Below are 288,358 nucleotides of genomic sequence, written 5' to 3' on the forward strand. Positions count from 1 at the left end.
TTATTTTTACTTCCCCTTGCATTGAAGATTTTTTTTTTAGCAGAAATGAGGGAATTGCTCATATAAATTAAGTGAAGTGCTTTGTTTGATCAGCGCTCCACTCATCAAATTGGCTGGCTGTCAGCGCTGCTCCCCTCCCTGCCGCTCCAAACTCCCAGTTTCCCAGGATTGGATCCAGCTTTTTCCTGGCAAATGGGGTGGGGCAGCAGGGAGCAGAGCAACGCTGACAGCCAGCCAATTTGATGAGTGGAGCACTGATCAAATGAAACGCTTCACTTCATTGAGATGAGTGATTCGCTCATCTCTAGTTTATAGGTCTCCTTGCTTTAAGTTCTGGTCATAAATTTACTATAGCATCAAGATCAGAGTTTATTCCATTACCTTTACTTTATTGTCCTAAATCCAGCTTTGGAAGTATGCTTAGGGTAATTGTCCAGTTGGAGGCCCCTCAAGCAGCAAAGAACCCCCAAAACATTATGCGGCCACCTACATGTCACAGTTGGGATAGTATTCTTTGACCTGCAAGCCGTCCCCATTTTTTCCAAACATAACCATAGTCATTATAGACAATCGATTCCAAGTCAGAGGACATTTCTCCAAAAAGTAGAATCTTGGCCCCGATGTGTAGTTGCAAACTGTAACCTGACTTTTTTCATTCAATTTTGGAACAGTGGCTTCTTAGCTGCTGAGCAGCATTACAGGTCATGTGGATATTGGACATGTTTTATTGTTGCTATGGATACTTTTGTATCTTTTTCCTCCAGCGGTGGTTTGCTGTTATTCTTGGATTGATTTTTATTTTTTTACACTTAAGTATGTTCAACTCCTTTCTGAACTATAGGATAGCTGCATAATGTGTATTTTGTAAGAAAATACCACAGATTCTGTCTGATAGCATACTAGTGGACTGGGGACAATACTCTGTCAGGTACAGCTTTGTTGTTACTTTATACATTGGGGACTGTATTTTTAAATCCTTATACTGTTTATTACAATAATAATAGCAATAATAATAGTTTTACAGGTTCTACTAAAAGTTACTTTTTATAGGGTGAGGTTTAATAGTAAAGGGGGTGTTTACCCCCAGGCCTTGGTGATTCCAAAAAGTTAAAAAGTTCATGCACATTTCACAAATATGCAGTGAAAACGAATGAATTATGTGCAGATTTTAATGCAGATTCACCATGAATACACAATGTAGTGAAATCGATAAAAAGAAACCACAACATAATAAATATGTGGCTTCAAGGGTGAAATTGATTTTTTTTCTCTAATTAATTTTGTTTTAATCCATTTCTTTTTTGCAATGGGAGCCAATGGAAAAACTGATCACAATAGCATTTTTTTTGGCATCCATTTTTTTTCCATGAATCAGATATGTTAAACTGACTGAAACATGCTGTGTGAACCTAGCCTTATATCAAAAATACTCTGGCCACGACTTCTGAAGGAATTGTCTCAGCAGTGATAGCCTGCTCAGCCAATCACTAACTGAGGCAAGACAGTGCCACAGAAAGTGATTGGATTAGTAGGCTGTCTTTGCCCAGATGAGTCCGTCTGGGAAGTAGTGGCCAGAGCATTCAGTAGGGACCCGGTAGGTAGGTGAGAATAGGCTATTTAGTATTATCCATGCAACTCCAGCAATATCATATATGTATCAAGTAATTCCCTACAGCATGTCTTGTACGTCAAGCGAAATGATTTATTACATTTTCAAAATTAGCAAAATAACAGTGCAACACAGCAAAAGGTCTGATGAATGGTTTTCTGTGTATCACTTTACAAGCAGCTCTTTATGCACGGGGAGGGAAGCTCCTCTCTCATCCTGCTCTGACCTTCTTTGGGGCGTGTCAGATACTTAGATATAACTTTGAGTACCTGGATTTGCAGACAGCGATCGATCTGGTGTGTACAGTAACACCGCAAACACCACTGACCTCTCAAGCCGACCACATCTCCTGGCAGTGATTCCATTGTAAGCCTCTCCAGGCTCAGGACAAAACGGTAAGTAGAGCATCTGCATTGAAATGTCACGACCCTCAGGTCTGTGTGAACATGTGCCAAGATAGATGAAGTCCATTCTCCCAATGCTACTGCGGTGAGTTCATCCCCCCGAATACTTTGATACAGTATCAAGGAAATGATACAAAACATGTATAAATAATCCAAATAATGTACTGTATGTAATTATTTTAGCGGTGATCTCTCCTATTTTTTAGCGGTACATTCTCTCCTATTTCCTGTACAATGACCTCTGCAGAGGTGACAAAACATGCCTAGAAAAGTCTCCTATAGAAGTAAACTAGTTAGCTTCTGATCACTATTTCCAATGTCCATGTTGCTGCTGTACAGCATATCTCTTTATGCTGTCAAAGGGGAACTCCAGGTAGAGGTTAAAAAAAGAACCTTCTGCAGAAGAAAATAGCATTACTTACCTATCTTCCCCAGTTTTGAAACTACCAAAAATCCATTTTTTTTTTTCTTTATTGTGGGGTAGTACTTCCTGGTATAGCAGTTGTACACAGTACTACACAGGGCCGGACTGGCCATAGGGCACTTCTGGCAAATGCCAGAAGGGCCGATGGCCTCCAGGGGCCGGTCCCGTGTTCCTCCTGACCCGGCGACTGCTTCCCCCTATTGTAGGGAAAGGGAGTCACTGGGCCAGGAGGAAGACGGGACCGGCCCACGACTCTACAGTGATCGGCCCATTCATGTGTGTGTGTCTTTAAGACAGATACACACACGTGATCGGGCGCGGGGGCCGTGACTTCCGGCGTACGTAGTGTCTCTGACAGACGCTGCCTGTGCCGTAAGAGGAAGCAGAACGGCCTCCTGCAGACCAGCGGCGGCTTCGGGGGAGCATGTGACAGATGAGGGAGTTTTTATTTTGACTGCCGGGGGGGGGGGGGGTCATGTTCTATGGGGTACATCTACTGTGGAAGTTATCTGCTGTGGGGCTCATCTACTGTGGGGGACATCTATGGGGGTCATCTACTATGAGGGACATCTCCTATAGGGAAAATCTACTGTGGGGGTCATCTTCTATGGGGGTCATCTTTTACGGGGGACATCTACTATGGGAGACATCTACTGTCGGGGTCATCTACTGTGGGGACATCTATGGGGTCATCTTCTATGAGGGACATCTATGGTGGTCATCTACTATGAGGGACATCTATGGGGAAAATCTACTATGAGGGACATCTATGGGGAAAATCTACTGTGGGGTACATCTACTATAGGGGACATCTATGGGGGTCATCTACTGTGGGGGACATCTATGGGGGTCATCTACTATAGGGGACATCTATAGGGGTCATCTACTATAGGGGACATCTATGGGGGACATTAACTGTGGGGGACATCAACTGTGGGGGACATCTACAATGGGGGTCATCTACTATGGGGACATCTACTATGGGGGACTGCATATGGGGGGGCATCTACTATGGGGGCATCTACTTTGGGTTACTGAATGGGGGAGGGGTCATCTCTTGGGGGGACTACATAGGGGGGTTATCTACTATAGGGGACTATAATGTTGCACAAAGGGAACCAATAGTATTTGAGGGCATAACAGAGGGGCCTAATACTATATGAGGGCAGGCCTAGAACAAATACAGTAGATGCCTAACACAATATGGGGGAACAAAGTTGGGTCTACCCACTATATGAGGGCACATAGGGACCAAAACAAATGTGAGGTTTTTAAAGATGTAAAGATGGTTTGAGAGTGAGGAGCCTAAACTTTTTGTCTGGCAGATTTGTGAAATGGGAGAAATCCTCATAATGGCCAGGCTGGGATGGAGAAAAAAAGTGAGAGACTCTCATCGGAGAAGAAATCCTCTGTGGTTAACTTAAAGAAGATACCTCCGTGAGTCACTCAGAGAAGACACCCCCTGTGAGTCACAGGATGTAACTGCACTGCACTTATGTTATGTACAGGGCCTGTGTAGAGCTGGTGTCTTCTGCCATATGGTCACTGTATGATGTGATAGTAGTCTTTTTACAGTGGATTTTATTCAGTAGCAGTGGTGGTAATAGTCAGCATGTGGTGGTAATAGTCAGCATGTGGTGGTAATAGTCAGTATGTGGTGGTAATAGTCAGTATGTGGTGGTATTAGTCAGTATGTGGTGGTATACTGGATTTGGTCAGTAACAGTATAGTGGTGGTCATGGTGTGGTGATAATATTTGCCCATTGTATACTGGTATTATTGGCAATATTGATCAGTAGACAGGATTTGGTCAGTAACAGTATGGCAGTATTATATATGGTAATATTTGCTATATACTGCTGTTATTTGGCAACTGTATGACTAAGCACAAGCCAAAAAGACAGAAATGGCTGCACATCGTACCCATGGCTGACACGAAAGCTTATTCAGCTACATTTAAAACCAACATCAGAAGTTAGTATATAATTTGGCCATTGTGATGTTTTTTGGTTAGGGACTCGTGTATCAGAAGACCTGCACATGGTACATGAGGCAATATGGTTTGGCCAAATTATATACTAACTTCTGATGTTGGTTTTAAATGTAGCTGAATAAGCTTTCAAGTCAGCCATGGGTACGATGTGCAGCCATTTCTGTCTTTTTGGCTTGTGCATATTTTATGTATTCTGTCCCTTTTTTCATTGTGGCTAGCACTCGTGCTTTGTAAGACCCATGTGATCCAAATTAGCAGGAAGCACCTGTGTACATAAGGGGAGGATCTCCTAGTATTCTCCCATTCTACCTGCAGAGGAATGGAGAGAGGTAAGAGCTTGATCACACTTGTGTTGCTTGGCGTCCACTTTTTCCGCCGGTGGCGCCTGCGGGGTTCGGAGGGGCCCTTTAGGGTCTGGTCCTGTGACAATGGGGTTTCAGGGCCATTCCGTGGCCCCCCTTCTCTGCTTGTGCACGTTTTGCGGGGATTGTGGTCGCTGACCGGCACAGTGATGTTTTTTGGTTAGGGACTCGTGTATCAGAAGACCTGCATGTGGTACATGAGGCAATATGGTTTGGCCAAATTATATACTAACTTCTAATGTTGGTTTTAAATGTAGCTGAATAAGCTTTCGTGTCAGCCATGGGTACGATGTGCAGCCATTTTTGTCTTTTTGGCTTGGCAACTGTATGACTATTATATTTAAAGTTACTGTACCACCAGGCCCAGACTGAAGCACTTGAGGTGGGCCGACGCACCCTTAGTGGGAGAAAACCCAAGCCCCTCTATGATAGGGTTCAATTGATTCTAATGGAGTCACGTCATGGAGGGGCTGGAGTTTCTTCCCACTGGGGGTGGGTTGGCCGCCTCCAGTGCTTCAGCCTGGGCCTGGTGGTACAGTCACTTTAAGAATAAGTGTTATCATGCATGAAATATTGTCTTACCTATATTAGCATAGAAGACTGTGGTGGTTAAAGGGGCCCAAAGTGCTCCAGTCTGACAGTGTCTCTGCCCACATGTGACTGGAGCCACAAATCCTTCTATAGGAGTCCGGCTCTCTCCAGCCTCCTCCTCCTCCTGCACACAGCTCCCTCCAGCCTCCTGCTCCTGCACACAGCTCCCTCCAGCCGCCTCCTCCTGCTGCACACAGCTCCCTCCAGCCGCCTCCTCCTTCTGCACACAGCTCCCTCCTCCTTCTGCACACAGCTCCCTCCAGCTGCCTCCTCCTCCTGCACACAGCTCCCTCCAGCCTCCTGTTTAGTGGCAGTGGGATCAGTAGAGCTGGCAGCAGCAGCAATAATGCTGGTAGCCTATTGGTTGTAGCACTAGTCACCCAGGAGCAGGGAGGAGATATTTAAAAACAATTGTGCAGTCCACACCCCCAGAATGATGTAGCCCTAATACAAAGGGTTAACCCCATCGGGAACTACAACACCCAGCATTCTCTGACAACTACAGACCTTCAGTAACTAAGAGTTCTAGTCCTCCCTACAAATTATATTGCATCAATATGTTAGCCTGGGGGTACACAGTGTTATTGCTATGCAAACTCAGCCTTACACAGCACGGTGACCGGGGCCGGAAGCAGTCTGTCTCTGTACACTGTGTAGTGGTGATGACCTGTAACTGCAGCTCAGCTACAAAGTGTACAGAGACAGAAGCTTCTGACCCCATTTAATGTGTTATTATCTGTAATTCCAGTCATGGCCGTGATGATACATCCCGCGCGGCGAGTGGGCCTGTGTGCTCTGAAATGCCAGGGCTGATTTTCAGTCCGGCCCTGGTACGGTTCCAGAATGCAATGCTTTCCCTCAGCTATCACATTTCCCCACCCTGCACATTCCCCACCCACCTCTGTTGCAAAACATCTAGGCTGTGTTCACACATTGCAGTTTCATTGTGTTACTGAATTATTTGCAGTACTTTATCATTTTATTGCGTTCCCACACACATAGCACGCTGTATTCTCTACCTTTAATGCTGATATTGGAATAAAGAACTTTTTGAATTTAATTAAAAAAAAAATCTTTTCATCTCCACCCACATATTATGATCAAGCCTCTTTTATTTTTTACCTTGAGCCCCACAATAAGGACTTCATCTGATATTATCTTACATGGGATATACTGTTTATGCCTTGTTTTTAGCCAGGTGGGATTGGAAGTGCCGTCTCTGATCCTCTCTGCCGTTTAGCATCATTTAATTGTGTTGCTGCATTATTTTTGTGAATACGCTGCAGTACTGCAATGAAACTATAACATGTGTGAACACAGCCCTAATTTCACTGCAGAGTTTTGCACAATTAGTAAAGTTGAAGCATCTGCTTTTGGCTGGTCAGGGATGGTGAATCACTCAGGGGATTGGGGGATCCAGCCGCGCCTCCTGTGACATCACGCCCTGCCCCCTGTCTGCATCATCAGCCTGTGTCTAGCAAATACACACAATGTGAGACAGAGGCATGGAATCTTTGTCTCCTGAGGTGGAAGAGCAGTGGGAGGAGGAGACCACGTGGGTTGACATAGGGGCCAGTTTCCTTCACTTCCTGGATTTCTCTCAGCTACCAGTGTGGCAGAACAGCACAGATATTGTAATACATTATATAGACACATCTATATCATTTTTAATGTACTTTTAATAGAAAACAAGTTTTCCTTATGTGGAGTTCCCCTTTAACAGCTCAACTTAACAACTAAGTACAAATTAGTACTAAATACAAATAATACTAGGTACAAATAATGTACTAAAATTAAATTAGAAAAAAAGAAACAAATTTGGGGGGGAAAAAAACAACAATTTTGGTATATGGTTCTAATCAGTAAAAAAATTATCTAGGCGACACATTCCCTTTAAAAAGATGGTTTAACAAGTTCTATACAAAGGTGAGAAAGTGAGTATTGTATCACTTCTATCTTCAGTACCAAGTGGTAAAAGAATCTGTGATTAACTTGCTGCTCATCCCTCATAGAGTGCTTAAAGGACAACTTGTTTGTAACATATTTACAACATAAAATGTTGAATAGATCTGGAAATGGTTCCCTTATCATTTACTGCATATAAACCATGCTAAATTTTATCCTCTGTCAAGACAGAAAGCTGAATTCATGGCCGTTGGTGGAAATATGTATGCTAATCTGAAGTCCCAAATTATGGACATAGCATCCACTGCCTCTGGGTTCCCCTCCCTATATAGTTAGCAAAAACTCGAGACTATTGCATTCAAGCGGCCTGTCATTAGGTCTATCTCAAGGAGACCCCACCTGAAGACAATCTGGCAGGGTTCAGAGACCATTCCCCTGGGACTGCCAAATTCTGCCTAAGTTTTTCTACCAGAATATTAAGAGTCCCCTTTATATGAGCTGTTGTATGTCTGGTGAGGTTCAATTCTGCCCACTTTAGGATCTTTCCTACCTCCATGAGGAGGGCTCTGGATATGATGCCTCCTTGCTAGTTTTGGTAATACACAGAAGCAATGTTGTCTGTCATTATCTATACCGCTCTCACCTCTCGATCACTTAAAGAGATTATTCTTTCTTATGTAGACCAAGCCCCCCTGAACTCTCCTTTCTTTTCCGGCTCCCCAACCTGAGCCTGACATCTGTGAAAAGAGCGACTCTATAGAGGCACCGTCCTTTATATCTGAGGCACAGTCCTTTATATCTGACCACATTAGTAGAGACTCTCTTACTGACTTGGAAAGTCAGATTTTCCTGTTCTATTTCTGTAGAGGTCTCAAGTGCTAAATGGTCCATGGAACTGCTTCTGCATCTGAAGATAGGAAATGGCAAAAAACAAGAAAAAAATCAGCTCACCCAAGGCCTGTATGTAGCAACCCACGGTGGAGCACGGATAAAGATGACCCGAATCCCATCTGGGAACAAGGATCCAAATGTGCAAAATAGCAAAGCTAAATCCAGCTCCAGCCAATGCAATAACATCCAAGTTTTATTCAGAATGTCCACACAGAGAAAAAATCTGAAGATGGGAGACCTAGTTACTTTATCAGGGTCCTGAGGGATACCCGATATGGAACTCTCAGAAAGTGGTATCCCTCCAGATAAGTGCACTTGTGCATTTTCACCTGAGACATATGCTAAATATTTTGCCAGTCTTACAGCCCCACTCCTTTTCCCTGGCCGTATTTACTAAGAGGTGCTTGGGAGCAGGTGTAGATTTGTATCATGATTTACGCCTGTGGGCAGACGGAAATTATTGTAAATCTGGCGTGGGAGGAGGCCTCACTGTTCTCCCCCCTGGCCACCCTTCAGGTGAGGGGGTAATGGCTGGTGTACACCAGGGAGAAGGCAAGAATCTATTCCTTCTCCCTGGTGTATGACAGGATGCATCCTTGGTAAATCTCCCACAAAGTGTTCTATTAGTTAAGCATTGACAGCTGTGTGGTTGTGTAATGCTATCTTTTCACCACAAATATAGTAACATTTAATAAAATCTTCATTATTCCAACCATATAAATATGTAGAGAGCTAATGTGTGACATGTTAATGTGTATGGAAAAACATTACTACAATAAGATTATACCCATATCTCGTTCCCTAACCTCAAACATTAACTTCTTTATCAGATCTATCCCCATTTATTTACCTATCCCATGCCATATTAGTTGCATAAATCACAGTGACCACCTACTGCGGGAGGCTGCATTGCAACCCCTTTATTTAGGTTGTAGCTGCCACTGTGAGGTGGTAGGCTGCAGAGAGGAAGCTAGATTATTGTAAACCATACATCACCTAGACACATGATCCCTAAACAGAGATGATCATTTCAGGAAGATGGAGTTCTTTTGGTGTCACACCATGAATGCACAGGCTGTTGCTAGGCAGTGGTCCAGGAAAAGTATTTTTTATTCCTAAAAGCAGAAGCCACAGTACTGGCTTTACAACTCTTGTGTGGAGGTTACAGTCAATTGTATCTCTATTTAATTACATTCTGTAGTTTGACTTACATGAGATTGTTTGGGCATAGCGGCCATGTCCGCATGATAGTCATGATAGTCAGCAGAAGTGCGGTTGTGGCTGACGTCTTCTACTAAAGCTTAAAGCACAATGGAATACAGTGCTGGAGGTGGCTCCCTTTGTCATGTCATCGTTGGTGTTGAAACTACAATAGCCTGGGCTTAGAGGATCCGTGGCCAATCCTGGTCTGTACATGCAATGTCCAAGTAATAACAACTATGGATCACCTATTTTTATTGCTATGTATTGTGACGTTTTCTATTTTATTCTTACGAGAAATGTTTTTTAAAATGTTTAACCAATTAAAGAGGACCTGAAGCCAATCCAGAAAAAAGTTATGTTTACTACCATATGTGGGTTTTAATTTGTCTGACAATTTAGTTAATAGTCAGAGGGCCATGACTTTAATTTTATGATTAATAATTATTGTTTTAAGACATATAAAAATGTACAACAGTGCATCATAGCAGATTAGCACAGCATAACAAACAGAAGAAGAATACAAACTAACTGTACAGTAAAATTCAAAATATGACACAGTAAGTAGCATCCACATAAACATATTGGCAGTGAACAATGCCTCAATAATCAGAGTGTATACATGGAAGATCATACCCACACCACCATGTATAAATTTAATACAGTTTCTATTTATCCATAACTATGCTACCCACTCAATCCCAAAACCATCCTGATAGCTAGCCTAACCACTTATGAGGGGAAACAGACAACAAGCAAAAACCCCCTACACCTTTTCTCAGATCTGGTAGGGACAAATCCTAATGACCTGAACTACACCTATGTCACCTTATCATCCTGTAGTGACTATACTACATGTAAACCTTGAGAAGTTGCGGGGGGTATAACTACAGTTTTAAAGTAGTCCTTCCACTTCATCCAGTTATCTTCCACCGTTTTTACTGAGCCCATACGGATGACAATTTGCCTCTGCTTTTGGTAGTTACTGTTGACCACCATTAGAATTTCTGCTTCTGTAGGAACCTCAGCACTCTTCCACCTTTTGGCTATGCAATTCCTAGCAGCTAGCATGATCCGCAACGTCACTGTAAGGTCTGGCATGGGCCAATCCTCCAATTCAAATCCCAACAAGGCTATTGCAGGTCCCCAAGGGGGTTTTGATTAAATCACTTTCTGGAAAACTACATTCATTTGGGCCACCATAGATGTAATAGGTTGTCACTTCCCCCTTGGCACCTCCAACATATGGGAGAGGAGGTAGGAAAGATGTTTGATAAGCGGTATGGGGTAAGGTAAGAACGATGCAACAGTTTTCTCAAGGATTCTAAATGGGTAATAAATCAAAATACTTTAGGCACTGAGGTAAAGACACAAGACCATTGTTCTGCAGTAAATGATCTCTGTAAGTCTGTCTCCCACTTAGCAAGGGCCGGCGGAGATGCACTCTCAGCTTGTAAGGCTTTAGATAGGCCACCAGCGTTAGACTCGTAGGGTTTGTAAATGACTGCTCATACCTTGCTGGGGGAGTGAACATATCTAAAAAAATCTTTGTTAGAGATCCCATATTTAGAAACAAGGGACATAAAATTAATTTTATTAATAGTGGCCACTTGTCACGGTGGCCAAGAGTGATAATGCCCACCCCCGAACACACGGGCACTGGACCTTGGTAGAACTGGTGTGAGGTACATGTGTAGGTGCAGGTGCGGCATAATAGTTCTGACTTAGACAAAAAGACAAATCTTTATGGAGATTTTTTTTTAGCAGTTGGTGCGCTGCTTTTAGCCATTTACATATCTTTATTGAGTCTGTGTCTTGCCATTAGCGGTGAGCTGTTGCATTTTTTGTGTGTTTGCAGAGTCCTGACTTATAGTTTAACTTTACTTGGAATGGCTTTAGTACAATACAAGATATAATACCGCTCACAGGCACAAGTGCAAAAATATAATGATACTCTTTAGACAGACTTTTGAGGTGGAATTTAGTAGAATAAAAAATCTTGTGTGCAAGGGTAGTGTAGGGACCGGAGAGGAGCCCTTGTCTAAGTAGTAACAATACTCTGCTGGGATCTGTGTTGAATATAGTATACTTGGTGAAAGAATCCTCGTTCTCATGTTTAGATATGACTTGAATATCTAACAGACTTCTGCCTACACAATATCGGAGACCGCCTTGTGAGGTAGTACGAGTCCCAGGTCTGTCTCTGGGTGAAGCTAGTGAAGGTTTTCCCATGTAGTCGAGCGTAGTGTCAGTAAAGTCTTTCAGTTTAGTGCACTTTTGCTTCCCTCTTCCTTTCCTTTGGGGGTGACTGTCCTGACTTGAAGATCCTCGGCGTATACAAGAGTAATTCCTACTGTCTGGTTACCTCACCACTAGTGTTTAGCACTGCATACTGGCTGTTAAGCTTTCACTAGAAAAGTGTATCTTCACAGCTTCTTAACCCCTTAAGGACCCATGCCGTATGGGTACGTCATGGAATCCTGTCACTTAAGGACCCATGCTGTACCCGTACGTCTTGGAGTCCAGCGGTGCTTCGAAGGGAGCTCAGGAGCTGAGCTCACTTCAAAGCACGTGTGGACTGGCTGCTCACTGTTAATGATAGGCCGCCACGATCGCACCGCGGCCCACCATTAACCCCTGCAGTGCCGCTATCGTGGCACTTAGAGGACCTTTCACCCCCTGTGCCGGGGTGACAGGCTCCCGACCCCCCGTTACAGCCCCCTATACTCACGTGATCCCGCCGGGTCCCGCTTCCTGAGCCGGTCGGGTCCCGGAGATATCAGCGCCCGAAGGCACGTGCTGACAGGATAGTCCGATGCCCATAGAGAATGAGGGAGCATCGGACTCCCCATTCATTCTCTATGGGCGTCTGACTCTGCTGTCAGCGCGCGCGCCGGGCTTCAGGCGCTGATATCTCTGTGACCCGACCGGCTCAGGAAGCGGGACCCGGCGGGATCACGTGTGTATAGGGGGCTGTACCAGGGGGTCGGGAGCCTGTCACCCCGGCACGGGGGGTGACAGGTCTCCTTTAACACAGTAACAGAAGCTGCAGCTCCTGTCACTGGCCGATCGGGACCCACAGTGTGATCGGGGTTCTGATCCTTCTGACTGCCGGAGGTCCCTTACCTTCCTCCCGGCAGTCAGATCGGCAATCAGTGTATAGAGTCTGCACACTTTACCCCCCCAATTTGCAGAATTGTATTTTTGGTGGTTCCATCATACATGCAGAAAACTGTCCTGGTACTTAAGGGGTTTAAATTGATTCATCTTTATTCGGCATCACAAAAAGTAAAAAAACAATATCAGATTAAAAAACATGCCGACGCGTTGTGAGGGTAAATCTCTTAGTCACGGCTAAGAGTTTACCCCCGCAACGCTTCGGCGTGTTTTTTAATGTTTTTTACTTTTTGTGATGCCGAATAAAGATGAATCAATCTTAAGAAGCTGTGAAGATACACTTTTTTGGATGCCTATCGGGTTGTGCTCACCTGCTTCAGGATCCCCCCACCATAAGTCTACAGTTATACATCATTCGGTTGAGCGGACAGATAGTTTGTTTTGCAAGCTCTCACTAGAACAGAACTCTCCTTTACCCTGAACTGAACAGGAAACCCCTATCCTATATAAGGTGGTGTGACAGGAAGTGTGGAGAAAAGAGAGGGTAGAAATGTAGAGAGGAGGGACCTCTTATTGGATAAATATACAAACATAGCTTAATCTTTTCACACATACTGCAGCTGTGCACAGAAGAATTGAGACACCTAGTGGCTGTAGTGGAAATCACATCTGACATCACTTGATGTGACACCTGAGAGTTACTTTACCTGGGTCGTATAAACATAGGGAATCACCTGTGGTGGGACAATACAATTATAGCTAGGGGGTGTGTACTAGGCATACACACCCCTCAGTGAAAAAACAAACAAACTTTACTTCCTGACTGTATAATCACACCCTCTCTTGATATTAGCTCCGATTATAAAGAGAATAAATTATGTAAGAAACAAATAAAGGAAGCAAAAATTGCAACAGACAGTAAAAAGAATCCAAAAATATTCTTCGCCTACATGAATAATAAAAAACTTAAAACTTTTGTCATGGTACAGCCAAAATAATGTCCTCAAGATGGACATACTCCCATGCTACTTATAGTTTGTTCAGTTGCTTCCTATACATATCCCCAACATATACTTTAAACCAGGGCTGCTTCTGCCAAATGTTTATTGCTAACGTGGCAGATGTGTAGGGGTGGCATTTTTATGGAGTGGCCATAAATTACACTGTCTGCTACACATCACTGACCCCATGACCTGCAAATGATAGCTGGAAACAAACTTAGCTGGACACTGTGTTTTCAAGGCAAACACTTTGCAGGTATTGTTTTATGCTTCACAAATCACTCTTTTACAAGTGATCACTGTCCCTTTAAATGGAGCACAAGGTGTAATGGTAGTAGGAGCATGAATAAGATCATCATAAGTAGTCAAAATACATTGAATCTTGTTTATTACCAGTACTTTTATTGTTGGAGAAGCAATAAAAGATTCAAAAATTGTTTACACACTCGTGGAATTGGAAACTTTGAAACAGTTTCTGTCTGGTCCTCATCAAGAATGGAAGGTAATGCTTGAACACAGCGATCTATAGTGAAGGAGAATTGTGTGTTTACCTATTCTCATGAGCTGCAGGTTTTCTGCATACACAACATATTCTCAATGGGGGTGGCGCCATTTCAGGTTTCGCCTCAGGCAGAAGAAAACCTAGAACCTTCCCTGCTTGAATCAACTGCAAGCAATATTTAAAAAGTTTGTTTTGGGGACCCCTGAGGCAACAAACAAAAAAATTGAAAACGCTCACCCACCTTAAACAGTCAGGAGGATACGAACAGTGGATGCGAATTGCATAGCAGTTTTTTTTTCTTTTTTAACTTTATTTATTGATATTGCATAAAAAGTCAAACAGTTCCAAATCAACACTAACATCAGATCTACTTAAGAAAAAAGGAAGAAAAAAAAAAACCCTATACAAATACAAAAGACCTGTTATTCCCATGGAGTCAACTCTGCGGGGCACCCAACCCCTCCTTGAGAGGTCTCATCACTATTTCCTTCTCCCCCCCTTGCTATTCAATATCTACCACCTCTATCTTCGCCGCCCCCCCCCCACGCAGGGCCTGCACCCCGGCCCAGGCCAGGCCGGACCGCTCCACCATCAATATATATAGGTAAGTAACACCACACAAAAAATAAATAAATAGTAAAATAAGATCTTACTAACGGGGACCACAACCCCCTCCAAGGCGACCCATCACAGCAGTCCCACGTGACCAACAGCACACACAACGGCAGCCCTTAAACCTGTGTCGAGGACCCACCTTCAGATAAATACAGGACAGTACATCAACTCATACTTATATTTCAGGGCTTAACCTCCCAAGGCTCCTCCTGCTCAATCCTGAAACCATTCTGGACAGAGGTGTTCGACATTTATCCTCAGGTTACTGACAAAGCAATTCTGCCCACATCAAGCATAGTCTTGCTGCCCTTGATCCCTGGACCCACCTCAAGAAAGGCCTGCTTCACCACTTTCTAACAGCCGCACGGACAGTCATACTGGAAGTCACTTGTGTCCCCTTCCATCGCTAAATGGGTTAACATAATGAACTTCTATTGTGTGGAGTCCTTGATGGCAGAGGACCATGACCCGGTTTCTAAGTTAGAACATATCTGTCACAGTACAAAACCACCCAACTCTTTCCTCAGGGGCTGGCCCATTACTGTAGCACCTTCCCCCCACTTTATAGTGGATTTCTGGTGACAATGGTTTTGTAGAGGTACTTGCCACCCTAGATGTTTTTCTTCCTCCACCTCCTTCCTTGATCCATTCCCTCTCCCCCTTTTTTTCTTCTTTATCAATTTTTTCTTTTTCTCTCTTTCCACAAGAGTGACACATGCTGCATTTCAATTTCAGGACACCCAATACTGTTTACACATTTTCATAAACCAATTATTGTAATCCATTGTTTAAGTTCCTTGCGACTGATGTCTGAACGACATGTAGTTCTTTTTTTAAACCTTATGGTATATATGCATCCTTATGGTATATATGCATCCTATGTCGCATACCACAATGTTATCCTTGTACCATGCCTGTGGACACTTGTCCTATTGTTACTTATATTCTGCTCTCAAAAACTTCAATAAAATAGATCTACACAAAAATTAACCTGAAAATGTTGGTCTCCTCAAAAATAATCTATATGTAATGGTGGAAGAGGAGATGGAAAAGGCCAATCAATTAAACACCTTCTTCTCTACTGTATTTACACAGAAAACCCTTATGACAGATGACATTACTAGGGATAATTTAAATACTTCAATAAATCTTACCTGCCTAACCCAACAAGAAGGGTGGCGTCACCTTAATAACATTAAAATCCACAAATCACCGGGCCCAGATAGCATCCATCCCAGAGTTTTGAAGAAATTAAGTTCTGTGCTAGACAGACCCTTACTTAATATTTGAAGATTATAATGACAGGGATTGTTCTACAAGACTGGTGCATAGCTAATGTGGTACCAATTAAATGGAGGTCTCCTATTTAGAACTTTGATCCAGGGATTTGAGTTAGGAAGGAATTTTTCTCCCTGTGTTGGGGCAATTGGCATCTGGCCCATGAGATTTTTGCCTTCCTCTGGATCAACACAGTATGGTTATAGGTTTAACTTGATGTACAGATAGATTTTAAAGTAGGCTTAAAGGGTGCGATCAGACGATAATCGGGCCTTCACCAAGTCTTCAGCTGATTGCTGTCACTTTTACACTGGCCGATTATTGGCACTGCAGCTTTTCTAGCAACACGGGCCGATAATCAGGGGGAGGAGGGGAATTATGCTTGATTATGAGCCAGTTCAGGGGAAGTAACCTTAAGGCAGTCTTAAGGGGAGTGGTCCTTCTGTTGAGTCTTGTGCAATGTTTGATGAGGAATATCGCACACAGACTTCAGCATCCTTTCAACCAACGTGTGGTCTTTATCAAGCGAGTTTGACAAGTTTTACTATTGATGCTTAAAATGTTTACATGATAAGTATGACCTGAGTTTCCATTAACAGTCTACAATCTATGTTCATCCATTTCTTAAAATGATAGTTATGATTCTTTTGCAGCAGCAGGATACATGTTCAAACTCCCAAAAACTCTGTATGATGCTGCTAAAGTGAGCAGTATACAAAATAGCTGGAAGTCCCATAAGATTGAACTGCAATACAATTTCGAAGTCTATATATCTTCCCACAATTCCATATAAAGCTTCAGTAGCAGGCTATGGAGTTGCCGGGAGTTTGATTATGTATCCCTGCAGAGCCACAGAATCATAGTTATCCTGTAAAATAATGCGGGAAACTGGAAAACCATAATATAGACCAAAAATGTCCTTGCCTAAATGTGTTTGCATAAAACAGATAAAAACAGAATCAAGCACAGGAATTTTATTTTAATTTGTAACAAATGTCATACAGCCATATGCCCTGTGTAAGGCAGCTCCTTCCAGAAGAATGACTAATGTACTGTTAGTGAGTCTAGTTCTCCCTGTCAACAGGATTTAATTTATAGACAAACAGTGTAATAATACATAGCACAGACGTCATCTAGGGTCGCCATAAATGATAAACAAGGGAAATGATGCATGTAAAGCTATTATTTCATGTCTAAGATGGCACTTCCAGGACCTCGATGTTTAGCGCTGCAGATGTTACAGAAATAAGCAGGGAACATCTAGGAAAGAAGACACAATGCATTAGTAGCTGTTACTGCACTTCTACAACATTAGAGCATCCTAAAATATATCATTCTAAAATATAAGATGTTTATGCATTATAGGCATGAATTGTGTAAATCTGCATTCATGAGGTCATAGCACATAGTGAATCGAGAGTTACACAATGGTCAAGTTGATCTGTTCAACAGTGAGAAGGTGCTACACAAGGTGGTGACCTGGATTCTGTTTTTCTTATGAGGTCATCTCACAATGTGAAAGGTGGCCAGAACTCTTTTCTTTAGTTAGGGCCGTATTACATGGCCCGATCACTATAGTAAACAAGCGCTGATCTACAACATCGGTGCTCGTTTACTGAGCCTATTACACAGCTCAATTATCATGCAGCAAGGGCTGCACAGACATTGGTCCTTCAAAAGTCTAAAAAAATAACGTTTATACATTACCTCTCCACACTCCCCGATGTTCTCTACGCTTCTCCTTGGAGCCTCTGATTAAATTTCAGAGCCGATCTCTGAATTGACAGGCCGCGGCAGTCCCATCCCAGCCAGTGATTGGCCGAGTAGCCTGTCACTTTAGAGACCCCAGCGAGGAGAAGACAGGAAGACACCGGAGAGTGTGCAGAGGTAATGTCTGAACTTTATTATTTTACTTACAGATTCATCAGCCGTGCATCGCTATTACACATACCAATGCACACCCAGGTCAGGACCTAAAGACACGATCAGCCAATGATCTTTGTCATTGGCTGAGTGTTGCCTTTAATACACGGATCGATAATCTGCCGAATTGGCATGATTTGGCAGATTATTGTTCTGTGTAATAGGGCCCTAAGGGTCCAAGTGAATTGACTTTTCCAATCTCCCTGTCAGGAGATGTTTAATTGATTAGACATGGGTAGGTTGTAAAACTCTATCAATAGGAAACCTCATAATTCTGGCAGTGAATAAACATTCTGTTTACATTAAGGTTTGAGCCTTGGCACATAAAATAAGAAGGTCCTGACGGCTACCTCTGATTGAACACTGCAATGTATCCCACCATATCGGTATATAGAAGACATGATAGGCTAGTGATATGATAGGACTCCAGTTATAAAAAATGTATTACGTTGCATGGAGTTGTGTAGTCTACTGTTACTCCATACCACAAAAAAGGTATTCTAATTTATACTAGCCTGACTAAAACCATATAGGTGTTCTTTTGTTCTCCATCTATAAAATGCAACTCAACGGATGCATTTGAAGAACAGTATACACCCCTAGCCTTTCCCTGATATGCTTTATAAGGCAAGTGTAAGTAGGCTCAAAATGTAACATGTACAAGGGTTAATATAATGCTGGATACATGCTATCTCTCATATATATACACATATATACATACACAAATTAAAGGGGTGTATTGCGGCAGGGAAAAAAAATGTTGGATACCCTATTAGAGTATATGAATATCAAGGAAGGTGGGGAGGCTAAAAGACTGCTGACAGAAAACTAATTAAGAAATACCTTTGAGTAAAAGATAAGTGATACTAGCACATTGTGCTCAATTATTTTAGGATTTCTTCTAGGGGGTTCTTCAAGGGAGTATGATAATTTTTGGTCTAATATCTGATATTTCTACGCTTAATTAGAGATAAAAATCTAAATGTTCACTTTATCATATCTCATTAAAAACTAAAGAGACAACTACAGTATGTATCCATAATTAAATTATACATTTTTAACTGGAATCCTTCTTAGAAGCCACTTACAATTACATTTTAGCATTATGTATATTACAGCCAGACTAGTTGTATAGGAAGCAATGTTATATTGAAACTGTGCAGTGATTACATTTGCCCTTTAAAATGTAACCAGTGTTTCTGATACTGTCCCACAGGCGGTATAAAAATGAAACCAATTTATTTGTAAAGTTTGCAGTAGACTATAAAAACAGCTTACTGTGTTGCCGACAGGCAGGCAATCTCTGTGGAACATATGCCTGCAGTGGAATACCACCACTCCAAGAGGCTTAGAAGAATCTGCAAAACAATGAAATAATTGAACACACATAGTAAGACTGCAACAACGTGAAAAGGGGAGTCTATCGGCAGGTTAGAAGATCCTAACCTGTTAATAAGGATGAAGAACCTACCTTTATTATGTCCATCCCTTGTGGCATTAATGAAAAAAACTTTTATTGATATGCAAATGAGGTTTGGTGCACTGGGAGTGGTGGGTGGTTCACAGGGGAAAAGGAAAGCCCCAGTACACCTAAAACCCTAATTTACATATCAGTGAAAGTTAAAGTGTCACTGTCATTATAACTTTCAAAATCTAAATCAACAGTACATGTGATATAAAGCAAGCTTTACATTCACTAGTTTTTTTTCTTAGTGGTCATGGAAAACATGGCACTTGTGTTTAGTCTGTTTTTTCTCCAAGCACAAGTCAAAAATTCTGCCCTTAGGAGACTGGACCTGGATTTCTGGTAAGTTCAGCCTTGTTTTACAGCATAACAATTAAAAAAAAATAATGAATGTATTTTGCAAACTTGCTTAATTTCACATCTAATATTGATTTAGATTTTGAAAGTTAGGTACAGGTACACTTTAAGGACACATTTAACCCGCTAATAGAGCCGATAAGTAATTTTATGACTATCTTTCTTTAACATTCCTTGGAATATAATTAAATAAAAAAATATATAGTTTTGTTTAGCAAAGGGTGAATGTGTGTGTGTGTGTGATAAGTAAGACCAAGGGACTTTGGAAAAAATCAGTTTGTTTGGAGAGGATATGGGCGGAATACTCCTTTAACATTAATTGTGCAGTCCTCACCATAAACTGCTACTTCCTCCAAATTGTCAGCTGTGTACACAGGGTCAATAGGAAGGATAATACCTCTACAACATGGGATCATATCATCTATTCTAGTCACAGTGGTGCACATAGAGCTGGTCAGTGTCAAGTTATTGTATTAAGCTCTGGTCTGTCGTCTGATTATTGGGTTCTAAATATTATAGTCTGTATTCTAAATTAAAGGGTATGAAATTTGGGGTTACTCATGCTTTAATAAAAACAGTAACTTTCACAACAAATGGCTTCTGAGATAACTACTGTGGGATATCCTGTGCTTTCATACTCTCCTTATAGAAGCAAAGCCCTGGTAAACCTTACCCAGCCAAAGTGTCCCTCCAAAACATTTCCACATGATGGAAACCACTCACCTCCTCCTCTCCCTGCATAGTGACCTTTATATCTAATACGGTGCATGACCACAATATTGTTTTACAGAGATTAATAGGTGATTCTCTGAATTAGGCCATCGATAATTGAGAAACAACATTCTTGACTTCAAATATTCTTTATTGCTTTTACCATTAGATTTGCTGCCCACAATAAGACTGGTTATTTGGCTGACAAGTATTTTACAATCCTGGCTTCATCTTATGTGCATATGGATAAAACCAGGTAAGAGACATTTGCTGTCACACTACAAGACAGTACCTGTTGGAAGTATCGGAGATAAGCAAACTTCACAAATATTGTCTTCTGCAAAATAAAGAATGTAAATAATCTATTAGTATTCTTCTATTGTTCAGTTTGTCAATGCTTAAACACACAGCCAATCCCTCAGCTCTGCTATTAGATACTCATATATTCTAGGTGTTTGTAATTAGTACAGGAATCCAACAAAAAACAATGTAGCAGCAAAGCTTCCTGTTATAAGAAAACAGAGAAAACAACTCAATAACATCCTATAAAGGAATGTACTGTGACTATACACATACCGTCAACCAGCATGGCTCGTGACTGAGTTCTGTGCATTTTCTTCAATAAAGACAGTGAGTCTGATACTAAAATCTTTTTACAACCTTCTCTTAAAAGTATCTGTAAAAAAACACAATATTTTACTATGGTAGCTACATATAGTACACATGAGAAAGTTGTGACAGACAGTAACATTCAATTTTTTTTTAAATGCACACCAACCTCTTTATGTCTGCTGGCATTCTACCAGTTACAATCCATTGCTCTTCTTTACATTGACATTCACTAAGCTAGTAGAAAATGTAACTTTTTATTTTCTAGCCCAGCAGCCATGTTTTAATTCTTTACTTCTTTATAATAAAAAAACATGCTTCCATAGTTAGTGTTATGTAGCACTTATCTTTTTCCTGCAGATCGAGCTATCCTTTTTTTTTTCTTGCTTTTATAATGTTGTAAAAGTAACATTGGGTGGAATTTATCAACGGCTGACATTTCACAATATTCACAATAATAGGGTGCTTGCCTCTTAATAACTTTGGCACATGCAACACACACTGAAATCTATACCAGCAACAGGCTATAGTTTATATCAGATTTTGGCATAAATTATAGCAGATGAGCTAAGCTGTGCAAGACCACTGCTTTCCCTACTAAGTCCCAACACCTGGGAACCTATTTGACTTTATCCTGTATTTTCCTGAATGTCTTATTGGTGAGGGTCTGACCACTAGAACCGGTCATCCTCTATACCGCAGAAAATACAGAAGGGAAAACACATCATGGCCTATTCATGTTTCAGAAAGAAGAGATGATATGATCAGTATATGATCTGTTTATTTTCCAACAGTAGTTAAAGGGGTAGTCCGGTTTTACAAAATTATATACCTTACACTGCCTAACCAAAAGTTATATAAGGTTGTAATATACATCATTTACATATTTGCATTGGCTGGCCCCGTTTTTGAATGATTGACTCACCGCCGGAAGTTCGTTCTTTTTATAGTTCTCCTATCACTGTCGACCACCGCTACGTCACTATTGCGTCATTTCGAGACAACGCGTCATCTCTGTAGTCCAATCCATGTGTATTCACTCCGACATCCTCATCACCGCCTCCTTCTTGCTTCAGCACCTCCCCCCCTGCAGTGATTGGCTGAAGTCAGCCACGGAAGTTCAGCCAATCACATGGTACGCTCTGGGCATGCGTACTTCCTTCTGTGCGTCCCATGCGCACTTGAATATCCCTCCGCCCAGTAATTCCTCTTTCTCTTTGGGCTCCAGGAGGATATGTGCCAGGCTGCTCACATATGTGAGAGGAGATGCTGCTCAGGCTGCTGTCCTGCAGGCTGCCGCCGGACCTCATGTGTCCACAGAGCGTCCTCTCAGTGATAATCCATGCAGGGGGCGTGTCTTAGGGCAGCAGGAGCTTTGTGTGCTGCCATCTGTATGGACGGGGAGACAGTGCAGGGAGCAGGAAGTGCAGACACAGGACGGCTGGAGGCAGGAGAGAGAGGTGAGGGGATGTGTAATGTCTGCCTCCTGTCATCTAATGCCCTCCAGCCGTCCTGCTGGCATCCAGTAACACCCCAACACTGTGGAGGTGCTCCTTCCCCACAGCACATAGCGACCCCCTCCCCCCACTGTACATGAGGAGACTCTCTCCCACCCAAACATTGCAATAAACTCTGTATAGGACCCCCAGATGCCACCTCCCTCAGCACAGTCCCCTAGAACCTTACCCTTTTTAGAGCCCCCCTCCCCCAGCAGTATATATGTCCCCTCTCCCCCCATCCCTGTATATACCCTTCCTTCCCAGCCCTGTATATACCCTTCCTTCCCAGCCCTGTATATACCCTTCCTTCCCAGCCCTGTATATACCCCTCCTTCCCAGCCCTCTGTATATACCCTCCTTCCCAGCCCTCTGTATATACCCTCCTTCCCAGCCCTGTATATACCCTCCTTCCCAGCCCTGTATATACCCTCCTTCCCAGCCCTGTATATACCCTCCTTCCCAGCCCTGTATATACCCTCCTTCCCAGCCCTGTATATACCCTCCTTCCCAGCCCTCTGTATATACCCCTCCTTCCCAGCCCTGTATATACCCCTCCTTCCCAGCCCTGTATATACCCCTCCTTCCCAGCCCTGTATATACCCCTCCTTCCCAGCCCTGTATATACCCTCCTTCCCAGCCCTCTGTATATACCCTCCTTCCCAGCCCTCTGTATATACCCTCCTTCCCAGCCCTGTATATACCCCTCCTTCCCAGCCCTGTATATACCCCTCCTTCCCAGCCCTCTGTATATACCCTTCCTTCCCAGCCCTGTATATACCCTCCTTCCCAGCCCTGTATATACCCCTCCTTCCCAGCCCTCTGTATATACCCTCCTTCCCAGCCCTGTATATACCCTCCTTCCAATCCCTGTATATACCCTCCTTCCCAGCCCTGTATATACCCTCCTTCCCAGCCCTGTATATACCCTCCTTCCCAGCCCTCTGTATATACCCCTCCTTCCCAGCCCTGTATATACCCCTCCTTCCCAGCCCTGTATATACCCTCCTTCCCAGCCCTCTGTATATACCCTCCTTCCCAGCCCTGTATATACCCCTCCTTCCCAGCCCTGTATATACCCCTCCTTCCCAGCCCTCTGTATATACCCTTCCTTCCCAGCCCTGTATATACCCTCCTTCCCAGCCCTGTATATACCCCTCCTTCCCAGCCCTCTGTATATACCCTCCTTCCCAGCCCTGTATATACCCTCCTTCCAATCCCTGTATATACCCTCCTTCCCAGCCCTGTATATACCCTCCTTCCCAGCCCTCTGTATATACCCCTCCTTCCCAGCCCTGTATATACCCCTCCTTCCCAGCCCTGTATATACCCAGCCCTCTGTATATACCCTCCTTCCCAGCCCTGTATATACCCTCCTTCCCAGCCCTGTATATACCCCTCCTTACCATCCCTGTATATACCCTCCTTCCCAGCCCTCTGTATATACCCCTCCTTCCCAGCCCTGTATATACCCTCCTTCCCAGCCCTGTATATACCCCTCCTTCCTAGCCCTGTATATATCCCCCCCAGCTAGGGCTGGGCGATATGGCCAAAAAATAAAATCTTGATTTTTTAAAAATTTTTGGACGATTCTCGATTTAAATCTCGATTTTTTCTCTTTTTGCTAAACAAACAGGACATTTTTCTCCCTGCAGCATCAGAAACTATTTTATAGACGTTTGAGACAACAACCATATTGCTTCCCAGTGTAACAGTGCTCCTCCCGTGCCCCTATGTAGTAGACAAGCCCATTGTGTGCCCCATATAAGTAGTTTTCCCAAATATGTGCCCTATGTACTAGTGTATTAGTAGTAGTACAGATGAGGGGATTAGCAGTACAGGTAAAGATGAGGGGTGTAGTAGTACAGGTACAGATGAGGGGTGTAGTAGTGGTACAGATGAGGGGTGTAGTAGTAGTAGTGCAGGTAAAGATGAGGGGTGTAGTAGTAGTACAGGTACAGATGAGGAGTGTAGTAGTAGTAGTACAGGTACAGATGAGGAGTGTAGTAGTAGTAGTAGTACAGGTACAGATGAGGGGTGTAGTAGTAGGGTTACAGGTAAAGATGAGGGGTGTAGTAGTAGTACAGGTAAAGATGAGGGGTGTAGTAGTAGTACAGGTAAAGATGAGGGGTGTAGTAGTAGTACAGGTACAGATGAGGGGTTTAGTAGTAGTAGTAGTACAGGTACAGATGAGAGGTGTAGTAGTAGTACAGGTAAAGATGAGGGGTGTAGTAATAGTACAGGTACAGATGAGGGGTGTAGTAGTACAGGTACAGATGAGGAGTGTAGTAGTAGTACAGGTAAAGATGAGGGGTGTAGTAGTACAGGTACAGATGAGGAGTGTAGTAGTAGTAGTACAGGTAAAGATGAGGAGTGTAGTAGTAGTACAGGTAAAGATGAGGAGTGTAGTAGTAGTAGTACAGGTAAAGATGAGGGGTGTAGTAGTAGTACAGGTAAAGATGAGGGGTGTAGTAGTACAGGTACAGATGAGGAGTGTAGTAGTAGTAGTAGTACAGGTACAGATGAGGAGTGTAGTAGTACAGGTACAGATGAGGAGTGTAGTAGTACAGGTAAAGATGAGGGGTGTAGTAGTAGTACAGGTAAAGATGAGGGGTGTAGTACTGGTACAGATGAGGGGTGTAGTAGTAGTACAGGTACAGATGAGGGGTGTAGTAGTAGTAGTACAGGTAAAGATGAGGGGTGTAGTAGTAGTACAGGTACAGATGAGTAGTGTAGTAGTAGTACAGGTAAAGATGAGGGGTGTAGTAGTAGTACAGGTAAAGATGAGGGTCAGGGACATAGCTAAGAGCATGGGGCAGACTGGGGGGAAGGGTATGGGGTACACGGGGGGGGCAAGTATGGGGCACACTGGGGGAAGCATACATGGGGCACACTGGGGGGAGCAAGGGGCAGACTAGGGGGGAAAGGCATGGGGTACACTGGGGGACATGCATGGGGCACACTGGGGGGAGCATGGGGCAGATCGGGGGGAGAATAGGGCAGACATGGGGAGCAGGGGGCAGATCGGCAGGGGCATGGAGAAGACCGGGACAGGAGGGAACATACCTGGTGTACACGCTCTGTGCGGGCGCACACCACCGGCACTTGCGCTCTCCTCCCGCCCGCACATACTCCCCGCAGCGGACCCGCCCCCATAGCCAGACATATACGCGCGCTTCCTCCCGGCCGCACATGGAGGTCCCCGGAGGAGGCTGCAGATACTGAAGCATCGGGTGATAGTGTCGCTGCTGTACAGCTCCAGCACCCGCAGCGATCACCCGATGCTTCAGTATCTGCAGCCTCCTCCGGGGACCTCCATGTGCGGCCGGGAGGGGAGCGCGCGTATACGTCCGGCTATGGGGGCGGGTCAGAGGCGGGGACATAGGACGCTGCTGGCCGCTCTCGCTCCTCACGCTGTTTCAGTAGCTGGAGGATGCGAGCAGCCCGCCCGCGCGCCCAAATCCAATGATTTTTTTGGAAATCGATTTTCGATTTTCCAAAAAAGTCAAATCGATTCTCACATTCTGGGCGAATTAATCGAATTATATATATCTTCTCTAGCCATGTATATATGCCCTCTCTCCCAGCCCTGTATATATATATATCTTCCCCAGCCCTGTATATATCCCCTCTCCCAGCCCTGTATGTGTATATATATATATATATATATATATATATATATATCTCTTCCCCAGCCCTGTATATATCCCCTCTCCCAGCCCTGTATGTGTATATATATATATATATATATATATATATATATATATATATCTCTTCCCCAGCCCTGTATATATCCCCTCTCCCAGCCCTGTATGTATATATATATATATATATATTTATCTCTTCCCCAGCCCTGTATATATCCCCTCTCCCAGCTCTATATATCCCCTTTCTCCAAGCCCTATATATATCCCCTCTCCCCCCAGCCCTATATATATATCCCCTCTCCCCCAGCCCTGTATATATCCTCTCCCCCAGCCCTGTATATATCTCCTCCTTCCAGCCCTGTATATATCCTCTCCCCCAACCCTGTATATATCTCCTCCTTCCAGCCCTGTATATATCCTCTCACCCAGCCCTATATACAGTATATCCTCCCACTTCCTGGACACGCTGTGACTGTTATTATCTGAGAACTAGCATGACACGCCTCCATTCTAGCTGCAGGGGTGTGTACAAGTGACAGGGAGTAATGTGGGCGGAATAATTAGCCTGAGGGGCTGTCGATGTGGGCAAAGAATTCCAGCACTTGGGCGTGACTAACAAGTGCAGAGGATGATGGGTGATGACATGGCCAGACAGGAAGAAGCAAGATTTACAGCCTGGAGGAAAGGGGGGACTGTATGGACAAAACAGTGGTATAGACGGCGATGAATCAGTCTGATACAATGGTATGTTAAGTTCATAGCAAGCTAAGAATGAATTGTTTTTTTTAGCAAACGCTGGATAACCCCTTTAACATCTTTTTTAAAATTTACCCTTCATTCCCATAGTCATGCACTAGAAGAATGGCTTATGTGCTACTTTTCATGCTGCCTCTGTGCCTTTCCTTTATCATAATCCATGGAGTATTGTCTCAATTGAAATACAGTGATTGTTTGGGCAACTTTTCACAATTAATGGCCTGTCTAAAGGTTTCTAAACATCTTCAATAACTATCGGCCAAACGATAGATCAGCCAATAGTTATCCCTCCAGGCCCCCTATACACATAAATCATCGACACAGCTGAACCTTCATGCATTTTCTAATTAAAGGGGAGGGTAAGCTGTAGTCAGACTGCTCTGGCGTTGGCTTCATCCTCTGAGAACAAAGGGGGCAGGCAGTGAAAATCCATCACACCCAACTGTTATCTCCAGCAATCTTATCTATCGCTGGAGAATCAGGAGGCCCACGTAAAACTTATACTGTTGCTGAACGCACAGCTGGTGGTGGGATTGGCTGACTTTAGTGTAAGGTGTATGAGCACCACAATTAGTAAATATATACGAAGCCAGGAATGGATATGAAAACAAAAGAGGTCCTTTTTCTTCTTTTAGTTCTAGTTCTCCATTTGTTATCCATTCCTGGCTTTGCATTAAAAGGGTTATCTAGCGCTACAAAAACATGGCCACTTTTCTCCCTCTCTTGTCTCCAGTTTGGGTGGGGTTTTGAAACTCATGTCCTTTAAAGTAAATGGAGCTTAATTGCAAACCGCACCTGAACTGGAGACAAGAGTAAGGGGGAAAGTGGCCATGTTTTTGTAGCGCTGGATAACCCCTTTAAATAATATAGTTTTATTTTTTCTTATTTCCTACAGCAGCTCTGAGGGTGATACATTCCCTTTAAATGGTGATTTGTCTGGGATAACTGTGCATTTAAATATATTAGCAGTATTTTTCCATATAATATGGTGTTTGTTGTGTATTTAAAAAGTTATTTAGTAGAGATGTTTCTTGAACTACATCATAGGCAAAACACTTGGGTGATCTGTAACAGTGTCAGTTTTAGTGTCAGTTTTATAAGACGCTCAACCGGTGATCTATTAGTTCAGGATAAAAGAAAGGGATGCAAAAGAATAAAAAAAAATATGCATAAGCTTTTGGAAAATCTATAACACACATCTGTCTGGATGAGTAAAATAATAGACTTCTGAGGATATTCATTACTATCATTACTACCCTGAGCCATTGTTTTAATTAAAGATGAATCATCACAGCAAAATCACTGGGGAGATATAACATTGTAAGTCAATGCTGAAGAACGTACCCTCTAAATAAACCTGATGAGATCTTATAATATAATACATTTACCCAAGGCTTTCATTCTGGTTAACACAATATTCAGCGAAGATATCAAGGAATCAGTTTATTCACTTACAATAATAATTGTGCTTAAAATTTCTAGTGACAAAGTACAGTAGGGCAAAAGAACTACTAGGTCTACAGCTATAGGGTCCCTCCCTTCTCTTTGACAATTCTCTAACTTATGCAAAGTTTGTTGAAACAATAATGAATATTTTAATAAGACTAAAATCCATCGTGAGATTTGGTTAAGCTTTATTATTTTAAGTATGTTAAAATTAAAAACTGCAAGCATTGTAAGGGTCCTTTTACACATAGCGATTGGTCAACTGTGGGGGCCCCAAACGAATGCTGATCAGCGAGATTGGTGCTAGTTTGCAATGCCTTTACATGGCACAACAAATTGAGAGGCCTGGGCTGCGTAAACAATCTCTGCATCATTCATGCAGTCCGGAAAACTGACAACACAAATATGTATACTGTCCCCACCTCCTTTAGAATGACTGAGAAGCTCCTGTCACTTACACCTAAACCTGCGGTTGCGGTGTGATTGCGGCGTTTAAGGGGTTAATGGCAGGTTGCCACCCAATTGCTGGTCCTCACCCGCTATGGAGCGAGCTCATTTCCTGACCCTGCTCTGTAGCCTGTAACCCCAGCAGGGCGTACATTTACGCCTTCCTGCGTTAAGGCACAGCCTGTGGAGCGTAAATTTACAGTACGCCCTCGGTCGTTAAGGGGTTAAACTCCCAGCAAAGATATATACATATTTGTGCTCTCAGTTTTCTTTTATTGTTGCCAGTCGCACAAAACCCTGTTTACACAGGACGATGTGCGGCTCTAGAGACACAACCAGCTGAGGGTCAGATGATTTTTATCTGTCCTTGGTTGATCACTGTGACATTTACATAGGGCGATCAGCCGCAGGAGCATTTCTAGCAATGCTTGTTTATGATAATAGGCCTGTGTCCTGTGGCCCTCAAGTCTTTCAGGGTCTTGTCTTTGGAATAGACCCTGAAACACTTAGGATGTTTTCAGTGATTTTAACATGTTTGAATAAAGCTTGACCAAGTTTTAATGCACTGGAGCTGGAGGCCCTTTTTCATTCCTATGATTCTTCTCCAGCACCGGCCTGTGTTTACATGGTCCAAATCTGATGCCTAGAAAACTTGCACTCCCAGGGGGTGAGCTGACTTCACTTGAATGTGTTCGTGATCCATAGCGAGACCTAAAAAGAAGCCTTTGGATCTCCAATAGTCCTTTTGCACATCCTTGTTTATTATTATTATCATCATCATCATATAGTTCTGTTTTCAACCCTGTTCCTGTTAACTACTGTGGCTAAATATATTGTGTATATAAATAAATGGATTTTTGTGTAAATTTTTTTTCCTACTTTTACCATTGCTTCTTTTGATAGCAACACAATGTAAATCTACTGCTCAGAGTATTACGGGGAGACTAAATTCAACCATTGGATCTCAATGTCTTCAAAATATTTTCTGTGCAATTCATTGGGAACAAAATGATGCATCATTGGTCATGGGATACCAAAAATCAACCTATTGTTGGCTAAATTCCGAATCACAGCAAAAAATCTTAGCCTACATCTACAAGTTTCACCATATATAATGTCCGCAAATTTTCTACAGATGTTCCCATAGACTCCGCAATTATAGTCAGCACTAGGGCATACCAGTATTTTTGTGGCAGAGATCACGGACAAGTCACAGATCATTAAAATAACAGACGTAAGAGTCACAGAAACCTATAGGACCGTAATTTGTCTGTAATTGCGGGTCTATGTGAATGAGGCCTTAATATAAAATGTTTGCCTGGAGTCATCACATGCGGTTTTCCCAGTGAATCCTTGCCAGGGACTGTAGGTTAATTTGCAACCCAGTATGACCAGTCTAAATATGGAATTATTATTTATCAGTTTAAAAGGTTGATGGTATGCCACTAAACTGTCTTGCACTGCCAGCTGTAACTAGCTCACCAGTAAGAAAATCAGAGGACATCACAGAGCTGTAAGAAAAAAAAAATGGCTCCTTTCCTGCAACTTTAAAGTGTCATTGTTGTTAATTTTTTTTTGCAGAAATCAATAGTCCAGGCGATTTTAACAAACTTTGTACTTGGGTTTACTAGGCAAATATGCCATTATCTGCATTTAAAAAGACTTTTCCTAGGTCCCCCCTCCTTTCCTTTCTGTCATCTACTGCTCAGAATCAGGAAATCTCAATGGGGAGGGGGGAGGAGAGATGGAGGAGAAATGTTTTCAGCAGAGAGCAGAGAACAAAGGATTACACAAGGGGGAGCTATTCAGAGTGCTATTCAGAGGTCAGAGAGGTCAGTGGTGACATCAGAGGAGAGAGCCCGGTGATTTAGCTTTAAATTAACTCTTTGTTGTCCTGTTTTGGTGTCTCATTTCCCTCTCTCCATAGGAGAAACTGCTTCAAACTTCTTTTTCATGATAAAAATTCATTTTTCGGCTAATAAACCCAACTACAAAGTTTCTTAAAATCGCCTATACTATTGATTTCTGTAAAAAAAAATTTTAATGACAGTGACACTTTAACCCCTTAGTGACCGCCATGCTGCCTTTTCACGGCGGCCACTAATGGGCTTTATTCCGATGCGTACGCCTTTTAACGGCGGGCGCATCGGAATAAATTACCGCCCGCCGGCGGCTGCAGGACGGGTGATCAGCGGTCAGTGTGACCGCTGACACCCTCCTGTAACTGCCCGGAGCGGAGGATTCTCCGCTCCGGGCAGTTTAACCCGTTAAATGCCGCTGTCAAACCATGACAGCGGCATCTAACGGGTCCCGGTGGATCCCGGACGGCGCCGTGGTTCACTTACATGATCGCGATGTCCCGCGGCGCCGTACGGGGTCCCGATGTCTCCATGGTGATTCCGGGGTCCTAATGAAGGTCCCCGGGGTCACCATGGAGATGCCTCATGCTGACAGGGGTGGCCGCGGCTATTGCCTGTCAGCATGAGGCATGATACAATACATTGCAGTACATCAGGTACTGCAGTGTATTGTATCAGTGATCTAAGTATTTTACACTAGTGTACAGTAATGTACACTAGTGTAAAAGTAAAAAAAAGTGTGCACCAAACACAACACAGCCCCCCCAATAATAAAGATGCATTACATTCCCCATACACTATAAAACATTACATAAAAGTGATCAAAAACACAAATCCTATACATATTTGGTATCGTTACGTCCGTAACAACCCAATCTATAAAACTATATCAATAATTATATCGCACGACACACGCTGTAAAAAAATAATAAAAAAAACAGTACTAGAATAGCTGTATTTTATCAATCCACTTTAGAAAATACGTCATAAAAGAGATCAAAAAGTCATATACATATAAAACTTGGTATCAATAGAAACTACAGATCTTCCCGCAAAAAATAAGCCCAAAACCAGCTCTGTCGCGCAAAAGATGAGAACGCTATGGATCTTGCAATGCAGGGACAGTTTTTGTGGGTTTTGGCTAGGAAGATAGTTTCTATTGCGCCAAAGCGGTAATCGTTAAAAAAAACTATACAAATGTGGTATCGCCGTAACCGTAGCGACCCAGAGAATACATGTATTATGTTATTAGTGACCGCCGATACGGATTTTTACGGCGATCACTAATGGGGTCTATTCTGCTGCCATCAGCTCTTTATGGCGATGGTGCAGAATAGTGCAGTGGCGCCGGTAATGCCTGCAGCCCCCTCCTCTCAGCTACCGGAGGTAGCTGAGGGGTTGGGGGAGAGTGTGGGGTCAGTCCCGGCCAGTCCCCTCACCGGTGATCGCCGTTATTATCAGTATAAAGGCGGCTACCGGTAACGGGCATTTCCAGCGCAGCTGAACGCTTTCATCTCTTCTCACCGTGAATCCACAGTGAGAGGAGATGAAAACATGTCCCCCCATCCCCAGAATTAACCCTAGTGACCTGGCCACTGACCCTCCCCTCCCAGGGCGGCCATCTGATCCAAGATGGCCGCCGTCATCACTGTGAACAGACTCTGTTCACAGTGATGGATTCCTAAAAATGATCCAAGCTTCATTCTCTCCACCACCGGAGGTGGCGGAGAGCATGGGGCAATGATCGGTGACCACCCGGTGTGGTCCTAGTACAAGTGATCAGCGGTATATACTATATACCACTGATCGCTTGTTCCAAATGGTGCCGGCACTTTTTTACGCCTGTCACCAAAGTCAAGTGCCCTGGATTACCCGTAACCACCCTAGATTACTTGTAACCACCCCAGATTACCTGTAACCACCCCAAATTACCCATCACCACCCCAGATTACCCGTAACCACCCCAGATTACCCGTAACCACCCCAGATTACCCGTAACCACCCCAGATTACCCGTAACCACCCCAGATTACCCGTAACCACCCCAGATTACCCGTAACCACCCCAGATTGCCCGTAACCACCCCAGATTGCCCGTAACCACCCTAGATTGCCTGTAACCTCCTCAGATTGTCTGTAACCTCCCCAGATTGTCCGTATCCACCCCAGACAGCCCATAACCATCCCAGACAGCCCATAACCATCCCAGACAGCCCATAACCATCCCAGACAGCCCATAACCATCCCAGACAGCCCATAACCACCCCAGACAGCCCATAACCACCCCAGACTGCCTGTCACCACCCCAGAATGCCCGTAATCTCCCCAGATTGCCCGTAATCTCCCCAGATTGCCCGTATCCCCCCCATAGCCCATAACCATTCCAGACAGCCCGTAACCACCCCAGATTGCCACAGACTGCCTGTAACTACCCCAAATTGCCTGTAACCACCACAGATTGCTCGCAACCACCCCAGATTTCCCGTCACCACCCCAGATTTTCCGTCACCACCCCAGATTGCCCGTTGCATCCCCAGATAGTCAGTGAACACCCCCAGATTGCCCGTCACCTCCCCAGATAGCCAGTAAACACCCCAAGATTGCCCATAACCACCCCATACAGCCAGTAACCACCCCAGATTGCCCGTAACCACCCCAGATTGCCCGTGACCACCCCAGATTGCCTGTGACCACCCCAGATTGCCTGTGACCACCCCAGATTGACCATAACCACCCCAGATTGACCGTAACCACCCCAGATTGACCGTAACCACCCCAGATTGACCGTAACCACCCCAGATTGGCACAGACTGCTCGTAACCACCCCAGATTGCCCATAACCCCAACAGATTGCCTGCTGCCACCTCAGATAGCCAGTAAACACCCTGAGATTGTCTATTACCACCCCAGATAACCAGTAAACACCCACATATTGCCTGTAACTAAAATGACACTCCTTCTCTTCTGAGCCCTGCTGTGTGCCCATACAGTGGTTTATGCCCACATATGGGGTACCATTGTACTCAGGAGAACCTCCGTTACAAGTTTTGGGGTGCTTTTTCTTCCTTGTTCCTAGTGAAATTGAGAAATTTCTAACTAAACAAACATGTTATTGAAAAAATTCAATTTTTTTCATTTTTACGGTCTAGTTTTGAATACTTTCCTCCAATACCTGTGGGGTCAAAATGGTCACCACACCCCAAGATAAATTCCTTGAGGGGTGTACTTTCCAAAATGGGGTGATTTTGGGGGGGGAGGGTTCTATTCTGTAGACATTACAGGGGCACTGCAAACGCACCTGGCGCTCAGAAACTTCTTCAGGAAAATCATGCACTGAAAATGCTTGGCGCTCCCTCCCTACTGAGCCCTGCTGTGTGCCCACACAGTGGTTTATGCCCACATATGGGGTACCGTTGTACTCAGGAGAACCTGATTAACATATATTGGGGTGAGTTTTCTCCCCTGTTTCTCGTGAAATTGAGAAATTTCAAACTAAACAAACATGTTATTGGAAAAATTCAATTTTTTCATTTTTACTGTCTTCTTTTGAATACTTTCCTCTAATACCTGTGGGGTCAAAATGGTCACCACACCCCAAGATGTATTCTTTGATGGGTGTACTTTCCAAAATGGGGTGACTTTTGGGGGGGTTCTATTCTGCTGACACTACAGGGGCTCTGCAAACGCACCTGGCGCTCAGAAATTTCTTCAGCAAAATCTGAACTGGAAATGCTAATTGGCGCTCCTTCCCTTCTGAGCCCCGCTGTGTGCCCACACAGTGGTTTATGCCCACATATGGGGTATCGTTCTACTCAGGAGTACCTGCCTTACATATATTGGGGTGAGTTTTCTCCCCTGTTCCTCGTGAAATTGAGAAATTTCAAACTAAACAAACATATTATTGGAAAAATTCAATTTTTTCATTTTTACTGTCTTCTTTTGAATACTTTGCTCTAATACCTGTGGGGTCAAAATGGTCACCACACCCCAAGATGTATTCTTTGATGGGTGTACTTTCCAAAATGGGGTGACTTTTGGGGGGGTTCTATTCTGCTGACACTACAGGGGCTCTGCAAACGCACCTGGCGCTCAGAAATTTCTTCAGCAAAATCTGAACTGGAAATGCTAATAGGTGCTCCCTTCCTTCTGAGGCCTGCTATGTGCCCATACAGTGGTTTACGCCCACATATGGGGTACCGTTCTACTCAGGAGAACCTGCATTACAAAATTTGGGGTGCATTTTCTCTCATGTTTATTATGAAAATGAGATACTTTAATCTTAACAAATATATTATTGGAAAATTTCTATTTTCCATTTTTTTACGGCCTAATGGTGAATACTTTCCTCCAGCCCCTGTAGGGTTAAAATGCTCATTATACCCCTAGATTAATTCTTTAAGGTGTCTAGTTTCCAAAATGGGGTCACTTATGGGGGTTTCCAGTATACAAGCCTCCTAAATCAACTTAAAAAAAGAACTGGTCCCTAAAAAAATCAGTTTTGGAAATTTCATGAAAATTTGATAATTTGCTGATACATTTCTAAGCCCCGTAACACCCTAAAAAAGTGAAATATGTTTACGAAATGAAGCCAGAATAAAGAGGACATATTGATAATGTGACTTACTAACTAATTTTTGTCATGTGCCTTTTTTTTTTTAGAAGCAAAGAATTTCAAAGTTCGTAAAGTGCAAAATTTTCAAATTTTTCATTATATTTTGATGTTTTTCACAAAAAACACACAAGACAGTGACCAAATTTTGCCACTAACATAAAGTACCATATGTTACGAAAAAACAATCTCAGAATCGCTAGCATACATTAAAGCATCACTGAGCTATAAGCGCATAAAGTGAGACAGGTCAGATTTTGAAAAATGAGCCTGGTCATTAAGGCCCAAACAGGCTTGGTCCCTAAGGGGTTAAGAAATATAGCTTTCTCCCTCACGTTACACCACATAGCAAGAGGAAACATAACATTTTCTGAGTCCCAGAGATTATGAGCACTAATAATGAAATAATAAAAAAAAAAATAATAACTATAATAAGAACTAAAAAAAAATCTACAGCTCAAGGCTTTCACAAAGGCAAAATGGTAAAAAGAAATAGGAAGCAATATTACCAGATCTTTAACTGATAAATACCAACAGGGGTTAAACCATTATTTTAGCCTTCAAAAGAACACATGAAATTCTAGGCATTGTTGGGTATTAAAGTCAGATTTACAAAGCTGCACATCCAGTCTCAGTACTCACCTGGAGGTTGTAGTCTTGCAGGATTTTAACAAGTGAGTCCCTAAGATTAGGGATCTCCATTCCCTCTTTAATTCGGTGAATCAAAAGGATTGGATCAACATGGGTCCCAATGTTATTTAGCAATCCAGTTATAAAGGCTGTTCATTAAAAAAAAAAATAGTTGTGTTATTTCTTGCTTACATATTAGTCATGAAAGGCGCAATACATGTCACAAATGTAAAGTACCGTCTTTTTAACAGAAATAAGCTCAACATTTTGACATGCTGAGCCTGGATGAGCCAAGCGTGGACTGAAGGGTAACCATTTTTAGGTTAGCTCCATAAACAATAAATGAAACAGCAACATGCAAGTGCGACTTGCCCCTCTGTTCCAAAACAGGGTTTCATTCTCTAGAGAGGCAGGGAGTCCCAGTGGTCGAATTCTACTTTGGAATTACGGCTATTTTTGTTTTTTATACCTACGTTTTGCTTTTATTTGACAGTGTGTGAACACAGCCTAAAATCCTGGAGATTACTGGAATAAATGCATCCACGAAATATGTTTGAACAATGCAGAGCTGCCCTCCTCTGCCAATCCTATATTAGAGATGTAAGCAGGACTACCGATGTGCCTGTATTCTACAGTAAACCTATCACAGTAAACAATATTCATAGCTGCTTCTGAGCTCTGTCGCTTCCTTAAATTATGAACGCAATATTATATTTCAGCCACACTGTAAACTGGCTAAACACCAAGGAACGATTAAGACCATGAATCTCTCCAACATACATTACACAGACAACTCCCACGCACTTTCATTTATAGTCCACATGATATTAACTATAACGCGGCAAACAAGAGTCATCAATAGTGAAATTTTAATTGTTAAACCTGTAATAATTAACTAGTAATCGCCATTAAAGTGGACCTGTCCCATTGAAATACAGTCCAATCTGCAGTCAGGCTGCTTAGAGGGGATGGGAGGTGGGAGATAGAAGAGGAAGACTGATAGTTTAGTAGGAATAGTTCCAGGATTCCTTGTCATTTATTCATGTAAATGTCTACTCGTTCTGGGCTAAATAGTCAAGTGGGCAGTATTATGTATTAACTGACAGCATATGCACACTTAAAGGCTGATAGCTGTCAATCACTGACCACCTCCTTGACTACCTTGACCAAAATGAGGTTTTACATGAAGAAATGTTATACTTAAATCTATGTATGTAAATCTTCTCAGCTACTCCTACCCTATAACATGCTGAATGCCGATCAGACAGCTTTTTTATGTTGCCGATTCCCTCAATCTGCAGCAAAATCAGTACTCTGCTGGGAAAAACTGCAGCATGCTTTCCAATCTACATCACAAAAATGTGCTGTCTGTGAACAGGGCTTAATAATATACCATTCACAGGTACTTTGCTGTAAATTTGCTGCAGTTTCCTGTTGTAGGGTTTATAATTTATCACCTATATGAGGGGTGTTTGTGTGTTAGAGTTGCGAAGAAAGCTTTACAATTGTATAGATAAAGCAAAGCAGATAAGCATTCAGAAAAAAAACATGCATTTAGATAAAATGCAAGCAGAAAAACGTAAAAAAAATGTATGAGTTTGCAGGGAATATGCTGAACATACAGTAGTTACCCAGAATTAGCCTGAAACCTGGATTTTACAGCAAGCTAATACATTCTTAACTGCAGATGTTAAATCTCTTCAAAATGCATTAGCTGTGCTCTTCATAGTCACACAGAAGTGAAGCTGCTGCTTAAAATTAACAGAATGGCACACAACCAACCAACGGAATGGTTTGCATCCCCTCAATTCTCCAGAATGCTGACAATGCACTACGTCGCGCTGCCATCTAAAAAGGCTGGATGTCCTCCAAATTAGGTATTCAATATTCACCAGCCTAGGACTATGGCCAGGATAAGAAATGCCCTTGAATCTTGCACATGAACGCCAGAGTATAGAAAAAGATATTCGTCATGCCATGATCTTACGTGGTTTGTCTATAGAGTATAGAATAAGGTCCTCCCATAGCTCGGCATCATCCTGCTCCTTTGCAAATTCAATGGCTTTGTCCACGTTCTTAAGTTCCTCCATGATCATCTGCAGCGCTCTTCGACTGTTACCCATCCTACCTGTGGAACACAAAGAATATGGCATCTAGGTTTGTATTGCCGATTAGACCTCAGAAAAAAAGAATACAATCTTAAGCAATATGTCATACAAACAATATGAATCAATGATAATATACATTGTACACAAGGCATATACAAAGCATTCAATATTCTTTGTTTTGCGTTTTTTCTTACCTGCCTGTTGTCACTGCAACATTTCCCATTCCCACACCACCATGTTCAATTGTACCTGTAATCCTCTTTCACATTTTAAAGTGACTGTCAGCTGCATTTCACTATTCCAGCTGCTGGCACTGTTATAATAAGGAGACATATGGTAGAAAAAAGGCTTTCTAAAGCTCCTGAATTGCAGCAGGTTAAAATACCACCTCACCCCCCCTCCTACACTTGACCCTGCTTGGGACTCTGCTTTCAGCTGACTATCATTTAAGCAGGATTAGGGATGGGATGGGGGACAAGAAGGCATTACAACCATCAGCACTTGGAGCTTGGGAAGGTCTCTTTGACACTTTCTTTGCACAGGTGTGCATATAAAGCATTTTTCCAGGTTCTGGATATATGACAGGTACCATAAGTCTCAATGACCTAATAGCTATCTATCAGTGTCAGTAGTTTGGGACATGAATTGCAGCTGACAGAATAACCCTTTAGCGATCAACTACAGTACATGTATTTTTAATAGGTGCCAAAAGAGATTGCCATATCTGCTTTTTTTTTTAATTGTTAGATGTATCTAAGTTTACAAAATAAAGAAGGCTGATGTGCCAGCGACCATGCTCTGATTATGATAATTCTCAGTTTTTTTGCAGGGTTTTTTTTCTTACTGACCTTTCTAATAGCAAGTTAAAAGTACAGGACATGTGAAGCTACCCTTAGAATTCCTTGTCACTGTAGTGCTCACATGCCACAGTAGTGTCGTGAAGTCAATAAACCGCCTAGTTAGACGCCAATGATTATTACACCTTTTACACATTATTACACCTTTTCTCGGAAAAGAAGACCTGTTAGGTGTGACCTTATGAATGACAGAAGGGGTAATAACATTAACAAAAGTCCACTTAACCCCTTCCCTAAGGTCATCTGAGGTATCCTACTTCCCCACCACTACTTCTGCTTTTCATGCAGACTGAAGTGAGAGCTGCAAATGTAGGTGATGGCCATAGTACCACCCTGCAAAAGTAAGTCAATAAGTGATCCCAGATAGAGATGATCGAACATCGGAAATCGTAGGTTCGATAGAACTCGAACATTCTCGAACCTTCCGCATTAGATTGCTGATGCCTTCCCGGTCCATGGGGAAGGAGGAGCGTACCTGGGGACCGCCTGGAATTCTGGGATTCAGCCTAGGTAATAGGCTGAATCCCAGGTGGTCCCCGGGCACTCTCCTCCTTCCGCACGGACCGGGAAGGCATCAGCAATCTAAAGCGGAAGGTTCGAGAATGTTCGAGTTCGGTCGAACCTATTATTTCCAATGTTCGATCATCTCTAATCCCAGACTACATTCCCTTTGATAAGTTAGATTGTGAAGTCTTTCCAATATTGAAATATAATTATCTAACTTCTTTTGAAGATAACATTGTAAGCGAATATTGAAGGGACACTGTTTGCTTTAGATCATTCTCACAGCTGACGGGTCAAGTAGGCTGTGTTAAGCCTCAATATGCATGCCTCCTCCCTCCCCCACCCCTCCCTGTCTTCATTTTCATTTGACATCGTATTCCAGCACTCAGCTATGCACTTCAATCAGTCAAAGCTGAAGGATGAGGCATCTTGAGGCTTAACATAGCCTCCTTAGCCTGTCAGCTCTGAGCATGATCTAGAGCTTACAGTTTCCCCTTACAGAGTACCTGTCACTAAAAAGAATTTTTGACATTTTATCAGGCATGTCAAAAGTTTTTGATCCCACTGGGTCTCACTGCTAAAACCTGCTGTGATCAGGAGAACAAGGCAGCAGCACAATCCACACCCCAGCCTGACTGTCAAAGTAGTCTCATAGACTTCCATTAATAGACAGAGTAGTATCAGAGATACACCCAGGGAGTAAATGTGCTAGCTGCTGTGGTCTCTCCCTGACTATCTCCCAAGCAGAGTGGGTGTCTGAAGTGACACCTTCTGTGATCAATATTTTTTTACATGTCTTATGACATATCAAAAGTTATTTTTGATGACAGTTACTCTTTAAGATTACATTTTAGCCATACTAACCAAAAGTACTAAAAGTAAATATGATACAGTAATATACTTACTTAATAGGAAAACTGTTTCTTCCACAAAATTTCTCTGGTGGCAGATCTCAAGGGCCTGTAATTGAGAAGAAAAAAAAAACAGTCAACCAAATTATATGTTGGCTCAAAGTCAGTTCATGAAAGCCAAGCAGCTAAACACCGATGTCTAGTATAAAAAAACAACAACTAATTCCTAGGAACAGAGAAGGAGAAAGCTGCAGCAGTAAGGATTGACCCTATGGTGCGTTTACACGGAGCGATTATCGTTCGAATTTTCACGATAACGATCGCATTCGAGCAATAATCAGCTCGTGTAAACACAGCGAACGATCAAGCGATGAGCGAGAAATCGTTCATTTTGATCTTTCAACATGTTATCTAATCGTCATTGGTCGTTCTCTAAAAATTTGCAGATCGCTTCGTGTAAACAGTCTTTCACCGATTTACCCTCTGTGTGAGATAGGCTTAAGCGATCTTAAAATGATTGCAATAACGATTTTTCCAAACGATATATTACTACGCCTAAACGCTGATCGTTATAAAAAAACACATTGTTATTTTGAAATCGCTAAAAGTTCGATTGGGCGAATTATCGCTCAGTGTAAATGCAGCATAAAAGGGAATGATCAAGTTGTTCATCAGCAACATGCCAGACCTAACTGGCAGATCAGGGATACAACAGGTTACACAAAGTGGCGGTATACATAACATTTTTTGTGTGCTAAACTAGGGATTGCACAAAAATTTTGTACAATTTTGCCAATCTGCACAGGTTCAAAGAATGATAAATCCCCCCCCTTAGTTCTATTAAGTGTAAACCAAAGGGTGGGTTTGTACAACAGGGAAGATGATAAACTGAACTTGCCAAGTAATCCTAAGTGACAGATGATTGTTTTCTCTTTAGACAGTATAAGGTGAATGCTGTTTTGGCTGACTTATATTTTGTCTATGTCCATCCTAACTCTATGTGGGCCTATGTATGAGTCTCATTCTGTGTGTGGGGAAAAGGGGGATTTATGTTCTCTTCGTCTCATCCTATATAGGAGTGAGGAGAGGGGAGAAGCAGGAGACATCTCATTTATTAGGGTGTACAGCATAGCTCTCCAATTCCTTATAAACCTGGCAATACAGTAAAATGCTATATAAGGCTGGGTTCACACTATGTATATTTGAGGCTGTATTTGTGAGGCTGTATAGCAACCAAAACCAGGAGTGGATTGAAAACACAGAAAGGCTCTGTTCACATAATGTTGTAATTGAGTAGATGGCCGTCATTTAATGGCAAATTTTTGCTGTTATTTTAAAACAACGGCTGTTATATTGAAATAATGGCAGTTATTTACCGTTATATGACGGCCATCCACTCAATTTCAACATTGTGTGAACAGAGCCTTTCTGTGTTTTCAATCCACTCCTGGTTTTGGTTGCTATGAGGACCTGACTTGAGGACCAAATACTGCCTGAAGTATACAGTGTGTGAACCCAGTCAAAACTGTAAACTTACAGAAATGATGAAGAGAGAAAAGATCCAAATACACACAACATTTCTATACCCTCGGCGACTTCATAGAAACACTGACTTTGCTATCTTAAACCCTAAACACCCTGAACAATGAAAATGGTTTAATATACTTATCTGAAATGACACTGATTGGTTTCGACAACTATTTCAATTTCCAAAAGGCTTTTAGGCTTTCTTCCAAGTAGCCAATTTTGTAATTTGTTCTGTGCACTTAATCAGAGAAAAAGCTACTGATACACAGCAGCCAAGGACTTTTATTTGGACTGTGTTAAGTTTCAAGATCAAATACAACACTTGCTTTATGTCTTGAGATCATAGCTGCCTGGAGGGCACCACTGCTTCTTTGTCTGTCATGTCAACATGAAACCTCAAATACAATAATATTAACACTCAGAACTGTAAAATAAAAAAGTATAATTCAGTGTAAGCTACAATGTAGACTGTATTATAGACCTAGTTTTAAAGGGTTAGTTCACCATTTTTTTCCTATGAAATCAACTGATGCCAAAGATTTGTCATTTACTTCTATTAAAAAAATCTCAAGTATTCCAGTTCTTATCAGCTGCTATATGTCCTGAAGGAAGCTGTGTATTCTTGCAGGAGAGGTTTTCTATAAGGATTTGCTACTGCTCTGGTCGGAACTGACACAGACAGAGGTGGCAGCAGAGAGCATCGTGTCAGACTGGAAAGAATACACCACTTCCTGTAGGACATACAGCAGCTGATAAGTACTGGAAGACTTGCATTTTTTTTTATAGAATTACAAATCTCTAGCACTTGCTGGGACCAGGTGAAAGAAACTTTTTTGTGAACTACCCCTTTAAAGACAGCTCTGGCCATTGCCTTCTAAAGTAGAAAAATTGAAGGTTTCTAAGTGGATTGGTGCTTCTTTTATTTTCCTTTATCTGCTTGTTTTTCTTTATTCCGGAAAACTTTCTTTCATTTACTCCCCCTTTCTGTGGTGTGGAAGTTACAGATGTACACACTCATACGCATGGAAGCTGTGATGTACATACTGTATGTCAATGGCCTTCCATTAACAGACAGATGCCACAGAACTGCCCTTTTGCTCAGTCTTGTCTGTGCATATCAGTAAACCACAAAAAAGGTATGAGTCTATATGTAGGGAAAAAAAACACAATAAGTGCTGCATGTGCAGAGGGGTTAAACCTGGTGAGCAGTGTGAAACGTAAGCACAGCCCTGCACGCTCCCCGATAAGCACAACACTATTAAGCACTTTCAAGAGTATCAGGTCCACAGCCTTCCACCTCCAGACATCTCCTGCAGAGCTTAGATCAGGATGCAATCAGAAAGTAGACAATTGGTGGTTTCCTTGGCACTGAGACCTTTTTGTAATATACCTGAGGAAGGGAATGGCACAGTTCCTGAAAAGTGTTGCATTAAAGCTTTTGTTCCTGTCATACATGTGGAGTCTGTGTCAGGTGATTCCTTTAAAAAATGAGCTTCATCAACCAGGTCCATTAAGGTCTCAGGACCAAGGAAACCACCAATTTTCTTTTTGATTACAAAAATGTATGCAATAGTACAGTAGACCACTAAATAGCATACTATGGTAGCAAGTAAAACACTGAAAATACAGTCTAACCTGCCAGCAGCATGTCATAGATCAGAAGGAACTGAACACACTGATTAATAGATTTGTGGGAAAAGAGCCAGTAATTTCAGATTCACGTATGCTTGATTCAATTTAATCCCAGCTCTTTCTAAGATTATGAGTCCAGTGGACAATCCTACTCAACGACTAACAGCCTTCTCCTATATGACTGTGCGTACATAGGTAGATGCCAATTGTCTATAAGACCACCTATTGGATTTTTCAGCACCGGAACAAGATCTGATTTCTCTGTATGCAGAGTCATATAGGAAAAACTGTTACTCACTGGGTAGGATTACCCAAATGACTTCAAGACATAGAAAAGCAGGAATGTAAATGACAAACTATACAGATTTTTTTCCCCAACAAGATATATATGTATCAATTTGTCCTACCTGCTCTATAACATATTGATGGCAGATCATACACTATGTTTAACATGTAAGGTTGGAATTTTATGGCCTAGAGTGCCAATGAAGCCTGAGTGGCTTGGAGAAGGGCTGAGGCAGCATGCTTCTCCCCTATGTACAATTACCTGATCCAGTGATAAAGGGGATTTCCCAGACTTTTTAATAAACTAGCATTGGTGGCTATTGTATGTTCTATATACCCTTTCTATTTAGTTTCCAGTGCTTCTTTTATTTTCAGGCTCGGTCACATGACTGCTCTGTCTGTGATTTTGTTTTTATTAACTGTGATCACATAACATTCAGTTTCTGTTCCTTTCTGTGAATGTAATCTCACAAGAGGAGTCATCAGGTGGATGGGGGTAAGCATCCCTTCCATAGGCTGGGGCCGAGATGCTGCAGAAGTGGAGGAGGCCATGGGCTGATAACTATGTCCGAGGCCCAAGCCCAGCATCTGCAAGAACCAAGAAGCATAATCCAGCTCTGATTACATGTACATGGTTCCTTCACTTTATTTTTTTGCATAAATAGGAAAAATCCTTATTTGCATGTTTTGAAAACGGCAGGATAACTTATGGACACATCATCAACACCACAGTAACCCGGCAACGCCACTGCAGTCTATATGAAGTTGACGCTTTTTGCCTCAATACACTATCTTTCCTTTCTGCGCCAGGGCTATGCAGAACAGCTGAGCAGCAGGGGTACTGGCTGTCGGCCCCCTTCCAATCAGCCACTGATCTCGTGGCTGGTCATCAATAGGTTCTTCCCTGTAACTCCTTAAAGATTTTAGTGGAGTTAGATTTAAGAAACAAAAAGAAAACCAAAACTGAATTATTAAGGAGAAACTACAATCAAAACATATATATTATGAACATTCAAAGCATTTCTGGAAGGATGAATGCACAGAAAAGATTAAATGATGCCACCCACACAACTGTGCTTACCTTTTCTAATGGGCAATGAGTGCTGTCTCGAAGAAAAGGCAGAAGGTTCGGTCGATCATATTCTGCGTACAGGCTGATTTGTTTTTCATGGTATTTTTGACCTTTATGATGATCTTTCTTGAAAAGTTTGTGGAGAAACTAGAACAATGTTAAAAAAACAAAACCTTTATAAATATATCATACAAATAAAAATTTGTAGAACTTGACCACTATGACAAAAAAAAGAAAGAAAGAAACAATGTGCATTTCTTCCCAGAAATTCAAAATATGGGAATAATAAAGGAACAAAAACTGAGAAACAGAAAATACTGTCCACATGGTCCATCTAGTCTGCTTTTATATAATTTACTTTTTATTTATACCCAGGGATATATGTTTAGCCCAAACATGCTTAAAGGGAATGTGTCAGCACCCGGGCCCTACCTGAGGTGCCGACAGTGTGCTGTAGCTGGCAGTCCCCTAGTAAGCAGGGCACCTTTTGGTAAATTGTCCATGCAGTGGATTATGCACGTCTCACGTCTCCTACTGTAATGTAAAGAGTCAAAGAGGAGTTGTTTGTGCCACACTCTGGCACGCCTCACCACTCCTTCCTTCTCCCTCTTCTTCATGAATAATCAATGCTGCCCGCCCTTCTTCCGGTTCAGCTGTCAGCCAGTGTCTGTGATTGCTGATCAGTCCTCTGTAGGCAGTTTATGTCTAAAAGAAACACTCCAGGCATAGTTGAATCTCTGAGCCCAAATGTGCTGGGGCTGTGGTCTAGGGGTAACTCACCTGTCTAGAGACCTGCCAGCAGTTCTTTCTTTAGTTTCAAATCCTTTGATGGAAATGAAATATAGGTCTTTATTTTTTCTTATTACTGTATCATTTTTAAAAGTGCAAATAATTCCCAATCAGGTCAAAATTAGTTTTAAAATTAGTTTTTTTTTTCATATAAAGATGCAAAAAAAAACCAAACTTTATTTTTCTCATCAAAGGTTAAGAGATTCAACTATATCTAATTGCAAATCAGTCCTCTATTGGCAGATACTTACTGACAGCTGAGAAAGCAAGAGGTCGGGCAGCATTGATTATTCATGAAGGAGAGGGAGGACAAAGCAGTGGTGAGGTGTTCCAGAGTGTGGCTCAAAAGCTGAATCACAATTCCTCTTTGATTCGTCATTACAGTAGGAGACTCGAGATTGAGCATAATCTACAAATTACCAAAAAGCACCATGCTCACTAGGAGACTGCCAGTTACAGCACACTGTCAGCACCTGAGGTAGGGCCCGGATGCAGACAGATTCCCTTTAAAGAAAGCATGTTGGTGCTTTCATGCCGGCTAAATCACAAGCAGAATTAAATAAATGCTCTGTTAAGACCAGCTTTCTTTAAATAGAAACAGAGTATTGAGTTATCGGGACAATCCCAGGTGGCTGTGCCTCACCCTGCTTAGCTTACAGAAAGAAAGAAGATTGTTGGTAGAAAAAGACCACTTGGTCCATCTAGTCTGCCCTTTCAGTATTTTCCTTCTTATTATCTTAAGATAGATATATGTTTATCCCAGGCATGTTTACATTCTGTTATTGCAGATTTACCAACCACATCTGCAGGAAGTTTGTTCCAAGTACCTACTACTCTTTCAGTAAAGTAATATTTTCTCACATTGGATCTGATCTTTTCCCCCACTAACCTTTCACTGGTTTTTTTTTTTACTAAAGGTTTCAATTATGTCCCCCCTTTCTCTTCTTTCCTCCAGACTATACAAATTCAAATCCTTAAGTCTCTCCTGATAAGTTTTAGGCCTGCCACCCCCACCCTTTTTGTAGCCCGTCTTTGGTCCCGTTCTATTATATCAATATCTTTTTGTAGGTGAGGTCTCCAGAACTAGACACAGTATCCCAGATGTGGTCTCACCAGATCTCTATACAACAGGATCACAATCTCCCTCTTCCTACTGGATATACCTCTAGCTCAGGGGTCCTCAACTGGCGGACCGCAGTCCGAACCCGGACCGCGGAGGCCAGCTGTCCGAACCCCTATTCAGACCTCCCAACCGCCCCGTCCTGGGACGGCCCCCATGTGTCCCGCTCTCCACCGCAATGCCTCCTGCCCCATAGGCGTACTGTCCTTAGATTTCAGTACGCCTGTGGGGCAGGGGGCAGTGTCGGCCCGGCCCCCGGCTGATACGCGCTCTCTGGGGATGTCCTGGGGATTCCCCAGCAGAGTGCGCATCAGTGACCTCAGTGTACGCCGCCGGCCTGTACTTACCGGAAGTACAGGACAGCGGCACACACTGAGGTCACTGATGCGTGCTCTGCTGGGGAATCCCAGGGGCATCCCCAGAAAGCGCGTATCAGCTGGGGGCCGAGCCGACAGGAGAAGAGAAGAAGACAGACGCGGCGGGGGAGCGAGGTGCTAGGTGAGTTGTGGTTTGTTTGTTTTTTTTGTCTGGGGGCCATCTATAAGGGGAGAGCTCACAGGGAAGCTATATACTATTGGGGGGAGCTCACAAGGGGCAATATACTACAGGGGGAAAGCGCAAAGGATGGCTATATACTACTGGGGGGGCTATATACTACTGGGGGGAGCGCACAGGGGGGCTATATACTACTGGGGAAGCGCACAGGGGGGCTATATACTACTGGGGGGGCTATATAATCTTGGCAGCGCACAGGGGGGCTATATACTCTTGGTGGGAGCTCACAGGGGGCTATATACTAGAGGGGGAGAGCGCACAGGGGGGCTATATACTACAGGGGGAGAGTGCACAGGGGGGCTATATGCTACTGGGGGGAGCTCACAGGGGGCTATATACTACTGGGGGAGAGATCACAGGGGGCTATATACTACTGGGGGAGAGCGCACAGGGGGGCTATATACTACTGGGGGAGAGCGCACAGGGGGGCTATATACTACTGGGGGAGAGCTCATAGGGGGGCTATATACTACTGGGGGAGAGCGCACAGGGGGGCTATATACTACTGGGGGAGAGTGCACAGGGGGGCTATATGCTACTGGGGGACCTCACAGGGGGCTATATACTACTGGGGGAGAGATCACAGGGGGCTATATACTACTGGGGGAGAATGCACAGGGGGGCTATATACTACTGGTGGAGAGTGCACAGGGGGGCTATTTACTACTGGGGGAGAGCGCACAGGGGGCTATATACTACTGGGGGAGAGCTCACAGGAGGGCTATTTACTACAGGGGAAGAGCGCACAGGGGGACTATATACTACTGGGGGAGCAACAGGGGGGGCTATGTACTACTGGGGCAGTCACCCCATTTGTACCCAATATCAAAGTGCTGGTGAGAGAGAGAAAACCACCAGTTTTCCCGCTAATAAGCATCAATTCTGTATGTAAATAGTTGAACGTTTGTGAAAAGTAACAAAACACGTTTCCTACTGATGTTCAGCTCGGACCTTCACCTGACAATAGACCAAGTGGACCCTCACTAAAAGTTGTTGAGTACCCTTACTCTAGCTGTACAGCCCAGCACATCATTTGCTTTTCCTATCGCCTGGTTTCACTGGTGATTTATCTTAAGGCTGTCAGAAATCACTACCCCTAATGCTGGGTTTACACGAAACGATAATTGGCCCGATCGTATGATTAACGATGTCGGAGTAACAATTTTTTTTTCATGACGATCAGCGTTTAGACCATGGGTCTCAAACTCGCGGCCCTCCAGCTGTTGCCAAACTACAATTCCCATCATGCTTGGACAGCCAAAGCTTTAGCCCCCCGCGCCGCTCCGATCGCCACCCCCGCTGCTGGCTGAAGAGGGGAGCCGGGAATTTCAAACGGCTCCTCTTCAGCCAATCAGTGCACTGATTGGCTGAAGAGGAGCCGTTTGAAATTCCCGGCTCACCTCTTCAGCCAATCAATGCGCTGAAGAGGGGAGCCGGGGATTTCGAAGACCTGCTCGTGGCGGGGGCGGTGGGGGCGATCGGAGCGGCAGCATCAGGGGGGGGGGGGGTTTGCGATCGTAGCAGCGGCGGCGGGGGGTGGCGATCGGAGCGGCGGTGGCGATCGGAGCGGTGGCGATTGGGGCGGCGGGGGTGGCGATCAGAGCGGCGGCAGGGGTGGCGATCGGAGCGGCGGGGGTGGCGATCGAAACGGCGGCGGGGGTAGAGATCAGGGGGGGCGGGGGTGGCGATCGACCCGGCGCAGGGGGCTGCAGATGAGCGGGGGGCCGGGCTGCGAGCAGGGGGCCAGGCTGCGAGCCGGGGCCGGGCTGCGGGCGGCCGGACTTTCGCACGACGACTGTTTACACGATCTGCAAATTTTTCGCGAACAACGATTTAAGAACAAGATAAAAGATCAAAATTGAACAATTTCTTGCTCGTCGTTCGATCGTGCGCTGCGTTTACACGTACGATTATCGTTCGAAATCGAATGATAATCGTTCCGTGTAAACCCAGCATTAGGGTCCATTTACACAGAAAGATTATCTGACAGATTATCTGCAAAAGATTTGAAGCCAAAGCCAGGAATGGATTTGAAAAGAGCAGAAATCCCAGGCTTTTCTTTATGACTTGATCTCTGTTTATAGTCTGTTTCTGGCTTTGGCTTCAAATCTTTGGCAGATAATCTGTCAGATAATCTTTCTGTGTAAATGGACCCTAAACCTTTCTCCTTTGCAGTCTTTCCCAACAAGGAAATGCTGATACGATACTTGGATAGAGGATTCCTCCTCCCCAAGTGCATTTTTTTTTACATTTGGAAACATTGAATTGCACTTATCTAGCAAAGCTAAACCATTTCCATATTACTGACACCTCCAGGATTATCAACTCTATTGCTCACTTTTGTATCATCAGCAAACAGACAAAGCTTACCTACCAAACCTTCTTCTATGTCACCTACAAACATATAAAAAGAATAGGGCAGGTCTCCCTATACTGTATGTGCATAGAAATAGACCTGTTAGTAAAGCCTAGCAGGACAGTGAGCATCTGTGGAAAGCATCCCTATAACTAGTTACCCTATTTCCAACAGGTTCTAAACCTGTGGCATTTCAGAGTAAATCATAGCTGGTTTTCTTAATGGAGTCTTAGTTTCATGCTGCCTGTGGTTTGTTTCCTTGAATTTACCAAACATATCTGTTGGAACTTTGTTCCCAGAATCTACTACTCTTTCAGCAAAATATTTTCTCACATTGCTTTTGATCTTCCCTCCAACTAACCTTCTATTCCTTGCATTGTAGGCAGACATAACTGTTTACAATATTGGTTATAACCACTTACTGCAGGAAAATGTCTCTAAAACAGAGATCTCTAAAAAAAATTATTTAACTGATATTTATTTCACATTAAACTTCTATACAGAAGAACACTTAATATTCAGGAAAGAAATCCCTCGATTTCAGCAAGGAATCATTATCAGTCTGTACTCCCTGGCAACCATGGGAAAAAAGGGATTCATAATTATTGTCATGGCTGCAATTGCAGATTTTCTGTACAGTTATGTAATTACTCCTTTTACTCGCTGGAATTTTGTCACAAATTTCCTACAGTAATAAAAACCTGAGAAAACAAGACACACGTCATTTAGGAAAAATAAAAACCATATTTGCTAAACTGTTGCTGTGTACAATGACGCCCTATGAATATAAGCAGATACGGCGCAGAACAATCTACAGTAGGTGTATAGGAAATAATAAAAAAAAAATGTTGGTACAGTACAAGGCTGGGTTCACACTACGTATATTTAAGTCAGTATTGTGGTCCTCATATTGCAACCAAAACCAGGAGTGGATTAAAAACACAGAAAGGATCTGTTCACACAATGTTGGAATTGAGTGGATGGCCGCCATATAACAGTAAATAACTGCCATTATTTCAATATAAAAGCCGTTGTTTTAAAATAACAGCAAATATTTGCCATTAAATGGCGGCCATCCACTCAATTTCAACATTATGTGAACAGAGCCTTTCTGTGTTTTCAATCCACTCCTGGTTTTGGTTGCAATATGAGGACCACAATACTGACTGAAATATACGTAGTGTGAACCCAGCCCAAAAATGATGTAGATATATAGATGTATCTAGTGTAATATTTCTACATACTGTCATTAGCCAGGCATTAAATCATATTGCATGACCTTACACTATATCACCTACTTTAGACTATAGCACATCAATAAATGTAAGCTATATTCTCTTGGAGAAAGAGTGACACCTAGAGATATGCTACTAGAATGCACTGCTGGCAAAAGTAAATTGCACTCCAGGGTTTCAGACAGTAAGGACATGTTCTCACACAGAGTAACATCTTGCCTTGATTTCAGTGGGTAATGGTGACCAGTTCTACTCTGAGGTACCCATATAAATCAATCAGGGACCCTCACACTGTCTGTGGCTCTGCCGTGGCGCTGCACAGGTCCCTCCTGTACACACAGCTATGCATGCCATCAAGGTCAAAGTGTCTGCAGAATCTATGACTGCCCACTGACTCTTATTTGTTTAGTGAGAGCATTCAGCATGCTCTAAAGCTTTATTCATACTGCTGACACACAAACATGCCAAATCTGCCACGTGATAGACACCACCAACAATAAAGTCTTCTTAAAACAGAATCCTGGGCAGGGACATTTTTTTCAAAACTGCCGGGGAAGAGGTGGGTAGCCAGTCAGCAGCTGTAGAAGTGTCCCCCCTCTAAATGGCTGAGTGGGCCTGACACGTCCCGTGTTATCCCAGGACCCCACTCAGGCCTAGAAGTGGCCATGGACTAGAGCTGAGGACAGTGGACATCAGAGCTTGACCCAGAGAGGTAAGTGCATGTTGTTTTTTTCACCAATGTCCTTCCCAGCTGTTTTGAAAAGTAAGTAAAGCAACCTATAATCTCCAAACAGGACAGTGGGAACGTCATGAGGAATAGTATTATCCAGCCTTCCCGTCAGTGTCACCATTGTGGTTAATGGAAGCAATACTAATAACAATACTGTATGATAGAGATATATGATATGTTACAGAAAGAACAAACTCACCACATGTTGCAGTTCTGGTCTATCTTTTAACTCTTCAATCACTTTATCAATCTACAAGGAGTAGAAAAAAAATAAAAAAATCACTCAAAATGGTTAACAGCAGCTTATGCTGACTACAGATAATGTACTGGAAATAAAAAGTCATAATACAGTGTGGGAAGAACAGAAAGCAGGATGCTGATTCCTTCCAATTACTTAAGTGTCAGAAGAAATCCCCCTTCTATTCCACTATCGTTCTGTTTAACATCTATTGCTCTTAGTTAAACAATGAATATATTTATTTTGATCATGGCTGATCTTGCCATTATAGTGAGCATCAAATATCGCTGGTCAGACAGATTAAGTTATTAATCAAGATACAGTACTTTATTAGATAAGCATTAAAAAACCAGCCAGAAAATAATCATCAGAACGTAGGATAGGGATACAGAGTGTGCGGTCACTCAAACACCTGTCACGGTGCAAACAGCCTGAGCGGTGGAATATAGGGCAATAATGTTTATTCCCAGATGCAAATTACTAAAAGTTAAATTGCCATATATACAGACTTAGTGACACTAAACGTCTATCATTAGGGTCTCAACGTGTTTCCCCCCAATCCAGGTTCATCAGGATACCAGCAATGTAAACAAGACATAGCCTACTGGCAGCAAAGGATACAGTCAATACATTATTTGCCTAAATAACAACCTGGCATGTGCCAAACAAGGTCAAAGGCACAATCAGACAGACTGATAATGTACCAATCACCAATGAAAAATAGTGATGCACTTGATGGTATACACAGTATATAATTCAGTAGCAGACTACTGGTCAGCTGATGCATTCCTAGTGGATTTGTTTGTTGATGTGTCCCACCCAACACAGATACTGGTATACAAGTTCCTTGTATATCACACATTGAACTCTGTCTCTAATGGGACACACTGCCTCATAATTTATTATGAGGCAAAGATACAGAGAGCTACAGAATGGCTCTACTGAACTGATAAGACTGTGCCAGTTCAAAAGTGTGGTGCCTACACAGTTTCGGAGCTTAGGAGCTAACAAATGATGATGCAGGGAGTCCTGTTGAGGCCAGTCCCTGATAAACAGCCAGCTTATGGACTATATATGTTACGGATGTGTGAAACTGGTCTCAGAAAACGTTTGGCATACTGTGTTTATTTATCTTTACGTTTTGTGGCATTTCTGTTGCTTTTGTCGCAACTGAACAGCATAATAATTTACCTCATCTGATGTAACCTACTGGCATGCAATAGGCTGTATTAAACCCTGACCACCATCCTGATGTTTTTAGTTAAAGGAGAAGTCCCGCCATTGCAAAAATCTCACAGGTGGCAGGGGAGAACATAACAATCAATCATTACTTACCTCTCCCCGTGCCCACGATGCACCACGTGACCGGCTCTGGACCCCCCCCCTCCAGGAAGGCATTGTCCACAAAGTTTCGATGACGTCACAACTTGGGGGAAAATGCCTTTTCCAACAGATGGATTGGGTGCTCAGCCAATCAGTGACTGCAGTGGTGTTCCATCCCAATCACTGACTGGCCAGTCCATCAACTGGGTCATGGCGATGGCTATTCAGGAGATCCCGGAGCCTGGCGGCATGGGGAGAGGTGGGCTGGGATAGTTTGTTAGGTTCCCCCCTGCCCCTGCAGTAGGACGAAATGTTTCACATGTTCGGACTTCTCCTTTAATTTTGTGGGATTCTAGGCTATAATGGCCAGACTTTCTATGAGGAATTATTACATTATAGACATAGTTTATTTATAGTATAAGTATATATGTTTTTCATTCTACATATATTCCTGTGCTGTATGTTTTTCATAGACCATGTTTCCACATGTACAGGTTAATAAAGCCATTTTAATTTTACTAACACTTACAGAGATTTTTTCGTCATTGTCCAGAAGCATATCCACAGCTTTCTAAATAGGAAATGTAAAGAGTAAGTAATACAGCAAACAAATGAGTAACTGGGGACAAAAAAATTATTAGTAATCAGCAGATATTATCAGACATTATCAGCAGCATACGAGTATAACAACTATCCATCTGCGCATAGATCTGTGATCACGATATGCCAACTATCCTTATACTGCCTTAATCAAATAATTCAGGAGCAATATATCTATTTTGTTGTTTAATGGTGTACTGCTATTTCAGAAAATAAAACATAATTATCCAGTATAAGATAGACATTATACAAATCCCCACATCAGTTCTGTATCAGTTTCTAATGGTCCAGGTCAGATGGCACACAAGTGCACTGCACTTGAATATTTTTATACAATGCCAGTAAGCAGATCCCCATGCATGCTGTCTGTTCTCAATGTTGAATACATAATAATTATTGAATGAATAAGCTTTAAATGCTGAAACTAGAGAATCCCTTTTAAGGTGACCATACACCTTATACAAAAGTCAGCAAAACGGTATACGTATATGGGGGCCTGCTGATTCCCCACCAATTGATAATGTCACTGGATTTTTGCCATCTCACCCTTTTGTTCTGGGAGTGATGAGATGGCACCAGAGCAGTCTGGGTGAAACTTACCCCTACCCTCCCTATAGGGAACACAGGGAATGTTTTGGCACACTGAATGATGATGTGTATGAAGAGAGGTAACTGAGATAATGAAGTGTTCTTACCTCTGTATCAAAATCCATGAGCAAAACAATTTTGTCCTTGATAGCGCTGAACAGATTATGTTTGTGAATCAGGTCAAATACTTCCTTGTGTCGAAGTGTAAGGTAAATTTCCAGAGCTTGACTGTAACACTGATCATATGTGTATCTACAAAGGCAAACCATAAAACACAGAAATTTAAATATATTTTAATATATTTTTTTTATAATTATTTACCAGTATAAAACACACAAAAATGTAATCAATGTTTTATGCTCATTCACGCTTTTATATAAACAGTATATTAACAGACATGTTTAACCCCTTAAGGACAGAGCCTGAAATGGCCTTAATGACAGAGACAAATTTTATGAATATGACCTGTGTCACTTTAGTCATTAATAACTTCGGGATGCTTTTACCTATCCGGCTGATTCTGAGATTGTTTTCTCGTGACATATTGTACTTTACATTTCTGGTAAATTGGAGTCAATACTCATAACAAATCTTTATGAAAAAAACCCAAATAATGTGAAAAAATGTGAAAAAATGCATTTTTCCAACTTTGAAACTTTTTTGCGTATACAGAAAGTGGTTATACCACATAAATTATATATTAAATAGCATTAGCAACATGTCTACTTTATGTTGGCAGCATTTATTAAACTATCTTTCATTTTTCTTAGACGATAGGAAGCTTAAAACATTAGCAGCAAATTTCCAAATTTAAGGTAAAATTTCAAAATCAGATATTTTTAGGGACCTGTTCAGGTTTAAAGTGTATTTGAGGGGCCTGTATGTTAGAAAGCCCCACAAAGCACCCCATTTCAGAAACTGCACCCCCCAAACTCTGCAAAAGCACATCCAGAAAGTGTTTTAACCCTTTAGGGGAGTCACAGAAATAAAAGCTAAGTGTGTAAGGAATTTGAAAATTTTAATTTTTTGTGCAGAGATTTTATTGTAATCCAATATTTTTCATAATTATAAACCTATTACCAGAGAAATGCACCCCAATAATTATTGCCCCGTTTCTGCAGTTTATAGAAATACCCCATATGTGGCCCTATTGCGCTATTTGACGGAACCACAAGCCTCAGATATAAGGGAGCGCCTAGTGAATTTCAACGCCTCCGTTATATTTGGTCATTTTTGACTGTACCACTTCAGGTTGGCAGAGGCTCTGGGGTGCCAAAACCTAAAAAACACCCCTAAAGGGACACCATTTAGAAAACTACACCCCTCAAGGAATGTAACAAGGGGTGCGGTGAGCATCTGCACCCCACAGGTGCTTCACAGATTTTCCGAACAATATGGCGTGAAAAAAGAAAAATTTATTTTTTACACTAAAACGTTGTTCTAGCCTTCAATTTTTCATTTTCTTAAAGGGATAAGAGGCAAAAAAAGACAAAAAATGTGTAGCGCAGTTTCTCCCGAATACAGAAATACCCCACATGTGGCGATAGAGTGCCAAGGGGGCGCAGGACGAGCCTCCAAAGGGAAGGAGCGCCAATTGGCTTTTGGAAGCTGAATTTCACTGAAAAGGATTTCAAGGGCCATGTCGCATTTACAGAGCCCTCGTGCTGCCAAGACACTGGAAACCCCCCACAAGTGATTCCATTCTGGAAACTACACCCCTCAAGGAATCTAACAAGGGGTGCAGTGAGCATATGGACCCCACTGGTGACGGGCACAAATGTGGAACAATGTGACGTGAAAGGGAAAAATTTCATTTTTTCACTTTCATGGCACAAATGTGCCCGTCATCAAGGGGTCCATATCCTCACTGCACCCCTTTTTAGATTCCTTGAGGGGCGAAGTTTCCAGAATGGGGTCACTTGTGGGGGGTTTCCAGTGTTTTGGCAGCACAAGGGCTCTGTAAATGCGACATGGCGTTCATCATCCATTCTAGCCAAATCCAACCTCCAAAATCCAAATGGCGCTCCTTCCGTTCGGAGGCTTGCCCTGCGCCCACATGGCGCTTTATGTCCACATGTGGGGTATTTACGGACTCGGGGGAAATTGCGCTACACATTTTGTTTTTTTTCTCCTCTTTTAACCCCTTGTGAAAATGATATATTCAAGGCTAAACCAACATTATAGTGTAAAAAATGTAATATTTCATTTTCACGCCACATTGTTCCACATTTGTATCCGTCACCAGTGGGGTCCATATGCTCACTACACCCCTTGTTACATTCCTTGAGGGGTGCAGTTTCCATAATGGGGTCACTTGTGGGGGGTTTCAACTGTCTTGGCAACACAGGGGCCTTTTGAATGCAACATGGCCCCTCGAAATCCATTCCATCCAAATCCAGCCTTCAAAAACCAAATGGCGCTTCTTCCCTTCGGAGGCTTACCCTGCACCCGCATGGCGCTTTATGTCCACATGTGGGGTATTTCCGTACTCAGGGGAAATTGCTCTACACATTAAATGTTTTTTTTTATCTTTTAACCCCTTGTGAAAATGAAAAAACATGACAAGATTAATGATTTAGAGTAAAAATTTTACAAAAATTACACTAAATGTTGGTCTAGCCTTGATTTTTTTCCATTTCCACAAGGGGTTAAAAAAGAAAATGAACACAAAACGTGTAGGGTAGTGTCCCCTGAGTACGAAAATACCCCACATGTGGGCATAATGTGCCATATGGGCACAGGGCAAGTCACCAAAGGGACAGAGCGCCATTTAGAGGCTGGAATGGAGGATGGAGGCCATGTCGCAATTACAAAGCTCCTGTGCTGCCAGGACAGTAGAAACCCCCGACAAGTGACCCCATTCTGGAAACTACACCCCATAAGGAATCTAACAAGGGGTGCAGTGAGCATATGGACCCCACTGGTGACAGGCACTTACGTAGAACATGTGCCGAGAAAATAAAAAATACAATTTTTTTCATTTTCACGTCCCAAATGTGGCCGTCACCAGGGGGCCATATCCCCGCTGCCCCCCTTCTTAGATTCCTTATGGGGTGTAGTTTCCAGAATGGGGTCACTTGTGGGGGGTCTCTACTGTCCTGGCCGCACAGAGGCTTTGTAATTGCATCATGGCCTCCTCTAATGGGAATGGCGGCCATACCTACTTAGCTGGGGAAAAGGGACAATTCTAATTTATTTGGGGGTATTAGGGCAATTATTAGTTTATAAGGTTGAAAATGACAGGTATCCATCAAATTCAACCTGTGTTGATCCAGAGGAAGGCAAAAAAAAACCCTCGTGAGGCAGACGACAGTAGCCTCATCACAGGGGAAAAAATTCCTTCCTGACTCCATAATGGCGATCAGTATAATCCCTGGATCAACGTGACCCCTGAAATAGGAATAAGGGACAGAATTTAGATAATGTAGAACCCCGATGACGTGTGGTGCGCCTTGAAGCGATCCAGTATGCAGAGGCCGGGGTGATCAGGACAGGTGTCACACTGGAAAATGGTGTCCTTCCTGATCCCCCTGTTACGCCACACTCTGCACTTCTTCTGGGGTCTCCCTTTCTCCAGTGTGGGGGACGTCACCTGGAAAATGTTGTCCTGGTGCGATACGGGGTCCTTCATATCCAGAAGCGCTGGGTCCGCTCCATGGCTGCTAAATATTAGGGCGCTATTACTGGTTCTGATATGTTCGGATGGTGCCGCAAGCTACAGTAGCTCGGGCAGCGAGAGACCAGAGGAGGGGGGTGCTGGTATAAAAGTTATCCCCGTACAGGTGGTAACCTTTATCCAGCAGTGGGAAGATCAGTTCCCGGACGATCTTCCCACTTGTTCCGAGGATGGGGGGGGGGGGGGCATCTGGGGCTGGATTCGGGTGTCCCTTCCTACATACACTCTAAGGGTACATGCACACTGCGGAATCGCGACAGATAACCCTTTGTGCATTCCGCAGTTGGCACCCGCCGGCGGACTGATGCAGGCACACGTCTCCGTCCGTGTCATAGACTCCATTCTATGCACGGACGGATTCCGCTCTCCGTCCAACGTGTTCATTCTTTGGATGGACGACGGATTCCGCCCGTGCATAGAATGGAGTCTATGACACGGATGGAGACGCGCGCCCGGGTGCCAGCTGCGGAATGCACAAAGGGTTATTCTTCGCCATTCCGCAGTGTGCACGTACCCGAAATCTGTAAGTGTACCCTGAGGTACTGTCACAGAGTGTGTAGAATTTCACACCATACCGTCATCTCTTATTGGGACGGTACTGGCGGAAAAGACGTGTCTGGGGGGCAGCGTACGCTACGCTACCCCCAGACATGTCACTGGATGATGAGGATGATGAGGATGAATGGAGGAAAGAAGGATCCCCCATTCATCCTCACTGGCTGTTTCGGTGTCGGAGGCAATAACGTATCCCTCTGACGCCGAAAACACTCTGGGGGCCATCTTTATACGGGGATTAGTATATGGGGTATGTAGTGGTGTAGTGTCAAACTTTATTCAATGTAGTGTGGTGTAATGTAGTGTTTTTTACGTGTTTTTTTACAGTAAGTATAAAAAAAAAAACTACGCCAACAAAGGAGTTGCTGATAAATGCCGCACTTATGTGCGGCACTTATTAGCAGACTGTGGCAGTAGAATATAGAAAAAAAACACCCTACGCCAAAAAGGAGGAGTTGCTGATTAGCAGCGCACTTTCGTGCGATGCTGATCAACACTCAGCGGCGATAGGGTGCGGAAAATAGAAAAAAAAAATTTGAAAAAAAAAAAAAAAAAAAAATTTCTACATTTTGAACATCCCTGTAGCTGCTGATAAGTGTATTACACATATCAGCCGCTAGAGGGCAGCAGAGCGCAAAATACGGAAAGAGCCGACGCTGGAGCCGAAAATAGCCGAGAGAAGCCGAACGTGACGTCACGGAAGAAGCCGAAGACCCGAACGAAGACGAGGATGCCGCGAACCCGGAAGACGCCGATCAGGAGCCCGGGACAGGTGAGTAATGTACAAATACCTGCTCTGGACCCCTCGGCTACCTAGCTGAGGGGTCCAGGGCAGGTATTTACTATTTTGTGGGACTCTGATCGCCGTGCCACCGGCCCGATCGCCGTGAACGGCCAGCCGGCCGTTCACGGCGATCGGGCCGGTGGCACGGCGATCACCATTACTTTTTACAGTAATGGCGGTCGGTGCCGTCCTCGGACAGCACCGACCGCCATTTTTTTCCGGGTCATCGGGTCGCCGATGACCCGGAAAGGTTCCGATCGCCGCTATTGGCTGATCTGAATTGATCAGCCTATAGCGGCGATCGTAAGCACGGGGGGTGTTAACCACCCCCCGTGCCGTGAAGCTAAGATGGCCTGCTATGATTTATAGCAGGCCATCTTCCCCGATCGCTGTGTGCGAACACGCAGCGATCGGGGAAACATCGGGCGTAAATTTACGCCCTGATGCGCCAAGTACCAGGGCGCGAGGGCGTAAGTTTACGCCCGATGTCGTTAAGGGGGTTAATGTATCAAGATAAGTAAAATTACATTGTTAGGTACACTACCGTTCAAAAGTTTGGGGTCACATTGAAATGTCCTTATTTTTGAAGGAAAAGCACTGTACTTTTCAATAAAGATAACTTTCAACTAGTCCTAACTTTAAAGAAATACACTCTATACATTGCTAATGTAGTAAATGACTATTCTAGCTGCAAATGTCTGTTTTTTTGTGCAATATCTACATAGGTTATAGAGGCCCATTTCCAGCAACTATCACTCCAGTGTTCTAATGGTACAATGTGTTTGCTTATTGGCTCAGAAGGCTAATTGATGATTAGAAAACCCTTGAGCAATCATGTACACACATCTGAAAACAGTCTAGCTCGTTACAGAAGCTACAAAACTGACCTTCCTTTGAGCAGATTGTGTTTCTGGAGCATGACATTTGTGGGGTCAATTAAACGCTCAAAATGGCCAGAAAAAGAGAACTTTCATCTGAAACTCGACAGTCTATTCTTGTTCTTAGAAATGAAGGCTATTCCATGCGAGAAATTGCTAAGAAATTGAAGATTTCCTACACCGGTGTGTACTACACCCTTCAGAGGACAGCACAAACAGGCTCTAACCAGAGTAGAAAAAGAAGTGGGAGGCCGCGTTGCACAACTAAGCAAGAAGATAAGCACATTAGAGTCTCTAGTTTGAGAAACAGACGCCTCACAGGTCCCCAACTGGCATCTTCATTAAATAGTACCCGCAAAACACCAGTGTCAACATCTACAGTGAAGAGGCGGCTGCGGGATTTAAGTATACAGTCAGGGAGGCTGAACTGTCCATTGTAACTATGTGACAGGAGAGCTTATGTGGAACAATCCATGCAGTGTGATAATTTAGAAAGTTCTGGCAGAGATAGTAGCTGAGATAGATATATAATATTTTCCAGTGTATAAGACAACTCTTTATCCCCCGGAAAATCTTCTCTGAATTGGGGGTCGTCATATACGCTGGGTATGGTCGCCGCATATGGTGGGGGAGCTCAAAAATGACAAATGCCTGTAAAAAAAAAAAAAACCAAAAAAAAAACCCAGTTAACTCACCTGTCACCTATTGCCAGCAGCCTCTCGTCTTCCGTCCCGTTTCTGGCACAGGCAGTGTGACGCGCACGGTCTGCGTTGAGATCTTTGAAGCGCTCCCGGGCAGCCGAGCATCTCATCGGAGAAGCTCGGCTGCTGGGAGAGCTTTGGGAGAATGACAGAGGCTCTGGGAGTCCCCGAAGACTCTATTCTCATGGTGCTTTCTCGGCAGCAGGGCTCCAGGGGGTAACCCCTGCTGCAGTCAAGCAGGGGTTAACATTTTCCGGTGTACATATAAGGCGAACCCCTGACAATCTTCTTGAAAGCCAGGGGTCGTCTTATACGCTCAGTGGCCTTATAACGCGTAATAAAAACATTGCTTGAGTGTGTATTTAACCATGGAACTGTATATAAATATATGATGCAAATATCCACACTGTTGACAAAGTGAACCTATTTCCAATACATTTTTTGTACTTTATTAATCATTAACTTAATCAAATTTTTCTAATAGTGGGAGTTCATTGTAGTAAGCTCTCCATTTATTTCAGGGACAAGTAGAGGGACAAATGCTGTCCTGCTGCAGCCAGTTATTGGCAATGTGGTCTACAGTAGTGGATTATAATAGGTCCATTTTGGGCAGTAGCCCGGGGCTCTGAGCTCCTGGGGGGCCGTTGACTTCCCAAACATACTTTCAGTGGTGTATTGTCTCCATTCCATGATTTACAAAAATTCAAATCAGGGCAAAACTTCAGCCAGGAGACAATTCAGCAACATTAGAGAACATACTGGACCTTAACAAGTGACTATGATGTCACCATACATCCACAGTCTACACTATGGAGGAGGAAGGCTAAAACTACAGGTATATGGAAAAATGACAGGGAGGTGAGAGGGGTACAGGGTGACCAGTCTGTCTGGGTCGGGGTGACCAGTCTTGGGTGGGGACAGGAGGATACAGTGTGACCAGTCTGGGGTGGGGGCAGGGGTATACAAGGTGACCAATCTGGGGTGGGGGCAGGGAGATACAGGGTAACCAGTCTGAGGTGGGAGCAGGAGGATACAGGGTAACAAGTCTACAGTGGGGGCAGGAGTATACAAGGTGACCAGTCTGGGGTGGGGGCAGGAGGATGCAGGGTGACCAGTCTAGGGTGGGGGCGGGGGGATGCAGGGTGACCAGTCTAGGGTGGGGGCGGGGGGATACAGGGTGACCAGTCTAGGGTGGGGGCGGGGGGATGCAGGGTGACCAGTCTGACGTGAAAATAGGACACAAGACAAGGCAGTGTGCGTGTGAGGAAAGGAGGTATTTATGTGTAATTTAGGGTCTGAATTAATATTGGGGTTCATTGTCTGTATTAAGGGGTTTGGTTGAGCTCTGGAATGTAGACTATTTTATACTTTAACCCATTTATGGCACTCATCTCCAGCCTTGCACCATAGAATAACATTACACTGGAGCTCAAACTGGAGATGGATCAGGAAGCTCAGCCTTCTAATTCAAAGGTACAAACCGCAGTGAGTGAAGACAATGGCTACTTTGATAAGTATTTAGGCACCAAATTCAAAAAGGAAGTAATTTAAAAAATGAAAAGTGAGCACAGTGCTGCCTGATCATCATTTCTCATAAAACTTTACAGGTACATGGTAAATATGGCATAATGTATCCTGTACTATGAGCACCACACCAGTGCTGCATAGTTACAGTGCGGTGGGGGGTCCCAGCCTTAAGGAACAGCACGGGGCCTACAGTAAAGTTAAAGGGGTTGGCTACTTTATAGTAAAATAGGTCAGTGTACAGTATTAGTAAGTGTACTCACTGTATATACTGACAGCAGCTCCCTGTGTACCTCATAGAGCTAAAATCAGACTCCCCTCCTCCAGGCTGGGCTGCCCTGCTCTGTTTTGTTTCAGTCCATAAAATGGCCGACATGGAGGAGCATGTGACCATGCCCTGTCCACTGTGTCCTCCATAGACACATACAGACTCAGTGGTGGACACAGGGGGGCGGGGCCTGGTCACATGCTCCTCCATGTTGGCCATTTTATGGACCAACACACCACAGAGCAGCTCAGCCTGGAGGAGGGGAGTCTGATATTAGTTCTATGGGGTACACAGGGAGCTGCTGTCAGTATATACAGTGAGTACACTTAATACTGTACACTGAGCAATTTTGCTATAAAGTGGCCAACCCTTTTAATGTCAGTGAGCCAGGACCCAGAGACTCAAGCAGGAGCGCACCAGGGGATCACAGGTAGTAAGTATGGGTTGTTTATTATTTTTAACGCCATGGAAGCCAAGTACTTAAATAAAGCTGCCACTACATTCTGACAGCAGAATGAAAATCTGCTGCAAGAATGGAGAACCATAGACTATAATGGTACCAAGTATCGCAGCAGATGTCACTAGCCATCAGGTACATCCTCTTTAATATGACCCACGAATAGAACGGCGCCGTCACGGGGAAGCCGGTGTCGTGGGAAAAATAGATAGGTACGTGCCACCACAGAATTACTGCTGCAGTCACTGGGTAACTCTCAGCGGTGTGTCCCTGTTCACACCAGGTAAAGGAGAAAAACAGATAAGGAAATGGAGAGAGAACCTCAAAGTGAAAGCATACTATGTTGATTTATTTGTGACAATATCTAAAATCTGTATTCATAAACCTCATGTGTAAAAAAAATAGGTATAGATATAAAACATATACAATAGATACAGATATACAAACAATATAAAAAAATATTGCATCCGATCTTATATAGGCAATAAGGAGATGTCCATGGCAATGTGCCAATAGCTAAAAGTCTATTCTGTCCGTATATCTCACAGTATCCGTAATGCTTGCTGTATATTTTGTAATCTTACCGGTCCGATGCAGCAGTTCGTAGACAATTTGCTGGTAATAATGTAATCTTACCGGTCCGATGTAACAGTTTGTGGGCAAGTCACTGATGATCGGAGCGTTCCGGGACGTGCTGCGGGGTCTCTAGCAGTCAGGCTCCCAATGAATCTCACTTGCACATGCACATCGGCGTGCCGTGGCCATGGCTTGTAGAATCACAGGTGAATGAGGGGAGGAGATCCGGCAATCAGAACAAGCTGTGAGCAGCAAGCAAAAGTAAATGCTGGAACTGAATGGATAAAAGGTATAGTAGTCCTGGAAATAATTATAAAGTGCTTGATATTTCTTGGGGTGCTAGTTAGACGCGTTTCGGAAAGACTCTTTCCCTCATCAGTAGCGAATTGCCATGGACATCTCCTTATTGCCTATATAAGATCAGATGCAATATTTTTTTTTACGCTGTTTGTATATCTGTATTTATTGTATATGTTTTATATCTTTACCTATTTTTTACACATGAGGTTTATGAATACAGATTTTAGATATTGTTACAAATAAATCAACATAGTATGTTTTCACTTTGAGGTTTTCTCTCCATTTCTTTAAGCCGGTGCCGTGGTCAGTTTTTTGAACCGCGGCCAGATTCCAGTGTACAGTGCCATGGGGCTATCCATGGGGCTGAAGCACGGGAACCGGGCCGGCAATCAAAAAACGGACTGCGGCACTGGCTTCCCCGTGATGGCGCCGTTCTATACATGGATCATATTGAAGAGGATGTACCTAATGGTACATTCTCTTTAAGTTTTATCTTTACTGTGCCACTTGTGTGTTAGGTCAATGTATGACAGGGACTAAAGTCTACAAGAAAGTAATTGTATTTACAACAAGCAATAAAGAAAGAAAAGATTGAATTTTGTAAGTTGTAACTGGATGGGTTTATTTCAGATAGTTAAAGTGTCTTATTCATGTGATAGGAAGGAATGTAGTGTTTTCATGTCTTGTTTTCATGTCTTATTTGTATCTATCTATCTATCTATCTATCTATCTATCTATCTATCTATCTATCTATCTATCTATCTATCTTAGCTGGCTGTGTAAGTGGGATTGGTTTGTATTTAGCTATGTGCATGGGAATAGGTAGATGTATTGTTATGTCAACTGTTCGGCCATAAACCTCCCCAGTAGTGTCAACATTGGAGGACACAGTTGTTGTTATTGTCCAAATGCATGTAGCTGAAATTGAACAACCACATTTTGCTTGGTAAGCATGTACAAAGCCTGGGAAACTTCCATTCATGGTCATCAGTGGTCTACATAGACATTTCTGGAAGCACATCACCCCCCACCCAAACTAACTATAAAGATCGGAGGTATGTAGCTTCTAGTCAGCCTCAGCTGGGACCATGGATGGAAGGTGCCCAGCACCCTGTCATCGAGCGAAATGGGTGTATATTAGTCCATAATATACAATGGGGCTCCCCATTTCATTGTGGAAGGAACATCTATGCATCTGTACCATCTTTTACTGCAGCTAAGTATTGTTTTCTGTAATAAATCTCTTATTTTTCTATAAATCTGTGTGGTTATAGCCTTCTCAGACTATTATCAAAAGCAACAGGTTACATAAGTCTATAAATCTAAGCTGAAAAAGAGGAATCAAAAATAATGAAAGCGCTAAGCTGTGTTTCCACAATTGCATTTAGAATGTGATCCAAACAAGCCCCAAACCACACCCTATTTCTTAACCAATAGCCGAGTGATGTTGCTGGCAACATTGCATGGCTATTGGCTAAAACATATGGATGTGGTTTTGGCTGCATTTGGAGCACATTCAGAAAGCAAATGTGGAAAGATAGCCCAATTTAATACAGACCAAGCACAGGCACAGTACGAAGCATTAACTTACAGCTCGGCCAGAGCCTTCAGGAGCGTTCGGTTACTTGGGTCTCGACTCAGATGCGTCTTTAAGGCGTGGACTATCGTTTTATTATTGTACAGGTCTCCAGGCCACTCTCTGATCAAGGTCGAGAATCCCTGTTGAAATTAAAAAGAAAAACTGTATTACTAAAATTAATATATTCTGTGTTAAATTTTAAAATTTTCAAGATCTGTCCAATATAACTGAATGGAAATATTCCTGTTCATATTCAGAGGCAATAAAGATTTCCCTAACCTACTCCTGCAACCACAGCTGAAGACTTCAGCTCAGAGACAAGATCCACCAAAGGCTCCTGAAACAGCAAAGGATGATGTGTTGTTTCAGAGAAGAGGAAGAAGCCAGAAAGCTGGAGACAATGCATATTAAAAATGAAAGGACTACACAGCTTTTTGTCTGGAGTAAATTAAGCAAAAACACGCTGAAGCCAGCACAATTTATAATATTGCTATATTAGTAACACACCTGGACAACCTCTAATCTTTATTAACATGAGGTTAAGCAGCCTCCTAAACAATGTCAAATTTAATCATAGCATTCCTTTAAACAAAGTAGATTGTGATTTCTGTCTGGCACAAAGCAATGGCACGAGAAAAAAAATTGTAAACTGATCAAATAAATATATTAGAAGAATGGGTGTATTCAGTTTTTTTTAGACTAAATTTGTGTATTCAGTCTCAAAGCCTAGAGTAGCATGGGCTTTAAATATGGCTCTGTCCACAGGTGGGTCACTGTCGTTTTTAGAGGCCTCCATATCACTATAACAACACAGCTGATAACTGGTGCGGACACATATCTGACAGATTTGTGCAACCAAAGACAAAGAAGAGGAAAGACTGGATTTCTCCTCTTTTCAAATCCATTCCTGGCTTTGGCTGTAAAAATCTGTCAGATAATCTGTTGTTGTAATAGGGCCATGACCTTTCAGAAATGCAACCTCCTATGACAGTAGCATCTTCTATACTTGTACGCCTGAAAGCAAATGTTTGGAATAGGAAACAGCAGCAACAACCAAACCAACTAATACAAGTGACTATCATCCTTTAGTTGCACAAATGTATGACATTTTTCTTTCCCAAGTTTGATAATGGACAATAAGAGAACAAAACTCACAAAATAATATACAGTATAACAACACAATAAAGACACATAATCCTGGACTCCAGAGAAAAATCACTCCGCAGAGTAGGCAAAGCCTCCAATACAATCACAGAGGCAATGTCCCATAACTAGCTAGAAGTGAACCCTACTGGCTTTTTATACCACTAGGAAATAGCTTGAAACATAATAACTATACCACAGGTTTAAGAACAAAATATATATAAAAAAGATAGACTTCCAATGTGAGACATTCAGTACAAAGAAACCTTTTATTTTTCAGAGGAGGAACAGACTGAGCAAATTTCAGCACATAAGCATTGTCTCATTCTTAGACTTCTAAGGAAAGTTACTATACTATCTGTGACACAGACATACACATAACCCTTATACATTAAAAGAAAAGATAGTGTCACCAAAATACAAAGAAGAATGCTGATACAGAGGGTATAGCTACAGCATCTCTTAGGGAGAAACTGGATTATGAGGAATTTTATCATCCTTTCCACCAAAAGATCCTCTCAGCTTCTGTGTGTATCATTATTCATGGTTACAAAACCATCATGTTTCTTCCAGGAACAGCACCACTCTTGTCAACGAACTGGAATGGCATCTCTGGCACTTAAATAAATACCACTGACAGTAGCAATGTTTCTGGACTTTATTTTAATCTCATACAAATTTTATTGCATAAAGTGAACCTTTCAAACAACATTGCAGAAATCAAAAGTACAAGGGAATTTAAGAAACTCTGAATAAGTTTCATTAGGCAAAAGAGATATCTTCTGTACATACAATGCCCCCCCCCCAGTTTTTATTTGTTTCAGAGAAACAAAATTAAATTGGGTTATTTTTCCATCTACAGGGTCACGTAAAGGCTTGTTTTTTCAGGAACAGGTTTACTTTATAATGGCACCCATCAATCCACCATAAAATGAATGACGGAACCCCTAAAATATCATTTATGGGGTGAAGACAAAAAATACAATTCCACAAATTTTGGGGGTTTCAGTGTTTACGTTATGCACTTTACGGTAGAACTGACATGATGTATTTATTCTGTAGGTCAGTCTGAACACAGCGATATGAATGTTTACATAGCTTTTCTAACGTTTTACTATTTTTATTAACAGTAAAACTTTTTTTTGCAAATAGGTATATTTAAAATGGCCCTATTGTAAAGTGCCATATATGTGTAGATTGGACGTATTGATCACTATTTATTAATTTTTATATATAAAAAATGAAATTAAAAAAATCTGCAATCCTGGCATTTTTTACCACTTTTTGTTGACGTCGTTCAACGTGCGTAATAATATTGTTTTATTTTAAGAGAGTGGACAATTATGCAGCCAGTCCACACCTGTTATTAAGGGAGCTCAGCTCCTAAATGCAGCCCCCAGGAGGGCGTACATGTACGCCCTGATGCATTAAAGCCCAGACGATGGGGGCGAACATGTACACCCGCCATCGTTAATGAGTTAAAGGGACAAGACAAATCTATCTAAACTACTACCATCATGTAACAGAGCTGGAAGAACTAAACAGATTGATATATAGCTTTGTGGGAAAAGATTCAGTATGTACTTCCTGTCTTGTAACATGTTAATTAAAATCCCTGCTTATTCTGTTAAGGAGTCCAGTGGGCGGTGTCACTCAATGGACTGGACACTTCAGCATGGAAACATTAGAGAGTTCAATCAACAATAAAAAGTTATACTAAAAATCTTCCCAACAGATCTATATAAATTCACTCAGCTCTTTCTGCTGGATAATATGATGCCGATAGCTTAGGTAGCATTTTCATGGTGACAGGTTCCATTTAAAGTCAAAAATGCGTTTAGGCAATACATTTTAACAAAGCCAATGATTTGAGTGAGGCATACAGGCATTCTTTCTTTCCTATACATTTTTGCACAGCCTTTTTCATGGTATAAGTCCCACTTGCCTGATGGCACAAATCAAACAGGCAGAAACCACGGCAGAAATCATGCCAGTGCAGATTTCTGTGCCCACTGTGCGGTAGGGCCGCAGCACCCAAACCATGATCATGAGAGTTCACTGTGTAGCGGTGGCAACCTGTAATTGCAGCTCAGCTCCTATTCACTTGCAGAAGAGCTGAGCTGCAGTTTTATATTGTCCATAACTAAGATGGTATCAGAATTAGGCATTGGGCTTCATGGCCACAAACTGCACATCTTTGGTTCTAAGCAGTAGTCCCCAGTGACGTCAGGTGCAGGAACGGAGGTGTGCACAATTGCAGTGAATGAAATAAAAGCATGGAGATTTACTGGTGCCTCAGATGGGCGGCTGGAACAGGTATCCATATTTGCGGCCACTTTGTTAGCATACCAGCAATTTATCCTTGATGCTGGTGAGGCAAAGTAAGAGGCTTGGAGGAGCGCATCTGCATATATATCTAGGTGTATTAATTGTTCACTACAAATGGTACTGCCTGTGTCTAATGGTGATTGTGCCATAATGCAAAGTTTAGCAAGTTTTGCGGAGTTGGTGATTGTGCATTATAGCACTAGACTAAAAAACTAAGGGCCAAAAGCCCAAAACACACACTAATCTGCTCTCTGTCTAAAACCTAATTTTTACTGGTCCCAGGGGCTGTGTGTTTGTGATTTTAATACATCAGATCACCAGTAGTCGCTGGCCACTAAACTCTTGATGAACAGTTTTAATATTAATGGGGAAACGCATTGGGTAAAGGTCAGTTTGGGGAAATGGCAACACTTGACTTATTCCATATCTATTTGGATATGGATTTAGTTAAATGTCAGTATTTAACTAACCCATGGAGGTATTTGGTTTTTGTTGACCCAGACGTTACCCAGCATCAGGGATTTATGTCACATATGTGTGCTGTAGTTTTTATGCCTTTGACTGATTACAATAAAATTGGTATTTCTGATGTTATACGCTTCAGTAATACTAGATCTACCTTTCATGGCAATGCAGATTCTATGTAGGGTGAGGAAGGACCCATCTTGCATGTACACAGCCCAGGGTGGCTTTCTTTCTCTCTTCTCTTCTCCTGCACAGGGCACATGCTAAGCCCAGCCGCCACACCCAGGCTTCCTTCTTGTTGTCTCTGTTACTAGAGATGGATTTCCCCTAACAACATGCAGTGAACAGCAGACTGAAGAGAAGTCAGACCCTAAATGGCCAAGACTTTATAGCAGTTTTTGTTTTTTGTTTAAGAACCATTTCTGGTAAATCAAGTGATTTACAAATATGCTACACATAGACAAATGGAGGAAAGTGAAACAACATTGTAGTAAATATTTGAGATAAAGTTTTATGGAGTATTTAATTTGTACCCTCGCAGCCGTACCTCATAATCAGTTCTTAAAAACTCATCCAGGATCATTTCATAAATTGCCGGTCTGAGCCGTAAATCTCCTCTTGGTAGATACTTGCTGATGGCCTGAAAGACACAGACATAACAAATGTGGTTGCTGCATTATATCTGGGATACATGACAATACCATTTCTTATTAAGAAGTAGTCCTGAGACATTAGGAAAATAACTAAAAGATGTATTTTTATAGCAACATCTTTATGTGGAAGTGACAATGGAGAGTCACAAACAGATCTGCTAATCTAAACACCCCAGGACTCCACCATCCTCAGTCTGGCATATGTACTGTACTTTCTAGATCAGAAAGGTATTGGAGATCTGAGCTGTGAGGTGCTCTGAGCTGTAAACATTCCCACACACATTATATATTTGTTACCTGTACTGTCAGTGTTTGGCTGTCAGTGTATGGGTCTCGAACAACCTATAACCCACAGAACATGATGGTGGAGATAGGGGTTGACCAAGATGGAAAACTACTGCTCGACCCCTTTGTTATGGGAGAGATATGCTGCTGGCAGCAGCTTAACCCTCCCCACAGAGAACACAGGAGCACTTGACCATGCTGAACGTTCCTGTGCATGATAATGACAGGGGCCACATAGGCAACCAAGATTAGCCTAATATTTATTATAGTTATTTACCGCAGTATAATCATTTATTAAATAATGGAATATCATTTTAGGGTACATTCACACATCTGATTCAGATATTTAATGCAATTGTAGTTTCTATAGAGTGACTTTCATAAGACACTGGCAATAGTTGCTTACACATCATGATATGTAACCTGTAAAATGATACAATGTAAGATTGGCAATAGGGGAATTTAGTAAATGCAGCAGCTCTTGTAATGTGCAGTTAAATTATAAATTGTTATTACATGTATGGTCATATGCATAAATCATATACAAACATCAGCAATGGTCCAGTGAGAGTACATGGAAGAAGAAAAGGAAGAATACCTATGACACCTAGTGGTGAGCAGAGGGCATTACAATTTTAAACAAAATGCAACTTATGTTTTAAATACCACACAAATGATGTGAGATGTAAAAGCCCTATTACATAAAGAGATTATTTAGCTCCCATAGCATCTGAGTAATTAAAAATAAAAATGTCATACATGCCTGTTTGTCTTTTCTGTTATGTTTAAACTTCAATAAAAGTTTATCATATAGTGTGCCTGATATATGTTTTTTTTCTCGGTAAGGATTCTAGGTGAGTTTATTACTTGTACTGGTTAGGCCTAACATTCATTGCTGTGGTTGTCTGCCCCTCCCTCATTTGGTATTGGGATGACTCCTGTCTTCCTGTAGTGTCTCCCTATCCCCCTGAAGTGTGTTTTTTCCTGGTGGGGATTCTAGGTGAGTTTATTACTGGTGAGGCCTAACATACATTGCTGCAGTGCTGAGGTGGGGGTGCACTATAAAAGCTGAGAGGAGTTGGTGTACTACTGTACTGTAGTTGCTGAGGTGTAACAAGTACTGTATGCTCGACTAGGCTTTTTTTTTTTTAGGTACAGCACAGTACAGTACTCATACCATCATTATGCCACCCAAAACATGATAAAATGGATGGAAAGAGGAAAACAGAACAAAAACTGAGTTAAAGAAAGAACTTGTTGCCACGTTTAAGAAAGGCCTATGTGTGCGCGAATTAGTCACTCAGTATGGCATGGCTAAGTTGACAATATTCACAATACTGAAACAAAAATATGCCATTAAAGAAGCGGATGTAGAAAAAGGAGTAACAACATTAACAAAGCAAAGGTCTCACACAATGGAAGAGATGGAGAGATTATTACTGGTGTGGATAAATGAAAAATTTGTTTTAGAGTTCATGATCAATCACAAAGCGCTGCAACTGTATGCAGATCTAACTAGAGAGGCTGCTGGAACAAGTGCTCAAGCTGAAACATTCAAGGCAAGTCATGGCTGGTTTGATAAATTTAAGCAGCACTCTCCGGTTGGGATCCCATAGAACAATAGGTTATGTTTCCCTCCACACAAAGTATGGCCGTTTTTGCCAATGGTAACAACGGCCGTACTTTATGTGGTGTGAACATAGCCTGACTCTGCAAAAAGCCACAGAAGCATGGTTGGAACTTGACTGGACAGACAGCTGCACAAAACCCTGACCTGTTTTATGTACTTAGGTTGTATTTGAGGGAACTTCATAAAATATATTATAAAAAACTATACTATAAGATTGCATCCAATGTAAGGCCCCGTTCCCACTGAGCAAAACTAGCGGAATTCCACGGCGGAATGCCGTTAGCCTCCCTCTCATAATGGGAGTCTATGGGAGGCGCACGCTCCTGCTTTGTCCGCACTGAAGAATGAACATGTTCATTCCGCTAGTTTTGCTCAGTGGGAACAGGGCCTATGAGTGGATTTTCCACAACAATGGGGCTAATCCTCCAGATCTGCTGTACTGCAAAATGCTCATTCTCGGGACATTCATGGCAATAGATATCAGACTATTATCCGAAATGTGAGCATACATACACTGCCTTAAAGGCATTATGGCCACTTTAAAAAAAAAGTTCTAATTAGTTGGGGGTCTCAGGAAAACCAAGCACACATCTGCATTTTGGTTAAATCTTGAAATCAATGGGAGCCTCAGCAACCGATCAAAACATTTGATGAATCTGTGTGATTAAGTGATAGTATGTAGTGTTAAGCAGACCTGTCAAACTGTTTGGGTTCAGCAACATTCTCCGAATATGAATGTTGGACGTTTGATTTCCTGCGGTTACAGAAGTTGGATGTAGCTCTGGGGCTGCCTGGAAAACATGGATACAGTCTATGACTTTACCTTCAATTGTCCTATTTTTTTAAAGCGATAAACTTCATCTTCCCATAGCTTCATGTTTTTGCCAAGTATCTTCTGACACTTTCTGAAAAGAAAAAGGAAAAGAAAAAAGAAGTACAAAAGTAATGAAAATGGAAAAAGTGTAAGGAAAGAGAAGCAGATTATGCTTAGAAATTTGCCACACATGACTTGTTTAAGAGCCATCAGTTAAACAAAAAAAAAAAGAAAGAAGAGAAAGAAAGAAAGAATTTGCAGAGGGGCTGAGCGAATCCCATACCTTCCTGCAACATTTTGGCATGGCAGATTATGTTTAGCAATTTGGCTTTCATGCAGGTCAGAATGTTATCCAAGAGCCTCCAGTTTCAAGGAGAAAGAAACAATAAAACCCTGCATTTCTTTTGGGGATAATATTAAGAACATAGTGTTCTGATATGTACTGTATGTATAGGACATACACTCTGTTGCATTGGCTGCTTTTAAACATAGAGGAGAATGTTCTTTTGTGACAGTAGTGGTTAAGAATGGCTCTTCCTCCGTATTGGGATAAATGTTCACTTTCAAGTGACCTTTACATGGAGTGTCTCATTCACTACCCGTAGAGCACAAGATCCTTAAACTGTGCTAATGATGGTATAGGCAGCTTCACGCTGAGGCCAGCATAGCCTGCAGCCAGGCAATTTACTTCTCTTAAGTGGATCTCACTATCTAACAATTTGAGCCTGACTTTACTATATCTAGTTACATCTTTTATCTGGCAGTAAGTACAAAGTTCTGTTTAAGATGTATTTGTAGAGAAGGAATCACATAAGCTGGTGTGCTCCTAATGCTTTGAACCTGACATTAATTTATCAATTTCCATTTCACTAATGCTGTAATAGTGTTTCAGCACCCTATAGCGAGTCTATATTAGAGGCCACTTAACTGTAGAAAGGTCAGAGAATAGGACTTTAGAGGTGTGTGGAGAAAGCTCTGTGCATTAGTGGATCTTTTATACTCAGGTACTGGGATTATCAAGCCTAAAAGAGTTACTGCTATTAAGTGACAGAAAATATATAAATTTTAAAAGGGCACCTCACAACAATGCTGGAGTGATGAGCCTCAAGGTACCCTGCTTTACTTGGCTCGATGGCACTGATAGATACGTAAGACAGGGTAATCACTCGCAGTGTACTATTTCTGTCTCAGTTCCCTGCTTTAATCGTGCTAAATAGCAGCAATATAGATATAGAAAGCAGGATAAACAAAGAATTTGTTATGTCTCTACGCGTTTCACCTAGAGGTCACTCTGGGATCATCAGGAGACTATAAGATAACACAATGGCTCATCATAGAAATTATCAACAAACAATTATAAATAATACTGAAATACAGGTGATGCAAAGCAGGTTACCATGTATTAAGAGCCCAGCCGGGCAATATAAATGTACAGTATACACCTGTTAAGGGGGTGTGAGATACAGGACGACAATGTGGTTCCTGATGTCTGTAATTATATGTAATATAGTTTACATTACACTATCAGGAGGTCGGCCCCCGATAAGCACTTGAAGCGCCTAGTCAAGACAGTGTGGTGATATGCAGATAATGCACCAAAGACAATGCACCAAAGATAATATTGTGCAAAATGCGACACACACTTAGGGGAGAAAGGGTCTATAAGGTACAGGGGTAGCAGCCTACAGATACAGAGGTATCACACAGCTGAATATGCTGGGGTTTATGACAATGCATATATCAGTTACTCTGATACCCCATAGGGCTTACTACACGTCTCTTACATATGAGACTCCCAATCTATTTCATAGTCTCCACCAAACAGATGACATCATAAACAGTAGTTGGTATCTGGTGTCACAAAGCACATCAAGAAGGTTACATTATGACCACATAACCGCAAAAAGAACAATCAAAACCACATGTCCCCTAAGGGATCACTCACTGCCCCCCGCGTGCCCGAGATGGTGATTCCGGCCTGGCTGCTACCCCTGTACCTTATAGACCCTTTCTCCCCTAAGTGTGTGTCGCATTTTGCACAATATTATCTTTGGTACATTGTCTTTGGTGCATTATCTGCATATCACCACACTGTCTTGACTAGGCGCTTCAAGTGCTTATCGGGGGCCGACCTCCTGATAGTGTAATGTAAACTACAGTATATTACATATAATTACAGACATCAGGAACCACATTGTCGCCCTGTATCTCACACCCCCTTAACAGGTGTATACTGTACATGTATATTGCCCGGCTGGGCTCTTAATACATGGTAACCTGATTTGCATCACCTGTATTTCTGTATTATTTATAATTGTTTGTTGATAATTTCTATGATGAACCATTGTGTTATCTTATAGTCTCCTGATGATCCCAGAGTGACCTCTGGGTAAAAAGCGTAGAGACATAACGAGACATAACAAATTTTTGGTTTATCCTGCTTTCTATATCTATATTGCTGCACGATTAAAGCAGGGAACTGAGACAGAAATAGTACACTGCGAGTGGTTACCCTGTCTTACGTATCTATCAGTGCCATCGAGCACGAGTAAAGCAGGGTACCTGGAGGCTCAACACTCCAGCATTGTTGTGAGGTGCCCTTTTAAAATTTATATATTTTCTTTTTTCTGTTGTAGCTAGGTTGTTTATACAACACTTTTAAACTAATTCATAAAAGTTAAATTTTAAATACGTGATTCCGAAAAAATATATATAATTATTCCACATATTTCTGACCATTTTTTTCTGGGCAATATATTGTACAACGCAGCTGTGATTTTTTATTAAGTGACAGCACTGAAGCGACAAGTCAGCGACTGCCCAGGCACTACTTCTGGCTTTAAGCTAACCGATAAGTAGGAAGCCTTTTTCCAATTTGTACTAGAAATAAAGGCATAGGATTACTATCTTTTAGACTACTTCTATATTGCTCGCCTTTATGTCTACTATTTCACTTTGTTTCTTGTGCAGCAGGTAATAGGGTGGTATTACATGGAACGATTATCGTTCAAAAAATCGTTAAATCCTTCGGATTTGAGCGATAATCGTTAAGTGTAATAGTAGACAACGATTAAACTACCAACGAGAAACCGTTGGTCGTTTAATAGAGTTTGGACCTCTTTTTATCATTGATCTTTTCAAATCGTTCGCATGTAATAAGACGTCTTTCTGTCGTTTGCAATACCAGAGAATGCATTGGCGATGTCAGGACGAACGCAATAACGATCATAAGTAACGATCATTGTTCCATGTAATTAGGTGAACGATTTCAGATTGTTCGCCATAGCTATCGTTTGAGTTCGTTTATCGCTGATCGTCAAAAAATAGCTTCATGTAATAGTACCCTTACTCTTTTAGCATACTCTTTTCAAATGTCCTTAAGAGTCTTGCTTAAAACTGTACATTATGCAACTGGACTCGCAGACAGGTGATTAAATCAGTAAAAAATCTGTCAATCACGACAGGATCAGACAAGGCCGTGTGTCAGGGTCCTATTTGATGGCCCGTTCAATAATGTAAATGAGTGCGAATCTGCTAGATCGTACTTGTTTACTGAGCCTATTACACGGCTTAATAATCGGTTAGCAGGTTTGCCCTAAACTGTAAACATTACCTCTCCATGCTGAGCAGACATCAGCGCATGCACAAAACTGCCCGCACAAATAAGCTGCTATATAAATATACAATGATCGGCCACTGGAACCATCTGCTTAATATTGTGTAGGCCCCCCAACATTAAAATCAGTGTTAAATAACAGCCAAAAAGTTATAAAATAGAAATCCCTGATTGTGTTAAAGAAAAATAAATGTAATACAAAATAAAATAAAAGTGAATAAGCATAAAAGAAAACAAAAAAAACATTTTTATAGCACATACATTACATGAAAATAAAAACATCTAACATATATTGGGTATCTGCACATTTGTAATAACCTGAAAAATTAGTTTGATGGAATATTAAACGTAGTGTGGCGTTTAACTTTTATTCACTAAATAACACACATTACAAAGTTATACAACTTTGTAATGTGTGTTATTTAAGTAAATGGCCCCCTTCCCCGTGTTCTCCCTACCCAGGAAGTGTTGTGCGTTATACTTACTCAATTGTTGACGACCCCGGCATCCCAAAGATGACGTCGTCGACAGCAATTGAGTAAGTATAATGCACCACACTTCCGGGGTGGGGGGAAAATGGGGAAGGGGGCCATTCACTTAAATAATTTGTGTTATTTAGTGAATTAATGTTAAACGACGCACTACCCCTTTTAAGGCTGTTTTAACACACAGTAAAATAAGAGCAAAATATGACAGTAAAATAGGTATAAAACTTGGTATAAATTAGATAGGGATTTATGTACCGCCAAACAGGGAGGTAAAACATGATCTTTTCAGGCCTGGTCATTGAGGGGTTAACTGAACAGCTCAACAATTCTATTAATGTGTATACGAAGGAAAAAATATCCAGTCTTAGGGCCCAATTACACAAAGCGAGGCCAATTCGGCCAATTATCGCTCCGTGTAATAGAGAGAACGATCATCCGCTGATTGTTTCTTTAGGTCCTGACCTAAAATCATCAGACGCGCATAACTATCTGCCCTAGTGATGCACGGCCTAAAGCTGATGATTGTAGTGTAAAATAATAAAATATTTACTTACCTTACCCCGTTCCTAGGTGTCCTCAGGGCTTCCCCAGTGTCTGCTGCTGCTACTCTGCCTTCCCTTCTATCCCAGTCTCTGTACTGACAGGCTGCTCAGCCAATCACTGTCCGAGACAGGACTGCGGTCAGTGATTGGCTGAGTGGCCTGTCAGAACAGAGAATGGAATAGAAGGCAACAGAAGGCCTAAGAACACCGGGGAACATGGTAAAGTAAGTAAATACTTTATTATTTTACACTGGGCAAGGGCTGCACGGACATCACTAATAATGTCCGTGCAGCCCTTGCTGCCTAATAGTCAACCCATGTAACAGCTCAGTAAACGAGCGCCGATCTAGAAGCTTGCTTACACTTTATGATCAGGCCATGTAATAGGGTACTTAGAATGTTTAACTGCAAAAGCTGGTATTTTGTCCTGGTCACCAAGGCATAAAAATGGATAAAATGATTTGTATTTAAGTTAAAAATAGTTACAGCTCAGGTACTCCGACAATGAGAATTATCGTTTAATTACAGGGGTACAGTTACCTGGCAGCGATGTCGTAATCTCCTTTCTCCACAAGGTGTGTTATATAAGCTAAGCCAATATCCTGAAAAATTTAAAATTTACATTAATACACAGGCAGACAAGGGGATTTTGGGACCACCAGCTACAGTGCACACATGACAGCAATGTTTTCTACTATTCTATTCTTCCCATGATACCAGATTTATAGCTCCATAATAAAAAGTAATTAGCAAAAATCTCAGTCTGGGAAACTCACCAAAACCTCGTGCCTCTTAATGTTCTTCTGACTAATTTCTGCAGCCATTAGAGCTTCCTTAAAAGGAGACAACAATGGGGAAAAATCAGTAAAAACCAATATGTAACAAAATATGTTGTATACAGTAAATCACCTTAATTGTTGGGATCACCGGAGAATAAGCATCTAGGTATTTAGGTAATTATTGTCTAGTGTAGTGATATTATACCAATTCTAACCATATATAGGAGCACTGACTTTAGTTTACAATTAGATTTGGCTGCCTACGACAAAATATTAAGACACTTGCAGTGGAAGCACAGATGTAGAGGCCATAAAGGCAATCTATAGGAAGGTTAGAAGGATCTAACCAGCAATAGTAAGGCCCCTATTCCACCGGACGATTATCGTTTGCATAATCGTTAACGATTAACGATCTCAAACGACCGCTATTGCGAAAGACCTGAAAACGTTCACTCATTTCCATGGAACGATAATCGTTACTTATGATCGTAATTGCGATAGTTTTTTCTTTGCTATTTATTCGCTATTGCGTTCGTATCTATTGCGAACGACCGAACGACGTCTTATTCAATGCAAACGATTTGCGAACATTTTGCGAACGAGCAACGATAAAAATAGGTCCAGGTCTTATAAAGCAATCAACGATTTCTTGTTCGGTCGTTAATCGTTAACTGCATTTCAACCGAACGATTATCGTTTAGATTCGAACGATTTAACGATAATCTGAACGATAATCGTTCGGTGGAATTGGGCCCTAAGTTTCTTCCCTTCATCCTCTACACCATTATGGTGATATTAGCAATTTATTCCCTATACTAATGAGGTGTTTTGGTGCACTGGGGGTGGGGCTACCTCCGCCAGTGCACTGATCCACCCAGACTGGCCTGCTCTTCTGATATTCATTAGGAGGGGCGGGTTAGACGAATCTAAACTGCTAATAGTTGCCCTTTAAGTTAAAACTAAGGTCTAACCACTCATACCTTCACAAATCCTCAAGAAAAAGGAGCACCAAGTCCTCATTCTTGCTGGACAAGTGGCTATACTTGTATTATCATGCTTCTATATACATATATGACATATACAGATGCAAGTCCCTTGTGCTGCCAAAACAGTTAAGACATGGACTCCACAATACCTTTTAAAGGGGTAGTGCACCCAAAATTTTTTTCTTTCAAATCAACTGCTGCCATGAAGTGCCAGAGATTTGTAATTTACTTCTATAAAAAAATCTCAAGCCTTCCAGTACTTATCAGCTGCTGTGTGTCCAGCAGGAAGTGGTGTTTTCTTTCCTGTCTGACACAGTGATCTCTGTTGCCTCCTCTGTCCATGTCAAGAACTGTCCAGAGAAGGAGCAAATCCCCATAGAAAACCTCTCCTGCTCTCCAGAATGGAAATAATACCACTTCCTGCTGGGCATACAGCAGCTGATAAGTACTGGAAGGCTTGAGATTTTTTAATAGAAGTAAATTACAAATCTCTGGCACTTCATGGCAGCAGTTGATTTGAAAGAAATTTTTTTGGGGTGCACTACCCCTTTAAGATGTCCTGTGATATACGCAGCTAAAGAGCCCCATACACAGCATGCTGCAATGCCCTTTATGTTCTACTACCTTTCTACCATAGCCAGCAATCTGTGCTACAGCAGCTCTTCAGCAGGATTAGTAAAGACACACCAGCCTTTAATTCCCATGTAAATCAATATGGCTTGGACTCCCATAACGCTTTTACCCTTCCACTTTTGGTGGGTACTAGCAACTAGCTAACTGATGCCTATGGATATGGAATGGAATGTCCTAAAAGTTTCTGTAGATGTAATATGTAGGTCCGTATAGTGTAAATATGTACTGTAAGCAAGTTTCTCCTTATTTCCCAAGTGTTTTAAAGAAGAATAACCATGGGTTATGTCTAGTGATGAGTGAACTAGCCCAATGCTTGGATGCATCCGAACCCAAACTTTTGGCATTTGACTCCCACTGGCTGTAGCCATTGGATGCAGCCCTAGGGCTGCCAGAGAACATGGTTACGGGCTATAGCTTTATCCATGATTTCCATGACTTCCTAGATCTTCATCCAACTTCTTCAGGCAGCGGCAGTCAAATGCAGATCGTTCAGGTTCGGACGCATCTGAGGATTGGGCAAGTTGGCTCATCACTAGTTATGTCATATAATATTAACATGCAATATTAAAAGACTAGCTGTGCTCTTTATAATCACATGGGTTGTGGCAGCTTTTCTGATAGTTGAGGCTGTTATTTCTGCAAAGATTCTAGAAAGTATTCCTAGAATAGTTTCTATGGAAAACAGTATCACAACACTGCACCAAGGTTCCACAGTCACAATTGTGTGACGACAATATAATAGATATAATACCTTTAACAGATGAACATTTGTTACAATGATTCCAGTCTAGACAATCCCCTGTGAGCAATATTTATTGAACTTTAGACTCATACATTGTATCCACACTGATGTATCGTGGCAAATTATCTGGACAGGACAGGACAGAGATTTGAGATGCTGATCTTTTTTTGCTTGAAAAGGATTTTCTATATTGGATAAAAATGTAGCAAGCTTTCATCTGTGAGAACTACTACATCATGGGGAGTGTTCAGTGCCCATACAAAGACAAAGGTGTTATCATTCACTCATGGTGTTATTATACTGAAAGAAAAAATGTGCTTGTCTATGATTAAAAAATGAGGCTGCTTACTTACAAAGATTGCTGTGGTGCCATTTTGGAACATCTATTCTGGTATAACCCCCTTTAACTTCACATAATTACTTTTAAAAATACAATATACTTAAAGAGAATCTTCCAGCTCTCTGACCCGACCCAAGTTGCTGACAGTGTTATTTATATATATATATATATATATATATATATATATATATATATATATACACACACACACTCACCGGCCACTTTATTAGGTACACCTGTCCAACTGCATGTCACCGCTTAATTTCTAATCAGCCAATCACATGGCGGCAACTCAGTGCATTTAGGCATGTAGACATGGTCAAGACAATCTCCTGCAGTTCAAACCGAGCATCAGTATGGGGAAGAAAGGTGATTTGAGTGCCTTTGAACGTGGCATGGTTGTTGGTGCCAGAAGTACTGGTCTGAGTATTTCAGAAACTGCTAATCTACTGGGATTTTCACACACAACCATCTCTAGGGTTTACAGAGAATGGTCCGAAAAAGAAAAAACATCCAGTGAGCGGCAGTTCTGTGGGCGGAAATGCCTTGTTGATGCCAGAGTTTAGAGGAGAATGGGCAGACTGGTTCGAGCTGATAGAAAGGCAACAGTGACTCAAATAGCCAACCGTTACAACCAAGGTAGGCAGAAGAGCATCTCTGAATGCACAGTACTTCGAACTTTGAGGCAGATGGGCTACAGCAGCAGAAGACCACACCGGGTGCCACTTCTTTCAGCTAAGAACAGGAAACTGAGGCTACAATTTGCACAAGCTCATCGAAATTGGACAGTAGAAGATTGGAAAAACGTTGCCTGGTCGGATGAGTCTCGATTTCTGCTGCGACATTTGGATGGTAGGGTCAGAATTTGGCGTCAACAACATGAAAGCATGGATCCATCCTGCCTTGTATCAACGGTTCAGGCTGGTGGTGGTGGTGTCATGGTGTGGGGAATATTTTCTTGGCACTCTTTGGGCCCCTTGGTACCAATTGAGCATCGTTGCAACGCCACAGCCTACCTGAGTATTGTTGCTGACCATGTCCATCCCTTTATGACCACAATGTTCCAACATCTGATGGCTACTTTCAGCAGGATAATGCACCATGTCATAAAGCTAGAATCATCTCAGACTGGTTTCTTGAACATGACAATAAGTTCACTGTACTCAAATGTCCTCCACAGTCACCAGATCTCAATCCAATAGAGCATCTTTGGGATGTGGTGGAACGGGAGATTTGCATCATGGATGTGCAGCCGACAAATCTGCGGCAACTGTGTGATGCCATCATGTCAATATGGACCAAAATCTCTGAGGAATGCTTCCAGCACCTTGTTGAACCTATGCCACGAAGAAATGAGGCAGTTCTGAAGGCAAAAGGGGGTCCAACTCGTTACTAGCATGGTGTACCTAATAAAGTGGCCGGTGAGTGTATATATATGTGACAGCACCCTAGTGGACATGGTACCTCTAGTTAATTTGTAAATAGAGTAGAAAATGTGCAATCCTTGTTTTCTTACTATAACCGAGTGTCAAAAAGGAGTTCGTCTCTGCGACCAGCCTTGGTTCCTCCCCCCTCTTCTTCCATTTGAATATTAATTTAACAGTGGCTTGAAATTTGCTTGCCACTAATGCTGCGAGGTCCTACATCGTAAACCGGTTCATTTTATGGTAGCCAGGAAGAGCGCCGCATTTGCATACGGCGGCACGTTACTTTAAACATTCTGCTTCTACATAACTGTTATACCCAGACCTTACATACTGTACACAAGCTCAGATGAGTCTCCTGCATCTGAACACAGATAGTGCCTACATTATAGTCATTCCTTGTTTAGGTCCATCACCACCATCAGTTTACATTTCTGTGTAATGAAATGCCGTCCACAGTGGCTATTTTGTATGACTGGTGAGCAGGCCAGTAATGTCATGGTCTGCTGTAGTGAAGCCTCACCATGGTCGACACACCAGATCATGTGACACATCAGAACACAAGTGTGTGAGCAGATACTGATAGAAAACCTAGAAAAGTTCTAAATACAAAGGCCTTAGAAACTTTTATTATATTGGCACCTTGGCCACTTGATAATTTACTTTTACCCAAATTAAAACTACAATAAATAACAAATTATATATATAATATTTGGAATGTACTGCAGAACCGCCTAGGCATCTGTGAGGGTAATGCATAAGTGAAATAAAACATTACCTCATATTTCTTTCGCCCCAGTAGCCAGTCAATGTGGTCATCTTGGTCCCGCTCTTTGGCCACAACAACATCTCTTGGACTGATTATATAAAAGAGCGATTCACCTTCAGCATACTCTACATAAGCACCAAACAGAAGAGTTTCTGGTTACTCCAATATAGAACCCGACACACTGTACATAGATTCCCATAACACATCACTCCTTGTCCCCAACAGGGCTCGCAATTTAATTCCCATATGTAAAAACATACTAAGGAGAATTTCATACAAAACAAATTAACCCATCAGTATGTTTTTGAAGTGTCAAACAAGGGGGAACCTACAAATACCACTCTGAACTGATATGATAACATGGAAAACAAAGATATGGCGAGTGTTTTTCCTGGTCCGTGTCCATGTTTTTCACAGATCTGTTTAATCCGTGTTCATGCGTGTACATCCGTGAAAAACACGGATCACATTGACTTCTATTGGAAATCCGTGACGTGCTTCCATTCCGAGTTATGACAAGTCCTATTCTTATATGGAACAAACTGGAGATGTGAAAACACTAAACATGAGAATAGACCAAAACAAAGCAATGGGCTAAAAATTTGTTCGTGCACACGAATGCAGCCTAAGTTACTGAAGATGCTGTTAAAATTTTAGAACCAATTTACATATTTGCTTCTTTGTAACTCTGAGCTACATAATGTTTAAACCTCCCACTAGCTGTTAAATTGGCCAACTGTATAAAGATCATGGCCAATTTTCAGCTATAACAAACCTGACCCTTCTCACCAGTGATTGACAGCTGACAAGGAAAGGATTACACTAAACTGAAATGCTGCTGAGATCAAGGGAAGCCATAATTTACTTTCAGGGAATGTGTGGTCCCATTTGAACAACAGAGACAGGCTTACAGGCTGCAGGTATACATTCAGGATCACTCTTTGTCTATACAGCACTTAGCAGTAGCTACACCTCACCCTTACTTTCTGTGTCTTGGTGTCTCTGTTACTAGAGGCGGACTGAACCCAACAACAGCCAGTGGACAACAGATATCAGGAAATGAGACACCTAGTAAACATAACTTCAGAGCTGATTTTCTGGCTAATTGAGTCACTTTTAAATAAAGAAATGATTTACAAATATGTTATAGGCATCACATATGGTGTGTTTACACAGAGAGATTTATCCGACAGATTTCTGAAGCCAAAGACAGGAACAGACTATAAACAGGGTGCAGGTCATAAAGGAAAGACTTAGATTCCCTGTCTTTCCAAGTCCATTCCTGACTTTGGCTTCCAAAATTGGTCAGATAAATCTGCCTGTGTAAACGCACCAATAGACTATCAAATGAGGGAGGGAGTTGTGTGAAATGACAGTGACCATTTCATTTGTAATTTGTATTACCCATCATGAGGCCTATAAGTACAATAAACCTCAGGAACACTGCAACTACTTACCCAAGCGATAATCCCGGCACTCATTCTCCTGGAAGCCCCGGACTGTTATGGCATCTGAGGACACTTCTTCACAGGAATCGGCCTGAGGCTGAATGATATCAAGTCGAGGCCTGGCACAAAGCTCTTTATTCTGTAACAAGAAGCAAAGTTTTTGTTGCATAAATAAAATCACAGTTCGAGCTTTTAACCATTACTAAAAATACAGGAAGTACATGTAAAAAAAAATAAATGGTTCTCCAAGCTATAACACTGATGGCCCATGCTTAGACTATCCGCATCACTTTACTTTAATGACCAACAAAGCATGGTCTGTGATTATGTAGCTGTAACCAGTATTACAGGTCAGCCCTACCTCACTCAGCTCTATGAGGGTTGCATTATTTTCTTTTACACAGAGTGTGTGTATATATAATATATATATTTATTATTATTTTTTTGTTTTGTACACAACAATTTTGCACCAAAATACACAGAACGTGGAGAAGATTGTGTGTATCTTGGTGAGTACCCTAAGGGGTTAAAAATCAAAGTAAGATTGTGGTTGTCTACAAAAGGTGTTATTACCACATTATCAGACATCTCCTTTACAAAGAAAAGCATCACAAACTGGTCGCAGAGAGGAGCTATTCCGCTAATGAAGAATTCCGTGTCAAACTGTGACACTAGAAAAGAGGGAGAAAAAAAATTAACACTGTACACAGATACATAGATGAGCAGTTGTAGAACATCAAGTTTAGGCAGGACCTTATAGTTAGAAGCTGCCAGATGGATAATGTAATATAGAATCTGCAGTGGATTACGTACGTGTGCATGTACATGTAACAAAAAGGTTATTTTTTACAATGACACCATTGATTGCTGGCTTTGTATCAGATAGACAAATCGTTGACTGTCATATAAATGTACGAACAGGTTAAAATTTTCAAGCAGATGTAACAGAGTGTCATTTTTGCAGATGTTTCAGCAGGAAAAGATGAACAGTGGACAATACTAGAGAGAACCAGTTACTGTGGTCGTAATACAGACGCAAAATGCCATCTAAAAACTTACTCCAATCAATCCGTCCAATAGTCTTCAAGGAGATATGGCCATTACACGCAGCATTACAGGCACAAAATGGTCATGCAGGAAATAGCTGAGCATCCCCCCCACTCCACCAGAAGAGCAAGCATCTGCGGCAAGCTGCCTGAGGCAATATTACTATGAAAAGCTTTCCAACCCTCTGTATCACAAACTGAAAATTGGTCTCACTTCACACATTTTGCTCAGAGACTTTAAAAAAATGTGAAAAATAAAGGTGCCAGGATTTTCCAGCAAATATCACATAAAATATCCAGATCTAAGTTATCTTACAAAATCCTAATTTACTAACATGGAAATGTGACGATTTAATTATCTGCTGTAATCATGAATCAAGACAATATCTGTACAGCGCTAGAGAATATGGTGGCACTATCTATAAAAGAGATTATAAACAGAAGTTAATCTATTACCACCATTTTAAATAACTTTTTCCATGTCCTCAGACAAACAAATAAGAAAGTAAGTTATTTTTTCCCCTCCTACATGGTCCCATTCCCCCTTATTTTTGGGGTCCATTTTGGTGCCTATTCTTGTTTTCAATGGGCTTAATTACTGCAGTTCACACTGCGAATTGTAGCCCAGTTTTTTGCTAAAATAAACCTGCGCAGAATGTCAGATTTTTTCATACCTGAGGTCTTGTAGAAATCCTGCAGAGAATGCATATGTTTTCTATTGCATACTATGAAGAGGGGGAGGCTCCTGCTGCAGCCAGGCACAGGGTTGTCAAGAGGGGAAAATGGCTGATCCTATCGTCATATTAGAGCATGCAATTTTTTGATTATCATACTGGCAGTAACTCAGTAATGCAGTAATAAAATGACACACAATGAAGAATGCTCTATATATTGTTCACCTGGGATTGCTATAAGACACAGACAGTCAGGAAAGTAACACAAGGGAAGCCTTGCTGTGAATAATTTAGTCATAACCATGCATTTCTTATATTAAAGAACCCCTTTATTCAGGGAAAGATGAACTGCAGCAAGAGCCTTCTCGGTGCAGTTTACCCCTTCCCCACAGAGAATGCTTAGCCATGCCAAAGGTTCCAGTGTATGGGGAGGACGGGTGGCAGGCGAGAGACATAACTGACAGCTAAACAATCGTTCGGCAGTCAGTTATTGAAGGTGTGTGGTCATCTTTATTTTTTTTTCCTGTTTAGACCTGCATCTATGTTTATCTCACACAGAAATGCTTAGACTGACACTCTGTAACAAACACTAGGTCAGCGCAAGCTTTCATTATGATGGTGTGGCCAGCATCAAGATTGAGAGCTGATAACAGTATCAAACAATTGGATTAGTTGAATGCATGTAAATCATTAATCTCTAGGGGTTATGGTTGCTTAAAGGGGTTACTTTCTTGTAAAAACAGCACCACACCTGTCCACAGGTTGTGTGTAGTATCGCAACTGAGCTCCATTCACTTCAATGGAACTGGGCTGAAATACCCCTATCTAAACTGAGGACAGGAATGATGCTGTGTTTTTCTAATCCCAGATAATCCTTTTAAACATGGGTTATAAACCATATCTTACCAATCTCAACATAACGGTTGGGCAAATCTCTTATTTCACTGGCATGCCGTTCCTTCACAGAACAGATCTGCAACAGAGATAAAGATATTAGTGAGTTTTGATCCTTCCTATGAACTCTTTGTGAACACCATTATCCAGTGCTGACAGGTATAATTCAGTCACTTCAGGATACAAAAAGTCCAAACTCTTAAACAGAAAGCAACTGGAAAATTAATCAAATAGATAAAAAAAATTCTAGAATTTGGGGGGGGGGGGTGTTGGGTGTTGCAGGAAATGTGCACAGTTGTCTCTGGGTGCTCTGCTTTCTTTCTACACTCACTTGTACATAGCCCATGTGATTTCTCCACATACTGCCTTGTATGTGCTTTACTCTCTATCTACAGCCTGAAAACAACATTTATGTCTATGCAGAGGACTTTCAGAGTTCTGAATAAAAAAAAACAAAGCTGTGATGGCTATAAAGAACCTAACAAGAATTTTGTACATTACTAGAACATGATAAGTTTGACATTTTATTTAAACTTCGTGAAAGATAAAGAATAAGTAAAGTATTTACCAAATTACAAGTTTTAAAGAGACTCTGTACCCACAATCTGTCCCCCCCAAACAACTTGTACCTTCAGATAGCTGCTTTTAATCCAAGAACTGTCCTGGGGTTCGTTCAGCAGGAGATACAGTTATTGTCAAAAAAACAACTTTTAATCCTGCAGCACTGTGTCTAACGGCCGGGGCTTACATTTGTATATGCATTAGGCTGGCACCACCTCTCTGTCCTTCTTCCCTACCCTCCTCATCATTAGGAATGATCCAGGAACATTTACTGCTGTTTGAGCTTTGCACAGGTGTATTAACGATCCAGCCCATATTCATTATGCACACAGGTGGGGAATAGGAAGCAATCTGCCTGGAGAATTCCTAATGATGAGGAGGGTGGGGAGGAAGGACAGAGAGGGTGTGCCAGCCTAATGCATATACAAATGTAAGCTCCGGCCGTTAGACACAACGCTGCCGGATTAAAAGTTGTTTTTATCACTATAACTGCATCCCCTGCCGAACGGACCCCAGGACAGATCTTGGATTAAAAGCAGCTATCCGAAGGTACAAGTGGTTTGGGAGGGTCAGATTGTGGGTACAGAGTCGCTTTAAACCTGAGAATGAAAGCTGTTGAAAAGCAACATGTCGCTTCATCCTTAAGCACATAGTACCTTGACAGATTTTCCCCATCCAATCACAAGAGTCAGATTATCCTTCCAGAAGAGGCTGCAGGGATACATGTCAGGGCGTAGGCTTATATCATCTCTAGGCACATTGGTAATCCTTTGCCTTGTGATTATATCTAGTATTTTGACTCCCTATGAAGGAAAAAAAAAGTCTTGAATATGTTTAAGTAAAGCAGGGAACAAGGACAATTTAATAATTATAGTTTATGTGACTGTATGAATGGTTGGATGAAGAGTGAATTCAGATTCTGCAAATTTATATTAGTATGTATGTAGATGGGGTTGTGAAAACATCATCTATAGTAGTATAATAACAAAAAAAAATAGAGAGCACCTAGGATATATAACACCTCCTAAAAATAAGCATGCAAGATGAGCAGAGTTTAAACATGCCACTTCTATGTCTTCATGTACATTATGTTCACTAAACTACCACACATGTCATAGATTAGATAAGTATCCTGACTGGGTCAGGGGGTGATTAGATGTGCAAATGCTGATCCTGTTACCCCTAATGTTCAGTGGAAAATAAAACTCCCTCTAAATTTGTCACCCTGGAGTTACAGATGGCAGTAAAAGACGGAGATATGACAGTAACAGGCTGGGATCTATCTGCTGCTGCTTATCCTACAATGCTTCCTTTCCAGACACATAAAACTTGGAAGTGATGCTCCCCATGTTCAAATGAGTGTTGTTCCCCAAATACTGAAGCTATCACTTGAAAAGAAAGATTATGGGCTTTAATATGTTAATATATTTCACTTGTGCCAAGCATTTAAAGGGAACCTGCATGACTTTCATGTTGCCTGGACCACAATTCATCGGGGTGGTCACAAGAGACTTTTCTTCATCCTGACAGTCTTTATTAATGCCTCTCTCCCTTTCTTAAAAGAAAGAGATCTTTTTCTCGACCCATACAAACCAGGAACCGTAAAGTGGTGTGTGGGCTTATACACTTTGATCAAATTGTAACTAACTCCTGATGTTAGTGTTGACTGTGCTAAGAAGAGGATTAGTTGTTTAGCATGTGGATGTGCTGCCAGGTCTGTGTTTTTCTGCTCATATAATTACTCTACTACATTCATCCTTCACAGTAAAAGGGTTAATATAGTACACAAATCAATTAACAAAATAGGTGTATGGATAGATATCCCTAGTAACAGAGAATGATAGGGAGAGATTCCCTTGCGGATCTAATGATCGCTGGTGATCTTAGGATGGCTTTACAAGAACAGATTTATCTGACAGATTTTTGAAGCCAAAGCCAGGAACGGACTATAAACAGAGAACAAGTCATAAAGGAAAGACTGAGATTTCTCCTCTTTTCAAACCCATTCCTGGTTTCGGCTTCAAAAATCTGTCGGATAACTCTCTCTGTGTAAAGGCACCATAAGGTGATCTAATGATCGCTGATGATCTAAGGTGATCTAATGATCACTGGGGTCCCAGCACGAATACTTTCTCAGACCAAAACTTTTCTGTGACAAGTCTGCGGCATGTCAATTGTTGTTTTTTTTTTTTAATGACAGGGACACTTAAGAATGGAATAGCATGTTACATAGACTGAAGAACATTATTCTTACCCTTAATTTGAAACTTGTGAAAAAGTGATATACAGTGAGTGTCAACAGTAGAAGTAAAATCATAGATATGAATCACCATAATAAACAGATGAATGTGAACATCTATCATGCCATCATAACAGAGATTAGAGATCTGTGAAATATACTCTGGATGAGAGGCTTAAGTAATAACCAGCACTCTATATACAGATATAGAACAATGTTCATAAACAAGCGACGAGAAATGTTTCAGCATTTGAAACAACACTTTTTCACCTGTCAAGTCTGAATTATTCATATAGAGCAGACTAGACTCACATAGATCATTGACAGCCATTAGCCATCATAATGCTTTGTTGTGGTTTATGTGATTGAAGGCGAGACAAAGGGTGCTGCCAATGATCAGAAAGTGGTGGTCTGTGCTATTGCTGCACATTGAACTACACAGCCTGACACTTAAATAACAGCTTAGTCTTTGTTTGGTCGTATCAAATGTAAAAAGCAACTCTTAAAACCAAAGCCATAAAGAGAATCTTTCATCGGATTCTCAATTACACTTTTTTTTTCTTACAATACAGAACACAGAATGTTGTACTAGGTGCAAAGCAAAACAAGCAGGATTAGCTAAGGAGAGATTTAACCCAAGTGTGTTGTGTTCTCCAGGGCAGAGCAATCTTACAGGAGACACAAAATGTAATGAAACATCACCCAGAGAGGGCTCGAAGCCTCATATAGTTAAAAAAAATACTTTTTACAAAGCCTTATTTCTCTTATTTAAAGAGGTATCCCGGTATTAAAACATGACTCCATTTAAAAGCATCTGTAGTTCAGCTTCATCTTGCTGGTCAGACATGCTTAATGTCAGCACTAGGAGTTACAGGTGGGTGAGCTGTTTGTCTATGAAACAGCAGAGGATGGGAATTATGTGAGGGTTGCGGCAGCAAGGGAGCACAACATGACTTGCACAAAAGTGTGAAAACTTATGGTGCGTTTACACAGAGAGATTTATCTGACAGATTTTTGAAGCCAAAGCCAGGACTATAAACAGGAAAGACAGAGATTCCATTCCTGGCTTTGGTGTCAAAAATCTGTCAGATAAACCTCTCTGTGTAATCACACCATTACTCCACCATAGAAACAGAGAGGGAGGAGGGCAGCCCATAATAGGTATCAACAGTGCATGATGGGAAGTGTAGTCTGTTGACCACATGGGGTGCTGTTGCAGAATCCAAGCCCATTCTTACCGAGTAGGAGCACACATTGTAGAGGGTGACAGTGCTACATGTTTAGGAATTAGGATTAGTGTTATTCTGCTGTCCTTTGTTTAACACACCTGCATATATCCGTGTTTCAAGTTTTCTTGTTTTGTTTTAACTCCGGAATATCCCTTTAGAACAGCCCCCAGTCTTTAATGTGTCACATGCAGCTCCATAACTGGCTACAGGACTATCGGCAATAGAACAATAATTAAAAGGAGTATTAAAAGAATGTTGAAGAGTGTTTAAAGTGAATGTACCATCCGTTACATAGCTTTTTTTTTTTCTTCACATTAGCTGATTAGCGCTGGTGCAGGGACCCCAGTGGCACAGTCTTTTTTTTTTTTTTTTAAATGCCGCCCGGTTCCTGGACACCGTTTTTTTGCTGTGCGTCGGCCTGCCGCCCCAGTGCATCAAGCCGGGCCAGCAGTCACAGCAAAAAGGCGGGTCGATCACGGGAATCTGGCAGCATTCCGAAAAAGGATGGTGCCACTGAGATCTCTGCACAGCGCTGATCGGCTAATGTGAAAAAAAAAAAAAGTACCTAATGATACATTTGCTTTAAAGTTTGCTCAACAACATTTAGACAGCCCTGTGAAATACTGAGAGAATAAAGTCTGGTCAGAGGAGACCAAAACTGAATTCTTTGGATGCCATTATACACAACATAACTACCAGGATGATTGAGATAAAACCACAGCCAAGGAAAAGTCATCTAGTTTCAGAGCAAGAAAATAAAGCTTTTATGCACTGCAAGTAAACAAAGAAGGGCCCTACTACTGAATGACAGCAAGCAGAGCTCTTAAAACCCAAAGGAATTGGCAAAAATAGGACTGTGGAAAATTATTTACTTTTCATTGAGGGGAAAAAATAACATTTATTTCCAGAGACACAAAACTAGTTTAATAAAAAAAAAAAGTATGTGAGAACTGTTATTCTCCCACAGACAGCCTAGTAAAACAACCCACCACCTCTTACCATATTATTAGACCAGGCAATAAGATTTCCCCTCCATTTAATATTGGTTAGAGTTCCTTCTCCTTCATGTAAAATGGTTGTCTTCCATCGGTTCAGCCAGGTTCTCTCGTATAAGATCAGCTATGGAGAAATAAAAGCAGAACTAAGTAACCATATTATACTGGGTCTTCACAATAGATCTCCAATTTAATGTAGAAGAGAAACAGTTAAACAGTGACTACACCCTTTTTGTCCAGGTAACAGCTAAATGAATTATCCCAATATACCATGTATATATGTATCTAGAAACTGGACACATTTTGTTGGTTTTCCACTTATATTGGATAAATGACTGCAAAAGTTTTTTTTTATTTTGTATGCTAATAAAGTATTTTTTGTTTACTTTGTAGACACACAGGATACACACATTTAATTAAAGTGAACATGCACAAAATCTAAATGTAACAAAGAATACACTAATACATCCACAAGATGGCGCCAGAGCACAGGAATTCAGCTGCACACTAACCTAAAGCAATAACACTTGGACATTTTCTATGCAGCACATAACATTGCAAACCTGCAAGGGTAACATCTTGTAATTTTGTTTCTTTGTCCTACTGAGCTCATCTTGTGGGTGTACTGTAGACGGTACTTACACCCATGGGTGCCTGAGCAAAATCATTACTGTGCAAATGACTTTTGGTCAGATCTTGTGAACTAAGGTTTTAAAATATCTGTTCCATTTCACAGGGGTCATGGACAGAGGACATTTAATGCAAATTGCTAAAGTGTTACTACTCTAGAATTACAAATTGACTGAGGGTAAACTTAGAAGAAGCAAAAACAGGCTGCATGCTGCCAAAAGAATAAAAATGGAACATTAACCTTTGAAGTGGCAAATGCAGCAATAAAGCCTTGATACACAAAGACAACTGCTGTTCCAAGGGGACAAGGACCCCTCAGGAGTAGGAAGAGGTCACATAAGGTATCCTGAATACAACTCGCCTCAAATGTTTACACAAGAGAGAGGCAATCTTACCCAGCATTTCACAATACACATTAGGCCTCATTCTTACCTGTGTTCTGTTAGGAGCCACCACTGCAAATGTCAAAGATCCTGAACAAGATGTCTGCTTTCTGTCTGGTAAAATACTGTAGGATATGATGTAAATGTGACAGCTCCCAATAAAGTCGATGGGGTCCGCATGAGCTACTGTTATTCATTAGCAGATCTGCCATTTGTTGTTCTGCTCCCTGCAATGTGAAAGGGCCAAATACGAACTAAGAGGAATTCCCATCTGACTGGTCTAAAGTGATAGTCAATCGTGGTTTGTATGGATGATAAATGAAAGCCTTCAGATATGGGTATAAGAGAGGGGCAACTTATTTTGTATATATCGGATGTTGTTTATAGGTATACAGGAGTGTACCCTCTCCGTATGGATCAGTTCCTGCTCCACATTTCTCACCAGTCAAGATTTATTACCAAAAAACAGGTGTGACCAAAAACACTACACTGCAATGACATCAAGTGATTTGGTCCCGATCCTCAGGCTAAATAAGGTTATTGTGTCCATCACCTGTTGCTGGGTTACAGTTAGAAATGGTAGACAGTTACTGATGTTCTGTAGGAGTGCGGTGGTGATGTCACGAGAGGAGGTATAGAGCTGGGTATCATCAGCAGACAGATGGTACTGAAAACCAAACTTGCTGATGATTTGCCCAATGGGTAAAGTGTAAAGAGAGAAACAAAGTGGGCCCAGGACTGATCCTTGAGGAACCCCAACTGTGAGGGGAAGAGGGGATGAGGTAGAGCCAGCAATTGATACACTAAAGGAGCGGTCAGAGAGGTAAGAGGAAAACCAGGAAAGAGCAGAGTCCTTGAGGCCGATGGACAGCAAAGCATGGAGAGGAGGAGCTGGTGGTCTACAGTGTCAAATGCTGCAGAGTGATCAAGGAGAATTAGTAGGGAGTGGTTGCCTTAAAGGGGTTATCCAGCGCTACAAAAATATGGCCACTTTTCCCCCTACTCTTGTTTCCAGTTCAGGTGTTGTTTGCAATTAAGCACCATTTACTTCAATGGAACTGAGTTTCAAAACCCCGCCCAAACTGGAGACAAGAGTGGGGCAAAAGTGGCCATGTTTTTGTAGCGCCGAACAACACCTTTAACCCCTTAAGGACAGAGCCTGAAATGGCCTTAATGACAGAGACAAATTTTATGAATATGACCAGTGTCACTTTAGTCATTAATAACTTCGGGATGCTTTTACCTATCCGGCTGATTCTGAGATTGTTTTCTCGTGACATATTGTACTTTACATTTCTGGTAAATTGGAGTCGATACTCATAACAAATCTTTATGAAAAAAAACCAAATAATGTGAAAAAATGTGAAAAAATGCATTTTTCCAACTTTGAAACTTCTTTGCGTATACAGAAAGTGGTTATACCACATAAATTATATATTAAATAGCATTAGCAACATGTCTACTTTATGTTGGCGGCATTTATTAAACTATCTTTCATTTTTTTTAGACGATAGGAAGCTTAAAACATTAGCAGCAAATTTCCAAATTTTCAGTAAAATTTCAAAATCAGATATTTTTAGGGACCTGTTCAGATTTAAAGTGTATTTGAGGGGCCTGTATGTTAGAAAGCCCCACAAAGCACCCCATTTCAGAAACTGCACCCCCCAAACTCTGCAAAAGCACATCCAGAAAGTGTTTTAACCCTTTAGGGGAGACACAGAAATAAAAGCTAAGTGTGTAAGGAATTTGAAAATTTTAATTTTCTGTGCAGAGATTTTATTGTAATCCAATATTTTTCATAATTATAAACCTATTACCAGAGAAATGCACCCCAATAATTATTGCCCCGTTTCTGCAGTTTATAGAAATACCCCATATGTGGCCCTATTGCGCTATTTGACGCAACCACAAGCCTCAGATATAAGGGAGCGCCTAGTGAATTTCAACGCCTCCGTTATATTTGGTCATTTTTGACTGTACCACTTCAGGTTGGCAGAGGCTCTGGGGTGTCAAAACCTAAAAAACACCCCTAAAGGGACACCATTTAGAAAACTACACCCCTCAAGGAATGTAACAAGGGGTGCGGTGAGCATCTGGACCCCACAGGTGCTTCACAGATTTTCCGAACAATATGGCGTGAAAAAAGAAAAATTTATTTTTTACACTAAAACGTTGTTCTAGCCTTCAATTTTTCATTTTCTTAAAGGGATAAGAGGCAAAAAAAGACAAAAAATGTGTAGCGCAGTTTCTCCCGAGTACAGAAATACCCCACATGTGGCGATAAAGTGCCAAGGGGGCGCAGGACAAGCCTCCAAAGGGAAGGAGCGCCAATTGGCTTTTGGAAGCTGAATTTCACTGAAAAGGATTTTAAGGGCCATGTCGCATTTACAGAGCCCTCGTGCTGCCAAGACACTGGAAACCCCCCACAAGTGATTCCATTCTGGAAACTACACCCCTCAAGGAATCTAACAAGGGGTGCAGTGAGCATATGGACCCCGCTGGTGATGGGCACAAATGTGGAACAATGTGACGTGAAAGGGAAAAATTTCATTTTTTCACTTTCATGGCACAAATGTGCCCGTCATCAAGGGGTCCATATCCTCACTGCACCCCTTGTTAGATTCCTTGAGGGGTGCAGTTTCCAGAATGGGGTCATTTGTGGGGGGTTTCCAGTGTTTTGGCAGCACGAGGGCTCTGTAAATGCGACATGGCGTTCATCATCCATTCTAGCCAAATCCAACCTCCAAAATCCAAATGGCGCTCCTTCCCTTCGGAGGCTTGCCCTGCGCCCACATGGCGCTTTATGTCCACATGTGGGGTATTTACGGACTCGAGGGAAATTGCTCTACACATAGTGTGTTTTTTTCTCTTTTAACCCCTTGTGAAAATGATAAATTCAAGGCTAAACCAACATTATAGTGTAAAAAATGTAATATTTCATTTTCACGCCACATTGTTCCACATTTGTGCCAGTCACCTGTGGGGTCCATATGCTCACTACACCCCTTGTTACATTCCCTGAGGGGTGTAGTTTCCATAATGGGGTCACTTGTGGGGGGTTTCAACTGTCTTGGCAACACAGAGGCCTTTTAAATGCAACATGGCCCCTCAAAATCCATTCCATCCAAATCCAGCCTTCAAAAACGAAATGGTGCTCCTTCCCTTCGGAGGCTTACCCTGCACCCGCATGGTGCTTTATGTCCACATGTGGGGTATTTACGGACTCGGGGGAAATTGCGCTACACATTTTCTTTTTTTTCTCCTCTTTTAACCCCTTGTGAAAATGATATATTCAAGGCTAAACCAACATTATAGTGTAAAAAATGTAATATTTCATTTTCACGGCACATTGTTCCACATTTGTGTCCGTCACCAGTGGGGTCCATATGCTCACTACACCCCTTGTTACATTCCTTGAGGGGTGCAGTTTCCATAATGGGGTCACTTGTGGGGGGTTTCAACTGTCTTGGCAACACAGGGGCCTTTTGAATGCAACATGGCCCCTCGAAATCCATTCCATCCAAATCCAGCCTTCAAAAACCAAATGGCGCTTCTTCCCTTCGGAGGCTTTCCCTGCACCCGCATGGCGCTTTATGTCCACATGTGGGGTATTTCCGTACTCAGGGGAAATTGCTCTACACATTAAATGTTTTTTTTATCTTTTAACCCCTTGTGAAAATGAAAAAACATGACAAGATTAATGATTTAGAGTAAAAATTTTACAAAAATTACACTAAATGTTGGTCTAGCCTTGATTTTTTTCCATTTCCACAAGGGGTTAAAAAAGAAAATGAACACAAAACGTGTAGGGTAGTGTCCCCTGAGTACGAAAATACCCCACATGTGGGCATAATGTGCCATATGGGCACAGGGCAAGTCACCAAAGGGACAGAGCGCCATTTAGAGGTTGGAATGGAGGATGGAGGCCATGTCGCAATTACAAAGCTCCTGTGCTGCCAGGACAGTAGAAAACCCCGACAAGTGACCCCATTCTGGAAACCACACCCCATAAGGAATCTAACAAGGGGTGCAGTGAGCATATGGACCCCACTGGTGACGGTTACTTACGTAGAACATGTGCCGAGAAAATAAAAAATACAATTTTTTTCATTTTCACGTCCCAAATGTGGCCGTCACCAGGGGGCCATATCCCCGCTGCCCCTCTTCTTAGATTCCTTATGGGGTGTAGTTTCCAGAATGGGGTCACTTGTGGGGGGTTTCTACTGTCCTGGCCACACAGAGGCTTTGTAATTGCATCATGGCATCCTCTAATGGGAATGGCGGCCATACCTACTTAGCTGGGGAAAAGGGACAATTCTAATTTATTTGGGGGTATTAGGGAAATTATTAGTTTATAAGGTTGAAAATGACAGGTGTCCATCAAACTCAACCTGTGTTGATCCAGAGGAAGGCAAAAAACCCTCGTGAGGCAGACGACAGTAGCCTCATCACAGGGGAAAAATTCCTTCCCGACTCCATAATGGCGATCAGAATAATCCCCGGATCAACGTGACCCCTAAAATAGGAATAAGGGACAGAATTTAGAAAATGTAGAACCCCAATGACGTGTGGTACGCCTTGGAGCGATCCTGTATGCAGAGGCCGGGGTGATCAGGACAGGTGTTACACGGGAAAATGGCGTCCTTCCTGATCCCCCTGTTACGCCACACTCTGCACTTCTTCTGGGGTCTCCTGTTTTCCAGTGTGGGGGACGTCACCTGGAAAATGTTGTCCTGGTGCGATATGGGGTCCTTCATATCCAGAAGCGCTGGGTCCGCTCCATGGCTGCTAAATATTAGGGCTCTATTACTGCTTCTGATATTTCGGATCGTGCCGCAAGCTACAGGGCAGCGAGGGACCGGAAGAGGGGGTGCTGGTATAAAAGTTATCCCCGTACAGGTGGTGACCTTTATCCAGCAGTGGGAAGATCAGTTCCCAAACGATCTCCCCACTAACTCAGAGGATGGGGGGTGGAGGGGGCATCTGGGGGCATCTGGGGCTGGATTCGGGTGTCACTTCCTACATACACTCTAAGGGTACATGCACACTGCGGAATCGCGACAGATAACCCTTCGTGCATTCCACAGCTGGCACCCACCGGCGGACTGATGCAGGCGCACGTCTCCACCCGTGTCATAGACTCCATTCTATGCACGGGCGGATTCCGCTCTCCGTCCAACGTATTCATTCTTTGGATGGACGACGGAATCCGCCCGTGCATATAATGGAGTCTATGACACGGGTGGAGACGCGCGCCTCCATCAGTCCGCCGGTGGGTGCCAGCTGCGGAATGCACGAAGGGTTATCCTGCACCATTCCGCAGTGTGTACGTACCCTAAATCTGTAAGTGTACCCTGAGGTACTCTCACAGGGTGTGTAGAATTTCACACCATACCGTCATCTCTTATTGGGACGGTACTGGCGGAAAAGACGTGTCTGGGGGGCAGCGTACGCTACGCTACCCCCAGACACGTCACTGGATGATGAGGATGATGAGGATGAATGGAGGAAAGAAGGATCCCCCCATTCATCCTCACTGGCTGTTTCAGTGTCGGAGGCAATAATAACGTATCCCTCTGACGCCGAAAACACCCTGGGGGCCATTTGTATACGGGGATTGGTATATGGGGTATGTAGTGGTGTAGTGTCAAACTTTATTCAATGTAGTGTGGTGTAATGTAGTGTTTTTTACGTGTTTTTTTACAGTAAGTATAAAAAAAAAACCTACGCCAACAAAGGAGTTGCTGATAAATGCCGCACTTATGTGCGGCACTTATTAGCAGACTGTGGCAGTAGAATATAGAAAAAAAACACCCTACGCCAAAAAGGAGGAGTTGCTGATTAGCAGCGCACTTTCGTGCGATGCTGATCAACACTCAGCGGCGATAGGGTGCGGAAAATAGAAAAAAAAAAATTTGAAAAAAAAAAAAAAATCTACATTCTGAACATCCCTGTAGCTGCTGATAAGTGTATTACACATATCAGCCGCTAGAGGGCAGCAGAGCGCAAAATACGGAAAGAGCCGACGCTGGAGCCGAAAATAGCCGAGAGAAGCCGAACGTGACGTCACGGAAGAAGCCGAAGACCCGAACGAAGACGAGGATGCCGCGAACCCGGAAGACGCCGATCAGGAGCCCGGGACAGGTGAGTAATGTACAAATACCTGCTCTGGACCCCTCGGCTACCTAGCTGAGGGGTCCAGGGCAGGTATTTACTATATTGTGGGACTCTGATCGCCGTGCCACCGCCCGATCGCCGTGAATGGCCGGCCGGTACCGGCCAGGCCGTTCACGGCGATCGGGCCGGTGGCACGGCGATCACCATTACTTTTTACAGTAATGGCGGTCGGTGCCGTCCTCGGACAGCACCGACCGCCATTTTTTTCCGGGTCATCGGGTCGCCGATGACCCGGAAAGGTTCCGATCGCCGCTATTGGCTGATCTGAATTGATCAGCCTATAGCGGCGATCGTAAGCACGGGGGGTGTTAACCACCCCCCGTGCCGTGAAGCTAAGATGGCCTGCTATGATTTATAGCAGGCCATCTTCCCCGACCGCTGTGTGTGAACACGCAGCGATCGGGGAAACATCGGGCGTAAATTTACGCCCTGATGCGCCAAGTACCAGGGCGCGAGGGCGTAAGTTTACGCCCGATGTCGTTAAGGGGTTAAAGCGACTCTGTACCCACAATCTGTCCCCCCCCCCCCCCCCCCCAAATCACTTGTGCCTTCGGATAGCTGCTTTTAATCCAAGATCTGTTCTGGGGGCAGTTCGGCTGAGGATGGAGTTATTGTCCTAAAAAAAACTTTTAATCCGGCAGCGCTGTGTCTAATGGCCGGGGCTTACATTTGTATATGCATTAGGCTGGCACACCCTCTCTGTCCTTCCTCCCCACCCTCCTCATCATAAGGAATGATCCAGGAACATTTACTACTGTTTGAGCTTTGCACAGGTGTATTAACGATCCAGCCCATGTTCATTATACACACAGGTGGGGAATAGGAAGCAATCTGCCTGGAGCATTCCTAATGATGAGGAGGGTGGGGAGGAAGGGCAGAGAGGATGTGCCAGCCTAATGCATATACAAATGTAACCCCCGGCCGTTACACACAGCGCTGCCGGATTAAAAGTTATTTTTATGACAATAACTGCATCCCCTACCGAACGGACCCCAGGACAGACCTTGGATTAAAAGCAGCTATCTGAAGGTACAAGCGGTTTGGGAGGGTCAGATTGTGGGTACGGAGTCGCTTTAACATTTCGCAGTGAGGAGATCATTGGAGACTTTAGTAAGGGCAGTTTCTGTAGAACAGAGAGGACGGAAACCAGACTGAAGAGAGTTTTAAAGGGGTTATCCAGTGAAAATCTTTTTCTTTCAAATCAACTGGTGTAAGAAAGTTATAGAGATTTGTAATTTACTTCTATTAAAAAATTTCAAGTCTTCCCATACTTATCAGCTTCTGTATGTCCTGCAGGAAATGTTGTTTTATTTTCAGTCTGACACAGTTCTCTCTGCTGACATCTCTGGCCGAGGCAGGGACTGTCCAGAAAATGAGAGGCTTTCTATGGTAATCCTCATAGAAAACCTCTCCTGCTCTGGACAGAAGTGCACTTTTTTTCAAATTGTCTATTCCTAGGGTAATATAGAAAAAAAGGCGGGTGCCTAGAGTACCCCTTTCAGCTTGTTTCACTTTTTTTTGAGGATCCTCAAAAGCATAGACCACCAAACTTTTTTTTTTTTACTACAAAAAAAAGTATCCACTGCAGTCCAATTCTTTACATATGGTTTTTATTGAATGGTTCGTGTAAAGTTTGCATCTGTTTTAAGCCATTTTGTTCTTTATACGGGTGGGTTCACACGCACTGTAATTGCAGCAGATCTTACGCTGCGAGTTTCACAGCGAGATCCACTGCGATTCCTGGCACTGTCGGTTTCAATAAGTTTATAATGTCGTAACGGAATTTTCATTCCGCTGCAAATATGTAAAGTGTTATCCCCCTTTTTTTTTATTCTGAATTTTATTGCATTTTAACTAAAACAACAACAGCGTCAGGTATAGCGCAACCAGGAATTACATAAATCAAAATGAAAAGAAACAGGTACACTTCATGACACAACTATGTACTCAAAAACATGCAGGAAACGACTAGAGATGATCGAACAGGGCCAAGGTTCAGGTTTGTACGAACCCGAAGCATCGGCATTTGACTCCCGCTGCTTTCCCGTTCCATGGGGAAGGAGCGTAGGTAATAGGCTGTATAAACCTGAACCTCGGCCCTGTTCGATCTTCTCTAGAAATGACCAGAAGGGCCTTGGCCCAAACCTGCAGAATAACCAGCAAAGGAAGAATAGGGGGTGGTGAAAGGCACAGGGGAAGAGAAAAAAAAAGAAGAAAAAAAAGGAAGGGGGATGGGAAGAGGGGGAGGAAAAATAAATATAAATAAATAAATAACAAAGGGAGTTGGGTGGAGGGACTGGGAAACTTTTCATCATTAGAGTCTTGATTTCTCAAGTATCAGTAAACTGGTCCCAGTAGTACCACGTCTGGGAGAAGCGGGCAGAGCGGTCATGTAACTGAGCAGTCAGGTCTTTCACGCAATTCGCATCTTCCACTTTGTGCAGCCAAAATGAAATGGAGGGAGGGTCAGGACAGCACAATAAGGAGGGGATACAAGCCCCCACAGCATTGACCAAGTGTCGCAGCAGAGTGGCGATATGTCTTAAGTGTTATTTCCGAAAAAATGCAGGAGGAAGAACGCTGGGGTAAAGGGTACCTGATAATCCGTGAAGGTAGAGGCTTAACGCCATACTTCCATCCAGAAAGGAAACAGCTTAGGGCAACTTCAGAACGTGCGTAGTAGAGTGCCTTCCTCGAGTCATCCCCCCTTAAATCGCCACATTTACTTAAGTGTGAACATACCCTTAGGCCCAGTTCACACTGAGCAAACATGGCGGAATTCTGTGGCATGCGCGTGTCCGCTTCCTCCCCTCTCCGCTCAAAGAATTGACATGTCAATTATTTGAGCAGAGAGCGACGGAAGCGGATGCCCTCCCATAGGGACAATGCAGGACACGGAGCATGGCGGGATTCCGCAGCAGAATTCCGCCGTTTTTGCTCAGTGTAAACTGGGTCTTAGGGTGTATTCAAATGTACAGGATCTGCAGAAGATTTTATGTTACAGATTTAACGTTGTGTTCCATTATTTAGTTACATTGACTTCTGCAGCATTACATCTACAGCAGATCCTGTACATGTGGATGAACCCTAAAAAAATCTGGGTGAAGCTGAATCAAATCAAAGAAAAGTAATTAAAATAGTATAAATTATGTCATAAAGATAGATATATATATATATTTTTATTTTTTTTCCTCTTGGTATGAGTAGTTAATTTTTCACTCTCAGGCTAATGGAGTGTATGGATTTCTTGAATACAACTGGCCTCAGTGTTGAGTCATTTTCCAGTATAGATTATTGTGCACTTTTTGCCGTATAAAAGTTCTGCATAAATATATCTTTAGTTTATGACTATGCCTATTGATGTGCAGTCATTATTGTATGCTTCAGCAGGAGCATCGGTATGTAGCCCAATGAAAAGGCTGAACATTGGCATATCCTTGCTGCTATACTCAAGCTGTTGGCTCTATGCACACAATGCACTAAAATGTCACTTTGCCATCTATTAGAATCCATGTCGCATATTGCAAATAGAGAAAGAAGAAACCATGACATGAAGCTCTTCAAATGTTTACTATTGCAAATGTGCGAGAATCTTGATGCAATTTTTGCACAACATGACTTTTGTTTACACTTTTCAATGGCTTCTACAAAAGGAGTAAAGCTTTAGGTGTGCCAAATTGTGGCGCATGTTTAAGCCAACTAATAGTAGGCCTGAACCTAAAGGGAACCAATCATGAGAAAAATGGTGTTCTAGCTATAAATATGTAGATATGGATATTAAGTTCTCCATGACACATTCTTCCTCACAGTTTTCTATTTTGGACACTATGGTATATGTTAAAGGGGACAGACTGCCTACAGACATCTTTACCAAACCTACCGATAGGAACATGTTACTTAGATTTGAGTCTAGCCACCCTCCAATCATGAAAAGAAATCTACATAAAAGCCAATTGCTTAGGGCCAAAAGGATCACAGATGACACTGATCATTTACAGACAGCCCTACACAAGATAACACAGAACTTTCTGGAACGAGGTTACCCTAGAATTCTTATCCGCCAACACCAGGAGAATATTGAGAATACACAGAGGTCTCTCCTGTTATCTCCATTGGCAAAACAAAATGATGACACCAGAATTCCATTTGTTACCACCTATAATTCTTTGAGTTCCAATATTGCCAACATTCTTAACAAACATTGGAGGGTGATGTCAAATAGCTTTCCAGACATACCAGAATTCCAGCGTAGGCCCTACATCAGGGAAGGTGTTTGAGATCAGGAAGCATCTCAGGTGCAGCTTGGACTGGGTAGTATACTTATAAATGTGCCCCTGCCCTATGCTGTATGTGGGAGAGACTACTTACCATGTAAGGACAAGACTGGGCCAGCACCGTTACACCATACGCAAAGGCAAATTAGATTTACCGAAGCATTTTGTGGAGTTGTGACCGCCATTCCACCCCGAAAAAGAAGGAATTGGAATGGATTCACCGCCTCAATACATTGAAACCTCATGGCCTGAACGTTGATTTTAAAATTCTCCCCAGATATTGTAACTGATCAGCCTGTAGTCAGCGAGAGACGAGAGATTTGTCCCCTACTGCTCCAGGTTACTCTTTGCGTTCCTTCCAGTGTAACACATTTATAACTCATGTGCTTATCTTTATTTACCACAGTATACTTACCTGTATCTTTGTTTACTTCTTTAGATTCAAGCTTTTTGTGGGGACGGATGATCAATCATCGTAAGCATAGGAATATGTGGCATACGGCATTCAACATATTTTTCAAAGGAATCATCGGGACTCGACAGTTGATGTTGCCCATTATGAATCTACGAATATTTATATTTTAATTTTTATTTTCATTTCATTTTGTTATTTTTTTTTTTCACTTTCATTCTTGATTTAATCACTGTTATCTTTGTTTGGATCTTGTACAATAGTGGACCTTAGATGGGGCCCCCATGGACACCAGCGGAGACATGAAAGGTATTCACACGGTGCGGTTTCACCACGGCACCAGTGCAGGACTGAGCATGTCACCATTAGGGATGATTACGAGCGATATACTCTAGTCCTCAGTCCATGCTAATGGGTGACCAAGGTCTACAGATGAACTCTATTTATGTACTGCTTATATTTAGGTTGCAGTTACCTACTGGTAAGTCGGCTATTTTTCGCTAGATCTCTATGCGAATGTATTTGTTCATAACGAGTATTCCTCCAAACCTGTCAGAGCCCAAGACGTCATTGTTCTCAATACACATGCGCAGCCCTACGAACACGCAGTGAGTTGCGTTCCAAATGGGCTTGTGTTCCACAGCATTTCTACGTACCATTTTCACTAGCCGCATATTTCCATTGTCTCCCCTAAAAGGAACGATCCCGTTCCTTTTAGATTGCATTATATGAATGTATAATTTTTACTCCACTGTCTATACACGTTGTAATTTTACTGTATATTTACGATGGTTTATGTTTGTACGCTCTAAATAGTGTTAATTCCCCCCTTATCACATGATTACTCACGTGCTGTTGTCACTTGGATGTGAATAAACTTTCACTATTTTTCTTCAACCCTGGAGTTCCGCTACCTTTTGTTGACTTATAAATATGTTACTATATGCCCCCCAGCACTGTTCCCAGTCATATAAGTAAGCGCTATGAGCATTACTTATGTCGCAAAAACGTACTTTGTAAAACCTTCTGATGTAGGCATGTAACTTTTAATATATTTTTTAATTGAAAATAATTTTCTCTATCCGGCGTTTCCCTTTAAGGCCAACCAGGAAGAGAAGGCTGGCTGTATAACAACATTCAGAGGAAGGCCATTCTTTCATAATTATAGTATATTGGTAAGTCTCACCAAATCGCCTTTTTAAACAACATTTTTTTTTCTTTCTGCAAGGACAACAGCTTAAAGCGACTCTGTACCCACAATCTGACCCCCCCAAACCACTTGTACCTTCAGATAGCTGCTTTTATTCCAAGATCTGTCCTGGGGTCCATTCGGCAGGGGATGCAGTTATTGTCATAAAAACAACTTTTAATCTGGCAGCGCTGTGTCTAACGGTCTGGGCTTACATTTGTATATGTATTATGCTGGCACATCCTCTCTGTCCTTCCTCCCCAACCTCCTCATCCTTAGGAATGCTCCAGGCAGATTGCTTCCTATTCCCCACCTGTGTAATGAACATGGGCTGGATTGTTAAGACACCTGTGCAAAGCTCAAACAGCAGTAAATGTTCCTGGATCATTCCTAATGATGACGAGGGTGGGGAGGAAGGACAGAGAGGATGTGCCAGCCTAATACATATACAAATGTAAGCCCAGACCGTTAGACACAGCGCTGCCAGATTAAAAGTTGTTTTTAGGACAATAACTGCATCCCCTGCCGAACGGACCCCAGGACAGATCTTGGATTAAAAGCAGCTATCCAAAGGTACAAGTGGTTTGGGGGGGACAGATTGTAGGTACAGAGTCGCTTTAAACAATGTCCTTTCCATCCCAGGTTGTAGTACTGCGCAGAGATTTATAATAATAAATCACATACACAAAGACACTTAGGTACCAGATAAATACTGGAACAATTACACAGCTTTATAAGATAATTGTCTTTTATTGGCAAGCCTTTTAAGGAATAAATACCACTTGAATACAGAAGTCAATGAAGAAAAATAAAAATTTCAGTTTATTGACCATCAGTGCCTTCCTCCTTATCCATACTCCCAGGTCCTGCTCTGTGCCCCCTCTTTGGCCACCACCGCCACACTGCTACTCCTGCACTTCCTGTTTTGTCCTTAGAGTTTGTGTGAGCTCAGTCTTCTTGATGTACATTGTCTAATGTAAATTACGTCGATGATCTAGCACACACATCCAGAATTCTGTCCCTTTCTAATCCCATCTCAGCAATACCTAAATAAGCCAGCTCCACCACTGCTGGTGCCTGAGAGTTACTGTGTTTCTATTATGTTCATAGCAGAGGTTTGCAAAATCATACTGCGGACTGGTCTACGCTCACTTACCTGAGGTGCCATACAATGGCAGCATATGGTAGACTTGGCCAGCCACTACTCATACCAGTATCTTGCTTAGGAACCTGGTGCCATCTAGTAGCAGATGTCAAGCTTCCACATCCTTAAGTAAGATAAAGGGTGAAAACCTAGAGGCTATTTTGACTTCACACTTGTATTGCTTGGTGGCAGTTTTTTCCGCCGGTGGGGCCTGCTGGGTTTTGGGGGGGCCCTTGGGGATTGGTCCTGTGACATTGAGGTTGCAGGGCCGTTCTGTAGCCTCCCCTCCCTGTTTGTGCTCGCTTTGCGGGGTTAGCGGTCGCTGACTGACACAGTGGTGAGTTAGTGTAGGGACCTGTACGTGGTACATGGGGCAATATGGTTTGATCAAATTATATATCAACATCCTGGCGTTGATTTTAATTGTAGTCGAAAGGCATTAGTGTCAGCCATAGGTGTGAGGTGCAGCGCCCCTCTCTCTCCTTGTCCGTAGTTTACGTTTCTCTCTTCTGAGTGTTTGCACTCCTCCTGGAAGGCCCACGTGACCACAATCAGCAGGAGGCACCTGTGCACACATGACTAGTACCTCCTATCTTTCCCATTCTATCTGCAGGAGCAATTGTGAGGTATAAGATCATGTTCACACTTGTGTTGCTTGGTGGCAGCTTTCTTCACCGGCACTGTGACACTGGGGTTGCAGGGCCGTTCTGTGGCTTCCCGTCCCTGTTTGTGCTCGCTTTGCGGGGTTAGCGGTCCCTGACTGACACAGTGGTGAGTTAGTGTAGGGACTCAGGGGACCTGCACGTGGTACATGGGGCAATATGGTTTGATCAAATTATATACCAACATCCTGCTGTTGGTTCTTAAATAAAGCAGAGAGGCATTAGTGTCAGGCATAGGTGTGAGGTGCAGCGCTTTTCTCTCTCCTTATCCACTATTTTGACTCCACTCCTGAGTGTGGCCCAAAGTCAAACCAGCTCAGCAGAACAGCAGGTCTATACCCACTGCATTGGTCTTCTTGTATGGACATGACAGGTCTTCAAGAACTTTGCAGCCCCTCTTCAGTCTAGCTGATGGACAAAAGAGGATGAAAAGTGCTACATCCACCTTCAGTAATTCACAAAAAACTTTACTAAGCATCCTATAAGTTATGAGGAGAGTTTTTTCTGTTTTACAGAAAATCACTTTGTACAATTCTTACTATCTTTTCTTGGATGAAAAGATAAGGCAAGCTTAACTGATATCCCATTGAGGTTTTACTACTATAAAAAGGCAGCGGCCTAGTAGACAGTGAAGTGACAATGGTTTATTTCTCTGGCTTTCCACATTATAAGATGTTCTTTGCTATCTTTTTGACCCACTAATGCTAGAGGGGCCAGGCAAACCCAATGCACACAACTGTTCATAATAATTACAGAAAGAAAATGTATTTTGCTTGTAGCTTTAAACAGGTCAAGCTAAATCAACCCACTCAGCGGCGTGGAATCCAAGAGCATTTACACACTGACATTTCTAAGTTTGCAAAACTTCATGTATTTCTTCTCTGGCATTTTGTGTCCCTGTGTACCATAAAACCGTTCACTGTCATTATTCAGAAAACAAGGCACAGGATAACTTTTAAAGGGAAAGTTTTTAAATAAAAAAAATGGATGTGTCAGGCAGTATGATCATTTAAATATATTATTATTTCTTATTATATTATTTATCTGTGGGGAACAGACATTCCTATTCAGGGTTATACATAATGGAAACCGAATCTGCCATTGAAGAAACAGCTTCATTGTAAGTATACAGTAAGTTACTGTATGTCATCTTACAATGTCATATACATCCTATAGGGAAGCAAACTAGTACAGAAATTCTGTGTAGTGTTTTCTTTATGACAGCATTTTACTGCTTATATTTTACCTGATTTAGTACTCAAGAGTACTGCATCAAAAACCCTTAGGTTATTTTACAATAGACACTTACAATCATTACTAAATTTCCAATGTATTGATAATGTGTGGGGAAATTTCACATAAGACAAGTGGCTTTCCCATTACCATATTTTTTGAAATGTCAAACAGACATGTTAGAACACCAGAGATCAGTGGTGGGCTAGAAGGTGTTTCACCAGAGATCAGTGGTGGGCCAGAAGGTGTGTCACCAGAGATCAGTGGTGGGCTAGAAGGTGTTTCACCAGAGATCAGTGGTGGGCCAGAAGGTGTTTCACCAGAGATCAGTGGTGGGCCAGAAGTTGTGTCACCAGAAATCAGTAATGGCCCAGAAGTTGTGCCACTAGAGATCAGTGGTGGGCCAGAAGTTGTGCCACCAGAGATCAGTGGTGAGCAAAAAGTTGTGTCACCAGAAATCAGTAATGACCCAGAAGTTGTGCCACTAGAGATCAGTGGTGGGCCAGAAGTTGTGCCACCAGAGATCAGTGGTGGGCCAGAAGTTGTGTCACCAGAGATCAGTGGTGGGCCAGAAGTTGTGTCACCAAAGATCAGTGGTTGGCCAGAAGTTGTGCCACTAGAGATCAGTGGTGGGCCAGAAGTTGTGTCACCAGTGATCAGTGGTGGGCCAGAAGTTGTGTCACCAAAGATCAGAGGTGGCCTAGAAGTTATGTCAGTAGATATCAGTGGTGGGCCAGAAGTTGTGTCACAAAAGATCAGTGGTGGGCCAGAAGTCGTGAGACCAGAAATCAGTGGTGGGCCAGAAGTTGTGCCACCAGAATTCAGTGATGGGCCAGAAGTTTTGTCACCAGAGATCAGTGCTGGCCTAGAAGTTGTTGGCTCACCAGAGATCAGTGCTGGCCTAGAAGTTGTGTCACCAGAGATCAGTGGTGGGCCAGAAGTTGTGTTTCACCAGAGATCAGTGGTGGGCCAGAAGGTGTTTCACCAGAGATCAGTGGTGGACCAGAAGGTGTTTCACCGGGATTAGTGGTGGGCCAGAAGGTGTTTCACCAGAGATCAGTGGTGGGCCAGAAGTTGTGTCACCAGAAATCAGTAATGACCCAGAAGTTGTGCCACTAGAGATCAGTGGTGGGCCAGAAGTTGTGTCACCAGAGATCAGTGGTGGGCCAGAAGTTGTGTCACCAAAGATCAGAGGTGGCCTAGAAGTTATGTCAGTAGATATCAGTGGTGGGCCAGAAGTTGTGTCACAAAAGATCAGTGGTGGGCCAGAAGTCGTGAGACCAGAAATCAGTGGTGGGCCAGAAGTTGTGCCACCAGAATTCAGTGATGGGCCAGAAGTTGTGTCACCAGAGATCAGTGCTGGCCTAGAAGTTGTTGGCTCACCAGAGATCAGTGCTGGCCTAGAAGTTGTGTCACCAGAGATCAGTGGTGGGCCAGAAGTTGTGTCCCTAACAGATATTTATAAGTGTTTCCGAGCACCTATTTTCTGCAGACACATGGCTGCATTGTAAGTGCAGATTGTGGGAAGCACCAGACACTGATGGCCATCCCAGCTGTGGATTCTACTGATGAGACCTTCTACAATCTTTTTGTAGGGTAGCTTCACGCACACCGCAGCGGATTTTCTGCTGCGGATCCGCAGCAGATTTGGTCTAGATAACTGAAAACAGTATTTAATCTGCACCATCAAATTTGCTGCTGATCTGCTGCGGATCCGGTGTGTGTGAAGGCACCCTAAGGGCAAAAACCTCTACGTTTTAAAGAAAGAAATTTTCACTATCACAGACAGAGGTTCCTTACAGTAAGAGCTGTGAGATTATAGAACTCTCTGCCACATGATGATGTATTGGATGCCTAAACAAGTTCAAGGGAGGCATAGATTCATCTTCTTTGCATTCATCTGAATCAACACACAGCAGTGCTATAAGTTGTACAGGATGGATTCCTGAATTTTTTCAACCTCATCAACTGTCATTTTTAATATATGAGATGTATTGTTGCCTGATTCTGCAGAGAGGCTGTAAGCCCTCCACTTCCCCCATCTGCCCGCCCGTACAATTAACTTCTGCGGATGAGAGGGGGTGGGAGCTTGTAGCAGAAGTTACAGGTGAAATCATGCCCACGCGTAAAGTCCAACAGCTGCCTGATGTATCTGCGATATCAGTAACATAAAGCAGACATTTGTCACTGCCTGCAACATGCTACCACCCCCTCTAGTCTGCGGAAGTTACTTGCACGGGCAGACAGAGGGGCGAGGTGGAGCGGCCAGAGAGCAGACAAAGTAGAACCTTTTCTGCTCTCCGAATATTCTCTTTAACATTAAAAGAATCATTTTCTGGGCATGGCCTGTGACCTGCTGACAAGTACCATTTAACATGCTACAAATGGCCTTGCATATTAAAGAGAACCTTTCCCCACTATCATGCTGGCTGAAGTCAATGGAGCGCCCCCTGGTGGCTTTCTCCCGACCACACCAGCCTTGATCGATAGATCTCTTCCTGAGATCCAGCAGCCAAAAGTCCAGACCACTTCTGAGGCCTACATGAGCCAGTAACGTCCATCAATAAAAGGTTTATCTGACTAGCATCCATTTATTGTTATACCTTCAAGTATAGGAAGCCTAATCCTCTAAATATGTTTAAAGTAAACTGCCCTTGGAGAAGGTTACAAGTTGATTTAAGATCCTACTTATCTTGTCATCTTCTTTCTTATGCCACATTTACACACTTCGCTATAGGCTGTATTTTATCTTACTTGATTTCATAGTTTTAACATATTTTGCTGTTTTTTTAAAGATGAGTTTGGTTTAACACTGAAAATTTAAGACCTTTAAGATGGTTCCTCTTGTCAAGAACCCTAAGCCACTAACCATATGTTACATTTCAGGCACTTCATCAACGCTAGGTATAAAGAATAGATTTATCAAGTTTTAGGCCTGGTTTGAAGAGGTATGATTTACAGTGGCAATGAAAATATCCTATTATATTTAATGTAAAACCAATTTTACACAGCGCATATATATGGATGACAGATTGCTGAAAAGGAATACAAGACAACACAAACATTACGAGTGGTAAGAATAGGTTTTTTGACCTCAGGTGCAATACTACATTAATAAAACGCTATCACAAAGTAGAGGGACAATTAACGGAAGGTGCCTAAAGCAACGCAAAGAAGACAGAATATGAATTAAAGGGAAGGTACATACTTCGTTCTGCAAATGTCTGACCTTAAAAAAACAAAGGGGGGGGGGGGGCTCACCAATTTTTTTCTACTTGTAGCAACTAGAGCCCTTTTTCCTATAGCTTTTTAACAGTGGCCTACTATCACCTGAATGACCGTTCCTAGGTGCACTCATTCCATATAAGTGACCTGTGTAAAAGGGCTAGCAATTAGCTAACAAACTTTTTTTACCATTTGCTCTATATTTTAATGTATAAATGTAAGTTCAGGTGACTTAAGAATAAGCTGTCTTGTGTGTGTACTGTAAAAGCACAACTAGTATATGGTATTGCCCCCAATGGTTACCACCCTGCAAACTCCATCTGTGTGTCTGCTTTCCGTATGCTTTCTGGCTCTTATATACACAATAAAAACTAAGCAGTCTAACCTGTGATTTCAGCCATTTCTCTGTACAGAAGCCTGCATCCTCTCCACTGGCTTATCAGGTCTCGCTCATCCTCCTTGGCCCCTCTCCCCTCCATAGGCTTGTATGGGTGACCCAAGTCTGTACTTACTCTGCTATGGACAATTTTCCCTTAGCAATGAACAGATAAGAAAGGTGTGTTGGGGGATAGCCTTGTGAGTACAGGAGTTTTTTTGGAAGTTTTTTTTATATTCACTTGTACTATTGATTTCTGCAAAGTCGTTTGAAATGACTGGTACACTTTGTCACTTGTCAAATACTTGCTAAGTAACATTAGTATTCATTACTTAACACACATGACACTCCTACTATATGCTAGCAGATGGGAGCAAACAACTGCTCTGGAATATGTGTCACAATACCTTCAAATGGTCATAAATTCCTGTTTCTTACATGTATATCTAGCCCCCATTTTAAAACCTTTGTAAGCATGGAGACAACATATGACTTCATGACCTACTGAGATGTAAGCTAGTAATAAGCACTGTAAATCATCAGCTTTAGAGGCTATAGGAAAGTAAAATGTCTTCTTTAGAATATAATGTTCTGATTGGTTCGCTTATAAGAAAGTGCTTAGTGTTACAGAAATAATAAGGAGGACTCTTTTACCAAACTCCCTCATTTAAGTGTTGGCAACAAGAAATAATGCAACCATCCAAACGGTTAGCCTGCATAGCCCTAGTAAACGTGTCACCTCTGAGACACATATTAATAATTGCAGCCTGATTCAACACCCATGAATTACTTTCCTCCAGTAAAGAGGACAGGTAACATGGTTAGTATGCTAATCGCCTATTGAGCAGAGATTTGTACCTGCCTTATCGGCCCACTGTCTGACAAAAGGGCAGTAATGGCACCATTAAATGAGCTATTTAGCAAGCTTGTCAACATGGTTAACATGGTAATCACTAACACCAGGGATGCCCTTCCAGATGAAATAGTAAAGAGATTCTTGTGTGTACTGCAAGACAATAAATTACAGACTGCATATATTGTTTTGTAGCAGTGTACACTGTTTGCATTTATCATCTGCCTGTGTAAGTCAAGGTCTATTACATTAGTAGTATCAAGCAGTTTTAACCCAATTCAAACACATACCAATGGAGTACTGGAAGACTGGCATTTTTTTTTAAGAGTAGTAAATTACAAATCTCCAACACTTTTTGACACCAGTTGATTTAAAAGATTTTTTTTTTCACTAGAATACTCCCTTAACCCCTAGACGACCCTGGGCGTACCCGTACTTCCAGCGGTCGCCTAGGGGAGTTCAGAGCGGGGCCGCACGGTCCCGGGTGCTGCATGTAGCCCGGGACCAGGGCTATTAGCGGGCAAGTGTTATCATTAATAAAAAGCCCCCTCCCCTAATAAAAGTTTGAATCACCCCCTTTTCCCATGAAAAATAAAATAAAAACAAAATTAAAAAAATAAATAAAAATAAACAAAAAAACATCTTTGGTATCACCGCGTGCTTAATTGCCCAAAATATTAATCTATCATATTCCTGATCTCGCATGGTAAACGGCGTAAGCGCAAAAAATCCAAAAGTGCAAAATTGCGCATTTTTGGTCGCATCAAACCCAGAAAAATTCTAATAAAAAGCGATCAAAGTCGCATATACGCAATCAAGGTACCGATAGAAAGAACACATCATGGCGCAAAAAATAACACTTCACACAGCCCCATAGACCAAAGGATAAAAGCGCTATAGGCCTGGGAATGGAGCGATTTTAAGGAACATATATTTGTTAACAATAGTTTGAATTTTTTACAAGCCATCACATAAAATAAAACTTATACATGTTACATATCGTTGTAATCGTAATGACTCGAGGGACATATACAACAAGTCAGTTTTACCCCAGGGTGAATGGAATAAGCCCCCCCCCCCCCACACACACACACACACAAATAAAAAAAAAGGTGGGGGTTCAATTTCACCACACACTGAATTTTTTCCTGGTTATGCAGTGTACTTTATGCAAAAATTCAGACTGTCATTGCAAAGTACAATTAGTGGCAGAAAAAAAAAGGGCTCATGTGGGTTACTAGGTGAAAAAATGCAAGTGCTATGGCCTTTTAAGCACAAGGAGGGAAAAAATAGGCAAGTGCAAAAATGCAAATTGGCCCGGTCCTCTAATTAAATTGTTCAGGTATGAGGCGCCCCCTAGTTGTTGGTGAGGCCCAGCTGGGGAGCCAGATTTCACAAAAGTAACTATGAGCTGCACCGTCCTTTTGCTGCTTGCAAAAATCTCCATTTTAGCAACATTATTTTATTTTGTACTTGCTATATTAGTATATAGATCTTGGGAGACAGGTGAAAGGTAGCCCTAGCATTATTTTTAGCTTTTAAATGGACTTTCACCACAGATGGTGAGGCCCAGGCACCCTCTTGGTCAGTCTGGTGAGGCCCGGGCATTGCCTTGGTCTATTGGGTGAGGCTCCAGTAGAAAAGGTTTGAGAAGCACTGGTCTAAAGCCTGTCAGTGCTGCTCTCCATGTATGCTCTCCCAACTATTGACATCCTGATGTGCTGTGTGCATCTTCCTCTCCTACCCTGCTTCCCATCTCTAACACTCGAAGAAGGAAGGGGTGGAGCAGATAGAGCATCAGATATACACACAGCTCTGGCAAATAGCCAGATGAAGGTCAAATGGTAGGAAATTTTTAATAAAGATCATGTAAATAAGTTGTTTATTTTGCATTCAGGAAACAAACGATAAATTAAAAAAAAAAAAAAAATCAGTGCAAAAGGTGTCCATAGCCTTAAATGAACACTACACAACAGGTTGCATTTACTACTAAAAACCCCTTTATCTCACTTGTTTTTAGTAGTAAATGATGCAAAGAAATATAAAATATGTTCAATCATCGAATCACCATAATCTTCCCTAGGAGCCTATGTAGTCCATTGCTTCTAACATGCTGAATAAAAAATAATTCTTGATCTGCTCATCACCGGTCACTTACCTTCTTTCCTCCAGTCACAAACTGTTTACAGGCGGATTTTCCAAACTGAGGGTGAACAGCAACAATCTAAAAGTAAAAAGAATGGCTTTGTTGAACCAATAGGCTACACTGTGGTATGTTAAAATGGAGTGACCTCCAGCAGAATAAGTGTTACACAACATCTTACAGTAAATTTCATGATGGGGCACAGAGTTGCAGAACACTAACATCAGCGCTTTCCTTTCCTGGCATCTTTATAATGAATAAAATCATAAAAGTTCCCACTATATAGACTGTTCACCTGTGCGGCAAGAGAACCAAAATCAAGAATCTCACCCCTTTTTTGTGATCCACAGACTGCTAACCGGATGCCTTCAGTGCCCAAACGCCAAACTCAACCTTTCACTATGTCATTTTTGATGGTCTCTTGAGCAGTTCCATTTTTCCTATATAGACTTTTCAATTCTTTATTTAAATGGTTAAATCCTAGCTGCTTACAGTCACCACTGGGGGGGGGGGGGGGTATGTAATAAACTCCCACTCATCCGCTGTGGCCACTTACAGCCAGAACTTTATAATTTAAGGTGCCATATGAATAGTATTACCTATTGATTGACAGCAACCCATCCAGTAAAAGCCATTCCTGGATATTTTAAACCATTAAATAAATGTTCTATTTTTGCCATAAACCTATAAATCATCTCCTATGCTCATTCTGCTGTATAATATGCTGCCTCTAAGTAAGATAGTACTGTATGTTCAACCGGCCAGGTTCACTTTAAGCTGCAGCTACCAGGGAACAGGGACATAGCAGTATGATCCTTTGGATTTCATGTTATGAGAGCATGCCATCCATAAAACATACTCAGAGTGTCCCAGCAATTCTTCCTGAAGAACATCGAAAGATCTGATTGTGATTTGACGTTCGGCAGCACATGGCTGAAATCCTCGCCACTGAAATGGGCCGCAGAGTAACTAAAAGCCTGCACACTCCCCCAAATACATGAAATTCTAGATCATTCCATCAGTTTGGGGTATCATATGCTTTACTAGGTTCTCTTTATTTTTATGATTAAATAAGATATCAGGTCAGATATAAACAGGCTTGTAGAATTTTTTTACAGGTTCAAATACATTTGTAGTGCTACTCTATACATATCCAGGAATGACTAAAATGTCTCTACTTTACTAAGTGCTTGTTTAATGTGAATATTACTCATTTTATTAGCTTGGGAAACTAAATCCATCTTGTTTTAATGAGCTTCTCAATATGAGAGACAGGTAGGCAAATCTACAGCTGCAGCGGAGCATTCTGGAGAACAGACAGAGATATCAGGAGATGCCAGAGAAATCATTATTGAGCTCTCCTTTATTTATGGAACAACATTATGTTTTATTGTAGTTTTAAGAGCTGCACATAAAGCAGAAAGAGCAGCACAATAACTAATGATTTTCCGAGCTGATATCAGCCAGTGGTTTTACATGCAGGGGGATTTTCATCATTTTAAATCAAAACCCAATATACTTGAAAGTTATGCTATACAAACTAATGAACGCTGCCTGTAGAACTGTAATAAGAAGATAAACTTACTGCAAGGAAGAGCTACTGCTTTACCTTACAACCCCATAAAATGTTATATCCCATCTCTTTTCAAAAATATACTGCAAACTGTGGAGCAAAAAATTTACAAATAAATGTATCGTATAGAGAAAGACACATTATTTATCGAGATTACCTATAGGCCCTCGGAACACCAGTGCATCCATGTATACTTAGCAATTTCCTAATGTTATATTATCAGAAATTACAGTCATGGCCAAAAGTTTTGAGAATGACACAAATATTATATTTTCACATGACCTGCTGCCCTCCGGTTTTTATGTGTTTGTCATATGTTTTTATCACATACAGAAATATGATTGCAATCATATTATGAGTAACATAAGCTTATACTGACAGTTAGAATGAGATAATGCAGCAAGTCAATATTTGCAGTGTTGACCCTTCTTCTTCAGGACCTCTGCAATTCTCCCTAGCATGCTCTCAATCAACTTTTTGTCAGAATTTGTTGGTTTTCATTTTTCCACCTGTCTCTTGATGGTTGACCACAAGTTCTCAATAGGATTAACATCTGGGGAATTTCCAGGCCATGGACCCAAAATCTCTCTGTTTTCTTTCCTGAGCCATTTAGTTATCACTTTTGCTTTATGGCAATGTGCTCCATCATGCTGGAAAAGGCATTGTTGATCTCCAAACTGCTCTTGGACGGTTGGGAGAAGTTTCTCTTGGAGGACATTCTGGTACCATTCTTTATTCATGGCTGTGTTTTTAGGCAAGACTGTAAGAGAGCTGATTCCCTTGGCTGAGAAGCAACCCCACACATGAATGATTTCAGGATGCTTTACAGTTGGCATGACACAAGACTGGTGGTAGCGCTCACCTCGTCTTCTCGGAATAAGCTGTTTTCCAGATGTCCCAAACAATCGGAAAGGGGATTCATCAGAGAAAATGACTTTACCCCAGTTCTCAGCAGTCCACTCCCTGTACCTTTTTCAGAATATCAGTCTGTCCCTGATGTTTTTTCTGGAGAGAAATGGCTTCTTTGCTGCCCTCCTTGAGACCAGGCCTTTCTCCAAGAGTCTCTGCCTCACAGTGCATGCAGATGCACTCACACCTGCCTGCTCCCATTCCTGAGCAAGCAGAAATGCACTGCTGGTAGCCTGATCCCGCAGCAGAAACACTTTTAAGAGACGGTCCTGGCGCTTGCTGGTCTTTCTTGGGCACCCTGGAGCCTTTTTGGCAACAATGGAACCTCTCTCCTTGAAGTTCTTGATGATGCGATAGATTGTTGACTGAGGTGCAATCTTTCTAGCTGCGATAGTCTTCCCTGTTAGACCATTTTTGTGCAGTGCAATGATGACTGAATGTGTTTCTTTAAAGATAACCATGGTTAACAGAGGAGCCATGTCCAGTGGTGTCATTCTTACTTAATTATGACAGATTGATCTCCAGCCCTGTCCTCATCAACACCCACACCTGTGTTAATGGAGCAATAACTGAAACGATGTTCGCTGGTCCTTTAAAGGCAGAGCTGCAATGATGTTGAAATGTGTTTTGGGGGATTAAGTTCATTTTCTAGGCAAATATTGACTTTGCAAGTAATTGCTGTTAAGCTGATCACTCTTTATAACATTCTGGAGTATATGCAAATTGCCATTTTAAAAACTGAAGCAGTACACAGTACAAAATTAATATTTGTATCATTCTTAAAACTTTTGGCCATGACTGTACTTTAAAGGAGTTGTCTGATTGTTTTTTTACTAATCCATCCCCTTACCATGTCTACAGCCAACTAGCAGTTTACTTAGTACCCTGGAAATGCATCTATTCTCCCCTTCAGTGACACATCCTATCACCTATAGCTTCTCCTGTAAGATCTTGTATTCTTCAATGCAATAAAGATAAGTTCAACTGCCACTTCCTCTTTCCTGCCGGGGTGAAGCCTGCCCGATCCCCTGGTGGAGTCCCTTATACTTACCCCTTCCTCGAAGTCCCAGACCCCGCCGCCAAGAAATCCCGTCAGAAGCCGTGCGCGCACTGACCAGAGATGAGTCCGACGCCAATAGAGAATGACTGCTCCGAATGGGATTTCGCGGCGGCGGGACGGGGTCTGGGACTTCGAGAGGGAGATTAGTATAAGGGGTTCCATCGGGGGGGGGGAGGGGAGGTGTTGGGAGGGTTTTACCTGACAGGTCCCCTTTGAGTGTGTGTAAATAGGGGCCTGCGCCCCCAAATCCTAAGTCCAATGTAAACACACACACGTGAACATCCAATACAATTTTTTCATGTATGAAAAATTTCATCTTACATTAAGTAGACATTTTCACCACTTGTGAAAATAACGCCGTAAACGAGGATGATAAATTCAAATCCACAGCTCACTAGGAGCTCTTCTGGTCCATTTGAAACAAAATTTTGATGGAACGTCAGCATGTCAGAATAAAAATGCAGTTTTATGACGTTAAGCAGGGTAATAAAAAAAGATTCTGAATTACCTGTGGTATTATGCTCTAGAAGTAGATATGACCCTTATATACATTGTCCGCTTTTTGATAGTTTTCAGCAAGTGGTTACTACTGAGATCATGGAAAGGTGGGATGAATGCAGTGGATTTAAAACGAGAAATTTGACTGCTGGTGAGAATAGGGCCATAAAGGTACTGAAGGAAGATGAGCAGTTAATTATTAAAAAAGTGGACATAGGAGGAGGTATAGTAGAGATGGATAGAGAACAGTATATTTAAGAGGCTATGCTTCAACTCAGTGATGGTAATGTATACGAACAGATTAGAGGTGATCCCACTCAGGTTTATAAAAAAGAACTGGATGCCATCATAGAAGAAGCATATAATGGGGAATTATTGATGTAGAGATTAAGAGTGCTCTCATCAATAATTATCCAAGAGTTTCACTACTATACCACCTCCCTAAAGTCCACAAGGATGTGAAACGTCCCCCTGGTCGTCCCATCGTTTTGGGGGTTAACTCCAAAACAATTTTTGGAGGTTATTCAAAGGGTTGATATGTCGGGTGTGAAATGGTTTTGCACACTCAACATAAAAAGCCTATAAACAAATATTCCGTATCAGGACGCTATGGAGGCAGTACGTGATGTGCTGTCCATGAATGCTTCTTTGGATAATCGGTAAATATCTTTTCTGATGGAACTTTTGGAGTTCATTTTGAGGAAAAACTATTTTAGATTTGGAGATGACTATTACCTACAGCTGCAGGGGACTTCGAAGGGGTCCCCTGTAGCACAAAGTGTTGCTAACATCTTTATGTCCCAGTTTGAACAGCAATTTGTCTGGACGCATTAATTTAGTGCCCATGTGAGGCTTTGGACAAGATATGTGGACGATGTGTGCCTGTTTTGGTCAGGTGAGAAAGACGCAATTGTGTCATTTGTCTTATATCTTGTCACCCTTTGATAGAGTTCTCATTAGAATGTGATCCTTTCTGTATTCATTATCTAGATGTGGAGGTGAAGAAGGGAGAGGAGGGTGATGTTGTCACCACCCTCTACTCTAAACAATCTGATAAGAATAATGCGCTTATACAAAGTAGTGCACATGCTCCCCAGAGCTTTAAAAGGTATTCCTCGAGGTCATTTTGTCAGAGCCCGTCGCATATGTAGCAATGATGAGGAATATGAAATAAGAACAAACTCATTGCTAGATATGCAAATAGAGGATATGATGAGATAGAACTAATGAAGACAGGAGAAGAAGTGGGACAGATTGAGAGAAAAAGCTTATTTCAGGTGACTGATAAGAACAAGAAGGACGACCTTCCAATGTTTATCTCTACCTATGATGGACATTCTAGGATGGTTAAATGTGTGATACGCAAACATTGGAAAATGATGAGATGTGATCCTAAGTTTGGGAGGATATTTGGTAAACCACCTAGATTTGTCTATAAGAGAGGTAAGACATTGGCTAACCATTTGGTTCGTGCAGACATGAAAAAACGCAGGATATCGAGACAGATGTTTTTATGCACTGCTAAACAGGGTACATTCCCTTGCCAGAATTGTTAAAATTGTGGTTCTATCAACAGAGATAATGAACTCATGCGCCCCAGGAAGCCCCTGTTCGATAGACATTCTTCTGACAGTAAAAAAGTAATCTATTTTTTAAAATGTCTCTGAAGGATGGCGTATGTGGGGCAAACAATCTATTTAAATTAGATACAGATTAATACATAGTGTATGGAGAGATAGAAAATGCATTTATAATTATGTGATTTTGTAAAAGATTCTAAACTCCTGTGTATCTATGTTTGGTTTTTAGTTGGGGAAACAATCTTGCGAGAACTCCCTAGTATTTAATGGGGTGGTGGAACTTCATAGTTTATGGTGAAGTTCACTCTCGAAACATGGCTACACAGCATGCGAACGCTGACGTTGCATCAAGACTTTGTTCCGAATGGACCAGAAGAGCTCCTAGTGAGCTGTGGATTTGAATTTATCTTCCTCGTTAACAGAGTTATTTGCACAAGTGGTGAAAATGGCTACTTAAAGCGACTCTGTACCCACAATCTGACCCCCCAAACCACTTGTATCTTCGGATAGCTGCTTTAATCCAAGATCTGTACTGCGGTCCGTTTGGCAGGAGATGCAGTTATTGTCCTAAAAAAATACTTTTAAACTTGAAGCACTGTGCCCTAACTTTGCACCACCCCTCTGTCCCTCCTCCCCACCCTCTTCATCCTTAAGAATGCTCCAGGTAGATTGCTTCCTATTCCCCACCTGTGTTACCACAGTACATGGGCTGGATCGTTAAGGACCTGTGCAGTGTTCAGCATGTAGAAAATGTTCCAGTGGCATTCCTAATGATGAAGAGGGTGGGAAGGAAGGAAGGTGGTGCAAAGTTAGGGTACAGATACTCCCGTTTGGCACAGGTTTCAAATTTTAAAGTATTTTTTTTTAGAACAATAACTGCATCACCTGCCAAACGGACCACAGGACAGATCTTGGATTAAAAGCAGCTATCCGAAGGTACAAGTGGTTTGGGGGGTCAGATTGTGGGTAGAGAGTCGCTTTAATGTAAGATGAAATTTTTCATACATAAAAAAATCGCATTAGATGTTTAAGTGTGTGTGTTTACATTAGATCTTTTATTCTTAACCTTTGGCATTTGTTGGGTTGGTACATGGGACATAACTGCAGCAGAGAGAATCAATGATGTGACAGGTCTTGTGGAAAACAGGTGCATTTTTCGAGGCAGAAACTAAACTAGTAATTTGCTGTGAACAACGATAAAAGGTTAGTATATATATATATATATATATATATATATATATATATATATATATATATATATATAACGTCCAGTTTGAAGTGCACTCTGTTCAGAATGGTGTAAGGGTGCCAGCAGCTGGAGACCGAATCCACGTCTCCCCGTAAATAATCAAAGAATTCCGCAGCACAACCATGTGGTGAAAAAATCCAAAATAGTGTTTATTCCATATCAGTAGAAAATTCCAAGCATGGAATTTTCTACTGATATGGAATAAACACTATTTTGGATTTTTTCACCACATGGTTGTGCTGCGGAATTCTTTGATTATATATATATATATATATATATATATATATATATATATATATATATATATATATATACACACACATATACATATACACACACGTACACACACATATATATACATATACATATATATATATATATATATATATATATATATATATACACACACATACATACACACCATATCAGCATTTCTGGTAATACCATTACAACAACCCCTCTGACATAAGCACAAGTTACTAGATGTGGCGTGTAGGCTGTGATTGCTGCTATCATGTCAGACCAAGCATCAATTCAAGGGTCAGAAGGGCTGTACATTTCTGCTGTTTACTTTTTTGATAGAAAGTCACATTGACTAACATGGCATTCCACTAACTTCCATCATATAAGAAAAGGTTGGGCACCCAAGATTTTAAACACATATATCTGTGTTATTCTATGATACCCCATTAACCATGGTTTTATTTTTTTTATTAGGTCAATATAGTGCCATGAGGTGCTCCACAGCTTATGTGTGGCCTCATCCAAAGTGGCGAACAAAGATAGAAAACTCAATAGCACGATGAAGTCTACAGTAAAAATTCAGAGATTTTCTGCAAATGAAGAATCTGTGGATTGGATATTCCATATTGGATTTTTCTTCCACATATGGAAGAAACTCTAAAAACTCTACCCACATGTATATTGAAACACATCTGCATTAAGGACCCCTGTACTGCAAAGATGGTGCTTTTGGACCCAAGCTTAGAGTTCAGGAGGAGCTCATGGCATTGAGATCATGAAAAAACTTGTACATTCACAGAAAAACTAAAGATAATGTAGGATAATATATTACAAGCTTACTTTTAGGACTAAGGGCCCTATTCCACCGGACGATTATCGTTCAGATTATCGCTAAATCGTTCGAATCTAAACGATAATCGTTCGGTTGAAATGCAGTTAACGATTAACGACCGAACGAGAAATCGTTGATCGCTTTATAAGACCTGGACCTATTTTTATCGTAGCTCGTTCGCAAATCGTTCGCACTAAATAAGACATCGTCCAGTAGGTCGCAGTAGATACAAACGCAATAGCGAATAAATAGCGAAGAAAAAACTATCGCAAATACGATCATAAGTAACGATTATCGTTCCATGGAAATGAGTGAACGTTTTCAGGTCTTTCGTGGTTGTTTGAGGGTCTACTAACTAATATTATGTGAATAGAAGAATAGTTATCAGTTCCAAAGAAGTAGTTCAATCAGGGAAAACATCTAGCTGATGAAAAGTATAAATGAAGAAACAAAATGGTCTGGTGTGATAATGTGAATAAAGAAAGCAGATTCACTTACCTTTATCGGGCAGTCGAATATTTCATGCAATCCTTCTCTTGAATAAAGCCCAAACACCTGTACCTGTAACAAACATAATTTATTATTAGAAGGAACTTCCAAGCACCAGCTATGATTTAATTCCATCCAGCACTGTATGGGCCTGCACTTAGCAAATAACAGACAGTGAATCGAATGTAAGATATTTAACAAGCTTAAATGGATCCTTAACAAGGAGAACTTAAGGGCCCTGTTCCACGGCACGATTATCAGCTGTATTTGGCCGATAATTGTCCCGTGGAATAGAAGGCAACAATCAGCCAACATCGTTCATGTCGGCTGATCGTTGCAGTTGTTTGTCTTTCAAACATGTTGAAAAACAAACGACTGTGAAAGTAGAGCTCTGCTGCCATCGCTCTGCGGAATAGAAAAGGCGGCAGCAGACCGCCACTATCCTCTATGGGCTGCCCAGACAATCTAGCGATCACCTGGGCAGTCCCCCCGCAAGCTCCCCGCAGCCCCTCCCGACGCGTGTAATAGGGGCTGATAGCACTCGTTTGTTCCTCACTGTCAGCCCGTGGAATAGGGGCTTTAGGGTCCCTTTACACACACACACACACACACACACACGCAGATTTTTGCAGCAAAAACTAGAAATGGATTAGGTCCCAAATCTCAGTTTTTTTTCTTTATGACTTGTTCTGTTTATACTGTTATGTATCTTTCCACTCCTAAAAAAAAAAAGCTTATAGAGGTGTATATTCAGAAGTACAGCAAGGACTTGAGGGGTGAAGAATTGTCAGCCAGTAGCTCTCCTTTATTTAATGCCACTAAGGGTCCTATAAGATGAATCAATTTTTTGTTTTCTTTCATTAACCATAAAACGATTGCTAACAAGCACTTTTGTGAACGACCTGAAATTTCTGACTATAATACACGCAACGATAGCGGTTAGTTTCAATCGTAATTACAACCTTTATGACGACATCATCATATTAAACATTGTCAAATGTCTGGGCAATACATGAAACGTTAGTAACAATCTCTCCTGTACATACAGGTAGACAAAAGTAGCCCTTAACTAAATCCCAGAGGCTGGCATTGTAGGCCAGTATCTATCCTCCTGTGTAATACTTATACCCTAAACAAAAGTTAACACGTGGAGCAAGTAGAATACATAAACTATGCGAAGACCTTTGCAGTTTGCCGAATTGGGGTCAAGCCTGTTGCAGGTTTTGCTTGTTGTCTGCTTTCCTGAGTTGTAGGGCCTGGTAAAATTCGGAGTGGCAGTATAGGTCCCAGCGGTAAAGCACACCTGTCATGTTGTTTTCTGACCTGATCGTTGTGCAGTTGCTTCTGCTGCCAGAAATTCAGGTAACTATGGATATGACCACTCCCGGTCTGTTCTGTGCACAAGCCCTGTTCAGATACAATAGGGCTTATGTATGGACCAGCCTCTGTGGGATCATATCCATAATCTCACAAACTTACGGCGGCAGAACTACGGGTGAGAAAACCTCATGACAGGTACACTTTAAAATATTATTATATGTAGTTTCATACCTACATGTTCACAATAAGTTAGCCAAAAGTATTGATTCAATATATATCTACTGCAGAATCCAAAATAAAGCAACCCCCCATCTTCTCTACACTTCCCCCCCCCCCCCCCCCCCCATTCAGCACCGGGATAGATGCATTTACAGTAACACCAGGCCTGTCCAAAGCAACAACAAATTGTTCCTCCATTTTTTTAATATATAAGTGTTCAAGGCCCCTGCCACCAAAATGAATGAGAAACTAAGACCTTCATTTATTCTCACAACAACAATACTTTTTTCCAGGCTGATTATGGCAACTCCTGAGTAATGTCACTTTCTTCAACAGTTTTATACTATTTTTCTACACTATATTTTCAGTTATAAAAAAAAAAAAATTAGAGTCTTCTCTCTCGGAAAGAAAACAAAGGACATATGTGTTGTGTTTGCTCAAGCTATGAAATGTGTTCTGCGTAGAGAGATGATCTGTGTAGTGCAATGCCTCACCTTCCAGAGCAGGGGAGCAGCATTTATACTATGTCCAAGTACACGACTAGAACAAAGTTACTTTAAAAAAAAAAAGAGATGACTACAGTGGCCATGGATAATAAACAATGGGGGCTTATGGCATGGGAACAAAGATAAAAAAAAATATCAAATATTTTAAAGTCAAAGTCTGTGGCAGTTATGTTACCTGTTATGCAGAGCTGTCCTTTATTGATTGTATACCTGATGAAACCAGTGGTACTGGAAACCAACTAACACTGGCCATACAAAGGCACGCCTGGGTTACCCTGATACTGATGTTACTATTTATCTACAAATGCAGTCCAAAGCAGTACATTACGCTGTATGGAATCCTGTGGACTGCAACTGAAGAAGTCAAAGTATAGCCCAGTTCTGGGGGCGCCCCTATACAAAGCACTACCAGATGGCTAGCAACTGCTATTCTCAATTGTAGGCAGGACCAGGACTAGTCGTTTTGAAAAGTGGCAAGTTTAGGTGAAACCCACGATTGTCACCGAGTTGCAAGCACTAGTAGCCATGGCTACCCCCTAGTGCTAGTGATTTATCAATAATTGTGTGCTGCACCTCGATTTGCCGCTGTTTAAACCAGAAAGTCCAGGTCCTGCTTTCATTTCAGGATCACTATGGGCATGAGAAGCAAACAGAGCTGTACGTAAGAGCACCCTAACAGGCTTCTCCTGAGCTGTGACACACAACAAGCACATAGTATACTCATGTCAAGTGAGCCATGTACTAAGGACGTTTTTAACAGGACGTTTTGTCACTAGGACGTACTTGTAACTAATGCCATTTGTGTTTCGCCTTTAAGACATGTTATTTATGCCTAATCACAAGGAATATATCTGTGTATTGTAGGACATATTGCAGTCTTTGTAGCTTATTCATGTAACGTTTGTGAATGTTTCCTTCCCTGATATTGTTAACCAACCCCTTCCCTCTCCCCTTTTTCTGTCTCTATGACCCCTTTTCCACTTATTCTGTTCACACAATTAATAATATTATTTTCAATGTGATCGCAAAAAAAGAAAAACAACTAAAAAGAAACATGTTATTGATTCAACACAGTGATAGGTGTAAATGTAAAATTACATCAAAATCATCACAGCCCCCCCCCCCCCACACACACACAAATGAAAGAAAACATGATTTTAAAAAAAAGTGATGCAAAGAAAGTTTTTTTTATTTATTAGGTAGCAAAATGTAGATATTGGATATCCCTTTAATCATACTGACCTGAAAAATAAAGATAACATCTGTTTACCATACAAGAGTATGTTCACATTGAGGAATCCATGTGGAGAAGTTCGAGTTGCATTTTGAGAAGTTCGAGTTGCATTTTCTTTCTTTCACTTTTTTTTGTTTTGCATTATATTTTACGGTGCCATTACAAAGTACAATTGGTTATGCAAGAACAAGCCCTCCTATGGCTGCATCGATTTAAAAATAGTTATGGCTAGGAGGAGGGGGGGGGGGGGGAATAAATGAAAAATGAACATTTTCCTGGTCATTTAAGGGTCAACTAACCGTATTGAGGGCAGTGACCATTGTGACTAAGTACAGTCGGTGTACTGTGCTAATAGGTGGCTGTCATATAAAAGGACAGATCACCTATATACAGAAAGCATTAACACAAACATATTTACTGCTATATTATTGTATTAAGATTTTTTTATGTTAATGAATAAATGTCAGTTAGAACATTAATGTATATAATGTTAACCCTATAAACATCCTCTATTACTAAACTGTGCTGCAAAGCCTTAGCTTTTACTGTGTAATGAAAAGTAAACTTCAATTATCACTTCCTTATTTAATTCACAAGGTAGTAGCAGATATAGATATACAATGATGCACCATATAAGTACTATAAAAATCTATTTTATCAACCATCTCCCCACTGAGGGAGAAGATAAATCATTTCAGCTTTGTTTTAGTACATTGGTCCTAACGTCTTAGCAGCACCTCCTATTTCTTTGTCCACCGTTCACACACTTACTGAAAAATAATGGCACCTTCTTATAAGTGGGAATCAATCATTAAAAGCCTGACATGTCAGAGTCCCACATTCCCTGGAAGCTCTGATAATTGTTACTTATATAGCATCCATGATAAATGCTCTCTAGTTGCACAGGTAGACACCATTTTTTTAGAATTGGGCTGTACATATATTGATTTTACATCTATTTAATGTGCCTGTCGCTGGATACTTTAATAGGCTGATAAACTGCAATTGCTCATCAAAAGTCTCAATAATTCAAAGGAAACACACATAAGTGTTTGCCACTGTCCTAATGTAAGACAGAGAACCTCAAGTCCACAGAAATCCAATTTTGCAGATTTATAACAGACAAGGCACAAGTCTACGCAGTGTAGAGGTGCGGCGAGATGCAGAGGGATAACTTGGTAATGGCCCTCCATGCCTCTAAACCTCCGTCCTGCCTTCCGCTTTTTTTTCTGGAGCTGTTAATCAACTTAATACAAATAACAATATTGACATTCTTGTAATTACTTTTTCCTGAGGCACATTTGTGGGAGAAAATATACTCGGCCGTAATCAGAAGAATATGTGAGTAAGCCCGGGAAGGCTGATAATAATGGGCATGTGAATTGAGGGCAGCCTCTTGCCACATTTCACTCCCTATCACCAGCTCCTGTGCCGAGAAGTCAACTCAGTGGGGCTTTAGAAACATTAAACACACATTTCTTAAGTATAAAACAGTATCTAAAGCTGGAAGGGTTACATTCTACGGAAACCCAGCTTCCCTGCTCTATTAAATTACTGCTTTGTATGAAAAGTTACTGTAAGAAAAACTGGGGACGATTTGATAAAACTGCATTTGTTTTGTATTTATTTGGAGAACATCTGCAAAAATACCCTACCTGTTTCTGTCAAGCCTCATCTATGTAATGGCATCTTACCGGTACATTTTATAGCCCTGAAATAAACGCATGCCGCTGCTAACATAACTGGATGTCAACCACAATCTTACGTATCTCAACCACTGCTCTGCTGCTGTGAAAACTATTACCTGAAAACAACAACATATTGTACTGAAGTTCTATACAGAACCCTGGGAAGAAAAGAATTGAGAGGCGCTGTATCTAGCAATGGGCCAACAAAGCATATGGCATATGTAGAGGAAATAGAAATGTTAAAAATATGAACTTCAAATTCTGTGCATAGAGCTAAAGCGTTTTTTGGGGAATTTAAAACAAACAAAAAAAACAAAAAACCTTAACTAATTCTTAAATGTGCTGCCACTCCACAGTCCCTAACAGAGAGTGCCACAAGGACAACCACATATAATGTTCACAAAGCTGCCACCAATGACTGTCCTCAGTCTCTTCCTGCATGTATTGCATACACGTCCTGAGGCCAGTGATTGGCGTCAACTGAATAATATACATGATATCAGCTATGGTCACGCAAAGGATTAAAGGGGTATTCTGCTCAAATTTAACTTTTGATATGTTGCTGCCCATGGTGCAACTAACAATGCATTCCATACTTGTTATTATATACTCCATGTTCTTCTCCCAGTTCTGAGCTGCTTCTTTCTGCTTAAGACACAAAAAACTGATTGTGAGCTTTTCTCTCCATCTCCCCACTGTCTTCCGAGATAGCTGATGTAAACAAGTCCCTGGCAGGCTTTATCTGCAACTTTTTAGCTTCGTTTAATGCTGGGAGGTTAATCAAGGGTCATGTAGCTGATGAACTTACTGTGATTATTCCGCCCGGCATTACTAAGTGGCTACAAAGTTGCAGATAGGGACTTGTTTAAATCAGCCCTCTCGGAAAGGGGGGGGAGCTCACACACAGATCTTTGTGTCTTCAGAAGAAACCGGTTCAGAGCTGGGAGAAGGAGACTCGACAGATAATAGTAAGTATGGCAAGTAAGCAACATAATACCCCGTTAATATTCGGTGTGTAATTTCATGACACTATTTGGAAGGCACTTATTTTCAGCAGATCATTATCAGTGAACAGGGTTTCAGAAAGTACATTTGCATGCATGTGATGTGAACTTCTTTGGATTGCACAGATTTTAGCATAGTATATGTGCCGAAATCTGCATTAAAAAGTCATGTGACCAAAGCCTTCCCTTAAAGGGGTTGGCCACCTAATAGTAAAATTGTTCAGTGTACAGTATTAGTAAGTGAGTTACTGAGTGTATATTCTGACAGCAGCTCCCTGTGTGTCTCATGGAAATAAAATCAGACTCCTCAGCTCCAGGTTGTGCTGCCCTGCTCTGTGGTGAGTCTGTCCATAAGATGGCCGACATGGAAAAGAATGTGACCATGCCCCACCCCCCAGTGTCCACCACTGAGCCTGTGTATGCCTATGGAGGACACTGGTGGTGGGCATGGTCACATGCTCCTCCATTTCGGCCATCTTATGGACAGAATCACCACAGAGCAGGGCAGCCCAGCCCTTTAAAAAGTTCTTGCACACAGCTCTTGATATTGATATGAAAGTTCCTGCTATGCAGCTTGAGCTAATAGCTGCAGAGTGATGTCACAGTGGGGGCATTGTTTTAGGAACTAAAGGGTGACTGAATCCTCACGAACGCTTATGAAGGTGCGTGAAGATATTTGTCACATGTACATGTTTGTGAATTGGGTGTTTTAATAGACATCTCATGTATTTGCAGAACTTTTCAACAAAAAGAATTAACAAAAGCAACTGGTGTCCATATCATTATTGTTGGATACTACTTTCTGTGCCCTTTGTGTTAACAGGAGAGGAAAGCTAATTACATCATATGGGTGAATTGTTTTATATTTTTTAAGCAAAACTACCAATTATAATATGCAATTTTTCCTTAATTTGGGAATATTCATTTTTAGTAATTTTATCCTATTATGATAGACATTGGAGGTTTCTCCTACTCAATTGTATTCCATAATAAAAAAAATTCTATTGTTTCAGACAAAAATCATCTGAAGTTTCTTTTATTTAAATAAAAGGCAAATGTCCGAATATTATATCAGTAAAGGAACAGAAAATACCTTGCCATCCTCTGCACAGACGCCTACATGCTCCCCACCTTCATCCAGGCTGATCTGATTGATCTTCACAGTGCTCTGCAAAAGGAATATGGGAGTAGTCACACACAAATGCTTCCTTCTACAGCATAAGTTATGGGGAAAAAAACAGTATTCATATTTAGATTTTATTATATAGCAGCTGATTCAGGCATTGGATACACAAATTTGTTTTGTCTTTGAAGTAGAAATGCATTGCATTTTTCATAGTCCAGGACAGGGTTCTGTACTTAAAACATGACTCCAATCGGCAGAGTAGTAAATCAGGAGTGCCGATCCTGCGGCCTGTACCAGTTTCTGTGCCTACCCCCAGTGGCACCATCATGGAGCAGACTCTTGAGCAGGGTTTCAAGCTGTAAAAGTTCTATTCTATGAACGTTAAAGGGGAAACTCACTTAAGAGAGGAGGCGGTGCACGACTGGTAATCTCACTGATGTTCTCTGGCATCCTCTGAATGTCATCACCATCCCCACACGACCTATACTAGGCATTACGTGGTAGCTGCGCATGCTTACTGTTGTTGCAGATTTAGAAGTTGTGAGACATTTTTTCATCTTATAGTACAAGTCGCAAGTGACATATTATGTTGACGGGAAAATCAACATAATATGGTGGCTCCTGGAAATATTATTACAATGAGGCTCTTGGACCAAACAAGGTTGTATACCTCTAATCTAAAATAAACAGATGACTTTTCATAAACTGAGGGAGTCTTCTACCTTTACCCAAGAACCATAAACTAAGGAAAATATTTCTTGTTCATTTACCAATGCCTAAAAGTTACAAGGCCTGGCTTTTAACTGTTTTTCACATTCTGATTTTTTAATGTTAAGTTTTATTATAGGTTTTTCATTTGTTTGTTTTTTTTTGCAAATATATTAATTTAGAAAACTTGCCTCCTTCTCCTGATACGCTGCTCTTTCCGTTATATTGTTGACAGCTCATTGTCTAGGTTACTGACTACCACTCTGCTCTGAAAACAGTAGTCTGGCTGATGTATATAATGATAATATATCTCATATATATATATATATATATATATATATATATATATATATATATATTCATCTAAAGTATAGCTATATATCTAGTGGCTAGGTCCCTGCTTTTCGAGCAGAGTGGTGGTCAGTCACCAAGACAATGAGCTGTCAACAATGGAAGGGAAAGAGCAGCATATCAGAAAAAGGAGACTAGTGTGCTAAATGAATGTATTTACAAAAATATTTAAAGTGTACCTGTCATTTAAAAAAAAAATATATACTTTTGACATGTCATAGAGACCAGTCAAAAGTTTTGATCAGTCCGGGTGTGAGTGTTCAGACCCGTACCATTTGGGAGAAAGATCAGAGTTAGAAAAACGAGACATGCTCTATAGGAGTCCATTATAAATTTAACTCTTTTTTCTAAATCAGAGCGGAGAGTGGACCGGGCAGCTGCAGTCTTCTCCCCGCTCATTCTCCCAATCAGTACAGGTCTGGACACTCAGACCCAGACCAATCAAAGCTTCTGACATGCCTCTATGTAATGTCAAAAGAAAATTTAAACAACAGTGCCAATTTAACTTAACAAGACCCACAAAAATAACTATACTACAGTAGTTGAAATGAGAATAACCTGTGCTAATAAAAAAAATTTTATGTACATTAAAAGGAGTTGTACTTTAACTTTATTCATGGACATTTGCAATTTGCAGAGACAAGTAAACAAAACTGTCATCTGCAAATTATAGCTGGAAAAACAAAACTTCAGATTTACCTTATTTATGTGGATTTTTATGCAATCAAAATATTTATCACAAACAAGATGATGACTATACATAAACATAGAATCAGCAACGTTATAGACAAAATGCAAGTTTAAAATTGTTGCAGGTTAAATTGCATTTTGCAAACAGATATTCAAATATTAACTAATTTCAAACAACTTTATTAAAAGTTACACTACAGGAGTTTTAAATGTTCTATGTACAGCTGGAGGGTGAAACAAGTATAATGTCCTGAATCTAGAATATATTCCCTAGTCTACTTAATATTTCTCAAGCTACCACTGAGCGAACCTTTAGCACAGAAGACAACTTGGCCTTAACAAATGCAACTTAAAACTAGTATTTGTACTGGGCGAATTTCTTCCTAAGGTATCATTAAAACTCCAGTAGGATCACAGAATGACCCAGAGGCAAAATTTCTGGAGGTAATAACAAAGGGAGAAGTCTGTAAATGTAATTTGCCAGAATTTTAACAAAAGTAAAATATACTGCATTGCCACTGGAATATGTAACACTAGACACAGTTTGGGTTCCCATAGAAACATTTTAGGTTGACCTTTTGCCTTCCAAACTTCTACTCTCAAAAGTGTACTCATAATATAATATTCGGCTCCATGAGCAGAGATGCAGTCCTATGAAGAACCATGATTATAGCAAGCATCAGAGACAGCAAGAGAGACTAGGAGCACTACTCCCCCTATGCTGCTATTGAGGTACAGTGGGGAAAAAAAAGTATTTAGTCAGTCACCAATAGTGCAAGTTCTCCCACTTAAAAAGATGAGAGGCGTCTGTAATTTACATAATAGGTAGACCTCAACTATGAGAGACAAAATGAGAAAACAAATCCCGAAAATCACATTGTCTGATTTTGTAAGAATTTATTTGCAAATTATGGTGGAAAATAAGTATTTGGTCACCTACAAACAATCAAGATTTCTGGCTCTCACAGACCTGTAACTTCTTCTTTAAAGGGGTAGTGCGGTGCTAAACAATTATTCACTAAATAACACACATTACAAAGTTATACAACTTTGTAATGTATGTTATGTTAGTGAATCGTCCCCTTCCCCGTGTTTCCCCCCACCCACACCAGACCCGGAAATGTAGTGCTCTATACATACCTGCTTCTTGCCAACCCCCGTCCGCCATCTTGTGCCAATGATGTCATCTTCGGACGGAAAGCCGAACCGCTCCGACCGTCCCTAGTGCCAGCCGCCCTCTGCAGCGTCATCAGCTACTCAGCCGCGATTGGCTGAGCATAACTGTGCTTTTCTTGTTTGTTTGCATAAAGGTTGTTTCTTTGGACACTTAGCTGCACCCCTTGTGTTTTTTTTTGCATTCTAGGTAAGCTCCCCCATATCTTAGACTGGAACAGGAGGCCAAGTAACATCCAGAAAAGGATTAATCCAGCAGCATGCAGCAGTCAAAATCTGGTGGAGTTTATTCAGGCAACATACACTGTGGCAATGTTTTGGGTTGAAACGCTGCCCCAGTAAGTTCCTTGAATAAACTCCACCAGATTTTGACTACTGGATGCTGCCTAATTAATTCTGTTCTGGATGTCTCTATGACATGTCAAAAGTTTTGCAAATCGACATAAAAAGGAAGGATTTTATTTGATACTCAGAATATGTTTTGGAAGAGAAGGTGTTGTACCTCTTCAGCAGTTCCAGGAAAAGGAACAAGGTGCTGGAGAGGAGAGGGAAGAGAAGGGTTACAGATATGGACAAGGTGCAAGGAAGTAGGTCTTTACCCTGACAGGTAGAATGGATACTCACCAACCCCAATCACCTACAGTTGCCATTACCACACTCCTATTCCCTGCATCTTTTTGACCCCACAAGAACTGCCCTGCTCAACCTATGACTGACAGAAATAAGACACCACTGCAACCAGTGATTGGCTAAGAGGGGCAGTTCCTATTGGTTCAATGTGTCACAGAAACCAGGAAAAAAGTAATGGGTAGGAACTGTAACTGTAAGGGATCAAGGAATGTATCATTTCATTTTTATTTTACACTACCCCAGCCATAGATTAAAAGATATCCTTAGACAACCCTTTTAATAAAAATGTGTTCCATGTAAAAACACCTCTCCATTGGGTGCTGGAAAAAAAAAATCAGCCTCTAGAATAGACTGCCCAAAGACCTGGTCAAAGCAGTAACAGATCAGGGCTAGATGATGACAAAATAGCTTTAAATGGATTATCCATGAGTAGAAATAAAAGTAGAAAAGAAATAATAATAATTAAAAAAAACAGCACCACACCTGACCTCAGGTTCTGTTTTTTATTAAAACTTGGCTCCATCCCCTTCAATGGAATTGAGCTGCAATTCCACATACTAACTGAGGGTGGAGTGGGTACTGTTTCTGGAAGAAAGCAGCTATGGTTTTCTCATCCTGAATAACGTCTCTAATAGTTACAAAAACATACAGAATTCTTCTTTTGAATGTTAGTCAAGCCTGCTCGCCACTCAGGGTCAGGAGGGCTACTTTCTAATAGATTTACCAAGAAACGTCTTTCTATGCTGTCAATAATATTTGAAAACATTTCTGAGTCTTATTTCAAGGTTCATGTGCTACTCAACATGTTACCTTCCTATTTTCTTACAAAAATACAAAAAGTGAACCATGTAGTAATCCACACTGAGCAATATTCAATTACCTAATGTAAAATGCTGGAAATAAATACACTTAGTATAGATTCTGTCAGCTCTTCAATTAGGAATAAATTTAAGACTTGTTGAGGAGGCCTCTTTTAATTGTGTTCTTTTGTGGAAACTCTGTCTCCTTGGAGGATCATCACCATTCTGCTTATATTATCACTCTCCCAATGGTGAACTTGAGAAATCAATCCACTAATGTATAATTTGTAAAGCTTCCCTTACTAACAAATGGATAATTGATTCTTCCACAAATGCTGCATCCCAGCGGAACTGAAGCAGTGTGGATAAGATACTAGAGATGGGAACTCACTTTAAGGCTAAAACAATGTAATATTTAATCTCAGTTTGTCCACCAATAAAACATCATTAATGTAATCCCCCTACAATATCAGCCAGTCTAAGACTAAATCTTTGTATATGTTACATTTATCTAACTGGTTAATAAAAAAAAAAGGGGGTTGACCGCAGCAACCCAGCAATCAGAGCTCAGCTTTTATTTCTAAAACTCTGCACTGTGACTGGCTGCTCTAGCCAACAAGGCCAGTCTTTCTCTCAGTAAATGCAAATAAAATGTAAGAGTACACCAGCAATGAAGTGCTGTTAGTGTGCCCCAACATCAGAGAACAGTCACCTCTATGTATAGCCTTTTTAGTCTACCCTTTAAAGGGGTTTCCAGATTTAAATTTACTTGTCCCCTATTTGTCCAACCTCTGAGACCCCCCCCCCCTGTTTTCCCAAGGGATCTAATAGCTTCTTAGAAAAAAGAATGGGGCTGCGGTCATGCAATCTTATAGTCATACTGAGAAAATTGTAGTGTGAACCCAGCCTTAGTCCAATTTCTAACAAAACCAAATAGCAAATGCCAGTAAATGCAACCCTGGTAGGCTAGTGATATAGAAATATAACGATATCCCATATTGTCATCAATCCTAACAATATATGTTGTGTATTTTTTTTAACCATTTATTTAGAATTCCTTGGCGTCAGCTGGACATTGATCATATGATGTGAGGAACAAAATTATAAGAAAATGCACCAATTCCTAATAAGAGAATTATAGCACAACTTACATCTCTGCTTATTTGGGGTTAGGAGTTCAGCGGTAGTTTTGACAGTCAATGGGTTAAACCACCCACTGGACTCCCAGGGGGACATTTATGAAGGCTGTGGCTGAGGTGTACGCTAGAGAGAAGGCACAGATTCTGATGGACAGGCAGGGTTGGAGGCATGGCAGGTTGGCGAGAAGCGTGTCATCCTCCCATGCCTGATTTATCATGATTTATACCTCACCTGGAAGCAGGTGTAGATTTGCTGCGCAGAGCCTGCGCCGAGCATAGTGTTAGCCAGGTTAATCAAGAGGCGTGCGCCTCTTAGTAAATCCGGCCACTATAAAGGGGGCAGGGCTTTATTTAAGATCTAGGTACTTGTACACCAGCCTTCATAATCCCCCTTAAAGTTCAGAATGAACAGGGCTTTCAACCACTTAGAAGTTAAACTAGATCTTTCCTACAATTAAATATCACGCTTCTCAGATCATCTGGCAGATAAGATGTGGTTGTTAATAAGCACTTCTATGATCAGAAAAGGCAACTGAAAGACATTATATGCAAGGGCCCGCTGCCCCCTGATTGTGGTGGGATCAGTTTGGAAGAATTGCTTTATAAAAAACAATATTGCCTTCACCTATCAAAGGTGATAAGGGGTCATGGGGGGATATATATGAAGTCCTGGCTCAAAAAATCTGAACCCTGATGCAGAAGTAGTGCTGGACCAGTCCTGGCCTGTGATTGGCTGAGCGGCCTACCAGCTGATAGGCCGCTGTGAAGCTAGAGCGCGCACGGGACCCCAGGAGAAGCGGACGGCAGGAGCAGCCCTGGAACGTGGATGGGTAATGTATGCCAGTTTAGCAAGGGCTGCAAGGACATCGGTAACAATGTCCTTGCAGCTCTTGTTAAGCGATTATCGGGCTGTGTAATAGGCCCAGTAAACGAGATCGCTGCTCGTTTACAGGTATTATCGGGCCCTGCTCGGCCCGTGTAATACCACCCTAAGACTGCTTCCTTAGTTTTTAATATTTATATTATTCTGGTGCACATCACCTAATAATTCTCTTGTATTCTCCGATTAGATAACCTATGCCAGAAATATGTTCAACGTGCTTGATAATTCGATCCAAATTAGTCAAACTGTAAAGAGCACTTTGCTTTATGGTTTACTGTGCAAAAAAAAAAATTAAGGTGGAATAAAGCTTTCACAGGATGATTGTGTCTTAAAGGGCCATAAACGTCTGATAGATGTGAGTCTTACCTCTGGGAGGCACACATATTTCAGGATTAAGGGCACCCCAGCCCCTCTCCAACCTGTCTGCAAAAGGGTCTTTTCTTTGCATTTTTCATAATGTTCAATTACTTTAATGAGAATTGCACAGACAATGAAAAGGAAATCCAGCTCACCACACCTGCAATCCTTTCACCTGTCCGGTGCTCGGCAGTGCAAGCTTCACCCAGAAATAGTTGTAGAAAGCCAGCAATCCAGGATATCATCCACGAAAATTTTATTGAAGTCTTCACATAAAAACAGATTTAACAGCAGTAGCTGACATGTTTCGGCCACCAGGCCTTACTCATAGCTAAGTAAACACATGCAGAGCAAATCTTTTATACACGCCCCTCCAGGGAGTGGTTATTTACATGGTGGGCATGTACAGAATAAATTACGTCACATATGTAAATATTTACAAGGTTACCAGTTACAAAAATTAGTAAAAGAAAAAAATCACAATAAATATATACAAAAGCACACAGATAAAATCATGTCATAAATTTATGAACCACATAACTTTATGAACATGATTACATATGTATATCCATTATAGATACTGGTGGTGCAGTGACGGTTTTGTGTTTTCTTCAGCAATCCTTCTCCATGTGACAGTATACACACCAGTCTAATTTATGACATGATTTTATCTGTGTGGTTTTGTATGTATTTATTGTGATTTTTATTTTTTTTTGTAACGGGTAACCTTGTAAATAGGGATGGTCCGAACAGAGTTCGGTTCGGGTTCGTACGAACCCAAACTCTCGGTAATGATTCCCGCTGTCTTTCCGCTCTGTGCAGCGGGCGGATCCAGCGGGAGGACCGCCTGGAAAACTGGGATACAGCCATAGCCATAGGCTGTATCCCAGTTTTCCAGGCGGCCCTCCCGCTGTATCCACCCGCTCCACGGAACGGGCAGACGGCGGGAATCTGATGCCGTGCGTTCGGGTTCTTACGAACCCGAACCTCGGAGGGTTCGGACCATCCCTACTTGTAAATATTTACATATGTGACGTAATTTATTCTGTACATGCCCACCATGTGAATAACCACTCCCATGTAGTCCCATTATGGCTTATGGAGGGGCGTGTATAAAAGATTTGCTCTGCATGTGTTTATTTAGCTATGAGTAAGGCCTGGTGGCCGAAACATGTCAGCTACTGCAGTTAAATCTGTTTTTATGTGAAGACTTCAATAAAATTTTCGTGGATGATATCCTGGATTGCTGGCTTTCTACAACTATTTCTGGGAATTGCACAGACAACTCTTAAATGCTTCCATCTATCAGACATTTATGAAACATTGTGTGTATCCTGTGGATATGCCATAATGTAGAGATGAGAATACCACTTTAAACTACACCTTCATGCCCCCTTTTCATCCAGATATAAAATGTCTAGAGTAGTGCTTCACAAGCTTTTTCTACTGCAGCCTCACCCAACAGACCAAAGCAATGCTAGGTCTTCCTTTCGTCTGTCTCCTAAACTCTATATACTAATAAAGAAGTACAAAATAACTTCATATTGTTGCTAGAGAATGTTGCAGCCATGGTAAGGACTGTACAGATCATAGTGACTTTTATGAAAACTGACTCCCCAGCAACTAGGGGGCGCCTCACAGTTTGAGAAGCACTGGTCTAGAGTGTGGCAGAGAGACGTTCTTTAAGGTGTGTATCATAAATGTCTTACTTGTTGTGTGGCAGAATTTTGGTGAAATATACATGTAGAGCATGTTGTAAATTGACTAAAAAATCCCGTCCTTTCTAATTTCCACTATACTAATACTATAAATCGTAGAAATTGACTGCATAAATCTTCATAAGATACACATAAGTGATAAAAAAGATTTTCCTTCATAATCTAAATCCATGCATTTACCAGTGTGTCTTTAATCAGTAGTCTGCAGGAATGAGTTTATTCCCACTATGAAACCAGCAGTCATATCAGAGTTAACTGCGTTTTAGGAGATCCTTGGAAATTTGGCACTGAGCATTTTTCAAAGCACTAAAGCTTTTAGCCACGCTACATAAACAACTAATGCTCATAGTAAATGTGCAAAAAGCAAAGCTGTGTTTAAAATGTGTTGATTCTATTTATCATTTCATTTGGAAACATTATTTCCAGTCGCTGTTTCTAATCTATGTTACAAGAAAAAGCAAAATGCCGATTACAAACTTATAATAATGCATCACAAAGTCCCCTGACAGTAAACACATTTAGAGAGGTGGGATCACAGGTCCCCCCCTCCCCAAAGGTCAATAAACCACATTTTGTGACATAATTAACCTTGGGCTATGATGTTTCATTTAAAGGCTTTCTAGACATAAAGAAGAGAATAAAACTCCCAACAAGAGCTGTTAGGATCAATTATCAGTCTGTGGGGTGGAATGGTAGGAGAGGTTAGAACAGTTAATAGTGGTAAGAGAAAAGGAAATATGGAAGAACACAAAGTGCATGTATATACTGTATGTTCGATCCAGAAGTCTCACAAATAAGATTAAGGACTTAGACATTTGAAAAGATTTTTTTTTATTCTTGCTTACAAAAATTTGGTTTATTTTTTGTTATAAGAGTGCTGCAGTGTTATCAGTGAAAGAAGAAGTTCTCTAAGCGGATTGGAGATCAAAGTTGATCTTTGATTTGGTCATAAATCAGCTTAGATGCTGGCTCAGGAGAGGTAAGAAATGGGCGAAAAACAGACTCCTCAAAAAAGTTTCTCTGATGGCCTTCACACGCATAACAGGACACTGTAGAGGTTGCAGAACAGGAACTAAATAAACTTTATATTGACCAAAATCAAAATCGACTTCAGCTAAGATGCTGGCTCAGGAGTTTTCAGAGAAAAGCTAAAGACTGCTGTTAAGCTTGACCAAATGTTCGGGTTAGGCAACATTAGCGAAATCCAAATACTATGTGTTTGATTTCCGGACTCTGAAGAAGTTGGATGCATCCCTAAGGAGTCCTAAAAAAACATGGATACAGCTACAGAATGTATCCAGGTATTCCTAGCAGCCCTAGGGCGGCATCCAATGTACGCAGCCGCAGGGAAACGTTGCGAAACCCAAACATTTTAACATTTTGATTTTCGCTCAACACTATTAACCCCTTCCCGCATCAGAACGTAAATGTATGTTTTTATGCAGGTTGGGATGGGGGGTTCAGAGAGACACTCTGCAGCCAGGGACCGCAGCTATTAGCGGGAGCGGATCAGATTGCCACACCAGCAAATTAGACATTTAAATGCAGTTGTTAAATCTGAAAGCTGCATTTAAATGTCTTGTGTGCCCCTATCCCAGGTGTCTAGTGGAGAGATCTCCCCCTCGCAATGCGATCGCGGAGGGGAGATCCCTTCTTCTTACCGGGCCGGGGCTCACAGACCAGAGTACTAAAGCACTCCTCTTATTGATCAGTGCTGTACTAAGTATACTGCAGTGATCTCTATGTTTAAGGGTACAAACCCACACACCGTATACACAGCAGATACGCAACAAATACGCAGCAAATACGCAGCAGATTTGTTGGTACAGATTTGATGCTGTGTTCAGTTATTTAGATATAATCTGCTGCGTGTTTGCTGCGTATTTGCTGCGTATCGCAGCAGTAAATACGCTGCTTATACGGCGTGTGGGTTTATACCCTAAAAGAGACTTAAAGTAACAACAAGTACCTGCAGCAAACTCTAAACATGTAAACCAGAGGTGGTACGTTTTTAAGCCTCTGCCTTTATCAAGGGGTCCATTTATATATTAACAAAAAGGCTTATATCGCATCTCTGGACAGAAATATGGAGATAGAACAAAACATGTATGGCCGCATTCATGATGACTAGCTCTTTGTAGCCAGGGGCTTATTTCCACCCCTGTTTTCTGACTAGTCTGCTTTAAAGGAGGTTCCCAGAATAAAAAATTGATTTACTTCAATAGAACTGAGCACATACAGTGGTGCTGTTTCTGGAAGAAGCCAACTGTGTTTATCTAATCCTGGATAACCCCTTTAAATTCTTTTTGTTTCCTTAATTTTCCATTGCTTTAAACTAAGAAGATGAACAAATAATACCACATTAAATATTTATTAAGAAAACATCTGCCTGAAGTAAAAGCATGAAAAACTACAATACATTAATAAACAGTCTGACAGTGTTAAGAAACATTACATTTAATGGGAATTTATTGTCACTTTTGCTTTGTGCATTCCAAGGCAAGGAAGCAAAATGTACAATTACTAATGCTCCAGGAGCCTGAACTATGTACTAGAGGGAAAGCAAATGTTACCTGCTAGTGCTTACACATATAACAAATGTCAATGGAATATTTCCAGTAAAGTGCAAGTATGAATATTAATATAAATGGTGTGGTATTGTAATTGTAATGTAGTACAGTATATACAACTAGACCAGACTGGCTGTACACAAGTATAGAAAGAGGAGAACACGTCGGCAGAGCCACAGGCGCCTGACAAACGTATGGACTTTCTGCCTTTGTAGGTATGTTGCGGTCATGGGCGGTTTAAAATGAGGGCAATCTGGGCAGGGGGGGGCCCAGTGAGATTGCTCTCATTATAATAACAAAACCGCAGCCACTGCCAATCAGCTCTGCCCCCCCCCCCCCAGTGCACTGAAGGGCCGCAGCCACCGCATCCATTTTAAAATGCTCTGTCCCTTTAAAATATCCTTCTTTGCCAGCAGACGTGCCGCACGTAGGCACGTCAGCCGCAGTTTCCTCTGACCAGTAACGTCACTTACTGGTCGCACACTGTCGCGGAGGAGTGAGGAGCGGAGACCAGCAGAGAAGAGAAGACCGACATCGTTCTTGGAGGAGAGAGACACTGCTGGGGAACGATGTGACAGGTGCGTATACTTTTATTATTTTGCTTTTTACATGGGGGCTGCCTATTCTACATGGAGGGAATGCTGCAGACCCTTGTCTTAAATTTAATTTCATTACCTTTACATTTATTACCCCAGCCATTCAGGTGATGTATCCAGGAGGCTCCATTGCATTGCACACAGAAAGTGCTGTACAATACATACACTTCTGGTTACACATCAGATTATGTAATTTTCTGGTGGACATAAGACCCAGCTGTAGTAATGAAATGGCTGCAGATATACTGGATGTAGTGGGCGTTATTAAAAAAAAAGTCCTTTTTTTTCTAAATAAAGGCATTGATACAATGTCCATGAAGATCTAGAATTGTATTTATCAAGCAAAACATTTTTATTATAGAAAAAGCAGGCTTCTAGACATCCTCTTCCTGCAGGGACAAAGTAATACTCATCTCTACTGGGTATCCATCATACATTAGTCAGTGATGGCCAGGCTTGTGTAGGCCTCATTACCCAATTCAAAAATGTAAACAAATGGAGCACGTTAATGTAAGCTGACGGAGGCAAACAAGAGAAGGTCAGCGCTGGCCAAAGAGCACTGCTAGAATGTCTTCAGAGGCTTTCCTGGGAGCCTGGGAAATAAGGTGCTCAATTAGATTTACCCGACACAACCAGTCAAAAACCTTTGACCTTCAACAAGCCAGGCCAGCTGTGTCAGCGTACTAATGTGTGGACCTGATAATAAATGCTTCACTATATGCTGACAAAGACACGCAGCTGTCAGTACAGTGGATAGGGAACGATCTTAGACATAAAGCACGTCCACAACCATTCACATGTATAGACAGTAGTCATCATTTTATTTTAAGGAACTAATAAATTTCTAAGCCCAAACTGAAGAAACATAGGTGATATTTAACAATAGTGTCATAGAATATAGGCACTGATGAGGTGTGGGGGGGAGGAATGTTTTTCAATATGATGTGGGTTTCTTCTCTGGGTCATCTCATAGTCAGCTTACTGTATACACATATATGTTACTCTAATAACCCATGCATATCTTATGGTGCACCTTACAATTTTATAAGTGGTGTCATTTATTTTAAATACACTGTCAAAGTTGGTACACAAAGTGACTACAAGACATGATAAATTAGCAGCATGCTGTCTACTCCACTTTTACAGCATGATTTGTGGCAGAGTTCTGGTGTTTGCTGTGCTTCCTCCAGCAATGTATGTTACATGGAAACTATAGACGGACAAAGATGCCACAATCCCTCTGGCAGTTGAATATGGTAGAAAATGATCCAGGCCCATTCTCCTTATGGCATGTTTGTGTGTCATATCAGTTATCTACAGTATACCAGATATACTGTAGAAATTTATATATAACTAACTTACAGTATGTTCTATACAGACAGCTATCTGGGCCTTTCTAGATGCTTTTGAATATTTCATAACTCTTTACTGTGGCAATGACAATATCCTGTCTTTAGGCCCAAACTTATGAGAAAACCAAGATTTGCTTGAGTGAATCCCAGAAGTTCAGGTTTACTGTATCAAGTAGTAAATTCTTTGTTACACAGCTTTTCAATTCAAGTTAAACAAAGAGAGAACATCATAATGGGGCTTACTATGCGGTGAGGCTGTCTAGACCCTGCCATGTACTCCATGCTTTTATGTGACTATATAGAAGTAAAATCTCAGTGGAGATAAGAGTGGCTTTTGCAAAAAATGTATGCATTCATGTGTAGCCATTTTTATATATAAACATGGCTTACTTAACTTTATCACTTTTTCAGATGAAGGTATAGGAGCTACACACAATCTGTATTCTATTAATCTAGTTATTTTAAGAAAATATTTTCAGTCTCTAAGAAATGAAGAAATCTGTATTTTCTTGCAAAGAACAGTATGAAGTAAGTAAGTAGCAATCAGCAACACTGCCTTAAAGGGGTACTCTGGGCAAAGACTACAATTAAGTATTGTGACCATTACCTAAAGTCATGCAGCTTTAGACCAAGATCACACAACGTAAAAATAGGGGCAAAATACAGCCGTATTTGGATAAATACAGCCTGAAATAAAGAACATAATCATTATTTCAGTGGCAGAGTTTGAAAGGGGCAGAGCTTGCTCAACAGAATCTCTGTAGGTATCTCTGAGCCAGCTTTGCTCCTTTTAAACTCTGCCACTGCAGTATGAGGATTCACTTATGCTCTCTGTAGCTTCCCTGACATAGGTAGCTCAGTCTGAGCAAGCTCTGCCATAACTGTATGGGGATTTACTCATGCCCCATGCAGCTACCCCACCTCACGCTCACCTAACTCACCTCCAGTGGGTGGCGTTTATTGCCCACATACAATAATGCAACACAGTGAGGTCACGTCTCAAGATGGAACCTGAGACGGCATGATATATTACAGCAATGATTATTTATGGACTACATGACTTCCAGTGGGGCAGGCACACAGAATAAAGTGGGCAAAGATACCAAAGATCAAATGCATGTAAATTACAAAGCTGTATATATATACAGTATATTTCAGGCTGTATTTGGTCCTCATGTCAGGTCCTCATGGCAACCAAAACCAGGAGTGGATTGAAAACACAGAAAGGCTATGTTCACACAATGTTGAAATTGAGTGGATGGCCGCCATAAAACGGTAAATAACTGCCATTATTTTAATACAACGGCCGTTGTTTTAAAATAACAGCAAATATTTGCCATTAAATGACGGCCATCCACTTAATTACAACATTATGTGGACAGATCCTTTCTGTGCTTTCAATACACTCCTGGTTTTGGTTGCCATAAGGACCTGACATGAGGACCAAATACTGCCTGAAATATACTGTGCGTAAACCCAGCCTAATAATGTGATGTTTAGTACAACCTAAACGTTTCCAGTTATTTTTTGTTTTTGTATGACATTTGAAGGGGAGTTTGTCTAGGATACATGACAATTAAGCATAATAGAAAGTAAAATGATCTGTTGATAAAGATATATATGGACAAATAAATGATCAATACATTTCTAGAATTTTTCTAACCCCCTTTCTTATTATGCTAACATTAGGACATTTTCAGTTCACCTTCAAAGTCAGAAATACAAAATCAGAATTTTTTAAAATAACTTGTTAGTGTGAGGGTGCATTTACACATTACATGAAAATGGCCTTTCCCAAGAAGATGCACAACGAACTGGATTCACAGACCTCCAGATATCATAGATCATTATGATTCCGGGAGTGCTGCAAGTGTTTAAATCTTTCCAGTACTGTACTAAGACAGCCACGTACTGCAGTACAGTCAGTACAGTACTGCAAAGATTTGCCAGGACGTTTGTGAATCCGATCCACTGCACATCTTCCATGCATGGACAACATTCACGGAATGTGTGAATGTGCCCTAAAGCAGTGCTAAAATGATTTAAGGTTCACATCTAGTATTCCTGCAGTATCTTCTGTTTCATCCCAGCTCAGCTGCATCCATATATTTCAAGAAAGCGACTCTGTACCCACAATCTGACCTCCCCAAGCCACTTGTAGCTTCAGATAGCTGCTTTTATTCCAAGATCTGTCCTGTGGTCCGTTTGGCAGGTGATGCAGTTATTGTTCTAAAAAACAACTTTTAAACTTGCAGCCCGTGCCAAACGGGAGTATCTGTGCCCTAACTTTGCACCACCCCTCCGTCCCTCCTCCCCACCCACTTCATCATTAGGAATGCCACTGGAACATTTTCTCCATGCTGAACATGTGCTTAACGATTCAGCCCATGTGCCGTGCTTACACAGCTGAGGAATAGGAGACAATCTGCCTGGAGCCTTCCTAATGATCAGGAGGGTGGGGAGGAGGGACAGAGAAGTTGTGCCAGCCTAATGCATACGCAATGTAAGCCCCGACCGTTGGGCACGGGGCTGCCAGTTTAAAAGTTGTGCCAGCCTAATGCATACGCAATGTAAGCCCCGACCGTTGGGCACGGGGCTGCCAGTTTAAAAGTTGTTTTTTAGGACAATAACTGCATCACCTGCCAAACGGACCTGCCAAAAGGACAGATCTTGGAATAAAAGCAGCTATCCGAAGGTACAAGTGGTTTGGGGGGGGGGGGGGGGGGGGGGGTCAGATTGTGGGTACAGAGTCACTTTAAGTCACATGATCACCACTCAAACCACCAGACAATTACATGCACCTATATACAGTCAATGGACAAGTCTCTCCTGTATTACTAACTTCCTCCAGTGGAAACGCCTTTGTAATGTGTGTTATTTTGTGAATAAATGTTTAGCGCCGCACTATCCCTTTAACATCTATGAACCTCTATTTTAGGACTGCTGCTGAAGATATTATAATTCAACCTCCGTTCAGCTAGAGTAAGTACTGTGATCTTTGAGTCTATACACTGATTAGCTGCAGAGTTATACACCATCCCTGTTTCTAGATTCTATTGTGTGTCCAGTGTGATATAGCCAAAAAGCTTATCTTGCCTTAGTGTACGAGCTGGACCCCTGACAAGGAGACAGACTTCAGCTGTATTGCCAATAACCTAAATGATTAATAACCCAATGCAAAAGTCATTGATACTTGAAGTCCTATAGAAAAATACACATATACACCAGCTTTACAAAATTAAACATGTAGTTTTTGGTTGCCATACTTACAATATCAAACCTCTGAGTCATATTCCCTTGGATGTCAAGTAAATAGACCTTCCCATTGTGTGTCCCCAAGGCCAAGAACTGAAAGACAGAACAACAGAAGAACCAACATTAGAGATTATTATATAAACAACATTAACAAGCCAAAGTAATTATTGGAACAAGAATTGTGGTAAGTGGTATAGCAGACCCTTCCCCAGCTGACACATAGTTGCATGTCACTTGTTTGAGCACTGCCTTCTGGCAACTCATTAAAAATGCAGTGTGAAAGCAGTGTCCTGGAAACCAATCGCTCATATACATGGACAGATGGCACTCATCTTTTCAACAGCCAAAGTGTTTATGTGGACATCATCAAAGAGGTTGCCTAGCATAGGAGCAACATTTGCAGGGTGGCAATCCGAGGGGTGAATGCCAGCACAATCATTTAGGGAACCAAATAAGACTCAATGCCACCAAACTGAACCTCAAGAGGGAAGATCATTGGCTCTAGGAAGATTATTCCAGTTCTGATAACACGTAAAATCATCAAATAACTTGATTCATATTCAGCAGTCATAACAATGCATGTCTATTTACCAGTGTGTACGGAATATGCATAACATATAGGGAAAATATTTTTTATAGGATATCAAAAGGAACTTTGCGTCTGCTACAGCAATAAACTGAAACTAGTGGGGAAAAAAAAAGACAGGCTCTTGTTATAGCAAAACACAACAGTAAACTCTGCAATAAACAAGAAAACTGTAATAAAAAGATACGGAATGGACAGGTACAGTTCTATGTGCAAGAACATCCAGCAATAAACTATCTGTACATACACACTGAAATGGGTTATAGAGTTTAACCTCTTATTGACCACCGGTACGCCCTTTTATGGCTATTTGGTGGTCACTTCTGAAGGCCTCAGTGTTTGCCATAGTTAATCTGCTGTTACAGTCTGCCTCAGGCAGGGGGGACTTTAATGGTGCGTTCACACCTACAGGATCTGCAGCAGATCTGCAGCAGATTTGATGCTGTGTTCAGTTATTTAAATGAAATCTGCTGCAGAAAATCAGCTGCAGATCCTGTAGGTGTGAACGCACCATAAAAGTGTAAAATCATCCCCCTTTTTCAATTTTAAAAATAAAAAAAGGAAAACATGTTTGGTTTTGTCCATGTGGAATTGTCCAAACTTCCCACACAATCTGTGTGGGTGAGGGGTGTAAATAAAAAATAATACTAAACACTAGAATTGCTGAATTTTGGTCATATCAGATAAATAAAATTGGATAAAAAGTAAAAAGTTCTATTTATCCAAAACTAGTATCAATAAAAGGTACAGATACAGATCACGACAGAAAAACAAGTCATCACACTGCTCCATAAATTAAAATATAAAAGTTTTATGGCAATTCAAAGCCTTGCTTTTTTTTTTTTTAAAGTGACTGTACCACCAGGCCCAGGCTGAAGCACTGGGGGCAGGCCGACACACCCTTAGTGGGAGGAAACCCACGCCCCTCTATGTTAGGATTCTATTGATTCTAATAGAGTCACGGCATGGAGGGGCTGGAGTTTCTTCCCACTAAGGGTGGGTCGGCCCGCCTCAAGTGCTTCAGCCTGGGCCTGGTGGTACAGTCACTTTAAGTTTACATTTTTAAACCCCTATGGACGGAGCCTAAAATGACCTTTATGACCGCAACAATTTTCATTTTTGCATTTTTGTTTTTTCCTCCTCCCCTTCTGTAAATCTTTTATCTTTCCATCCACAGGGCCATGTGAGGGCTTGTTTTTTTTCCAGAAATTAGTGTACTTTATAAAGGCGCCTTTCAATTTACCTTAAAATTAATTATAAAACACCCAAAATATTATTTATGGGGTGAAATTGGGGGGGGGGGAAAATACCAATTCCACAAATTTTGGTGGGTTCTGCGTTTACTTAATACACTGTACAGTAAAACTCACATGATATCTTTATTTTATAGGTCAGTCTGAGTATAGCGATATGCAGTTTATATAGCTTTTCTAATGTTTTACTATTTCTTTTTAACAGTAAAACTTTTTTTTGCAAATAGGTGTGATTAAAATGGCCCTAATTTGACTGGCTTTCCATTACCCAATAAATTCATTTTAAATTATTGACCATGACATACAAAGCCATCCACAAGCTATCCCCTCCATATATATAACCAGATAGCCCACTACCATTCCTCACCCAACCTTCGATCCTCAAACGTCTTCTGTTTGTGCTCCCCCTTGTTAATACCTTACTCTGGAACTCGCTACCCTGACACATCAGTCTCTCATCCACCAACAAGACCTTTAAAAGTAACCTGAACACCTATCTCTTTAAACTGGGCTACAACCCACAGTAATTCTGCATCACACTCACACTTTGACTAGCTGCCCTTTACCTTCTGTCTCCCTCACCTTACTTTGTAGATTGTAAGCCCTTGCAGGCAGGGTCCACTATCCCTATGTACCCGTCTGCCATTTATCTCATTCATGTAATGTGTTACGATTTTGTAATGTTCTTGTCTGTCAACCCTTATTGCTTGTATAGCACTCTGAAATCAAGGGCGCTTTAAAAATAAATAATAAAAGAAGGGGGAGAAGGAGGTTTTTGATGTGTTGGGTTTTCAAGATGCTAAGTGAAGAGAAAAGAAAAACTGTGCAACAACACAACAAGGAAGGGATTACACTAAGCCCTGAACTACTACTACCACTGATGATGATAGTGATACTGAGCGTCAACACACACGGTGCATTCACATGTACCGTATCACAGTAGATTTCATGCTACAAGTTTTCATGCTGATAAGTTTATGACACTCCACTGTCATAGCAGATTTTCATTCCACTGCGAGAATGGAGTTTATAGCAGTGTAAAAGTAAATATATTAAGCTGCTGTAATATTAAAAAATAAAAAAGGAGCCATATTTACCCCGCTGCACTGATTTGGTGCCTCCAGCGTCCGCTGAGACAACTACACCTCCACTTCTGAGACTCATCTTGGGGGTGACAGCCCACTCAGCCAATCACTAGCCATGATGGGACAATGGTTATTTAGCTTAGGAGGCCTGCAATGTCATGACCTCAGGACCTGGAATGGCTGCACAATTTCTGCTCAGGAACCAGGGAGGTAATTGCAGTTTATTCTTTTAATTACCCCCTGCCCAGACTTAAGCATAACACTTTATAGTAATACATCAAGTCATATCATTATGACCACTTCCTGCTTTCAATGTCAGCAGCAAGAAGCTCATAAAAAGTGACATGTCCTGAGCTGGCTTGGTGGGTATATAAGTTATGTGGTAAGGGGCATACATGTTTTGGGTAAAAGTGGCAATTTATCAGGGTATAAAAATGGTTGATTATTGGCTTTTGGCCTAGGATGACAGTATTTCTGAAAATGCACAGTTTCTGAATGCACTACTGTGATGAAAGAGTCATGTTTTCTGCTTTTTCAAACAAGTTCCAGGAGTCGTCCTTTCTTCAGAGCGGAGAGAGGAGGAACATGTCATTATGACAGGGAGGTTGGCAGGATTCCATGGTGGAGAATTCCGCCTGTTTTGTTCCGTGTGAATGGAGCCTTACTGACCACATACATCATACGTGCTGATTGCCTTCCCTAGGGTGGATGGTGTCTTCCAGCAAGACAAGGCGACATGTTACACAGCTAGAAATATCATAATCTTGAGCTAAGGATGTTACTCCACGCGCCCTCCAGCAGCTGTGGGATAAACTGCAGTTAGCATGGCTCCAGATACCTGTGGCAATCTACCAGGATGTAATTGAGTCATCCCTAGCCTGTCTACAGCTGTCCGTGCTGCACATGGCAGTAACTCTGGATATTAGTTGTTGGTCATAATAATGTGACACGACTGTGTATATATTAGTATAAAGTACAATACTGAACATTTACAACAATATATTATAATATAGGATAAGGTAAAACAATATCAAAACTATAGACTATTGCTTTTTTGCAACAGTAATACATTGAAAAAAATTATTTTGTTTAATAAATAATATTATTATTATTAATAATAATAATACTAACAGCAACAATAAAAGAAAGATTGGAGCAAGCAGTTCATTACCAATTCATACCTTACATTGCCTCTCTCTCCTGCAAGGTTGCCCTTTTTTTCTCAAGAATAAAAAAAGGAAAGTCCCCCGGGTAAAAAAATCAATAGTTGTTAATAAAACATCAGGTGTGCTGACATAACTAGGTATGACTATTCCAGTGCACAGGCCTGCTTGAATGCACAGAGTGCCATGACGATTATTCATCCAGGGCAGACAGCCAGCCTGGTGAAAATATGATGCTTTACAGCTCAGGGGGGGCAGCGGATAAACAGAAAATAAGGATAATGATCATTTACAGATGATGATGATGATAGTAATAATAATAATAATAATGATGGCTTGAAATAAGTGGGAACTCTGTACAGAGTGCTATATTTAAAGGCACATTGTTACAGTAAATAGTCTTTTAAATCTGAAATAAATACATGATATAAGTCCTGATTGTTACAGAACCTCTATAGGAAATACTGCCTGCTTAAAGTCCCCCATTCTTTTCACAATCATCCCACCTAATGGTTAACTACCAGTTAAAGAAACACTAAACCTAGAACCGAATTATAAACATACACAGGATAGACTTGCCTCAAATATTTGTCATTCTGGCCAAACGTCTTGCCATGCCACAAGCGCTTGTGGCGTAGCAAGACAAGGAGGCGTGGCAAGAGGAGGAGGAGGCATGGCTTCCTCCCGCACTGGACTTACCATGGTTATGCCGGGAGAAATGTACACCTGCCTGATTCACTAATAGGTGTGCGCCTCGTAGTAAATCCATAGGGGTAAAAGGGTGTAGGGCCTAATTTAAGACCGGTGTATGGGTATGCTAGTCCTAATAAATGTGCCCTTAAATGTAGTCATTAGTAGACCACAAAACAGAATCAAAGGAAATTTAAGGTCTTTGAATTGCAGAGTGTTGGTTAAAGTAAATACTAATAAATGGCATAAAAACTGCCCCTATATACAGAGTTCTTAACACTGCATCATCATTATATTTTCTTGTTTACGCTCCAGACCCTCATTATACTTCTAGAGAAATGAGAACTATCTCCATCTGCTACGTCACCCATGAAATACTGACGCCACCCAACATTTCTGGGACACATATGCTTATAAGCATTGCAGGGGTTCTTGTCAGCTTCGCTCTCTGGCTGCGTTCTTATGCACACTGACACAGCAGACTCACAAAGGCTGTCACTTTCAGGAATACACTGATGTCAGAGCACAAGCGCCGGGTGTCACGGATGATTGACAGTGCCCAGAAAGAAAAAAAGAAAGAGGGAAACGCTTAGAGCAGCATTCTAGTACAAGAAGTGAGCAGCTTTTTAGAGGTGACACAAACAGAGCTGCAATGGCAACTTATGGATATTATCACTGTCAGACTTTCTGCCATTATGACCTTAGAGACAATATAGCCCTTACTAAAAAAATCAGAGTATAATAACCATATAAAAGGAAGTATTCAATAAATATCTGCTGTAAAGGGTCCTTCTTTTAGTATAATTATTATTATGAGTATGGGTACACACAATTCTGAACAGGCATGGCCTGGGAGTGGCACACATGTGTGATGAGCTCTACATGTCTTAGTGATGGGGTTACTCCTGTGAGTTATAGACAGTAAGTTCTCAGTGATGCAGCTCTCTGTTTACTCTTCTTTTCTAACATCTTATCTAGAAAAGCAGGTCAGAAGAAGAAGAGAAAACTTCCTGTAAAACAACAGTTTTAGGATATGCAAATACTATCATAATGTGCAGACATAAAAAAAAAAAAAAAAAACACAAGCACCCAGGACCTCCATGGTTAAATCTAACCAAATGCCTGAGCAGTTTGACCCAAAATTTGGCACGCAGATACATTGGGTGCCAAAAACGATTAGAGCGAAGGTCCCGTCCTTGCCAGATGTACAGGAGGGGAGGAGGATAGGGAAGACTGCCCCATAGAAATAATGGTAGTTAGGAAGGCATATTAAAGCCCTAGAAACCAAAGCGAGCTGGAATCCGATTGGTCGCTAGGGGTGGCAACCTGCAGCTGATCATACCAACTTCAGCGACCCAAGATCACTGCTGACTTACAGCCACTCTATACCTTATGTCTATTTTGCACCTGGCAATAAAACTGCCAATGCTGTATAGAACCAGGCTGTATATAACACTGCCAATGTTGTTTATAACCAGGGTCTGTATAACGTCTGATCACATGACATCTCAGTTTGGCTATAAGGTATTTGGGATGTTAAAAGTTTTTAATTTATTTCTAATGTACATAAGCAACAATTTACACAAACAGTGCAGAATTGTCAGAGTATATTAGGCTCCTGGCAATTTCCCCATAAAACAAGGGCATAGATTGGCCTCCTGGGCACCCGTGGAACAAATCTAATTAACACACTGACACTTTACACCTAGAGAGCGCTGGGTACATTTTCTAGTAATCCTTAAAAAAAGATAGTGACATTTCTTAAAGGTTAAGGGCCCTGCCTCAGCTGCCGGCTGGCTGAGTGGGCAGTGCACACTCCAACCCCAAACACTAGAAGCACAGTGCAATGAGACAGCAGCAACAAGCGAGTGCCAAACTTTGGGATCGGCACTTTGCTGTGCCTTCACACAGCCCAAACATGTGGTTATGCCGCTAGAATTATCCCCGAGTCATTTGTCCTACCCATTCAATGCATCATTGTTGGCCGCACAGCTTCTGTTTACAAAGGGAGATGTGTGCCTTATAACGATGCATTTAATGGGTGGCACAAAAGATCAAATCACCGGCTTATTGTTGGTCTATTTATGAGGGCTAATTGTTGGCAATAAAAGTTTACCTGCCTGATTACCGGGCCATGTAAAAAGGTCCTAAGTGTATGTGTTTTTTGCTAAAAAAAATATACACAATTCTGATACCTATAGACTGATACCTATTGTTTTTAAAAAAAAACTTTTGACATGTCATAAGTTTTGATTGGTTTGGGTCTGGCTTCTGACACCCCCACCACTTGCTAAGACAAAGTGGTGGAGGAATTCAGCTCACCACTGTGCCCTTTTGTTTCGTATAAGCTCCCCAATGCTTTCCTCAGTGTTCTGAGCTTTCCTATAGTGTAAGTATTCCTATAAGTTTTAACTCTGCATGGAAAGGTTGCAAGAAATGAAAAGGACATAGCACTCAGCTTCTGCCCCTCTGTTTTGGTGACTGGTGTGGCAATCAGCATCTGGCCCCTAGCGATTAATAGTTATTTGGTGTCACTATAACCTGTCAAAAAGTTTTTAAAAATGATTAAGAGTTCTGCAGTCGTAACCACTCAAACTACACACAACTACAAGTGGCTCAATTTTTGCCCCTATTTTATTGTTTATACTAACAGAACACATAAAATAGAATTGTCACTCGACAAAGCTACTTTTAAGACCTCAGGCTACAAGACCTTCTTATACTTACAGGAATGAAAACTTTCACAAAGTGCATTAAACGCAACAAACAAGAAACACATTAAACGCAAGGAACCATCTTTTTCCACAGACAACCTCAATGACATTAACAGACTGTTTCATATACCAAGTCTTCCATGTCAAATCACAGAAAGGATTTTTAAGACACAGGACGTATTTTTAAGATATGAACATCCTTTTATTCCAAGAGAAACAAATAAATGGGCTGCTTTGAAAGCAAAGTCTTTCTATCAGTCAAGGAAACACAAACTGTTGATTTCAAGGTGACTAAGTATCCTGGAAGACAGCCGATATCGCACAAGAAAATCCAAAACAAGAGGAAAGACAGAAAAAAAATAGACACAAAATAAATTTCCAAATACAGTAGAAATAGCAAAGGGACAAAGAATGAGGAGATCAGGCAAAAAGGCTTGGAAAGTTTTTTGCCATTTAGGATGGAGATTTAGGATATCTGTCCAGTTCTATAAAAAGGCATTTTATCTCCTTTACTCTCTGCCCAATAAAATATAACAGTAAGTAGAGCTTCTTGTCTATTTAATAAAATTCATCAAATGGTCATGACATGCTCAGAAGGTTTGCAATGTTTGTGGGTGATGCTGGATTGATCTACCACATACAGTTGTTGGGGCGAGAAATATTTGAAGTGCTGTTTGCTGATAGTATAGATCAAAGCAACTAAAAGCTGTATTGGCGGCTTTAACTTTCCAGACTCTAAGAACTCCTGCAGGACAAAGTAAAACTGGTGGCGTTTCCTGGTTTCCTTTTTGCTCTACAAAATGGTGTGCTGGACAGCAGTGCCAGCTGAGCATTAAACACACAGTTGCCATTAACTGCAGCATCTAAGGGGTAAATGATTGGGATTGGAAGTAATCCTGGTGATGGCAGCTGTATGGCGTATGTATGTTACAGCCGGCTCTCACTGCTAATGGCCCAGCTCCTATGTCTGTACAACTCACTGGACAGTCTATTACATGAAATTTGGAAAAAACACACAAAAATTATGATATAGTGGTTTGCTACTTGCGGAATGAACACTGGTAATGGTATAAGTGTTGACAGAAAACTCTAGTAACCAAAATGTAGTTTTACACTGTATTAATGAATCTCAAAGTACCTTCTCATGGACCGTCATACAGCTTGCTGCATCTTCTTGTAAGATGTCACTCACTCCATTGGACAGCCTCTCATATTTCAGCTTTGGCTCTTCTTCACTATCATCCTCCTTGATGGAAAATAAAAGATAAAATGCAAAAACATTATCCTTATGCTTGAAATCACATATGTGATATATGACTTTAAGGTTAAACCATCAGTAATATGTGTGCAATGATAAGTCCACTCAGCTAATCGTTGGCCGTGGTGCTGTCCCGTTTGAATCAGTGATCAGTGATCTGCGATTTTTCTCAGAAAGGAAGGCAGGATTGTTCAGCAGGGGACACAGAGATGCTATAGAAGGACAATGGGTGTCAAGAGGTACAAATAGCATTTTAATTATGTTCTCTGCCAGGGCAGCAACATAATTAAAGTTTTACGTGACCAGGATACCCCTTTAAAAGATTTATTATCTGACAACCAACAAACATTGGCATAGGACCTGAGGTTAGGGCTGGGCGATATTGGCCTAAATCAATATCGCGGTTTATCGCACATGTAGCCGCGGTAACGATAATTCAACAATAATTATGACACGCCCCTTTTAGCAAACCACACCCACTTGTCGTGCCAAACTGGTGATATTTTGATTAGAAAAAGTGAAAAACAACTGAACAGCAATCCATGGTTAGTCTATTATCATTATTACTATTTGTCATTATTAGGGGTCTCAGCAGAGACCTGGATGTGTATATACAGGTATACAGCCTCTACAGGATGTGTATACACAGGGCGTCATATAGGAATACATGTGTATAACTATATGGGGGGTGGATAGGTGTATATGACTATATGGGGGGATGGATTGGCGTGCATTACTATACAGGAGGTACATAGGGATAGAAGTGTATGACTATATGGGGGTGGATCGGGGTGTATTACTATACAGGAGGTACGTAGGGATGGGGGTACAGAACTATACATGGGAGTACATAGGGATAGGGATGTATGACTATACAGGGGGCACATAGGGATAGGGGTGTATGACTATACAGGGGGCACATAGGGATAGGGGTGTATGACTATACAGGGGGGGGATAGGGGTGTATGACTATACAGGGGGGGGATAGGGGTGTATGACTATACAGGGGGGATAGGGGTGTATGACTATACGGGGGGGATAGGGGTGTATGACTATACGGGGGGGATAGGGGTGTATGACTATACGGGGGGGATAGGGGTGTATGACTATACGGGGGGGATAGGGGTGTATGACTATACAGGGGGGGATAGGGGTGTATGACTATACAGGGGGGCGGACAGGGGTGTATGACTGTACGGGGGGGCAGGGGTGTATGACTGTACAGGGGTGGGAGACAGGGGTGTATGACTATACATGGGGGGGAGACAGGGGTGTATGACTATACAGGGGGGGAGACAGGGGTGTATGACTATACAGGGGGGGAGACAGGGGTGTATGACTATACAGGGGGGGGGGGGGAGACAGGGGTGTATGACTATACCGGGGGGGGGGGGGCGCGGACAGCGGTGTATGACTGTACCGGGGGGGGGGCGCGGACATGGGTGTATGACTGCAGTCCCCCCAGTAACAGTACAGGAGTGTAACATAGGAGGAATGGATGGGCTGCAGCAGGCAGGATAGCACACACAGCTATAAGTTATCCTGCCTGCTGCAGCCCATTATTCCTCCTATGTTACACTCCTGTACTGTTACTGAGGGGATGAGAGGACAGGTCAGCTGCTCCTAAGTGCTGCTCCTCTACCTCCAGCTCTGACATGGGGGGGGGGGGGACGCTCGGACAGGACTGATCCGGGAGGGGGGACCAGCACAGTCCCGTCCGAGTGCCCCCCCCCACTCCCGGCCGGCGAGCGCTGCACACGTTGTCCTGTGTGTGCAGGGACGCGGCCATGTCAGAGCTGGAGGAGTAGCAGCACGTGAGGGCGGCTGTCCTGTACTCCCCTCAGTGAGCAGGGACGCCGGACCGGACGGGTGGTGGGCGCATGGACGGTGCGGCAGGACGGGGCCTCGGAGAGGGCGGACAGGTGCGCGCATAGGGGGGTGGGGAGATGGTTGCTTGGACCAGACGGGGGCGGTGCGGGCGGTCACCTCGGCCCTGCTGCTCCTTCAGCTCCCGCACCGATGCCGGCGTTCCTGCACATGACGTGCAGCGCTCGTGCCGGGCCGATTGTGTGTGCGCGCGCGTGGGGCTCTGACAGGACGGGCGCGGGGACATAAAAATACAAAAATACTGCAATTACCGTCCTGGCTAAGTTGAAGTCGGTTAACCGACGCCAGTGACGGTATCGGTATTTTTGCGGTATACCGCCCAGCCCTACCTGAGGTGTTACCATTTTTAGCAAATACAGCTGTATAGTAAAATTAAAGCAAATCTGCAGGCACTGACGACCCCTCCAAACTGCCGGTACTATTCTGTTGGTTGCCAGCTGTGATAAATGTCCGATCTCTGGGCCGCTTCTTTCCTGATGCTGTTACCGTTACCTAGGCATGCAGCGCCTCTCAATTCTTCAGCAGCTCACGGTAATCCATTCAAGGGACGTGGCTAAAAAGATGAAAGTTGGGGAGGAAGAAGAAGAGAGAAGCGCTGCAGGTCTTGGGCATGGATGCTCTAGACTTCTCTTTAATACCTGTGTTGCCGCTGCAATGCAACAGTACTGAGGGCTGGGGTAGGGGGGGGGGGGGTGCCTACAGATTTACTTTAAACACATACAAGTTGGAAGATCTCTTGAAGATCTGCTTGCAGTTATTAAATAGAAACAATACGTAAATAAAAACAATTCAGCATTAAGTGAGCAATTAATGATGATAAACTCCTTCTGCTCCCATTTATTCTTAATATTCACAGCCATATTTATGGATTCAGCCAGTCCAAGACTCGAGCACAAACTCATAAACTCATAAAATTATTGCAAATAATAAAAGTTTTAGGTACAAGAACATTTTAAGTAAATGTATCAATTTTACTACTAGTCTAAAGGAATATTTTCTTAAGAGATTTCAGCAATCTCAGCATCAGCCATAATGGGTACATTACAATAACTTATCTATGCTCACAATACAAAACAAAGCAGTGAGAAACATCAGAAACATTTAACACAATAAAGGTCAAAGCCAGAGATAAAGGAAAGAGCACTCCGCTATTAGATATACAATGGATGACAGTCCCGCCATGCTTAAAGTGACCCTCAGCAGAAAAAAAAGAAATACATAAAAAATAGGACAAGCAGCTTTTCCCTAAAGAGTAGTTTCCACTCCATAGGTCTTCAAGCAGGTGGATCCTTCCTGCACAGGTTATATTGTCTATGGGTGTCATGGATTATATTGCCTATGAGTGTTGTCCAAAACAGCGTCGCTATCCACTCATGCGAAGACACTGATGGATCTCTAGTACAACAGGGACCTACTGTAGCACAGAAAGTATATCTTTGGGGTTTGGTGGGCATCTCCCCTTTCAGAAAAAGCAATATTTTAGTATTTCCTAGAGGGTAACTCACAAACGGATATAAAATCAATGGATTCTACCTGCCATGTCAGTATCGAGCAGGGGCGGAAATACCGCCGTAGCGGCTGCTATGGGGCCCCTAACATTAGGGGGCCCGTGGCCTGGGCCCTAGGAGCTGACCGCCTGCAGCACTCGGCAGCCGACCGGGCCAGTAGGCTTCCCACCCTGTCAATCACTCTTGTGACCGCAAGCATTCCGGCTGGATGAAGAGCTCCCTGGTGGAGTCCCACGCTGAGCCCAGTGAGTGCTGCGGCGGCTGGGACTTTCAGTACAGGGAGTGCTGTACACTTTCTACATGTGCTCCCTGTGCCAGAAGTCCCAGCCACCGCGGCGCACATTGAACTCAGTGATGGCGCTGCCCGGGACTCCACCAGGGAGGTTCTCATCGGGCAAGGGAAGAGAGAAGAAGAGACCCGTGATGGGGGAGTGTGTTGTCAGGTGAGTTGTGTTTTGTTTTTTTCTTTTTATCAGAGGGGAACAGCACTTTCTATAGGGGGCTATCTATAGGGGGGATGGACAACACTTGGGGCTACCTATAGGGGGATGAACAACACTGCAGGCTACCTATGGGGGATGGACAACACTGGGGGCTACCTATAGGGCGATGGACAACACTAGGGGCTACCTATAGGGCGATGGACAACACTAGGGGCTACCTATAGGGCGATGGACAACACTGGGGGCTACCTATAGGGCGATGGAAAACACTGGGGGCTACCTATAGGGGAGGAACAACACTGGGGCTACCTAGATGGGGGATGATGGACAACATAAGGAGGCTACCTAGATGGGACATGGGGATGGACAACACTGGGGGCTAGCTATATAGGGTATGGGGATAGCGGCGGGGGAGGCGAGAGCTGGAAGTGGGGGACAGCAGCGGGCAAGATGGGAGCCAGGAGTGGTAGACAGTGGCAGGGGAGATGAGAGCTGGGAGCAGGGACAGGGGGGAGATGAGAGCTGGGAGCAGGGACAGGGGGGAGGCATCCATGCCACCATCCGCACTATGACTTGTCCTATTTTTTCCTGGCAAGGATGACAGCACAGATGGTGTGAATGCCCACATAGGATTTCATGGGCCCTTAAATTGTCCGTGGTCGCGGACCACAGACAATTTTACAGAACGTGTGAATAAGGCCTAAGGAGGACAACACAGAAGAAGCATCTATAAGGGGCAATACATGCAGGGGACAACAATGGGGCCATCTAAAAGGGGAACTACACAGAGGGGCCATTTGTGAGGAGGCCATCTATAAGGGGAACTACAAATGGGCCATCTATAAGGGGAACAACACTGGGGGGGTGTATACAGTAGGGCATGCGCAGAGAGGGGGCATCTACTATAGTGGACTACACAGAGGGGTCGCCTATAAGGGGACTACACAGAGGGGGCCATATAGTATAGGGCAGGGATAGGGAACCTTGGCTCTCCAGCTGTTGTTAAACTACAGCTTTAGCTTTTACTCTCAATACATGATGGGAGTTGTAGTTTTGCAACAGCTGGAGAGCCAAGGTTCTCTACCCCTGATATAGGGCTGGGCAATATGGCCAAAAAATAAAACCTCAATTTTTAAAGATTTTTTAGGCCATTCTCGAATGGAATCTCGATTTTTTTTTTTTGCTAAATAAAAAGAACATTTTTTCCTTGCAGCGTCAGATACTATTTTAATGACGTTTGAGACAACTGTATTGCTTCCAGTGTAACAGAGCTCCCCCTGTACCCCCATGTAGTAGACAAGCCCCCTCTTTACCCTAAATAAGTAGGTTTGCCAAATATGTGCCACTCCGTTGCCCATATAGTATAGGAGATCTTCTTTGTGCCTTCATCTAGGTAGGGTGTAGTAGTGTAGGTGTAGTGGATGAGGGGTGTAGCAGTAGTACAGGTACAGATGAGGGATAAAATAGTAGTAACGCATGGGTCTTCAAACTGCGGCCCTCCAGCTGTTGCAAAACCACAATTCCCATCATGCCCGGACAGCTAAAGCTTTGGATTTGGTTGTCCAAGCATGATGGTAAATGTAGTATTGCAACAGCTGGAGGGCCGCAGTTTGGAGACCCATGTACTACAGGTAAAGATGAGGGGTGTAGTTATAGTACAGGTACAAATGAGGGGTGTAGTAGTAGTAGTAGTAGTAGTAATACAGGTATAGATGAGGGGGGACTGGAGCAGCTGAGGGGGACTGGGGCAGCTGGGGGGGGTCTGAGGAGGACTGGGGCCGCTTGAAGGGGTTTGGAACACTGGTGCAGCTAAGGGGGATTGAGGGGGACTGGGGGGAATAGGGCAGCTGGGGTTGGATGAAGGGGACTGGGGCAGAGTGGGCAGCTGGGGGTGACTGGGCACGTTTCCTCTCTCCTCCTCTCACCTCGGCACACATACAGGTCCCCGGTCTCTGGAGGAGGCCGCAGGGACTGCAGAATAGGGTAAACACCTCACTGTTGCTGTACAGGTCCAGCACCCGCAGTGATGCGATCACCCTATTCTGCAGTCCCTGCGGCCTCCTCCAGAGACTGTGAACCTGCATGTGTGCCCGGGAGGGGAGCTCCACACACACACACACCGCACCATGGGAACTGCTCGCCCGCCTCTCTCCGGACTGCCCGACGCACACCTCACCGCACACACAAGTCATTTATAAATATTTGCATATTCTGACACAGATTTGAAAAAATAAATAAATAAATACATTTACTGGAGTACCTCTTTAATATACCACATGCAAAAAAAAATAAGTCTGCTCATTTAGGATAACAATTGGGAATATATATTATAATTGAATATAAAATTTTGTCAAGAACCCATCCTTTATAAGAAGACCTTTCAAAAACAATTCTGGGGGAAAAATTATCTAGATGTCATATATAGTACAAATGTAAAATGTGTCTAGTTATTAAGAGGTTAAAGCTGCATTATAAAGTGCCTGGGTGAATATGCATTTAAAAAAGTTGTAAACTAAACCATTCAGGAAATACTGTGCAAAACACAAAGCGCTCTACTAATGTGAATGGATGCAAAATGAGATTACGTTCTAGTACCATTACAGCATTGTATAAGAAATTTCAGGGAATGTGAACAAACTTTTACAAAGGGAATGTTCCTATTTTTTTTTTTTTAGTATTTTTGGTATCAAACCAGACAGAGGCATTAATACAAATAAAAGCAACAATAAGGATGTAATCCATGTTTTTTTTTTGCAAACGCTAAAATAGTTTTGTGCAGTGAAAAGCACATTCTTGGCAGAGTGTCATTGTAATAACACTGCCCACTTGACGCGTTTTAAATGCGGAGAACTAATGCGCAGCCAATGTGAAAAGTTAATTCTAGTCTCCCGGCTATTTTGCATAAAAGCACTCATACAGGCCATTAGATAAAGTTGATGTAAATAAGTTTTTGCCTTTCTCATTTATAACAGGAAAAAAAAAGGTAATAGTTTCTTTTACGCAGAGGAAAATATATACTTTGAGAACTTAGTGCACTGAAGCATTTTGCCAGGCTGTACAGCACATAAATACACTGGAAAACTTCAACAATTTGGCATGCTGATGCGCCATTTCATGTTCTGACAGGTATCTTTTATGTTAAGTTAAAGTCTGACTAACTGTGATTTTGGGAGGCATTTTGTCTTGCTGTAAACAAAGGAAATGGAAAATGATTTGTAAAATACAATTCTCTCAGAGTGCTCAATTGCTGAGGACAATACATCACATCCAAGCAACGAAAGGATGAAAAAAATACAAGGTAAAAGGAAAAATATTTTTCTCTGTGCCTAAAAAAAATATATATATACTTTTTTTTTCTTTTTTGGGCAGCACCCCCTTTAAATATATATATTTATAATACCTGACAGCAAAAAGCTTGCTATTGCCAGGACTTCTCGGGTAAACACAAGCCAGCGTTAATAAAAAGAAAATCAATAATTTTTGTTAAATTTTAATAATCCTGAAAACCTACAAATAAAACCATCAGCGACTTGAGTCGAGATGACAGTTAGCCCCGTCTCCATGGCAACGTGATGAAATAGTACAAGTCCTGACTGGAAGCAAAGCGCAGCCATGAACAGAGTGACATTTACCCCATACAAGAAAACTCGCAGCTTTTCTTTCAAAAATCAATTTCTTAAAGGACATGTTTTTAGGGATTCTTTTTTGTTATTTTTTAATGTATTGCACTTTAATTAAACACACAAGTCAATTCAACTATCCCGTAAAAGAGAAAAGTCAACACTTCTGAAAGTAGATTCAAATGGCATTGAACATGATAGGGGGGAATGGTGCTTGTAGTTCTCTTTTCCTCTACTACAGGGAAAGTATTTTTATTCATTGGAATTTGAAACAGAAACAGAAAGCCTAGTGAAATAGTGTCATAGCTCACATTTCTTATAATCCAAAAAAAGGTTTGTAATGCTATAAACATATGGCTGCCATATTACTGATGTCCCCAAAGGATGGGTCTACTACTTAGGACAATGGACACTAAGAAGAGACTAAGGATAAGGGTAGATATGGGCACAAAGAATGGAGTTACTGTTCTCATTTCTATTTCTGCATGGAAAATCTACCATAGAAAACACCAGTAACATCCACTGTCTCTAACATCATTTCCTCTCTCGAAAACAGAATCTTTCAAAAACTCACTTTCTACTAACCTCTATCTCTAATCCAAACCTGATAACTATATTTCCGTGTATTACCGGCAGAACTAGGCAGCAGGCCTCAGATTTTACCATGATTTACGCCCCCCCCCCCCCCCCCAAAAAAAAAAAAAAAAAAAAAATCCCCAGTGACTCCCTATAAGCCGACCCAACAGCGTGCAGGGTGTACTTTAGCAAATAGTCCCTGATATCTTGAATTCTCGCCCATGTACGCTGGGCACAAGGACGATACCAACGGCGGTTGCAGCGGCCAGACTCTTCTTTCTGTCCACCTGGTTGCCCAATGACTAAAGAATACAATTTAATTGTATCACTCAGTGCTTCACCTCTCTATACATGCTTCCCCATCTATGCCCCTCTCTGTCTACCACCCTACCTTAGCTCTCATAAGTTTAAGTTTTACATATAAATGGGTCAGTATATAGAAACAAAAGTATATAAATGCTTCCTAAATTAGGCTTGTTATAACTGAACTGCACAGTCAAAACAGCTTTTTAGCAGTCAGAGCCATCCCCATTATCTGTCTTTTTCACAATGATACAGAAAATTGGTAAGAAACAATTTGTGTCATAGAAAAAACCACTGCCCGCAGATAATGGAGTGCTTCTCACTACTCTGAAGGTCCATGTTCACTTCTAAATTGTTCTTAACTACCTAGAAACAATTCCCAAGACAAAATAACTTATCAATACAGTTATTGTATGTATAAGGACATTCAGGAAGGCCACCATTTAGACATTGATATTTGCACAATATAAAGGCACAGGGTAGAAATAAGGGGAGGGATGAAGAATAATAAAATTCTTATAGGAGTGAGTTATGAACCTCCAAGTATAGTGGAAGAATCAGAAAATCTTCTTATAAGACAAATAGATACGGCAGCAAAGCAGGGTGACATCATTATTATGGGGGACTTTAACTACCCAAATATAAACTTGAAAGCAGAAACCTGCAGCTCCAGGAAGGGAAGCGGGTTTTTGGAAATAGTTAAAGATAATTACCTTTCCCAACTAGTACAGGAACCAACAAGAGGGGGGGGCACTCCTTAACCTGATCTTAACCAATAGGCCAGACAGAATATCAAAAATAGAGGTGGGGGTCACCTAGGTAATAGTGACCATAACATAGTAAGTTTTCAATTATCCTTCAATAAAATTAGTAGTAGAGGGGCTACAAAAACATTAAAGGACAACTCCCATGAAAAACTTTTTCCCAGTAATTGAAGCACATTACAAAGTTATATAACTGTGTAATGTGCTTCAATCACCTATCGGCCCCCTTCCCTGTCTTTTCCCCCCTCCACCCCCCCCCCCAGGAAGTGCGCTAAACTCACACATACCTAATTACTGTCGTCACCAGTTCCTTCTCTCAGCTCCTTCTTGTGATGATGAGTCATCAGCAGGAGGGCTGCTTTGGCTCCTGTTACACCAGCCTCCCCCTCCCCTGCCTTGTCAGGTGACTCAGCTTGCTCAGCTCCCATTGGCTGAGCAACTGCAAGCCATCTGAGTCCATGTCACTTGCTTATCTTCCCTCATGACAGACTCACCGCACATAGGCAGCTCCCCCCTCCCCTCATACTCTCTCCTGCTGCTGAGTGGACTGAGTGAGTGAATGAGTCATGTCACTAGGGAAGATAAGCAAGTTACATTGCTGGTTATTACATTGCTGGTTATTACATTGCTGGTTATTGATGGAACATATTTAGATTGGGTTTTAGTTACTAGTAGGGTACCACAAGGGGTCAGTGTTGGGTCCACTTCTTTTTAATATTTTTATTAATGACCATGTAGAGGGGCTACAGAGTAGAATCTCCATTTTTGCAGATGATACTAAACTGGGTAGAGTAATCAGCACAGAGGAGGATAATATCATATTACAGAGGGATTTGGAGAAGCTAGAGGCTTGGGCGGGGAAATGGCAAATGAAGTTTAATGTGGATAAATGTAAGATTATGCACTTGGGTCGTAGAAATATTAGGTACAGTTATGTGCTAAATAATAAAACACTGGGTAAAACTACTTCCGAAAAGGACCTGGGGGTATTGGTGGACAGTAAACTCAACTTTAGTGATCAGTGGCAGGCAGCAGCTGCCAAGGCTAATAAAATAATGGGATGCATCAACAGAGGTATAAATGCTAAAGATGAGAACATCGTTTTGCCTCTTTATAAATCACTGGTCAGACCACACATGGAATACTGTGTACATTTTTGGGCACCGGTATATAAGAAGGACACAGCTGAATTGGAGCGGGTTCAGAGGAGGGCAACAAAGGTCATTAAGGGAATGGGTGGGTTACAGTACCAGGACAGGTTATAAAGCTTGGGGCTATTTACGCTAGAAAAAAGACGTCTTAGGGGCGATCTGATCACAATGTACAAATATATGAATGGACAGTACAGAGATCTTTGTAGTGGTCTTTTCACTCCTAGGTCTGTAACCATGACAAGGGGGCATCCTCTACGTCTAGAGGAAAGAAAATTTCATCATCAGTATCGACGCAGGTTCTTTACTGAGTTCCAGACTGTGGAACTCTCTGCCACATGATGTTGTCATGGCCGATTCATTAAATAAGTTTAAGGGAGGTCTGGATGCTTTTCTTGAACAATATAATATTACAAGTTATGGGCATAAGATTTCCGATGATACGTTGATCCAGGGATTGTTCTGGTTGCCATTGGAGTCGGGATGGAGCTTTCTCCTTGTGATGGGGCAATTGTCGTCTGCCTTATAGGGGTTTTTGCCTTCCCTGGATTAACACAGTAGGATTTCCCTAGGTTGAACCTGATGGACTCTTGTCTTTCAACCTTATTTACTATGTTACTATCACTACGAAACTGTACTGGAACGATAACTGTTATTTGAAAACAAGTCAACCCTATTCATATGCAGGGATATCAAAGGAAGAACAGCAATTGAACTATTTTTGGTTATCAATGGTCATCAGACAAGACTGAGGATTAAAATTCTTTTTTTATGCTTTGTGACAGTCAAAATGCATTTCAGACCTGAGTTGTTCTTCAGATGAAATGCACAATATGCAATACCATACAAGAACATTGAGACAAGAACAGCAAACAGGAGGGGGCTAACAGTTAAAAAAAATGCTCAGCCAATATGTTACCAGGGCTGACGGATCAGCATCAAGTTCCTCTGTGAATCTGGAAGTTCAGGTCTCTAAGAATAGGGAGACGCAATGAGACCATAATGTGCGTGACCCCCATAGGGTTACCTAATTACCACATTGGTTAATGTACCTGAACCCTGCAAGTATATAACATGCTTTTGTAAGTCCAGGTGTACTTTAATCCGTGATACCTGATCTATCTATACAATAGGCACAGTCTAGTTATTATACAGCGGTAAAGACAAAATTACTTTTTCTATTTGGTCGTGACCTTTTCATTGTGATTACATGTGTAATATTCCTATTTCCGCAAATGGGAGAATGAGATGCTTGGCTCTGTCTCTAAGAAACAGCACAAAGGCAATGAGGCTCTGTTTAAACATTTTATGTACATGGGTGGCCTCTGGTGACTACTGCAAACTACTGCAGTACAAAGCATGGTACAATTTCATGTACCATCATCATGCCAATACTGACTGACAGTGAGTGAGTGCTGTAGCCTGGAAATTCTGTTTTTTCCCTTTCAGAAACCAACACATCATATCTTGATTTATCTTCTTGTTGACTGATCCAAACATAAATAAATGACTTGGGCAAACAAAGCTTATGTGCTAAAACTCAAAGCAAGCAATTGTACAGCTCATAAAATCTGGGTGCTCACACTGATCTGAAAAGTAAAGCACATCCTCCCTCAGATCCATTACTAAAACTCCATTCACATGATGGAGGGGAAAAAATCATCATTGACCAGGAAATCTGTGGTGAAATCTGCAGCAAAACCTATGGAAACATCAATAGCACTGCCGGAAAAGGGAGCAGCCTGCCCAAGGTGTCATACTCTCAACACTGACCTCCTACACAGCATCTGGACATGTCCCAGACTAAATAACCTTTGGTCTGCAGTATCCGGAAGTAAGGATATGCAAAATAGCTCTCACACCTTTTGAGGAAAGAGATGTCCCTTTAAGTCAAGTCTCACTCAATCTAGGGGTCTTAAAACATTGACTGGGGATTTTATGCCCCGCCAAACAATCTCTCCAAAAGAAAAGATTTCCCATCTGCAGGCAGCTTTTCAGTTCAGAGCAGGGTGTTGGCTGGCTAGTGAGAGGTCTATTGACGTGGGTCAAAGGGGTAGTGACTCTCCTCATGGGGAGCTCGTCATAAAGATGTGTGGAGATTTACACACCATTGCTGCTCCGCTAAGAATTCTGGGAAGAAAAGATATGCAAAATAGCTCTCACAACTCTTGAGCAAAAAGATGTCCCTTCAAGTCAAGTCTCACACAATCTAGGAGTCTTAGAACATTGACTGGGGATTTTATGCCAAGCCAAAGTACCAAAATTGACCCCGGCCATATCCTCTTTCCCGATCACGTTGACACCCCTGGAAGCACTATTCTATATACTATAGGTTTAGGAGAAAAAGCAACAAGGGACTCATGTAGACACTTCTCCGCAATATCGCATTTAATTCTTATGGTATTCCTATTAAACAGTTTACTCCTGCAGAACGAAATCACGTACTGCAACCTTTTTCTGCAAACCATGGGGTATCTAACAGAGGATTTGGAAGGCTCCTTGGGGCTATTGTGAGTAACCTGAACCCTGAACAAAGACTTGAATGGGTTCCCTCGGGAGGTACTTTAAAGGGATCCTAAGAGTTCTACTCAAGAGAAAGGGTGCCATCTAAAATGGAAAGAGGAGATATCTTACACATACATGGTCAAGGCCTACTGATATTCAAACAATCCATGTATGATGGGAGTTGTAGTTTTGCAACAGTTAGAGGGCCGCAAGTTTGACACCATTGGACTAGATGGACCTGTGTCAACCAGCATTACAGTTTTCTTTAGCCATTTGGGTGCATCCATCAATAGGAACACCCCTACCGACAAGTGAAATGGCAATGCCATGTTGTCAATGTAATCATCCATTTCTAGTATGTATAAAAGAGTAATGTCAGAATGAAAAGTTCTGATAAAGCAGAGCCCTACATATATTTATCAGGAGATACTAAAAAAAGGACCTGTCACCACTCATGGCACCATCATTGTGTCATCCCTCTGGGTCACACTTTTTTCTTTTGTTTGCCCCTTATTCTCCCCTTCATGTTCATTGATTGTATAACAATTTTGGTGTACTCTTGCTAATTTGCACACTGCATATGTAATAGTTCTAGTTTACAACTGCACTTTGCTATGTGACTTTGTATTTGTTCTGTGTGCAAGATTTCATTACATGGGGTACTATTATAATTTTGAAGTGCAGGCCTTGGGATTATTGATACTGTTTTTGGTTCCCTGATGAGCAGTTTGTAAACTTTATTTGGGTTGTTATTTCCTTGTTGCCTTAGTTAGGTTGACCTCTACAACTACCACTAATATACTGCAATCTGACAATTTCCACACAGACAAATTCGGATTCTTCCCATTACTTAGATGCTTGAAACAACTTTCCAGCAGAACGTAGTTGGTAAACATATATCTAAGATAATAAGAAAGGAAATAATTTAAGAGTGTGGTAGATGGACCAGGTGGTCTTTTTCTGCTGACAATTTATGTTTCTAGTTCAAAATCACAGTGTAGCACAATGTGACTTGTTGCTAAAAGAAACATTACAGGAGACGTCCGGCAGATAATAAAATCCGTCAGCCGGCAGGGTGGAAATTGATTACAAGTTATCTAACTTACCTCTCCACTTGCTCACAGTAAGGCTCCGGGATCTCTGGAGCTGACATGTCACGACCCGGCTGATGGACTGGCCGCTCAGCCAGCAATTGACTAGGGCGGGACACTGCTCCAGTCACTGATTGGCTGAGTGGCCAGTCCAACAGCTGGGACAGGCCTTCTACCTCTGTGATGTCATCACAACTCAGGGGAAAATGCCTTCCGGCGGGGGTCCTATGGACAGTCCCATGGCTCACCGCGGACACGGGGAAAGGTAAGTTAGTACTTGTGATCAATTTCCCCCCTTCCCCTGCCAGATTTTATAATCCACTGGACTTCTCCTTTAACCCTTGGCTTTGTTTAAATCTTTCCAATAATAATTTATTTATTAGACCACTGAACAAAATATTAACAAGACCTGAAGAAAAGTCCCACACTTAAATCTATAAAATATTCACCTCAGATTCTTCTGTGGATTCTTCATGAGACATCGTCTCCTAAAGAGAAAGAGAGAAAGAGAAAAAGACCAGCAACTTACTCAATTTTATTGCAATATTTTAGTCTTAGTTTTAATCAATATTTCCATATCTCTCTATATTCCTCACATAGCTGCACTAAGCAGTCACATCATATGGTATGGTATGGTGCTGGCATATTAAAAGTAATTATTATTAGAATAAACAAGGGGTAAATGTCAAAACTATACCAAGTCCCGGGCTCTGAACTAACAGATTTAGTTCAGGACAGCAAAGGTTACGAACTCCAAAGTGACAGGAAGCATTTGGAACATAATGGCTGACACATTTTCTAAAATAATAAAACTATACGATGCAAGTGACCAGTAATTCTTCATGTATCCATTGAAAGAATTTGCTGATGTGGAGCCTTCTTCAAGAGGTCAGCAAAATGAAGATTTACTTAAGCTATTTATAGTGATCAACAGCAATAAAATGTTACACCAAGATGCTGACAGAGAGTGTAAGCAGTTCTTGACCTACCTATAGAGAAAACAAAGCCGGCATGAATGTCAAGGAAACGGTGGGCAGCTACTCACACATGTGCACATATACCATATCTAGACAAGCCAAAGTACAAGTCCAATAACTACAAAATTCACCCAGTCACCTGCACTGTCACATTATTTACACCGACATCAGTATAAAAAGTCTACATTACATAATAATGTCCAATACATACAATTAAAATCTCTACCTGTTTAAAAGGAAGGTATCATCTGATTGTATGTTATGTAATATACCCACATACTACTAACACATATTATTTTGTTATTATCGGCTTTTGTTTCCGATTGTAGATTTTTTTTGTTCCATTCTCTGTACGCTGGCGGCAGCCTCCACCATCTTAACTATCAGCACTTAGAGATAATCTACACAGTAGCCAAATGGACTATAGGAACCTCTAGACTGGAGCTGACTCATTGACATCTATTGGAGAGTTTCCTAGTCATGCTCTGTGACCTGTAGGGAGGTCATTGTGCAGGGAGGTAGAGGAGATTAGCATCACCATCACCAACTGTAAGACCCGATTCTTACATCAGCTGCCCTCTACGGAGCTGTGGGCCTGCATCTATGGACAGGACAATGGATGTGCATCTGCAACGGCTCGCAAGGTGTCTGCAGCTGCATAGACCCCTTCCATCCCAATCAGTAATTCATGCCCCCAAAACACACCTGTAACACATATGGATGAGTGTATGGGGCCATAGAAATGAATGTATCCACATTCTTTCCGCTTTTGCAGGTCCACAAATGCACAGATGTATAAAAGGGGCCTAAGAATTATATCCTGATGGCTACAAATCCTCTTTTAGGCTATGTATCCACACTGTATTTTTGCTCAGTATTCTGGTCAGTATTGTGCAAACAAAACCAAGAGTGGGTTGAAAACACAGAAAGGCTATGTTCACACACGGCCGTCATTTAATGACAAATAATGGCCATTATTTCAAAACAGCAGCAGTTGTTTTAAAATAATGGCAAATATTTGCCAACAAATCACATCCACCTATTAAGTTTCAACAGTGTATGAACATAGCCTTTCTGTGTTTTCAATCCACTCCTGGTTTTGGTTGCACAATACTGACCAAAATACTGAGCAAAAATACTGTGTGGGGGCATAGCCCTAAAGCGACTCTGTTCCCACAATCTGTCCCCCCCCCCCAAACCACTTGTACCTTCGGATAGCTGCTTTTAATCCAAGATCTGTCCTGGGGTCCGTTCGGCAGGGGATGCAGTTACTGTCATAAAAAACAACTTTTAATCTGGCAGCGCTGTGTCTAACGGCCGTGGCTTACATTTGTATATGCATTAGGCTGGCACCACCTCTATGTCCTTCCTCCCCACCCTCCTCATCATTAGGAATGATCCAGGAACATTTACTGCTGTTTGAGCTTTGCACAGGTGTATTAACGATCCAGCCCATGTGCTGTGGCAACACAGTTGGGGAATAGGAAGCAATCTGCCAGGAACATTCCTAGTAAGGAGGAGGGTGGGGAGGAAGGACGGAGAGGTGGTGCCAGCCTAATGCATACACAATGTAAGCCCCGGCCATTAGACACAGCGCTGTAGGATTAAAAGTTATTTTTATGACAATAACTGCATCACCTGCCGAACGGACCCCAGGACAGATCTTGGATTAAAAGCAACTATCTGAAGGTACAAGTGGTTTGGGGGGTCAGATTGTGGGTACAGAGTCGCTTTAAGTTTGATTTTGATTAAAAAAAAAATAAAAATACCCTGATCTTTGTTTAGTAAAAACATGTAGATAAATTCAGACCATTCCGTGGTGCTGTGTTGTAACTAAATAAGTTCCACCCATAGTTGGTGTTTCAGAGGCAGACCATTTCATTAGCCAAAGGTGTTATAAAACAAAATTGTAAAGCATAATAAAAAACTAAATTCATTTTATATTTCTGCAACTTTCCTGACTCACATAATACATTTAACCCATTCTTTAGTATTTCTAATTACAGCTGTATCACTCCAGTCATCCATCACCAGATAGCTATCATAACAGAAGTATAGGCAATGCAAGGATTACTCAGAAGAAAGAACAAATGCCATCTGTATTTCCTGTTACTTTCAAACACACAATAGCTCATTTTGCAACAAAACTATTAGGAAAGGAAAGCCAATAAACTGGTCCGAAATCTATGGGTCACTAGGGACTACGCCTCAGAGTAACCACATAAAAAATAAGTTTCTTCTGTATTCTTCTCAACTTTGGAAATCTAATAATGAATGGTAAATCTGAAGGCACCTGTAAAAGGATCAGGAAAGGTATGTAGCCTGCTTTCAGTGTACTGCAAACTCAGATTATAAGGCTATTCAGGATCTTTAAATAGAAAAAATATGTCAGATAAAGTGCATTAGCACAAAAATGCGTTTGATGGGTACTTGTCCTATTAGGTAATGTGGTCCATTACATTTAAAAGCTATGATGATGCTGAATAAAAGTGCATGATGCACTAACAAAAAAGCAAGGCGAGGCAAGAGCACACCAAAATGTGCAATATTGCAATGTTAACAATTCCTCAGGGAAGCAGATATTCCCCCTGAAGGAAGGATACCTTAATCTTCACTGCATTAAGCGTTTGCTGTTTCCATTTGAAGAAAAAGAACATTTATTTCAATGTCTAACACAAGCGAGATATTCATGTAGCACAGTAGAGCAGACATTTAGGAGCTGTAGTCAGTGTAATGGGACACGTGTGACAATAGCGAGAGGTCAGCAGAGCCAGGAAGGCTATCAGCCCCATACAGCTAATGAAAACACCAACAAATGTATTCATTTTCAATGCACTTATTGTAGGAAAACAAGAGCTGAATGCTTAGGTCAATGGCTGTCACATGCAATATACAAAATGGAACACTTACAAAAGGTAGATCTGAATAATATCACATCGACCTTGAGACTTTACCAAGAAGCGTGACAAAGAAGGCACTTGACCCGCTTCTAAATCTATTGTAAATTCCCGCCTCATTCACGACAGCAACAGCTTTATAACACAATCCTGGGTAACACAGGGCAGCCACACAATACATACATGGCAAAGCAACATACTAAATGAAAGCTATCTGCCCCCTTCTAGACGACCTATGTTATTACACATTCATCCAAACCCCTCCACAAAAAGTTTTATCACAGTAGAAATGTGACAGCATGGAAGGTGTACTGAAGATGGTCAACTTACAAATATCAGAACCACTCCACATGTCCTGGAATACTGGATATACCACCGCCATTAGCACAACCTTTAACCATGCCATCCCCATGTAAGGGGAACTGACAATGATATAGTATTAAGAAGAACAAAAGGATCCCGCACCAAACCCTCAACAGCAAGCTGGACGTTTAAGGCTATGTTCCCACTACATACTAACAACAACCGTTCATAAACATTAGATTTTGGCCGTATGTAGTGGGAACATAGCCTTAACATGTACACAAGTATGCAAAGGTAGGGTTCCATGACATGAGACCATCTACTGATCCATGGAACTAAAGTCCCCACCCAAGACTGTCAGGAAAAAGCTATACACTTAAAGTGACTGCACCACCAGGCCCAGGCTGAAGAACTGGAGGCAGGCCAACCCAACCCCAGTGGGAAGAAACTCCAGGCCATCCATGACGTGACTCCATTAGAATCAATGGAACCCTACCATAGAGGGGCTAGGGTTTCCTCATCCCAAGACAGTTGGGACTTTCGGTACAGAAAGCATTTTTTTTTTTCGCTTTATTTTATTCATCTAGCCATCATTGTGGCCTGTACTATAGGGACACTACTCACAGGTGTTTAAATTGGGTTTGTGTATATATATATATATATATATATATATATATATATATATATATATATACACATATACATACAGTGGTGCCTTGGATTACGAGCATAATTCGTTCCGGGGCTGTGCTTGTAATCCAAATCCACTCTTAAACCAAAGCAAACTTTCCCATAAGAAATCATTGATATGCAGACAATTGGTTCCACAGCCCAAAAATAATGATTTATTATTCTGAATAACATGTAAAACAGATGAAACAAACATTTAGAAACAGCAGAATCTGTGATATTATAAGTTACTGTACAGTAATGGAGAGGATGGGAAACACAAGGGTGGACAGAGACTGCAGGGAGTATAAAGGAATGAGCAGGACAGATGTGGGCACAATATAGCAGCATTCTCTGTCCGGGGAGAGAGGGGTTACAGCTATGAAGAGATTACCTCCACAGTCCTGTCCCCTGATGTGAGCCCCAGCCTGAAGTGGATCTGCTATGATTTGGAAGGTGAGGGAGACTTCCTGGGTCAGAGTACAGGCTGTAGACCACACTATGCAGACCATGCCCCTCCTCCACTCGCCCTCCAACCCAGTACAGGGAGCTCTTAAACCAAAGCAATGCTCTTAAACCAAGTCACAATTTTGAAAAACCCTGAGCTCTTAAACCAAGTTACTCTTAAACCAAGGTACCAATATATATATATATATATATATATATATATATATATATATATATATATATATATATATATATATACACACACCCTCAGGAGCGGTGAGTATACTCGCCCTCCCCTCTATGTTTCCCTCTTAGGTCACACACGTCTCTGCGGCTTGGACTGTCCCTAGAGACATGTGTAACCTCAGTAGGAGACCAAGCTGATTCAGCTCAGTCCCACCGTGTACCGTCATCGTCAAGACTTTTGGCCATGACTGTATGCAGTGTTTCCTCTTGAATGAGCTCTCCTCCTCCCTTCTGTCATTATTAGGAGCAGTAGCTGCCAATGCAGTCCTAAGTGTAACCCCTTCCTTGCTATGTTGCTGCTGTTTCTTTCATTTCTGCTCAAGTAACACTTTGCAGAGCAGATGCATGAGTAACCCCCTTCTCATGCCATTCCACACATTCTATGCCTTAGTAAGATTACAATGATACCTAATTTATGTAGCTTTTGTTTCATGTTACTATTAAAAAAAAATATTCTTAAAAAATAAATTTGCTGAAAGTGAAACTGTCAGCTGTGTAATTCATGTTCCAAACTGCTGACACTGTTAGACCATAGGAGACAGGTTACCTTTCATATATTCCTAGCTTTGTCTACTAAGAAATAAAATATTTAAAAGGGAACTATCGGAAGAGACACGCCTCTGCTGAAGGTAGGAAGGTAAGAGACACGCCTCTGCTGAAGGTAGGAAGGTAAGAGACACGCCTCTGCTGAAGGTAGGAAGGTAAGAGACACGCCTCTGCTGAAGGTAGGAAGGTAAGAGACACGCCTCTGCTGAAGGTAGGAAGGTAAGAGACACGCCTCTGCTGAAGGTAGGAAGGTAAGAGACACGCCTCTGCTGAAGGTAGGAAGGTAAGAGACACGCCTCTGCTGAAGGTAGGAAGGTAAGAGACACGCCTCTGCTGAAGGTAGGAAGGTAAGAGACACGCCTCTGCTGAAGGTAGGAAGGTAAGAGACACGCCTCTGCTGAAGGTAGGAAGGTAAGAGACACGCCTCTGCTGAAGGTAGGAAGGTAAGAGACACGCCTCTGCTGAAGGTAGGAAGGTAAGAGACACGCCTCTGCTGAAGGTAGGAAGGTAAGAGACACGCCTCTGCTGAAGGTAGGAAGGTAAGAGACACGCCTCTGCTGAAGGTAGGAAGGTAAGAGACACGCCTCTGCTGAAGGTAGGAAGGTAAGAGACACGCCTCTGCTGAAGGTAGGAAGGTAAGAGACACGCCTCTGCTGAAGGTAGGAAGGTAAGAGACACGCCTCTGCTGAAGGTAGGAAGGTAAGAGACACGCCTCTGCTGAAGGTAGGAAGGTAAGAGACACGCCTCTGCTGAAGGTAGGAAGGTAAGAGACACGCCTCTGCTGAAGGTAGGAAGGTAAGAGACACACCTCTGCTGAAGGTAGCAAGGTAAGAGACACACCTCTGCTGAAGGTAGGAAGGTAAGAGACATACCTCTGCTGAAGGTAGGAAGGTAAGAGACATACCTCTGCTGAAGGTAGGAAGGTAAGAGACATACCTCTGCTGAAGGTAGGAAGGTAAGAGACATACCTCTGCTGAAAGTAGGAAGGTAAGAGACATACCTCTGCTGAAGGTAGGAAGGTAAGAGACATACCTCTGCTGAAGGTAAGAAGGTAAGAGACATACCTCTGCTGAAGGTAGGAAGGTAAGAGACATACCTTTGCTGAAGGTAAGAAGGTAAGAGACAAACCTTCCTCCTGTGCTCCCTGTGCGCAATAGGGGGCTATCAGCAGGTTACAGTGGTCTAACCTGCTGATAGTTCCCCTTTAACCCCTTCATGCCAAAGGTGACTGATGCCCGGATGTCCAGGTCAAATTGAAGCAGTGTTCTTCCTCGCCTTCTAAGGGCTATAACACTTATTTTTCCACCTACAGAGCTGGTTGAGTTGTCATTTTTTTGGGCCATGGTCTCTAGTTTTCCTTGGCTTTTTGTGGTTTTCTAGTTTCATATTGGTGTAAAAGAAAAAATTTGATTGCTTTTTATTAATTTTTTTTTTTAATATAATTTTAAACAATCAGCAATCCTGGTGTTTTTTTTTCTCTTTTCGCTTACGCCATTCACCGTGCTGGAACAGTATGGTAATATTTTAATAGATCGGATAATTCAGCACGCTACTTTATTTTTTACATATTTTTATAATGGGAAAGGAGGTAATTTAAACATTTATTGGCATTATTGTCTAAGTTTTTTAAAATATTTTTATTATTTATTTAATATTTTCAATATCAATTAACAGTTTTATTTAATATTATTTATTTAATAGTCTGTTAGCTCACAAATGCGAGCAGGGCCCTCACTCCTCATGTATGGCAAATTATATGTATATCTCTGTAATGTCTGATTTTTGTCTATGTATGTATCCCCAGAATTGTAAAGTGCTGTGGAATCTGTTGGTGCTATATAAAGAAAATGCAATTATTAGAATGCATATCCAGATCAATGCTATGCCATAGCACAGCATAGCATTGATCAGTACTATCTGCAATCTGTGCATAGAGTCTGCCCGAGAGCAGACTCTATGCACAGATTGCTTATCCGACAGGACAAAGGTAAGTGTTTTACCCCTGCCTGTCAGTGTAAGTGATGGGGACCCCCGCAGCGTCTCGACCAGTCAGTGACAGGTGCTTAACTATGTCGCTGAGCATCACAGCGTTTAAGGGATTAAAAACAGGCACCTACATGACTGCGACTGCTTGCCATTACCTCCGGCACCACTGATGTGTGAGGGGGGCGCTCACAATGGAACGGCCCAGCACACATTAAAAGCCCCTTCACTGCAGAAATGTTCCGACTGCATGAGGCATGTGCAATAGGAACATATATACGTATTGTGCACATAAAGGGGTTAAAGAGGCACTGTCACTTTTTTTTGTAATAAATCAATAGGGGTTATAATTGCGAGTAGCTTTGTAATATACAGGTTTCATTTTATTTTTTATTTTTTTGTATGTTTTATGTGTTTAAATAAACCTTAAAAGGGGTTGTCCATGATATTTTAATAAACTAGCATTGCATTGACCTCTGTGGGTGTTACATATTCTACATACACTTCTATTTTTTATTTTGAGCTCTGAGTGTGTTCTCAGGCTCAGTCACATGACCACTCTGCCTGTGTTTTCTTTACTTCCTGTGATGTCACGTTCCCTTTCTGTTTCCTGTTCCTGCCAGTGAGGGAACAGTGACTCATCAGGGGGGAGTGGTTATGCATGCACATTTCTTTAGCCCTTCCCCTAACATCTGAGCCCAGACAAAACTGCAGCAGTAAGGACAGCATGACAGGCTACAATCTCTGTACAGCACTGCAGCATAGGTTGGAGCCATAAATAGTAAATAAAGGAACTATGAGGGGGTGATTTATCAAAACTTGTGCCGAGGAACAGGAAAGCAGTTGCCCATAGCAACCAGTCAGATTTTAGGTTTCATTTTTCAAGGCCTTGAAAATGAAAGAAGTAATCTGATTGGTCGCTATGGGTAACTGCCCCCCTGCACAGGCTGTGATAAATCTCCCCCTATATTGTTACTATTGTAGTGTAAATCTGTACAGAGTTGGGGCAATGCTGCTGCTATGTGTAATATGGAGAGGAGAGAGGATACGGCACCTCATGTCACTCACCATTTTATCTATTTCTTGCTGAGGTAACACAATCCTGCATCATTGAAACCCCGCCCACCAATACGATGGCTACTGTAGTGTATATGTAATCCAGGACTACAAGTCCTATCATGTACATGTGTGCTGGGGTTTGTAGTGCTACAACAGGCCCTAAGTAAAACCAGTGGAATTCTGCCTGCCTCAATGTGTCAATGGGATGCCTCAGGGGCTCCCCAGCTTTTACTTAGTGTGAACATACCCTAATATGCATATGTAAATTAGTGTATGGCAGGCTAGGGCTGTAGAACCACTACATATCATGCCCTGATATGGTTTGCTATTATGGGAGTAGTAGTTCTGCTAAGCTTTATATCAGTGGTTATGGTACATTGTTTGGGATAGGGCTGCTGGTTTATTGTTTTAGCAATTTGCTTTACTGAGGGTGAAGGAAAACTATGCCATGCACGGACTCTCTCCTGGAGCTTTCCTCAGGGCTCTCCTCCATTGCCCTAGGCAGCTGTGAGGGCAGATGACATCACTTCCTGTACACGCCCACAGAGGGTAGAAGAACTACAGATATAGGGATAATTGCTGCCAAAGCAAAGAGTCAAAAAATAAAAAGGGTCTAGGAAGGATCAGACACTGCCCAAGCAAGCCTGCATGTGTTTTATTTTAAGACACTTGATGACAGGTACACTCTAAAGTGAATCTGTTTCTCCTGGTGCCACTAGTCATTAAAAAAAGAAAGGTAACCAGTGTAAAGAGAAACAATCCCCCCGATTTTCCAGGTAAGGCTCACACTACGTTTTTGAAATCATTTTTTTTTTTGCAAAAAACAGATGAAAAACTGATAAAAAAAAAAATGCATGCAACTGTGTACACAAAAACGTGGTCAACCTCATTTTTGTGTCCGTTAAAAAAAGGATCCTTTTTTTTAAATACTGGAAGTCAATGGAAAAACAGATGCACACAATTGCATGCGTTTTTTTCATCAGTTTTTTGCAAAAATGTAGTGTGAACCTAGCCTAACACTACTAGCAGCGCCCAGAAGCTGTTCTAAAACTCTGCCTCACCATATGTCCTTTGTCTTCTGGAGAAGCTTTAGCTGCTCAAATGAAGTCTTTTATTCCCATGCATGAGACAATGCAGAGAGCTTGGAACTAGTCATCTGGGCCGTGACTAGTCACAGCTCTCTGCCTGGCAGCGTCAGCCTACAGGATGACTGACAGGAAAAGAGGTTTCTAACTAGCCTCCATTCCTGTCAATCATCCTGCAGAGTGCGCTGACAGGCAGAGAGCCGTCACTAGTCATGGCCCAGACACTGCCTTGTTAAAAGTGGGATATCAGAGACATAGGAGGACACCGGGGGTGCGGAGAGGTAAGGACAGCTTCTTTATTGTTTTCTATATACTTACAACCGTATACAGTGGTACCTTGGTTTAAGAGTAACTTGGTTTAAGAGCTTTTTGGTTTAAGAGCTCACAGTTTTTCAAAATTGTGATTTGGTTTAAGAGCATTGCTTTGGTTTAAGAGCTCCCTGTACTGGGTGGGAGGGCGAGTAGGGGGAGGGGCATGGTCTGCATAGCGGGGTCTACAGCCCTGAACTCTGACCCAGGAAGTCTCCCTCACCTTCCAAATCATAGCAGATCCACTTCAGGCTGGGGCTTACATCAGGGGACAGGACTGTGGAGGTAATCTCTCCATAGCTGTAACCCCTCTCTCTTTCAGACAGAGAGTGCTGTATGTATGTTCTCACATCTGCCGTGATATATATATATATATATATATATTAATAAATAAAAATATATATACATATAGGGGGAAATTTATCAAACATGGTGTAAAGTGAAACTGGCTCAGTTGCCCCTAGCAACCAATCAGATTCCACCTTTCATTTTCCAAAGAGTCTGTGAGGAATGAAAAGTGGAATCTGATTGGTTTCTAGGGGCAACTGAGCCAGTTTCACTTTGCATCATGTTTTATAAGTTTCCCCTGGCCGGATTACCCTTTTAAGGGGTTCCAACAGCCATATTCTGCCCCCCATAATTTTTTATTATTTTCCATCTACAGAGCTGTATCATTTTTAATGTCGTGATCGTTGGGAAGTTTTATGAGACTTTTTGATCACTTTTTATTTTTTCTGTGTATACAAGATCAAGAACATTGGGGGGTATTTATGAATTCCAGGATACTGCCTACAAGGGGGTGGGGCCTAACTACTAGGAGGGCTACCTGTGTGGCGGATATGTGTATATATATATATATATATATATATATATATATATATATATATATATATAGATAGATAGAGGGAGAGAGATGCAAAGAGATGCCTTCTTACTCTATATTAAAGGGGTAGTGCGGCAGTAAAGAATTATTCACAGAATAACACACATTACAGAGTTATACAACTTTGTAATGTATGTTATGTCTGTGAATGGCCCCCTTCCCCGTGTCCCACCACCCACGCCCATGTACCCGGACGTGTTGGTACATTATACATTACCTGATCCGTGTAGCGCATGTCTGCCATCTTGTGCCAAACGTCATCTTCGGACGGACGGCCGAATCGCTGCTGCCGTCCCCCCTCTGCCGCGTCATAATTGTGCTCAGCCGCGATTGGCTGAGCACAGTTATGCTCAGCCAATCGCGGCTGAGCATCGGATGACGCTGCAGAGGGCGGCCGGCACTTGGAACAGTGGGAGCTGTTCGCCGTCCGCCCAAAGAAGACGTCACTGACTAAGATCGGAGACGGGGGTCGGCACGTGACAGGTGGTGGGACACGGGGAAGGGGGCCATTCATAGACATAACATACATTACAAAGTTGTATAACTTTGTAATGTGTGTTATTCTGTGAATAATTCTTTACTGCCGCACTACTCCTTTAAGGCACAGAGGGCATGGAGATACAGAGGGTCCCTATACTATATGGGGGCACATATTGGGCATAACTGCTTATATGGGGGCGAGGGGGGGGCTGTTACTGTTCATAGTATCAAAAGCTGCCTGAAAGCAGAAAAATGTTCTGTTTATTTAGCAAAAAATAAATATTTAAATCAAGAATTGTCAATATTGTTTAAAAAAACAACATCCATCTACTCCAGACCAGAAGCCTGCCCTGTATACAGCCTTCAGACCAACCCCCACCTCCCTTCCCCACGCATTGTCTCCACACCCCAAACAAGAACCCCTCTACTTACAGGATTGCTATGTATATCTTTAAAGACCAGAAACCACAGACAAGAGCCACTCCGCATCCTACCCCAGACCAGAACCCCCCTTACACAGACACCACAACCCCTGTATTTAGTCCCCAGGCTAAACCGCCTGTATGCAGACCCTTAGTGCTTACAGAGCACAGGCCCCTCTTCATATACCCTGCAGCTGGGAGCAGGGGAGGAGGGGGCACATGGGAGGTCTCCTGCTCTCCCTGCTGATGGGGGAGGAGGGGGCACATGGGAGGTCTCCAGCTCTCCCTGCTGACGGGGGAGGAGGGGGCACATGGGGGGTCTCCAGCTCTCCCTGCTGACGGGGGAGGAGGGGGCACATGGGAGGTCTCCAGCTCTCCCTGCTGACGGGGGAGGAGGGGGCACATGGGAGGTCTCCAGCTCTCCCTGCTGACGGGGGAGGAGGGGGCACATGGGAGGTCTCCAGCTCTCCCTGCTGACGGGGGAGGAGGGGGCACATGGGAGGTCTCCAGCTCTCCCTGCTGACGGGGGAGGAGGGGGCACATGGGGGGTCTCCAGCTCTCCCTGCTGATGGGGATGTGTACTCATACAGCAGGAATGATGCAGCCTGACAGAGCTGTCAGCAGAAGCATGTATGGAAGACTGCCCAGCTCTGGAGAGCAGGTGACAGCTCAGGGCTGCCATGTAGCCGTCACTGGTTATAGATGACAGTACACACCCCATGTACTGTCACTGACATCACTCAGACACTGCTGGCAGTGACAGTACACGTAATATGCAGCTGTCAGTGTGATCCGCCATCAGCCTGACACCTCTGATACCGGTCAGTACCAGCACACAGAGGAGACATCGGCAGCTCAGCGTAACGCCTCCTGTCACTCAGAGCCTACGTCTACATACACACAGTGCGGCAACAGCAATACATGGAGGAAAACAAACAGCTGTGACGAGAAGGAGCTCCTAACCTGATCTGGAGAGCCAGGCAGCCCCTGCGTGTCAGCCATGATAGGGAAGAGAGCGGTCACATGACAGCCACTGCCGCCGAGCCGACAGACCGTAGGATGACGTCATAAGAGTCATGTGATTAGTCACGTGTGTCAGAGGCGCCCCGCCCAGTGTGCAGGAAGAAGGGGTTTGTTATATTTCGAGCTGTAGCTGCAGCTCTGTGTGTATAATGTAATAGTAGATGCTATTTCCAAGTGTGTGCTGCAGGATGTATGTGTGTGCTGCAGGATGTATGTGTGTAATATGGGTGTGCTGCAAGTTGTATGTGTGTAATATGTGTGTGCTGCAGGGTGTATATGTGTATAGTGTGTGCTGCAGGGTGTAAATGTGTAATATGTGTGTGCTGCAAGGTGTATGTGTGTAATATGTGTGTGCTGCAGGATGTATGTGTGTAATATGTGTGCGCTGCAAGGTGTATGTGTAATATGTGTGTGCTGCAGGGTGTATGTGTGTAATATGTGTGTGCTGCAGGGTGTATGTGTGTAATATGTGTGTGCTGCAAGGTGTATGTGTGTAATATGTGTGTGCTGCAAGGTGTATGTGTGTAATATGTGTGTGCTGCAGGATGTATGTGTGTAATATGTGTGCGCTGCAAGGTGTATGTGTAATATGTGTGTGCTGCAGGGTGTATGTGTGTAATATGTGTGCGCTGCAAGGTGTATATGTGTAATGTGTGTGTGCTGCATGGTGTATATGTGTATAGTGTGTGCTGCAGGGTGTAAATGTGTAATATGTGTGTGCTGCAGGGTGTATGTGTGTAATATGTGTGTGCTGCAGGGTGTATGTGTGTAATATGTGTGTGCTGCAGGGTGTATGTGTGTAATATGTGTGCGCTGCAAGGTGTATATGTGTAATATGTGTGTGCTGCAGGGTGTATATGTGTATAGTGTGTGCTGCAGGGTGTAAATGTGTAATATGTGTGTGCTGCAGGATGTATGTGTGTAATATGTGTGCACTGCAAGGTGTATGTGTAATATGTGTGTGCTGCAGGGTGTATGTGTGTAATATGTGTGCGCTGCAAGGTGTATGTGTGTAATATGTGTGTGCTGCATGGTGTATATATGTATAGTGTGTGCTGCAGGGTGTAAATGTGTAATTAGTGTGTGCTGCAGGGTGTAAATGTGTAATATGTGTGTGCTGCAGGGTGTATGTGTGTAATATGTGTGTGCTGCAGGATGTATATGTGTAATATGTGTGCATCGGAGACTCTGGACTGGTTGGAGAGAGAAGGGATTAGTATGAATAATGAGGAGGGAGGGAGGGAGTGAGAGAGGAGAGGTATATACGATAGGTAAAGAGGGAGACCTGATATTGGCCCAGAGCCATGAAGGTTGACCAGTTGGGTGGGGGGGGGAGGGGGAGGGGGGGAGGAGGGGAAAAGGGGGGAGGGAGGGAACCACGAGGAAGAGGGAGAGGAACTTTTTTTTTTTTGTTTCTTTTTTTCCTTAAATGGAGTTAAGTAGAGTTAAGTTATTTTACTGGAATGTAAGGGGTATGGCGGACAAAATTAAGAGGTGTGCGATTTATGATTTAATCACTAGACAGTTACCGGCTATAGTGTGTCTGGGTGAGACTCATGGCACCTTAGAAACCAAGAATAGGATGCTTCGTAAATGGGCTAGCCATGAGTTTCACGCAGTATTTACTAGCTATTCGGCAGGAGTGTCAATATATATACACAAAAAAGTTCCTTTCAGATTGCTCCATAAGAAAATAGATAATAAAGGGCGCTTTATTTTTTTACATTGTGTAGTGTACAATACCGAGATGGTGTTAGCTGCTTTTTATATCCCTCCACCGTTTGCGCGACAACCGATCATCGACCTAATTGAATATCTAATGATAAGACCAAACCTACCTGTTTTTGTTTGCGGGGACTTTAACGCAGTCATGAACTCATACGAAGATAGAAGGGGGAAAATGCAGAGAGTACAGGTGGGAGAGTCCCCATTGAATAGGGTCATGACGGAGGCTGGCCTGAAGGACGTTTGGAGATATTTATATGGTGACTCAGTGGCATTTTCCTGTTTTGGAACGTCCTCTGGGTCAGCCTCCAGAATTGACCTGGTGTTCGGGAACGACCGGGCGTTGAGGTATATTTCTAAAATGTCGTATGAGGTTAGGTCGGTATCCGACCACTCTCCGATGGTGGCAGTGATTGGAGGTCTCGCAGGGGGAAACGGGGGGAGGAGGTCCTTTAGGCTGAATCCGCATTGGTTATCCTTACTAGATAACAAACAAGTTATAAAGGGAGAGATATTAATGTTTTGGGAACGTAATAAGGAGTCTACCAGGATAGGATATGTATGGGACGCCCTTAAGGCTTACCTCAGAGGGATTTATGTTAGGGATATTACTTATAAGAAGAAATCCTTCTATGCTAAAGAATTGGAACTTAAAGAAGCAGTAAGATCGGCAGAGGAGACTTTTGGTCTATCTCCAACGTTGGAGAATGGAGGGAAAGTAGGGGAGACGCAAAAGTTTTTTGCGGACTACCTTAAGGAAAAAGCACAGCAGAAGATTTTTTTTGGGGGACAGAAATATTTTTCAGAAGGAGGGAAGCCGGGGAAATTGGTAGCAGGGATAATTAGGTCCCAAGAGGAAAAGAAATATATTCCTTCACTAGTTAACAAAGAAGGTAATGTTGTGAATAACTTGGTAGAAATGGAGAGTATAGTTTTTGACTTTTTTTCAGATTTATATACATCTTCTGATATTCATCAGGGTCAGGAATATGAGAGCTATTTAAATTCTATCTCATTACCTAAAATCAGCGCAGCTAGGAAAGGGATGCTAAACAGTCCGTTTACGGTGCAGGAAATTCTGGAAGCTATCAGGAGTTGTAGAGGACAATCTGCCCCTGGAACGGATGGTCTCCCATCCGAATTATATAAGGAACACGCTGAGGTTCTAGCTCCCCTGTTACATAAAATGTTTAATGAATCCTGTAAAGATGCCATCCTTCCACCCTCTATGTATGAAGCCAGCATATCACTGATTAGGAAGAAGAATAAAGATAGTAGCAGAATTGAGTCATATCGCCCCATATCATTGCTAAATACAGACTATAAGATCATAGCTAAAATGCTAGCACTCAGGCTGGCAAAAGTTGCTCCTGATTTGATTGGGGGACAGCAAGCTGGATTTGTCCCGGGGAGATCTATATTTGATAATATTAGTAGAGTTTTTGCGAATGTTCAGTTAGAAACAGAGGCCCCCCACTCCATCCTGTCTTTAGATGCAATGAAGGCGTTTGATAGGGTGGAGTGGGGGTTCCTCTGGAAGGTTTTGGAGGCATTTGATTTGGGGGATAATTTTATAAGTTGGGTAAAACTGTTATACGAGACTCCTAGGGCGAGGGTGGCGGTGAATGAGGGGCATACTGGGTGGTTTAACCTTACCAGGGGGACTAGGCAGGGGTGCCCCCTTTCGCCGCTACTGTTTGCCTTATATATGGAGCCTTTGGCAATGAAATTTAGGGAAATGGAAGATCTGGAGGGGTTTGGTTTAGAAGGGGTAAAGGATAGATTTCTTTTTTATGCGGATGATGTGCTGGTTTTTCTGAGGGATTGGAGGGATGGCATCCCGAAAGTTATGGCTGTAATTGAGGAGTATGGACAATTTTCTGGGCTGAAAATTAATTGGGAGAAATCGTCCCTGCTGCCAATCGGAGAAGACATATCTGGGGTTTCTCTCCCTGTTGCGGTTTTAAAACCGGGAGTAGCGTTAGAGTATTTGGGAATATTAATCCCCGCGCAGATTGCTAAGTTCTCAGAGCTAAACTTACAGCCGTTGACGAAAAAAATCCGGAGTAAAATAGAGATATGGATTAAGATGCCTATATCTATAGCAGATCGGATTGCAATTATTAAAATGATTTTCTTACCGCAGGTATTATTTTTTCTTTATGCGTCCCCGATCTGGATTTCTAATGCATGGTTCCAAAAATTAATGAAAATGATGAATTTTTTTATTTGGGGTGGGAAGAAGCCAAAGTTAAAATATAGTACATGGACACAGAGAACGGGGGAAGGAGGGATAGGATTGCCGGATTTTCAAAAATACTTTTTGGCAGCAAAGGCACAAGATATTAAGCGAGGGCAGAAGTCGGCAGTGCTCAATTATATGTTGGGGTTAGGTAAAGGGGTGCACAGGGATGTAGTAGAAGCTGTTGAGGCTAACTTTGGAGGTAAAAGTTCACTTACACAATCAGATATGTATAGTAAAGTATGGGTAAGCATTAAGAGAATATGCAAAATAAAGGGAGGGTTAGGGTTCACCCCACTATGGCAAAATAGCAATCTGAAAGAGTTTTTTAAGATTAATAATACACAGTTCTGGAGACAGAAAGGGGTAAATTATCTATCACAGGTAGTAAGAGATGGTAAATTAATTACGTGGGAAGAATGTAAGAGGGATTGGGGGTTGTTAGACTCACAAGTATTTTGGTATGCACAAATTAAAAATGCTTTTACACATACAATAAATAAGGAATTATGGAATATCAGTGATCACAGTATAATTGAGTACATTAAGGAGTCAGGTACAGCTGGGAAGTTCCTAACCCCTTTATATAGAATGTTGATCAGAGAAACAGGAAAAGGGCAATTAGAGATGCTGAAAGATAAATGGGACTTACTTATTGGAGAAATCCATGGAGATAACTGGAGTAATATCATTGCTAATTCTGGTTTGGTTAGTTGTAATGAGCCCTACAGACTTATAGTCCTCAAAATGTTGTATAGGGTTTATTTTTCCCCTTTAAATGCAATGAAGAGAGGATACAGAAATAACTCAGAGTGTCCAAAATGTCTGAGGGAACAAGCTGATTTTATGCATCTACTATGGGACTGTGAAAAAGTTCAAATACTATGGAAAAAGGTTATGGCATATATGCGAGATGATCTGCAAATGGAGTCTGGGTCAGATCTTTCCCAAATACTATTGGGGGGATTCCCAAATGACGGAAAGGAGGGTTCCCTTAAAAATAAATTGTTCCTTTTGGTTAAGGTGATGATTGCTAGGAAGTGGGGAGGGACTGATTCACCCAGTTTTTGGCAGTGGAAGGAATTAGTGGATAAAATATGTAAATATGAATTAATGTTAGCTAAGAAGAATTCTGTAAAATCAGAAAGAAGATGCAGGAATATTTGGAGGAAATGGGATAACTGTGGGGGTAATTCTTGAAAGATAACTGATAAATGGATCTCCTCCTTTCCTTTGCTTTTTGGGTTTCCCCCTAGGTAAATTCTTGCAAATATTTATTTATTTATAGATATATAATTGGTGTTCGGCGTTTTTTTTTTTTTTTTTTTTTTTTTTTTTTTTTTTTTTGGTGCTTGTCTTTCTCTCTTCCTCGTGGGGTGGGTGGTAAGGTGGGGAGGGGGGAGGGGAAAGGGGGGGTGGGTTTATAAATGTATATAATGTGATTATTTTCTTATTGTCCTTCACAAAGATATTTGTGTTGTGGAGTGTTCTATTGGAAAAATAAAAGATTTAAATATAAAAAATAATATGTGTGCGCTGCAAGGTGTATGTGTAATATGTGTGTGCTGCAGGGTGTATGTGCGTAATATGTGTGCGCTGCAAGGTGTATATGTGTAATATGTGTGTGCTGCAGGGTGTATATGTGTATAGTGTGTGCTGCAGGGTGTAAATGTGTAATATGTGTGTGCTGCAGGATGTATGTGTGTAATATGTGTGCGCTGCAAGGTGTATGTGTAATATGTGTGTGCTGCAGGGTGTATGTGTGCGCTGCAAGGTGTATGTGTAATATGTGTGTGCTGCAGGGTGTATGTGTGTAATATGTGTGCGCTGCAAGGTGTATATGTGTAATATGTGTGTGCTGCAGGGTGTATATGTGTATAGTGTGTGCTGCAGGGTGTAAATGTGTAATATGTGTGTGCTGCAGGGTGTATGTGTGTAATATGTGTGTGCTGCAGGATGTATGTGTGTAATATGTGTGCGCTGCAAGGTGTATGTGTAATATGTGTGTGCTGCAGGGTGTATGTGTGTAATATATGTGTGCACACAACTCTAAAATTGTAGTGCCTCTACAAATCGGAGTACCCGGCTATTCCACAATTGGTTCTACAAGCACAAAGGGCCAAAAGCCCAGACAAGCCGGGATAACCCTGAAAAACTAATAAAACGTAACTTTTATTATAATATAAATAATATATTGTAAAGTGAGAATGTGATATTAAAAACACTCCTCCACAGTCAACACCTATAGCTATATGAGTCCACTAACAAGTGGTACTAATAATTGCCTGAATTAGCTGCAGTCTAGCCAGAGCAAAATGACTGTGGTAGTAGAACTTTAAAATCTGAACACCGCCTCCACAACTAGTTTCACTCCTAAACGGAGCGTCTTCAGGTGTAGGGCAAATGGCGATGTCCCTGGCATTGTTTGATCTTATATAACCTTGTGTGTAATTAACTCAAGGGGGAGGAGACCTACAGCCACCTATCATCATGATCGTACTAGGGCTAGTGCTATGAAAACTCCCCTTCCTAATGATTGATGTGCGCAGGTGCCGCTCACCTGTGTGCACCTGCATACACGTCATAACCACAGTACGCCCACAAAAGGTACCACTTCAAATCAAAAGCCAACTTTAACTCAGCCAGTCAGTAATCATAACACTTACATCCAATCCTGCAACATCCGCCGGTCTGAGACGTCATCAATCGTTGCCCTAATTGCAGAATGGATGACTTCACCATCCACGTCATGCGCGCCTGCGCAAAAGGTGTCAGTCCGTGCTCATACAAACACGGAGATGCACGCCTGCGCAGAAAACACGATTCAATACCCAATGAAACTCGCGCATGCGCGCAAACTTAGAATTGACAGCTAACTTATGGGTATCATAATCCTTGTGTAAGTGTTCACAATAGTGCTATCTAGCGTACATTAACCTATTATCTTATAGTAATCCACAAACATAGGCATTATGACATACTGAAAGGGCTATTATATCTATAGTGTGCTGCAAGGTGTATGTGTGTAATATGTGTGTGCTGCAGGATGTATGTGTGTAATATGTGTGTGCTGCAGGGTGTATATGTGTATAGTGTGTTCTGCAGGGTGTATATGTGTATAGTGTGTGCTGCAGGGTGTATGTGTGTAATATGTGTGTGCTGCAGGATATATGTGTGTGCTGCAGGATGTATGTGTGTAATATGTGTGTGCTGCAGGGTGTATATGTGTATAGTGTGTTCTGCAGGGTGTATATGTGTATAGTGTGTGCTGCAGGGTGTAAATGTGTAATATGTGTGTGCTGCAAGGTGTATGTGTGTAATATGTGTGTGCTGCAGGATGTATGTGTGTAATATGTGTGTGCTGCAGGGTGTATATGTGTATAGTGTGTTCTGCAGGGTGTATATGTGTATAGTGTGTGCTGCAGGGTGTATGTGTGTAATATGTGTGTGCTGCAGGATGTATGTGTGTAATATGTGTGTGCTGCAGGATGTATGTGTGTAATATGTGTGTGCTGCAGGGTGTATATGTGTATAGTGTGTTCTGCAGGGTGTATATGTGTATAGTGTGTGCTGCAGGGTGTAAATGTGTAATATGTGTGTGCTGCAAGGTGTATGTGTGTAATATGTGTGTGCTGCAGGATGTATGTGTGTAATATGTGTGTGCTGCAAGGTGTATGTGTGTAATATGTGTGTGCTGCAAGGTGTATATGTGTATAGTGTGTGCTGCAGGGTGTATTTGTGTATAGTGTGTGCTGCAGGGTGTAAATGTGTAATATGTGTGTGCTGCAAGGTGTATGTGTGTATAGTGTGTGCTGCAGGGTGTAAATGTGTAATATGTGTGTGCTGCAAGGTGTATGTGTGTAATATGTGTGTGCTGCAGGATGTATGTGTGTAATATGTGTGTGCTGCAGGGTGTATGTGTGTAATATGTGTGTGCTGCAGGGTGTATATGTGTATAGTGTGTGCTGCAGGGTGTAAATGTGTAATATGTGTGTGCTGCAAGGTGTATGTGTGTATAGTGTGTGCTGCAGGGTGTAAATGTGTAATATGTGTGTGCTGCAAGGTGTACAGTATATGTGTAATGTGTGTGCTGCAGGGTGTATATGTGTATAGTGTGTGCTGCAGGGTGTAAATGTGTAATATGTGTGTGCTGCAAGGTGTATGTGTGTAATATGTGTGTGCTGCAGGATGTATGTGTGTAATATGTATGTGCTGCAAGGTGTATGTGTGTAATATGTGTGTGCTGCAAGGTGTGTGTTGCAAGGTGTATGTGTGTAATATGTGTATGCTGCAAGGTGTGTGTAATATGTGTGCTGCAGGATGTATGTGTGTATAGTGTGTGCTGCAAGGTGTGTGTAATATGTGTGTGCTGCCGGATGTATGTGTGTAGTATGTGTGTGCTGCTAGATGTATGTATATAATATGTGTGTGCTGCAGGATGTATGTGTGTAATATGTGTGTGCTGCAAGGTGTATGTGTGTAATATGTGTGTGCTGCAAGGTGTGTGTTGCAAGGTGTATGTGTGTAATATGTGTGTGCTGCAAGGTGTGTGTAATATGTGTGTGCTGCAGGATGTATGTGTGTATAGTGTGTGTGCTGCAAGGTGTGTGTAATATGTGTGCTGCAGGATGTATGTGTGTAGTATGTGTGTGCTGCTAGATGTATGTATGTAATATGTGTATGTGTGTAATATGTGTGTGCTGCAAGGTGTATGTGTGTAATATGTATGTGCTGCAAGGTGTATGTGTGTAATATGTGTGTGCTGCAAGGTGTATGTGTGTAATATGTGTGTGCTGCAAGGTGTATGTGTGTAATATGTGTGTGCTGCAAGGTGTATGTGTGTAATATATGTGTGCTGCAGGATGTATGTGTGTATAGTGTGTGTGCTGCTAGATGTATGTATATAATATGTGTGTGCTGCTAGATGTATGTGTGTATAGTGTGTGTGCTGCTAGATGTATGTATATAATATGTGTGTGCTGCAGGATGTATGTCTGTATAGTGTGTGTGCTGCTAGATGTATGTATATAATATGTGTGTGCTGCAGGATGTATGTCTGTATAGTGTGTGCTGCTAGATGTATGTATATAATGTGTGTGCTGCAAGATGTATGTGTGTATAGTGTGTGCTGCTAGATGTATGTGTGTAATATGTGTGAGCTGCAGGATGTATGTGTGTGTAGTATGTGTGTGCTGCAAGGTGTACTGTATGTGTGTAGTATGTGTGTGCTGCAAGGTGTACTGTATGTGTGTAATATGTGTGTGCTACAAGGTGTATGTGTGTGCTGCAGGATGTATGTGTGTAATATGTGTGTGCTGCAAGGTGTAAAGGTGTATATGTGTATAGTGTGTGCTGCAGGGTGTAAATGTGTAATATGTGTGTGCTGCAGCATGTATGTGTGTAATATGTGTGCTGCAAGGTGTATGTGTGTGCTGCAAGATGTATGTGCTGCAAGGTGTGTGTTTCAAGGTGTATGTGTGTAATATGTGTGTGCTGCAAGGTGTGTGTAATATGTGTTTGCTGCAGGATGTCTGTGTGTAGTATGTGTGTGCTGCTAGATGTATGTATATAATATGTGTGTGCTGCAGGATGTATGTGTGTGCTGCAAGGTGTATGTGTGTAATATGTGTGTGCTGCAAGGTGTATGTGTGTAATATGTATGTGCTGCAAGGTATATGTGTAGTATGTGTGTGCTGCAAGGTGTATGTGTGTAATATGTGTGTGCTGCAGGATGTATGTGTGTATAGTGTGTGCTGCTAGATGTATGTGTGTGATATATGTGTGCTGCAGGATGTATGTGTGTATAGTGTGTGTGCTGCTAGATGTATGTATATAATATGTGTGTGCTGCAGGATGTATGTGTGTATAGTGTGTGCTGCTAGATGTATGTGTGTAATATGTGTGAGCTGCAGGATGTATGTGTGTGTAATACGTGTGTGCTGCAAGGTGTACTATATGTGTGTGCTACAAGGTGTATGTGTGTAATATTTGTGTGCTGCAGGATGTATGTGTGTAATATGTGTGTGCTACAAGTTGTATGTATGTAATATGTGTGTGCTCCAGGGTGTATGTGTGTAATATGTGTGTGCTCCAGGGTGTATGTGTGTAATATGTGTGTGCTACAAGGTGTATGTGTGTAATATGTGTGTGCTGCAGGATGTATGTGTGTAATATGTGTGTGCTACAAGGTGTATGTATGTAATATGTGTGTGCTCCAGGGTGTATGTGTGTATAGTGTGTAAGGCTAGGTTCACACTGCGTTTTCAGCATCCGTTTAACGCATCCGTTTTTTGCAAAAAACGCATGAAAAACAGATTGCAAAAAACGGATTCATTTGTGTGCATCCGTTTTTCCATTGACTTCCATTATAAAAAAAAACGGATCCGTTTTTTTGGGCGGACCAAAAAACGTTGCTGACCCTATTTTTCTGGATGTTAAAAAAAACGGATCCGTTAAAGGGATGCTGAAAACGCAGTGTGAACCTAGCCTAAGCTGCAAGGTGTATATGTGTAATATGTGTGCGTTGCAAGGTGTATATGTGTATAGTGTGTGCTGCAGGGTGTAATGTGTAATATGTGTGTGCTGAAAGGTGTATGTATGTAATATGTGTGTGCTGCAGGGTGTATGTATGTAATATGTGTGTGCTGCAGAATGTATGCATGTAATATGTGTGTGTTGCAGAATGTATGCATGTAATATGTGTGTTGCAGGGTGTATGTATGTAATATGTGTATGCTGCAAGATGTATGTGTGTAATATGTGTTTGCTTCTAGGTTTATGTATGTAATATGTGTGTGCTGCAAGGTGTGTGTGTGTGTGTGTGTGTAATATGTGTGTGCTGCAGGGTGTATGTGTGTAATATGTGTCTGCTGCAGGATGTATATATGTAATATGTGTGTGCTGCAGGGTGTATGTGTGTAATATTTGTGTGCTGCAAGATGTATGTGTGTAATATGTGTGCTGCAAGGTGTATGTGTGTAATATGTGTTTGCTTCTAGGTTAATGTATGTAATATGTGTGTGCTGCAAGGTGTGTGTGTGTGTGTGTGTGTGTGTGTAATATATGTGTGCTGCAAGGTGTATGTGTGTAATATATGTGTGCTGCAAGATGTGTGTGTGTAATATGTGTGTGCTGCAGGATGTATGTGTGTAATATGTGTGTGCTGCAGGATGTATGTAATATATGTGTGCTGCAGAATGTATGTATGTAGTATGTGTGTGTGTGTGTGTACTGCAAGGTGTATGTATGTAAAATGTGTGCTGCAGGATGTATGTGTGTAATATATGTGTGCTGCAGGGTGTATGTATGTAATATGTGTGGTGCAGGGTGTATTTATGTAATACGTGTGTGCTGCAGGGAGTATGTGTGTAATATGTATCTGCTGCAGGATGTATGTATGTAATATGTGTGTGCTGCAGGATGTATGTGTGCAATATGTGTGTGTCTCTGCCTTCTAGTAACACTGGTATCAAAAATACCTGGCACAGCTTTAAGGGAACCTGTCACCCCTTTTTGCATTCTGACTTCTCTACACAGGTGTAAAGGGTAAATTTAATGCACATTGGTATGGGCTGACTTAGAGGGGTAGGGGCCTAGACCTTTAGGCCAGCCTGTTCCAATGGTCGACGAGGGGCGGGGCCTAGGTGCCTATTACGTCATGGAGGGGCCAACAGTGGTGCAGTGGGTGTGCCTAAGTGGCGTTGTTGCCGGGGAGCCCCACCCACTAAGCACAATCTGCAGTTAATAAAAGATCACTTTTTACTTGAACAAGCAACATGACGTATGATATAAAATAAGGTATGAAAACTGCTACATTTACCTTTTACACCTGTGTAGAGAAGTCATAATGCAAAAAGAGGGTGTCACTTTTAAGGGAACCTGTCACAGTGAAAATGCAGTCTAATGTACAGGTATCATGTTGTTGAGCAAGAGGAGCCAAGCAAATTGATGTATAGTTTTATAGGAAAAGTCCCAGGATAACTTGTCATTTACCCATGTAAGTCTTTGCTCATTCTGGGCTAAGCAGATACATTATTGCATTACATAAATTACACACAACTAATGGACAGGTGCCATCCTAGGCCCAGTCACATAAACTGCACTCTGGGACACTGCAAGGGTTTAACCCTTTACACATCCCTGCTGATAAGATGGTTAAAGCAGCTGCAATACTCACCACACCACCTTCATTGTCTTCCAGGCACAGTTCCATACAATTAAAGGGAACCTGTCACCTGGCATTCCAACGCCGTGCCCGCACAACCCCCCGATGGAGCCCTGGATACTTACCATTTCCTGCAAGTCCCGCTCCTGGACCCGGTCCCAGCCGTGCGTGCTTTAGAGATGAGTCCGACGCCCATAGAGAATGACGGCTCAAGTCATTCTCTATGGGTATCGGACTCATCTCATGTAATTAGCATACTGCTCACATTCTGGCGCCAATATCTCCGTCCAGGGACCGGGTCCAAGAGCGGGACTTGCAGCAAAGGGTAAGTATCCAGGGCTGCTTTGGGGGGGTCGGACAGCTTTGGCGCCGGAATGCTGGGTGACAGGTTCACTTTAAGGGGTTGTCCTGTGGTCAACCTTTTTTTTATATATTGCCACTGGTGCATGTAAAACAATAACCATTTTATCTTTACCTGTCCGCACACCCTCGCGGCATTTAAGTGTAATTGGTGCAGTCCTATCGGTCATTTTGGGATTGATCCTCAAAGGGTTAAAGTTTACCTGTCCTGCCAAATCAGTGTTTAGTTCCTCTGTTAGGGCAGGTTCACACTACGGAATTCTACGGACACTACGGACAATGTCCGCGCAATTCCGTCAGCTGTCCACCCGCACACCTGGGCGCCTTTCCGCCGGCCCCATAGACACTATTCTATGGGCCGGCATATTCTGCTATACGCTGAAAGAAGTGTCATGTCACTTCTTTTAGCGGATCGCGGAATACGCCGGCCCATAGAATGGTGTCTATGGGGCCGGCGGAAAAGCGCGTGCCCGTGCAGGCGGACAGCTGACGGAATTCCGCGGACATTGTCCGCGAGAATTCCGTAGTGTGAACCCGCCCTTAAAGTAAAAGTTAGGCTCTCCTTGGATACCAATACACAATGAGGCTGGGTTCACACAGAGTATATTTCAGTCAGTATTGTGGTCCTCATATTGCAACCAAAACCAGGAGTGGATTGAAAACACAGAAAGGCTCTGTTCACACAATGTTGAAATTGAGTGGATGGCTGCCGTTTAATGGCAAATATTTGATGTTATATGGCTGCCATCCACTCAATTTCAACATTGTGTGAAAAGAGCCTTTCTGTTTTCAATCCACTCCTGGTTGAGGTTGCAAAATACTGACCAAATACTGACTGACATATACTGTGTGTGAACCTAGCCTGAGACCGTAATGCATGCAGCCTCTATTGGATTGGGGCAGTGGGCCAGCATGACAGGTACACTTTAAATTGTGGCTGTGTCGGTTGTTACAGTTCTCTCTATCTTTATCCAATTTAAGTAAAGTGGTGTCTGGTAAACAATGGAGACTTCATCAAACAGCTGTTTGGTGGGGGTACAAAGTCAGGAAGTCAGTATCCTACAGATAGGCCGTCAATTTTAAAGTTCTGGATAACCTCCTTTGCAGTGCTGATTATTTTCCCTGTTCCCCTCGTATATAATACTGATAACACTAACACTTAACTATTGTGAGAGCCAGCAGGTCTTTCTTTTATTGGCGGATTGGCAGAGTACAGATTATTCTCACAAATGTAGCTTTTTTCACAGCTTCAGTATCTTTGTGAGCTAATATGCCTGATATCCTGCTACTCCAGTTCAAGGACCTAAGTAAAAATAGCTTTGTTGGACAAGAAGCAAGAATAAAATGAAAACAGTTACTTAACCTCTTCCTTATGTGGAACAAAGGGTGATCATTGTATGTGTTCAGACTGTAGAATGTACATGGTTATATTGTGAGTAAGTGTATCATCTATCCTCAGTGTTCAGGTTGTGACACCAGCATCCTATGAGGTCTTAGAATTAAACCATAATTCTGAAAATGATAGCACCCTCAACAACATTTACCATGAGTGTACTATTTAAGTCATTGACTTTTAATCCCCTATAAAGATGTCTTGCTTTGTTTTATTATTCTCTAATGGACCAAAATTATCTTCATAGGGAAAGGAATCCCCCAAGGGAGCATTAAAGGGACTCCGTACCCACAATCTGACCCACCCAAACCGCTTGTTCCTTCGGATAGCTGCTTTTAATCTAAGATCTGTCCTGGGGTTCGTTCGGCAGGTGATGCAGTCATTGTCCTAAAAAACAACTTTTAAACTGGCAGCCCCGTGCCCAACGGAAGTGGCCTAGATAGTGTATGCATTAGGCTGGCACAACTTCTCTGTCCTTCCTCTCCACCCTCCTCATCTTTAGGAATGCTCCAGGCAAATTCCCTCCTATTTGTCAGCTGTGTGAGTACTGAACATGGGCTGGATCATTAAGACACCTGTGCAATGTTCAGACAGGAGTAAAGGTTTCAGTGGCATTCCTAATGATGAAGAGGGTGGGGAGGAGGGTGCAAAGTTAGGGCACAGATACTTCCTTTGTGCACGGGGCTGCTAGTTTAAAAGTAGTTTTTTAGGGCAATAACTGTCTAACCTTCCGAAAGGACCCCAGGACAGATCTTGGATTAAAAGCAGCTATCTGAAGGTACAAGTGGTTTGGGGGGGGTCAGATTGTGGGTACAGAGTCCCTTTAACCCCTTGCCGCAAAATGACGTTCCCGGAACGTCATGTAAAGCAGGTAGTTAATGCAACATGACGTTCCAGGAACGTCATGCTTTCCCTGCCTTCCCCTGCTGCCCTTATGTAAGATCGGGCAGCAGGAGGAGGCTGTGTCACACAGCATCCTCCTGCTGCCTCTGCCCGGAGGGGAGCCGCGCTCCCCCCGGGCAGTTAACCCCATAAACGCAGCGGTCAATGCGACCGCAGCGTCTATGGGGAGATTTGTGTCCTCCCGCCGATCGGGTGGCGGGGGGAGGCTGCAGCTCGTTGCCTCCCCCCACCGCCACTAACAGTGTTTACCCCGGCCCCCCTCCCCTCGTTCCCCGATACCGGAGATCGCGGAAATTACCGTTATACCGGCGATCTCCGGTACCGGGAATTACGTGCGCCGCCGACAGTTTTCATCTTTCCCCACCGTGAATCCACGGTGGGGGGAGATGAAAAATGTCCCCTCAGACCCCAGATCACCCTCCCCGGGCAGCCATCAGATCCAAGATGGCCGCCCCCATCCCTGTGACCAGACATAGTCTGATCACAGGGATGGAAATGAATAAATGATCAAAGCCCCATTCTCTCCGCCACCGGAGGTAGCTGAGAGCATGGGGCAGTGATCGGGGACCCCCCCCCTGTGGTCCCGGAGCAGGCGATCAGCGGTATATACTATATACCGCTGATCGCCTGTTCCCAGTGCAAAGAAGCACTTTTTATCCCCTGTCACCATAAATCATTGGTGACAGGGGATAAAAAGTGATACAGTGTCGCCCCCCAAGTCTACCCTACCCCTTATACATTACCTGATCCTGGAGCTCCTTCCTCCTCGACTTCCTGGCTGGTTGTGAAGTGTGCATGCGCTACACAACCAGCCAACTCTGAAAATTTAAAGTGACTGAGACCAATTTGGTCTCTGTCACTGAACTATGATTACTGTGATAGAAAATATCACAGTAATCATAGTAATACGGTGAAAATGAATGTATAAAGTACAAAAAGTGAAAAACATCCAAAAAAATAAAACACTTTTTATTATAGTAATAATTGCAGTTTACTCTCAGATTACCCGTAACCGCCCCAGGTTGTCCGTTATCACGCCAAATTGCACGTAACCAACGCACCTTGCCCGTAACCACCACACGTTGATGGTAACCACCCCCAGTTTCCCGTAATCACGCCAGATTACACGTAACCACCGCACGCTGCCACTGACCACCGCACGCTGCCACTGACCACCGCACGCTGCCACTGACCACCATACGTTGCCACTGACCACCGCACGCTGCTACTGACCACCGCATGTTGCCACTGACCACCACATGTTACCTCTGACATCGCACACTGCCTCTAACCACCGCACGTTGCCTCTAACCACTGCACACTGCCTCTAACCACCGCAAGTTGCCTATAACCACCGAACGTTGCCTCTAACCACCGCAACTTGCCTCTAACCACCGCACACTGCCTCTAACCACCGCACACTGCCTCTAACCACCGCACGTTGCCTCTAACCACCGCACGTTGCCTCTAACCACCGGACGTTGCCTCTTACCACCGGACGTTGCCTCTAACCACCGCACATTGCCTCTAACCACCGCACACTGCTTCTAACCACCGCACGTTGCCTCTAACCACCACACACTGCCTCTAACCACCGCACGTTGCCTCTAACCACCGCACGTTGCCTCTAACCACCCCACGTTGCCTCTAACCACCCCAAATTGCCAATGACCCCCTCCAGATTGCCCGTAACCACGCCAGATTGCCGTAACCAACCCAAATTACATATAAGCACTTCAGTTTATCCGTAACCAACCCAGATTGTCCGTAACCACCTCACGTTGGCCGTAACCACAACAGGTTGCCTGTAACCACTGCAGGTTGCCCGTAACCACCTCCAGATTACCCTTAAGCACAGCAGGTTGCCCATAACCACCCCAGGTTGCCCGTAACCACCCCGCATTACCTGTAATCTCATTTTTTTATTGTATTTTATTAACTGCGCTGTTCTAATAACCATTACTAGCTGCGGTTTTGCTCCAGCAAATTGGCGCTCCCTTCCTTCTGAGCCGTGCTGTGTGCCCATACAGTGGTTTATGCCCACATATGGGGCACCGTTCTACTCAGGAAAACCTGCGTTACAGATTTTGGGGTGAATTTTTTTCTCCTTTTCCTCGTGAAATTTAGACATTTTAAACTAAACCAACATATTATTGGAAAAATTCGAGTTTTTCATTTTTAATGGCCAATTTTGAATACTTTCCTCTAATACCTCTGGGGTCAAAATGCTCATCCTACCCCAAGATGAATTCTTTGAGGGGTGAACTTTCTAAAATGGGCTGACTTTTTTTTACTCCGCTTGCGCTACAGGGGCACTGCAAACGCACCTGGCGCTCAGAAGCTTCTTCAGCAAAATCTGCACTGAAAATGCTAATTGGCGCTCCTTCCCTTCTGAGGCCTGCTGTGTGCCCATACAGTGGTTTATGCCCACATATGGGGTACCGTTCTACTCAGGAGAACCTGCGTTACAGATTTTGTGGTGAATGTTCTCTCCTGTTCCTCGTGAAAATTTAGAAATTTCTAACTAAACAAACATATTATTGGAAAAATTCGAGTTTTTCATTTTTACTCTCTACTTTTGAATACTTTCCTCTAATACCTGTGAGGTCAAAAAGCTCACCACACCCCAAAATGAATTCTTTGAGGGGTGTACTTTCCAAAATGGAGTGACTTATGGGGAGATTTTACTCTGCTGGCACTACAGGGGCAGTGCAAACACACCTGGCGCTCAGAAACTTCTTCAGCAAAATATGCACTGAAAATGCTAATTGGCGCTCCTTGCCTTCTGAGCCCTGCTGTGTGATCATACAGAGGTTTATGCCCGCGTATGGGGTACCGTTGTATTCAGAAAAACCTGCGTTACAGATTTTGGGGTACTGTTTTTCTCCTGTTCCTCGTGAAATTTAGAAATTTCAAACTAAACTAACATATTATTGGAAAAATTCAGGCTTTTCATTTTAACTGTCTAATTTTGAATACTTTCCTCTAATACCTGTGGGGTCAAAATGCTCACCACACCCCAAAATGAATTCTTTGAGGGGTTTACTTTCCAAAATGGGGTGACTTATGGGTTTTTTTCACTCTGCTGACACTACAGGGGCACTGCAAACGCAGCTGGCGCTCAGAAACTTCTTCAGCAAAATCTGCATTAAGAAAGCTAATTGGCGCTCCCTTCCTTCTGAGCCCTGCTGTGTGCCCATACAGTGGTTTACACCCACATATGGGGTACCGTTGTACTCATGAGAACCTGCGTTACAAATTTTGGGGTGCTTTTTTCTCATGTTCCTTTTGAAAATGAGAAACTTTAATCTAAACGTATATATTATTGGAAAATTTAAATTTTCCATTTTTTTACGGCCTAATGGTGAACACTTTCCTCCAGCCCCTGTAGGGTTAAAATGCTCATTATTGCCCTAGATTAATTCTTTAAAGTGTCTAGTTTCCAAAATGGGGTCACCTATGGGGGTTTCCAGTATAAAAGCCTCCTAAATCCATTTAAAAAAAGAACTGGTCATTTAAAAAATAATCCGTTTTGGAAATTTCATGAAAATTTGATAATTTGCTGATACATTTCTAAGCCCCATAACACCCTAAAAAAGTAAAATATGTTTACCAAATTATGCCAGAATAAAGAAGACATATTGATAATGTGATTTAGTAACTAATTTATGTGCTATGACTTCCTTTTTTAAGAAGCAGAGAATTTTTAAGTTCATAAAATACAAATTTTTCAAATTTTTCATGATATTTAGATGTTTTTCACAAAAAAAACAAAGTAGTGACCAAATTTTGCCACTAACATAAAGTGCCATATGTGACGAAAAAACAATCTCAGAATCGCTAGCATACGTTAAAGCATCACTGAGCTATAAGCGCATAAAGTGAGACAGGTCGGATTTTAAAAAATGGGCTTGGTCATTAAGGCCAAAACAGGCTTTAGAGGCAAGGGGTTAAAAAGGGGTTCCAGCCACATTACTTTAATCTCTGGTACCTGTATATGCCAGAGCCGCAGCAGGTGATTGGTAGGTGTGTCAGGTTTGAAGATAGGTCACCCATAAATTTTCACAAAAAGGCCACATTAATACTCCAATGATCGTATATAAATTCCCCAGTACTGACTGAAAACAGAATAAGGCCTAATAGGCACTTTCAAATTCACCTTTTAAGAGAGTGTTAGCCTTCTTTGCAAAATACATAGTAGATGTAGACTCTATAAAGCATTTTCATTTAATAGCAGATGGAACAGAAGTATTGTTTTCTGGGTGAGATACAGCTCTAAACAATAGGGCAAGAAAAGCCAAACTGGTACACCAGGAGCCAGTGGCGTAGTGACCGCGGTCACAGAACACACCAGGGAGCTCAGTGTGCGTCAGGGAAGTATTTCCGGCACAGGGAGCGTCTATAACAAGCCCCCCCTGTGCCGGAAGTAACATCCCTGGCCACACAGAGCTCACTGGTGTGTGTTCTGCCAGAGACGGGACAAAGCCAGGAGCCGCGCGTCAGCTGTGGTAGGGACCGAGGCTGCAAGAAAGAAGAGCCACGACGGGCAAGCGAGTTGTCAGGTGAATTGTGTGTGTGTGTTTTTTTTTTTCCTTATCTGCTTTGCACAGATGGGGGATAACATGGGGGCCATCTATAAGGGGGATAACGGGGACATTAGGGGGCCATCTATAAGGGGGATAACAGGGGGACATCTATAAGGGGGATAATACAGGGGGCCATCTATAGGGGGGAATAACATAGGGGCATCTATAAGGGGGGTTACATGAGGACCATTATAAGGGGGATTACATGGGGCCATTATAAGGGGGTTAACATGGGGGCCTTTATAAGGGGGATAACACAGGGGGCCATCTATAAAGCGGATAATATGGGGGCCATCTATAAGGGGGCTACAGGGGGATGCATGTACTATAGTGGTCTACACAGGGGGGGGGGCATATACTATAAGGGGGGTCACATAGTGTCAGGGCTACCCACTAAATGAGGGTGTAAAGGGGCCAACACATGCAGTTTGTAGAGAGATGAGGATGGTGCCAGAGTGAGGAGCCTAATATCTTTTTCTGGCAGATTCTGTGTATTTGTGGCTCGGGGAAATTCTCATAATTGCCATGGGCAGAAGAAGAAGATGAAAAGGGAAGAACTCCGATCAGAGAAGACGTGCCCTGTGAGTCACTAAATATATCTGCATTGTAATTAATATAGTGTACAAACCCTGTGTACAGCTGGGGCTACCTCTGTATGACTGGATGAGGGGATATGTGTACAGTGGATTATTCATTAGCAGCAGTGGTGTTAGTCAGTATGTGGTGCTGTTAGTAAGTATGTGGTTATATTAGTATGTGGTGGGGTTAGTCAGTATGTGGCGGTGTTAGGCTGTATGTGGTGGTGTTAGTATGTGGTGGTGTTAGTCAGCATGTGATGGTGTTAGGCTGTATGTGGTGGTGTTAGTATGTGGTGGTGTTAGTCAGTAGGTGTTGCTGTTAGTCAGTATGGGGTGGTGTTAGTCGGTCTGTAGTGGGGTTAGTCGGTATGTGGTGGTATTAGTGAGTATGTGGTAATAATATTTGTTACTTGTAATGTAATACTGTGTTTTAATGGATTTAGTATACTGGATTTGGTCAGTAACAATATGATGGTGATGGTAGTGGTTGTGGTGGTAATATTTGCCCCTTGTATACTGGTATTATTGGCAATATTGGTCTCAGTATACAGGATTTGGTCAGTAACAGTATGGCAGTAATATGTATGGTAATAATATTTCCTATATACTGGTATTATTGGTAATATCGGTCTTGAGATATACCAATAGCATTGGTCAAGGAAGGGGGGGCCCAAGTTGACCTCTTGCACCAGGGCCCAAGAGACATTAGGTACGCCCATGCCAGGAGCAAAACTCAGAAAGGTACCATGGACCTGTTCATTGCCTTCTATATAACCAAAATTTTTATGAAATCCCATATTTACCTGGAATTTTTTTTACTTTGGTGCTTTTCTCTCGTCAGCAGTTGTTTTTTTTTTTGGCTCTGTGGCAGTTATTACTGTGATGTTTCTCAGCCATAGCGTTTGTCTCAAATATGCCAAAGGCAAAAAAAAAAGAAAGTCCATTCACACCTCAAGTCAAAAATGCCAGAAAAAATGTCAAGAAATTCATTAGAAACTTTTCTGGTGTGTCCGGGGACACCCTAAACCAGTGATCCTAATCCCTTCTTCGCATGACCTGTTCCTCCCACTACCTGTCCTAACACTAATTTTTACAGCTGGCTACGTAAAATGGTGTTTGATTGATGAATCGATAACTTGCCTTTGACAGATCTATTGCAATTTAGGGAAAAAATTTAAAATTGACAAGGCACTGAGCCATAGATAAGAAAACAAAAGTTGCACACTCGGTGTTTAAAATCCACAAGTGGATTGTGCCTGTGCCATTATATTGGGTGCCCGGGAAGGTAGGAGCGAAGGTCCCGCCCCCGCCAGATGTACAGGAGGGGAGAAGGAATAGCGGCGCCCCATAGAAATGAATGGGAAAATCTCCACACTGCACACACAGGTAACATAATTAGCTGCAGCTCTGCCCAGCAGTAAACGGCAGTTGGGAGCCTTAGCAACCAATAGGATTACTACTTTCATTTTCATAGGGAGCTGGAATCTGAATGGTTGCTAGGGCCAGCTACCTTACAACAGATCCACAGAAATAACTGGTAGACCCCCTACTCCATCTATACAGTACATGTATACAGGGCCCCCTACTCCATCTATATAGTACATTTATACAGAGCAGTATAACCAGCTGCTGCTGCCCTAAGTACTACACCTGAAGATGCCCCATCTTCACTCACTAATTAGCATCATGATAGATTGGTAGATAATAGCTCCAGATGTCACATTTAACACTGCCACACTAGACCTGACCAATACCGCCTTACTGTGACTGGATAACACTGTCATACCACACCTGACCAATACCGCCTTACTGTGACTGGATAACACTGCCAGACCTGACCAATACCGCCATACTATGACTGGAAAACACTGCCATACTAGACCTGACCAATACCGCCATACTGTGACTGGATAACACCACCATACCAGACCTGACCAATACCACCATACTGTGACTGGATAACACTGTCATACCAGACCTGACCAATACCACCATACTGTGGCTGGATTACACTGCCATACTAGACCTGACCAATACCACCATACTGTGACTGGATAACACCGCCAGACCTGACCAATACCACCATACTGTGACTGAATAACACCACCATACCAGACCTGACCAATACCACCATACTGTGACTGGATAACACCACCACACCAGACCTGATACCACCATACTGTGACTGGATAACACTGTCATACCAGACCTGACCAATACCGACATACTGTGACTGGATAACACCACCACACCAGACCTGACCAATACCACCATATTGTGACTGGAGAACACTGTCATACCAGACCTGATCAATACCGCCAAACTGTGACTGGGTAACACTCATAACACACCTGACCAATACCGCCATACTGTGACTGGATAACACCGCCACACTAGGCCTGACAAATACCGCCTTACTGTGACTGGACAACACTGTCATACCACACCTGACCAATACTGCCATACTGTGACTGGATAACACTGTCATACCAGACCTGACCGATACCGCCTTACTGTGACTGGATAACACTGCCATACCAGACCTGACCAATACCGCCATACTGTGACTGGAGAACACTGCCATACCAGACCTGTTCAATACCGCCATACTGTGACTGCATTACACTGCCATACCAGACCTGACCAATACCACCATACTGTGACTGGATAACACCGCCATACCAGACCTGACCAATACCACCATACTGTGACTGGATAACACCACCACACCAGACCTGATACCACCATACTGTGACTGGATAACACTGTCATACCAGACCTGACCAATACCACCATACTGTGATTGGATAACATCACTATACCAGAACCGACCAATACCGCCACACTGTGACTACAGAACACCGCCATACCAGACCTGACTAATACCGCCATACCAGACCTGACCAATACCGACACACTGTGACTGAATAAAGCTGGCATACCTGATCTGACCAATACCGCCATACTGTGACTGGATAACACCGCTATACCAGACCTGACCAATACCGCCATACCCCCCCCCCCCCTCGAAAATACATCAGATTTTCAAGTTTGCAAATTTGAACGGTAGGGTACTGCCCTAGGCACCAGACCATGGGTGCCTAATGGTAAATACGACCCTGCAGGTATACAGGACACTACAGGTAAACAGGACCCCAAAACTATACACTACAGGTGCACGGGACCTCCACCAACTATATACTACAGGTATACAGGACCCCAAACTTTACACTATAGGTATACAGGGCCCCAAAACTATACACTACTGGTATACAGGACCTCCACCAACTATATACTTCAGGTATATAGGACCTCCACCAACTATATACTACAGGTATACAGGACCCCAAACTATACACTACAGGTATACAGGACCCCAAAACTATACACTACAGGTATACAGGACCTCCACCAACTCTATACTACAGGTATACAGGACCCCCAAACTTTACACTACAGGTATACAGGACCTCCACCAACTATATACTACAGGTATAGAGGACCCCAAACTATACACTTCAGGTTTACAGGAACCCAAAACTATACACTACAGGTATACAGGACCTCCACCAACTCTATAATACAGGTATACAGCACCCCCACCAACTCTATACTACAGGTATACAGGACCCCAAAACTATAAACTACAAGTATACAGGAACTCCACCAACTATATACTCCAGGTATATAGGACCCCAAACTATACACTTCAGGTATACAGGACCCCAAAACTATACACTACAGGTTTACAGGAACTCCACCAACTCTATACTACAGGTATACAGCACCGTTACCAACTCTATACTACAGGTATACAGGACCCCCAAACTTTACACTACAGGTACAGTATACAAGACCTCCACCAACTATATACTACAGGTATGCAGGACCCTCAAACTATACACTAAAGGTATACAGGACTCCCGAACTTTATACTACAGGTATACAAGACCTCCACCAACTATACACTACAGGTTTCCAGGACCCTCAAACTATAAACTACAGGTATACAAGACCTCCACCAACTATACATTACAGTTATACAGCACCAACTATATACTACAGGTATACAAGACCCCCGAACTATACAGTACAGGTTTACAGGACCTTCACCATCTATACACTGCAGGTATACAGGACTTCCCAAACTATACAGTACAGGTATACAGCCCCCCCAACTATACACTACTGGTATACAGGACCTCCCTCAACTATACACTACAGGTATACAGCCCCCCCCAACTACACACTACAGGTATACAGGACCCCTCCAACTATACACTATAGGTATACAGCCCCCCCCACCCCTCAACTATGCACGACCCCTAAAAACTATACACTGTAGGTATACAGAACCCCTCCAACTATGCACTACAGGTTTACACTAATTCCACTGATTAACTGAGATGAAACAATACCTTTAGATTGGCCCCCTGGGCACCTTAGAACAAGTCTAATCAACACACTGACACTTTATACCCGGGCAGCGCCGGGTACATTTTCTAGTATATATATATATATATATATATATATATATATATATAATGTCTAGTCATGATTGCTTGATAATTTTATCCTTATTCAGCGGCAGTAAACATACTGTAAATCTTGTGTTGCATACATTTTACATACATATTTTAAGTGGAAATCCAGTCCCATATATATATTGAGACTGTGCCGATGTCTGACACACCATCACTGTTTAGACTACCACGCTCCTCTATATCATATGGGGATAGTGATTTTCTGTAGTTCTCACACTGTCTGACATCATACTACCACAATCTTCTATGGCTTTTTTAATATCTTGCACATGTTTAGTATTAAAGGTGTGAAAAGCAGAACAGGTATTCTCTATCTGATATGGTGTCAAAGGCATAACCCTTTCCAATGGGTGTTCGAATTCTCCTGCTGTGACCACTGCTTTTATGTCCTAGTTCCTAACCATCCCAAAATGTGTTGCCTTTCTCAGAGCCCGTAGTAGTATTTTAATAGAATAGAGTGGAAGGAAAGAAAAACGTAGTGGCACTCACCCTTTGTCATTCAGCTAAGCGACTTTATTACAATTCACAAGTTGCGGGGAGGGAAAGGACTCAGGTGTGTTCGCGTCCTGGGACGGCCGTTTCGGGGATACGCCCCCTTTGTCGACCAGGTGACAATAATAGAATAATAGTTTAGTAGATAATAATAGTTTAATAGAATGAACAGTAGTCTCATTGCCTTCTATAGTATGTTGAAGGCAATATCATGCCAAGCTCTCTATACGTGGAACTTGGAGCTGTGCATCAGACAATTGTCCACTTGTCTACACTTTGTCCAGTCCTTTTCTTTTCCAAAAACATTTACATAAAAATTTATGAACACTAAGTAACATACACTTACCATTAGTTGTCTTTTTAGGGTAACAGCTACTACATTATATAAAGTAAAATGTTTTTCTATCTTCTATATACTGTAACAGGTTTTCTAATAACAAGTCGAAGTAGTCCTGCTCTCCTGTGGTTTGCCAATTGTTGCCTGAGAGAGTCACAACCACAGTAGTAAAATTTATCCTGAACATATCCTGTGTCAGCCCTTGTAGCGAAGGGATCTTAGTGCCAATAATTTCCCATGGTGTTCTTAAACTAGCCATTACAACTTTTAGCTCAATTCGGTTTTATCGAGGGTCCTCCAGGGATAACTTCTTAACACAAAAAAAGATTGTTAGATCCAATTGTTTGCAATCCACTGAACAGTCGCACCAGCAATTTCAGTAAAAATTGTTACATAAAGAATACATTTCATAGCTGACAAAGGCATGGTTATTTGTTGCTGTTTCCAGCCAGTGAAAATGTAGACTTTTGCAACAATAAGTGATACAGTTATTGCACTGAAGTTCAAATCTATTGAAATAGTGTCATATCTCTTTTTTTTAAGGAATACCATTCTTTGTGCTGGCTTCCGATAAAATGAAAGCAAACATGAGAAAATGGCTTTTGTTGTTGGGGTTACAGAATGAAATCACTTGTTATATGTTGTATAAAAAAGGTTCTTTTTGTCTTTGATGTTTCCAAAACCAAAGAGTAAGAATGTGAAGTGGTCATATGTGAGGAGAAGAGCTATACCAAAGAGGGGCATTAAATGGTTAAGCAAAGAAAGGGATCTGTACATACTGGAAATGGTAGGTTCAGCTAAATTAAAGGGAGTAAGTCTATATCTGGGAAATAGCACATTTTGTTAACTTATGCATCATAGTAAGTACATTGTACAGTAAATATAAAATAGATTTGGAGTAAGTATGCTTTTTGCGAATGTTGCACAGAGCAACGGGCAGCAGATTGTCGCAGTCGTGATCATTGTGATTCAGCATGTCGAAAGATGACGATCAGCCTACATCGTGCGTGTCAGCTGATCATTGCCTTTTAACATGACCTATCACACTTAGGTTGGGTTCACACTGCGTTTTTGCAATCCATTTTTTTTAATCCTTATTTTGCAAAAAAATGGATGTAAAAAAACAGATGCATTTGTGTGCATCCCTTTTGATCCATTTTTTAATTGACTGTCATTAAAAAAATAGATCAAAACAATTTTTTTCTTAAATGAGGTTGACTGCGTTTTTGTGTCCATTAAAAAAAAACAGATCCGTTTTGATCTGTTTTTTTTTTTTTTTTTTTTTCTTTTATAATGGAAGTCAATGGAAAAATAGATCAAAATGGATTTACACACAAATGCATTTGTTTTTTTCATCCTTTTTTTTGCAAAAAACGGATGGAAAAATGTATTGCTAAAACGCAGTGTGAACCCAGCATAACTGATAATCGTCCGCAATGGTCGGTAATCGGCCAAATACTGGCTATGAACGTTTTCTGTAATAGGGCCCTAAGACTAACCCCGTGCTGCAGATGTGGCACATAACTGTATAAGAATTAATCACATTGTCATTTACTGGGGATAATCCACAGCTTTTGACAGGTCTAATGGTCCATCCTTTAGTCACTGCCTAAAGATTAAGGAGCAATCCCTGCCTATCTCTTTGTTCTTGTATTATGGCTTTTTTCCTGACTTCTGATCCCCATACTGATCTTAAAGTGACTCTGTACCCACAATCTGACCCCCCCAAACCACTTGTACCTTCAGACAGCTGCTTTTAATCCAAGATCTGTCCTGGGGTCCGTTCGGCAGGTGATGCAGTTATTGTCCTACAAACAACTTTTAATCGTGCAGCGCTGTGTCTAACGGCCGGGGCTTACATTTGTATATGCATTAGGCTGGCACCACCTCTTCATCCTTCTTCCCCATCCTCCTCATCATTAGGAATGATCCAGGCAGATGCTTCCTATTCCCCACCTGTGTGTATAATGAACATGGGCTGTATCATTAATACACCTGTGCAAAGCTCAAACAGCAGTAAATGTTCCTGGATCATTCCTAATGATGAGGAGGGTGGGGAGGAAGGACGAAGAGGTGGTGCCAGCCTAATGCATATACAAATGTAAGCCCCGAGCGTTAGACACAGCGCTGCAGGATTAAAAGTTGTTTTTAGGAGAATAACTGCATTCCCTTCCGAACGGACCCCAGCCCAAACCTTGGATTTAAAGCAGCTATCCGAAGGTACAAGTGGTTTGGGGGGTACAGAGTTACTTTAAAGGGGTTGTTTGCCAAAAATGTTTTCTTTCCAATCAACTGGTGCCTGAAAGTTATTTTTTTCAAATTTACTTCTATTAAAAAATCTCAAGTCTTCTAGTATTTATCTGCTGCCGTATGTCCTGCAGGAAGTGATGTATTCTTTCCAGTCTGGAGATCAGAAGTAGTTTTCTATGGGGATTTGCTTCTGCTCTGGACAGTTCCTGACATGGACAAAGGTAGCAGCAGAGAGTACTGTTACAGTCTGGAGAGAATATACCACTTCCTGCAGGACATAAAGCAGCTGATAAGTACTGTGAAGACTCAAAATTTTTTAATTGAAGTAAATTATAAATCCCTGTCACTTTCTGGCACCAGTTGATTTTGAAAAAAAAAAAAGAAAAACTTTTATATATATATATATATATATATATATATATATATATGAACAACATCAGCCTTGTTATGCCTCTGTATAAGCCTTTATCCTACTTCTAGTTCCTGTGATCCTATTGCTGATAGTGACTAGAGGTGACTTCCAGATTTTATCGGTAAGTTCGGTTCGACCGAATTTTGGATTTCTTCGGATTTCATAGTTTAAAGCATCTATATGATACGGGGGTAGTGTATTTGGTTGAATTTAGGGCTCTAAATGTCAGTAACATTATCTTTTCGATATCTCAAAGTCAAATTTTTTTTTTTGAGACTTCAATATTCACCATTACAGGGTCAATGCAGGAAACTCACCATTACAGGGTCTATGCAGGAAAAAGGTCACAAATGCAGTGAAAGAGCAGCAGTAGTTATTGGAGGCCAGTGGAGGTCCAGCAATAGTCATTTGAGGCCAGTACAGGAGTAGTCAACATGGAGGCCAGGCATCAGCAACAGTAGTCAACATGGAGGACAGTCAGGATAACACCTATGTCATATACACTCTCACAAGGGAGACAGCAGTGGCGTAGCTACCAGGGTCGCAGCGGGCGCCGCCGCGACCCGGCTCTCCTCGAGGGGGGGGCCCGCTTGCCACTGCACTGCTCCCCCGTTAATCACTCTTGTGACCGCAAGCATTGTTTTGCTTGCGGTCACAAGAGCGGGCTAGTCCGGGCCCCCTGCTGATGCGCGGCTGCCAAGGGTGCACCGTCCTATCCCCGGCAGCGCCGCGCATCAGTGAACTTCTGTGCCGCCTGGGGCCCTGATGTCCGGCACAGGAAGTGCACGTCAGAAACACTTCCTGTTCATGAAGTCCCAGCCCCACCACAGGGAGTTCACTGATGCGCAGCGCTGCCGAGGATAGGACGGAGCCTGAAGAAGAAGAGGATCGCCGGGGGAGCGGGTTTTTAGGTGAGTTTGTGTGTGTGTGTGTGTTTTTTTTTTATTCTGCTTGGGGGAGAGGGGGCCATCTATAGGGGATGGGGGAAGGGGGGGCATCTATAAGGGATGGGGGCCATCTATAAGGGGGGGAAGAGGGGGGCATCTCTAAGGGAGGGGAGCCATCTATAAGGGATATGCAAAAGTGGAGCCCGTGAAGCCTCATTGAAGAGTCTCAAAACACAGGACTAGCCAGATATTCCTTCGGGAAGGACCCAGCCAAGGGGCAGCTCCTGTTAGGAAACCACCAAAACCACCATATTAAGTGGCCCTATAAGTCAATGTAATGACAAGGGATAAACCAAGGCTAGGTAACCCAGGGGGCAATGCATCTAGGACTTCACTGCATTGAGCGCTTTCACTAGTAGCCGGCAGTGTTGTCGTTTGGCTGGTCTCCCTGAGTTCAGCAATCTGTTTATAAGGGATGGGGGAAGAGGGGGGCATCTATAAGGGATGGGGGAAGAGGGGGGCATCTATAAGGGAGGGGGGCCATCTATAAGGGATGGGGGAAGAGGGGGGCATCTATAAGGGATGGGGAAGAGGGGGGCATCTATAAGGGAGGGCGGCCATCTATAAGGGATGGGGGAAGAGGGGGGCATCTATTAGGGATGGGGAAGAGGGGGGCATCTATAAGGGAGGGTGGCCATCTATAAGGAATGGGGGAAAAGGGGGGCATCTATAAGGGATGGGGAAGAGGGGGGCATCTATAAGGGAGGCGGCCATCTATAAGGGATGGGGAAGAGGGGGCATCTATAAGGGATGGGGAAGGGGGAGCCATCTATAAGGGATGGGGAAGAGGGGGGCATCTATAAGGGAGGGGGGCCATCTATAAGGGATGGGGGAAGAGGGGGGCATTTATAAGGAATGGGGGAAGAGGGGGACATCTATAGGGATGGGGGAAGAGGGGGCATCTATGGGGGGGAAGAGGGGGGCAACATGCAGTGGGGGCCATCTATATATACTATAAGGGGGGTCACATAGTGTCAGGGCTACCCACTAAATGAAGGGTGTAAAGGGGCCAATACAGATGTGCAGTTTATAGAGAGATAAGGATGGTGTTAGAGTGTGGAGCCTAATATGTCTGGTGGATTCGTGGCTCAGAGAAGTTCTCATAATGGACCAGGACATATGGAGAAGAAGAAAATGAGAAGGGAAGAACTCCGATCAGAGAAGACGTCCCCTGTGAGTCATCTGATATAACTGCTATGCAATTTATATGGTGTATACAATCATGTGGAGCTGCATCCACCTCTATATGACTGGATGAGGTGATAGTGATCTGTGTACAGTGGATCTTATTCAGTAGCAGCGGTGGTGTTAGTCAGTATGTGCTGGTATTAGTCAGTATGTGGCGGTGTTAGTCAGTATGTGCTGGTATTAGTCAGTATGTGGTGGTAATATTTGTTACTTGTTATCTGGTATTATGTTTTATTGTTCTCAGTATGGAATTGGTCAGTAACAATGTGGTGGTGATGGTAGTGGTTGTGGTGTGGCGGTAATATTTCCTTCCTATATACTGGTATTATTGGTAATATTGGTCTCAGTATACAGGATTTGGACAGTAACAGTATATCTGTAGAGCACATTTTTCTTCTGTGCACCTTTGCTCTCCTATGCCTAATCTATCTATCTTTCACCCTCTCTATTTTTCTCTCTCAATCAGTATATGTTTCTCCTATCTGCTTTCCAAATAATCTTGTGGTCTTTGCTTTTGTAAATATCTTCTCAGTAGTCAGTACAGCAGAGTACAGCAGCAGCAGCAGCGTTTTATCACTGACGAGCTGTGTGCAGTAACAGACTCCTTCCTCTCTCTCTCTCTCTTTCTGTGCAGACTGCGTCGTGTGGTCATGTGACCGCTCCTCTTAAAGCAATACCACGTCACACAGGGGGTGGGCTAGTGCAAGATCCCTGCTGATTGGATGTGTTCCGGGCATCATGGGAAAGCGCTGCCATTTTAGAAAGCAAGAAAAAAAAATCGAAGCGGACTTCCAAAAATCCGAATCCGACCGGACCTTTGAAAAAATCCAAACCAGATCCCATACCGGCCGATCCGGTTCGCTCATCTCTAATAGTGACTTGTCTCCTGACTATAGTCTCATTTTCCACCTGCCTAATCCTGACTGCTTTGCCCAGGGGCGGACACAGACTGCAGAGGGCAAAAAATGTGTTTGGGCCCCCATAACCTATTTGGTTCTCCACCTTTCTGCCACACACATATGTACACCCGGCTATGAGGTACATGTGTCCTGGTTTCTCAGGAAGGCCCTACAGCACAGCACAGATGCCAGGCCCCACTAGAGGACTGTATTGCAGTCTGTGCAGGCCCCAGTGTGGGACTAGGGTACCTGTGGCCCAAAAATAGAACTGATCATGGCAGGCACCCAAATAAAGAACCCAGCTGAAGCGACATGATGACCTGTTCCCATCCTGTCCTGATGTACCTGTGACCACAACTCCCAGAATAACAATAACTACAATTCTCTGAATGCCTTACACTTATGAAACTCTCAGAGAATGCTGGGAGTTGTAGTTTCCAAGGGAAAAAGTCCTTGAGTTGTCAACTCATTTGTATGTCAAATCCCAGCACATCCTGAGGGCTGCAGACTGTCAGTAAATGCTGAGAGTTGTAGTGTATACAGCAGGTTACCAAGAGATATTGGGTGCAGTAGTTTATATTACATGGTATACACAGAAGGTTATCCAGGAGTTGTTGGATGCAGTAGTGTATATTACATGGTATATACAGCAGGTTACCCAGGAGATGTTGGGTGCAGTAGTGTATATTATTACATGGTATATACAACAGGTTATCGAGGAGATGTTGCATGCAGTAGTGTATATTACATGGTATATACACCAGGTTATCCAGGAGATGTTGGGTGCAGTGAAGGGGCCAGCCAGGCTCAAAGTCCGAGCCTCCTGGGCCCCTCTGTTGCCCTGGGCCCCTGTGCAGCTGAACAAGCGGTATATCCGCCACTGGCTTTGCCGTTGATGACTCCTGGGTATGTCTATAAATACCCTGTTTCCTCGAAAATACCCTGTTGCTGCCAAAGATGCGCTAGGTGTTATTTTTAGGGGACATCTTATTTTTCCATGAAGAAGAATTCACATTCATTGTTAAACAAAACAAAACAAAAAAAAGAACATTTATACTGTTCAGTCTGGAGACTGTAATGAACATTTATACTGTTCAGTCTGGAGACTGTAATGATCTACCACAGCAGTTCCTGGACCATTTGTACAGAGGGGATCTTACAGCAGCTTCCGACCACCAGGGGGAGCTCATCACAGAACAGTCAAACAGCACAGCATGAACAGCGTACGGTATGGTGGCAGGCTATGGGATAAAGGCAGACTATGTACTCCTCTACATCTAGTGCCAGGGGACAATGAGGATGGCGGCAGGTGACAGTCTTCATGTCCTGCTCTGCAACAGACGTTGAAGATAGAAGACAACAGCAGCGTCTAAAAAGGATCACAGCTGCATGCCCTAGTGTTCTCTTCAGCGGGCATGCTTCCAAGCAAAAACTTTGCTAGGTCTTACTTTCGGGGGAGGCCTTATATTTAGCAACTTAGCAAAATCTCTACAAGGTCTTATTTTCAGCGAGTGTCTTATTTTCAGAGAAACAGGGTATTTAGGGGTTAAGAATGAAGAACAGAGAAATTTTCAGACTGCACACCCTAGTAGCAGCCAGCACCAAACTAGTGGAGAAAGTGAGTGACCTGCTTATGGTGTCCACAACGGATGTTTGACAGCTTTCCCTATCTCAGTATATCCACAGAGAAGGATCATTTTTTTATGGTCAGGATAAGCAAGTTACATAGTTACATAGTTAATACGGTTGAAAAAAGACACATGTCCATCAAGTTCAACCAAGGAGGGGATGGATACAGGGAAGGGGGAGGGGTGATAGGTTCTATACATATGCATTTATATTATTTTGATCTAAGAACTTGTCTAGCCCTGTTTTGAAGCCCTCTACTGTTTTTGCTGTGACCAGATCCTGTGGTAGACTGTTCCACAGATTCACAGTTCTCATGGTAAAGAAGGCTTGTCGCCTCCGGAGATTGAACCTTTTTTTCTCCAGGCGGAGGCAGTGCCCTCTTGTCCTTTGAGGGGGTTTTACCTGGAACATCTTTTCCCCATATCTCTTGTAGGGGCCATTTATATATTTAAATAAGTTAATCATATCTCCCCTTAAACGTCTCTTCTCCAGACTAAACAAATGTAATTCTTTTAATCTCTCCTCAGAACTAAGATGCTCCATTCCCCTTATTAGTTTAGTTGCCCGTCTTTGTACCCTCTCCAGCTCTAGAACATCCTTTTTATGAATCGGGTTCCAAAACTGGAGGGCATACTCCAGATGAGGCCGCACCAAAGCTTTATAAAGCGGTAATATTATATCCCTGTCCCGAGAGTCCATGCCTGTTTTAATGCATGACAATATCCTGCTGGCCTTAGAAGCCACTGACTGACATTGTGTGCTGTTCTGTAGTCTATTATCTACAAGTACACCCAGATCCTTCTCTATCAGTGACTCTCCCAGAGTAACTCCCCCCAGGACATATGATGCATGTGGGTTATTAGTACCCAGGTGCATAACTTTACATTTATCCACATTGAACCTCATTTGCCAAGTGGACGCCCAAACACTCAGTGTGTCTAAGTCATCCTGTAACATCTGCACATCCTCCATAGACTGTACTGTACTACAAAGCTTGGTGTCATCTGCAAAGATAGAAACATTGCTGTTAATTCCATTCTCAATATCATTAATAAACAAGTTAAACAGAAGAGGGCCCAGTACTGACCCTTGGGGTACACCACTTATTACCGGGGACCATTCGGAGTAGGAATCATTGACCACCACTCTCTGGGTACGATTATTAAGCCAGTTTTCAATCCAGTTACACATTAAATTTTCCAAACCGATAGACTTTAACTTACCCATCAGACGTCCATGAGGAACTGTGTCAAACGCTTTTGCAAAATCCAGGTACACTATATCCACAGCCGCGCCGCCATCCAGGCTTCTACTTACCTCTTCATAGAAACATATTAGGTTGGTTTGACAGCTTCTGTCCTTAGTAAAACCATGCTGGTTATCACTTATAATACTATTAGCCACTACATATTCCTGGATGTAGTCCCTTATAAGCCCCTCAAATAGTTTCCCCACAATGGACGTTAAGCTTACGGGTCTATAGTTACCTGGGGAAGTTCGAGAGCCCTTTTTGAAGATCGGCATTACATTTGCCTTACGCCAGTCCCTCGGCACAATACCAGTAAGCAAAGAATCACGGAATATTTCATACAAGGGTAGTGAAATTACAGAACTGAGTTCCCTAAGAACTCTGGGGTGCAATCCATCAGGCCCTGGAGCTTTGGTTACATTGAGTTTGTTTAATTTATCTTGGACCATATCTATAGTAAACCAGTTCAGTACATTACATGTGTTAGCAGCACTGGCCCCACCCACCTCAGTACTGGCCCCACCCACCACAGCTCCATCCTCTTTTGTATATACAGAACTGAAGAACCCATTAAGTAACTCAGCTTTCTCCTGATCCCCAGTTATTAATTCCCCGTCGCCATTATTTAGGGGTCCTACATGCTCTGACCTTGGTTTTTTTGCATTAATATATTTGAAGAATTTTTTGGGGTTTCTTTTGCTTTCTATAGCTACCTGCCTTTCATTGTGAATTTTTGCTGCTTTTATTACATTTTTACAGGTTTTGTTGACTTCTTTGTAATGTTTAAATGCTACAGCTGACCCCTCTGATTTATATTTTTTGAATGCCCTTTTTTTCTCATTTATAGCCCTTCTAACCTCGGTTGTAAGCCATGTGGGATTGGATTTTAACCGTTTATATTTGTTACCCATAGGAATATATTTGGCAGTACAGTTATTTAATGTGGATTTGAAGATTTCCCATTTATTAGCTGTATCCGTATGTGACAGCAGCCGCTCCCAGTCTATGCCCTGAAGTTCTGCCCTTAACCCAGGAAAATTGGCCCTTTTAAAATTAAGAGTTTTTGCCCTCCCAACATGTTTTTCTTTTCTACACTTTAAGCTAAAAGTCACTATATTGTGGTCACTATTACCCAGGTGTTCATGGACAGTGACATCCCCAACCAGCTCAGCGTTGTTAGAAATAACCAGATCCAACAAGGCATCACTTCTAGTTGGCTCCTCCACAAACTGGCCCAGAAAATTATCCTGCAGGAGGTTAACAAATTCCCTCCCCTTTGTGGTTTTAGCTGAACCGTGACCCCAATCTATATCTGGGTAGTTGAGGTCCCCCATTATCACTACTGTTCCCTCCCGGGCAGCCCGCTCTATTTGTCTATTCAACTGGCCATCTACCTCCTCAGTAATGTTGGGGGGTCTATAGATTACACCAATAATAATTTTTTCACTCTTTACCTCCTTCTGTAGTTCTACCCACAATGCTTCCACATCATCACAGTCATCTCCCACTATTGCATCTTTTACACTCACTTTAATATCATTTCTGAAATACAGACATACTCCTCCTCCCCTTCTGCCCACCCGGTCCCTTCTGAACAACGTAAATCCCTGAATATTGACAGCCCAGTCATGTGAGGAGTCCAGCCATGTCTCAGTCACACCAACCACATCAATGGACTTCTCCAGAACCAAGGCCTCTAGCTCCCCCATCTTGCTGGCTAGACTTCTGGCATTAGTAACCATACACTTTATATTACCATCGAGTTTAACCGCTTCATTATAAGAAATGGGAGTTATTACTGTGCTGTGGCTACAATCATCCCCACTGTTCATCCAAGTCTTTCACTGTCTCTTGTAGAAGTCCTCTCAACATTTTCTCTGCAGTTAACTCAAAAACCCTGCTACAAATTACAGAAATCTTGATATCACAGATCAACAGAAATCACCTGGTTTGCTTTAAAGGCTAGCAATCATTAAAAAAAAAATGTTATAGCAATACATCAGTGTTTGGATTTATATAAAGTCTCGATGAATACAAACGCCATATGCTTAGCTGTTTAAGGAGAGGCGAAAAGAGCTATCAAAAATGCAGGGGCACAATGTTAAGCACTTTAGTGATTAGTGAGAATCTCAGCACCTGCACCCCCACTTAACAAACCCTACGACGTCACTATAACATGGGAGAAAAAACATAAGGATACCAAATATGCTCATGTAACTTATATGACTTATGTGATGCTGAGCCACAGCATGCATACCTCTTCCCTCCCACACTGCCAGCCTCCAGCCCTGTACCTAAATTAATCAAGGCAGGAAGAGATGGGAGTGCAGGTGTGCATGCTGTGGCTCAGCAACACTTCTGTGGCACTGCGACTTCCAAGGAACAATGGAATTTTATCAAATTATAACTGCAAATGGCCATTAGCATCATTTGTTTTATCTCCCTATCACCTATCTGCCTGAATCTGCAATTCTGTACCTAGTACAGCCTAACAGGTTGTCTTTAACCCTTTGAGGACCAGGCCCAAAATGACCCAGTGGACCGCGCAAATTTTGCTCTTAGTGTTTCCGTTTTTCCCTCCCCCCCTTCTAAGAGCTCTAGCACTCTCAGTTTTCTATCTACAAGCCATGTAAGTGCTTATTTGTTACAGGAATAGTTGTACTTTGTAATGGCGTCATTCATTTTACCATAACATGTATGATGGAATTCCAAATATATTATTTATGAAGATATAAATTGGTGAAATCGCAAAAAAGAATGCAATATGGTAACGTTTGGGGGGTTCCTGTGTCTACGTAATGCACTATATGGTAACAGCGACATGATACCATTATTCTATAGGTCAGTCCGAACACAACCATATGCAGGTTACACAGATTCTCTAATGTTATATTTTTTTTTAAATGAAATCCTTTTTTTTGGCAATTAATTATAAATAAAATGGGACTATTGTGACGCTTATAACGATTTTATTTTTTCACCTATGGGGCTGTATGGGGTGTCATTTTTTCCGCCATGATCTCTAGTTTTTATTAATACCATATTTGTGAAGATCGGACGTTTTGATCACTTTTTATTAATTTTTTTATATATATAATGTAACATAAAATCGGTAATCCGCGCACTTTTTTCCCTCTTTTCGTGTACGCCGTTTACCGTTCGCAATGATGCTTGTTATATTTTAATAGATCGGACAATTACGCACGCTACGGTATATTATATGTTTATCTATTTATTTATTTTTATATGTTTTATTTATATAATGGGAAAGGGGGGTGATTTCAACTTTTATTGGGGGAGGGGTTTTGGGGTAGTGTGTTAGTGTTTTTAACTTTTTTTTTTTTACACATTTGAAGTCCCTTTGGGGGACTTTTACATTCACTACTTGGATTTTTACACTGATGAATGCTATGCCATAGGCATAGCATTGATCAGTGTTATCGGCGATCTGCTCATTGAGCCTGCCTGTGCAGGCTCAGTGACCAGAGCGCCGATCGGACCGCACGGAGGCAGGTGAGAGACCTCCGGCGGCCCGTTTTACCGATCGGTACCCCCGCAGTCACACTGCGGGGGTCCCGATCGGTAAGTGACAGGGGACTCCCCCTGTCACTTACACTTAAACGCCGCGGTCGCGCCGCGATCGCGGCGTTTAAGGAGTTAATGACACGCGGCAGCGCGATCGCTGCAGCGTGTCATTACCGGTGAGGTCCCGGCTGCTGATTGCAGCCGGCCCCCACCTGCTATGAAGCGCGCTCCGCTCCGGAGCACGCTTCATAGCGGGAGAAACACCCAGGGCGTACAGTTACGCCCTAGGTCGTCTGGGGACAGACTTCCATGGCGTAACTATACGCCCTGGGTCGTCTAAGGGTTAAGGTGTGTCTTACTTGGGCTGTCCCAATAATAAGGTGAATATCTAGCCTGTTTTATAAAGAGGTTATATTTAATTTAATTGTTCCAATAATCACTATGGGAGATTTATCATTCCTGCACTAAGAGCAGAATGAAAAAAGTAAATAATAAAAATAAAAAGTTGCAACAGTTAGCAGCTTTTTACACTATTTATGGTAAAAATGAGCAGAGTTGGCGTAGATTTCTATAGCAGTCTTAAATTCGCCAGATTTATCGAGAGGCTTCTGCCTTTCAGTAAATCCAACGTAGGACACGGGCAGAGAATTAGTTAAGACTGGTGTACAGATAATTCCCCCCATATGTTAATGTGTTGTGTGAGAATAAAGTCTGATAACCACATTGTGGCTATGCAGAGCAAATTATCCTCCAGCAGAAATTGAATTGCTGGAAGAATAATGCATGTGAATATTATAGATATTAACATGTATAGTAGAGATAAGTGAAGCGAATTTGGTGAATCATGCTGTCGATTCGCTTCGTTAAAGCCAATTCACAGCGATTTGTTAAACAAATTAGCTAAACATGTCGGCTGTACATGTTATCCATAATCCCTTGCGCTCATCCAATCAGCTGCAAATCCCCCTGTGATGTCAGCACCTCCCCTTTCCCTCTATACAAGGTGATTGGCTTCCTGGAGGCGGCCAGTCGGCTGTGTATAGTGGAGAGCAGGATCGCAGCAAGCAGTTAGAGCAGGGAGAGAAAAACGAGAGAGAGACAGGGACACAGAAGACAGCAAGGTGGTTTTCTATGGGAGCAATGAAGCCATTGTCCAGTATACCAATTAACTGGGTGACTGTTGTTCACTATACCAAGTCACTGGGTGCTGGGTGTGCATTATAGGAAGTCACAGTGAACACAGCGTCCATCTTAATACCTCACTGGGTGCTCATTGACCAATGTCCTTTGCTGTCCTGGGAGAACATTGATATTACGGCGCTGATCCAACAATGTCAACTACTGTCCATGGCAGAAATTGAATGAATGATTGACAGGCTGATTGACATTTTTAAAAAATTTACTTTTTTTATCACATTTCTGATACTTTTACAGCAACAGCTGTTGAAAAAATTGTAACTCTGTAATAGTCCCACTGTTGTAGCTACTATATGTTGCCTGTTTTAATGAGATTCATTTGTATGCGATCCATGATTATTCGCAAATTTGCAAAATTAATTTCACAAAATGAATTTCCGAGTGATTCGCTCATCTCTAATGTATAGTATGTTATAGCTTTAGGATTGGGAGTTTATGTTGTGTTTATTTGCTTATTTCCTGGGTGGTTTGGATGTGACAAATTATATGTTCCTATAAAAAGGCACTGGTTTTTTTCCTTTTTAAAAAAAAAAATTGTTCTATTTTTATTAAGCTTACATTTTCAAACAAAAAAAATAGATTTCACATAATATAATTAACTAGTATTGCCAGTATAACATGGTAGCCTCTCTAGGACCTAGGTCCGCAGAAACCCCTGATCATTATGTCACTAAGATTTCCCTTTTTGTTGAACACAGTAGTTAGCACTGATCTCGGACATCAGAGTTTTCTTCCATCTCCACTGTCATACTAGCTATAAACTTCAGGTAATTGCCATGGAAAGATCGTCTGCTGTCAGGGGACTCAAGGATCAGACATGTTGGATTTTAACATGCCAGATCCTTTTTTCTCCTGGACAGAGAATAACTTGGCCTTCTGTTAAGTTTAATAATGTAATTTTTTCCAAGAGACAGACTTTACATTGTATTATGAATTCTAATGCAAACCTTTACAGACATAACAAGTATTGCAAAGTGCATACCTTTACTTATAGCTTCCTAAGTAATCCTTAAATACCCTTCTATTCCCATATAATCCAGAGCTATTAATATAATCTTATCACAGAAAATGAAAAAGACAGGAACTTCGCATTATTCAAATTCCAAGCAAAATGATCAGCCTGAGGTAAGGAAAAAACCCCTCTGATAACCAGTCCTTACGTCAGATGACCATGTCAATAACTAGAAGTGATTCACTTTGTAAATATGAGGTCATTTTATTTAGAATGAAAAAATTCTGGAAAGGATTACATATAATTCCATCAACATGGAATCTTAATCTTAGAATTATCATTTCATTGCCTGGATGGTGAACATAAAATATTTCTGCACTTTGTATTCATTACAACAGATAACAATCATTTTTTGCATTCCTTAGACAATGACATGCTCCTAGATATTGTAGCATTCTGTTATTTCCTTCTATTGCGTATATGTATAAATCTTGGGGATCACTGGTAATCTAGAGTGTAAAGTCAATAGAAAAAACTCAAACAGATGTAACACACTAATTTATACACATTATTAGTTAATAATATTTAATATTGAAATAAAACCCAGTCCCATATTGTAGTTCTCTAGAATCTCTATACTGAAGTATAATAGTATATAAATACAGTGGTGCCTTGGATTACAGCATAATTCGTTCCGGGACCGTGCTTTTAATCCAAATCCACTCTTACACCAAAGCAAATTTACCCATAAGAAATCACTGATATGCAGACAAATGGTTCCACACCCCCAAAATAATAATTTTTTATTCTGAATAAAAGTTACTGTACAGTATAGCAATCAGCATGTGGTGTATAATGTATAGTAAGAGCATAAACCTGATAACACAGCAGCAGTTTGTAGAAACAGAATGGAGATGCAGATCCCCATAATGCAGTAGTGTAGTACAACAGGCTAGAATAGAGAAGTAGGGCTGCTGTCAGAGGTCTGAGTGGTCACATGACAGCAATGGGGAAGGGTGTGTGTGTTCAGAATGGACCAGGAAGTGAGAATGACAGAGCTGTGGAGGAGGACAGAGACAAAAACTTTTTATACAGCAGTGTGAATGGCTGAGTGTAAGTACAGGCACATTATAGCAGCAGTGTGTATAGCTGAATGTGAGTGCAGGCACATTATAGCAGGAATGAAGAGGATGTGAACTACAAGGGCTGACAGAGACTGCAGGGAGTATGAAGGAATGAGCAGAGATAATGTGGGCACAGTATAGCAGCACTCTGTCTGGGGAGAGAGAGGTTACAGCTATGAAGAGATTACCTCCACAGTCCTGTCCCTTGATGCAAGCCCCAGCCTAAAGTGGATCTGTCATGATTTGGAAGGTGAGGGAGACCTCCTGGGTCAGAGTACAGTGCTGTAGACCCCGCTATGCAGACCATGCTCCTCCCCAACTCGCCCTCCCACCCAGTACAGGGAGCTCTAAAACCAAAGCAATGCTCTTAAACCAAGTTACAATTTTGAAAAACTGTGAGCTCTTTTTGCAAAATGCTCTTAATCCAAGTTACTCTTGGTACCACTGTTATTGTTATTAGGTTATAGGACCAGTTAGTCTTACTCATGATCTGTCTCATCTGATCTATGCCCCCTAAACTACCATTGAACACATTATTACGCATACCTTATTTTTTTGTATTTTGTTTATTATGATTAGCCCCCTGCGAAGATACAACAGTAGTGTCATTCGCCATTATAATTTATTTTTATATATTTTTATATATTTTTTATGTTTATTTTTATTTTTTTATCTTACATATAATTTACATTGCATTTACATTTTTTGCATACTTCCCATCTTTTCACAACGTCGGGACACATAGCGGTATGAATGGTGGTTTCTACAGTGATGCCCCCACAGGTTAGCACTAAAGATGAGCAAATTTGCCAAAGTTCGGGTTCGTCTGAACCTGAACTATCGGCTTCTGATTTCCGCTGTCTGCAGCCTCCGTGGGGTGGGTACAGCCTTACAGACCGCCTGGAAACTGGCATAGGCTGTATCCCAGTTTTCCAGGTGGTCCTCAGGCTGTATCCACCCTGTTCATGGAGGCTGCAGACAGCGGCAATCAGAAGCTGATAGTTCAGGTTCAGCTATTTTAGCCAACCCTTGCAATAGTGCGGTTTATAAAGTGTTGTTTCGGCATTTATGCTTTACCACCTGTGCTAATTGGTTTGGCCACACTTGGTATGGTCAGTATTCACACTGAAGAGCATGAGAGTGTTTATTCTGTGTGCTCCGATTGCCCCGCGATGTGTGGAACCTTGCCCGGTTTTAGGGATGTATGTTGACATTTGCTACCTTTGCATTATACTGATTAGCAGTTACAATCTTACAACCTTATATTCATTTATATTCTTTTATATTACTTAACGGCTATTTGACACTTAGTTCTCCTGACATTGCAAGAACATATCATAATTACACATGCACACGCCTACTGACACGCACTCAGTTGCGTCCATTATGGCGTTCGTTCTATCACCTAGTTACCATTAGAACAGCAGGCTGGCGCTACTTATGTATGTTGTTTTTTTTTTGTCCATTGGCTGGTGAGTTGCCTCCATTATATGTTCTTATTTAGATACTAATTAACATTTTTTTTTATTTACACCATATACATGTACTTGTTGATATAATGATTATATATATGAAACTCGCCTATTTTGGGAGGCGAGTTTCATACATTGCTTGAAGATATGAGCTATTGTAACTCCTTGTTTTTTCACTTGCATCTCTAAATTTGTAATGAGATGAAATTATGCACGTGTGTATAAAAACCCTATGTTTAGGGGATGTGTTCACCCAACCTGAAAATGGTGCTGATTGTGGCACTGAAACGTCGCTGTATGTTCCTTTGAGTAAATAATTTACCTAACAGTGGTCCTAACAGTGGTTCTGCTAATGTTTTCTTCAGCAACATTTCAGCTGTGGAAATTGGTGGTGCATTTAAAATCTGCCACATGTACGTTACCAGCAAAGTGTACAGTCTCTATACAGTATTCAAGGAAAAACTATATCACCATACCATAAATACTGACCAAATCCAGTATACTGCGAACAGTATTTTATGGAACAAATAAATGTGTTTCATGGAAAATGGAAATTTTATGTCACATTCACTATAAGATCTATAACTTTTTTGTTTTGTTTTTGTATACCACCACACCCTGAGCACATATTACAATCATCATATTGTCACAGCATAAAACCAAGCATTTCAAGGTCAATAATAATGCTAGGTGCAAACTGAGTTTTCAGCATCCGTTTAACGGATCCGTTTTTTGCAAAAAACTGATACATTTGTGAGCATCCGTTTTTGATCCGTTTTTACCATTATAAAAAAAACGGATCAAAACGGATGCGTTTTTTTTGCGCACAATAAAGTACTGTTGACACTACTTTTTTGACCGTTAAAAAAAAACTGATCTGTTAAACATAGGGCAAATGATATTGCCAAATCCTGACCACACCGCTAAATAACTTCATAATACCACCATAATGTTATGGAATAAAAATCACATTCCAGCTTGCTAAACATGCCCTTTTTGGTATTTTCATTTTCCACCAGACAAATTCTATATATATGTATAAAAAGCCAATCATACACAGTCACGTGCACAAACTCGCACATAGAGGAACATACTATATATACACCAAGGCAAATATATACATACAGTTACATATACACTAGCAGAAACATACATACATAGAGGCACATACACTCACATATACACACATGTACCCAGAGACACACACATGCTGTAGACACAGGCACATATATACAGTCACATATACACACACAGTCAGATATATATACCCATACAGAGATACACACACATGCTGTAGACACAGGCACATACATAAAGTAAGACATATATACCTATACAGAGAGACACACATTCTGTACACACAGGCACACACATACAGTCACATATACACATACATACAGACAGACATACTGTAAATACCCATACAGACACACACACACAATGTAGATTCAGAGACACACACGTACCTCCTAAGTGTACATCTTTTGGAGGGAAAATCCATACTTTTGAGTCAAGTCCCTCTGTCCCTCTTTGCCCCTTACATGTCCCTCTGACCTTACTTGATCTAGGAATTAGATTGGCATTAATAAACTTTTTATGTTCCTCTAGAAAGTGTCTGGTTTCTTACTGTATAATAGACCCAAACGTGCTCATTATTTTTGCAACCCATTTTATGCAACAACAACAACAAAAACACGAAGCATTTGTGTGCATACGTTTTGATCTGTTTTTCTATTGATTTCCATTATAAAAAAGGATAAAAAAAATGGATCAAAACACGTCAAGTTTTTTTGTGTAATCAAAAATGTGGTCGACCGCATTTTTGTGTACGCTAGAAAAAAATGTCCCTCTTTGACAAGTGTCCCTCTTTGGCAATCCAAAAAGTTGGGAGGTATTCATACATACAGTCAGACATATATATCTATATAGATACACATATTCTGTACATACTGGCACATATATACAGTCACATATACCATACGAACAGACATTTATACCCATACACACATACATGCTGTACACACAGGCACCTACAGTATACCCTGCTCTCCGATTTCTTGCTGGGACAGACTGTGAGTGGAGTTTCCTCCTGTCACGATCCTCGTGACTTAGGTTCTGGCATGTAGGCAACCGGGCTCACCTCGGACCGTCTTGGATCAGCTACCAACCAGAACCTAACACCCAGTTACACGTTTTCTGCTGCCACCACACGTCACAATAAGGCTGACGTGACACCTTACCCTTATGCACACCTAAGGCAGCTACAAATTACGTCTATCACAATCTTATGGTAATCACTTACCCTTGGTAACGTTTTACTTCAGAGACATAGGGCCTTTTTAGAACACAGGAAAGCTCTTATTAAAGTGAAATGTAATATCAAATAAAAAAAGGACAGTGCATAAAGTACAGGTCACAATAAAAAAAAGATGGTACAAAATATACAGACACATACATACACAGTAAAAACAGTTCTTAAAATAAAAAGGAGAAAACCAGAACCTACTTTGCTATCGGGCTGTTTGGAACTGGAACGCTATGGGGATTAGCAGGAACGGCGGGCCAACACACTCATAACAAGTTCCCCAAGTGTTGAACACTCTCCCATCATACTCCCTGCCTTATCAAGCATGGTGAGAGCAGTTGTCTCCCTCCCTCCTCTGACCTCACAGGGGGGTGACAGGACTATGGTAATGAGAGCTAAGGGCCCATCTTTTATGACTGGAGACGCTTGCCTGAAGATTTTCAAATCCTCATAACTTGGCAGGCGCGTTTCCGATCAGCATTCCAGGGGCATCAAACTACGGGGCATCACCTGCCGGTGACGGGCATACCAACCATGGGTCTGGTGTGTACCCGATTAGAGGAGTTACAGGTTTCCCTGGGTTCCCCTAGAGCCACTTTCTTGCTTTTACAATGGTGGGTCCCTCTCCCTACCCTGCTGACCTGTAGCAAATCTCCTCTCTGGAATATGACAGCTTGTCATCTTTCTGAAGAGGTCAAATTTCTCCATAGACGTCTACAGTGACCTCTGTTTGTCTCCTGCATGAACTCTGGATGCATATTGCAGCCAGACCCCTTGTCATAAAGCCAATACGCCATGAGGACGTTTTATTGCACCCCCGGTCTGGTAAGAGATAAGAGAACCCGTTAATATCCTGGACTCTCACTATATGGCCCCAATCAATCTAGCCATGACATCTAGTGCCCACAGGAAAACAGGACGCCAGCTTCAAAAAGAAACAAAAAAGGTGGTGGTGGTAGGGGGGGGGGGGGTGAGGAGCTTTGCCAACTATGAGTGATCAGGGATATTTTAATCAATATATTGATCATCCTCACATCTCCCCCTTTGAGATATGGCACGGGACTATTGATCCATCCATCAATATCCCACGCCAGCCTCGACCACTTCGCCCTGCCGGGACAATCCATCGGCATTACCATGATTACTTCCCTTCTTGTGTTGGATGGTGAACTCATACTGCTGCAGCGCCAAACTCCACCTCAGCAACTTCCCGTTGTCACCAGCTACCCGATGTAACCAACTCAGAGGGTTGTGATCAGGTAAGAGGAAGGGGGCTCTTAGTTACTACCTGTGCATGGTCTCCTCTCCTTACTAATCAGCAACATAGTGGGACTGGAAGCCCCGGCAAGAAGACACTGTGCAGCAGTTGGTGTCTTCAGATCTGGTGAATAGGCTGTGATTTAAACAGATGATTCACCCAAACTAGGGAGAATCAAATGAATCACAATCTGGAAGTGCCCCACCATGATGCTGAGAGGCCCTCCGACCACTCAGGACTGCTGCCTCCTGAGTCCTCCTGTCCTCTGCATAGTGCAATTGTGGAGCAGCAGAGAATGGAACTCAGGAGGTGTCCATTTCTGCTTATAGTTTCAGCAGTATTAGTGCCTGCACCCGCCCCCACCACTAACAACAACAACTGTGAATCTAGTAGTGGAAGGAGACTAGACTCTTGCTTTAGGCCGCAATGCAGCCCTGACCAGGAGGCAGACAAGATGGGGACTGGTCCAAATGCCAGATGGCCAGTCCGGCGATGCACAAGTTTATTTAAGTTTTTAATACTTTTGCACAATAAAAATGTTTTATAGGAAAAAAAGATCTGTAACTTATTTTTTTGTTTTGTTTTTAAGTCTTCATAGCAGTATGAATTGTTTTTTTTTTTTTTATGGGATTGATGAAGTGTATATTGATTCCTTGTGGGGCACAAATTATCTGAAAAAAGCTGCAAATCTGCCATACAACATAAATAATTAAATTAGTTTTATCCAAAAAGTCACTCCCTGGTGATATCGGAATCCAGTTAAGGTATTTTTATTGGCATCCAAACATACTGGGAATGTTTTGACCATTCTTGATAAAGACCTTGTATGTCACTTGTATGTTTGGCCATTAATAATAAAAAAAATACCTTTATTGAATTCTGACTGGATGCTCTTTCTTTTTTTTTTAACTTCTTTGACCAGTTTGGGATTTCTGGTCTACTGACTTGCATTCAGAGTCAGGAATTTTCTTTTTCTTCACAGGCAGCCCTTGTCAGGCCTCCAGGAGGGCACCAATGGGCTGACAACTAGAAATGAATTCATTTACAGTGGTAGTAAAGCGCTTCTACAGGGTTGTCAGTTGGCTTGTTAGCCGTTTGCCTTTGAAATCCATGCTGCTCCATGCCGCTCTGCTCCTGGGAAATCCTGGGTAATGCCTGAAAAATCTGCATCCAGTCCTGGGAAACTGGGAGAAGTTTCCCAGGACTGGATCCAGCTTTTTCAGGCACCGAGTTCAAAGGAAGCTGTGCCTTCACATATTAGTCAGGTATGAGCTGTGTCCCTATATAGTAATAAGGAGACTATATAGTATAGGCTTTTCTCTGCAGTCATCATATAGTATAGGCCACTCCGGCTTCTCGTGCTGTCAATCAGGGCAGCCTTTATAACTATAAGAATGTCATTAGACATGCTTATAGTTAAAGGGGTCAGCACAGCATCCGGTGGTGGCCCCAGCACTTGCTTGGGCTGAAGCTCCCTTTTGATTGATGGGGTAATGTGTCTAAGGCAGGCTGGTTTTGCAAAATGTTTTTTTTTTCTTACACAAAGTATTTTTGCAGCAGTTGATGAAGATTGTGGCACAAAATGTGAAGAAAATGCATGTTTACCATCTATCATTCTATCTATCTATCTATCTATCTATCTTGAAAAAAGACCACAGTTGTGATCAGAAACGTTGATGTTTACTTGGGATGTGAATAAAAGAAAGTTTTCCACTTTTTGAACACTATTCTGGACTGCTGCTGCCTTTTTGGATTTATCTAGTGAGCCTAGTGATCCCTAGGCTAGCAAGTGGGCACCCACCTGATCATGTTTTTCTAGAGTGCTGTGACTATTTTTTTTCCCTATCTATCTATCTATCTATCTATCTATCTATCTATCTATCTATCTATCATAAACAGTTATTCTATTGGACTATCTATCTATTTATCTCCTGTCTATGCAAATAATAATAATAATAATAATAATTTTTATTTATATAGCACCAACAGATTCCGCAGCACTTTACAATTCTGGGGGCACATACATAGACAAAAATAGGCATTACAGAGATATACATATAATTATCAGCCATACATGAGGAGTGAGGGCCCTGCTCGTGCAGTGCAGTGCAGTTAAAGGTGGGTAAACCAGTCACCAGCCAATGCCTGCCTGCTACAGAATATAACAATCCTAAATATTCACATTATATTATAAATTCACAGTAACGTAACAAGGTTGAAAATTATACTTTAGATATATAAACAGCATTCGATTAGAATAATTAGTATTACTGATATCAGTAGATAAAATCTGTGTAAAATGTTTTAATATAACATCCAGCATCCCACACTACTCTAAACCTATCAGAGAAATTTACACCAGGACAAAGTGTTCCAAAATGACATTTTGCTTGTAGTCCAGCAATACTATGAAAACACAATACATTTCCCATTCAGGAAGGTAACATTACCTCTTTGTAGCATACTTTTATAAGGCTAAGCAGCCTTTTATTCTCTCACAGACATATTTTTGATTAAGATAATATTTTTTCTAATCAATATTTTCTACCCTTGGGTTATTACCATGGAAAGCTCTTATTTTTTCCTCAGGAGCTGCTGGATGCCATTTATGAGACATCTAGTGCACAGCTACTCTAGTCGCTTGCTATTTACGTTAAATCTTTCATACTTTATTGTGTTGAGGTGTAGCACAGTTAGTTTTTACCAGAAAGGTGGTTGCAGCTTGGCAACTAAAGACACAGGGCTTGCACCACATGATGGACAATTTTCCCAAAAGATTCCTGATAAATCAGAGATGGATGGACAGATAGATAGACAACAAAAAATATGAGAGCAATATAACAGACAGACAGATGAATAGCTTATAGATAAGTAGTTTGCAGCACTCTGATGTGTAACTCAAGTAAATGTACTTTACATTATGTAAAGTTTCAACCCATATGAAGTGCTTTTCTAGCATGGTGGGATCCATGGACCAGGAACCTAATTCATTGGGTGCGGATGCCAGGTAGGCTGTGCTGCTTTCTCTTGGACATCTGTTTCCTAGAAGTCGTAGAACAAAGAATTATAATAACTTTTGACAGAACTAATACTTTTTATTCATTCCAGACAACTGTATACATACAAATGAAGAATCACCATTTTCCTTTTTCTGGCAAATAAGAAAGTATAGGATCTGTACATTGCAGGACTAAATTTGTAAAGATACCACCAGTAAAGATGAGCGGAACTTTCGGTCCGAAAGCCGCTCACTCCAGTGCGATGCCTGCGATCCCGGGTGCATAGTTGCGCCCCCGGGAATCTGTGGCCAGGATCTTCCAGGGAATTCAAGAGATCCCAGGCATCACAGGCATACTAATTGAGCGAAGATGCCGTCGGACCAAAAGTCCGACAGTTCGCTCATCCCTAACCACCAGTTGGTACCTGAGATTATTGTGTTGTTCGTGCCTTGTGTTTTGTTTTCATCTAAACAGCACTCCACAAGGTCAGTCATGGTGTTGTACGTAAAACGGCAAAGTTTGTTTTGCCATAATGTTTAACCTATAACCCCTTAGTGACCGCCTATATGGCTTTCTATGGCAATCACTAATGAGCTTTATTCTGTCCCCGTCGGCTTTTTACAATGGGGACAGAACAAATGCTTCTGATGCAGGAGTGTCGGTACCTCAGCATGACAACAAAGCAAAAAAGAATTCAGCTCCCAGCACGGATAGCAATGGGCCGACTTCCATCCACAGATACAGGTGCAATGTGCCAAATGGCAAAAAATGTGAATCCAGCTCCAGCCAGTGCAGTAAAAAAATCCAAATTTATTATAAATGCATGTTAAAAATTACATGGACGTCCATATGAAAAAGAAAGAACCGATGCGTTTCAGAGCCTAAGCTCCTTAGTCATGGCTGACTTCCACATACTATGTAGCCATATTTATATCCATTGTTAGTACAAGCACCTGGCGTTTGGTACCACCCACAAAGGGGGTTGTAACCACAACCTCATTACAAAACAATCCACAAAAGGAAAACATGTATGTGGAACACGCACAAACAGTAAACATAGTGGGCTAGATAAACACATACAGTGCAATGTAAATAATTAATAGATGTAAGCTAGATCGTTTTTCATATTCAAGCCTCTTGGGTTACGGGTATCCAGTTCAAGTATCCAAAACGCCTCCCTCAGATGAAGCTGCCTGATCCAGTCTCCACCTCTTGTATTAGCCTGGACTTTCTCTATGCCACATACCGATAGAGAAGACATATCTCCTGAGTGACAGTTCACAAAATGTTTAGTAAGACCAGAGAAGGACCTGTTGGAGAGGAGTCTGGAGGCCGCAGAGACATCCGAGATGTGTTCAGCGAGGCGCTTTTTCAACTTCCTGGAGGTACATCCGACATATTGTAGTAAACATTTCTTACACTCTGCAAGGTAAATCACATATTTAGTGTCACAATTGATGAACGACTTTATGTCAAATTTTTTGTGATTAGCAGTGGATGTGAATGTTTTTACTTTTGGAACAAATTTACACACTGAACATCTGCTGGATGCACATGGAAAACACCCCTTAATAGATAGCCACGTGTCATGATGTGTATCAGTGAGGACACTAGGGGACAGGACATTTGCCAATGATTTACCTCGTTTGGCTACACATTTGATCCCTCCAGACAGAATAGATGCACAATCCAAATCACCCATGAGTACTGGTAGATGCTTATGTATAATATTACGGATACTAGAGAACTGGGCACTGAAAGGAGTAGAGAATACAGGAGGTGTTATTGTGTCAGATTGGAGGATTCTTGTGGATCTATCCTGAAGATGATAGCTACGATTATGGGATTCCGCAATGGCTCGAGCTCTCCGTATAACGCCATTTTTATATCCGCGTTTAGTAAGTCTCAACTGTAAATCGTGACTGGTAGAATGATATGTGGTGTCAGTGGAACATGCTCGACGAGCCCTAATGAACTCACCTATGGGTAAATTGCGTGTAACATGTGATGGATGACCACTTGTTGCATGAAGTATGCCATTACCTGAGGTGGGTTTGCGAACAGAGAAGTGGAAATGCCCTTTTTATCTGCCATGAATAATACATCCAAAAAAGAAATACATGTCACATCTGATTGGATGGTAAACTGTAAATTAAAACAATTTGTGTTAAGAAAAGTGTGGAAATCCTGTACATTGGCTCCTCCCCCTTGCCACACCAGGAGGAGGTCATCTATATACCTGCCATACCAAAGGATACAATCCAAGAAAGGATTATGGCAGGCATATAGACAAGTCTCCTCCCAGTGGGCCATGTACAGATTAGCAATAGAGGGTGAGCATTTGGACCCCATCGGACATCCCTCAATCTGAAAGTAGTAACATGATTTGAAGGGAAAAAAATTGTGTGTTAGTAAAAATTCTGTAACCAATAACATGTACTGCTTAGGCTCTGAAACGCGTCGGTTCTTTCTTTTTCATATGGACGTCCATGTAATTTTTAACATGCATTTATAATAAATTTGGATTTTTTTACTGCACTGGCTGGAGCTGGATTCACATTTTTTGCCATTTGGCACATTGCACCTCAGCATGACAGCTGATCTCCTGCTGCAACTACCCAAAGTGGTAATTTACCTCTCCGGGAAGTTTTAAAACGTTTTATGATGCTTTCAAGTCATGAAAGCAGTATGTAACAGGTTGTGGTCAGGTGCGGTACTATACTCACCTGATTGAAAGTGCTGTGCCGAAGTCTGGGCGTCCGATCTGCATCATGGGGCCTTCTGAAGGCCCCTGGGGTTGCCAGTATGAAGCCTCTACACAGCCATGCCAAAAGTGTGTAGATTGCCTCTCAGCTCAGTGCTGGCACATACAATACAGTGCACTACAGTAGTAGTACAGACAGTCAGTACATACTTATTTCAAAGAATGAACACGTTAATTCTTTGGACGGAAAACAGAATCCGCCCATGCATAGAATGGAGTCTATGACACAGGAGGAGACGCGCGCGCCCACCGCAGTTCGCGAATGGGCACCTGTGGCAGATTCTGCAACGGATTTTACGTCGCTATAGTGTGCTTATACTTTTGGGGCGGAAAGCAGATCTGCGTCGGAAAATTCTGCATGGAAATCTCAACTGCAGCTCGGCTTGCTGATACTGTAATATGCTCTGAAATTTTCCACAGGAAAAATCCACAGCATTTCCATCCCATATGAACCTTCCTGAAACCCTCTTTAAAACGCATTGTTTGTAATGTCACTGGTCTAAAATACAGTCCTTAAACTTTACAAAAATGTGGCCATCAAAAGATAACAGGGATTTCTTCATATATTTTGTAACCCCAATTATTACAGAGAAGCAAAGGGAAAAAAATCACTGCCTTATGTTAAAGTCAGTAGTTCTACAAAATTGTGATAAATACCATGGATGCTCCAGTTGCCTTTACACCCGCAGTAATTTTTCCTTCCACGTTATGAGCTTTAATTTTCGATCACTGCTCCAATACGCAATCTTAACTGAGACATTTCAACTCATAAGGGAACAGGATTATGAAACGCTTTGTCCGCATTTCATTTTGCACTTTGTGGGAGAAGCATCGCATTGATTTTTATCTTTTTTTTTTTCCACTTTGACATGGGCACATTACAGAACGGAGCACTTAAACTGCTCGGCTCTTTCAAGAGAGGGAAGCAGAGAACTATGAGTTTTGTGATATCTCTGATTTAAATATCATTCTTTTCTGTAAAAATGCCCCCTCTAGTATATAAACAGGGATAAAGCTCTCTATTTTATTATCCATTTTAGTTTAATCTACAGCAGTACATGCTTTGTACTTGGTACGAGTCTGCCTGTCTCACTTTATTTAGTTTGTATTGGGCATTTGTCAATGTCATTTCATGTCTGCAGAAAATTCATACGTTGTATTGCTAGTGTAAGTCTCTGTGTGTGTCTGTGTGCGTTGAAGGTCACGTGACTGTTTCATCCGATTTGTTGGGCTAGCTTGACTTTTTTTACCCCCTTTGCTTTTACTGATGGCTGTAAGTGCAGAATTTGATTGACAGATGCATGGCAGAAACCCCCATTGTAGCTTTCAAAGACTACATATGACGGATTGCGATCTTTCAGCTCAGCAGCAGGACACAGGGACCATGCAAGCTGTAATTGGTCAGGTATCGTGTCAGCCATTTCTCGACTCCTTTTTATTTATTTATTTTTTTATTTTTTTGTTCTCAGCCTTACCCGCCTTGCTACTTCTGATTCATGTAATTCATATTTACCACCATTTTTATGTATCTGTGACTGCCTGGAGGCTAGAAACTTGACATGCACTTAGACCTTTTATTTAAAAATTGTATTGCATTAGATTTTAGTGCTTATACACAGATATGCAAACTGGGAGATACTCAGATGCATTTGTCATATTATTTGTTTTTCTGTATTTTAGGGGTGATTCCTTACTGGGGACAAACATAAAGAAAATATATTACATATCTTACTTTTATTATTGTTATTATTATTATTATTATTATTATTATTATTATTATTAATAATAATAATAATAATTATATATATATATATAAAAATAATCAGTGGTATGTATGCATGTGATTATGCTTTTTATAGCTATTACAAGACAAGTGGTCCTCTGCTGTAAAAGGAGGTGGCAGGCGAATGAAGCCCTGCTAGAATGTGAGAGGTCCAGGTGGTCTGCTCAAGCCTCCTAATGCGATCCAGCACAACAGCTTTAATAAACAGCTCTATTTAGTTCTCTCCTCCCTGTATCCAGGGAGGTGAACAGGTCTGGCTCTGCTGTGATGAAATGCCGGATGAATATCTCTCAGAGGCCTCACAAGCTGATTTTTAAAGCTTTACCATTTCGCCGTCTTTTGTCTTCCGAATGGGTCAGTGAGTCCTTGTCTTACTTCAGAGATATTTCTGATAAGTGTAATGTATGATGTTTCTTTTTTCCTTTGTGTCTGTTTATATACACCTTCTTGGATAAAAAAAACTATATATATTGCATTCCTTTGATTTGGGATGTTTTTATAGAGTAACCTGTGAGACACAATTATAAATCAGTACTGTGGGTAATAGAATCTGCTTTTCTTGTCATTTGTTGTAGTAACTTTGTAGAATTTAAAGCAATATTTAGAGATCGATTTTCCAGTTATTGTTGCTTATTATTAGTTTCCATGTTGTTTGCTGTAGTTCTTTATGGAAATTGAATTGGGTAGCTATACAGTAAAAGATTTTCTCAGTTTTGAAGTAACTAATGTTTGTAACTAATTATTGTAAAAAAAAAAAAAAGACATAAACCATATACTGAATGCTTGAGATTTGTATGTACTGAAGACTGCGGCAATTATGTGATTATCAAGGCTATTTTTATTTACCATTTTAGATATTTTTTCTCCATATTTTACAATCTCACATCTTAATGTGTTTTAAACAGTATACTTATAATATTATAGTTAATCTTGGCTTTATATGATTATATATACTGTTCTATCCTCTATACTAACTTTATGCACAGGACTACATTGTGTTGCAATAGAGAGCACTGAATAATGCCCATAACATATATAAAGAGATGTCAGATGGAGTTCATCTAATGTTGTCCTATAATGGCCACTGTATAGGTCACAGCATATACAGTTTATATGAAAATGTGATTATATATGTAAGGGTCTCTGATAAGTATTTACCATTTGAAAACAGTAATACCTCAGATCTATCAATAAATGCATACATTAAACTCCCATTGGTCAAAAGTGTTAATAATAATAATAATAATAATAATAATAATAATTCAGCAGGGCTTGTGTAATCTAAAGAGGTTTCACAGGTCATGTTGGTAATACCCAAAGCTTCCTCATGTTAGCCTCCAGCCTAGGACCTGATACTTTATATCTCTTACCACATTGCTCAGAGACTTTGTCTATGGAATATGAGCCTTGACTTTGGAACAGTCAGGATGGACGTTGAACAGGTTTAATCAGAAGTTTTTAGCTTAGTTTTTTTAATTACACCTTGTAAATATTAATGTCACCTCTTAACCCAAATGTGTCAGTTGTATCAACTAGAATACAGCCATACTACTATTAGGGACACAATTTGATACAATAATTTTACTTGTTTTACATCAAACCTATTTTATATTCAGGTTAAATAATATAGAATATAAAAGACATTGCTGTGGAGGCAATTCCATAACATAATATGCTTTATACTATAATGGAAGATTAATTATTACAGATTGCAGAGCAAGCTAAAAGTTTTATTCTGTGTCCTAGAAGACAGGGAGGCAACAATGAATATTTCTTCTCTCTCTTAACATATTAAAATTGCACAAAATTGGTGCAGTTTAAATATGACATTTGGTATTATTGATTAGATTTAACAGTAAACCAGTCTATGTAAAATTCGGGAAAAATGTGTCATAAAGGTCATAATTTTTTGTCATTCATGCTTCTCCTTGTATTCTTTTAGGTGTATTATGAGTACTATAAGCACAATAGAGATGGACAAAAAAAGTTTAAAAAATGTATACTGTATATGCAAAATATATTAGTCACAGCAAAAAAGTAACAAAAATCGCTTTTGTGAATCATAACATCAATAAATATAATAATAGATTAAGTAATAAACAATACAAGAAGATACGCAAAAAAGCAAATAATCACCAAAACACACATACATATAATGCAAGTGTATGTTCCTTGTAGACAAAATGCAATAAAGCCTAACAAACACTGCAAGTAAATATGCAGGCTATATGGAGATAAAATACAGAGAAATGTTAAACAGTCTTTTAATTATTTCACCCTGTAGGTCTTTTCTGCATCCTCCTATGTAGGGACCTGGTCCTGTGAGTGACAGCTTACTTCATCAGCCTTACAGCCCTCCTGTTTTTCTCTCATCTCGTGCAGACAGGTCACTGTGTCCAATCACCCTTCTGGCTCTTAATTCCCCAGGGATGCCACAGCCTGCCTGCCATCTTGATCCACAGGCCTTAGGGCCTATGCTGGCTGCACATTTATATGTTCACTGGCTTTTGGAAAATGTAATGGAATAAAGGATATTAAATTAACTGGTGAAAGAAACAGATGAGGTAAATTAGGTGAAGGGGATGAAGAAGCTGTGTAAGATAATGTCCCTTCTTATTAGATGTAAACTATGTGTGCTGTAAATATGAATAAAGATTAGATGTCTGTTATTATAGGGTAGTTTTCGTCATATATATATATGTATATCAAAAATTGTTACACCTTTTTTTTTTACACAGTTGTCGCACTGAAAGAATTAACCTGACAACTGTATTTCCATAATTGTTGCGTTAACATTTGAGAGCAAATCTGTATGTCACCTGTCACGCATGTCATAGTCTGTGACATTGATGGCTTATTATTGTTTTCAAATTACATGTATGTCAAAAGCCAAGACTTGTGTGTGAAGTTTAGTGGGAGCCTATACCTACACACTAAATGCATGCTGATTCATACCATGTGCACATATCCTAACTGCTTGCTGACTACCCATTGACTATGAAGTCTGGGGGTCTCTGTGTTAACTTTAACTAGTGGCACAGATCATGCAGCTGCATTATCCAGAAAGAAGGCAAAGATGGTATACTTCTCTTCCTGCCTTCCTGATAGCAGTACATACAGCACTTGTTTATATTATCAAACAAACTAGTTATTTGAATATTTTATCTGTTGTAGCACTACAAACCCCAGCACACCTGTACATGTTAGGAGTTGTAGTCCTGGTTTACATGTACACTACAATAACCATCTTGCGGGGTGGGGGTGGGGGGGGTGTCAAAGAGCCAAGATTCTTTTGCACATTTACCTCAGCAATAGACAGAATGGTGACTGACATGAGGTGAAGTCTCCTCTCTCCTCTCCACATTACAGACAGCAGCAGCACTGCCCTAACACTGTACATTTTTAGGGTACGTTCACACGGAGCGGATCCGCAGTGGATTTTGGGGATCCAGTAGTGAGAAGGTGAATGGGTCCCATACACGCAGCGGATCCGCTGCATGTATGGGACCCTGCCCCTTTAACCCCTGTGCTGCCGGACGAAAGCCTGCCTGCAGCCCCTTTAAATACCCGCCCGCAGACCGCACCCCGGAGCCTCGGCCCCGAGCATACATTACCAGCTCGGCGCCACGGCTGTGTGATGCTCCCGGCTCCCCTCGCTCCTCTTCAGCCAATCAGTGCACCGAAGCACTGACTGGCTGAAGAGGAGCTAGGGGAGTCGGGAGCCTGAATCAAGCCACGGCGCCGAGCTGGTAATGTATGCTCGAGGCCGGGGGTGCGGGCGTGGGGTTAAAGGGGCTGCAGGCACATGTTCTGCAGTGGATTTCGCTGCTAACTCACAGCATGAAATCTGCTGCGGATCCGGTATGTGTGAACGTAACCTTGCAGTACAATAATAATAATGATATGTAATATAATAATAATAATAGTAAAACAGGGGGAGATTTATCACAGCCTGTGCAGAGGAGCATCTTCCCATAGCAACCAGATTGCATTTTTAATTTTTAAAAAGGCCTCTAAAAATGACACTTACAATCTGACTGGTTGCTATGGGCAACCGATTCCCTGTTCCTCTGCCAAGTTTTGATAAATGACCCCCATAGTTCCTTTATTTACATAGTTCCAACTTATTCTGCAGTGTTGTAAAGCATCAGGTAGCAGGGGGAAGGGAAATTATTTTTCCCCCCCCCCCCGTCTCCCACCTCCAATTCAGACATGCCTTTTTTCAAGGGGGGGGGGGGGGGTTGTTATTGGTCAGGTCTGGTATGGCGGTGTTATCCAGTCACATTATGGCGTTATTGGTCAGCTCTGGTATGGCGGTGTTATCCAGTCACATTATGGCGGTATTGGTCAGGTCTAGTGTTAAATATGACGCCTGGAGCTATTACCATCCAATCTACCAATCCTGTGGTGAGAATTCCTTCAGAAACTAGAAGATGATGATGCTGATTGGTTAGTGAAGATGTGGCGTCTTCAGGTTTAGTGCCTAGAGCAGCAGCAGCTGGTAATACGGCCCTGATTGTAGTCACTGATTCTGGTCACTGTCCCCAGTGGAGCTCACAATGTTTTGGAAAGTGTGATAAAATCCATGCAAACATTGGGAGACATACCTGCTCTCCTCCATGTCATGCTGCCCTTACTGCTGCAGTTTCTACTGGGCTCAGATGTTAGCTCCTCCTACAGGGGTGGGGCTAAAGAAATGTGGATGCATAACCCCACCCACCTAAAGACTCACAGGAAACAGAAAGGGAATTTGACATCACAGAAAGTAAAGAAAACACGGTCAGAGTGGTCATGTTACTGAGCCTGAGAACACAATAAGGACTCTAAATAAAAAAAAATAGAAGTGTATGTAAAATATACAACAGCCACAGAAGTCAATGCAGTGCTAGTTTATTGAAAAATCCTGGACAACTCTTCAACCTCTTAAGGACAGAGCCAATTTAGATTTTTGCAGCGATACCACTTATATATATTTTTTATTTTAATAAATAAGAGAAGGGGGTGATTTTATCTTAATTATTATAATTATTAATTATTATTATAGATATTTCACAAAACATTTTTTTTCTTTTTTTTATACATTTTTGTTGTCTCATACGAGCAATACTATGATTACTCATAGTGATCAATGCAGTACATTTATGCTGCATTAATCCATCATATCGGCACTTGACCTTTAAATATGTTAAAGGACTAAATAAGGTTCAGGAGGGAAGTGTTTTTAGTAAAATATTGAACTCAAGAACAAGAGGACACAGTGAGAGGTTAGTTTGGGGAAAGATCAGAAGCAACCTGAAAAAATATTACTTTACTGAAAGAGTAGTAGATGCTTGGAACTAACTTTCAGCAGATGTGGTTGGTAAATCTACAATAACAGAATTTAAACATGCCTGGGATAAACATATATCCACCCTACGATAATAAGAAGGGAAATAATAAAAGGGCAGACTAGATGGTTCAAGTGGTCTTTTTCTGCCGACAATCTTCTATGTTTTTATGATATCCCGGGCTGCCTAACTATAACAATTTCTTAGCCTGTCTCCAGCAGGATGAAGCAATTGCTGATGTCAGGCCGCCTGGCAGGCCTCGCAGAGGCCTTGTACTGTGCTGACAACAGATCGACACTCCACATTTTCGCTGTGGAGAGCTGATTTTGACAACTGCACCACCAGTTTTGACAGCAGCATCTAAATGGTTAAATAGTTGACACACACTATCACTTCATGTCAGCAATGTATAGGCCGACTTGTAGATGGAAGCATACTCCTGTATCCCGTGTCATCAACCACCTAAAAAATAGGACAGGTAGGGCCAAAACTACCATAGTCCATCAGCCACAATAGTAACTACACTGAATGGAAGACATGTAACCCATTGAGAGAAAGCGACTTCTGCTGTACAAACAAACATCAGTGTTAAGCGGCCAGTCATTCTGCAGCACATCAGGACCTGAACAGATTTATTATCAGAGAAATGTGGCCACTGTGCAGGATGATCGCTAGGAATTATATTGTTATACAGAACAGATTATATTGATGTACAGGATTCTATTTTTAATGCAAAATACCTACTCTGTGGCCGCAATTGCCCACATTTTCTATTGTTCCCTACTAGTCTGTCGTACCTTCAGTGGTTCCGTATTTACTATTATGGCGCATGCAGGGCCGTATTTACCACTAGGCAACCGTGTCTGGTGCCTAGGGCAGCACCTTGCAGGGGGAACAGCACAAACATTTTGTTTGTTTTTATTTTTTAGGTCTCCCACCTCCCGTTCAGACTTGCTAGTAAATCTGGTGTCTTTTCGATGGAGGAGAGAGAAGACACCAAAGAAATGCATGTGGCCGAAACCACCCTCCCCCACGCTTCCCAAGATGAAGCATATTCAGGTTTAGCAGCAGCTGTTAATACGCCCCTAGGCGCATGGGCCATGGGGATTTTGGTGCTACCTATGTGTTTTGCCAACATGCTGCTTGTCTAGCTCTTGTTTATACAATTTTCAAAATGGTATGTTGTGCAAAAGATTTATGCGTCATTACTCTGGGGCTTTTTTTGTCGTGAATTGCACTAGAAAGTCACATGAAGTGCCAACAAGCCCACTTTTGATATGTTTTAAAAACAAAAAGATAAACATGTCTGAACATGTCTGTGGACAGAAAATGGCGCATGGGAATGTTACATACATAAGAAAGTCTAAGCGACACCAAAAGTGTAGTATAGACACATTGGTAAATTTGGGCCACTGTATGTGTATATAGACAGAAAACAAGGCATGCAAACCAGCTTTATAGAAGTGATAGCCTACCCTCAGGATAGGCCATTAATTTTAGATTGCAGCAACCCCACCAATCAATTGTTAAAGGGGCACAAGTGCTGCAGCCTCTACATTGTATATCTCTTCTCATCCTTGCAATTACCATTCAAGTGACTGGGGCAATGATGCAATACATTGCTGCACTGCTAGCAACAGTACAGCGATTGCAATAATGAGACGAAGTTAAAGTAGAAGAGTTCACACAAGTGGTGTGACCCTTTTGACCAGCTGATTGATAAGGGTTTGGATGGAGTGGGAATCTGCCAATCTACTATTGATGGCTTTTAATTTTCTAAGGGCTGGATAACCTAGTTTTACATTTGGAAAACCTGATTTCTACATTTCTGTAAGTCTTCATAAGCACCATTATTTCCAGTTGAGTAATGGGTCCAAGGGGTACTAACTCTCCTTGAAGCGAATGTGCCATAACGTACATTCGCCCTAAGTTTAGCCCATGTATAAAATGACGCCAGCTCAGGGAAGCCGCTGCTATGGTGCTTTTCTTGTTCCGCGGTCTGGTTCCCGTGTATGGCGCCATTCTTTTTACGGCATCGGTCCAGGCGTGAAGCACTGGAGGAGGCTGGCCTGTCCCCAGTGGGACAAACCCCTCTATGATGCGGCTCCATTAGAATAAAAGGAGCCGCATGATAGAGGGGCGTTGGGTTCCTCCCACTGGGGGTGGGCCGGCCCATCTTCAGTGCTTCACCCCCATCCCAGTGAATAGAATGGCGCCATACACAGGAACTGGGCCCTGGATTAAAAAAAGAACCGCGGCATTGGCTTCACCGCACTGGTGCCATTCTATACATGGACAAAACTTAAAGCAATTGTACCTAATGGTGCTCTCGCTTTAAGGAGAGTCTGTCATAAAGATGTGTGGAGACTTACAGGCCATTGCTGCTCCACTGGGAATTCTGGGAAGAAAGGATAAGCAAAATAGCTTTCACACCATTTACTGGGGATAAGGCTTGCCATAATATCCCAAGTCAATGTTATAAGACTCCTTGATAGAGTGATTCTTGAGTTGAAGGAACATCTCTTTCCCTAAGATGTGTGAGAACTTTTTTGCATATCCTTCCTTCCCATTTGAGTAATGATCATACACGTTCGGCCATGGCTTTATCAAATTAAAAGAAGTTTCACTATTTGCATTTAACAACAAACATCAAAGGCAATTGGGTTGGATTTTTAGCAGGCTTAGCCAGGGGACCTAGCTAGAGGCCTTAGCAGGCTTAGTCAGAGGTCTTAACCAACTCTCCAAATAATTTTACAACCTCATTTTATTAAAACTGGTCTTCAGGATGCTATACACCCACAAAAGCACATTTTCACATATTAACTAAAGAAATATGACTCAAAGGAATAGAATATTAGTCATACAGATCTTTGACCAAACCGCACTACGATATCAGACTTTACAACAATAGAAAACTAGAAAGACTCCTGCACATAAAACATGTATCTTCCATAAGATAGTCATAAGAGTGATAAAAATGTAAGCCGTTCAGCATTAGTTTGAGTCCTGTGGAAATAAACATGATCTTTTAAAAGGAATCCATCAGCTGTAATTCATGTTCCAAACTGCTGACACTGTTAGATAGCTGTCAAGCAGACAAGTGGTACCTTTCATATATCCATCTCTGCTTCCAGTATGGAGAAGGATGCATTTCTCCTATAGCACAAAGAGTCAACAAAGCTTTCCCGAGCCCCTGAAGTGCTGCAAGCTGTGGTACCTCCTGTGGTGAAAGGAAGCCTTCCAGCTCCCTTGCAGCTTTTAAGGATCCTCAACAGTGGCAGATTAACTGTACCCTGGGCCCCGGGCTGTCCACCCAACCTGCCCCCCCCCCCCCAGTCAATTCGCCCACATTATAATCCGCTACTGCCCGCCCCCCCACCCCACGCTGTCCCCAATAATCACTGCCTGCCTCCCCTCCCTGCTGGCCCCAATAAACATAATGTTCGGTCTCTTGCTGCTACCCCCAGTAAGCATTGCCCACCCCACCTCCACTGCCCCCAATAAACATATTGCCACCTCACCTGGTCCCCTGATGTTGCCCCCCCCCCCCCTAAGGTCACAGCAGCACAGAGGATGTCAGGAGAGGAGGGTGCTGGTCTATAGAGCAGGTCACAGCAGCACAGAGGATGTCAGGAGAGGAGGGAGCTGGTCTATAGAGCAGGTCACAGCAGCACAGAGGATGTCAGAAGAGGAGGGTGCTGATCTATAGGGGAGGTAACAGCAGCACAGAGGATGTCAGGAGAGGAGGGTGCTGATCTATAGGAGAGGTCCGAGCAGCACAGAGGATGTCAGGAGAGGAGGGAGCTGGTCTATAGAGCAGGTCACAGCAGCACAGAGGATGTCAGAAGAGAAGGGTGCTGATCTGTAGGAGAGGTCACAGCAGCACAGAGGATGTCAGGAGAGGAGGGTGCTGATCTATAGGAGAGGTCACAGCAGCACAGAGGATGTCAGGAGAGGAGGGTGCTGATCTATAGGGGAGGTCACAGCAGCACAGAGGATGTCAGGAGAGAAGGGTGCTGATCTGTAGGAGAGGTCACAGCAGCACAGAGGATGTCAGGAGAGGAGGGTGCTGATCTATAGGAGAGGTCACAGCAGCACAGAGGATGTCAGGAGAGGAGGGTGCTGGTCTATAGGGGAGGTCACAGCAGCACAGAGGATGTCAGGAGAAGAGGGTCTCCCTCTTTCCCCCTTTATAGATGTCCCCCCTCTTTTCCCCTTTATAGATGGTCCCCCTCTTTCCCCCCTTTATAGATGGTCTCCCTCTTTCCCCCCTTTATAGATGGTCCCCCTCTTTCCCCCCTTATAGATGGTACCCCTCTTTCCCCCCTTTATAGATGGTCCCCCTCTTTCCCCCCTTAGAAATGGTCCCCCTCTTTCCCCCTTTATAAATGGTCCCCCTATTTTCCCCTTTATAAATGGTCCCCCTCTTTCCCCCCTTTATAGATGGTCCCCCTCTTTTCCCCCTTTATAAATGGTCCCCCTCTTTCCCCCCTTTATAGATGATCCCCCTCTTTCCCCCTTTATAGATGACCCCCCTCTTCCCCCCCTTATAGATGGTCCCCCTCTTTCCCCCTCTATAGATGGTCCCCCTCTTTGCCCCTTTATAGATGCCCCCCCCCCCAGTCAGTAAATAACACAAAAATAACAAAATACAACTCACCTACCCTGCATTCCCCCGTCGAGCCTCTCTCCTTCTGCAGTCTCCGGCTGATGTGTGGCTGCCGGGGGTGTCCAGTCCTCTCCCCGGCAGCCCGCGCATCACACAGCTCCTAGTGCCGCCTGGGCCCTGACTTCCGGTACACAGAGCGTCTCTAACGTGCGCTCCCAGTACCAGAAGTCAAGGCCCCAGGCGTACAGGGAGCTGTGTGATGCGCGCATCAGCCGGAGACAGCCGGAGACTCTTGTGATCGCAAGTGAAACAATGCTTGCGGTCACAAGAGTGCAGTGGCGAGGGGAAGGGGGCCTCCCGGGCGGCATTATAATGTAGGCGGCGTTGCATGGGCCCCCCCGGAGCCTCGGGCCCCGGGCGGCCGCCCAAACCGCCCACATTATAATCCGCCACTGATCTTCAAAAATACTCTTTGAGTCTTTGTACCAGATGAAAAAGTAATAAAGCACAGACAGATATATGAAAGGTATTGTGTGTCTCCCTGACCTAACAGCATCTAACAATGTCAGCAGTTTGGAACATGAATCTGACACTTTTACTTTAACTGATTGAACATTATATATACACACACACACAGTGGTGCCTTGGATTACGAGCATAATTTGTCCCGAGACAATTGTTGTAATCCAAAGTCACTCTTAGGCTATGTTCACACTACGTCTCTGCCCGGATCATCCCAGCTGGCGCACCCAAATCAGAACCTCCTGCAGCACACAATGAAGCATGGCTGGAGCCGCTCGCTTCATTGTGTGAACTGACAGGGTTTCCAATGAATTGCGACCGCAGAAATCTGACATGTCAGTTATTTGCGGGTCCGCACGGGATCCCGGCCGGAGCGTATACGATGTGTATACGCTCCGACCGGGATCCCATAGGAATGTAGGCAATGTTCCACACTACATGAAGTACGGCCGTTGTTGCCATCGGCCATACTTTTACTTAGTGTGACCATAGCCTTAAACCAGAGCAAATTTTCCCATAAGAAATCATGAAAATGCAGACAATTGGTTCCACACCCTAAGAATAATGATTTATTATTCTGAATAACATGAAAAACAGATGAAACAAACATTCAGAAACAGCAGAATATGTGATATTATAAGTTACTGTACAGTAATGGAGAGGATGGGAAACACAAGGGCTGACAGAGACTGCAGGGAGCATGAAGAAATGAGCAGGGCAGATGTGAGCACATACATGCAGCACTCTCTGTCTGGGGAGAGAGCGGTTACAGCTATGGAGAGATTACCTCAACAGTCCTGTCCCCTGATTTTTTTTTTTTTTTATTTTAAACCAAAAATCGTTCTGCAGGTGTGAATGCACTCTAGGCCTGGCAGATTGCTAAATTATTATTATTATTATTATTTTTTTTTTTTTGCAGATACCATTTACTTTTACTGGCTTGACTTGGCTTGACTTGAAGTTTATGTGTACATTTAATGGCAATATGTACTATACAGTAGTGGAGTAGAGGATGGTAACTAATGTAAATACTATGAGTTTTTTTAACCCCTTCATGACTGAGGTCATTGGTTCCTCACTGCATTAGCGATTTTATTTTTTCCACCTTCAGGGCTGGTTCGGGTGTATTTTTTTTTTTAACAGTATCGTATTGGTGTAGGAGAAAAATTTTGAAAAAATCTGCAATCCTGGTGTGTTTTTTTTTCTTTTCGTTTACACCATAAGGCTATGTTCACACTACGTAAGTCTCCGGACGTAGCGCGTTCCGTGAATAAGCGGCCGGAGACTTACGTAGTTTGCGTACAATGAACCAGACCATTGTTTGAGGACGAAAATGCCGTAACTTACGCCCGTAGCGTAACATGCGGTCCCGTACGTAGTGGTGACTTCTTCATTTTGCAAGCTTTTTGTGCCGATCCAAAAGGTTCTGTGGGGGTTCCGGGGCTAGGTGAAGATTTCCAAGTAAAAGACCGCTGTCAGATCGCTACGTAGGGCGCTCGGGAAGCGTAAATAGACTACTGGTGTAAGTTCGCAGTCCGTACGTAGCCGGCCGCAACTTGCGTAAATTCCCGTCCGGAGTTTAACACGTATATGTCCGGCCGCGAAAATATGCGTCCGGACATATACGTAGTGTGAACATAGCCTTATAATGTAATGTAATATTTGAATAGATCAGACAATTCTGCATGCTACTATATGTAATATGTTTATTTATTTTTTTTACGTATTTTTATAATGGGCAAAGAGGTATTTTAAACTTTTATTTGGGGGGGATTTATAAGGTTTTTTTTTATACTTTAAAAAAGATTTAACTATTGCCTGAGAGAAGACTCTATACACAGAACACCGATCCGACAGGACAGAGGTAAGTGGTTTACCCCCTCCCATTGGTACAAGTGATCAGAATCTGCCTTCCTTAAACAAAGCGGGACCTCATTGTCATTATCCTCTGCTGCGGACACACTGATATGTGCAGGGCCGCTCACACTGCAGCGGTCCTGCACACATCTAAAGCCTCTCACAGTCAGGAATGTATATATATACATTCCTGCTGCATGGAACATCTGCAGCAGGAACATATATATACGTATTGCTGACGCGAAGGGGTTAATATATAATATAATAATATACGTTGTAGTTATTATAGTTGTTATAGAAATACAAAAGACTAAAAAGTTTTTAAATTAGGAAATGGTGTAATTACATTGTGTAGAACTGTTGCTGAGAATTATACAGATTTTTAAGCTGTATTATCTACAGTACTGGAGTTGCTGCTGCTGTAGAGGACTCTAGGTGACTGTTTCTTCTCACCTTGTCATGGTGACCGGTAGCTAAACCAAGAATCAGAAAATCTATAATTTGACATTATGAAGAAACAGTTGTTATAGCTGCATGTGTGTGCTTTCTCTTTAAAATCAGGTACACATTTTCTACTTAAATTATTTCAAGATTTTATTTGACAGACTTTGCTCCAGGTAATATTTGTTTACACTTTCAGACAAATAATAAAAACCAGCAAACAGTTCTGCAGAACAATGTAGAGATACTGTAGCTCGGCTATATAAAAGTCTGCAAAGGGACAAATTTATACCATAAATTCCACTGAATACTGGGTCTTGGAAGTTACCTTGTTCTAACTGGTTTAAGTATATGGGACAACAAATGTTTATATTTCTGTTTAATACATTCAACTTCTAATTAGTAACCATTGTATGGCTATGTTCACACAATGTTTTTTTCAGCTTCGTTTAAAATGATGGCCGTTATTTTGAGGCTAAAATAATGGACGTTATTTAGCAGCCTGGCCTCCCCTTAGTGCAGTGACTGGTGTTTGCATATTATTTTAGTTTGGGATTACTAATTGGACTTTTGGTGTGTCTTAATTGAAAAGTCCTTTGAATTTAATAGTAAAGACGGAGAAAGAACAATGGAAAAAGGAAAACTGTGTGTGAACAACTAATAAAAAACGTCCGCTGTTTGCAAAAGACGTCCGAAAATAATGATCATGTTCATTATTTTGACGTCCGTGGCAAAAACATCCGTTATTCAATACACTGTGTGCATTGGACATCGGTCTTCCTATTGACTTCAATGCATTGCCATTGCAGTCAGTTAAATCGCGGCAAAGACGGCCGTTATTTTAAATATAAAAATTGGCCTTTTCTCTATTTTTGACGTTGTGTGAACATAGCCTATTAGTGTTAATAGCCATACATGTTCCTGATGAAAGACTTATACCTGGTGCAGGGAATGAAGGGGTGGTAAAGGACCCAGAGATTTGAAAAAGTAAAAGGTGGAATCCCTTTTTTATGTTTTGCTCCCTCATGTCATACACTAGATAGAACACAAGAGGGTGGGAGGATAAATAAAAACTGGCATGTTTTTGAATTCTTGAATAAGAATTTTTGCACACAACAAACCAGGTGCACGTTGCATTGGAAATAAGACGAACTTCAACCTTTGCATTTATTTACTGGTTGAAATGGCTGGTTGGGGTGTCATTTTTTGGGCCATGATCTCTAGTTTTAATTAACATCACATTGGTGTAACCAAAAAAATTTTGATTGCTTTTTTTAAATATTTTTCTAATATATAATTTTAAAAAATCAGCAACCTTGGTGTTGTTTTTTTTTTTTTTCATTTACGCTGTTCACCGTGTGGAGACAATAATGTTTTATTTTAATAGATCAGACAATTCTGCACGCTACCATATACAATGTTTGTTTATTTTTTTTTTTTTTAATATTTTTAGTTTTATAATGGGCAAGGAGGTATATTAAACTTTTATTGGGAGGAGGTTCATAAGGGTTTTAATAGCCTTAAAGACTGGGACAATTTTCAATTTAGCGTTTTAATTTTTTCCTCCTCGCCTTCTAAATGGGCTTGTTTTTTTAAGGAACAGGTGTACTTTGTAAAGGCGCCTTTTGATCTACCATACCATGTATGACAGAACCCACAAAATATCATTTATGGGGTGAAATTGGGGAAAAAAAACAATTTTGCAAAGTGTGTGTATGTGTGTGTGTTTTGTATTTACGTAATGCACTTTAAAAGTAACAGTAAAAACTGATATTTTATCTTTATTCTATAGGTCAGTCTGAATACACTGATCTGGAGTATGTATAGCTTTTCTAATGTTTTACTATTTTTTATTAACAGTAAAACTTTTATTTTGCAAATAGGTGTGATTACAATGGCCCTTTTTTGACTCGTTATAGCTTTTCTATTTTTTCACGTATGCGGCTATATGGGGTCTCATTTTTTGTGCCATGATCTCTAGTTTTTATTAATACCATATTTGTGTAGATGAGATGTATTGATAAATTTTTATTCATTTTATTTTAAATAAAAGGTAATAAAAATAATCAATCCTGGTGTTTTTTACCGCTTTTTGTTTGCGCTGTTTACCATGCGGGAACAATATTGATTTATTTTATTACATCGGACGATTCCGCACACTACGGTATATTATATGTTTATTTATTTCTTTTTATGTGTTTTATTTATAAAATGGGAAAGGGGGGTGATTTAAACTTTTATTGGGGGAGGGGCTATGGTGTGTTTTATAAAACTTCTTTTTTTTCTTTTTTTTTTTACACTTTTTATGTCCCCTTACGGAATTTTAACATTTTTACACTGGAGTTCTTACACTGATCATTGCTATGCCATAGCATAGCATAGCATTGATCAGGGTAATCTGCGATCATCGCACACAGTGCAGACTCTATACAGTGATCGACGATGTGACTGCCGGGAGGAAGGTAAGAGACAATGATCAGAACCCCGCAGATCGGTCAGTGACAGGACCACAGCGATCGTGGCACTGCAGGGGTTAATGGGTCCCTACTCCATGATGTACGGGTATGGCATGGGTCCTTAAGTGACAGAATTCCATTATGTACTCGTACGGCATGGGTCCTTAAGAGGTTAATACTTTTAAAAATGTTCTTTTTTTATTACACTTTTTTTAAACACTTTTTTTCACTGTAAAACATGCAATCTTTAGATTGCATGTACTGATTTATGCTATACCATAGCATAGTTCAGTGTTATCGGCGATCTGTGCATAGAGCCTGCCTGAGAGCAGACTCTATCTATAGATGGCTGATCCGAGAGGATGGAGGTAAGTGGATTACCCCTACCCCTCGGTACATGCTGCGGGGGTCCTGATCACTCAGTGACAGGAGCTTCTCCTGTCAATGAGTTCCTTAAACACTGTGATCGCAATAGATCGCAGTGTTTAAGGGGTTAAAGGGGTTAATTAATCTCAGCTCTCTGGACACTGAACGTCAGGAACGTATATATACATTCCCACTGCACAGGGTATGTGCAGTAGGAACGTATATCTACGTATTACTGACGTGAAGGGGTTAAAATGTTACATGGGTCAATTTATGTGGCTTTGATTTTTTTAATGCTTTATTCATCCAAGTGATTTTGAGATTACTTTTTTTTTAGAAAACTGTCATGCCCATACCTGTTTGGCGTGACCTTCGGTTTTTGGGGTGTGTCCGAGATGGCGACAGTAGTGATTTTTTTTGTTTGTATCTTATCTTTCCATTTGTCTGAACACTGTTCTGCTCCTTCTACCTCATTTATTCCTTCCCGCACCCTATCTTTTCCCTGCATAGTTCCCTCTGGTCACTTCACAGTTTACCTTGTTTTACTTTGGTGGTTTCTGTGACTGGTAGGTCTCCTTGCCAGTAAGGGTGTTTTGTTATCAGGTCTCTGTGGTTGGAGATCAGGTGGATGGTCCAATCATGTTCTGGACCTGGCCCCTGACCTCATATAAACCATCTCCTGGGCATTAACCCCTCGCTGGCTATTGAGTCTAGTTTCTCTCCTTGCAAGCTCAGCTTCTGTGTTTTTTTTCCTGTGTGTTACCTTTGGCTATCTGACCCCTGTATCCTGACTATACTTGTTTTCTGTCTGCCCTGACCTTTTTGCCTGTGACTTGATTATTCTTATTGGATATTATTTTTTTACTGCTGCCCGCTGGTTGTGACTTTGGACTGCTTACCATCTGCTATTGTGTTTGTATGTCTTGCCTACATTTGTGTACCATCGTATATAAGTTAGGGACTGTTACCGTAGTTGTCTGCAGCTGTTTAGCACTGATAGAGGCAAGTAGGTAGGGAAAGTGGGTGGGCACTAGTGCAAGGTCCACTGTCTTTGTATTCCCGTCTCTTCCCTGACCGAGTATACCAGCAGTACTATTAGAAACTTAAACTTTAAGAAAATAAGCAGGTTTCAAAATGTTTATTTCTCAGTTTGTAAAATACAAAAACAAATCCTTATGCCCAATGTCCAATGTCTCCTGGGCCCTGGTGCAAGAGGTCAGCTTGGCCCACTACCCCCTTTCTCAACTGAACAATGCTATTACTAGTATATTGGAAATAATATATATATATATATATATATATATATATATAATCTATTGTATACTGAGACCAATACTGCCAATAATACCAGTATACAAGGGGCAAATATAACTACAACCACTACCATCACCACCATATTGTTATTGGCCAAATCCAGTATACTTAACCCATTAAAACACAGTACCAGATAACAAGCAACAAATAATACCCCCACATACTGACAAACCCCACCGCTGCTACTGAATAATGCCACCACATACTGACTAACGCTGCCACATACTGACTCAACCCACTGCTGCTACTGAATAATCCACTGTACACATATCACTATCCCCTCATCCAGTCATATAGAGGTAGCCCCAGCTCTACACAGGTTCTGTACACTATATAAATTACAGTGCAGTTGTATCAGGTGACTCACAGGGGACGTCTTCTCTGATCAGAGTTCTTCCCTTTTTATCTTCTTCTGCCCTGAGCAATTATGAAAACTTCTCTGAGCCACAAATCCACAGAATCTGTCAGACAGACATATTAGGCTTCAGACTGTAACTCTTCAACTCTCTACAAACTGCAGATCTGTATTGGCCCCTTTATGCCCTCATTTAGTGGGTAGCCTATGTGACCCCCCTTATAGTATATGCCCCCCTCTGTGTAGGCCAGTATAGTACATGCATCCTTCTGTGCATGCCCTATTGTATACTCCCCCCCTGTGTATTCCCCCTTATAGATGGCCCCCCAATGTTTCCCCTTATAAATGGCCCCCCTGTCTTTCCCCTTATAGATGGCCCACGTGTCGTCCCCCTTATAGATGGCCCCCCGTGTTGTCCCCCTTATGCATGGCCCCCCGTGTCATCCCCCTTATAGATGCCCCCCCACCCCGGGTACATTTTTGGTCACATCGAATCAAGAAAAAATGTAATAAAGTGATCAAAAAGTCACATATATGCAAAAAAGGTACTGATAGAAAGTACAGATCATGACACAAAAAATGACACCTCACACAGCCCCAAAGACCAAAAAATAAAAGCATTATAAGGATGGGAATAGAGCAATTTTAAACACATTTAGTTTTTTTTAAACGTTTTAATTTTTTAAAAGCCATCAAATAAAATAAAAGTCATACAAGTTACATATCGTTGTAATCATACTGATGTAAGGAATATATATAACATATATTACCATAGGGAAAACAGCGTAAACAAAAAACATCCTGAAATAAAAATAAATTCCTTTTTTTTTTTTTTTTCAATTTGACAGTGCAAATGATTTTTTTTCCGGTTTTGCAGCATATTTTATGGGAAAAATTAAGTCTGTCATTGCAAAGAACAATAATTGGTGCAAAAATTAAGGGCTCATATGGGTCTCTAGGTGACAAAATGCAAGCGCTGTGGCCTTTTAAACTTAAAGTGGAAAAAGCAAAAGCACTAAAATGAAAATTGGCTTTGACCTTAAGGGGTTAAACAAGTTTAAGCTTATAAAAAAAAATAATAATAAATATGGTTAAAACTTTTCTATTCGGTCCCTTTTTTTTTTTCAAAACTTTTTATTAAGATGTAATAAAAATTTTTTCTGATATATGATGTGACCGGAAATAGTAAAATTATAGTTTAATACTTTAGACAATTCTGCACATGGCAATATTAAATATGTTCCCTTTTTCTTTTGGGCCAGCAAAACATAATAATCACTGAGCTCTCTTGTCTAGTGTCAGGATAGGGAAGGAAGGGACAAGACACAACAGTGAGCCCTGATGCTGAACCCACCAACTGTCCCTACCTACTTGCCTCAATTGGCCCTAGGTGGCCTTGGACAACCACAAAGACGTTCCCTATACTGAGTATGTGAAACACAGAACAAGACAGACGGACAAACACAATATAGGATAGTCAAACAGGCAGGGTCAAAACCAAACAGTCAGCGCAGTACAAAACAAGTAGCAGTCGGATAGTCAAAAGTCAAAGCCAGAGGTCAGGTAACACAGACGAGTAAGCAGAGGGAGTTAGGACGGGGAGCGCAGGACTAGACAAGGGGGAGCTGTGATCAGGGTGTTAATCTAATAGCCAGCGCTGGGACTCTGCCTCAGCTTTGTTTTATGCTGACCAAGAGCCCGGTCCGGATTCCCATTGGACCAGCGCTCTGATCTTCCAGGTTGCAGACAGGAAGAGGAACCCGCCAACCACACAGACAACACAGGTGCGTTATCAAGTTCAGCAGCTTCTCAGCTTAACTCCTGCATTGCTGGAAGCTGAGAAGCAATTGGGTGTGGCACACAAAAGCAAAAACCAGGCCCAGTTTCTTTATTATTTAGTTTAATTTTTTTTTTTTGTAAAAATTAGTCTGATTTAAAATTTTGCTGGGATATTTACAGTATATTTATTTTTTTCCCACTTTTTCAGTTTCTCTAGGAAGAAAGGATATGCAAAATAGTTCTCCTTTAAGTCAAGTCTCACTCAATCTAGGAGTCTTAGAACATTCACTGGTGATTTTATGCCGAGCCAAACAATCTCTCCAAAGGAAAGATTTCCCATCTGCAGACAGCTGTTTCAGGGTTGTTGCCCCTCTTCAGTTCAGAGCAGGGTATTGGCTTGGTTTCTCTAGGAAACTGTAATGAGAAATCATTAGAATGCTTTTAGTGATTTGTATGGATTTTTCAGCTGCATTACATTATTTAGTTAAATTAGTGCTCTACTGGTAGAGCCTGTGTGTTGCAGTATTGTATTGTCTGAGCTTGCTTAGCAACTCCACAACTCCACTGTACATCTATGGAAAATGTTTTAAAGAGATTAACCCTTAGAGCAGTGCTTCTCAAACTGTGAGGCGGGCCTCACCAGTGAGGCGCCCCCTAGTTGTTGGTGAGGCCCAGCTGAGGAGTCCATTTTCAAAAAGTAACTATGATCTGCACAGTCCTTTTGCTGTAAGCAAAAATTTCCATTTTAGCAACATTATTAACAACGTCCCGGAGGAGCGATCTCACCCACTAGACACCAGGGAAGTGCTGCAGCCGGTAATCGGAGGCAGCTGTCATCTTTGACAGCTGCCTCCGATTATCTGATTAGCGGGCACGGCAATCGGACCGTGCCCGCTAATAGCCGCGATTCCGGGCTACATGCGGCACCCGTGATCGCGGCGCTTCAGAGTGCGGCCCCGCTCTGAACGCGGGAAGGCAGCCCTGGATGTACTGGTACGTCCAGGGTCGCCTAAGGGTTAATAGAATTTGTAACACAATGACCCACATGCACTAATGCGTCATAATTTTGTCCAAGAAGTAGAACACTAGATTTTTCTCCACATCAACCATTTTAGGCCCTTTAGAGACACAAATGCCATTTTGTTGCCCAATATTATGTACATAGCTAAATATATCTATATCATAAAAATCAAAGTCTGTCTGTCTGTCTGTCCTTCTGTCTGTCTGTCTGTCTGTCCTCTATAGACTTCCAAACGCCTGAACCGTTTGACCCCAAATTTGGCACACAGATACATTGGGTGCCCGGGAAGGTTATTGCGAAGGTCCCGTCCCCGCCAGATGTACAGGAGGGGAGGGGGAGGGGGAGGGGAAAGAGAGGCGCCCCATAGAGATGAATGGGAAAATCTCCTCTCTGCAAACACAGGTGATATAATTAGCTGCAGCAGACACGGCAGTTGGAGCCTTAGCAACCAATAGGATTACTGCTCTCATTTTCACAGGGAGCAATGGTTGCTAGGGAAGCTGCCTCACAACATCCACAGTAATAACTGGTAGACCCCCTACTCCAACTATACAGTACATGTATATACAGGGCCCCCTACTCCATCTATACAGGACATGTATATACAGGACCCCTACACCATCTATACAGTACATGTATATACAGGACCCCTACACCATCTATACAGTACATGTATATACAGGACCCCTACACCATCTATACAGTACATGTATATACAGGACCCCCTACTCCATCTATACAGTACATGTATATACAGGACCCCCTACTCCATCTATACAGTACATGTATATACAGGACCCCCTATCCATCTATACAGTACATGTATATACAGGGCCCCCTACTCCATCTATACAGTACATGTATATACAGGACCCCCTACTCCATCTATACAGTACATGTATATACAGGACCCCCTACTCCATCTATACAGTACATATATATACAGGACCCCCTACTCCATCTATACAGGACATGTACATACAGGGCACTACAGGTATACCATACTGTGACTGGATAACACTGCCACACCAGACCTGACCAATACCGACACACTGTGACTGGATAACACTGTCATACCAGACCTGACCAATACCGCCATACTGTGCTGGATAACACCTCCATACCAGACCTGACCAATACCGCCATACTGTGACTGGATAACACTGCCACACCAGACCTGACCAATACCGCCATACTGTGACTGGATAACACTGCCACACCAGACCTGACCAATACCGCCATACTGTGACTGGATAACACTGCCACACCAGACCTGACCAATACCGCCATACTATGACTGGATAACACTGTCATACCAGACCTGACCAATACCGCCATACTGTGCTGGATAACACCTCCAGACCTGACCAATACTGCCATACTGTGACTGGATAACACTGCCACACCAGACCTGACCAATACCACCATACCGTGACTGGATAACACCGCCACACCAGACCTGACCAATACCAACACACTGTGACTGAATAACACTGCCATACGGGTAAATACAACCCTGCAGGTATACAGGACACTACAGGTATACAGGACCCCAAAACTATACACTACAGGTGCACAGGACCTCCACAAAACTATACACTACAGGTATACAGGAACTCCACCAACTATATACTACAGGTACACAAGACCCCAAACTATACACTACAGGTATACAGGACCTACACCAACTCTATAATACAGGTATACAGCACCTTCACCAATTCTATACTACAAGTATACAGGACCCTAAACTATACACTACAGGTATACAGGACCTCCACCAACTCTGTACTATAGTTATACAGGACCCTCAAACTATTTACTACAGGTATACAGGACCCCCGAACTATATACTACAGGTATACAAGACCTCCACCAATTATACACTACAGGTATCCAGGACCCTCAAACTATAAACTACAGGTATACAAGACCTCCACCAACTATACATTACAGGTATACAGCACCAACTATTTACTACAGGTATACAGGAACCCCGAACTATACAGTACAGGTATACAGGACCTTCACCAACTTTACAGCCCCCCCAAATACACACTACAAGTATACAGGACCCCCCCCCCAACTATACACTATAGGTATACAGCCCCCCCAACTATGCACTACAGATATGCGAGACCCCTAAAAACTATACATTGTGGGTATACAGAACCCCTCCAACTATGCACTACAGGTATACACTAATTCCACTGATTAACTCAGATGAAACAATACCTTTAGCTTGGCCTCCTGGGCACCTTAGAACAAATCTAATTAACACACTGACACTTTATACCCGGGCAGCGCCGGGTACATTTTCTAGTCTATATCATAAAAATCAAAGTCTGTCTGTCTGTCTTTCCTCTATAGACTTCCAAACGCCTGAACCGTTTGACCCCAAATTTGGCACACAGATACATTGGGTGCCCGGGAAGGTTATTGCGAAGGTCCCGTCCCCGCCAGATGTACAGGAGGGGAGGGGGAGGGGAAAGAGAGGCGCCCCATAGAGATGAATGGGAAAATCTCCTCACTGCAAACACAGGTGATATAATTAGCTGCAGCAGACACAGCAGTTGGAGCCTTAGCAACCAATAGGATTACTGCTTTCATTTTCACAGGGAGCAATGGTTGCTAGGGAAGCTGCCTCACAACATCCACAGTAATAACTGGTAGACCCCCTACTCAATCTATACATTACATGTATATACAGGACCCCCTACTCCATCTATACAGTACATGTATATACAGGACCCCCTACTCCATCTATACAGTACATGTATATACAGGGCCCCCTACTCCATCTATACAGTACATGTATATACAGGACCCCCTACTCCATCTATACAGTACATGTATATACAGGACCCCCTACTCCATCTATACAGTACATGTATATACAGGGCCCCCTACTCCATCTATACAGTACATGTATATACAGGGCCCCCTACTCCATCTATACAGTACATGTATATACAGGGCCCCCTACTCCATCTATACAGTACATGTATATACAGGACCCCCTACTCCATCTATACAGTACATGTATATACAGGACCCCCTACTCTATCTATACAGTACATGTATATACAGGACCCCCTACTCCATCTATACAGTACATGTATATACAGAACCCCCTACTCCATCTATATAGTACATGTATATACAGGACCCCCTACGCCAACTATACAGTACATGTATATACAGGGCCCCCTACTCCATCTATACAGTACATATATATACAGGACCCCCTACTCCATGTATACAGTACATATATATACAGGACCCCCTACTCCATGTATACAGTACATGTATATACAGAAACCCCTACTCCATCTATACAGTACATATATATACACAGAACCCCCTACTCCATCTATACTGTACATGTATACAGGACCCCCTACTCCATCTATACAGTACATGTATATACAGGACCTCCTACTCCATCAATACTGTACATGTATACAGGACCCCCTACTCCATCTAAACAGTACATATATATACAGGGCACTACAGGACAGGTATACCAAACTGTGACTGGGTAACACCGCCACACCAGACCTGACCAATACCGCCACACTGTGACTGGGTAACACCTCCATACCAGACCTGACCAATACCGCCGTACTGTGGCTGGATAACACCGCCATACCAGACATGACCAATACCGACACACTTTACTGAATAACACTGCCATACCAGACCTGACCAATACCGCCATACTGTGACTGGATAACACAGCCATACCAGACCTGACCAATACCGCCATACTGTGACTGGATAACACCACCATACCAGTCATGAACAATACCGACACACTGTGACTGAATAACACTGCCATACCAGGCCTGACCAATACCGCCATACTGTGACTGGAAAACACCGCTATACCAGACCAATACCACCATACCCCCCTCGAAAAGACACCAGATTTTCTGGCAAGTCTGAACAGGAGGGTACTGCTCCTCTGCAAGGTGCTACCCTACACACCAGACCATGGGTGCCTAATGGTAAATACGACCCTGCAGGTATACAGGACACTGACACTTTATACCCAGGCAGCGCCGGGTACATTTTCTAGTACATATATATATATATATTGTAGGGATCTTCCCGGGGGAGGGTGTGTTAGGACACAGTTCAGGCAGCAAACTTGGACTTAAAAACAGCTTTGGTGTTTATTTGTAGCATAAACGGTCCAGCAACATAAATACAGCAACACCGTGCATTGATAATAAAACAAAACAAAAAGGTCTTGCCCGTCTGGGCACTTACTAACACAGGTCACCTATCTGTCACTTCCATAGGCGGTATCGTGGAGTGTGAATAGGCCCCAGCAGTGATATAACTCCTTGCTCCCAGGAAACACAGCATGCAAGCTGTTCACCCTGGCTGAGAGCAATCTCCTCTAGCTCTGTGGAGCTTTTACCCTGCCGCAGGCTTAACAAGGCACACCTGCCTGTAACACCCGAACTGGACCGGGGGAGGGGAATGGCAGGTCCCACTACCAACCTACCCACCATTCCAGTAAATCCAGGCCCGGAACATGGAAAAAACCCTCAGCAGCATAACACTGCTGAGTGACAGATCTCACCTGGATTCACCATCGCACCATATGCCTTAGCCTGGGTGAGATGTACCTCCCCTCAAATACTTCTCCAGTGACATGTCTACATATCCCCCCCCTCTTTTTCAGACCGGAGGGCTGAGCATTCTGTCCCCACAGACAGTGTACCCTTGATAGGGCATCAGCATTTGCCTGTAACTTTCCTGGCCTGTGTTCCACTGTGAAATTAAAGTTTTGGAGGGACAGAAACCATCTAGTTACCCTCGCATTTTTCTCCTTGTTAACCTTCATCCATGTTAGGGGGGCATGGTCGGTCACTAGCTTAAATTTTCTGCCTAGCAAGTAGTACCTCAGGGACTCTAGGGCCCATTTCACTGCCAGACACTCTCGCTCAACAATGGTGTAGTTTTTCTTGGCCGGGGATAGCTTCCTGCTTAAGTACATCACTGGGTGCTCCTCGCCATTCACGACCTGTGAGAGGACGGCACCTAACCCTGTGTTGGAGGCATCTGTCTGGACCAGAAATTCTTGCCTAAAGTCAGGGGTAACTAGTACAGGTTGTTGACACAAGGCAGATTTAAGGCTTTGAAAAGCCTTCTCGGCCTCTGGAGTCCATGTCACCATTGCGGACTTCGCACCCTTTGTCAGGTCAGTTAGCGGGGCTGCAACTGTGGCAAAGTTTGGCACAAACCTACGGTAATAGCCCGTAATACCCAGGAAAGCTCTGACCTGTTTCTTTGTGAGGGGTTTGGGCCAATTCTGTATTGCCTCAATTTTATTCAGTTGTGGTTTCACTAACCCCCTCCCAATAATGTATCCCAGGTATTTGGCCTCCTCTAAGACTTAAGTGCACACTTCTCTGCATTGATGGTTAACCCCGCATCACTTATGGCATCTAACACCGCCTGGACCTTACAGAGGTGACTTTCCCAATCAGGGCTAAAAATGACCACATCATCGAGGTAGGCAGCAGAGTAGTCCCGATGTGGTCGCAGGATCAAGTCCATCAACCTCTGAAAAGTGGCAGGGGCTCCATGTAACCCGAATGGCATCACTACATATTGGAAGAGCCCATCAGGGGTGGAGAATGCGGTCTTCTCTCTAGCCTTAGGAGTGAGTGGGATCTGCCAGTAGCCCTTAGTGAGATCGAGGGTAGTTATGTACCTAGCATTACCCTTCCTTTCGATCAACTCATCTACCCTGGGCATGGGGTAGGCATCGAACTTGGAGATTTCATTTAACTTTCTAAAATCATTACAGAACCTCCAAGTTCCATTGGGCTTTGGGATTAACACAATCGGGCTGGACCACTCGCTCTGGGACACCTCAATGACTCCTAGGTCAAGCATACGTTTTACCTCAGATGATACCGCCTCCCTCCGTGCTTCTGGTATCCTATAGGGCTTAAGGTTTACTCTGCTTCTAGGCTCAGTTTCAATATGATGACTAATGAGATGCGTACGCCCTGGGAGGTCAGAAAACTTGTCTTTATTTTTCTGCAGGAATTCCTTAGCTTCCTGCTTCTGGGATACTGACAGGGTGTCACCAATCCTGACCGGAGGGATTGGTGGTGACAGATGACCAACAGGCTTTGTCGCCACCAAGGATTCCCTGTCTTTCCAGGGCTTGATCAAGTTTATGTGATAAACTTGGAAAGGCTTCCTTCTACCTGGTTGGTGTACCTTGTAGTTGACCTCACTGATCTTCTCTACAATTTCATAGGGACCCTGCCACTTTGCTAAGAATTTGCTTTCTACTGTGGGAACAAGTATGAGTACACGGTCACCAGGGCTAAATGTCCTGATTCTCGCAGAACGATTGTAAATTCTACTTTGGCCCTCTTGCGCCCTCTGGAGGTGTTCCCTTACTAGGGGCATTACAGTGGCTATACGGTCCTGCATTTGTGCTACATGCTCTATAACACTCTTGTATGGGGTGGACTCACTTTCCCATGTCTCTTTCGCTATATCCAACAAACCCCTAGGGTGACGACCATAGACTAATTCGAAGGGAGAGAACCCTGTGGATGATTGGGGCACTTCCCTAATAGCAAACATTAGGTAAGGTAGTAAGTGATCCCAATCCCGACCATCTTTTTCCACTACTTTCTTTAAGGGTACAAACACACACGGCATACACGCTGCGTATTTACTGCTGCGATACGCAGCAGATACGCAGCAGATACGCAGCAGATTAGATCTAAATAACTGAACACAGCATCAAATCTGCTGCGTATCTGCTGCGTATCTGCTGCGTATCTGCTGCGTATACGCGGTGTGTGTTTGTACCCTAACATATGTTTCAGGGTTTTATTAAACCTCTCCACTAACCCGTCCGTCTGTGGGTGATATACAGAGGTACGAAGGTGTGAGATTTTAAACAGTTTGCACAGGTCCTTCATTACCTTTGACATAAACGGGGTACCTTGGTCGGTCAAGATTTCTTTGGGGATCCCCACTCTGGAAAACATATAAAACAACTCACGGGCAATTGTTTTAGACGTAGTGTTTCTTAGGGGTACAGCCTCAGGATAGCGGGTTGCGTAGTCTAAGACCACCAAAATGTACTGGTGTCCCCTTGCCGACTTTACAATGGGACCCACCAAGTCCATTGCAATGCGGTCAAAAGGTACCTCTATGATGGGGAGCGAAACCAACGGGCTGCGGAAATGCGACACTGGGGCGCTAAGCTGACAAGTGGGGCACGACTCACAGTATTTTTTTATGTCAGCATAAATCGCAGGCCAATAAAACCTCTGGAGGACTCTCTCCTGCGTTTTATCTGTCCCCAAGGACATGATTATGGGCCATGTCGAGTACCTGACGCCGGTACGACTTAGGCACCAGAAGCTGTTCCACAACCTCATCATTAATCTTAGTGACTCTATAATAGAGATCATTAGTCACAGAAAAATGTGGAAACTTTTTCTCAGCTTCTGGTTCCTGAGGTACCCCATTCATAACAGTGACCTGCTCTCTCGCATTTTTGAGAGTGGGGTCCTGTAATTGTGCAGTACCAAAATTATCCCTAGACACCTCTAAGTCTGGAACATTCTGCGCAGTGGGAGGAGCCTCTTCCTCACCAGCCAGGACCTGCAAAGGAAAAGCATCATTTTCATCCTGTACATTTTTATCATTTACCGTGGGTAATGCAATAGACTTAGGGGTCTCCTCACTCCTTTCAGGGGATTGTTGTTTTCCCCATAGAGCCCAGAACAAAGGAAAATCACGCCCCAATATCACATTATGCATAAGATTTTTAACCACACCCACTTCATATTGTACAGCGCCTAGTTCAGTCCCGACATTAGCCAGTACTATAGGGTAAACCTTTGTATCACCATGTATGCACACCACACTCATATGTCTTTTTGGCACAAAGTCCCCAGTCACCAGGCTGGCATGCACCAAGGTGACAAGGCTTCCTGAGTCCAGCAACGCCTTAACAGGGAAGTTATTGACAGTAATGTGGCAGACTTGCGGTTCAGTCTCTAGTCCAGTGACCGCAACAAGAGACGGTTCCGCAAATAGCGACTGACGCCGGCTAGCGTCACACTCCATGGGCTCAGTGGTAAGAGGGCAATGGGCAGACACATGTCCCGTCTCATGGCATCTCCAGCACTGGATAGGGCCTGGTCTCCTTGGCAGGGAGTCCTTTTTAGGGCCACTTAGCCACCGGGGACCATCACCAGTCTTTTGCCCCTGAGACACCTCCTGAGCGCTCTTCCCTCTATCAGCACCCCTCCACACTCCCCCAATAGATGGAAGTCTCTTACCAGATGATGGCACAGATCTGGCACTCCGGGGAGGTGACGGTGCTGCAGGAACATCACGGAGGTAGTCCTCGGTCGCCTGGAACCTCTCCACAAGGCTGACGATTTCGTTGGCACTCCTAGGGTCGCCTTGTCCCACCCAGCGTTGTAGATCAGCAGGAAGGGCACGGAGGTAGCGATCCATCACGACCCTCTCTAGGATCTGGGCAGGAGTAGAGGTGTCTGGCTCCAACCACTTTCTTGCCAAATGGATCAGGTCGTACATCTGAGACCTCGCTGACTTGTCCAGACTGTAGCTCCAGTTGCGGACCCTCCGGGCACGGACAGCAGCAGTAACTCCTAGTCGGGCAAGTATCTCTGCTTTTAGCCGAGGATAGTCTTTGACCTCTTGCTCACTGAGGTCATAATAGGCCTTTTGAGGTTCGCCTGTTAAATAAGGCGCAATCACTTCTGCCCACTCAGTGGAGGGTAACTTCTCTCTCTCAGCCACCCGCTCAAAGACAGTTAAGTAGGCCTCAATATCGTCATCAGCAGTCATCTTTTGCAGCGCACGCTGCACGGCTCTTTTCACAGACAAAGTCTCTGGCGCGGCTGCTGCCACCAGCTGGGGATTAGCACCTGCAGACGCCTCCTGCTTTGCGATTAGGTGCTCAATAAGTCTCTGTTGTTGAGCCATTGCTTGCTGATGTGCAGCCATTGTCTGTTCATGGCGCAGGTTAGCGGCTGCCTGATCCTGTTTAGCGGCTGCCTGAGCCTGTTGTTGTGCGGCCAATGCTTGCTCATGGCGTAGGTTAGCGTCTGTCAGAGCCTGTTGTTGCTGCATATTCACTTGCATTAACTGCTTCATCATCTCCTCCATGTTGCTTGGCTGTTTTTGGAGTGAAGCAGCAGCCTTCACCCAAGACATAAGCAGCTGTAGCCAAGTTGATGCACACCGTTGCCCCTAGCAACCGTTTTGCCCGCTCCGCAGCACCAATTGTAGGGATCTTCCCGGGGGATGGTGTGTTAGGACACAGTTCAGGCAGCAAACTTGGACTTAAAAACAGCTTTGGTGTTTATTTGTAGCATAAACGGTCCAGCAACATAAATACAGCAACACCGTGCAGTGAGAATAAACAAAACAAAAAGGTCTTGCCCGTCTGGGCACTTACTAACACAGGTCACCTATCTGTCACTTCCATAGGCGGTATCGTGGAGTGTGATATAACTCCTTGCTCCCAGGAAACACAGCATGCAAGCTGTTCACCCTGGCTGAGAGCAATCTCCTCTAGCTCTGTGGAGCTTTTACCCTGCCGCAGGCTTAACAAGGCACACCTGCCTGTAACACCCGAACTGGACCGGGGGAGGGGAATGGCAGGTCCCACTACCAACCTACCCACCATTCCAGTAAATCCAGGCCCGGAACATGGAAAAAATTCTCAGCAGCATAACACTGCTGAGTGACAGATCTCACCTGGATTCACCATCTCACCATATGCCTTAGCCTGGGTGAGATGTACCTCCCCTCAAATACTTCTCCAGTGACATGTCTACAATATATAGTAATCCCCTACATGTGGCTGTAATCTGCTGTTCGGTCACATGGTAGGGCCCTTTATTGGCACCATATGTGGTTTTAGGACCAGAGCCCATTTTTTAAAATCCAACCTGTCTCACTTTATGCGGTTGTAGCTACGTGATCCTATAGCTTTTCTTTCTGATTCTGATGTTTTTTTCCAACATTATTATTGTATTGGGGGCTACAGTGGCGGATTAAATGTACCCTGGGCCCCGGGCTGTCCACCCAACCTGGCCCCCCCCCCCACAAGTCAATTTGCCCACATTATAATCCGCTACTGCGCCCCCCCCCCACTGTCCCCAATAAACACTGCCACTGCGCCCCCCCCACTGTCCCCAATAAACACTGCCTGCCTCCCCTCCCTGCTGGCCCCAATAAACATAATGTTTGATCCCTTGCTGCTACCCCCAGTAAGCATTGCCCACCCCACTTCCACTGCCCCCAATAAACATATTGCCACCTCACCTGGTCCCCTGATGTTGCCCCCCCAAGGTCACAGCAGCACAGAGGATGTCAGGAGAGGAGGGTGCTGATCTTATAGGAGAGGTCACAGCAGCACAGAGGATGTCAGGAGAGGAGGGTGCTGATCTTATAGGAGAGGTCCGAGCAGCACAGAGGATGTCAGGAGAAGAGGGTGCTGATCTAAAGGGGAGGTCACAGCAGCAAAGAGGATGTCAGGAGAGGAGGGTGCTGATCAATAGGAGAGGTCCGAGCAGCACAGAGGTTGTCAGGAGAGGAGGGTGCTTTTCTTATAGGGGAGGTCGCAGCGCCCAGCAGCACAAAGGATGTCAGGAGAGGAGGGTGCTGATCTATAGGGGAGGTCCCAGCAGCACAGAGGATGTCAGGAGAGGAGGGTGCTAATCCTATAGGAGATGGTCCCCCTTTATAGATGGTCTCCCTCTTTCCCCCTCTATAGATTGTCCCCCTCTTTCCCCCTCTATAGATGGTCCCCCTCTTTCCCCCCTTATAGATGGTCCCCCTCTTTCCCCTCTTATAGATGGCCCCCCTCTTTCCCCCTTTATACATGGTCCCCCTCTTTCCCCCTTTATACATGGTCCCCCTCTTTCCCCCTCTATAGATGGTCCCCCTCTTTCCCCCTCTATAGATGGTCCCCCTCTTTCCCCCTCTATAGATGGTCCCCCTCTTTCCCCTCTATAGATGGTCCCCCTCTTTCCCCCTTTATAGATGGTCCCCCTCTTTCCCCCTTTATAGATGGTCCCCCTCTTTCCCCCTCTATAGATGGTCCCCCTCTTTCCCCTCTATAGATGGTCCCCCTCTTTCCCCCTTTATAGATGGTCCCCCTCTTTTCCCCTTTATAGATGGTCCCCTCTTTCCCCCTCTATAGATGGTCCCCCTCTTTCCCCCCTTATAGATGGTCCCCCTCTTTCCCCCTTTATACATGGTCCCCCTCTTTCCCCCTTTATACATGGTCCCCATCTTTCCCCCTCTATAGATGGTCCCCCTCTTTCCCCCTCTATAGATGGTCCCCCTCTTTCCCCTCTATAGATGGTCCCCTTCTTTCCCCTCTATAGATGGCCCCCCTCTTTCCCCCTTTATATATGGTCCCTCTCTTTCCCCCTTTATAGATGGTCCCCCTCTTTCCCCCCTTTATAGATGGTCCCCCTCTTTCCCCCCTTATAGATGGTCCCCCTCTTTTCCCCTTTATAGATGGTCCCCCTCTCCCTTTATAGATGGTCCCCCTCTTTCCCCCTCTATAGATGGTCCCCCTCTTTCCCCCTTTATAGATGGTCCCCCTCTCCCTTTATAGATGTTCCCCCTCTCCCCCCTCCCTTATAGATGGTCCCCCTCTCCCTTTATAGATGGTCCCCCTCTCCCTTTATAGATGGTCCCCCTCTTTCCCCCCTTTATAGATGGTCCCCCTCTTTACCCCTTTATAGATCGTCCCCCTCTCCCCCTCCCTTATACATGGTCCCCCTCTTTCCCCCTCTATAGATGGTCCCCCTCTTTCCCCCCTTTATAGATGGTCCCTCTCTCCCCCCTCCCTTATAGATGGTCCCCCTCTTTCCCCCCTTTATAGATGGTCCCCCTCTCCCCCCTCCTTTATAGATGGTCCCTCTCTCCCCCCTCCCTTATAGATGGCCCCCCTCTACCTTTATAGATGGTCCCCCTCTTTCCCCCCTTTATAGATGGTCCCCCTCTTCCCCCCTTTTTAGATGGTCCCCTTCTTTCCCCCCTTTATAGATGGTCCCCCTCTCCCCCTCCCTAATACATGGTCCCCCTCTTTCCCCCCTTTATAGATGGTCCCCCTCTCCCCCCTCCTTTATAGATGGTCCCCCTCTCCCCCCTTCCTTAACTCCCTTATAGATGGTCCCCCTCTCCCCCCTCCTTTATAGATGGTCCCCCTCTTTCCCCCCTTTATAGATGGTCCCCCTCTTTCCTCCCTTATAGATGGTCCCCCTCTTTCCCCCCTTTATAGATGGTCCCCCTCCCCCCTCCTCCCTTTATAGATGGTCACCCTCTTTCCCCCCTTTATAGATGGTCCCCCTCTCCCCCCTCCCTAATACATGGTCCCCCTCTTTCCCCCCTTTATAGATGGTCCCCCTCTCCCCCCTCCTTTATAGATGGTCCCCCTCTCCCCCCTCCCTTACCTCCCTTATAGATGGTCCCCCTCTCCTATAGATGGTCCCCCTCTCCCCCCTCCCTTATAGATGGTCCCCCTATTTCCCCCCTTTATAGATGTTCCCCCTCTTTCCCCCCTTTATAGATGGTCCCCCTCTTTCCTCCCTTATAGATGGTCCCCCTCTTTCCCCCCTTTATAGATGGTCCCCCTCTCCCCCCTCCCTTATAGATGGTCCCCCTCTTTCCCCCTTTTATAGATGGTCCCCCTCTCCCCCCTCCCTTTATAGATGGTCACCCTCTTTCCCCCCTTTATAGATGGTCCCCCTCTTTCCCCCCTTTATAGATGGTCCCCCTCTCCCCCCTCCCTTATAGATGGTCCCCCTCTCCCCCCTCCCTTATAGATGGTCCCCCTCTTCTCCCCTTTATAGATGCCCCCCCCAGTCAGTAAATAACACAAAAATAACAAAATACAACTCACCTACCCTGCGTTCCCCCGTCGATCCTCTCTCCTTCTGCAGTCTCCGGCTGATGCGCGGCTGCCGGGGGTGTCCCGTCCTCTCCCCGGCAGCGCACACATCACACAGCTCCTAGTGCCGCCTGGGCCCTGACTTCCGGTACGTGCGCTCCCAGTACTGCAAGTCAGGGCCCCAGGCGGCACTAAGAGCTGTGTGCTGCGCGCGCTTCCGGGGAGAGGACGGGACACCCTTTATAGATGGTCCCCCTATTTCCCCCCTTTATAGATGGTCCCCCTCTTTCCTCCCTTATAGATGGTCCCCCTCTTTCCCCCCTTTATAGATGGTCCCCCTCTATAGATGGTCCCCCTCTCCCCCCTCCCTTATAGATGGCCCCCCTCTACCTTTTTAGATGGTCCCCCTCTTTCCCCCCTTTATAGATGGTCCCCCTCTTTCCCCCCCTTTTTAGATGGTCCCCCTCTTCCCCCCTTTATAGATGGTCCCCCTCTCCCCCCTCCCTAATACATGGTCCCCCTCTTTCCCCCCTTTATAGATGGTCCCCCTCTCCCCCCTCCTTTATAGATGGTCCCCCTCTCCCCCCTTCCTTACCTCCCTTATAGATGGTCCCCCTCTCCCCCCTCCCTTATAGATGGTCCCCCTATTTCCCCCCTTTATAGATGGTCCCCCTCTTTCCTCCCTTATAGATGGTCCCCCTCTTTCCCCCCTTTATAGATGGTCCCCCTCCCCCCTTATAGATGGTCCCCCTCTTTCCCCCTTTTATAGATGGTCCCCCTCTCCCCCCCTCCCTTTATAGATGGTCACCCTCTTTCCCCCCTCCCTTTATAGATGGTCACCCTCTTTCCTCCCTTTATAGATGGTCCCCCTCTTTCCCCCCTTTATAGATGGTCCCCCTCTCCCCCCTCCCTTATAGATGGTCCCCCTCTCCCCCCTCCCTTATAGATGGTCCCCCTCTTCTCCCCTTTATAGATGCCCCCCCCCAGTCAGTAAATAACACAAAAATAACAAAATACAACTCACCTACCCTGCGTTCCCCCGTCGATCCTCTCTCCTTCTGCAGTCTCCGGCTGATGCGCGGCTGCCGGGGGTGTCCCGTCCTCTCCCTGGCAGCGCGCACATCACACAGCTCCTAGTGCAGCCTGGGCCCTGACTTCCGGTACGTGCGCTCCCAGTACCGCAAGTCAGGGCCCCAGGCGGCACTAAGAGCTGTGTGATGCGTGCGCTTCCGGGGAGAGGACGGGAAAACCGCCGGCAGCCGCGGTCACAAGAGCCTGCAGTGGCGAGGGGAAGGGGGCCTCCCGGGCAGCATTATAATGTGGGCGGCGTGGCATGGGCCCCCCCGGAGCCTCGGGCCCCGAGTGGTCGCCCAAACCGCCCACATTATAATCCGCCACTGGGGGGCTATGGGGATTATATGTGATTGTAAATTTATTATTATTTTTTGTGTGTGTGTGTTTTTTTTACACTTTATTTTATTGTCCCACCCTGGGGACTTTACTGTACAATTGCCTGATTACAGGCATATTGCATTGCAGTGCTAATCAGGACTGCAATACAATATGCCTATAACAGAAAAAGCTGATCAGACTAGCTTCCGTAGCTGTGACACCAGGAGGCTTCAGGGAAGCCCTCCGACTACACAGCACTGATCGCAGCACCTATAGGGTTAACTGCCGAGATCTGGGCTCGGCTCGAATCTCGGCAGTTGCGGCGGGTGCCCAGCTATCACTGACAGCCAGGCCCCCACGCATGATCCCTTTGACGTGCTGGCACGTCCATCTGCAGGAAGGCTATGCAGATTTGGACGTGCCGGTACATCCATATGCGGGAAGGGGTTAAAGGAAACTAATCACCTCCTTGATAGGGAGTAAACTGGCTCCAGTACCTCTCTGATGTTGTCTCCAGCTGGAGAAAAATTTCAGGAAAATCCATTTAACTAATTTTCCAGGGCTCAGGCTGCCAATCAAGTGTGAGTGGCTGGGAAGGGGGCAAAAACAGCCTGACTACATGCCACTGCAGTTCCACCCTAATGCATAATTACAGGGAGCATTAAATATGGATTTTTTAAAACTGGTTCCCTGCTGGAGACTACTGGGCACAGCGTCAGAGAGCAGTGCCGAGCAGCTATATGTTACTGTGCCCACTTCACACTCCATCACAGAGGTGATTGGTTCTCTTTAATGGTGTTATTCTACTTTGATTGATTTCTAGGTACAACTTCTTGTATGCCCAGCAAATTTCTTTAAATATTTTCATGTTGCTGTTACTGTAATATACTGTGGATTTTCCAAACCCAAATCTACTGCTAAAATTAGCATTATATCCATCCTGTCTGCCTTCACACTTAAATGGCCAAAGGCGTGTCAACTGAATGTCCTTCTGGCATATGTTTGGCCACTACACGCTGAAGCTTAAACGGTATTGACAGGCACAGTTGACTACTCTTTTCAATACAGTTGTATATAAAAATACAGTACCATTCTCCATTTTTTTAACTAAGGCAGAGCTATACAATTGAATTGACAGAGAGTCATGTGTGGCAGCAGCATCTATTCAGATGGTCTGTGGTGTGCACTTAGGGTCCCCATACACTTTCAATAACTAATGGACGAACATTCGTTCAGCCGTCAATTATCCCTTTTGTTTGACGTCCATCCTCGCCATATACAGGAATGTTTTGGCACAATGGGGAGGGCTGAGCCGCATGAGATAGCTCTGGCTGAGGCTTATTTCTCCCAGAACAAAGTAGTTGGTCATTGATTTTCTATCACACGTTACCCCAAACCGGTGGTTACGGTGGCCGAAAGTATAAGATGTATGGGGACCTTTAGCCTTTCAGTACTTATTAAATAAATTTACAGCATGCATTTAACAACTGCATGTTATATTTCAGTATAAAGTCTACAATTATTTTTCACATTATTAATAGTTGATATTAACAGATTTGACATTACATTAACTAATCTAATTTAAAAGCAAAGTAAATGTGTTTCCTTCAAGCTAAACTATGAAAGTGGCTTGAACAGTGTGAATAAGACAGACTTATTCAAGACTGTGGAAACATTTTTTTCTGTGTCACTGTTACAGGTAAATGTGCTGTAGCTTCAGGCCTTTTGTTTTATCATTAGCTTTGAAACCTCTCTGATATGTAGGACTATTTCTTCAAAAGAAAGATTAGCTGTTGATATTTGCTGCCTCTTCTCTGTTGTCTGGAAGTGTTGTTCTGTAGGTGCATTTTATCTAACTGCTAGATCAAAAAGAATGGCTTAAAAAAGGAGGCAGCTTTTCTTGCTGTTTGGAAATTGGAAGTGATTTCATTTCTTGCTGTACACATTACTAATGTAAAATAATTGTCAGACGTGACAGCCGATGATAACACATTGCTAACTCTCAACTGCTCCTCTTAATGGATGCCAAATGAGGGTACATAGCCTGCAAACAATATGATGTGGGAGACATAAAGGGTCACTTACACAGTAATTAGTCATGCCAAGTGGCTGCACTGATCCAGACACTGACTGCAATCTGTATGGTAAAAAGCAGCAAAACCTGTTTAAGGCATGGGCCGAAAGGTACCAAGAAAGATTGAAAGATTGGAGATTATTCAAAAGGCAGTAACAGTGAGGCTCTTTAATGCCCTAAGTAAAAGTAACTGTACTCATCATACATTACAATATCTGTATGGCTGACTAGAGTTATCATAGAGGGCTCATCTTAGCTATTAGTGATAGACTATGGGGTACATTTATTAAGGGACACAGTGGACATTTTCTGGCACAGAGGGGCCAGATGCAAATCAATTTATTCGCACACGCTTGTGCAAATTCATTTTTGTATCGGGCCCCTCTATACCAGACATGCCAGAGGGACAGGGAGGGGGTAGAGAGGGGGCAAAACGGGGGGCACGGGCTCTGCGGCCAACAAATTTGCAGCCAGCTCTGAGCTAGCATAGGTTTTAATATATGTGCACCCTGGTGCACATGGTATTTATGCAGAGGCATTGTGTCTCTACATAAATCCAGGGATCCTTGGCGCTGCAGGGAAATTTCTAAGCCCAGTGCAAAAAACGCTGGACTTAATAATTGTCCCCCTATGTGTGTCTTAGTAGTGTGCATAACAATGCAAGGATGAATAGTACAGGTGTATACATTTCACGCAGTGTTAGCTGTTGTGCAGCCGCAGAAGAGGACATTCAGTTGCCAGTGACTACCACACTCTCCAGAATAAAAAAGACAGAAATGTTCTTTTATTGCTCTCATAGCTTCTCCATTATTCTGTAAACATCACACACTGTTAGCACTGTGCATACAATACAGGAGGCGGCATATGCATGATATTCACTAAAATGAAGGCGGTCCCGGCCTGTGATTGGCTAACCCGGGGAGAAGCACAGATGAAGAGGAGCCCTGCAACCTGGATAGGTATGTATTCCTCTTTGCATATCGTCAGCTTCGTCCGAACACCACTATTACACGTAGCGGTGCACAGTCGGCGCCCAACGATTATAGGTCAGAACCTATATCAACGATCAGCCGATGATACTGAGGAGCCTCTCTTCAGTATTCTCCATTTAAATGTATAAATAAAACAGTGTCTTATTATTACCCTTTTCACTGGGGCATGTATGGCACTGTAGGCATTGATTGGTCAATGGATGTATGTAGGTACACACCCCATTGTCAAGAAAAACAGTGTTACCTAGTTGTCATACATTTTCTTTCCAGGTTTTCAGGTCCTTGACAGTGACACTTTCAAAATCTAAATCAACAAAAATCTAAATTGCAAGTTTGCAATCTACATTCGTTATTTTTTTGTTGTTATCCTGCTGTATAACAAAGCTATGCTTACCAGAAATCCAGGTTCAGTCTCCTGAGGGCAGATTTTCTGACTTGTGCTGGTTGAAAAAAAGACTAAACACAGGAATTCCAGCCAGTACAGAGAGTCAAGGCTCAATGTGTCCATCAATCACATGACTGCCTTCTCTTTGTGAGCGCTCCTGTTCTGAGAAAAAAAAGAGTCAGAAAACATGAAGTGCTGTGTTTTCTATGATAACTAAAAAAATAAATAATGAATGTAAATTGCAAACTTGCTTTATATGACATTTACTGTTGATTTAGATTTTAAAAGTTATAACGACAGGTACACTTTAAGACAAGAAGCTACTATGCATTAGTATGGACAGCATAAGTCTCTAATTGGATAGAGAAATGTTGGGGATTACCATAATTGTACTTATTTTACATTTTATTTTTCTGTCAAATTTTACATTTTTTCATTTGAACATATTTATTTTAAGTCAGTTTAATCTGACTGCACATGCTTAAAAGAGAGCACACACATATTTAGTAGGTATGTTTGGCTTTCATCTCCTGGGTTCTCTTGATCACATGGATTTGTTTAAGTCTCAAAGTCTTGTCTTGAATAGCAAATTATTTAAGTTAATCAATAGGTATGTCATCTTCAATACTTTATATCCAACAGCCGGTGGATATTAATAAAGTATAGAATGTTATTAAGTATAAAACACAAGGTTATGTTAGAAACTTTAGTTTTGGGTATCTTAATAAGGATTTAACAACATTTAGTTTCCCATGAAGAAAGAGCATATAAGGGTAAACTATGTTTATTGTCAGCATATGTGATCATTATACAGTTCAGCAGCCAATACATTACTTATTGAGCCAGCATTTAGTAGACAATGACAGGGATTGAAGGTAAGGTGTAGGTAGATGGACCTAAGACCTAATAAAATGCAGCTATAAAGGAGAAATAGAAAGCTATGGGACTGCTGGTACCCAGCTTTTTCCAGTACCCCAGGCAAAGTGCACTGGGGTAATAATTCCTGATGTGCAAACACAGCCCAACAGTTAACCCCTCCCTGGGGTCATCAGTTTAGGGCATCAGCATTCAAAGTACTTGGTGATTGGCTTGGTGATTCCAAAACCCTTACTTTATTCTTCTTTAAACATTCTTTGGAAGAATGACTTGTATGCTTAGGGTTGTTGTCTTGTCGCATGACCCACTTTCTCTTGACATTCACCTTATTCAGGTGATCTTAAAAGAGAAGTCCATTGAAAATATTTATTTAAGTATTGTATGGCCCCCCTCAAAAAAAAAAAAGTTATACAAATCATCAATATACACTTATTATGGGAAATGCACATAAAGGGGGAGATTTATCAGAGGGTGTAAAATTTAGACTGGTGCAAACTGCCCACAGCAACCAATCACAGCTCCTCTTTCCTTTCAGCAGAGCCTAAAGCTGAGCTGTGATTGGTTGCTGTGGGTAGTTTGCACCAGTCTAAATTTTACACCCTTTGATAAATCTCCCCCAAAGTGTTTTTCCCTGCACTTACTACTGCATTAAGGCTTCACTTCCTGGATAAAATGGTGATGTCACGACCTGACTCCCACAGCTGTGCAGGCTATGCAGTGGCTGCTGGAGAGGATAATGGCAGGGGGACACTGAGCATCCCTCTGTCATCATCCTCTCCAGCAGCCACAGCCCGCATAGCTCTGGGTGTCGGGTCGTGACATCACCATTTTATCCAGGAAGTGAAGCCTTGATGCAGTAGTAAGTGCAGGGAAAAAAGAACTTTATAAGCATTTCCAATCATAATTGTATATTGGTAAATTGTATAACTTTTGGGGGGCAATACAATACTTTAATAAAAGTGTTTGCCGGACTTTTAAGAAAACTGCAGACAGGCAGCAATCTTTTTTGGAGATCAGCCACTTTCAGTCCTGCTGTGTACACCAATGTTGTACATCGTCGTCCTGATGGTAGACTCATGAATTAAAATAAGCAACTTTTTGAATTGCTTAAAGGTTACCATGGGCTCCTTGGTGACCTTACTTACTATAATCTTTGTCTGTAGAATGAGTGGTGGGTACATTCAGCTACTAAGGAATGTCTCTGAGAGTGCAGGGGATCACATGGATGTGACTATAGGGATGCTTACTCTCAAAGGCAAAACAATCTTGACTAAATTGCATTAGAAGAAAAATAAGAGTGCACTCACCCATAAAACTGTCCTTTATTGCATTCTCTAGATACGATCCATAAAAACTTGGTGGCTACAGGTCAACACCTTCAGTGTATGTGACAACTGTTTCGTGCATCAGACATCAGAGGAAGTTCAGTGATTGCACAAAACTGCTGCCACGTACAATGAAGGTGTCGGCATGAAGCCCCCAAGTTTTATGGATTGTATCCAGAGAATGCAATAAAGGACGGTTTTATGGTTGAGTGCACTCTCATTTTTCTTCTCATGCAACTTAATATTATAAATATTGTTCTTCATAGGTCCACTAACTCTTCTTTGAGATAGTTTTGTAACTTTTTCCAGCTGGATGAACATCAACAACCCTTCTTCAGAGCTCCTTAGAAATCTCCACAAACATTCCGCATTATTAAAATCTCAGTATGTACTACTCTCTTTAAATCCATATAGTGTTGCCCTTTTTGCAATTCTTTTTGTTTTATATTAATATTCACCTGGCTGGGGACTAATAACTGGGTTCTGCTGCCTACAGTTAGCCCTTTGAAATGCCCACCTTTTGTACATCATCTTTTGTACTGTCAGGACCAGTCGCACCAAACACACAGAGACAGTGAGCCCTAAGATGAATCCTGCCACTGTCCCTGCCCAATTGCCACGGTCTGCCCTAGGTGGCAGCGAGCAACTTGGCGACAGTTCCTAGCCTAGGCAGGTGTAACACAGAACAAGACTAGACAAACAAAACACAATAAGGCAAGGTTGACAGTCCGAGTAACAGGCGGCAGGAAAGGTACAGAATCACCAAACAGAAGAGAAGTCAAAAGTCAGGCAAATGGTCAGGGTTCGGCAAGGATGGTCAGAATACAAAGCAATAGGGACACAAAACCAGAGGCAACACACAGATAAATGTGGTAAGAGTTGGAATGCAGGACAGGGAAGCTACAGTATACTGAATAACCAGCAAGGAACTGAGATACTGAGAACCACTTATAGTAAACCAGAGCCCAGTCCAGAATTCCATTGGAGCAGCCTCCTGACTCAAAGAGCATACACAGCTGACAACAAGGAAACTGACTGGCTGGAAGATCCCTCAGTCGCAGAGAAACCAAAGCAACAAAGCTTAACTCCGAACCTGCCAGTGAACTAAACAGGTGGGAACAGGTATAGTGGAACCCTGCTAATTGCCACCCAGCAAGGGCTGGAATAAGACAGTCTTCAGACCAGGTTTAGACATAAATTTAATACAAACATAAAAATGTAGAAGCATAGCCGAAAGCACAGTCTCGATCTTATCTTACGAACCGAGGACTGTGCCAAGGTCCCAACAGGAACATTCATGACGTGTATATTTTATGTGTTATATGTGGCATTTACTCACTTGGGGAAGCAGTACATTTTACATATTGAGGTGGTAACAGATAGTACTTTCTCCCTGTCTCTCCTGTGTGGGGAGAATCATGCTGTATTTCCCCACTGACACTGTAAGTTGTCAACCATATATTGTTTTATTGTAATGTGGTGTTAGCAATATATGCTACTGTACAAAATGCGAGGGGGAATATTATAAATTACATGATGATGTAGGTAAAGTTATTACTGCTTCACTGGCAAAGTCGTGCTGCAGTCTCTCTTATTTTCTTGAACAGCACTCAGCAATGAAAGTAGCCGCATCCAGCCAGTAAAAGAAGATGGCTGCTGCTGGGTTAAGAAATTGAAATAAATATTTCAGAAAGAAAGTGGGGGCAATATGGGGGTGGGGGTGAATTGAAGTTCATATTTAACTACTGTATGCTACATTGCTTATGCATTATGATAACTGTTTAGTAACACTGTCGTTTTGGCCACAGTTCAATTCAATGTAAAACTGAAAATAACAAATTGTGATATTTTCATGACTTTTACAATGTGCATTTTGTATAAACTTGTATCAATATTAACCCCTTAGCAACCCATGATGTACCTGGTACGTCATGACACTGCTAGGGGGTTCAGAGAGGGGTCACTCTGGGACCCGGATTGGAACAGCGCTGCTCCTGGCTACTATCAGCAGCGGGGGACCACCACTTTCAGGCAATGCGCGGGCCATTCGCCACGCCAGCTAATTGAGCATTTAAATGCTCTCATAAGGCCATATCTGGTGGTCTAGTGGACGGATGCCCCCCCAACCCCCTCCATAATGTAGTCACGGAAGGGTGATTCCTTCTTTTTGCTGGACCAGTGGTCAGTGCCGCAATGATGCAGATCCTGGCTCTGCATTCTATTAATATGAGCTTCAGAAGCCCATAGTGATCTAGTGCAGATAACATAGATCAATAAAGTATGTATATGGCAAACGGTGTAAACATGAAACCCCCTGAAATGAAAATAGTTTTTTTTTATTTCACCACGCAAAAAATTTTTTTTGCGGTTTCACTGCATGTTTTATGGGAAAATTAAGTCTATTGTTGCAAAGTACAATTGGTGTCACAAAAAATAAGGCATCATGTGGATCCGTAGGTTAAAAAAAAATGGAAGGAAGGAGTAGCTGGAAGGAGTAGCTGAACAGACTTGACTTGTTTTCATTATAGTTAATATTGGTTAATATTTGAAGTCAAAGGTTTATGGGATCACAATATTACAGGTAATATGCAAAACTTTGTTGTATGTAATGCTATCGCAATTTCCTTAAGGGTGCCTTCACACCTACCGACTCGCAGCGTTAATAACACTGCAAGTCGGCTAGGTCCTGGCAGATCACTGTCAGTACATACACGCAGCAGTCTGAACGACTGCTGCGTGTATGTAAATCTGCCGGGACTTAACCCCTTCTGATGCCGGCCGGCCGCCTCCCGCTCAGCTCTGTATACATTACCTCCTCACTCCACGGGGTCCCGGCGTACTGCTCTCGCGCCCGGCTAATCAGTGTGTTGCCCTGCCGCAGCCACCGATTGGCCGGGCGGGAGAGCAGGACGTCGGGACCCCGTGGAGCGAGGAGGTAATGTATACAGAGCTGAGCGGGAGGCGGCCGTCCGGCATCAGAAGGGGTTAAGTGGCTGACAGATTTACATACACGCAGCAGTTGTTCAGACCGCTGCGTGTATGTACTGACAGTGATCTGCCAGGACCTAGCCGACTTGCAGCGTTATTAACTATGCGAGTCGGTAGGTGTGAAGGCACCCTAAAGAGATATTCACACAGAATAGAAATAAATACTTGGTAAGTGCAGATTTCACTTCTGGTACCCTCAGCTACTAGAAGAATAGGGGAAGGTTTCCAAAGCTTCATAGAGTCACAAACAAACACAACTAGGATGCTTGTGCGGTTGATAGATGGGGGAATTATGATACAAAGTAGTACTATCTATGCAGTTACAGTACTGATCTGTTGTGGGCAAACAAAAAGTTGCAGGAGCTGCTGCCTGCTGGTTTCTTACCACCCACATCACACTGTACATTCAATGTGAGCGCTGACTATGAGTGTAGCAGGAGCTGCTCTCCGCTACACTGGTGATTGGGTGGTGTGGCATTATTATCTCTCAACCCCCGGCCATTGTCTGGTGAATGCAGGTCCCCGTGCCCTCTACTATCTATACAGGATAATAAGTCTCCTTAGGTCTCCATCCTGACTGCTAATAACCCTAACTGACAGCAGAATGGATCTCTATGATGTTTTTGGTTTGGGCCATTAGATCTGTAAACAGGCTAGGATTTGGAGTCAACTTTTAAAATATTATAGAGACATGACAAAAGTTTTGATTGGTCAAGGTTTAGGTGCTGAGACAACCACTGATTTTTAGAACAAACAGGGAAAAGTGCTCAGAACAATCTTTCTTTGCTGCAGTAGACAGACTCCATATATTTTCTAAATGATCTGGCTCCTGCAAGAGTAAAACAGGAAGAGAAGTTCTTAGCCAAGTACTTCTCCCTGCTCATTCTTGATATTGCTGGGGGTCTCATCACCCACACCCTGATTGATTAAAATTTTTGATATTTTTCTGTGATGTCAATAGTTTTTTTTTTTTTTTTTTAATGATAGTGAGGCTTTAATGTTTTATACTGTCACATGATTTCCCCATATTGCTCTTAAATGCTTGTTCTGCACTATTATTGTGCGATGATTTTATGATTTTTTAAACATTCATCAGTAGAGAGTCTGCCAAGGATTTCACACAGAAGATTTGATGCAGGAATCCACTGCGGATTTTGTACACATTGGTGAAATTTGGTAGATTGACGTTGTGTGAACATAGCCTTTGAGTGATTTGGAGGATTGCATTTTTTAACACTCTTCATGACAGTACAATATGCTTAAGCATACACAGTAGTGATGAGCGAATAGTGAGATATTCGATATGCGTACGAATATCCCGCGAATATTCGAATATTGGATCGAATATTCAATCCCATTAACCCCTTAAGGACAGAGCCAATTTCGATTTTTGCGATTTCGTTTTTTCCTCCTTAAAAGGCCATAGCACTTGCATTTTTCTACCTAGAAACCCGCATGAGCCCTTATTTATTGCGTCACTAATTGTACTTTGCAATGACAGGCTGAATTTTTGCATAAAGTACACTACGAAACCAGAAAAAAATTAAAAGTGTGGTGAAATTGAAAAAAAACAACGCATTTTGTTTATTTGGGGGAAATGTGTTTTTACGCCATTCGCCCTGGGGTAAAACTGACTTGTTATGCATGTTCCTCAAGTCGTTACGATTAAAACGATATGTAACATGTATAACTTATATTGTATCTGATGGCCTGTAAAAAATTCAAACCATTCAACAAATATACGTCACTTAAAATCGCTCCATTCCCAGGCTTATAGCGCTTTTATCCTTTGGTTTATGGGGCTGTGTGAGGTGTAATTTTTTGCGCCTTGATGTGATCTTTCTATCGATACCTTGATTGTGCATATACGACTTTTTGATCGCTTTTTATTACAATTTTTCTGGATTTGATGCGACCAAAAATGCGCAATTTTGCACTTTGGGATTTATTTGCGCTTACGCAGTTTACCGTGCAAGATCAGGAATGTGATTAATTAATAGTTCGGGCGATTACGCACGCGGCGATAGCAAACATGTTTATTTATTTATTTATTTGTTTGCTTTTATTAATAACCTGGGAAAAGGGGGGTGATTCAGACTTTTATTAGGGGAGGGGGCTTTTTACTATTAACAACACTTTTTTTTTTACTTTTACACTTATACTAGAAGCCCCCCTGGGGGACTTCTAGTATAAGTGCTTTGATCTCTCATTGAGATCTCTGCAGCATAGATATGCTGCAGAGATCCTTGAGATAGGCACTCGTTTACTTCCGGCTGCCGCAGCCGGAGGTAAACGAGTGCCGAGCCGGGGACGGCGCCATCTTGGAGCGGTCCCCGGCCGGCTTCAGAAACGGAGATCGCTCCTCCGGGTTAAGATCCCGGAGGAGCGATCTCCCCACTAGACACCAGGGATGACGCTGCGTCGGGTAATCGGATGCAGCTGTCAACTTTGATAGCTGCATCTGATTACTGTATTAGCGGGCACGGCGATCGGACCGTGCCCGCTAATACCTGCGGTCCCGGGCTACAAGTGGCACCCGGGACCGCCGCGGTTCAGATCGCGGCCGCCATGCGGCCTCGCTCTGAACTTCCCTAATGGCATCAGGGCATAAATATACGCCCTATGTCGTTAAGGGGTTAAAGTCTATGGGAACAAGTATTCGATTAGTGAAAAACATCTATTTAACCATTTGGAGGGTGAAACCGGAAGCTGGGGGATTTGAACGCTTAACGAATATTTATCGAATATTTGCGGGATATTCGTACGAATATCGAATATTCGAATATCTCACTATTCGATCGAACATCTATTCGATCGAACAGTATTCGCTCATCACTAATACACAGCTGTACAGTACTTACAATGTACAAAGATACATAGACATTGTACTGTACAACAGTAACACACACACATTATATATAATTTTACAATCATTTTATTGAAATAACCATCCAGGAAAGTAGAACTGAAAACTTGCACTTTGCAGTTCAGTCAGCAAAGGTCACTAGAAAGTGACACAAGTCCTTAAGCAAAACATGAACGTTTAAAAAAAGCATTTGGCTAGTCAGCAGTCCCATCAGACCTTTTCTTTGTTATCGGAAACATTTTAAGCCAAAACAACATTATTCTGAAGATACAATCAGCCAGTTTGTGGAAACACAGACCAAGCAGCTTATAGTTTTTTCTTAATTATTATGGTTTCTATTTTATTTTTAAATATATATTTTTAAGGCAAGTTGATTAAACACTTGATTTTACCAATTATCTATTTCTTATATGTAAATATGTATTATTAGGATTATTATTATTTTACTCCTATGCAGTAGTATGCCATTATACCATACATTAGTTTCAATTGAGGGCCAGTTCACATGGAATAAAAGCTGCAGAATTCCACAGCAGAATCCCGCCTGCCTCAGTGTCATACAGTCTGCCTATGGGAGAGCTCATGGGCCTCTTCTCGGCATTGACATGTCATTTCTTTGAGCGGAGGCGGACGCAGAGGCAGGCAGGATTCTGCGGCAGAGAGTTCTGCCGCTTTCACTCTGTGTAAACTGGCCCTAAACAGTTTGAGGTTTTTACTAGAGAGCAAATTTACAGTAATAACAAAGCAAAGCGTTACGTTAGCTCAACAGTCAGCTTATACACCAGCGGCCTTTTAACCCGCAGCTCTGCTCCGGGTGCTGGGAAAAGCTGGATCCAGTTCTGGAAAACACTTGGTTGTGTTAGTATAAATGTGAGTCTGTGTAGAAAGCAAGGTCTCTGAAGGGATGGTTTGCCAAGTTTGGTGTAAGGAAGCTGCACCAAGCCTTAACCTGAATCCTAAGGCCTTATTCCTTACATTCCATGCACAGTAATTATATATACACGGTGTACAACAGAACTGATTATCGGAACTCCCAGCATCGGTATGATGATGCCGGGAGCTCCGAAACTGTTTAAATCTTTGCGCTACTGTACTGACAGAGCCGAATGGTTTAAAAAAAAAAGTCCACAACTTTTATTTTTTATTTTAGTTGTTTGGGTTTTGTTCTTACAGTGTTCACATTGCAGCATAAACATGTTTAACTTTATTCTGTGGGTCAGTACAATTACAATGATAGTTTTTTTTATGTTTACTACTACTGTAGTAAACAAAAGATTTGATTTACGAGTTTGACTGAAAATTTGTGAAGCTTGTGAAACGAATTTCCGGCTGCTCTATACTTAGAGAAGATACTGGAGCATTGCTTGGAATGTGTGCGAGTATTAATACATTTTCTGGTTAGTAACATTTATGTAACTAATAAAACAAAATAAATATTGGGATCATTGTCATATATAACTCTAAAATATATAAGTTTTACAGTGCTTTATGGTACCTTGTAACAAAGTTTGAAGTAGGAGACTCAGTAAAGTCTCTCAGGAAACTTTAAATCACAGGTCAATTTCTATTATCAAGTTTATGGTCAGTTTCTGAGCACATAGTATAATACCTTCATTTGTAAAGTATATTCCTTTTGTGTCTGCATAGTCTGGAGAATTGCATGAGGGAATGTGGAGGAAAGAATCCTGTGCCATTACTACCAGCCTGTAAACAGTGTATCTATTCTTCTAAGGCCAAGAGAGATACAAACTTTCAGATGTGCTGGACGGTAGGAATCAAATGATGTGAAATATCAACCAACGAAAGGCCATTCAATCTTTTCAAGGAACACTCAGAAAGTTCTGTTAGATGTAGAATGCTTTAAAATGTTGACAAATATACAAAAGAATATCAGACTCATTTCGGTTAGTGTCATTCATGATGATTTATCATCGAAGTCTGGAAAAGCAGTGGTCTCAAAGGTGAAACAATTTTAGCTTCTTCGTTTTTCTTACCTATTTTTTTGCAGAATGTTCCAATGTGGATCTTATATCCTTAGGGCTGCACTATTAAATTCAAAGCCAGAAAACTTAATCTCGGAGCCAGATTTGACATGATTGTGGTTGAATTGAAGTAATTCAAGAATAGTTTGTTGGGTAAAGTGTGTGTATGAGCAACTGTACAATGTCTTTCTCGGCTTACTATGTTTAAAATACATTCTTTTGTTGTTGAGTTGTGTTTGTAGTATTAAACATTTAAAAGACCAGTATTACTGGATATGACATGATATTTCAAAACCTAAATCAACAGGGTATGTGATATAAAACATCTTAGCAATTTACATTCATTAATTTTTTTTAGTTATCATGGGAAACACCAGACTTCCTGTGTTTACACTCTTTGAAAGAAAAAAAAGTAAAAAACAAAACAAAACACAGAAAGTCTGTGTTGTCCAGGTCATCTACACCCTCACAGAAAAGGCAGTCATTTAAATGATAGACACATTTAGATGTGACTCTCTGTACTGGCCAGACTTCCTGCATTAAGCCTTTTTTTCCAACCAACACACAACTAAACATCTGCCTTCAGGAGACGGACCTGGAGTTCAGATAAGTATAGCTTTGTTTTACAGCACGATAAAGAAAGTGTAGATTGCAAACTTTCTCTATATCACATCTACTGTTGATTTAGATTTTGAAAGTTATAACGACCGCGACACTTTAATCATGTTTATATACAAACCATTATTAATTTCTTTGAATCCCTTTCATTACCTTTACTAAAGCTTATTTGGACAATGGTCAGTGGAAAAAAAATTATTGTAATCTGCTGACAGTCGAATTGTTTTATATCAGGGCACTTATGCCAGTGGGTTTAATAGTACCTACAGAATAGCTCAACAAACTCCTGACAGAAAGCTGTAAATAAAACAGACCATATGTTTTACTTATTGGATAGAAAGATAGAAAGAAAATACATTTCATGTTGCCTTAATAAAAAATAATGCCTGCTACCATCATCAGCACTGAATGAATTAAGATCCAAGCTGGTGTGGCCAAGGGGCTTCCAATACAAATAGTGTGATATTTTCCCTATAACTACTTTTTTTTTTTATGATTTAAACCGCAACCCCGATTCCAAAAGAGTTGGGACGCTGTGTAAAATGCAATTGCATGTAACTAAACACAATAAATCTCATAGGCCTGCACAATAGAAAATAGGCCACATATCAGATGTTTCATGTCATGAAACAAATAAACTCATTTAGATCTCTATGGCAGCTACGTAACCACAAACAAGTTGAGATTGGGACATGTCTACCATTGTATAGCATGCCCCTTTTTTAAGGCCATGTCCTTAGTCCATTCTAAGGGTATGTCAACACTATGGAATAGGCAAGGAATTTTAAGCAGAATCCATGCTGAGGACTCCATTGAAATTCTCCAAGTCCTATTGATTCAGTGGTATTTCTCAAGTGCAACCCACCCAAAGAATTGACTTGTCAATTCTTTGGGTGGCATGCGGGTTGTGCTTGAGAAATCCCATTGAATCAATGGGACAGGGAGAATTTCAACAGCATCCAGCATGGATTCTGCTCAAAATTCCTTGCCTGTTCCGCAGTGTGAACATACCCTTAGTCTGTGATGTCTGAGAAGTGAGAAGACCATTTGCTGGAGTTTCGTGCAAGGAATGGTGTCACACTGTTGTCTGGTTTAGGATTCTAGCTGCTCAACAGTCCTCTGGAATTGTTTTCTGTTGGTTGCGAGGATTGCATGCAGGCCAGTTTAGCACCTGGGCTCTCCTTCCATAAAACCTTGCTGTTGTAGTGGATGCAGTATGTGGTTTAGCATGGTCTTGCTGAGATATGCAAGGCCTTCTTTAAAAAAGACATTGGGTGAGAGCATATGTTATTCTAAAACCTCTGTATACTGTTCAACATTGATAGGGCTTTTCTAGTAAGCTGCCTATGTCATAGTCACTAATGGAAACCCATGCCATCATATATGCAGGCTTTTGAACTGTGAAGTAATACACATCTGGATGCTTCCTCTTCACTTGAATCCACAGGACAAAAATAATATAAAATGTTTACCATTTTGTTTCATACAATTTTAAATGAGTTTTGGCTCAGAGAAGACAGCAGTGTTTCTGGATTGTGTAACGGGCAGTGGATGTGGACCACTATGCTACTGAACTAGGTTGACATTCGGCCACACCAGGGAGTGGAGATAAGGTGCCCTTGATAATGATTCTTAACCATTATCCCTCTTCATAATGTAGAAGCTGGAAGCTGGACGGAATTCAGACGCAGGTCTTACAATCTTGATTGGCAGTAGGAGAGGGAAATGGTACAGAAAGGGTCAGGCAGACAAGTATATTAAAAGAAACAGGCTTGGGTTAGGATACACATACTAGCAGATTCAGGAACAACAATCCTGCTCATAAATACAAGGAACCAACAATATTCAGGCAAAGAGAAACATGTGCACACACCCTAGAGACCACAGGACGAACTGCAGTGATGCCAGAAGCTTGGAGCCCAGGCCAGGAGAAGAGAGAGTGCTGGTGGAAACCAGCTGCCATGTACAGAATGGGAAGGAGAAGGAGAAACAGAAACAGGCAGGACCATACAGAGAGTGAAGAGCTGCAGCAGCAAAGCGGACAAGACCAGAACCACCAAGCAAGCAGTGAGTATCAGAAAACATATGGCTTCTTCTTTGCATGATACAGGGCAATTAACTTAGTTCAATTATACTATCAAGTGTTCATACTTAATAGGAGACAATGCTATTTGTTGTGAAACAATTCAGTCAGTATAATGCCACTATGTGGTTACATGTTGGTTTTGGTGCTGTATGACAGGAGAGCTGACCACGCAATGCAAGCACACCCATTATTCTCTTCTACATAATGGTGATGTGCAGAATGTCTGTCATTAAATACCAAGCCAGGTAGAGAACTGGGACTTCCTTTGTTTGGTCTCTTTTTTGAACAAAGAAACAACCAAATATTGGCATGGAGGGAGCATGGACCACAGTTTGACTGGAAGACAGACACCTAGTGGCCCTATGTATAACGGTGATTTAAACATTGAAAACTGAAAATAAAAAGAAAAAGAGTAAAGTATATTGCAAAACTAATCACAACCCCTGTTGAGTTCTTTAAAAAAAATTGCAACAGTGTCTCTAAGTTATACTTATAACATGGACTCTGCCACTTTGAATGTTGTGTCTTTTGTGTGGACCTGAAGTTAGTCTTTCTGTGTGTGTTTATGATGAGATGCTCATTATGAGTCAGAGAGTAAGTCATGGGAAATACCTGAAGTACTGTAATGGATATAAGCATATAAGCCATGGATAAGTAAACTAACAGTGTTATTTATCAGATCTACATTGGCAATGTGGCAGAAAATTTCATTTTTTCTGGGAGAGCATCAGGTATTATCACAGGTGTTCTTTGTGTGAGAAATCCTCAAAACGTGACCTGTTGGTGGGCCATGAGAACTGGAATTGAGAAGCACTGTGTTGCTGTATTTAGGTGTATTTGCATGATTTTATTGTGTATTAGAAATTGGCACCCTTGTATTATGTAAAATTTTTATTAACTTTTTACACAAGCACAGTTGAAGTCTCAGTTTTGTGTGGCCACTATTAATTGAATAGCGGCCGCACAAGTCTGGCAAGTCCCACAATGGCCGCTCCGGCCGCATGCTCCATTGACGGCTATAGTGAATTGGGATGCGGGAGCACACGGATGCGCCCCAATTCAGCACAAACGAAGATAATCCGGACGGTACTGCTGTACTGGCTGGGATGATCTTCACAAACACTGGTGTTTTACAACCTTAGGCCATGTTCTCACATGGCGTAAGAGACCGGCCGTTCCATGACCCGGCTGGTTCACATAGCGGCCGGTCTCTGAAAAGATCATCCCAGCTGGTACTGCAGTACCGGATGGATGATCTTTTGGCCCGCAGTGTTCTGATGAGGGCGCATCCATGCACGCCTGCATCAAAACTCACCACTGCACGCTATGAAGCATGCGGCCGGAGCCGCTCACTTAATAGTGTGCACTGACAGAGCTTTCTGCGGCCGCTATTCACTGAATAGTGGCCGCAAAAAACTGACATGACAGTTGTTTGCGGCGCCGCTAGGGGTCCCTGCCGGAGCGTATACTATGTGTATATGCTCTGGCCGGGGCCCCATAGGCAGCAAGCCAAATGGCAACAACGGCCGTAGAAATACGAAAAAATACGTTGAAAAAATAGAGATAAAAAATAGAGATTCTCAATCATTTCCTCTTGAGCTATTTACTTATTGCTGTTGTTTTTTTTAAAGGGAGAGGCCCTTTAGGGTATAAACCCACACACCGTATACGCAGCAAATACGCAGCAAATACGCAGCAAATAAGCAGCAGATGTGATGGTGAAGATTTGATGCTGTGTTCAGTTATTTAGATCTAATCTGCTGCGTATTTGCTGCATATTTGTTGCGTATTTGCTGCGTATTTGCTGCTTATCGCAGTAGTAAATACGCTGCATATACGGTGTGTGGGTTTGTACCCTTAAGCAATATACATGTGCGAACATTTCCTATGTG

The 288,358-nt window shown here is 42.4% G+C and overlaps 1 protein-coding gene across 2 annotated transcripts; it reads right to left on the reverse strand.

Moving 5' to 3' along the window:
- Positions 1-16,851: 16,851 nt before the first annotated feature.
- On the reverse strand, positions 16,852-182,657 carry VPS41 (VPS41 subunit of HOPS complex). Of its 2 annotated transcripts, XM_069958436.1 has the most exons (29): positions 182,556-182,657; positions 169,736-169,774; positions 155,319-155,426; positions 146,705-146,782; positions 130,435-130,509; positions 123,380-123,442; positions 114,953-115,018; positions 92,241-92,360; positions 88,430-88,576; positions 87,225-87,291; positions 85,172-85,269; positions 84,608-84,737; positions 83,160-83,275; positions 78,254-78,310; positions 78,018-78,079; positions 72,841-72,922; positions 69,997-70,089; positions 65,526-65,653; positions 54,323-54,467; positions 53,557-53,598; positions 51,666-51,716; positions 44,691-44,828; positions 40,220-40,274; positions 37,833-37,973; positions 35,858-35,994; positions 20,925-21,024; positions 20,641-20,685; positions 19,094-19,173; positions 16,852-17,152 (listed from the first exon to the last, which is right to left on the reverse strand). In XM_069958436.1, the coding sequence occupies exons 1-29, from the start codon at positions 182,592-182,594 to the stop codon at positions 17,075-17,077; spliced, it is 2,580 nt and encodes an 859-aa protein (XP_069814537.1). In that variant the 5' UTR covers positions 182,595-182,657; the 3' UTR covers positions 16,852-17,074. The 2 variants fall into 2 exon arrangements, with proteins under 2 accessions (XP_069814537.1, XP_069814538.1); XM_069958437.1 differs by lacking the exon at positions 169,736-169,774 and having other exon boundaries at positions 182,556-182,650.
- Positions 182,658-288,358: the final 105,701 nt, after the last annotated feature.

The sequence above is a fragment of the Dendropsophus ebraccatus genome, chromosome 2, assembly GCF_027789765.1.
Source record: "Dendropsophus ebraccatus isolate aDenEbr1 chromosome 2, aDenEbr1.pat, whole genome shotgun sequence".
Classification (NCBI taxonomy): domain Eukaryota; kingdom Metazoa; phylum Chordata; class Amphibia; order Anura; family Hylidae; genus Dendropsophus; species Dendropsophus ebraccatus.

Coding starts and splice junctions, on each gene's coding strand:
- VPS41 (XM_069958436.1), bottom strand. CDS start 182,594: ATGGCTGACACGCAGGGGCTGCCTGGCTCTCCAGATCAG. Junction 44,829..51,665: donor GACCAGAACTGCAACATGTG/GTGAGTTTGTTC, acceptor ACATTGTTCTAG/TTTCTCCACAAACTTTTCAA. Junction 21,025..35,857: donor TGCAAGACTACAACCTCCAG/GTGAGTACTGAG, acceptor GTTTTTTTACAG/ATACTTTTAAGAGAAGGTTG.